This window comes from Myotis yumanensis, unplaced genomic scaffold, assembly GCF_028538775.1.
Source record: "Myotis yumanensis isolate MYYU_CA2020_CCGP unplaced genomic scaffold, mMyoYum1.0.hap1 SCAF_21, whole genome shotgun sequence".
Classification (NCBI taxonomy): domain Eukaryota; kingdom Metazoa; phylum Chordata; class Mammalia; order Chiroptera; family Vespertilionidae; genus Myotis; species Myotis yumanensis.
In genome coordinates this window covers 3,867,606-4,155,963 of record NW_027223772.1, presented here as the reverse complement: position 1 = coordinate 4,155,963, position 288,358 = coordinate 3,867,606, and the positions used below count along the sequence as shown (strand labels likewise).

Below are 288,358 nucleotides of genomic sequence, written 5' to 3'. Positions count from 1 at the left end.
CCCAAATAATATGCTATTAGAAAACAAACATCCTACATCAGCTTTCTTTTCATGAGAAAGTAGTATGCATCTAAAAATATTTCACCTCTGAGAGTTTCTGAAGAGCCCAGGTAAAGTGACATGTTGGTGTTTTAAAAGATGGAAAGGTCTTGATGGATGATGGTGAATTTGTTCTGTGCTCAGCATTTACCCTTAGGTGTTTATTCTACAGATTTAAGCTTCCTTCCTCTAAGTCCATCTTACTCCTTTTGCCTAACCCTGTCTTCCCACCCAATTCCTGTGCTGATGACTCTGACACTGAACTCTCCCTCTGTCTGCAGCTCTTATCTTTCTAAACTTTACCAGAGAGTATTTCCCTTATAAACTAAGACAAGTTTCCAAGTTTCCGGAAATATAGGCAACACTAAAAAAGAATTTGCAGTAGATCTGGACTACTGCCAGGGTCTAACAAGTTAAACATCAACTAAGATTTAAAAAAAAGAAAGTTAGACAATGGCTCCTTTCTACCAGAAACAATCGCTTTGATCAAATGACTATATTACAAATGAGGAAGTATGTATTTGAGGCTAAAATGGACCAAATGCAAAATAAAACAAAGAAATTTTAAAGAAAAACTTTTACCCAACAATTACACTTCCATGTATTTACTTTAAAAATTTTTTTAAATATGTCCATACAAAGATTTGTTGTACAAGAATGTTCATTGTACAAGAATGTTCATAGAACTGCCATTCCATGATCTTATATAGCACAAGGATTATTTTCTATATCTTATGAGAACATTATTTGTCATTGTCTAAATTGATCTGCGATGTAAATAAATTGCTTCAGGAACACAGCATAATTATTGAATTTGGGTGGCTGGTGAAAGAACTTCTGTGTGTCCCCTGCAGCCAGGACACTGGCTTCTGATCGGATGAATTCAGCTGTTGGGCAAAGGTTGAAATGTCAGTCACTGATGCAATAAAGGCTCTTGCTGTGGAATGATACTGCCCACGTTTTTCACCGTACCTGACAGTTTTTAATTGTCCTAAGCAAATGTGCAACTACATCCAAGTCAATGACCGATGCTCCACCAGTACAATAGCTGTCCCGAAATTAAATAAAAACACATGGCTGTGTGAATAAAACGTGAGGCTCAAATATATTCTACCTTAACAGACCTCGGTCCTATAACAAGAACGTGGCCTTTCCCTCAAGCTGTCCCGTTTTTATTTCTGAGACTCTCCAAAGAAGTCCTTCAAATGTACCCCAAATAAGAACAGTCCCCACACAGAGCCCAGATTCTTCTTTTCCTGACCTGTCCCATTGTCCACACAACTTCTCCAGCGTCTGCTAGGAAGGCCTCACTGCCCTCATCCATCAACCTGAGAAGAGCACTGTCCGCACAGAGGCCACTGTCTCTGGACACTCCCAGAGTTTCCAATCTTAGGCAGCCAGAATCAGGGGAGGAGGCTTGCTTCCTGTCTGGGCACACATATCACTGAGCTCTGTAGGCTGATTACACTGAGAATTTCATCAAGTAAGCTCCCGACATTACCTTCTCTTTCATGGTGTTTCAAAACCAGGTCAAGAAAGCTGGTCCTCGGAAACCAAGATGGCGGCATAGGTAAACACTAAAAAGTGCTGCCTCCTACAACTTCAAAAATACAACGAAAAGACAAAACGGACATCATCCAGAACTACAGGAAGGCTGGCTGAGTGGAAATTCTACAACTAGAAGGAAAGAGAAAAGCACACTGAGACTCAGAGGAGCTGCGGAAGTAAAGTGCAAACTTATGCAGGCTCGAGCGCACACGGAAAGGGGCTGGCATCTGAGGACTCGGCTGTCTTTCTGAATCGGGGGGGAGTCACAAGCTCCCAAATGCTCTGAACTCCAGTTCCAGGAAGTCTCTGGGGACCCAGGACTCATCCGGGGAGAAACTGGACTGTCTGGTAGCAGGCAGAACTCAGAACTTGAGGGCGGCTTTCCCTCAGAGGTGCTTGCAGAAATTACCGAAACACTGAGATGAGGGGCCCCTTAGGGCAGGGCTGAGGATCAGCCATAGCTGCTTGCTCCGCCCTGTTGATTCCCTGAGACCCCGCCCCACCCAGGCTGCGGCAGAAGCTTTTGCATATGAATGCCCTGGCCCTTTGCAATCTGAAAATTACCTAACAAATTACAGCTGGGCCAGACAGACCCAGAACTTCCAAGAGAAGGCCCAAGGCCCCACAGCAGCTTGCATTGCTTCACAGCTGGGCCTCATCTGGGCACCTCCAAACCCCCCAAAAAAGGAAGGGGAATCTGCACATCTCTTCATAGCTCCTGCTGGGTAGCCTCAGGCAGAGGCTAAATTAGCACCTCCTTAGATCCAAGAGCCAGTGTACCCAGTGGTCAGAGTGAGACCATCCAGATTACAACTCCTCAGATCCATAAGGGACACACTCAGGGAGCAGACTCAGTGAGCACCAAAGCCCCACTGAAGCAAGTCTTTTCCCATAAGGGTGTCTCTAGCACAGAAGTTCTCCCACTGCAGACACAGCTGATTTTCACAGCCAATTGGCCTGGAGGTCAATTCCTCCCAGTGATACCTACAACAATCAAGGCTTAACTACAAGAAGACTGTGCACAAAGCCCACAAAGGGGTGCACCAAGAGTGTCCACCTCAGGTAATTGGGGAGGCTGAGCCACTGGGCCCTATAGGACACTTAGTACACAAAGCCACTCTACCAACACAGGGAAGCATAAAAAATGCAGAGACAAAGAAACAGGTCACAAATGACAGAAATGGAGGAAAGCAAACTACTGGATATAGAGTTCCAAACCACACTTTTAAGGTTTTTCAAGAATTTTCTGGAAACCACCGATAAATTTAGTGAGACCCTGGAGGATATGAAAAAAGACCAACTAGAAATTAAGCATACACTGACTGAAATAAAGAATAATGTACAGGGATCCAATAGCATACAAGAGGATCTCATGAATCAAGTCAAATATTTGAAATACAAAGAAGAAAAAAACACCCAACTGGAAAAGCAAAAAGAAAAAAGAACCCAAAAATATGAAGATAGTGTAAGGAGCCTCTGGGACAACTTCAAGCATACCAACATCTGAATTATATGGGTGCCAGAAGAAGAGAGAGGGCAAGATATTGAAAACCTATTTGAAAAAATAATGACCGAAAACTTCCCCTACCTGGTGAAAGAAATAGACTTACAAGTCCAGGAAGCACAGAGAACCCCAAACAAAAGGAATCCAAAGAGGACCACACCAAGACACATCATAATTAAAATGCCAAGAGCAAAAGACAAAGAGAGAATCTTAAAAGCAGGAAGAGAAAAAAGTCAGTTACCTACAAGGGAGTACCCATACGACTGTCAGCTGATTTCTCAACAGAAACTATGCAGGCTAGAAGAGAGTGGCAAGAAATATTCAAAGTGATGAATAGCAAGAAGCTACAACCAAGATTACTTTATCCAGCAAAGCTATCATTCAGAAGTGAAGGTCAGATAAAGAGCTTCACAGATAAGAAAAAGCTAAAGGAGTTCATCACCACCAAACTAGCATTATATGAAATGCTGAAAGGTATTCTTTAAGAAGAGGAAGAAGAAAAAGATAAAGATAAAAATTATGAACAGCAAATACATATCTATCAATAAGTGAATCTAAAAATCAAGTGAATAAAAAATCTGATGAACAGAGTAAACTGGTGAATATAATAGAACCAGGGGCATAGAAAGGGAGTGGACTGACAATTCTTGGGGGGAAAGGGGTGTGGGGGGTGCAGGAAGAGACTGGACAAAAATCATACACCTATGGATGAGGACAGTGGGAGGGGTAAGGGCAGAGGGTGGGGTGGGAACTGGGTGGAGGAGAGCTATGGGGGAAAAAAAGAGGAACAACTGTAATAATCTGAACAATAAAGATTTAATTTAAAAAAAAAAAAGAAACCTGGTCCTCAAAAGGTGCCATTCACCACGTGACCCTCCTAAGCCCTCCACCCACGGCCACCTGGGGTGATGTCTGAATGGTGGCAGGGATGAGGGCAACTGCACTAGCAACTTAGAATTACCACATTTGATATCGTAAATTTGAGAGTATAGTATGTATTAAAAAATAAGTATCAGTTTGCTCACTAAATTTAGCTTTAGATTTAGCTTTAGAGATACCAGTATCTTATCTCCATCTCTCTTGGTTAATGAATAGCAGGCCAATATCTGAGGGACAAGAAAAGGGGAACAGTGTTTACGGAGCAGTTACTACACACCGTTGTCTTAAGCAGCATATAGGCTATGTCTGAGAAGAGAAGAAAGTGTGAAGGTATTTTTTTTAATGTAGTATACAAGAAAAAGTTACTTTTTCAGAACTTAGTAGCCCCCATGATATGATATGAAGAGCTATAGAAACCATTCATGTTCTGAAGAGCAAATTCGGGGGGCTCAAGTGGGGGGAGGAATACAATAGAGAATTCACTGAATCCAATATTTGCCAACAGTACCTTAATCTAACTCAATGGTTCTCAAACCTGATAAGACTTGACACATGATTACTAGCCCTGACCCCTGGGGTTCATGACTCTGGAGGCCTGAGGTGAGGCTAGAGAATTTGCATTTCTGAGTTCCTAAGTGATGCTGACACACACGCTGAGAACTGCTGGTCCAACTAGTTTCATTTCCTCAGCTGTGGCTGATCTTTCAATCTTGTCCTGATGTTGCAGGAGGTATAGCATGGGCATAGTACAGATGCATCCTGGAACTAATACCCAAGTGTCTTTCTGGTTTTGCAATTGCCTGTCTTTTTTCATATAAGAGGAGAGAAAAATTCTAATTTCAAAAGTATATTTTGTGAAAATTAATAATATTGAGGAAAAACAGAAAAGTGATCTTGCAACACCTGAAAATATCTTTCCAATACGAAGTTTTAATCCACCCGGCTTTGTAATCCAATCAAATGCAGAGCTTGCTCTACTTAAATTGCTGTCTTTGAAACTTGGCTACAAGATTAGCAGATTCATAAAATGGCTGATTAAAATTTGTCTTGTTTCTTAATGTTTTCTGAAAGGGCGAGGGCTAGGCCCTCCACCTTGCCCCAGGGTAAAGGCTACGCCCTCTATCTTGCCCCAGGGTAAGGGCTACATCCTCCATCTTACCTTGGCCACGTGCTTGGCAAGGAGCTTCTTCCCGGAAGTCTAAGACTCTGCTAGCCACACCCAGGAACAAGACATCGACTTGCGCCTGGCCAATCAGCAGAGCACAGTCCTTTCTCCTCCCCTTACTCCAATCTCCCCTTTAAAACCTGTCTCTAGGCAGGGTTCTCTCTCTCAGCCACTTGGCTTTCCGTTGTGTCGGTGAGTCTGGTGGACGGGGAGCTCAAGCTAGCTTGAAATACAGATTCTTATGCTTTTGCATCGAACTGGCTGGCTCCCTGATGTGGTTTCTTGGGGATCTTGAAATCTGGGCATAACATTTTCCACTTTCTTTTATACTTTTCAGCAAGGGATGCTCCTTGAATTTCACACATATTTCCCCCTGGGCTATCTGGTTAATAATTCTTATTCAGCTACAGTGTCTCTTGAAGAAATTGGCTTTGCCACCCACAGGGAGTTCTGCAGGATTCATCACCATGGAGTACCTCAGTTCTCACACTTCTGGGCACTTGAAGATCCCTAATTACTAATTTTTTTTAAAGACCTTCATTGTTTTCTAGTAAAAAGCACATCACCATTTCACAAACATACAATTTCAATCCAAACTCCATGTCAGTGCATTGTTTCTTGCATCATTCCTCTTGTCCTTTAGTTCTCTTCTCCAGGTGTTTTCAAGAGTGACTAGCCTGATATCAAAAAGCAAATCTGAGCAATGAAGTGAACAACTCATTAGAGTCATGGGACAGTTGTCTCTCATGATTTCTCCCATTGCATTTATTTTATTAGCACCATTAATCAATAAATATATCAGATCCTTAATATTCCAGGGATATCATATTAAAATTGGTGGCTGTTTTCACAAAGAAAAAAAAATCTGTCAGTTGTGAATGTTAGAGAATTGCAACAGTTAGTAGGAATAAAGGCTTGGTTACAAAACAGCTGATTTCAGGTGTCAGAGCCCAGGAAATGCGAGGAGGATTGGCTGAGTGGTGTGGCCTGAACTAGACTGTGAAGTACGTGGACATTGACAAGGGGTGCCCATGGCTGGGAGGAGGAGGGTGTGTCGAGGGGTAATGGCAGGTAGGGAATGTCAGAGCCTGTGTAGGGTGAGGAGGGTATCATGGGGACTGCAGCAGCAATGGGAGTTTGGTCACAGACAGGGCAATGGATCAAATAATATAGAAGGCTAATGGGAGCCAGGTTTCTCACTGCTGAGGAGGGAGTTACAATTATGCAGGGGTGGGGGAGAACTACAGTAAACTTTGTGGTACTGAATAAAAATTAGAGCGAGGTATATGTGTGACCTCATGATTTTTAATATAGATGGTTATGAAAATATAGATTTAAATATGAAGACAAATATTTCCTAGCTCTGTTCTCTGAGAGGACTTCAGAGCAGCAATACCCCATACCAGAGAGAACAACTAGTCTTCAGACCTTGACTTCCAAATACCTTGTTCCTCTGGTCCAGGGCTTCTTGAAGTAACAGGTGATGTCAGGAATGGGGCCAGGAAAGTACATGAGCTGGTTCTCAACCTTCCTAATGCCTCGACCCTTTAATACAGTTCCTAGTATTGTGGTGACCCCCAACCATAAAATTATTTTCGTTGCTACTTCATAATTGTAATTTTGCTACTGTTATGAATTGTAATGTAAATATCTGATATGCAGGATGTATTTTCATTGTTCGTGACCCACAGGTTGAGAACTGCTGGCTTAGAGGATCTTATTGCTCCAGAAAGTAAGGAAGTGCTCAAAGAATAATAGAGATATGTCAAGAGAACACAGAAGCCGTTTGGTTTGTTTTTTTTAAGGTATATATTTTTTATTTATTTCAGGGAGAGGAAGGGAGAGGGAGAGAGGGAGAGAGAGATAGAAACATCAATGATGAGAGATTGATTGGCTGCCTCCTGCACACCCCTCACTGGGGATGGAGCCTGCAACCCAGGCATGTGCCCTGACTGGAATCGAACCATGACCTCCTGGTTCATAGGTAGACGCTCAACCACTGAAACATGCCGGCCGGGCCAGAAGCTGTTTTGAAGGGATTTCCAATGGGCTAACCTAGGATAATTTGAGCACTGAAATAAATAATTGTAGCAATGGATTATAACCCATTGAATGAAATAGGAAACCATAAGTCCACACTGAATAAATATATAAATTGATTAAAAGTATGATGAGGAATGAGGTATTTGTATAGTTTTAAAGTACCTCTCCACAAAATGTCTCTTAATTACAAAAAGGGAAAAGAGTAACTTCTCACTGGAGAAGCCCTAACAGATATCACTTAATTCAAATAATCAAAGCAAACATAAATAATGGGCCAACCTGAAACAATGGTCCACCAGCCATGACGCAATGAAAACAATTCAATATCTATAATTTTCTGGAAAAAAAGACTTTAACTTTACTATAATCATCAGGAAACATCATACAAGCCCAAATTGACGAGGATTCTACAAAGTAATTTTCAAAAACATGAAGGTAATTGTAGCAGACAGACCCTGAGGTGGATAGTAATAATCCCCACCCCTGGTGTTTATACCTTTGTGTAATCCTACCCCTTGAGTTTAGGCAGAAACAAAAGGATAGAGCAAAGGTGATGGGATGTCCCTCCCATAAGTCCTTTATAATATGTCTATGATTCCATCTTAGCCTCACTGTCCTTGTAGAGGTAAGCTGCCATGAGTGAGAGGTCATGTTGGAGAAACCCACATGGCCAGGAACTGCAGGAACTGAATTCTGCCAACAACCTGGGGGAGCTAAGAAACAGATCTTTACCCGATGAAGCTTCTGAGGCCACAGCAGTGGCTGACATGGTGGTGGCAGCCTGGTGAGACCCTGAAGCAGAGAATCCAGCTAAACTATGTCGGACTCCTGACCTCCAGGAACTGTGATAATCACTGTGTGTTGTTTCAAGCTGCTAAAAGTGTGGTAATATTTTACGTACCATAGAAAAGAAATACTTTCATTAAAGTCAATGAAAGACCAGGAAACTCTTCCAGACTAAAGGGGACAAGAGAAATATGACAACCAAATGCAAAGCCTGATTCTGTACTATATCATTCTGGACATGGTTAAGACAATTGAAAAACTTGAACATAGTCTGAGAATTAAATGGTAGAAATATATCAATGTTATTTTTCCAATTTTGATGAATGTTTTAGAGCTATATAGGAGACTATTCTTGTTAGGAGGAAATACTAAATAAATAGTAAGTAAATAATTGAACATAAATACTTTGAATAGTAAATAAATATTTTGAATACTTGAATAGTAAATAAATAATTTGAATACAAAGTATTCAAAGTTGATCCGGCATCAGGTTGGCAACTTACAAATGATTTAGAAAAAAAAAAAGTTATTTGTTTTATAGTCACAGTTATTTTTTGTAAATTTGTAATTGTTAACAAAAACTATTTTTAAAAGAAACAAGAAAAGGAATTGCTACTTCGTCTTCTCCATCTCAACAAATGACATTTCTATTTCCCCATTTGCTCAGGTCAAAAACCTACACATCATCCTCACTCTCTCTATTTCCTGACATTATTCACACAATCAGCACATGCTAAGCATTGATCACCACATCCACTATTATCATCTCAGTTGAAGCCAACATTTCCTTTTCCTGCCCCATTCCCATAGCCACCTAATTGGTCTCCCTGTTCTCCTTGCTCAGCCACTTTCCCTCCAACCCATCCCCCAGTCAGTTCTGTACACAGAAGCCAGAGTAATTTTTTTTAATTCTAATTCACATCCTGTCATGCCCCTGCTCCAAACTTCCAGTAGCCGCCCTGGGCACTCCTTTCTGTGGCCCATAGCTCCTTCATGATCTGGCCCAGCTTACCATTCAGACTTGCCTCCTACCACTCTCATAATCACTCCCGTTCAGTCCTAGCCTTCTTGCTGCTTCCTGAGAGCAAGCTTTGGCATTTTCTGTTCCCTCTGTCTAGGATTCCCCCAGACAGCAACATGACTTACTCCTTCCCACCAATCTGAGTTTTACGCAATGCCACCTCCTCTTACCTGACCATTACACTAAACATGCATCCTCCTTCCCATCATAATGTGCACTCATCTCTCATCCCACTTTACTTTTCTTTATAGTACTCATCAATACCTGAGATTAAATGATGTACTTGCTTGATGACTTGTTTATTATCTATCTCCTCCATGAGGGCAAGGTCTGTTAATCTATGAATCTCTAGGACTAGAATGCTACCTGACAAATGAATAAACACAGCAATGTCATTATTCAGATGCCGAGCAGTTAGCCAGATTTATTCACTGTTCACATGCTTTAGTTCACAAGCTCACACTACTTATGGCTGAAATGTTATCTCAAAATAAATTACTACCTGTTCAGGAGCTCTAGGGTCACACAAAACTGGTAGAATCATAACCCTTAAATAACTTCACCCTTTCATCCTAGAGAATACCACCCCTTTGACATGGATGCATTTAGCAGCAGGTCTTTGTCTCCTGTTTTATGTATCCATCAACAATTACTGCTGAGCAGAAAGTCCTCAACAAGAAGAAAATCTATGGAACAGGGAGAGAAAAAAGTATCATTAATAAATTAAAAAGATACAGAACTTGAGGATGTGTCAAATATAATGGAAAGGAAAAAAAAATGAGAGAAAATAGGACTATAGAATTATTTGCATTCTTTTGACTGCCAGAGTAAGAGTAGCTGAAAACACATTAGGAATCTTAGTAAAGAGAGTTAAAAATCCTTCTCAAACAGAATGGTGGTTACCAGAGGGGAAGTGGGTGGGGAAGGATGAAGAGGGTAGAGGGGACCAACTATATACTGAGGAAAGGAGACGAGGCTTTGGGTGGTGAACACACAGAGCATATAGATGCCATTTTATAAAGTTGTATACCTGAAATTTACCTAGTGTTATTAACCAATGTTACCTCAAGAAATTTAATAAAAAATAAATAAATGGGAAAAAATCTCTGTCAAAACTCTACTGCACATATTCCATTCTGGTTCTTCTGGCAATGGTTCCCCACCTTATGGAAATGACTTAATGGAAAAAAATAATCATGCCAGTGAAGAAAATAGTAATTAGAGGAGGGGCATTCTCCGTCTGATTGTCTATGTGTATTCACAAGTGGGGGCTGTCTGGTTAGAAATTTGGAGAAGTTTGAGCTGTGAAGAATGGCGTCATCAAGAGAAAGGATATCAAGGTCATAAAAGTATTGTTTTGAGCACGAGCATTTGAGAGAGCCTATGGGTACCGCTCACCCATTGCTTCTTTCATCCACTTTAAGTCAGGCAGGTAATAAATCATGTAGTTGCAGTTCTATATTATCGGAGCTAGTCTACTCCTCATTGTCTCTGCTTAGAAAAAACTCCAGATTAGAGAGTTGCCATAGGATGCCCAGCCTGGCCAGAGTGGCTCAGGTGGTTGGAGCACTGTCCTGTGCACCAAAAGTTTGCCAGTTTGATACCCAGTCAGGGCAGGTATGGAGCCAATCTCTCTCTCTTTCTTTCTCTTTCTCTATCTCTCTCTCTCTTTCTCTTCGCCCCCCCCCCCCCCCCCCCCGCTTCCTTTCTCTAAGTATGTCCTTGGGTCAAGATTAAAAAAAAGAAAGATAGGATACTCAATTAAATTTGAATTTCATATAAACAACAAAATTTTGTTCAGTATAAGTATGTCCCATGCAATATTTGGGACACACACTAAAATATATTTGTCATTTATCTGAAATTCAAATCTAATCAGAGCCCTGAATTTATATTTGCTAAATCTGGCAATTCAACATCACATCAGGAACCCGGGACTGAGAAAGGGTGGACTGTGACTTTTCTTGTGCCCTGGGTAGGGGATCAGAGCAATGATAAGTCCCACTGCTTGGATGACTCTCCCTACAGTCTTCACCATGCCAGAGGGCTGGATCCTCTGAGGAAAAGGTAACCTAAAGTTTGTGTGTCTCTCTGTACTCATGCTTGCCCATCTATCTCTAAGCCTTCAAAAAGCTGCTATTCATTCATTCTTTCTCTTCACTGAATCTTCTCTTATTCTGATATATTCTGACTCTAAAAACTGTCTAATATTCAAAAAGGGTCTCCTGCAGCAGTGAGAGGCTGGTCTTACTCACTTGTAAATTTCCTACTAGCATGCATTTTCATTACTGACTATTGTATTGCAGAAGAATTTTTCTTCCAAATGCTGGCCAATTCTTTCCCAATTCCTAGGTAACGCCCTTATTTCTAAATAAAGAAAGTGAGGGGTGGGGCTTTTTTGCCATTAATTATTAGTACAACCACAAAAAGAAAACACTAGAGTTACAACTCCATTAGTAATTCTATATAATAAAGATGTAATATGCAAATGGTCATTACAACGTGAAGCCTAACGACCAACCACGTCATGACCAGATCAGCAGGAGGGTGGGGCAGCAAGCTATGAAGGGGGACAGGGCGGGTGGGGAGAAGAGCTACAGGATGGTAGGGCAGCGGGCTATTGGTGCACGGATTCATGTGCAGGGCTACTAGTAACTCTATAAAAAGTAACACAGCCATACAAAGTCTGAGAGATGGTCAACATTTGTGTCCCAACAGATAGGCAGAGCACAGTAAAGGGCCATTTTGAGCAACAATTCTTGAGCTGTCTAGGCAGTCAGCCTCTAGAGATCTTTCATTCTTCTAATAAACGTTAAGGTTTAGGGAGTTGTAGGAACTGAGGCTCCTGAAACAGGCTAGAATCCAGACATCACACCTAGAATGTGCTTCTAGAATTTCAATAGCATCAGCTCAAGAGTAACCTGACACACAGCCTTTGGGGTTAATCTAGATCAGAGTTTTTACTCCTTGGCATATTGGATTTGGGGCCGATAACTCCTTGTTGTGGAGGACTGTCCTGTTCATTAAGGATGTTTAACAGCTGTCCTGGCTTTTACTTACTACATACCAGTAGCACTCTCCCAGTTGTGACAACAAAATGTCTCCAGAAATTGCCAAATATTCCCTGGAGGGCAAAACTTCCCCACTGAGAGTCACTGGTCTGGAATATTAGAGGGATATTTAACCCTGGTGGAACATTGAAAGAACCTGGGGATCTTTTTAAAACATTGATCCCCTTGTCCCACCCCCTGAAAGGGTGAGGGCTAGGCCCTCCACCTTGCCCCAGGGTAAGGGCTAGGCCCTCCACCTTGCCCCAGGGTAAGGGCTACGCCCTCCATCTTGCCCCAGGGTAAGTGCTCCATCTTACCTTGGCCACGTGCTTGGCAAGGAGCTTCTTCCCGGAAGTCTAAGCCTCTGCTAGCCACACCCAGGAACAAGACACAGACTCTTGCCTGGCCAATCGGCAGAGCACAGTCCTTTCTCCTCCCCTTACTCCAACTCCCTCTATATAACCCGTCTCCACACAGAGTTATCTCTCTCTGCTTCCTGCTGCTGTGTCGGCAAGGTGGGGGAGCCGAGCTAGCTCGAATAAAGACTCTTATGCTTTTGCATCGGACATGGCTGGCTCCCTGATGTGGTTTCTTGGGGATCCTGAAATCTGGGCACAACACCCCAAAGCATCTGATTTAATTGGTCTGGAGTGAAACTCAGGCTCTGATTTTGTAAAAGCTCCTCATCTATATTTCACATGCAGGCAGGGCTAAGAACTATTTCTCTACAGAAGAAAGAAGAAGAAAAAAGAAGGAGAAGGTGGAGGAAGAGGAGGAGGAGGAAAAGGAGGAGGAGGAGGAGGAGGAAGAGGAGGAGGAGGAGGAAGAGGAGGAGGAGGAGGAGGAGGAGGAAGAGGAGGAGGAGGAAGAGGAGGAGGAGGAGGAGGAGGAAGAGGAGGAGGAGGAGAGAAAGAATCCTGTCTTCAAAAGGGTCACTACTCTTGGAAACTGGAAGCAGGGCCCAGGGCTGAGCCCACAGATATGGGTCAAATGGCCTCAGCCGTTGAAGAGCCAAAGAGACTAGGTGCGGCACACAGCATCCACTTACCCCAGCTTAACTGCATTTTTAAAAAACAATCTTAGAATTTTAGGCTATGGTTATATTAATAAGGTTGCAAGACAGGAAAAGAAACAGAGAACTCTGATTTTTTTTAACTTTTTTTTTTTTTAAAGAGGAAGTTTGCACCCACTGGTTCCTTTTTCCCTTTTTAGAATCCTATTATGCTGATCTCATGCGACTGCCAGTTATCGCTTGGGGTCATGCGTAGTTATTAGGAACACCCTGTGGTGCTCTTCAAGTGTTTGCAGGCAGTGCCAGGCCTGTCTTTCCTCATTTCCACAGAGAGTACGCCGTACAGAGTTAAAGGCCCTCCTGCTACCCCCGCTCTGGAGTCCTAGGGCCAGCGAGCCGTTGCTTTTGCAGTCCCTTCTGAGGAGTCGACTAGAGACAGTCCAGAGAACCGGTTTTCTTTGCTTACTGAGACTGATCTTCCTAGAAACATTCTTCAAGTTACAAAACATCCCTCTTACTATGCAAGGGGGATATGTGGCCAGAGTATGCAAATGTAGTGCAGACACAGGTGGCACCAGGAGGGCCTTTCAAATAAGTGCTACTACTTACTAATGGTTGAGCTGCAGCCACATGCTCTGATATTTGAACAATCTTCATATTTTATTTTTTAAATATATTTTATTGATTTTTTGCAGAGAGAAATGGAGAGGGATAGAGAGTTAGAAACATCGATGAGAGAAAAACATCGATCAGCTGCCTCCTGCACACCCCCCACTGTGGATGTGCCCGCAACCAAGGTACATGCCCTTGACCAGAATCGAACCTGGGACCCTTCAGTCCACAGGCCGACGCTCCACCCACTGAGCCAAACTGGCCAGGGCCTCATATTTTATTTTTATAATATCACCAAGTTTGGCTGAAATAAATGCTAGATAATAAAATATGACTTTATTATGAGTGATTGGTAATCTGCTCACTGGTCTTCAAGGAGCAGGGTTAGAGACTACACTTGCACCCTAGCCAGTTTGTCTCAATGGATAGAGCGTCAGTCTGCAGACCAAAGGGTCCCGGGTTCAATTCTGGTCAAGGGCTTATACAGGAAGCAACCAATCGATGTGTTTCTCTCACATCGATGTTTCTCTCTGTCTTTCCCTCTCTCTTCCACTCTCTCTAAAAATCAATGGAAAAAATATCCTCAGGTGAAGATTAAAAAAAGAGAGAGAGAGACTACACTTGCTTGATCATTTACACTAAAACTCTCAGGTGGAGTCTTATATATGGAGGGTACATTCTTTTCTCTTCTGCTATAGAAACCTCTAATCTCCACTTCCATCCCACCACTGTGAGAGAACGCTAGAATGAGAACTTAGATCTCAAAGATCTCCTTGGGCCTCCCTTGCTTCTCAACTCGATGAAAGTAAGTGCAACAGAAGAAGGAAGTAAACCAGTGGGTGTGGGGCAGTTGACAAGGGCTGAGGTGGCCGAGGGCACAGGGAGAAGTCTTGAGGGAACCAAGCAACAGAGATGCAGCAGAGCACTGTGAAAGCCCAGTGTGCAGCCGCAGGAGAGAGTGGGCAGGAGAAGGAATTGAAGGAAAAATGAGTGTACTATTAAAGTCTGGGGGAGAAGAAAATTCAATCTTAAGGATTTGGAGTCAACAGGGCAAAGTCCAAGTAATGCAATACTGGAGACTATTAATAAAGTGAGTCATACTCACTGATATGAGAAAATAGGTTTTCTTAAATGCTTCCTCTCACTCTTATTAAAGACTGGCACCTCTGGTACTAAGATAACCAAATGGGCACCCTGAAGAAAGCACTCTTTTAGCACAATAGCTGGATAGTACTCTTCATGCTCTGAAAGATCTGATGATGTGTTAGACATGTAGGCTGTGCCCTGAAGCCCAGGCAAGAGGGGCCACTCCTCTGTGCCCTGTTCCTTAGAGAGCCTGGCGTATCACAGACTTACACAAATACGCTTATCAAAGAACACACAGAGGCCTCTGTCACTTGGGATGCAATGCTCAGTATCAGCACAGCACACACAAATCCATAAATATCTGCCTTCACGACTCATAGCATTCAGGCCCCAAGAAGGGATTCTCTACAATTCTGGCTCCATGACTTCAAAACAAAAGGTACATGCACCTGAGCTCTGGGAAGTTTGTGGGCTGTACCACTGTTGAAATCAGAGACAAACACTGATTCAGGTGGGGAGTGTTTGAGTGGCAGAAGTGCGTAGGTAACAGAATAGACAAATTAACTTGTCTCAAATTAATTCCTCTCAGAGAATGTGAATGCAATAGATTCTTGCATAATGAAATACAGTTTCCCAGCCATCTACTTTCTTGCTTCTCTTCATGTTTTGAATCTCAGTTCCAGATGTACTTGTGAGTTAGATGAGTTTTTGAATATTAAACGTCATTTATAAGAACATTTTGCAGTATCGAATGTTTCATATTAGCCTTAAGTTTATGTTAATGTAGGTTTAGATATAATGTGATCAATGTTTTGGCAATTAAATGAAAGTTGATCATAGGAAGTGCAAAACCTTATCATGAAAATACTTAAGGTTTTATACATTTATAAAAAATAAGCTAAAATTATTCAAAAATTTAGATAATTAAACAAATATATATATTTATTATACCTTGTGTTTTCTTTTAATTATGTTGGATAAATTTGATATTAAACATTCAACAAATCTGTTAAAAGATCCTGAAAAATAATTTTATTTTAAAAATTTTACATTTCATTTAAAGTTTATATGAAAATGTCTAAATTTTATACAGTTTAAATGTAATTGTGTTTGTTGATCTTTTACTATTGCTTTTCTATTGCTACTGTAACAAATTACGACAGTTGAGTGGCTTAAAACAATAGAAATTCATGATCTTTTGAGGCCAGAAGTGCAGCCTGGCCACATTCAAGGACTGCGCTCCTTTCCGTAGGCTCTAGGGGAGAACCCACTCGGGCCTTTCCCAGCTTCTAGAGGCTGCTTCCATCCCTTGACTCATGGTGTCCTTCCCTCCATCCTCGAAGCCAGCGATACCAGGTTGATTTCTCACATCCCATCTCTGGCCCTTATTTCATGGCCTCGTTCTCTCTCTGACTATGGCTGAGAAAGGAACTCCACTTTGAAGAAGTCATATGATTAGACGACACCCAGCTGGATAATATGGGCTGCTCTCCTCATCTGAAGACCCTTAACCTCAATCATATATGTAAGTCCCTTTTGCCATGTAAAAGGGCCCAAGGTTTAGATGTAGAGATTTTTTGGGAGTAATTATTCTACCTTACAGTCATTGAGAATGATTATAAGTCAAGATTATAATAGCAATACAATATGTGAATGTGAACCTCAAAAAGAAAAAATGAAAGGTGGAGAGAAAAAATAAATAAACTGAAAATCTCTGAAGAAACAACAGCCTGATTAAAGGTTTAAAAACTGAAGACAGCCCTGACCGGTTTGGCTCAGAGGATAGAGTGTTGGCCTGCGGACTGAGGTGTCCCGGGTTCAATTCCAGTCAAGGGTATGTACCTTGGTTGCAGGCACATCCCCAGTGGGAGGTGTGCAGGAGGCAGCTGATCGATGTTTCTCTCTCATCGATGTTTCAAACTCTCTATTCCTCTCCCTTCCTCTCTGTAAAAAATCAATAAAATATATTTTTTTAAAAACTGAAGACAATGGGAGTGAACAGACATCTGTTGAGCATAAAACACTTAAAATCTGTGAACGGGGCATTACAAATTCTTTATACGATGGAGATTTAATTACTGATCAAAACAATAAAAATAAGCAAGAGAATTATTCTCATCAAACCCATAAAACATGGAAAATGTCAGACAAAATTCCAACAACTCACATTCTTAACTAAATGAAGACTAATTATCAATCCAAGCAATGAGGCTGCATGAGAGTCTCCATCTGCGCTCTTGCTGGAAATCTGAAAGAACAGGGGTAAGTCGGCCTCACCTTGAGGCTGACCTGTAGAGATAGCCCCTTCCCCTCCTCTCCTCCACCCACAGGTCCTGTGTCCCACCCTCTCCAGCATCAGAACTGGACTCAAATGAAAATACAATGTAGAGGAGAGAGCAAGTTGAAAAAGGAGATGGGATTGGGGGACGGGGGAGGTAAGAGAGAGGGTCTCAAGGATAACTATGCTCTTGGAAGGATAGCCACAGGTTATGTGAATCCCTAGAGTCAGGAGAAGCTAAGAGACCAGAGAAGCCACACCCAATGGATGCTACTCTGTGGATTCTGTGTTGGTTAAGAAATGGTTAACTCCCAGCCAGAAGTTCCCCTGCAAGGTTCCTTCATTCCATATAGGTGCTTGACCAGTGAATGGTAATGTCATTTTGTTTTAGCCTATGCTATCCCCTGTCTGAAAATGAAGGGAGAAATGATGGGTTTATACTGTTAATTTCCTACCTTATTAAAATGGGGAAGCAAAAAGTAAAGCACAATGAAGAACCCAGACTTTTACTTAATCATCCCTGTCCACAAAATGTTTGCTAATTCCTTGTCAGGCGGTGAATGACAAAGCTAGCTTACACTTGTGTAGGATATGTCTAAATATAAGTATTTATGAATTTGGTTATTTACTTATAGGGGAAAATGAGACATTCTCAAGCAAATCATTTTTTATTCCAAATGAAAATCATAAAAGGACACTTATTATAGCAATAATAACTATATCTGGATGGGGCTCTAATCACCAGCTATTGACACAATCAATGCCCAGAGAAAATAGTTCATCTTTTATTTAATTCATCATTAAAAGCAGCAGCTGGACTGCCTGTTCAAATCTCTCGGTCATTTTCTACGGGGTGGTTTTCCTTTTATTGAGTTGTAAAAGCTCTTTATATATTCTGGATAAAAAGCCTTTATCAAATATGCATTTTGCAAATATTTTCTGTCTGTGAGGTTTATTTTTTCATTTCCTTGATTAATAGTATCTTTCAAAGAGCAGTTTGTAATTCTATGAAATTCAATTTCTCAATTATTTTCTTTCATGGTTATGTGTGTGAGTGTGCATTTGTCCTAAGAAATCTTTGCTTAGCTCAAGTCTAATCAAACTAATTTCATAGATTAGTTCCTATACTTCCTTCTATAAATTTTATAGTTTTATGTTTTGACTTTAGGTCTCTGATCCATTTCAGATGCCAAATAAGCACATAAAAAGATGTTCACCATCATTAGTCATCAGGGAAATGCATATTAAAACCACAAGGAAATGCCACAGGCATATATTAGAAAGGCTAAAATTAAGAAGAAAAAAAGCCATCTGACCACACCACATGCTGATGAGGATGAATAGCGACTGGAATTCCCCTGCAGTTCTGGTGGAAATGCAAAATGGCACAACCAAATTGGAAAACACTTTGGAAGCAGCTGCACTGACATGGAAATTTTAGTTGGAAAAATCTTAGGGACAAAAAGTATTTCAGCCACTTCCCCATCTCTCCACCTAAGGAGCTTTCAGATGAGGAAAATATGGGTCAGGGAGGAACTGTCTGTATCCTCTTGCTATTATTATCTTGATGCTACCATGGCCATCACCCTTACTACTAGCTGTCTAGTGTGGGTATTTTTCTCTCTCTCTCTATTGCTTTTCTTATGGCACAATTATTATATGTGTACATTCTCACTGTAAAAACAATACAATAATAGAATAAATCATGAGAGTCCCCTCATCATCCCTACCCTAATTCCCTCTCCTCATGAGAATAATTCACTATTTTAGTTTAATAAATGTTCTTATAGCTCTTGTAGTTTTTAGCAATATGCATACATGTATGTATAGATAGGCAGATGTGTGATTTTTTAACATAAATGATACTGAACTATAGATTTTGTCTTATGACTTGCTTTTTCAACAAAATTACATGTCTTAGAGAAATATATATAGTGAAGTCTAGGGAAGAACTTGTTTATAACCTTGTACACTTCCTCTTTATATATACACTAGAGGCTCAGTGCACAAAAATTTGTGCACTCGGGGGGGTCCCTCAGCCCAGCCTGTGCCCTCTCTCGGTCTGGGACCCCTCGGGAGATGTCCACCTGCTGGCTTAGGCCCGCTCCCCAGGAGATCAGGCCTACACTGGAAGTCAGACATCCCTCTGGCAGCCCGGGAGCCCTTGGGGGATGTCCACTTGCCAGCAGGGAGCAGGCCTAAGCTGCAGTCGGACATCCTTAGTGCTGCTGAGGAGGTGGGAGAGGCTCCCACCACCACCGCTGTACTGGCAGCCGTCAGCCTGGCTTGTGGCTGAGCAGAGCTCCCCCTGTGGGAGCGCAGTGACCACCAGGGGGCAGCTCCTGCATTGAACGTCCGCCCCCTGGTGGTCAGTGTGTGTCATAGTGACCAGTCATTCCCAGTCGTTCTGCTGTTAGGATCAATTTGCATATTACTCTTTTATTATATAGGATAGAGACCTGGTGCATGGGTGGGGGCCAGCGGCTTGCCCTGAAGGGTGTCCCGGATCAGGGTGGGGGGTCCTGCTGGGGTGCCTGGCCATCCTGGCTGAGGGGCTGGTGGCTGTTTGCAGGATGGCCACAACCCCCAGCCACCCAAGCTCCCAGTGGAGGCTGGCTGGAAGCAGGTATGTGGGATTTATTTATCTTTTATAATTGTAACTTTGTTGCCTTGAGTGGAGGCCACAGCGGGCCAGGGCAGGTGGGAAGCTTGGCTTCCTCCATTGCCGGGGCAACCAAGCCTCCTGCTTGCTCCAGCTCTGTGGCTGCCGGCCGCCATCTTGGTTGGGTTAATTTGCATATAGTCTCTCTGATTGGCTGGTGGGCGTGGCTTGGGTATAGCAGTGGTGCGGTCAATTTGCATGTTTCTCTTTTATTAGATTAGACTAGAGGCCCGGTGCACAAAAATTTGTGCACTTGAGGGGGTGGGGAGGGGGGTCCCCCAGCCCAGCCTGTGCCCTCTCGCAGTCTGGGACCCCTCGGGAGATAACGACCTGCTGGCTTAGGCCTGCTTCCGGGTGGCAGAGGGCATGCCCAATCCCTAGGTGCAGCCCCTGGTGGGGCTCAGAGCAGGGCCGATTGGGGGGTTGGGGCACCACCCCCTGTCACAGAGCAGGGCCAATCAGGGGGTTGGGGCGCTGCCCCCTGTCACAGAGCAGGGCCAATCAGGGGGTTGGGGTGCCTTCCCCTGTCACGAACAGAGCAGGGCGGATAGGGAGGTTGTGGCCCCACCCCCTGTCACACATAGAGCAGCAGGGCGATCAGGGGGTTTGGGCGCTGCCCCCTGTCACGCTGATCCCGGTGCCGGGAGGCATATTACCCTTTTACTATATAGAATAGAGGCCTGGTGCATGGGTAGGGGCCGGCTGGTTTGCCCTGAAGGGTGTCCTGGATCAGGGTGGGTGTCCCAACTGGGGTGCCTGGACAGTCTGGGTGAGGGGCTGAGGGCTGTTTTCCGGCTGGCGAGTGACTGAAGCTCCCAACCGCTCCTTGTTTTCTTTTTTTTTAATTTTTTATTCTGGGCCAGCTTTAGCTCTGAGGCCTCGCTGCTGAAAACATGGATACAATGTTGCAGTCTGGCTGGCTTTCAGTCCCGCTGGTTTCTGGGGTTTTGTTTAGCTTCTTATTTGCAACATAGTACATAGTTGCTTAGAGTTGCAGCTGAGAGGCTGGCAAGTTAGGTGGGGAACGTTGGAGTCTGCAGTCACTGAAGCAAGCAAGCCTTCCGGCTCACTTCAGTGCATGGCTGCCGGCCGCCATCTGGGCTGACAGTTAATTTGCATAAGGATATGCTGATTAGCCAATGGGAAGGGTAGCGGTCATACACTAATTACCATGTTTCTCTTTTATTAGTGTAGATTATGTACATCTTAATCACACCTAAGTTACTTTAATATCCTTAAAGCCAAGTTCTATATACATATTCCTTATTTTTCCATGTATAGGACACCCCCCACTTTTCCAACCCAAAATTAATAAGTCAATATTTTAAACATAAAACAGAACACATTTTTATTTAGTAATTGCTGCAGGTAATGTTTACATCCAATGCTATGATATTATGTAGCATATCATTTTATTCAGCCTCTGTTGCATCACTGCTCTCTTCTTCATCATTATTAGTTCCAGACATATCAATTACTTCAACTTCTATTGTATCACTGCTGTCTTCTGAGTCACTGTCTATATATGTGAGATCATCCTCATAAACTGGTGGCATTTTCTGAGCTACTTTTGTGTTCTCATGGCCAACACTTCTCCCCTCATGAAATTGCACCACCGTTTTGCCTTTCCTGTAAAATCAACAATGTTCATTTTGCTTGCAAACATTCTTGCCTCACATTGAATAAGCTTGGTTGACACACATAAGCCACTCTGGTGCTGCTCCATTATCCAAGTCTTAAGCCTCTGTTCCAAGTTTGCCCATTTTGCTGGTTTTCCTCTTACAGCCTTCTTCTTTTTTGGCATCTTAAGGAGTTGTTCTTCCTGTTTTCTCCACTGTCTGATCATACACTCAATGGGAGGAGGTCCAAATTGTTTCTCTGCAGCTCTATTTCCTTGCTCTTTTGCATAGCTGATTACATTCAGTTTGAATTTTGCAGAGTAAGACAATCACTTACCGGTGTTTATTTATTTATTTTTTTGATATCTTTATGGGCTCAGAACGCTCTGGTCCCTGTTGCATCTGTGCACTCTCCACCTCCACCTCCAATTACATCAGCTGATGTCAGTAACAATAAGGCTCGTGATTGGAAGAAGCCTGTTTGACAAGGTATGGGCAGCTACAGAGCCGCACAGCACCCTCCTTGGCTGACTTCCGTGTATAAGACATCCCTTGATTTTCAGTCTAATGATTTTAGAAAAAATAGCATCTTATACATAGAAAATACAGTATATTTTATTTGCATTCCTAATAGGTTCCTGAGAAACACATTAAATAGGTCTCTGAGAAACACATTAAAAATACAAACAAAATATCACCTAAAAACTATCCTTTTTAGGTGATAATCAATCATTAAAGAATTCCACAAAATCATTTTAAAGAAATTCTTTGAGCTAATATCTAGTTAAAGATGTTTCTTAAGTCAGACCAGAGGTTGGTTAACATATTCAGGAGCAATGGACTGGGTGGATGCAGAACTACAGGCGTTGGAAGAGACTCCAATTAGAATCTATATAAATAGTTCCCGAAGATCATCAGTGCAGACATCTGAAAACAAGCCAGGGAAACACCAGCTTTGGGCCTCTCAGATGAGATGTCAAAGTATCAAAAGAGTTAAGCCCAAGATGGTGAGTGCTAATTAAGGAGCAGTCGATACTGACAAGACCAGACAAGCAGGTGGACTGGCAGCCACCATCAGAGAGGGTTGGGTTCAAGGCTACAGGTAGTCACGATGGAGGAAAGGGTACTCCACCAGTGTTCTAGAACTGTGTTCCATACCAGTGCATCCCAAACATTAATGTGCATGCAAATCACCTGGGAAATTTGTCAAAATGCAGATTCTACAGTGGGTCTGAGGTGGGGCTTAAGAGTCAACATTTCCCAACAAGATCCCAGATGATGGGGACAGTGCTGGTCCCTGACCCACACTTTGAGCAGCAGGGGTCACTAGGCACAGAGAAGCCCCACTTTTCAGAAGAGTGGCAAAATGGGATAAGAATTTGAAAAGTAATGTAATATAGATGTCAGAGTGTGAGACAACCACTGTCCTCCTGGGCAGTATTCCAGATGGCTCCTAAAATGAGGGTAGGGCCGATTTAGTGTACAGGGGTCCAGGAGGCTGAGACTATAAAAAAAGTAGGACTCCATAGACCAGGTGATAGGCAGGGACAGTGACATCTGCTGCTTTTGAATTTGTACATAAAGAGCAGTCCACTGCCACACAATAACTGTGTCCTCAGCATCTTGAAGTCTTTCCACAGATTGCTGCTTTCATTAATGGGGCCTTTGCTGCTATTTCTCCTTTTCCCTCCAGCTATCCACATTTTGGCTTTCCAAACCTCCATCAAAAGGTGGCCGAGGATATAAATTGTACTGGAATGCAAACATGCTCATTTGTCTACTTGTTGCCGAAAATGAACAAGGAAGAAATTGAATAGAACGATTTTCAAACTTTCTTCCTTACGACTCATTTAGATAAACTAATAGACCTAAGATCCACCTACAACGTGGGCTCCCAATTTTCAATATAGAAAAAATCCAGTGCTTTAATAACACAAATGGATCACGACTAAGTGCCTTTTAGTGACATTCAGGGAAGATCAAAATCTACAGAAATATACATTATTTTCTTATGAAAAATGCTCACTTCACAGCCCATCAAGAGGAAGCCCATGGCCCAGAGGAACCCATTGATCACATGCTCACTGGCATGAGGTAGAGGCTTCAGAACTTTGTTCTGAGAAGCCATGAGGCTCCCTGAAGGTTCCTCATGGCCTAGAGAAGTGTTCACCTGGCAACCCTTGTTTTAATCAAAGCAGCTCCATTTTCATCGGGCAAATGCACCACATTGGTCTTGAAGAATAGTCTCCAGGGCTAATGCAGAGTTTGAGAAATACTGAGTCAGAGTTAAATTTCTGTGTATTATCTTTGGACTTATTCACACTACACCACCACCACCCACAAATATAGATAATACAGAGTAAACTATTTAAGTTTACAGAGAAGATGTTCTCAAATTACTTTATGAGATAAACTTGTGCTGCAAATTACTTGGATCTAAAACTAATACATAAACGCCAAGAGCATGTAGTGGGGATACTATATACACACACTGAAGCATCTTGAAAGGGAAGAGCCTTGGGCATTCTGAGAGGTTAGGCATTCAAGTGTAACGCTCCTGCCTCTGATCGTTATTTTTAAATACAATTTCATTACAGTGCATCCATAAATCAGCATCCAGGACTATGAAGGGTTTCTAGTAAGAACGAGATGCTATAGATATGGGACTAAATGAGACACTGTAGGTCATGAAATGGACTTTCACATCTTATTGTCCATGGGAAGAGGTCAGTAACGCATGGCATAATATACTAGAGCCATAAGAATTACTGAATGCTTTCCAGGCTTACTTATAATCAGCCACAATGTCAAACAAAGGAAGATTCTAATAGCAAAATGATCAATGCACAGTAATTGCAAAAGTGAACTTGAAGGGTTTCCCTGCTTCCACTTCGTTCTGCAGTAGAACAGCCTGAGCAATAGCTTTTGGCAGAAGGCTAGTGCTTACGAGGTTTTCTTAAGGCATCATTTTCCAATTAAAATTTATTTCACAAAGACCTACATCCTTGCCACCCTTCAGAGAGAACAGATGGTTCAGCCCTTGATCTAATAGTAACCATAGTGAAATTCTCATTCTCAGAATCGGCTGAGCTTTCGTGAGATAATTTTATTTTGGCTTTACCTGGGGATTACTTGGATGAGACTGGATCAAATCTGCCTTCACCACTGTAAACTCATTACCAACACAATGCCTGGCACATGGTCCTTACATGAATATTCTCTCAAAAAAATGTTGAGAGAATGGATGTACTCATCAGGAGAGCATCTGACCTCCAAGGCCAAGTTCAAGGTCCTAGTAGCTTCAGCTGTAAGGGATCCTTCTCCTTTCAGTCCTCCATTATACATTTGCTTGGCCTGTGTTATGTGTGTATCCTCCTCACAGTCAAGGGTTTTTTGTTTGTTTGTTTTTATGACAGGATCCTTTTTTGTGTGCATGTATAAGCTTTAAAATGCCTAAATATAATAGAGCCTCAGTAAATATTAATAAACAAATGAATGAGATTACTAAGTTTTCTAAGATGTTACAGCTATTCTAAAAACATTTAACACATTATTTGATAATAAAACTCTAGTTAATTATGGAGTCCTGGATAGAAGTGGCTGTACATTTATTATTAATAACAAGCATATGTTTACCAGTGTGCACAACTTGTAGTATGAGTCTGTTTTGCTTCCCTGCACATAGACCACAAAAATCCTAAGAAACAAACTGCCACCCCAAAGCTACTGCATAACACAAGCATTTTTAATCCTTGAGGTTTTTCAATAGCTAAGCAATGTGTGTGTTTTTAATGCAGTAACACTGTGATGCAGACATATTTATTGTCCATTCACAAAGCCATTCCTCAATATGATTACAATATGCCTCCCTGGATGTCATTAAAAATGAGGGTCTTATTTTTCTAGGATGGGTTAGCTAACATTCTGCATGAAAGCAAGTAATAGAAAATATGATTTCTCAAGACGCCATTAGCCTTGTGATTCTGTACTACAACCTTACTAGTCCAAAGTCAACATATGCTTCCTCAAAATCTTTTCAGTAACTCATTTTGTCCTTTGTGAAACACATGTTCCCAGGAGCTTAATAAATATTATTTTTGCAACTTATTTAGTGACAAAATAATGAGTCCTTGGTATATTCTTACCCTCTGCTTTGCCATTAGAAAAGGTAGATTCAAACTATTTTAACCAGAACTCAATTCAAGGGCAAAAAGCAGTCCTAAAAAGTGTTAAAATTCAAATATGTGATAACTGCATGTACAGTATGTGCATTCTAGAAAGGGATTTTATTTTAAAAGATAAATTGCACCTTGTTGAGGAATTCCAATATCATCTGGATATATTAATAACTGAAATGCTCCTGATTTTACCAAGAGCTTCCAATGAAATCATGAGCTGCATAGACAAGCACCCTGGAGGAACAACTTTCAAACCATATATTTTTTTATTTCCTCCTGGGATCTACAACAATGCTAGAGCATTAAAGCTGGTGAATGGATCACACTATAACTTTTCCAGCCTCTACTGCCTTTCATGTGTCCATATATCAAGCTTCACAGAAATAACAGATTTTATTCTTTACCTCATTATCCTCTGATTACTTCTCTTGGTTCCTCCTTTGCCTTGTAAATCTTTATTTTATTGGTGGAAAAGGCCACATCTTTGCATCCTGGTATTTTAATTTCACATATGTCACAGACTTTATTTCAAGTGGCTATAAAGTCACCAATGAACATTTTTTTAATATATTTTATTGATTTTTTACAGAGAGGAAGGGAGAGAGATAGAGAGTTAGAAACATCGATGAGAGAGAAACATCGATCAGCTGCCTCCTGCACATCTCCCACTGGGGATGTGCCCGCAACCCAGGTACATGCCCTTGACCGGAATCGAACCTGGGACCTTTCAGTCCGCAGGCTGCGCTCTATCCACTGAGCCAAACCAGTTTTGGCCCAATGATCATATTTAACAATTACATTATTAACTATCATTTGGGTACTACATCAATTAACTAACCATTCATCTTATTGGACATTGGGTCATTTAAAAATTGTTGCTATTTTGAATAATGACTCAATGAAAGTTTTTGTACATATAACTTTTTTTTTTGTTGAGTTATTTCCTTGTGATACATCCCAGGAGTGCAATTACTTTAAAAGGGAAGTACTCAGGAGGGTAATAACTCAACACATAATCCCATTAAGAGGGAAAAATTTTTAAGTGGCTAATCTTTTTAACCCAATAAACAGTTTGTATTTACATTTGGATTTAGAGACCACTTGGTGGTTATAGCTTCACCTAACTTTTATAGATCCTACTAGTGGCCCATTGCACGAAGATTCGAGCAATAGGCCTTCCTTCCCCTGGCTGCCGGCACTGGTTTTCCTCTGGCACCCAGGACCCAGGCCTTTGGTCTGGCCGCAGCAGCGAGGCTTGGCTTCTTGACTCCAGCTGCTCCCAGCCCCTCCTTTTTTTTCCCAGCTCCTTGAGCGGAGCCCAGGGCGGGCTGGAAGCCTGGGTTTCCCCCGTTGACCCAGGCCCCCAGCCACTCCTTGAGTGGAGTCCAGGGCCGGTGGGAAGCTTGGCTTCCTCCGTTGTGGGGAGCAACCCAAGCCTCCTGCTTGCTCCAGCTCCATGGCCACTGCCATCTTCAGTCATCTTCAGTCTTCGCTCTGCACCTGTGTATGCAAATTAACCACCATCTTTGTTGGGTTATTTTGCATAGTCGCTCTGATTGGCTGGTGGGCATAGCGGAGTGACACCAATTTGCATGTTTCTCTTTTATTAGTGTAGATTGTTAACTATCTAAATGATTTAAATCTAATTTCACTGAGTTTTAAATTCCTTAATATTAGACAAGACTAGATTGTGTGTTTCAGACTTAGATACCAACCACCACACTAGAAAAGTGAATTCACATGAGACCTATTATTATTATGTCTGGAAGGTTAATCCTCCTTCAAGTGTCTTTACATCTACAGTGACCAGGGACCAACCTTGATTAATTAATTAACTGCTGGAAGTACCATTGAAATATTGGGATCATATGGCTCTGGATAGAGAATTAACAGGGAAGAAGTTCACTGACAAAGCATAGGAAATACCCAGTTACCTGGTGTCTGTTCACATAAGGAATCAGCAGTCAAGATTTGTAAAAGAGGTGACTGCCTTATGAGGGGTAACCTACTGGGCTTCTTAATGACTAGAAGCAAATGGGCTCAAGTAGGATGCAGAAAGAATTCAATTTTATTAGGATGCAGATAGAATTTGGATAACAACCCACTGGAATAATTAATAATAAAAATGAGGAAGTATTAGTGAAAATTAATATAAGTCTAAGAAAAATTAACATTAAAGAAGCCTTACAGAAAACTAATATTTATACCCAATTCAAAGACATCATACTAGAAGGCAAAATACTCCGGTCCTGGCTGTTCCTTCTTCCTATTTTTTTATTTTTGGGGCCCCAGGTTCAATGTTAATATTAAAATCTGAAGTACCTGGAAAACTAGAATAGTTGAAGACATTCAAGACCTAATAAAAATACCTGTAACTCTATATATCATGAAATATAACATAGAGACAAAGATCTAACCCTCCCCTAGCCAAACTTTCTTGAAGACCTTGTTATAGGAGATGGAAAGTAATGTTAATGAGAAAGGACATAACTTTAAAGACATGGGGGAAGATAATATGTGAAATCATCTGGAAACGGTCTGCAAAAATTACTTTGGTTCAAGTTTAAGTTAAAATCTAGTTTGCTCCTGCATTGTCACCAGGCATCATAAAGTCGATAAAGCCTTCAAAAAGTGTTCAAGCCAGCTAGACCTCTGTCTTCTTCTCCATGCTATCTTGGGATCCTAATCTCTTCCACCTTTCATACTAGCATTTCCTCAAACTATATAATAAAAGGCTAATATTCAAATTGTCCCCTCAGAAGTTCGACTAACCGGGAGTTTGACCACTCACTATGATGTGCGCTAACCACCAGGGGGCGGCACGGAATGAAGGAAGGCCCCGGCCAGCAGCCAGAAGGCCCCAATAGGCCCTGATTGCCAGCCAGACCTAGGGACCCTATCTGTGCACAAATTTTGTGCACCGGGCCTCTAGTATACAATAATACACTCTTAATATTTAGTGTGATGACTTATCTCTCAAAGATATTGCAAAATTAATGACTTCAGGTTTAAGGATTAATTTACATAGTTTAGTTAGATTTTAGAGAGTTAGATTCCCTGATTTCTTTAATAATACTGCCTGTCTTTTTTTATATATTAAAGAATCTTTCTCTATCAAAGACAATATGAGGTAGATCAGAAGAGAACTTGATTTCAAAATATCTGGACTGTCAAATGGCCACAGCAGCTTTTGGAGGTGGCCAAATATATACCTATTATTTGAGGTACTGATCATAAAATTCATAACACAAAATCAAATGGCCTCTACTCTTTGGAATGACAAATTAAGCGCAGAACACCTTTTATACATCTCTCACAGAAGCTACTGAAGTAAGCTTGTACTTGCTTAAGCTGTGTCTCTTCAGTGGTTTTATTTCCTACTACCTTGGAAAAAATAAAACTGCTTAAAAGATTAACAGAGACTACATTTTACAACCCTTTGGCAGAGACAGTACGATGTATTTACCAATCTTCCTGGAAAAAAGGTTTACTCAAATTGTTTTCAGCACCAAGGACAATGCCTTGAGCACAAAATACATTTTACATTCAATAAAAGCCTGTAGAATGATAAATTTGTTAATAGATGCTGGGGCTAGCCTCAGGCAAACTAATGTGGGGAGCCTTGTTTTTCATTGAAACAATTATTGCCTTGCTTTATTCCCTCTGGCATTCAGGGCTCTGTGTTCCCTTTTTCCCATCCCCTATGAAAATCTACTTTCAGAGGCGAGAAATATCTTCCCTACTCTATACATAAGGAATAAAATTAGTGTTTATCAAACTATCTATGACAAAGGACTCATTGAAGAACAGGACTTTTGCAAAATGCAATTAAAACAAGTTACTAGAAAATAAAATTTAAAAATCAAAGATATAAAAATACAAGTCCTAATGTTTTTATTATTGGCTTTAAAAGACTTAAAGTTCCATTTCAAGAAATAAAATAAAAACAAACATCATGTAGGAAAAAATAAGGATCACAGCCTGGCCCAATATGCTGACTACACTTCGCCAAACACTGGCATAAATTACTAAGGAGCAAAATCTTCCCCCTGTGGGCATTTCCATTTCCATTACACAAAATATGCAGGCTAAAAGAGAGATGCCCCTGTTTATACATATTTGAGAGACACAGAATGTGATCAACTAACTAGTGGCAACTGCAGGCTGAGGAGGGAGAGAGAGGGATTCCCAGGCCCCTCAGCCATCAGCATGCACAGGTCCAGGCCTGTGCTCAGGGCATGAGCAGCACTCATAGGTCCAGAGAAAAATGTCAGCAGCCAAAGTTTGACAACATTTTCATACTTCAGTCACAGGAAACTCCCAAGCCTCTCACCTGAAGCATGTGGATCCTGACTTACTCATTTGCTTTCATTGAACTGGCTGTGATATTAAGATCTGTTGTCTTGATTTGCATTCCAACCAGCAAAATAAGTCAGATTATGATTTATTCATATGTGGGATATAAAACAGAAAACAACAAACTAACAAACAAAACAAACAAACTCACAGACAGACAACAGAAGCTGGGTCACCAGAGAGGAAGGGGGTTTGGAGAAGGATGGAGAGGGTAGAGGGGTTAATTATATGGTGACAAAGGGAAACTAGACTTTGAGTGGTGAGCACATAGAGCAATATACTAGTATAGATGACATAGAATTGTACACTTGAAACTTACGTAATGTTATCAACCAATGTCATCCCAATAAACTTAATAAAAAAGACTCTGTTTTCAAGTTATTAACATGTGAAGGTACCAAAGGTTTAAAATGTAGACATTTTTAAATGTAAAATTAGCCCAAGTTAAGCAGCTCTGCTCAATAGCAGAAATATTTGCTATAATATGGGGAGAAAGAAAACTAAGATTAACATTACCAATCAGAAACAAAAACAAGACTTTGAAATGAAATAAATGCATCCATTTGGGGCCAATTGAGAGATTATTAATAAAGATTGTAAGATATGTTAAACATTAGACTGAATGAAGATAACGTTTGTAACTTTAATGTGACAATTTCATGTGATGAGAGACATCATGGACTTTGACTTATTGTTTATTGGCACAGTTCTAGAATTATAATTCTGACTTTGTCTTGAATTAAGTTGACGAGAGGGCTAGAAACAGTACATATCAGTACATCTTTCATAGAACTGTGGAATAGGTAAGGTTTGTATTCTCCTCCTGCTTCCCTCGTTTTAGCACCTCCGACAGACTTTGGAACTCTCCTCATATTGTCCTGTACTTCAGATCCTCCATCTGATCTTGGACTCTCAAGAGTTTCCATCCCTGACCCACAACCTTCCCTCCCTGCAACTTTACAAGCTAGTTCTAGCCCAGTGATTTGGTTTCGGCTTGTAAAACTTTGTCTTTGCCATTATGTAATCAAATTGGAGAGCCTCTACTTCGTGCCCGTGGCCGGGTCTTGCGGCCAGGAGACTGTGAGTCTTTGGCCAGTCTCTGGTAGGAAAGTAAAAAAGAGCAATGAAGACAATTATTCCATTGATTTCAGCTATAAATACCACTTTGCCTGAGTTGTCTGAATGATGAGTATTCTGTGCAGATGCTGCTCTCTAGTGCAATAGAACTGCAAATAATGCACATCTATTTCTTATAATCCCATTCAACATACCCCCAAAGGTTCAAATCTATCAAAACACACGTAATATGACAGTTGGTTCATAATGTAAGTATGGGGAAGAGGAGGGAAATTTCAAGCATGAGGATGCTATAGAGCAGCGGTTCTCAACCTGTGGGTCGTGACCCCTTTGAGGGTCGAATGACCCTTTCACAGGGGTTGCCTAAGACCATCGGAAAACACATATATAATTACATATTGTTTTTGTGATTAATCACTATGCTTTAATTATGTTCAATTTGTAACAATGAAAATACATCCTACATATCAGATATTTACATTATGATTCATAACAGTAACAAAATTACAGTTATGAAGTAGCAATGAAAATAATTTTATGGTTGGGGGTCACCACAACATGAGGAACTGTATTAAAGGGTCGCAGCATTAGGAAGGTTGAGAACCACTGTTATAGAGGAAGTAAATATGCTTAATTTAAATAACATCATGCTAACTTAAACAGGGGTCACCGATAAGGAAAGTATTACTAATCCATCAATAGGCAATTACTAACAGTTTACTCAGAAATAAAGTAGGAAGACAGAGGAAGAATAAAATGTGGTCCAGGTGAAAAGATATGAAATAAGAAAATACATATTTAAGAGATAGAGAATGTGATACAGACTCTTCACCCATATTGTTCAACACAGTATTCACGAGTCACATGCACAGTATTCACTAGCCACATACATAGTATTCACTAGCCACATGCACAGTATTCACTAGCCACATCAAGCACTTGAAATATGGTTAGCCCAAATTGGGACTGCTGCAAGCATAAAATGTAAACCAGGTTTCTAAGACTATTTTTAATCAAAATATTTCATTAATGATTTAAAATTGATCATATGTAGAAAGAAAAATATTTTGGCAATATTAGAATAAAATATATTAAAAGGTATTTTAACTGTGTTTAGAAAATGTAAAAATATGCACATGGTTTGCATTTTATTTCTATTAGATAACATGGCTTTAAAACTGTAGTTCAGAGGAATGGGAGCTAGGTAGAGAATGGAGTAATCTGGGTCCCATGGATGAAATAGATCTTGAATAGGTCTTACTGAACTTGGAGAGACAGAGAGAATAAAAGGAAAGTAAAATCTGGGAAATGTAGTGATGGAATGAAAGTGGAGAGAGAAGGTAAGAACGGGCACAGAGGGAGCGGGAGCTGCAGTTTGGGGGAGATTACAAAGAACAGCCTGACAGGGAGGAAGGCTGGGGGGCTGCAGAGAGATTGAGTCTTTGAAGCCAGGCAGAGGTTTGTGGGTTCCTTAGAAGTAAGGCAGCCCTTGAAAGGGTTTGAGTCAGGGCAATTACATATGAAAGCTGAAGTTTATGAAGAACATTTTAGTATTGAGGTACTTAAACCTCCCATCATATCAGAAAGTTCTTATATAATCACTAAATTCAGATTTGCAGATGACAATACCAAAGTGTACAGCTCAGCCACCCAATTCAGTAAGAAATAATGGCACATTCTCACAAATGCAATTAACCTTGGCCTTTAGTCGACGTTTTTTTTTTTCTTTTGTCGTTTTCAAATGCTACTGAATAGATGTGCTGTAATTTCTAATTGTGAGAAGAATAAGAGAATGGAAACTAAAGCACGCAAGAGGCTTGGAAAAGCTTTCAGATGATGCTATCTAGGCTAATAGTCCCCTTTCGTTGTCTTTGGGAAAGATGCCTTTTCTTCAAAGCCCTTTGAAATGATGAAGGGTGCATTGATAAACATCCATTCCTTCTAATTTGTAATGTCTGCCAGTTTGTCTTCCTCTTTTCCACCCTTTATGTTGGTCCAGAATGTGATTGTCACAATATCTGGGTGAGTAAGATTGTGAAATGCGGCCATAAAATAAGTGATTATTTCTAAACTCATCTTTGTCACATTGTAATGCTCCACAAAGCACCTTTCTCGGGGCTACGTTTCATTTTAACTGATCCCATCAGCACCATATCTATATCCTGAGTGACTTCACAATGCCCTCTCTTTCGATAGAAGCCAATCAGGTTATGGGTTTGTTAGTAATAAAAATAACCAAGGAGCAGTTTGCAGATGATAAGAGCAATGCAAATTCTAAAAGGAAGTAATAAGAGAAATAATGAGCTTCTTCATCACTTCTTGGAAGTGAGCAATTCCAAGCTCCCTGAAGCAACAATTAACCTATTGTATTCAACGATAATGGACAAATATTAGAAATGTTGATGTCAGCTTTCAAACTCTGTTGGCATCACACTGTCATTTAAAAGTTAAGTTCTCCCAAGTATTCTTTGTCAAGTTGCTTTCTACAGTACTCTTTCCCTGTCAGGACAGAGCCTTAAATAAGCAGAATAATTTTGTTCTTGTTTTAATGATTTGTTTACTGGTTCATTCCAGAGTGTGAGCTACAAAAGGGGGAAGTGTCATAAATAGACTTTTGTGTCCCATGATTTTCCACTATGTCACTATTGGTATCATTTCTCATTGCCAAAACTATTTGCAGAGCCTAGTAAATGAGCATTCAGCAAGCTGTATGGAGACTTCAGCACTAACTAAAGCACAGACCTCACACATTTTTCCTTCACCCCAGCCTCCTTGAGCGTGTATCTGCTAAACTTTTTATGACATATCACACAGCGAGGAAAGTTAGAGGCCAGCAGCCCTAATTACGCAGGCAGCTCTCCTCTCTCTATAACCAAGAAGAATTAGTTGGACTGGAAGGGGGGTCTTTGGGGGAGTTGCAAAGAAGAATGAGAAAGATGTGACAGAATCAGAAGAGACTGAGAGGGTTTCCTTTTAGGAGACTGTTTTTGGTTGGAAAATAGACTTAATGCATATGATTTACCTGAAGAGACTTTAAAGGGCTCTTTTGAAGAAGAAGTCCATGAGGAACTGGAGCTATCTTGCACGATGTAGATTCTGGCAAGCTCAGAGGGCTTGGTGAAGGAGAGGCAGGAGCTAGGTATTGTCAAATATGCAGTACCAGCCTTCTTCCCTCCACACTTGGGGCAGACAGACAGCTTACCCAACCACAGCATCGTTATTAAACAGATCCCAATAAAGCCTTCCCAATAAAGAGATACAGGCACCACAGCTGATAAATGGACATTTGCACTTGAGGTGAACTACATGTCACACTTGCTTGACTTTAGGCTTAAAAGTAAAAGACACCACCCATTTTCCTTTTCAGTTTGATTCATCTAATTCCACTTAGAGAAATAAAGACAAAGCTTCAAAGGAGAGGAAAATGAACAATAAGTTAATACACTTAGAACATGATTATAAAATAGTTATCAAATTCCTATACTTAAAATGTGCCAAGTATTATAAATGTCATTCCTTAGCCCCATAATAACCCTTTGTAGTGGGCATTATCATCATTTCTCTTTTTGTTGTTATTGTTCCTAAAACTGGGACTAAGAGAATTTATTTTCCCCAAATCACTGACAAAAGAAATTAAAGAAGATGCAAATATGTGGAAGCATATACCATGACAGAAACACCAATCAGAAAGGATATATGTGCCCCTATGTTCATAGCAGCATAATTTACAATAGCTAAGATTTGAAAACAGCTTAAGTCCCCATCAGCAGATGAGTGAATTAGAAAACTGTGGTACATCTACAGAATGGAATACTACACTGCCATAAAAAAGAAGGAATTCTTACCATTTGCAACAGCATGGATGGAACTGGAGAGCATAATGCTAAGCAAAATCAGCCAGTCAGAGAAAGATAAATATCACATGATCTCACTCATTTGTGGAATATAATGAACAACATAAACTGATGAACAAAAATAGAACCAGAGTCATAGAAGCATCAAACAGACTGTCCAACTTATGAGGGAAAGTGGGACGTGAGGGGGTAAGAGATCAACCAAAGAACTCGTATGTATGCATATGAGCATAACCAATGGACACAGACAGTAGGGGGTTGAAGGCATGTGCTGGGGGGTGGGAGCAGCCGGGGAGAGGTCAATGAGGGGAAAGGAGACTCATGTAATACTTTAAACAATAAATATTTTAAATTTTTAAGAAAGGAAGAATTAACATCATTAAAATGTCCACACTACCCAAAGCATTTTACAGATTCAATGCAATTCCCATCAAGATATCAGTGGCATATTGCACAGAACTAAAACAAATATTCCAAAAAGTTATAAAGAACCATAGCAGTCTTAGGAAAAAAGAACAAAGTTGGAGGAATCATGTTACCTGATATCAAACTGTACTACAAGGCCATAGTAATCAAAACAGCCTGGCACTGGCATAAAAACAGATACATAGATCAATGGAAAAGAATAGAGAGCCCAGAAATAAACCCACACCTTTACAGTCAATCAATATTTGACAAAGGAGGCAAAAATACACAATGGACTACAGATAGTCTAGTCAATAAATGGTGTTGGGGAAATTGGACAGATATGTGCAAAAAAATGAAACTAGGCCACCTTCTTACACCATACACAAGAATAAGCTCAACATGGATTAAAGACTTAAATGTTAGACTCGAAATCATAAAAATCCTAGAAGAAAACATAGGCAATAAAATCTCAGACATTTACCATAGTAATATTTTTTCTGATATCTCTTTGGGCAAGGGAAACAAAAGAGAAAATAAACAAATGGGACTACATCAAACTAAAAAGTTGTTGCACAGCAAAGGAAACATCAACAAAATGAAAAGACACCCCACAGAACGGGAGAACATATTCACCAACACATCTGATAAAGGCTTAATATCCAAAATTTATAAGGACCTTATAAAACTCAACAAAACAAAAAGTCCAACTTAAAAATGGGCAAAGGACTTAAATAGACACTTCCCCAAAGAAGACATACAGATGGCCAATAGACTTATGAAGAGATGCTCAATGTCACTAATTATCAAAGAAATGCAAATTAAAACCACAATGAGATATCACCTCATACCTGTCAGAATGTCTATCATCAATAAATCAACAAACAACAAGTGTTGGTGAAGATGTGGGGAAAAGGGAATCCTTGTGCACTGCTGGTGGGAATGCAGACTGGTGCAGCTACTGTGGGAAGCAGTATGGAGGTAACACAAAAAATTAAAAATGGAATTGTCTTATGATCCAGCGATTTCACTTCTGGGAATATATCAGAAGAAACCTGAAACATTAATTTGAAATAATACCTGCATCCCTATGTTCATTGCAGCATTATTTACAATAGCCAAGATCTGGAAACAGCCCAAGTGCCCATCAGTTGATGAGTGGATAAAATAGCTATGGTACATTTACACAATGGAATACTTCTCAGCCATAAAAAAAGGAAATTTTACCCTTGAAATAGCATGGATTTACCTTGAGAACATTATGTTAATGAAATAAGATAGTCAGAGAAAGATAAGTACCATATGATTTCACTCATATGTCAAATCTAATGAACAAACTAAATGAAAAAGAAAAATAGAAACAGACTCACAGAGAGTAGGCAAACAGCTCTTGGCAAGGGTCATGGAGGGATCGAGAAAAAAAAGAGAAAGAACTTATTAACATGGACAACATTGTGATGATTATGGGAGGGAGGTGGAAAAGGAAGCGGGGAAATGGGAGGTAAATGATGATGGAACAAATAAAATAGCCCTGGAGGAGGGTTGCAGGTTCAATCCCTGATCTGATCGGTGAGCTTAAGGGAGGCAACAGAATGATGTATCTCCTGTGGTCGATGTTCCTCTCCCTTTCTCTCTTTCTCCTTTCCTCTCTCTCTAAAAACTATTTAAAAATAAGTAAAAAATTTTAAAACAGAAAAGAAGTGCCCTGGCCAGTGTCTCTCAGTGGTTAGAGTGTTGGCTCATGCACTGAAGGGTCCTGGGTTCGATTCCTGGTCAAGGGGTCAAGGTCACGTATCTGGGTTGCAGATTCCATCACTGGACCTGGTTGGGACCCATGCAGGAGGCAACCAATCGATATGTCTCTCTCACATAAATGTTTCTCTCTCTCTCTCTCTCTCTCTCACACACACACACACACACATAAATGTTTCTCTCTCTCTCTCTCTCTCTCTCTCTCTCTCTCTCTCTCTCTGCCCCTCTCTTCCTCACTCCCTCCCTCTCTCCCTCACTCCCTTCCACTCTGTCTTAAAAAATCAATGGAGAAAATCTCCTTGGGTGAGGATTAACAAACAAACAAAAAAGAAGTATGCACTTATTTAATATATTTCCTTTATTTATGGAAAGTGATAGTGGTTTCATTTTTATAGAAGTGATATAAAATCTTCCTTTAAAATAAACTACATTTCAAAAACTAACATTGATTTTAAGAAAGTAATAGCTAGAAGAGATGGCAAATGAGTAAAATACATCCATTTATTAGTAAGTCACAGTGAAATAGCTTGAAATAAGTGATATCTTTCCTGGCCACTCCTTAAAGCTCACACAAAAGAGGTAGTGCTCAAACTCAGACATCCAAGGTGAAGAAATGGCTTCCTAAACCAGTCATGTGCTTCCTCTTCTAAGCTCTTGAGAAATTCCCTCTGTGTTAATCAAGACCTCACAGGCCACCGAGGGAGTTTTCTATGCTCTGTACACTGAGATTGCCGTTGGGGAATGAAGAAGAATCTGTCCTGCACTGTGTTCCCTCAAGGTCGGGACCTGTGCTTCTCACAGTGACAATTAGCTAACGTACACAATTAGACCACGCAAATGAGGTAGAGGAGAAACCCAGCATCCAGTGTCCTTCCTCACAGCCTGAGCAATGGTGGGGCTGTTAAGGTGGTAGGAAGGAAGGGGGTATAATGGGACAAATATTTGAGGGCAAGTGGAGTTTTGATTGAATTCCTGAAACCACGTGATGCACAAATGTCCCCATTACCACCAAAAGGGTAGCTTGCTCCTACCTCCAGTGACCGCTGATGAACAACAGCAGTGTACATTTCCAGAGTGACTTACTGATTTTTTTTTTTTTTTAGAGATCACGTTATCAACATCAAACTAGCTCTAGCCAATGTCATCTGCTGATATCATCCTCAATGGCACTAATATGATTCCTGAATTCTAACATACACATCCCCACACACACATTTTAATATTTCTGAAACTGGACTGTACTTTACACCTGAATGTACATGAAATGTGGTCTTTCTTTTTCCTTCTTCAATGCATCTCACACCTGATTTCCCCTTAGAATTGAGTAAATATAATGCTCACATGTGTTCATGAGAATTAGGGTCAATCATCATTTTAGAAGTATGTCACCAAATATAAGCTTCTCAACATATTATTGGCTTTGAACTCATTTCTTTTTTAACTATTAAGAAAAAAACCTAACACAGTTTGTTAGAAAAAAATGCATTTGAAGAAGAAACCAAGCTGGTAGAAAGAAACATAAAAATAATCAAAAGAATGCTACTATGTCCCAAAGGTTAGAGTCACCTTACTATCAAGAGAGAAAGACTAGATCAAGGAGAACCAGATAGTGTACAAATTGAATATTCCAGTGCTCATTTATCTTTATTTTTAATAATTCCATTTGTATGCATGTGTTAGATCACAAGGAAATGATGTTACTCTTCATGCTGACTTCTCATATAAATTACAAATAAGTTTTTATGATAATGATTTATGGGGTTAGCTATTTCTCTTTCTGACAGAGAGTTACCTACAAAGAAACAATTATTCTACTTCTGAGATGGGATGTCATGAAAGGGATGGTTTCCAGATGCTTTGATTAAAAAAAGATTACAGAATATATGCAACATAAAATTCCAAAGCAGGCAAAACTAATCCTGGTAGCAGTCAAGTTGGCTACTTCTGGTGAGAAGGGATGGGGGAGTGATAGAGAAGGGACTCTAAGGTCGCTCCTGGGGAGGGAAAGGCTGGCAGTGTTCTTTTCCTTGACCTGGATGGTGATCTCACAGGTGTATTTACTTTTGGTAATTCACTGAGCTGTATACCTATGAACCGTGCATTCTTCGGTATTTGTGCTATGTTCTTCAATAAAAAGAATTTTACAAAATAAATGAAACAGATATAGGACTTCTTATAAATTATTATTTGTTGACCAAAATGGGGTAATTTATTCTGCCTTCAGGTAAACTGTCCTACTGGCTTTAATATTACATTGACTAGGGGGTAATTAATCTTAATGTTCTCCCAAGCCATTATCTATTTTCCAGCATTATCAGAATAGAACATCTCTCTTTATAAATGATAATCTTTGGTCATTCTCAAAGAACAGCACGAAGCATGAAAATCAGAATCATTGATCTTGTGTTGTATAATGATGTTTCTATTGATGTGAAATACTGTAGTTTCTATAGAATTGTAGACTTTCTGTTCTAATACACATAACCAGTCCTGGAAGACACCCACAACTAGAAATGACTTCCTTCAGTAAGCAGGTTCCAACAGGATAGTTTAAAGGTAGGGATGCTGGATTCCACCGTCTCAGGTTACCCAGGTTACTGAGGTCCAGCAGAGGCTCAGTAAGTACCACTCTCTTTCTGCCCCCACACAAAACAGGGAAGATGCAGTGGATGGGGCTTTGAGCAGGGACAAAAGAAAGACAAGAAGCAGCAGAGGACTTACGTCTCTGGGAACCAGTCAAAATGGGAGACTAAAAACATTTGTTTGAGATTCTGGCACCCACTAACATGTGTGGGGACATACAATTGTCTCAGGTGCCAAATTTGCTTGCTTCACCACTGAAGTTGAGTGGTGTCTGTTAAAGATGGGAGCACAGACATGTAAGCCTCCATATCTCTTCCCACTCCCAGAGTAAGTAGATTCATGTCAGTGGATAAGTCCTGGTACTCCAAAAGAAGCTCTGTATGCCTGCTGAATAATGCTCACCCCCACTCCCCCACCCCAGATACATTCATGTCCAAATCTCTGGAAACTATGAACATTACTCTTTTGAGAAAGGGTCTTTGCAGATGTGATTAAGTTAAGGATCTTGATATGAGATTATTCTGGATTATGCAGGAGAGCCCTAAATTCAATGACAAATGTCCTTATCCTATATAATAAGACCCTAATATGCAAATCGACCAAATGGTGGAACAACTGGTCGCTATGACACACAATGACCACCAAGGGGCAGATGCTCAATGCAGGAGCTGCCCCTGGTGGTCAGTGCGCTCCCACAGGGGGCAGCTCAACCAGAAGCCGGGCTCATGGCTGGCGAGCGCAGCGGTGGTGGCAGGAGCCTCTCTGCTGCAAGCAGGTGGTAAGGAGCAAGGGGTCTCAGACTGTGAGAGCCCTGGATTGTGAGAGGGATGTCCAATTGGGCCTAAGCTGGCAGGCAGACATCCCTCAAGGGGTCCCAGACTGCGAGAGGGCACAGGCCAGGCTAAGGGACCCCCCCTCTCAATGCAGTATTTCAAACACTGGGCCTCTAGTAAGAGATAAAAGAGGAAAAGGCAATATGAGAGTTCGGTGGCAGCGGTTGGAGATATGTGGTCACAAGCTAAGGAAACCAAGAAATGCCTACAGCCACCAGAAGTTGGAAGAGGAAAGACAGGATTTCCCCCTTGAGCCTTGCAAGGATGTCAAATTCGCGGCCAGTTTGACATGCTTTAGGGACTGCAGGCCTGCTCACACCTTGCTTTGGGGCTTCTGGCCTCCAGAACTGTGAGAGAACTGATTTCTTTCATTTTCAGCCACCCAATTTGTGGTAATTTCTTACAGCAGCCCTTGAAAACTTATACAACTCCTTAGTACACTTGAAAGACACTGCTTGCTCATCAAGAAGCCCACAGTGCCCCCTGATTGAAATATACTCATCTTTGGGTAAATTCTAGGCATTTTATTTTGTCCCAGGGGGGCAAGTGGTAGTGTATCTCCCCTGAGGAACACAAGAAGGTGAGAGACTGTGCCAGGGACATGTAATTGTCCCAGCTTCTTTCTGCACACACCCCTCTGACAGAGAGGGTGAAGGCTCACTTGAACATTCTATTCTCTAAACTACTTCATTAAATCAATCATCACACAAATATGATGGTTCCAAACCCTCTAGATAGGTAACTGGTTTCTAACTTCTGAAAGGAGACAAATTGCTATCAAGACACGGTAACATTCAAAGTAATGTCTTTGAACTCAATTTCACTGAAAATGTAACTAATTACTAGGAATTATGGTGCCTTCTTTGCCTTTCCTGCATCTGCACCATTCTCTCTTATTTATCTCAGCTACACCACCAGTCTCTGCCCCCTTTCTTTGTTCACTCCGTTCCCTCTAGTCCTGATCACTCATAGAAACTTCTGCATCTGCTGGGTACGTGGCAGGGTTCAGCCTTTCTCTCTCCTTTTTACCTGCATGACTGGGCCCATGTCTCTTCCACCCCTTCTTCAACACTGTCTGAGTCTTGCTCACCTCCCTTACATTTTATTTTACTTTTTAGTTAGTCAGTGTGTGACTTGGGTCACCCACTCCTGGTGATGGAAAAATTATTTCACTTTTGTGAAATAAGTAGATTATATCTTCAATTTTAATGAAGGTAATAAATGAATTTTTGGAGGAAACTGTAATGCCCTCTGTATAAGGGCATGTTTTAGTTTTACAAGGTAACTACGAATGCAATAGCATTGGCAAGCAAAAGCGATTGTAGTTTTGCTTGTATCTAACATTTTTCTATCAGGCGTCCTTATTTCCCTTGCATGTATCTCAGAAAATGTAGCTCACTGTTTTCTGAAAACATAAAGACCTTTGACTTTGAATACCTGGATTCAAAATTCTGCTCCAACACTTTCTAATAATGAGTCCAAAGCAGCAAATCATTTCACTTCACTGAGGCTCGGCTTCTCATAGTTAAAATGAGGCTCATAAAACCTACCTGACTTATGGGGATGCTTTGAAAACTTCATTTTAAATGATCTTAAGCAAGAAACACAGGACTTTTTGAAACATCTGGAGAATGTGACTGTGTATGAGCGGGAAAGCCCCAGGTCAGCTATTGATTTGGGAGGTCCCAGGTGTATGTAACCCTGGTGATTCTGATACCTGGCATGTGTGAATCCGGTTGTATGTTAAATATACTCTTTCCCTAGTCACACTTTGGTAGCAGAGCCATTAAATGAGGAGAGAATTTATTACAAACTCAAAGCCTGTGATGTCTGTCCTCCCTTACCCACCTCAGCTCAAATAGCCTTTGGTACATAAATATCTAGATTAGCAAACAGGCTGCTGAGAGGTGAGCCAAGAAGTGGTCTCTGTTGGGTGTCCCATGCCCTCAGAACGGTGTTCCAGAAATTAGGTGGCGATGTTCAAGCACATGCTGATTTGTACACACTACACGTTTAGTGTACCTCAAAGCTCAGTCATTAAAATTAGCATGCTTTTTAGACATATATAAAAAGTAACCATGCACAGCTCTTTATCCCCCCCTGACTGCTGATGGTTTCTTAAAGAGAAAAATTAAATTTTTACATTTTACTGGTACTATCATTTTTTTCAGTCCTGAAGATGATTAACAGACATGTTTATCCTGAGAAGAAAAAGAAAGCCATTGCAACTAAAGAACCTATCTGCATGACCAAGTTTTAAAAGTAACGTGACAGCAACAAAAAATGATGGAGCCTTATAGTTACTTCTGAGTGTGCCCTGTCCACAGACACCACCCGCACCAGCGTTAACAATTGGTTCCTCTTGTTTTGGTTTGGTTTTCCCTGCCTTTTGTGTGCAAAAGAAGTGCTTGCAAAGTTCTGTGCTAAAAAATATCTTTAAAATAAAAATCGCTTCGCAGCAAGTTCTCACAAACTGGTGCTAGCTCAAGAAATCATTATCTAACTATCGGAAATCTTGATTAAAGGTGTTTCTTGGATTTTTAGGTGTTTCGTTTTTATTGTTGTTTGGTTTGTTTTTTGGGAGGGCCTCTTTCCCACACGTTGGCTTTCTGGGTACTGCTTTGCCTTCTCACTGAGATGACAGCAGTGTGCGTGAGAAGAGGTCATACCCTGCCCCCTCTTGGTCCTTCCACCAGCCTCTTTTGGATATAGTGTGTAGAGCAAGGGATTTTTTTCAAGTGTTAACACAAGGGAAGAAGTAGCAAAGCTTAATTGGTTTATACTTAGCAGCAGTAGCTGTGTGAGGACGGTGGATGATGAATAGTTAGTAACCTGATTTCACTGAGAGAAATCCAGCCAGACTTTGTGACAGTTAACCACCACCAACCAACCAAACAAACAAAAAAACCTACCTGACATGGAACTGGGTGGATTAGAAGTAACATATGTGAAGCACCTAGCACAGTGTCAGGCATATCATAATTATGATTGAGGTTTAACAGAGAAATCTTTTTAAAGCATTTCATTAAGATTAAATAGAGGTTAAGGATAAACCAAAAAAAAAAGTCTGTTGATTTAGTTTTTGTTGGCTTTGTGTTTGTTCGTTTGTTTCTCCTTTTGCCTATTTGATCAGTTGTTTCTCTGAATTAACCAAATCAATCTACTGGCTTGGAAATTAATATGGTCACAGCTATTCACAATCAATCCATATTTATGGATTTCTACTAGGTGAATTTCTGGGGGGAAAAAAGATGAAGTTGGATTCCTCACTTCACACTATACACCAGGATGAACTCCAAATGGATCAAAGATCCATCTGAATTACAAGAGAACTATAAAAGAAATATGGAAAACTTTTTACAACCTTGGAGTAGAAAAGACCTTTCCAACTATGACTCATAATTCAGATGTCAAGAAAAGATCAACCAATTCAACTAGATTTTAAAAAAGGGGGGGCAAAATCAAGAGACAAAATATTGGGAAATTATTCTATAAAGGGCTAATCCCCATAATATTAGTATGTTTCTGGAAATTGGAAAGAAAGAAAAAAGACCAACAATCCAACAGAAAAATGAGCAAAATATAAGAGTGGGGGGGAGGGGAAGAAAATGCAATTGATGCTTAAATATATGAAAAGATTTCAATTGTAGTCATGATAAAAGCAATGCAAAAAGAATACCAAACTAAGTTAGAATTTCTCGCCAATCAAATTTGCAAACATCCAAAAGTTTAATTAAACATTTGGTTGGCAAATTTGTGGGGAAATCTGGACTCTTCGTGTACTCCCAGGGGAGTGAAAGTGATATAACACCTATTGAGGAAATTTGGAAATATCTTTAAAAATTATAAATGCATTTATCCTGGCAATCCTACTTCTGGGGACTTATATTAAAGATATACCTGCACAGTTATAATATAATTAGAGGCCCAGTGCACGAATTCGTGTATGGGTGGGGTCCCTCAGCCTGGCGGGCAATTGAGGGGTGACCAGGGCAGGCCGAGGCGGGTAGGGACCGCGGGAGTTGGCTATGGGAGCGCACTGACCACCAGGGGGCAGCTCCTGCATTGAGCATCTGCCTCCTAATGGTCAGTGCACATCATAGCTATTGGCCAGTCATCTGGTCTTAACAGTCGCTTAAGCTTTTATATATGTAGATGAATGTGTCAGGCTCTTCATTACAGAATTGTTTGCAACAGCAACAACCTGGAAGCAACACACATGTCCATCTAAAGAGGTCTGGTTCTGTAACTATGGTTAACCACAGAATGGAATACTCTGCAGCCCCTTAAAAAGTTGAAGAAGCCCTTTTTGTATTGTCATAGAAGGAACACACAGATAGTTGAATAAAAAATATATAAAAATGGCTGCAGTGTATGAGACGTTTTATCTAAGACAGGAAGGTGATATAAGTACATATTTATATTTGTTAGCATTTCTATAAAGAGGTACTAGAAAAACACAAAAATTGAATAGAAGAAAGTGGTTTCCTGCAAGGGTAAGAGATATAGAGTGGATGAGGACTGGGGGAGCTAGACTTCCCAGTGTATTCATTTTAATATCATTTTGATTTTTTAACATGTGAATGTGTTACCTAGTCATAAAATTAAACTTAAGATGTATGTATTAATTACCTGCTATGTAGAAAGCCCTGTGTTCAGTACTATAGTACTAACACTTTTAAAGCAGCTACAATGAGTATTTTCAGCATCTATATGCTAGACATGGTATTCTGCATTGGCTGGTGGGGGTCGGGGAGGAAGGGAACTCATGGTTTACAAGTTGTATTAAAGTTTCCACCTTTGACTTGTACCTCCCTCCCTCAGGGCATAGCAGGTATATGATCTTAGGAAAGACAGAACACATGAATAAAAAGATAAATTTCAATAATGCAGAACAGTATTAAATAAGTACTGAAGAAAAAGTGCTCTAGCTCAGAAAAGGAAAAAGTTCCATTGAACTAATCCAGAAAAGCCTCAGAGGAAGTAAAATGTAAAATGGGTCTTAGGTATCATATAAATTTTTTCACAAAAGGTTCTTCTACAGAACTTTTTCTGTAGAAAAATATTGTTTTAGAACTGCTCTGATTTTATTGATTTTCTAGAGGGTTGAGGTGAAATGTAAGAAGGAAATGCCCCCATCATTTCTATATTATTTCTATTCAATTATCAAAAAGTGAATAACCTTGCAAAATTAGTTTTTCCTGGTCATCTTAGTACTTCATTAAAACAAAAATAGGCCGAAACCGGTTTGGCTCAGTGGATAGAGCGTCAGCCTGCGGACTCAAGGGTCCCAGGTTCGATTCCGGTCAAGGGCATGTACCTGGGTTGTGGGCACATCCCCAGTGGGAGATGTGCAGGAGGCAGCTGATCGATGTTTCTCTCCCATCGATGTTTCTAACTATCTATCTCTCTCCCTTCCTCTCTGTAAAAAATCAATAAAATATATTTAAAAAAAACAAAAAAACAAAACAAAAATAGTACATGGAAGTAACAGTTGGACTGAAACTCATAATTTTAAAAAGTCTCATTTCTTTATTTTATTCCTGTCTAATTTAAAATTATAATCATCTCAGGAATGTTTCTCTTTGACAGCTTTTGCAGACAACTTCTCTGCGTGGCTTGGCCAGAATTAGAATTGTAAGTTTCCATTCCTGTTCTACACTTACAAAGAGGTTTCATTTTGTAAATGCTCTTAAGGCCCAGTGACGAAGAGGGAGCACACCCCTGAAGGAATCCTTTGTCACACCTCTCGGGATTGGAGCCGCTCCTCTGATACCTGAATGGCCTCTTGCACAGCCAGCCCTTCCCTGACCCTTTACCCACAGAAACTATTGCCACTGTCATCTCGCAGCAGCTATACCTGCCAAGAAGTTCTTAATGCTGACCTGGAAAATCTCATATCTTCAACCCAGTGGTTCTGCTGCTCGCCTCAGAGCCCACCATAGTGGAGGTAGCCACTCCAGAAGAATCATTCTGCCTTACAGTAGCTTGGAGTTAGGATGTGGGGGTGGGGAGGTGAAGGGGAGCAAATAACGAGTTTTCTTCTTGTTGCTGTTAGTTTGGTTTTAAACACACCTTTATAACTTTTACATTTAAAATAGTTAGGTACCAATATTTAGATTAATTGCAAAATACGATATTACAACAAAGAGTAAATGTGCTATTTAATCAGCTAATTGACCAGATTTACATGAAAAATAACATTTTCATCAGCATCTTAAACATGTAAAATGATTAGCAGAATAACAATTGTCTGCTAAGGATGCACTAGAGAATTTCAATAGCCCCCTTTACTGTAGAACCAAGGTGTTCAAAGAAATAACATTTAGTGCTGTAATGATAAGAGACAAGCCAATTCTCTTCCACTAAAGTTATGGCTGCACAGAAATAAGGTGTTTGAACACTTTCCCTGGAGAAAAAGAAAACTGTTTTTGAATAAAGTGCTGCCACCTAAGTTGGTAATACCCCAAGCAAATTTGATGGCTATGTAAGGAAAGAATTAGCCTACTCATTTGGGAGTTTAGTGGTTTTTGGAACGCAGAAAGTGACAATGAGGTTGGGAATGGATTGGCTTTGGGGCTTGCTCTGCTTTATAAATAATAATGAGCCTTTTCCAACATGAAGTAATGTGAAATAAAAAAAAAAAATCTGTCCCTAGAGTATAAAATTACCTCTTAACCCAATTTGCATTTCTCCACTCTGAGCACATTTTCTGAGAGTTCTACTTAGAGAACGAAAGCTGCTGTATGATAATTAATTTCAACGAGCACTTGGCCGACTGAGCTGGACACTATACAAGCTGCCCTAGACAAGTGAGACTCTGAACTGCACTTTTTCCTTCACAGTGACATTACTTAGGCATTTAAAAGCACCCAAACTGCAACTTCACTTGTTCTTTTTATTCTTCATTTGGATTTTTTTTCTCTCTTATTTCTCCTTGAATACACAAGCAGTTTGTAACAACTGTTACGAAATGCGGGAGATAATTGGATCTTGGTGTACCAAAACTAGAAAGGTATTAGGTATTTGCTATTCATCAAAGGGACCAAATGTTTTCTTTTCTTTTTCCCCGGTGTTCAGAAAAGAAATGTGCACATCTTCCGACGTATAATGTGCAGTTCATTAGTGGAAAAGGGGCTGTAGAATTAGATCCTTATGTCATTTCCCATGCAGTATTCTCATTTTTTTCTCAAAGCACTATTTGGTAAAAGCAAGTGATAGTCTTGAGATGTGATCAGCAATGTTCGAGCACTATTTCTCTTTTATATCCCTGCACATGGAACATGGGCAAGCAAATAACAAGCCATTTCTGAGCAGAAAGATAAATTCTGAAAGAACTCATACTATGATTTTTATAGTAATAACTTACCTTTCATCTATGCACCCAGTTCAGTGATTTTCAACTGGTGAGCTACGAGAATTTTTAAAACATGCAATACCTGACTACTTAGTTAGGGGCACTGACCTCTTTTCCCTTACACTGTCAAATAAAAAAATGACAACAGCCAACACAACCAGCCATCTGGTATGAATGAACCAAAATTATGGTCAGATCGGCAAAAAATAAATTTTGTGTGTGCTGCAGAATGTTAGTAGTTAGTTTATGTGTGCCATGAGATGAAAACAGTTGAAAAATTGCTGATCTAGTTTATTGTTCTATGCTAAATTATTTATACATGTTTCTGTTTATAATTTGTATGAAAAATTATAAAATCTTAATTATGGCGTAAGACATTCTGTAATTTCCCAAGCAAGCTACTAAAAAGATGAATAGCTCTCTACGTATTTTAAGATGAAAAACAATGACATGACAATTCATTCCTTTTTACATTTCTGAAAACAGATTTACTGCCTGTGATTCAATTGCTTGCTCTCACAGAGTTCTAATTAACTTTTGAAAGGGCGAAGGCTACGCCCTCCACCTTCCCCCAGGGTAAGGGCTACGTCCTCCATCTTACCTTGGCCACGTGTTGGGCAAGGAGCTTCTTCACGGAAGTCTAAGACTCTGCTAGCCACACCCAGGAACGGGACATCGACTTGTGCCTGGCCAATCAAAGCACAGTCCTTTCTCCTCCCTTACTCCAACTCCCCCCTATATAACCGGTCTCTGGGAGGGGTTCGGTCTCTCTTGGCCACTTGGCTAGCCGATGTGTCGGTGGGTCTGGTGGATGGAGAGCTCAAGCTAGCTTGAATACAGATTCTTATGCTTTTACATCGAATTGGCTCCCTGATGTGGTTTCTTGGGAATCTTGTAATCTGGGCACAACAACTTTCATGATAAAAACTTGTCAAATTCCATTACTTCTATAAAGGCCATACTATCTTTCATAATCAAATTTTAAACCCATGATTAATGCCATGGGTACAACAACAGGTTAAAAATAACATGTCTGCATTTCTTATCCTTTTATCTTGGCAGTATATGAAATGCTTACTTTTATCTATCTAGAAATTTTGATGCTGAAGTGGCCTGTTGTTTGTGTCACCTAAAAATACAATGACATTCAAATTAAACTCTTCCTTATCATGTCACTTGAGATCATGTGCCACATTTGTAGCTTAGTAAAATTCTGTAGACAAATCTATGCCCTTATTAAAGAAATTTTGTTATTTTTGTTTCAGATGTGAACTTGGGTTAAATTGCCTTCAACATTTACTGAGATCTAACATAAGCAAGGCACTATGCTTAGAGGCAAGAGGCAGACAAGGGTGATTCAGACAAGGTCCTCATCCTCAGTAAGCAGTCTAGTGAGCAGATAAGACATACTAGCCTCATGCTGATAAAGCAGAAGGAGCTCTTACCTGTTCACTAGTGCAAAAAGGTATTGGTTACAGAGCTGGCCCAAACTAAAGGTGCCACCTGAGCAAGTCTCTTTGCCCTCTTAGCATCTTCATCTGTAAATGAGGAATAGACTTATTCAACAAACACAAATTGAGCATCTACCATCATAGTAGACAACCTTAATGAGCAATTACCATGTGGCAGTTATCAGGGTAAACATTTCACATTGATCATCTCCTTTAATCCTCAAAGCAACCACATTTTCAAGAGGAGAAAATTGAGGCTCAGAGATGTTAACTAATTTCCCCAAGATTACAAAGTGGTTGAGTGGGATTCAAGTCTAGGTTGTTTCAAGCCCAGAAGCTGATGCTTTTAACTCCTACAATGTGTTGCTGCAATCACCTCTAATAGCGTCTAACTCAATATTAAATGACCATTGTTTGCCCCCAAAATGTAAAATATACATACAAAGAGTTTGGTTTTTACATTAATAATGGAGATTAAGGGTACATAATAGAATAACACATTGCTTCCACCTAGGGAATTCTAGGAAGGCTTCCTGAATGAGGCAACACATAGCTGAAAATTACAAAGGAAGAGTAAGAGTATTCTAGGCTGAGAGAACTAGGTGAGTGGTTACAGAGCAGTAAACACTCATGGATCTGCAAGAAACCTGGGGAAAGGGCAGTAAGAATGAAGCCTTGAAAAATCAGCCACAATCAGATTGTGGGGAGCCTTTAGAGTCATGCTGAGGACCCTAGACACCACAGGAAATGGGAAGCTACTGAAAGTTGAAGAATATTAGAGTGAAATGATTAGGGTTTTTTGTTTGTTTGAGGATTATTTCTTTGTTTTGTTGGGTTTCTTATTGTTGTTGTTTTTAATTACTTACAAATAATAACAACAGTTCTCAAGGTTGCCAAGTACAAGATGAAACAACAAAACTAGTATGACTAAACTAGTGACAAATAATTTAAAATGTCATTTTTAGATGACCCAATTTTCAATAGCAACACAATTAAAATATAACTTGGGAAAAATATCACAAATGATGTGAACTATCTCTTCTGAGAAAATAAGCGAATTCGTTAGAAAGATAGACCATGTTCAAAAATGAAAAAACAATAAATTGATCTATAAATTCAATGAAACTCCAATGAAAATGTCACAAAGGTTATTTGTGGAATTTTACAGTCCAGGCAATACTTAGTGTTTACATGAAGGAGAACGGGCCAAGTTTGTCAAGATAATTTTGAAGAAGAAAAAGGACTGATATCAAAAACCTCCCCCAGATGTCAAAACATTTTAAAACTAAGTGACCTGAGAATGGCCCAGAGACATTACTGTGGTTTTATATTTCTTTGTTGAGTTAAAGAAATCATGTGGAGAAGGGAGATAGGAAAGATGACACTGATGACAAAGGAAGATGAGCTCCTCCACAGAGCCTCAGGCACTTTGAATAGGAGTGACCCTGATCCTTAAACAGAGGATCCAAACTCTTAAATAAAGACAAAAACTATTTTCAAAAGAAGCACTTGCATCACAGGAGCCTAGCGTAAGGATAATAATTCTTAGTAGCTGGGAGTAAATTTCAATCAGCCATCTGGAATTGCTAATCATTTGATGTGTGCTCATCACAAAGGAGTCAGAAGATGAAATTGTAAGTACACTGTTCTGGATCTCAAATAGCCTTTGACAAAGTTGAGAGGCAGAAGTCACACATGAAATAAGTAAAGAACTACCTACAAAGCAGCATACTAGTAAATAGAATAAAGAAAAAAAAAGTACTGAGAGTTGCAAGTGTAGCAGTATCAAACTATAGGCAGATGTGCTCAGGGAAATATTCTGAGGTGGGTCTGGGTAGTATATGGCTGCAGAGGGAGTCATCATCATTGAGACAACTGCCTGCATTTGTCCACCTGCTCACCTGCATATGTCCATCACGACTCAGGCACCAAAACCATCAATGTGCACTGCACCTACATTCCGTCAAATTATGACCAACTTGTCAAAATACAATTTCAAAATCTATCTTTCTCTATAAGAAATTAACTAATGACCCTAAGATTTAAGAAAATGATAGGCTTGTCTTCCTACTTCTTGTTCTCTTTTTTGTTGTCTTTAATAATGCTGCACAGAGGTAGAAATTTCTTCCCCCGGGGACTCTTTATTTTGGGCCTTATATCACTCACAAGTGTTGCTTTTGAGGTGCAGAGCACCAACATGGGCGGAATAAAGGTTTAATGCCTGGTGGGGGTGTAGATTCCTTTCTTTGAGACATTTATTGGCTTACTGTTTAGACAATCATGAGTTCCAGGAGGATCTGTAAAGAAAATATATTGTATCCTAATGATGTCCTCTTTCAGGGCTATTGCCTACCTTGTACATCTTTAGAAATACACACTGTTCGCTTTCTAAACCATTTATATCACACTAGCTCACAGAACCAACTTTTATATCCAGGAACCAAGATTTCAACTGGAAGAACCTTAGTTGGGTGCTGCTCGTCCATATTCCAAAAGGTAATGTACCATATTGCAGTCTGCAATGATTAAGGCAACCACATAACATCTCATTACTTAAAAGAAATTAAACTCACTGGTTTATACAGCAATAGTCCTCATTCATGTCCAACATCAGATCACTCACATGCCAGTGCAGTTGAATATAATGTGTCGTAATCTTGGTAAATGGAAGGTAATCAGCAAGTCCTCAGCTCCAGCTCTGAAGCAGCACATAATCATTTCTGAAATACATTAATAAAGAGAGATGGCTTCCCGACAATAACTGACACTTGTAGTAAGAAGGTTCCCTGAGTTCTGGTGTTATATTTATTGGAATTATAAGTAGGTACATAGTTTAGAAGGTTTATAAGTCATTATACTGCTTCTTATTCATGTGTAGTTACTAACGTTGATATTAGAGCTACCATTTCTCGAATGTGCTGTTGCAAAGTCGTAGCTTGCTTGATCTCAGATGAGCCCCACAGCAACCCTGTGAGAAATTACTCCGCTTGCATTTTGCAGCTGAGGAAACTGAGACACGGAGCAGTAATGCCCAAAGTCTCATAGAAGACAATGCTTACACCAGCTCGGATTCCAGAGCCCAAGCTCTTAACCGTCTGCTCCCCTAGTTGTAGAGCCTTTTTGTACGATTATTCACTAACTATATGTAGAAAGTTAGAGAGTCCCCAAATTTCTAAATAGGGCTTAGGGGTATCGTTCTGCTTGGAAATGGAGGACTAGGGCTCTTGCCTGAAGCTATATTTCAATAGGAAAACCTATTTTAACTTAGCTGGTACAGTTATTTGAGGTGGTTTATTTGGGCTGATTAACACTTTGGAGGGGAGAAGAGGTAAAGCCCTCTCAAGTCATCCTTTGGTACTGCCAGTATGGGTCATGTTACTACACACTTAATACCATTTTCTCTTTGGTTCCCTGGAGAAGGAATGTGTGCTAGGATTTATCCTCCTCTTACACATTTGAGCTTTACACGTACTATGGACAAACAATACTAAGTCATAATCACTTTTTCCCCTCATGATTTTTTTTTAAAAGATTATCTTTCATTTTCATGAAGAGTAGCTTTTTAAAAATATATATTTTATTGATTTTTTTACAGAGAGGAAGGGAGAGGGATAGAGAGTTAGAAACATCAATGAGAGAGAAACATCGATCAGCTGCCTCCTGCACACACCCCACTGGGGATGTGCCCGCAACCAAGGTACATGCCCTTGGCCGGAATCGAACCTGGGACCCTTGAGTCCGCAGGCTGACGCTCTATCCACTGAGCCAAACCGGTTAGGGCCCCTCATGATTTTTTTGATCCGGTCCATTGAAAGACATACAAGGTACTGCTATGCAAAACCTAAATAATTGTTCATTTAGATGTGGGGGGAAATATTCACATTCATTGGCTACAAAGCATTAGGCATACAAAGCCACTTTCTTTATATATTGTCGGGGTGTTTCTCAGCATCTAGAAGGGTTCAAGAATCTGGAGAAGGGCTGAGAGTAAATTAATAAAGAGACCAGACATGAAGTATAAATTTGGAAGGCATTTTGGGGAGCCAGAGGACACCTAGCTTCAGTAACCAAGTTCTCCGAATCTCTGGACCCCTAGTTTTTTATAACACAAATTGGCCTAAAGCAAAGCAGATATACATATCAAAGGTAAGGTTTAGTATACAGTAGGCACTGTCAAGTTGGGGGAACTGCCCTAGGCTGTCAGGCAGCAGGCAATAAAATATGCAAATCTTTAGGTTTGGGGAAATGCTTTCAGCTACTCCAGCAGGCAAAAATATGCTGAATATAGAAGCCCATCAACCTTTTGAAGACTTCTTGCATTTAATTATGCCCTGCTGGAATTAGCTTCCAGCATTATATCTTATTTCTCATGGTCATGCAGAAAACTTAGGCCATGTTGTTTGGTCATTTCTCTCTTAGGAAGCATAGTTGTTCTGGGTTGACAGTGCACAAAACCAGAAACCTGTGGAAGACGCAAGGAAATTGTTTTGCCTTTAGGCAAAACTGTGAAATAGAAAAAACCGGAGCCCCGACCTTATTCTGAAATGGGGGTGTCAGCAGAGCCCCCCCAGGTCCACCTGAGGAAGCCATCATCAACTCAGGTCCAGCAGGTGTGGGCAGGACTCCGTGGAATTGCACAAAACCGGCAAGAACCAGCCAGCTTGGTGACTTTGGGAAGTCATTTGATCTCTCTGAACCCCAGTTCTGCCCTCTGTAAGACAGGGATGACGCTCTATCCGAGATATGCCCGGAGGATTAGGCATAATTCTTCATGTGGACTGAGGAGCACAGCACCGAATACAGTGGGAACCAGGTAAGTGGCAGCTACTTGGCGTTATAAGCATCGGGCAGTGGGGAAGGCGTGTGTTTCTAGGTGTGAGGAGTCGTTTGTATTTTTATTCCTCAGTGAATGATCAGGATGTGCTGAATGATTTTTAAAGATGAAAACTGTGATGTGCCACTCCTCTGCGGAGAATAACCTGCAAACGCAGTTGCAGACCAAAGGCTGGTTTCACTCGAGGCTTAAAAAAATACTGCAACACATCAAACAGAATGAATGGTAAAGCGCACTTTCAAAGGTTTAAAAAGAATTCACTTTGTGCAACTAGCAACAATGACTTAAAGGTGTGAAAAGCACGCTTGAGAAAACGTTTACATGTAAAGCAGACAAGACTTTACATGTAAAGTGACTATGTCTTGTGGGAAAAGGAAATGACCTAAATCAGTGGTTCTCAACCTTCTGGCCCTTTAAATACAGTTCCTCATGTTGTGACCCAACCATAAAATTATTTTCGTTGCTACTTCATAACTGTAATGTTGCTACTGTTATGAATCGTCATGTAAATATCTGATATGCAGGACGGTCTTAGGTGACCCCTGTGAAAGGGTCCTTCGACCGCCAAAGGGGTCGGGACCCACAGGTTGAGAACCGCTGGAAGTGGACTCGGGGTGAAATTACAGTACTTATTGTGTCACAGGGTTAAAAATAAAGACATTCATTTATCAAATATCTGTTGAGCGCCCACCCGCCCAGCACACACACCAATTCACAGCACCAGCTCCGCCGGCTTCCCGGCTGACACCTGAGGTCCCATTTCTGCAGAGCTCGCCACCAGCTACAGAGCCGACCAAGTGCTCCGCCCCGTCCGCAGCCCTTGTTACCGCCCGTCACCGCCCGGGAAAGGGCCCCGAGGGAGCCTACGGTGTCCCACGAGGACAAGGAGGCGCTTCACTCGGAAACTTGTCCGCCCGCATTAAAGATGGCGCCTGGGGCGTCAGGTGTCCCTGCTGCGCGGCCCTCCCGTCGGGGGCGGGGCCTACAGAGAGCAGGTGTGAGTTTCAGAAGGGTGTGTTTTGCTTTTCCCGCCCTCTCCCTCCTCCCCTCGCTTTCCCAGCATTTGCTGAGGGTGAACGAGGAAAGATTCGATCAAATTTAACCAGAAGAACTCAAGGCGGGACGCAGCGCAGGGACTTCTGGGAGAGCCGCGCGCGCGGCTGGGCTCGAAGGGCGGGGCCAGGGGCGGAGCGAGGCCGGGCTCGGGGGCGTGTCCACGGCGGCGGGGCGTGTCCACGGCGGCGGGGCGGGGCTGCGGTTGCGGTCCCAGCGCCCGCCGCGGTGGCGGAGGCGCAGGCGTTGGCGAGTGGGTGAGTGAGAAGCCCGCGGAGCGCTGTCTGTCTGGGGTCGGGGGACGGGACCGCGCAGGGCGGAGGCGGGGGCTGTCCCGTGGGTTCGCCTTTCCTCTCTTTTCCCCTCTCTTCCGCGCCCTAACCCGGGCGTCGGGTTTCCCTGCCCGGAGACCAGTGGAGTTGTCTGCATCCGGGCCCCGGGCTTCCCGGCAGCGGCGGCGCCGAGAGCAGGGGATGGGGATCGAGCCTCCCCGCAGCTTTCCCTCCCGCGGCCCCCGAGCCGGCTCCTCCTCGGGACCCGGCGTCAGACCCGTGGGTCCGGCTGCCTCGCGGGCTCCACGGACCAAAGCCTGGGGCCCGGGAGGCCTGGCCGGGGGAAGGCCGAGGTCGGGCGGCGCGGCTGCTCCGGACCTGGTTGGGGGCAGCGAGGAGGCGACGCGGGTGGGAGGGCGGAGTGGACACACCGCGCGTCCACGGGCCCGAACACCTGGGCAGCAGCTCTAGGCTGCGTTTCGCTCCGTTCCGTGGGCCGTGACCCGCTTGCCTCACCGTCCGCGGTTGCGCCGATAAGGGAAGCATTGCGACGTGGGCATCACTTGATGATGGTATCAGTTTCAGAAAGAAGCGCACTGATTCCAGGTCTGAGGGCCCCGCGAGCCCTTCCGGGCGTCTGTGCTCGGAGGCACCGAGGGAGGCCAGGCTCTTGCCCAGGAGATTCAGAGCAGCCGTTGTCAGTCGATAGCAAAGGAACAGCCTGGTTGTGGCCCGTGGATAGATTCCAATTAAAAGTGTTACCATTCTTCACCTGTGATGCAAAGCAAGGGGACACACTGCTTCTGGCATTACTTTTAATTTGTGCAAAAGCTCTGGGACATACTGCTAGAGGGGATCCTTCTCAGACTTTGGAAAACTTAACATAATGGGAACATTACAGAAGCAAGTATATAGCATATGGGCGACTAACAATCTGGAGTCAGAATACTTGACCTATGATGATATGATGGTGTATGTGACGAAGGTACTGTCGCCAGCACCTCAGCCAAACCCTGCCATTCTTTCGGAAAGGACATGAGCTGGATTTGCCTTTTGATGATGAAAAATGAGAAGAACTATTGATCTCATTACAGACTGTGCCGTGTGCTAGCACTCACCTGCTCCAAGAAACAATTGCATAGGGGCTAAATTTTTTTTTTTCCCGTATAAAGTTGATTTTTAAAAAAACCCTCTTTATTGGCTCCCTTAGCAGTCTAAACTTTTCCTTTCAGAGAAAGAGGTAGGAAACCTATAAAAACTTGCCCGCCTTCCAAGCCTGCCCTTGGGCTCCATTTAAAAAGTCCAGCGGAGGGTAGGTTAGCCCATTAGCTGAGAAATGCGAAGCTGTGTGAGATGGCCTGATAGTGATATCTTGATCATCTCTGTGGGTCTTGCCTAATGAAAACTTAGAAAGGGTTGCGGTGTGTGGTGTTACAAGTAGTTCGCTGTCGGTAAAGTTCAAGTCCATCTGGCGGCTTCTGATTCCGAAGGCGGGCTGTGCTGACTTGGGACCCTGTTTCTCTCCGGCTGGGAGAAGAGAAGCGGAAAGCATGGCTGCACGCAGCGTGGGTCCGAATGATGGTTGAATTCGGATTGACAGCTGCGGGGGAGCACCCCCCTTTCTAAATACCAGTCAGGAAAGAGGTGACTGATACTGAGTTATGGTTTAGGGAAAAGCGAAGCTTCGGACCTACCCCTCTGCTAACAGTGTCAGCAAACAACAGTTCATATAATCTGCATGTGTTATTTTCAGAAAACTTGTGAGGCCCATCTCCTGAACCTGCTGTTTACGGGAGTGGCCAGCCACAGGACCGCCCATTTTGGATCCTGGCTTCCCTCAAAAGACTCTTTAAGCTAATAATGTTTGATAAGCCTCTGGGGAAGCCAACACTACGTGTAAATAGATACGTAGATTTTTTTTTTTTTTTTTTTTTTGTATAAAGAAAGACTACTGGTTTTGAACCGGTATTTTTTTCGGCCATGTTTGTATATATGGATTTTCCTCACCAAAATGATGACTTTAAGTGTTAGTAAAATCATTTTTACAGCTTTCAATTAGACTTCTCTGTGACATTTCATTTCTGAAGTTACTTCTTTTGGCAGGATTTAAAACTAAATATGATCCTTGTCCTTTATTTCCTTTCTAATGATACTAGCAGTGAGACTGAATGTAATTAGTGATCTATCATAGTTTAATTTTCACTGTCAGTTAAAAACTTTTGCCATAATCCAACCAGATTTTGCCTTAGGGCTCAATTCCATTTTAGGAAATGCTTTTATTTTCAAGGTAATGATGAAATGCTAGAGTTGCAATCTTGCCTTTATAATTATCCATCATTTTTATCCAGAAAAAAAAAAGAGTAAAAGAAAAATATATTACAATACTATTTAATGGCTGTGTGTTTACTTAATTCATTTCCTTGGCCTCCTGTTTGCTGTTGTTAATGATGCCAATAGCAACATTACAGTTTCAATTCAAATTACATTGCTGTATTCTGTCATTGTAAACTGAGTGCTTAAGTTGTGTCCAAAACAGTGACTATTTTAAACGTGCTATACAGCTTAGATCCACTTACATTGTGATATAACGCAATAAAAAGTAAGCATTCCATAAATGAATTTCTGAAGTGAAAGATGCACACATAAGAACTGTCTTCGTGTTAAACCATATCTGCACATACTTAATGTTTGCCAAGCTGTATGTACCTATTTTTGACATCATGATAAAAGTGTGCATTTAGTGCTCTAAAAATAGAAGTCACTGGTTTTCATGAGTTTTTGAACTCTCTTGACAAGATATAGATAAATCCTTTAACTAAAATGGTTTACTTTGACATGAATTTAGTTATAGATCGAATGTGTTCTCCCAAAGCAATCAAATAGGCAAAGATAGGGATATCACATTTCAGCTCACAACTGCTGTGCTTCACAATTTTGATGAGTGGAATCTACAATTTAGACTTGCTTAAATGAAATTGTAATTTTAAAGATATTCTGTCTTTGAATACAAATATCAAATTTTAATATTAAGCAAAACTAGAGGCCCAATGCATGAAATTTGTGCACGGGTAGGGTCCCTAGCGGCTGCCAGGTGCTGGCCGGGGCCTTCCATCGTTCTGCGCCGCCCAAGGTGGTCAGTGCACGTCATAGCAAGCGATCAAATTCCCGAGGGGATGCTTTGCATATTAGGCTTTTATATATATAGATAGATGATTCCTTTTACACTAACATGTAGAGTGTGCACCCTCAGAGTGATATATTTGAGTAGGTTGAGATAGACAGGAGACCTGGGTTCTAGCCTGGGACTCTGTGAACTTGTCACTTCATTCTTTCTCTCCGTGTCTTTTTTCTCAGTAGATTGAAAGGATTGAACAGGGCTCATCCAGTCATGTTGTTATCTATATATTGTAAATAACTGAAGCTTTTTAATTCAGCAATTTTCATAGAACTCTCTTTGTAGTGATAAAATGCTATACTGCTTTCTTGAATAGCATATTAAATGTTTTATCTTCATTTTAAAACCCGTAATGGGCTTTAGTACCCTGATACCCAAAGAGTTCATTGAGAATAACAGGACCCATTTGCTTACTTTCTGTTACCAGTCCACATTGCTGAGTTTTTGCAATTTTTTGGTCTTTTTCTTTTTTTCTTTTTTCTTTGCCCTTTTAGCAGCTTTTAAGGTATTTCTATTGTCAGGTGTTTTACTAGTTTTCTAAAATTGCCATAACAAAGTGCCACAAACTAGGTGATGTAAAACAAAAACAAAAAAATTATTCTCTCACAGTTCTGGAAACTAAAGTCCAAAATAAGGTGTCAGTGGGGACAAGGTCCTTGAAAGGCTTGAGGGCAGAATCCTTCCTTACCTGCTCTTAGCTTCTCTGGCTACCAGCAATTGCTGACATCCCTTGGCTTGTAGCTGCATCACTCTAATTTCTGCCTCCATCTTTACAAGGCCCTTTTCCCTCTATGTCTGTTTCTCCAAATCTTTCTCTCCTTTTAATGACCCCAGACACTGGATTAGGACTCTCCCTAATCTAGTATGACACCATTTTAACTTGATTACTTACATCTATTTCCAAATAAGGTGACATTTGCAGATACTGGGGGTTAGGACTTGAGCAGATTTTGGGGGAAGAGACAGTTCAGCCTACAATAAGTGTTAGTGCTTCTAACTGAACTCTCCCCTTTCTCATTTAGTCCTCTTTAGTTGATATGGTTTAGGAACCAAATACTCCATTATATTAGAACTAGAAGCCCAGTGCACAAGATTCGTGCACTTGGGGGGGGGGGGGTCCCTCAGCCCCGTGCCCTCTTGCAGTCCAGGAGCCCTCAGGGGATGTCCAACTGATGGCAGGGAGTGGGCCTAAGCAGGCAGTAGGACAGCCTTAGCACTGCTGCGGAGGCAGGAGAGGCTCACACCACCGCCGCTGCTCTTGCCAGCTGTGAGCTGAGCTTCTGGGCTTCTGGGCTTCTGGCTGAGCGGTGCTCCCCCTGTGGGAGCGCACGGACCACCAGGGGGCAGCTCCTGCATTGAGCATTTGCCCCCTGGTGGTCAATGTGCATCATAGCAACTGGTCATTCTGCCATTCGGTCGATTTGCATATTACCCTTGTATTATATAGGATTGCACATAGACTGGATATTTGGGAACAGGGAGGATCTATTCTGTGAGCTTTGGTTCATAATATTTCATCTGAATGTTCAGAGGTCATTTTTAGATCCTTGTCACTTTGGATTTCTAAGCATATTTCTGAATATAAGTGACAAGTTATTATGCATCATAAAATTACATCAGCAAACATTCACTGTGCACCTGCCATGCTAGTTGAATGCCTCTATCCTGGTTGGAGACATGCTTTGAAAACTTTTTTGACTGAAGGGGAGAAAACCGCCTATGCTGAAATTATTTGGGTTTTTGACGGATGACTTTAAAATTGCTGAACCTAATCGTTGCTTTGTGTGCCCTTGTTTAGATATCCTTGGAGCACTTGGATAATGTGACAGTTGGGATGTAGTGATGTCGACTCTCTGTCCTCCACCATCTCCAGCTGTTGCCAAGACAGAGATTGCTTTAAGTGGTGAATCACCTTTATTAGCTGCTACCTTTGCTTACTGGGACAATATTCTTGGTCCTAGAGTGAGACACATTTGGGCTCCAAAGACAGAACAGGTACTTCTCAGCGATGGAGAAATAACTTTTCTTGCCAACCACACCCTAAATGGAGAAATCCTTCGAAATGCAGAGAGTGGGGCTATAGATGTAAAGTTTTTTGTCTTGTCTGAAAAGGGAGTAATCATTGTTTCATTAATCTTCGATGGAAACTGGAATGGCGATAGGAGCACATACGGACTATCAATTATACTTCCACAGACAGAACTTAGCTTCTACCTCCCGCTTCACAGAGTGTGTGTCGATAGACTAACACACATTATCCGGAAAGGAAGGATATGGATGCATAAGGTGAGTGGTTCTGAGCTTATTATTCATGTTAACTTGACCATTGAAAGTTTATCTTCTGTGCTGAGCCAGCTCGGCAAGGGTTCAAAAGCCTGAGTGTGGGCGGCGCAAGGATGAAGAAATGACAGACAAAGAGAATAAGCTGGGTGTAGGACTAGGTGGATCTCCTGTGCCTGGCTGAGGCCACAGAGAGAGATCCAGAGGCAAGCTGAGCCTTTATTTTATAGCCAGAGGTAAACAAGGTAGTGGTCACCGAAGTTACGATGTTCTTGTGAGTTTCACTTGTTTTGGCAGCACTTGCTGCACCTCCCACAGCCCATTAGCTACCTAAGAAGGATCTAGGGAGCATCATAAGGTCAAGCCTAATTATGCTAAGAGGACTGTGCCCTCTAAGCTGGGACTTGTTTGTGGCTTTGCCAACAGATCAGTCCGAGGCTTAACCCTATAGCCGCGCCCTACAATCTTCTGACACATTTATATCTAATTTTTAGAAATTATATGCAGTTAACTTCAAACAGTAGCTATTATTCGCAGCTACCGTATTAGATACAGATCTAGTCTGATGTCTGTCCTACTCATAATGACCAGGGAAGGTAGGAGATGATAGCTCCATGTTACAAATAAAAAGCTAAAGCTTAGAGAAAATAGAGAACATAAGTTTCAGATCCATTGACCCTCAAAGCTATTTTTTTTTTTTTTTTTTTTTTTGGAATTACATGCCTGTGTGTTTTACTTACTACTTAGTGTGTAGGGGTGCAAGCATTTCAAAACAATTGTTTCATAAGCAGTTGGCCATGAAGCCTTTGGTCCCTTTAACTTCTTTGCCAAGTTTCTATATTTGTAAAATAGGAGGTTGGACAAAATGGTTTCTAGGAGATTCCTGTCATTTCATTTTCATAACATAAATGATAGTCCTATTCATTTCATTCCTCTTGCAGATTGGGCTAGAGGAAATTGTTGTTATTTCCTAAATCCTATAGTTTAATATACCGTATAGTGATACTTATATTTCCATGTACTTTTGGCAGATTTGAAGAACAAATTTATTTCTCCTTTCTACTTTGCAGTTTGATACTAACATGGAAATCCATTAAATAATTATTAATTTTATGAGGCTTTTACTAGATAGTAAGGAAAAATAGTATCTTTTAAAGAAATAGTTTCTTACCATGTTTGCAGGCTTGCCTCATTATTTTTAACATGTATATGGAAATCATTTAAATCAGGAAGCTCTATATTCTCCAGGTTCAACTTGATCTTAGTTCATTTGAAAGTGCAAATCATTATCTTTGTGAAACTATGCAGACTGTTTTCTGTTAAATTATCTGTTTTTAACAAAAAAAAAAAAAGGGTGGTTTTATGTTTGGTTAATTTACTCCCTCCCCTTTTTCTGTCCTAAAGTGAAAGTATTTTTCCCATGAACTAAATTACACAAGAACATGTCTGCTACTTAACTGTATTGTAAAAAATAAGCATCACATGTTTTTTTTTGTTTTTGTTTTTAATTATCTTAATGAATTTCCCCTTGCTCAGGAAAGGCAAGAGAATGTCCAGAAGATAGTGCTAGAAGGCACAGAGAGAATGGAAGATCAGGTAAGGTGGAGAGTGCACGCTGTCAAACACTGCCAGGCACACGGTGTGTCTGTAAGGCTGAAGGCTACTTGTGTTAAGGTCTTGAGGCCCTATTAGTTTGACAGAGTGAGCCCGAAAGTGAACAGACCCTTTATGGAGATGTGTGGAAGAAACCTGATAAAAACTTGCATACCTTAGACCTGAATAATTAAATGAAAGTCCAGTGTAGTCACATCTACAGAGTAATATTTTGTTACCTGTTTTCCGTATCCACAGAGTAAATTTTGAATAACTTGCTTATAGTCAAAATTAAAAATTATGTTTGAGATTTTCTTTAAAGTCATGTTTCTCAGACATTTCCGCAGAAGTAGTTGTAACAGGAGGACAGTGAGTTCTCCTATAACAGTGATGGCGAACCTATGACACGCGTGTCAAGGTGACACGCGAACTCATTTTTTTGGTTGATTTTTCTTTGTTAAATGGCATTTAAATATATAAAATAAATATCAAAAATATAAATCTTTGTTTTACTATGGTTGCAAATAACAAAAAATTTCTATATGTAACACGGCACCAGAGTTAATTTAGGGTTTTTCAAAAGGCTGACACGCTGAGCTCAAAAGGTTCGCCATCACTCTCCTATAAGGTATCTGTAGATGTAGGCATAGCTCTAAGCATAATATATCTTTGAAATGGTATCGTTAGAATTCATGCATTACATTTTATTCTATGAAATGTCTGTCTGTTTTAATGTTATAATTTGCCGGTGATATTCCTCACCTTTATACGACCAGGCTTCTTGTAATACCAAGTCTCCAGGAAAATGTAAATGTTTATCCCATGACTTTGAATTCCCTTAGGGAGCAGGCACCAGAGTTTGGAAAGCATGATTGCAAAGATAGGGCTCCCTGTGGAAATGAAGTACAAGTGATTTCAGCACTGGGCCGAGCAGTCCTTCTGAAGGGGACTCTCCAGTGGAGAAAGGGTTCTTTGCTTTTACTGTTGCCCCAACTACCCTCTTTGTTTCTTTGAAACTCCAGTACAAACATGGCTGATTTTCTTTTCTCTGGTTCTCTTCAGCATGCCCGAGATAGAATACTACTTTAAACAAAAATTTTCTTTTTAATATGTTTTTATTGACTTCAGAGAGGAAGGGGGAGGGAGGGAGAGAGAGAAACATCAATGATGAGAGAGGATCATTGATTGGCTGCCTCCTGCATGCCCCCTACTGGGGATCAAGCCCACATCTCAGGTATGTGCCCTGACAGGGAATCGAACAGTGACCTCCTGGTTCATAGGTCAATGCTCAACCATTGAGCCACACTGGCCAGGCTAAACAAAAACTTCTAAAAATTTGTGAAAATGCAGGGGCATTAAGTAAGGAAATACTTTTGTAAAAAAAACTTTCCATACCAGAATAACTATTCTGGGGAAAGGTTTGAGACGTACAAGAAATTGTTTCTCTTTGTCCAGAGAACCCCAGCCTATGCTTGCTGATCAATAAGCAGGGGTGACTTTTGCAAACTTCTAGTTATGGAGTATTTAGAATTACCTCAAGATAAGGAAATTTAGGATTCAGTAACATTCTGCTTTTACAGGAACTTTTTCAAACCAGAAGCCTGTACTTATAAAGTTACCACTGTTAATGAATGCTGTCTCGCTTTTAAGGGCTCTTAAAGACATAGTCCTACCCCTTCTGTTGTCATGAGGAAAGTATACTGGGACAAACAAGGTTCTTAGAGGGGGAAACATTATCTTGCTCAGAAGTCAGAGAAGTTGGAGGAGGAAAGGAAGCTGAGGGATTTTCTTTTAGAGCCTCTCTGTGTTCAGCCTAGTAAGATTTTTTTGTTAAGCTTCAATACAGATACGCATTTGCTTATGGTGATGAATGTCAGATACGGTGTATAAACTACTATATATGCCTAAACCTAAGGGAAGGTATTTTCCTCCAATTATCCTTTCTGAAAAGGAGTTGCCTGATAATTAAGGCTTTACAAATCTCACATAATGTGCCTTCAATGACTTTATTTTAAACAGTAAAGACTATTTGGGGATGACATGTAAGTGTGAAACAACTTCAGTCAGTGCGAGTTCTGGATGCTCAGAGTTGTCCTCTGATAAAATCACTGTACAAGCACGCAAAAGTAACAGCCTTCAGTCATTATTCTTGTTGATTTGTAGTGTTATTGGTTGTAATTGTAAACAAACATTTACAAATTACTTTAAAGAGCAGAGTGGTTATGTTGTAGAGGTTACTACAGCTTGAATTTTTTTTTTTTTTAATAATAAAACCTTCTATGATGCAAGGGAGCTTCTGGCGTAGGATAAAATTTCCAGAGACAGCATTACATTTACTTATATAATTGTTTTTGTGGCTTTTTAAATTTTTTAAAAGTTATTTAAAAAAACTTTTTTATTTTAAGTGTTGACATATGCCTTACTATGTGATCACCACACTAAGTCTAGCAACCATCACATTTAAATTCTCAAGCAACTTACATGATCATGGGGCTCTGAACACTGGGTTAGGTCACTCAAAAAATGAGTGTAGGTATGACAGAGGTTCTAATTTGAAGATGCATGTGAAGAATCTACGTCTCAAAGTTTATATATTGAGGATGGTCAGAAATTTTGGGAGAGTGGTAGTGATAGTGCATAAATGAGGGATCACTTGATTTTCAGAAGCTTTACATTTGTGGTTTTCTATATTTTCACTCTAGAGACTACAGATTTCAAAATTACATTTTTGACATATAAAAGAAGTAGAAGTATTATCTTGGAAAAAACTCTAAAGGAAACTTGTATTTTATTGATTATTAAAATATATATGTGATGTTTTTGATTTGCATTTAGGTAGATTAAAGCTTATTATGAACGTAGAGGTTCAGGCTTTACTACAAGTTCATTGCTGAGGATTCTAAAGTCTTATGCTTCGCTTTATTTATTTTAAAATATAAAACACTGATAACATTTAATTAACAAGATACATCTCACATTTCAAAAGGAGATCCTTTCTGAATTTGGAGTGATGATTTAATTATTGCATTTAACAGTAAATGATAAACCAAGGATTCTATTGTAAGAAAATTATTTCCGGTATAATGGAAATGAGTTTTAAATAGCATGTGAGTCCTTTAGAAATGTTTTGGAGTTGTAGACTTGTTTGGAGCTGTGTTTGAACAAGTTAGCAAGTATTTCTATCTTTGCTTTCAGTGTTTAATTTTTTATTGTCCAGCTTATCTTATATTGTGTGATTTTTCTTCACCTCATTTACTTTTTTGTGCAGGGTCAGAGTATTATTCCAATGCTTACTGGAGAAGTAATTCCTGTAATGGAACTGCTTTCATCTATGAAATCACACAGCGTTCCTGAAGAAATAGATGTAAGTTCTTATTTTATTAAATAGAAACAATCATATCTTTTATCCATTTTTTTTTCAGTTACATTACTGTTAAGTATATTAGTAGTATTCTCATTTTGTTATTATAATTATGATAACATTAAATTTATTTATTTGTCCTCTTGTGTATTTCCTAGAAGTGGGAGAATTTCAGACCTTATAGAAGCAATCAATATAATGCAGTACTTTTGGTAACACAACAGTGTGTAAATGGAAGTTTACCCATATTCACCAATGTAGTTTCCTTAATCATTTGTTGAGGACATTTAGAGTCACATACTGTGCAGCTATAGAGAATTTTTAGGAAACAATTTTTGTAGCTTTCTGAAATTTTTGTCATTAGGATTTGTCTCCTGATCCTGACAGCTCAGAAGAGGGGGTTGTTCTTGTAACAATTGTTGCTTAACCTGCCTGACCAGCCTTCACATTTGTTCTTATGAAAGTTTATGGTAGTGCACAGAGATTGTTTTATGGGGATTCTTGATGTTTAGAAATGAGGGCAATATGTTATATTGAACCTAGACTTCAGAAAACTTGTATATTAAAAGTGGTTTTCAACATTATTATACCAGATTTTTTGTGTGACTTTTAGATTGCTGAAACAGTTCTCAATGATGATGACATCGGTGATAGTTGTCATGAAGGCTTTCTTCTCAAGTAAGACTTTTGTTTATTTCCATAAAAGCTGGATGAAGCAGATACAGACCTTATGCTTGCCTATGACAGGATATTGAGGAAAGTAAACAACAGAATGACTACCCCATGTTATTCTAGGGACAACATTGCATATGTGAACTATTACTTAGCTTTGTGTTATCTTTTCATTTATTACATATCTGTGATATATTTGATGTTACTCTTTTTTTAATATCTAAAGAAGCTGAGTTTTGATAATGCCCAGACAAGAAATCTTAGTCCCTTCTTTGGTTCTGGTTTCTTGTTTTACTTCTCATTAAAGCTGAAACTAATAACTTTTTCAATATAAATTGCATTGTGCATGTACTTGAGTTATTTGGGCCTAGAAAAGAAAATTATTTATATTTGTATTCATCCTTTCCATCTTACAATGGATTTTAGTACTTAAAAGTGTGGGCTCTAAAATCAGATTTTCCAAGTTACTGCTGTATAACCCTGGGCAAGCTACCTGAACTCTGTGTGCCTCCATGCCCTCATCTGCAAAATGGGAATAATAATAATAATAATAATAATAATACTTCATGGAATTGTTCTAAGTGTTGAGTGAGATCAATTACATTAAGCATTTAAAATAGTGTGTGGCATGTAAAAATAGCTAATAGCTAATATTTGCTATTTATATTTCTTCTAAGGAAAATGATAATAATAATAGGCAGTATTTATTGAGTGCCTACATGTTATTCCCTAATCTAAGTGCTTTCTCTTCATGTATAGTCTCATCTTCTGCTTTAGTGTTTCTTTACAATTGCAGTTTATCATGAAGTTTTATTTATTTTTTTAAATATGTTTTTATTGATTTGAGACATAGAGAAAGGAAGGGAGAGGGAGAGAAACATCAATCGGCTGCCTCTTGCATGTCCCCCACCCAGGGATTGAGCCTGCAACCTGGGCATGTGTCCTGTCCAGGAATGGAACTGGTGACCTCATGGTGCACAGGACCACGCTCAACCACCTGGCCCACATTGGCCAGGGCATGAAATTTTATTTTGAAAAATGAGGAGTGCTTTTATGCCCAACAGTCTTTTCCTTTAGATTTATGATGGAATGGTAGAGGCAAGGGTGAGTCTAACCTAGAGGCCTTAAATGGCTTGAATCAGAAGCGCATTAGTCCTGATTCTGTTCAGTGTTAGCCATTCATAGCATTAATTTTAATCTCCTTTGACTTTAAGTAAGTCACTTAACCTCTCTCTGTACCTCAGTTCCTTCCACTATAAAATGGTAATATTTTACTAAATGGGTTGTTTTAAGGTTGAAATGAGAGAATCTCTGTGAAAGGCATGTAGAGATGAAGATGGCATTATATTTATAGCTTTGGTGCTTCGCATGGAAAGCTATTCGAAATGATTTGAATAGCTTTCCTTCTTTTCTTTTACTTTGTGGAATTGTTTTACAGCCAATTTTTTAAAATCTCTTTTCTTCAATTTACAGTGCCATTAGCTCACACCTGCAAACCTGTGGCTGTTCTGTTGTAGTAGGTAGCAGTGCAGAGAAAGTAAATAAGGTAATTTATTTTATAATCCAACAAATAATCTCACTTTTTAATACTGCTAACACATCATAGATTGTAATTTAAAGGTTAGGTTACAGACAAAATGATCTAATAGTATAAGGCAATAAAACCTGACCAAATAACTGTGACACCCTAAGCAAAAAGGAGGGTTCCATGGAGAAAGTCTGCGTATTATATCAGCCACCTGGAGAGTCACAATACGTATTCAAATGGTACAGGCTTTGAGGTATATTGAAAATTTACCAGCATTTCCCAAACTTATTTGACCACAGAATCCCTATTTTTAGCAATAATTGTTATCATCCATGGACTATTCTGTGTGTCTAAGGAATATTTATTTCTCAGGTTATATTTTATTGGCAAAAACAATTGAAATTTCAATTCTAATTTCTTTCATAAGCAAACCAATGCTGTTATTTTACATTATATTTTAATGCTAAATTCTTTTCTTTTACAGATAGTAAAAACATTATGCCTTTTTCTGACTCCAGCAGAGAGAAAATGTTCCAGATTATGTGAAGCAGAATCATCATTTAAATATGAGTCAGGACTCTTTGTCCAAGGCCTGCTAAAGGTAGAATCTACACTGGTCACAAGTGAAACCATTTTTTGAGACTCATCATAAGTGTCTTTTGAACATTAGTATTTAAGGTATCTCATGTTTTTCTGCCAAGGGGCTGACTTCCTTTACACAGACTGAGCATGGAATCTATGTCTTACTGATTTATGGTTCGTAGCAGTGAAACATCACAGAACATCTTTGTATTTCTCTCTGTTTTCCTGTAGCTGCCTGTTTGACTTTAAATTTTTTTTTAATATGTGCTTGAATCAGGTTATCTGAAATGGGACCATTTATTTATTTATTTTTTACTGAACAAATTTTAATTTTTGTGTTACCATTTTGTTTATGTACCATATTCATTTATTGAAAAAAAATTTAAAGCTGCCTTCAAACTTGAAAAAGTATATAAGGTTTTATCAATTCCTGTGTATGTATTAAACAATATTACTTTCATTTTTCTTTTGTTTAAATCTGCTTCTGAAGGGAAAAGACATAAATATTAATTAGCCATTATTTTGAGTAATTACAGGGAGGACAGTTATTCACTTTATCAAATCTATTGTTGATGTTTTTATCATAATCAAACACATGAAGATATAGATTCCTAAAGCTTATGTGATTCTCTCATAGTGGATGCTTTCTTGAAGGTGTAGATATAACAAAATGAACAAAAAATAGTAAAAAATTGTTACAAATAAAAATTATATTCAGCTTTTGCATTTTCAATAATGTGCATGCTATGAGCTCAAAATAATAGTACTTAAATACAGAAACTATTTAAGGGAAACATTTCTGATTTGAATTGCACAAATCTGAAAATTAGAACTTCTTCTCTATCAAAGACATAAGGTATTTAGTACTTTTTTTCCTCAGCAACCTCTCATGTAATTACATAATTTTATCCCTAAAAGGGTTTTATATTAGATCTGTATAGGAAAGCTTCAAACTATAACATAATGAAAACATATTTGTTAAGAATTTTACATGCAATTATAAATTGTGTAGTCTTTTAGAAAATAGTTCGACATTATATATCCAGAGCCTTACAAACGTTTAAAGACTTAACCTACTGTTTCTACCTCTGGAAATTCTTCCTAAAGAAACAATTATATGTGCAGAAGATTTACATATAAAGATGATTATCACAGCATGATAGGAGTAAAAAAAAAATGGAAACAGCCTTTATCTTCTGTTCTCTTCAAGTACATAGCACGGTGCCTTATACACAGTATGTCCTTATTCCATGGCAGCCCAACCAACTATACCTAGAAAGAAGTGCATTCTTTACTTATTATAAAAATATATTAGAAATTACAAGAGTATGTGAATAGTCAAGAAGAAGAAATGGTTACTTGTAATCTCACAATCCGGAAAATAACCATTGTTAAGATTTGACATGTATCTTGTGGTCTTGTTTTCTTCTGTATGTATTTTTTCACATCTCCCCTCACCCCCCAAAAAATTGGATTATACTTTGTATATTCTAATCTGTTTTGTTTTTTTCACAATATATTGTGAACATCTTTCAATATCAACACATAAATTTCTGCAGCTTAATTTAATCACTTCTCTTTTTGGATTCTTAGGTTGTTTCTATCACTAAAACTTTGTACACAATCATGAGTAATATATGAGTCTAAATTTCTAGAGATGGACTTGCTAAATCGAAACCAGGGTGTGTTTTTTTTATTTAAAAAAATAAATCTTATATATCATTTGGCAAATAAGACAGTGACTTTTCCTTTCATTGTGACAGGATTCCACTGGAAGCTTTGTGCTACCTTTCCGGCAAGTCATGTATGCTCCCTACCCCAGCACTCACATAGACGTGGATGTCAACACCGTCAAGCAGATGCCACCCTGTCACGAGCACATCTACAATCAGCGCAGGTACATGCGGTCAGAGCTGACGGCATTCTGGAGAGCCACTTCAGAGGAGGACATGGCTCAGGATACGGTCATCTACACCGACGAAAGCTTCACTCCCGATTTGTAAGTCATGCTGTCCTTTGATATTGTCGTTAAGCAATATTATGAAATTGTCTTTTGTGAGTAAGAGCAAAACAAATGAGTCTGTGTTTAAAAGGAAAGAAAGGTTACTATGAGTTATGCTTGAAGAAATATTTGGTTAATCAAGCATTTTTTCTTAAATGTCTATTTTTCTTACTATAATCGTGTTTCTCATAAGATAGATTAGTTTTTAAAAATAAATATTTAAATATTTAACAAATATCTATTGAGCCCTAGGCACAGTACTAGATCCTAAGGTTAATAGTGGCCAGACAGCCCCACTCTAACATTGCTTATAGTCTGATGTATAGGAGTCACTAAAAAGCTTATTAACTAAACCAAAGAAGTAATTCTAAGCCTTTTCTTTCTTGATATGTGAATATAAAATACAACAAAACTGTCAAAAATATTAATAGAGCATTCTTTTACTTTGAATTTTATATTGTGGTATTTGTTCCTTACCATAAAGTCTGATTAGTATTTTTAAAAGATAAAAAGTAATGATAATAAAATATTCATTGTTAACCCAATTAGGAAAAAATGGTGATGATAAATCTGAATTATAAAACCCTAAGAAAACACTGAAATTTTAGGTACTTTCCTATTTACTTCTGAAATCAGGAAAAGATTTGTAGCATACTGGGATACATTATGATTCTCTTTAATTAAAGTGCCTGGCACATAGAATGTGCTCAACAATTGTTGACTAGAATCATACAGGTTTGAGTATATAGGGGAGCAGTAAAATTGGAGTGATCAGCCTGTCCTGTTTTTCTAAGAAAAAATTTGAGCTGAGGCAATAGACATGTGCAGCACCAGTAGTCACACAGAATGTGCTGACCAAAAACAGAAAAGGAACACCATGTTCACTAGAAGAGGAACACCATGTCCACCAGAAGAGGAACACGGGATCTCAGCCTTGTGTATACCAGGTGCAGAGAGATGACTTCATTAGGACCCGTCTTTCCCAGCTCTCCAGTGTTCCTGTTGGTTCCTTAGAAAGCTTTAGGAAAATTGGTTAGAACATGAATTGTTCAAAATTGGAATTCCAGGCACTAAGCTTTCACATACACTATTGGTAATTTTGGTACTCATGTAAAGTTCTCAGAATTCATTTGTTCCTTCAAGCATTTTCCTCTTTCCTAAAGTATTTAGTATTTTTTTCTTTTTTTGCTTGGTTGCTTCATAGCTCTTTTGGGGAATTTGGGGAATTTTAGAATTGGTTTACAACCATCTAATATTTTTTTAGAGAGGATATGTGTATAATTTAACATTTCTTATTCATTTTAGTCAGTTATGCTTGCTTCACAAATTTGACAAACTATGATCAGCCAGCTATTGTTTTGCTGATACAACAAAATAATGTTATAAATTTAAAATTTTTTCCCAGTTCTATGTAAATTTTCTAAACATAAAACTGTCTAAATATATTTTCAGCGACTAGATTGTGAATTGTTAAATTTTCCATTAGACATATTTTACTTTTATTTAAAACAATATCACCAATTTTTAAGATATTTTTTAATTTTAATGTTTAGATATAATTTCAGTCACTGCCTCGAACCTACTGGGGATCGAGGCCACAATCTGCATGTGCCCTTGACTGGAATCGAACCCAGGACCTTTCAGTCCACGGGCTAACGCTCTATCCACTGAGCAAAACCAGCTAGGGATACTTTTTAACATTTTGCTTTATCTAATTCATTATGAACAAGATACTCATTCAGTGAAACAGGCATATTAAGAACAGCGGACTTTAAATAGCCTTATTCTCTCTCCAAAGCCAGAGAAGGAGTGCTGTCAAGGTCCACATTGGCCACTGATTGGATACCTTGTAATTATGCTGCTTCTCCCCCCTCCCCCTTTTGGGTTTTCTTCTGTTGTTTGGTATACTCTTCTCTTAAAACTAGGAAATTTTAGGTACTTTCCTATTTATTTCTGCACACTCACCTCTTTCCTGCCACTCCTCTCATTATATGATGATCATTACTATTTTCAGTTCAAATTGCTTACCTTATTAAATGTTACATTACCCTTTTGACTTGAGTATAACCTAACATCTCAGTAAACTCTCTCGGGAAGTAGAAGTCAAGGAGAGGGAAGGAAGAAGAGAAAAGATTGAAGGGGTTCAGACCTGGGAAGACAGCAGTCTTTTTTAAGCACCTGCTCTGTCCTGGGTGGTGTGTGAGATGCACACTCTCTCAGGTGGCGTTACATCTTAACTTCTTGTCTTATCATTGTTGACAAGGCAGATGATGCTTTCCTAGAACATTAGCTGGTTCATGTTACTTGCCAGATGATGGGCTCACGATGCAAACCCAGTGGTTGTGATGTTGCCGATAGTCATCTAGCTGTGTCTCTTAATCCCACTCCAGTGATTGTTAGCATCCATCCTTTTGCCTTTCTTCATCCTAAAATGTAAACTAGAAGCTATTAGTACATAACATTATCCTTCTATTTTGTTTTGGGTGTTGTTGGTAGTGTTGTGTGTCTACTTTTATTGCTGTTTTATTTTTGAGATGGCAAGAATTGGTAACTGTATTTACTAATTACCTAAGGCTCTCAACATTTTTTAAATGGTGAGTGTATTAAAATAGTTTGATAGATATTACATATCATTCTTGGGATTGCTTATCTTTAAAAGAAAAATAATTACATAGTGGCCTGACAAACTCCAGTAAGATACAAATGTCTCCTTGAGCTAAAATAAATACATAGTATATATTTTAAAATATATATGTCTAATTTTTATTTAAAAAATGTTTATATGTAATATCCCATTTCTAAGAATTTAATTTATTGGCTGGTGTAGAATTATGGAAAGTAGCATTGTGCAGGCATTTCAACATTTGGACTATTTTCTTCACAGGAATATTTTTCAAGATGTCCTACACAGAGACACGCTAGTAAAAGCCTTCCTGGATCAGGTAAATGTTAAACCTGAGGTCGTTGGAGTGAATGATATGACATGTTTTGGTTTTTTATTTCATGCATCCTACAATGCCTGTACTTTGTATGTAACATCTTAGAATTGAGTCATTATCTTTTTGTAGTGTCTCTGGTCTTTTTGAAAGTGTCTACATGATTTTTCTTTTGAGTTGTTAATGAGTAGTAGTCTGAATATTAACAATTAAAGATGCATCATCCCCCCATTCAAATAATAAATGTTTTCATTCTGAGCACTAACCTATAACTCAAAGTATTTTCTTTTGTTGGGGTGAAGGGAGAGGGTGCACAAATGTTTTTTATTTACCTTAATTGCGTCAAAAATGTCTTTAAACCCTGTACCTCTATTTCAATGATAGCATTTTTATTGTCTCCTTCTTTTGAAAAAAAAATCTGCTTAATTATACATTTGAAGAGAATTATAATTATATGGAACTTATTTCTTAATATACTAGAACTTTGTCATAGTATCATTCTGAGGATCAGGTCAGAAAACTTTGTCATAGATGCAGCTTTGAAATAATGAGGTCCTTAGGTTTAGTAGAAATTTTTGATCAGGTCTGTAGTCTGACATATTCCAGAGTTCAAAGATAATATGTAGTCATGTGATTCCATATTGCTCAAGCTGAAATGAGATCCTTCTACTGTTATAGCTGTACCCTCCCCATGTCCCTTCCCTCCCCCCAGCAAGAGTCCTAGGATATGAATATCTTAAAATCATAATTTAAGTGGGGCTCAACTTTTGGGAGCTACAACTTTATTTGAAGATGTGGGCAGAAAAAGTCAAGTAACATAATTGGAAGTAACTTATAAGTATGATTTTTTTATGATTTTAGAGAGAAAAGTGAGAGAGATAGAGAAATATCAGTGTGAGAGAGAAATATTGATTGGTTGCCTCTAGCATGCACCCTGACTGGGAATAAAACCTGCCACCTTTTGGTGCACAGGATGATGCTCCAACCAACTGACCCACAATGGCCAGGGCCAATTATTACTTTTAATAATAAAAATAAATATGAATGTACTCTGAGGTAGAATGAAAAATACTAACTCTTAAATATGAAACAGAACTGTCAGACTGCTTCCAGATTCAGTACTTCTGTCATACTCCTGCCTGATAGGAGACATCCATGGAAATGATTGCGGGAACTGCTCTAATGTACATTATCTGCCAGGCTCTGTTAACACCGTGATAGGAACATGTTGTGTAAGTAGAATGAGAGCAAAATATTTATTAAAGCATTCATTTTCCTGTAGGTCTTTCATTTGAAGCCTGGTTTATCTCTCAGGAGTACTTTCCTTGCACAGTTTCTGCTCGTCCTTCACAGAAAAGCTTTGACGCTAATAAAATATATAGAAGATGATACGTAAGTAAAACTATATGGAAGAAAAACCTTTGTGCATTTTTAAAATTTGTTCCTTTTTAACATTTTCTATATTACATGTATTTGTTTTTTATTATTTGTAGGCAGAAGGGGAAAAAGCCCTTTAAATCTCTTCGGAATCTGAAGATAGACCTTGATTTAACAGCAGAGGGCGATCTTAACATAATAATGGCTCTAGCTGAGAAAATTAAACCAGGCCTGCACTCCTTTATCTTTGGAAGATCTTTCTATACTAGTGTACAAGAACGAGACGTTCTAATGACTTTTTAAATGTGTAACTTACTAAATATGTTTCATCACAATCATAATTGCTGCTAAAGTAGCTCAGTTGGTACGGGACACATCAGTCCCTGGGGTCACACTTCAAAGTCCTACTTGGCAATGGCAGTCAAACTTAGTTACACTACAGTTGTCACAAGAAGTCTGCGAAGGGATGTCAGGTGCATCGTTAGCAGTGGATGGATCTTTTCTTAGTTGTGCTCTCTTGGGATACAGACTTATGTTTACAATTATAAATATTATTGCTATCTTTAAAAAAGATATAATAATAGAATATAAACTTGACCACAACTACTGTTTTTTGAAACTTAGGATTCATGGTTTACATGTATCAAAGTGAAATCTGAGTTAGCTTCCAAGAGAGAAAGTACTAGTTGACTTTGCACTTTTTGGTGTTTCTCGGTACATGGGATTACTAATACTGTTGCAGTCAGCTGAAAACTGGAGCTTCTGAATCATTTCAGTTCCATAGACAGGAAGTTAACTTGAAGCTAGGGTAAGCTTGAGAAAGAAAATATTGTTCAAGCAGATGTTTAACTAAAGTTAATTATTAGATCCTACTTTGTAGATGTAGTCATTCAGAGTCAGTGTGTGTAGAAATGAACACAATCAGGGTGGTTTTGTTTTGTTGCTAAGCTCTGTCAAAGAAAATATAGGAAATTGGATTTTATGTTTTAGTAGTCGTTGCCAACTTTTTAAATGAATGTTCATTATTTTTGAGCCAAGTGGAAATGTGTACTTCTGTGCCCTTTTTTTCCTCGGAGACTATAATTACTTGGAAGAAGTTTGGGTTTCACTGGTCAGTCGTTGTCATCTTGTTTTCTTCTCGTATAGTCTCACCCTGATGGCAATCATTGTAATTCCGAGACTATGAAATGCAATAGAGAATATACTAACAACTTTTTTCAGGAATAGAGGTTAGTACCTTGTCTTCTTATATTTCTGCACATATTTTTTAAGTTGTTGCCGTGTGTCTTTGCCCGCATCGTCTGAGGAGTAGCAGGAGACACTTCACTGACATGCTATTAACTAGGTGCTACTTTAGCAGAACTGAGTGGTCTATTTCTTTTGTTTTCTTAATGTGTTTGGACCATTTTGCTGGCTACAAAATAACTGATTAACGTAATTCTGTGCTAGGACAGTGTTGACATAGTAATAGAATATGCAAGCATAAAAAATTATTTAAAGCTGTGGAAGTAACACAAAAGGGAAAAATATTTATAAGAAAGGGATAAAAGTGATAGAGCCCCTCTGCCCTTGCCCAAATTTAACCAAAAGCATGTTCTGTTTTGAAAAGTCCTAATGGCCTTTCACATCACTCATAAGAAACATTTTATATACACAGAACTAGATGACTGATGCTATCATGAAAAAATGTACACATACCACCTTGTTGTACCCTGTACTCACTGTTTTTTACATGATAAATTATTGAAGTGCTGACTGGTTTTCTGTTTTTTTGCTGGTTTATTGTATTGTTATTTAGAATGCAAGTTGTACAGTGAAATAAGTTATTAAGGCATGTGTAAACATTGCTACATATATTTTCTCCTAGAAGGAGAATTTTGAATAAAATATCTTTGACATTTTGTCTCTTACAGTTATTTGTTTAGAAAAGCAATGCTGTGATACTGAAAGACTGCTTTCCTGTTCAGCTGACAGTCATATTGAATCTAAACTTCTTTCTTTTATTTTTATTTTGAAAGTTTTATTGATGCCGGTGAAGGGGAGCAGTGTTTGCCATCCTAAAATAGGCCTTTTGGGATATTGGTTATTTTAATCTGGTTATTTTTAAGAAATAAAGGACTCAAAAGAACCCTTGACTTTCTCCCAACTGCCTAAAAACATTTAGCTGGACGACCTGCACCAGGAAGGGAGACACCATCACAATTAATTGTAGTTTAATATGAACTAAGTCTGATAAGCCAGGACGAACCGAGCAAGGCCCTTTGGATTCAAGTCTGTGCCGCACAGTTAAAGATGGCCCAGCAAACAGTTATTTACCAAGCATTTGCTTTTCCCTATTTTGGTAAATTGCTTTCCTGCCCTCTGAAGTCCAAGCCACACCCCACCTCCTCTCTCCTTAGTTCAAGATGACTTGTAAGCCTTAACTGCCTGATAAGTCTTGGGATCTCATATTCTTATGGGATGCCCATATGTACATACATAATAAATTTGGTCACTTTCTCCTGTTAATCTGTCTCATGTTAATTTGGGTATTAGTCCAACGAGAAGAATTTAGAAGTTAGAAAAGTCTTCCTGCTTAACTACCAGGATTGCATTTTGATGTTTTAAATGTATACATTAATATTTCAAATGTAAGATAATTATTGGGTAAATACATTTTAAAATTCCTGTTATGATATTGATTTAACCGGTGTTACAGGATTATAATAATATTGATATAACAGGATTACAGGGTTATAGCAAATGATATACCAGTTGTCATATACAATAAGTATATAGTATAAGAACCTTATAATAGTATACTTACATTTCTTCCTCATCTGTGTGCTATTGTGACCTCACATTTGCCTTCTGCATTTATTATAAGCTCCACACTTTATTTTTATTTTTTGTGTAAGCAGTCAATTATCTTTTTAAAGGAATTTAAATATAAGTATCCTAAATATCCCAATGAAAAGGCAGAAATTGTCAGATTGGATAAAAAACAATATCCAACTATATGCTGTAAACAAGAAACTGATGAAGGACAAAGATTAAAAGTGATAGGATGGAAAAAGATATACCACACTAACACTAATCAAAAGAAAGCCAGAGTGACTATTATTAATATCAGGCAAAGTAGATTTCAGAACAAAGAATATTACCAGCAACAAAAGATGATTTTATAATGCCAAACATCTTGCTGACGTTCAGTAAGAGGCCATAACAGTCCTAAGTGCTTGTTTACCTAACTACTACTTCAAAAATGCATGAAGCAAAAACAAAACTGTAAGGAGAAACAGACACTCTACAATTAATATGTAGAGATTTGAATACCCCTCTGTCAATGTTTGATAGAACAAGAAAACACAAAATGGGGATATAGAAGACTTGAATAAGACTAAAAACCAACTTGATGTGACATTGTAGCACACACCAGTGCCTAACAGTAATAGATTACACATTTACATAATGAACATATTCGGAGCCATAAATCAAGTTTCAATAAACTTAAAAGGATTCAAGTTATACAAAGTGTAATCTCTGATCACATGGAATTAAAATAGAAATGAATAATAGATATCCAGGGAGACCTCAAATAGTTGGAAACCAGCACTTTTAAAAGATAAGATAATTTCTAAATTGTGTGTTGGGGGATAAGAGGAATGGATTGCAGATCACAAAGGAAAGAATCGGTATTGCGGGATGATTTTTATGAGGAGTGGAAGGAACTCATCCTGCCTTTGATGTCTGCCCCCGACAACCTATTATTCACATGGATTGGAACAGCATGATCCTTGTAAAATTAAATCTGGTGGTCGCTACTGTTTAATGGCTCTGTATCATTTATGAACATAAATCCGAAATCTTTGCAACAGTTTCTGGTCATCCCTGTGACCTCACTGTTTCACTCTCACTTCCTTGCACTTCCTCTTTTGTTGCGTCTGTTCCCTATGCCTGTGCTTGTCTGTCTCCACCACGAGGCTTGAGTACATCCACGTCCCTTTCACTTTTGTGTCTCTGCCTAGTGTGCCAGGCACAAGGCAAAAGTTGAATGAATATAATGAGTATGTTAAACATTATTTTCTCTGCCCTCTCCCAAAAGAGTCAGTTCCTGAAAATTAAGGAAATGGCTTAATCAGGAATTCCCCCTCTTAGAAAGTCCTTCATTAAAGTTGAGCCTTTGCACAATCTAGCTCTAAAATTTCAAAGACTTTAAGGCAGTGGTTTCCAGTCTTTTCTAAGTAGTAATACCCTATCATTTTCTGTTTCTGCATCTGTGCCTCGCTATCTCATCTCTTGCTAAAATATTCTTTTTAAACTAATAGCTTGATAAATTGCTAAGCAGGTTTCATCAGACCAATTCGGACAGTGGCAGGTATCCATCTGTGGAGTGTGGGCATTTAAGAAATGTGATCCCGTATTTAGAAAATCATTCCCCCAGCTCAGAGTTGGCTCAAACTGGCACCTTCTGGCATTTGCTTGTGGGTGGGGAATGTGGAATGCTTTGAAAGCTGAATGGATTTGTCAAGTTTCAAAATACCCTTATGGCTAAAGGAAAACAACATTCATTGTTTAACATCACCATTGTTTGTTTGTTCTGCTTTTCTGGTCTTTGGAGCCTGATTCTGCAAAAACATTCACACCCAGCATTTTGCTCCACATACCTCTCCTCATACATTTTCTGGAGACCTGGGAGGCATGGAAACCTTTTGGGGGGATTGTTCAGAATGTTCAGAACAAATTGAAAAAGTCCATTTTAATGCTTATGCTGAATTTTATGGAGAAGGAACATATTTCTATCCTTGAAGGCAGACGGTAGTGTTAACAGGAGTTTGGGTCCTGGAGTTAGACTTGCAAGGCTCAAAGCCCTGTTTTTCACTTCTCAGCTGTGACCTTGGACAAGATGTTCAGCCTCTCTGTGTTGCCTCAATATCCTCATCTATTAAATAGGAATAAGAATAGAACCTACATCATCGGGTTATGTGACTAGTAAGTGGGTTAACACATGCAGAATGCTTCAAGGGAACTGGCACAGAGTAAGTGAACAAGAAAATTCAGTTGTGGCTGTTACTCTGTCATTGCCATCATCATCGTTAAGCAACTGAATGTAGAGTTTCCAATATATAAATATTAAGCCACAACAATTCTACAGTCGAGATTCTAGGTGATGCCGTATCAGTAGCAGGATTATTTTATTAGCTTGAACCCACACTAAGTAGAGAGTGTTGCCTTAGGAGAAAGTTGTTCTGGGGCAAGAGAGAGGGTGCTAGTGAGGTACTACCCAGAGGCCTCAGCCTGTTTTTCAAACCTTCCACTCTCTCTCCACTGCCACTATTAGAGCCTCAGTGTTTCTCATCTGAATTAACTCAACAGCTTTCTTCTGGTCTCCATAGTTTCACCCACTAACCACCGTCCTTCTGCCCAATCCATTTCCTCCACAGAAGGCAGAGTGATCTTTCTAAAATAATATCCTCTTTAATGTCCTCACTCACTTGCTCTAAGGAACCTCACTGGCAACCTTTCACACAATATAAAGCCTGCAATCCATGGTGAAGCACAGGGCTAGGGATCTGACCCAGCAAACCTCTCCACCCTTTTCCTCACCATTCACACCATCATGGGAGCCCCGTGAACTACCTGCACTTCCCCAACTCACTGTGCTCCCGTCACCGGCTGATGTGCATGCTACTCTCACTGCCTGAAGTAGGCACTTCACCTGCATCAACTTGTCTGTCAGGATTCACCTCGGTTAATGTGTGTTTGTCCAGGCCCCTCCCTCAACTTCAGACTGAAGCATTCCAGACTTCAAGCTCCATAAGGAGAGGACCATGTCTGTGCACTAGCTTACACATAATTGCTTGGCATGCCATGTTTATTAAATACATGTTCAATTTATTGAGGGGTTCAATAGAGCCCCTCTATTCAGGGCTCTCGTAGGTTTCTGTGATCATAGTCCTAGCATACCACTTAACTCTATGCATCATCATTATGGGTTGCTTGTGTCTCATGGCACTCTGAGCTTCAAAAGGCTGGTTCTTGTGTTACAATCATTGTATCCCCAGCTCCCACCACAGTGCCTGCCATAAAACAGGAACTCAGGAAGTTCTGAAAGGATGGATAGTCTGGTTTAAAATTTCCCCAGATTCTGAAGCAAGGGGATTATGGACCCCTTTGAACAATACATGATGTTATCCCAATCATACCACTGACTTGCATACATATGTTTCTGGGTGGTGGGTCTATAGCCATGTTCAGGTTCTCAAAGGGGTTTCTGATTCTTCCAAAAGGTAAGAAACTATGTCCTAAAGAGTTTTTAAACAACAACAACCTGTGAGGTGAAGTGTTTATGATGTAGTTTGATGAATCAGCCCATTTGACCCAGATAAGGAAGTGTGTTTGTGTCTCCAGCCCGACCTCCGACCTCCAGCGTCTCCCTGCTGCTGGACTGGTCATTCCCCACTGGGCCACAGTGGGTGTTTGTCCTAGATGAATGTCCCTTTGTGTTGGCCCCGCCCACACACCTGTAGGAGGAGTTTGAGGCTCATTTGCCTGGCCTTCTGGGCTCTAGAAGCATTGAGGATTCCAGCCCTGGGACCAGCAGCACAGTGTTTTAACTAACCTAGGAGCAGAGGCTTTTCTGTCCAAATTGAAAACCTGTGGTCCAGTTTGGCTGGATATCCTCTGGCTTCCATCAACACACATGGCATTTTTTGCTGGCCTAGACCCACACGAACAAGAAGACGAGTGCTTCTCTAAGAAGCTAAAAAAAACCCACCCACATTTTTAAAATAACTTGAGCAAATTAATTCATTGTGGTGCAAGCAACCCAGCTACATAAAATAAACTTCTTCAGAGTTTCACAATAGCAGGTCCTGAACATGTAAACACCCCAAGGTCCACATGAGCCACTTGGCTGAACAGAAAGAGTCCCTGGCCCAAATTCTGCTGAAATGAAGAGCACCTTATAAAGCTAAGAGTCAATCAATGACTATCATGTGAGAACAAGATGGGGGGAGGGGCAGGACAACCCGACCCAAGGACAGTGAGATAGTCCCTTGACTAGATACTCAAAATCCTGGCTTTCCAGACCAAACTAGGATGATGAGGGACGGGAGACTACAGCTCATGCCTCAAGCCCGTGCTGAGACCCTACCAATCCCCTTCTTCCCTGGGGAAAGCCAGAGTCTACTCACTAAGCCAGAGGAAGCCCCTGCAGGTTCTTCCATGTGTTCTGTCGACAAGATAATGGTTTCATTGAAACCGTAATAACATTTTGGCCAAAGGAGCCCTATTATAGTAACTTTATAACTAGCCCTTGGTTTTTTTTTTTAAGCACAATAATATGTTCTGTCTTATGAGGCTCAGGATGTTCTAGTGAACTTATTCTGTGCTTATCTGTGTGCTAAAATAGTACTTGCTATAAATAGTAAACACAGTGATGATCATTTCATCTTTGTCTAGTTCCCCTTCAAAACAAAGTATGTTCTCTTTCCTTAGTAGGACTCAGGTCTTCTCTCTGTGGGGAGCACTGTGCTAGAATCCATAACTTAGAATGGACAGAACTTGGAGAAATTCAGAGAACGGGCACATAATACATTTTTAAAAACAAGAAAATAACAACTTATGGAAAAGCGTGAAAGAACTTGCTATTTATCTCAGAGACGTGGGAAATGTTGGGGTAAACTTCAATATTATGTTTCAGGTATACAAAGGACCGTGGTCAGATTAGCAGCATTTATGGAGCCATGGCTATGTGCCAGGTCCTTTACGAGCAAATTCTCATTTGACCCTCAGAACCAAGTTGTAAAGCAAATATCCCATGGTCCACGAAGAGGACACTGAGGCATACGTTCAATGACTGTCCAAATGGGATGAACAATTTTCACAACTATGCTGCTTTCTTTCTCTTTCTCTCTTTGCTCACCTGGAAGTTGGGTTGTACTTTCTCTTTCAGTGGAATTTAGGCATGACTCCATGACTCTCTTTAGCCAAAGACATTTGAGCAAGTGACATGTGTCGCTTTCAAAAGGAAGGTTAGAAGGGAACCCTCATTCACTGCTGGTGGGAATGTAGACTGGTACAGCCACTATGGAAAGCAGTGGGGCGATTCCTCAAAAAATTAAAAATAGAGCTGCCATACGACCCAACAATCCCACTCTTGGGTATATACCCAAAAAACTTGAAATCATTTATACACAAAGATATATGCACCCCTATGTTCATTGCAGCATTATTCACGGTGGCCAAGAGTCGGAAACAGCCAAAGTGCCTTGCGATAGAGGATGGATAAAGAAGATGTGGTACATATACACAATGGAGTACTATCCGGCCATAAGAAAGGATGAAATAGCATCATTTACAACAACATGGATGGACCTTGAGAACATTATGCAAAGTGAAATAAGCCAAACAGTAAAAGCTAAGACCTATATGATTTCACTCACATGTGGGATATAAAACTGAAACTTATGAACACAAACAGCAGTGTGGTGGTTGCCAGAGGGAGGGGGGTGGGGGAAGAAGGGGGTCCTAATGTGAGGTGACAGGAGAAGATTTGACTTTGGGTGGTGTGCACATGGTCCTATACACAGATTTTGTAAATTAGAAATCCACACATGAAACCTATATGTTCATGTTGAGTAACGTCACTCCAATAAAATTAAAAAAATAAAATGTTTATTAAAAAAAAGAATTCAACAAGATCAAAAGGAAGGTTAGAGAGCCAATGTGAGCTTTGTCTCTTTTTCACTCTGCCACCTTCGCAGTGCCCAGGAATGGCTGCTCCACAGCCTCCATCCTGCAGGGGGAGCTACAGGAGCAGAGCCCCTGCCCACCCCATCAACTTAAGATGAGACATTAATCTTTGTTTTAAGTTTTAAGCTTTGAGATTTGAAGTTTCAAGCTTTGAAGTTTGAAACCTCAGCTCTAACCAACTGAATTTGGGGGGTTGTTTCTGTAGCAAAACCTGACTGATAAACCAACTCGCCCAGCTGAACTTGACCTGCTCTGTTGCCCATGACTTACTCCCAACTAACATGATGTGCTGCCTTCCAGGCGCAGAATGGTGGCTACAGGTCTCCTGAGTTTAAGGAGCAGGAAAAATAGGTATTATCAGCAGCGATAGGAATGGCGATTCCCCAGGGGGCAGTCGAGACTGATGGATAGAAAAGTGAGGAAGATCAAGGGAACTTCCATTGAAGATTTACTCAGAAAAGAACAAAACAGTTAATGTTCTGATGCATTTCCTCCCAGGCATGTTTATTGAACACTTTGCATATATTTCCTCAAAGAGAGTTCTACTTAAGTGAAAATTCCTTAATAGAGTTTGTGGCTTGGAATTGTTTTCTCTGTTTCAAGGTCTCTCTCTGGTTTAGTCTGAGCATATTTGCTTACAGGCGTCACCACAATAACCTTCTTCCCTCCTAGTCAGCACACAAGATGTTCTTTATTTCCAGTCCACCAAGAACCCGATTATCTTGCTTTGGATTCCCCCCAAATCAGAGCCTGAGACAAGAATGTGAGTGCAGTTAGTTTATTTGGGAGGTGACTCTGGGAAGCAGGAGTCAGAGCAGGCCGACTGGAACAATAAGAAGGAAAAGCCAATAAGGATGAACTGACGACCGGCCACTTCAGGCGTGGGTCTGTAAGACACATCCGGAATCCTCCCATGACTGTCCACCTCAAGGACAAGAGGGTAGAGCATTTACTCATTGGCTGTCATTCCCATTGGTTATCCCTGGGGCCTTAGCCCTCCCTACGTACAGGCACTGCTGTCCCTGGGCTGAGCGGGCTCCTGCAGCTGTGGAAACAGCCTCGAGGGACACAGTGAGCTCACACCTGGTGGATGCTAGAGATCCGGGAAACCAGCCACTGTCGATGCAGTGGAACCAGAGATGTGACGAGGGACACCAAGGATGTCTACCAAACCCTATCCCTAAACTCTAACCTCAGTTCTTACAGGGCTGATGGATGCAAGGTGATACAACGTTGGGTCTAAGAGCGCCAAAGTAGGCCTGTGTGAGCCCCGGGCAAGTTTTGTAATCTGTGAGAATTGGATGAGCTGATAGCCAGCACAGCTCCTACCGCATAATAAGCGCTCAGTAAATGTGAGTTCCCAGCCCTCCTTCTCCTGTGAACATTCTTGAGCAGTGCTAGACGGAGGCAAATGGTCCCGAGGGACCTTCCAGCTCTCACCCCATGCGTTCCTTTTGGCCTCTGGTGCTGACTGTCCACTATTTAAGCAGCAACTTTAAATGAAAACCTGGCTTAGCATCTGCTGAGATAAACAGAAAACACAGGGAAGCAGAAAGACAAGGGAAGGGAATGAAAGTATAATTCAATTTTATTTTTTAAAAAAGGAGAATTGTTCTTTTGGGAGATTGGGCAGAAATCTTGATGAGTTGCCTGGCTGTCACCAATCCCCTTTGGGACAAAGTAACAAAGGAAGGGAGGAAAAGAAAGGAAGAAGGGATAGAAGGAGGGAGGGAGAGAGGAAGGAGAGAATAAATAGAAGGAAGGAAGGGAATTATCCATTCATCTCTGGAGACTCTGTTGAGCATTAAGCAATAAGACTTGGGGGGAAGTTTTAACAAACTTTTCTCAAAACCTTCAGGGAAATAATTTTTTTTTCCTCAGAAAAGCAGCGTCAGGGTTGCTCAATATCCTAGACAAGTCTCTTTCATTTTACTGGACATGAAACACCATCACATTTGAGACTGGCCAGAGGCCATTTAGAAACTCGATAGTTATTCCACCCCAGGGGCTTTCCAAACGGTGTAGTGGCCTCTTTGGAGGAAATTAATATTGAGCAGTGTATCACATCTCATTGGGATCTTGAGAAAGTAGGGTCCTGAGTAGGTAACGCAGCTGGAGGCTAAAGTAGGTCAGGATGGGGGATACCCTCACGTTTGTGCCTTGCCTTCATTGTGATGTGAAAAGAAAAGCCTTGTTCATTTTTATGCCAGGAAGGCAAGGGGTGGTTTGGAGAGGCTCCCCATTCATCAACAGCCCCCTCCAGCCTGACAGTAGGAAAACTGACTTCTCCATTTCTTTCCACAGACCCCCCAGGTTAGCTCAGGAGGCACCAAAGATGTTCCTTGTTTTGCCGTTCAGGGCCGCTGGGAGTTAACGACAGACTTCTTGGCTTTGGAGGGGGGCATGGATCACAAAGGTGGTCAGGCTGTGTGCTTCCCCCTTTAGGAGGAAGTCCGTTTGAGATCCTCATCATTTATTTTCCTGTTTGGAAGAGGAAGGGGACGGATCCAGCCGGGAGCACCCGTGACGCCCACTCTCTTACCTGTCCTCTGTGGTCTGGGTTTCCCATGTGAGAAAGGTGATGCAGGCTCCCTCTTGAACTGATTTGGGGATCTGGGCTGTGATGTCTCCAGATGAGACGACCTTTCACTGTCCTTCACCTGGCAAGCGACCCTCCTGGGTCATCCCCTCAGCTGAGCTGTTTTATGGTGAGACAATTCCTCTCCATCATTGAGAATACTGAGCCTGGCCACACGTGTGTCACACCTGGCTTGTGTCAGGCCTGAGCAAAAGCATCAGGCTCACCTCCTGCGAAGAGTGACTTATTAAAGAATCAAGCGATTAAAGAAAACAACCCACAACTGGGAGGGAGATCTGAAGGGCCCTTGGGTCCCCAGGAAAAATACAAATGGATCCTCGGAGCAGAAGGAAAGATCACAGTCTCATTTCAATAAAATTAATTAAAAAAAATAACCTGGGAAAGAAAGTTTCACTTTATTCTTACAGAATTGAAGCAGATTAGTGTCCATTAGGGTTCCAAGCAGCACTGGCTTGCTCAGCTGCACGGATACAACTTTGAAGAGTGTCGTGGGTTCTGCCCAGCCCGCAAACCCTGTCACCATGCTCAGTTCCTCCTCAAAATGGGACTGATGTAATGTGGGTTTCAGAGAAAATGCCTAGTGTCATAAATGTTAAGAATTATGCCTGGCCCTCGCTGGTTTGGCTCAGTGGATAGAGTGTTGGCCTGTGGACTGAAGGGTCCCAGGTTCAACTCCGGTCAAGAGCACATGCCTGGGTTGCAGGCTCGATCCCCAGTGGGGGGGGGGGGGGGGTGCAGGAGGCAGCCAATTGGTGATTCTCTCTCATCATTGATGTTTCTATCTCTCTCTCTCCCTCTCCCTTCCTCTCTGAAATCAATAAAAACATATTAAAAAAAAAGAATTATGCCTGCAGAAAACATGCTTTCATATAACATGGATTCTGTAATGGTTTGAAATGTCTTAAAAAGATATATATATATATATATATATATATATATATATATATATATATTATATTCACACACACACATATATATATGATACATATATATGTCTAAAGATACTTCTATACATGTTTTATATATACAGTATAGATATGTTTATTTATATATCTATACCTTTTGCTTGAATTGCCATTATTTCAGTTCCTAGGGGGAGCCATGCACATTCATTTCCAGAACCCAAAGATTTCCAACAAAGCATTGAGACAATCTCTGCAGCCTTCTGACTAGTCAGGGTTTTGAAAACAAAATTAAAGGAAGGAGAAAATGTGCCTTCCTTTAGAAAAGCTGTTAGGTAGACACTTAGGTTTGTGAACTCACTGGTTAAGGTGAAAGGAAGGGCCCTGCTGTCTGTAGTAAGCTGCACCTCACCAGTTCAGTTAGCACTCCATGACACTGGGCAATCAGCCGAGTCAGAATGAAGAGGAGTGTCCTCCCACCAGGTCCAATTTGAATAGCCCTTGAACTCTGAGCACTACTCCCCAGAAGCAAGCATGTCACACTCATGGCCCAGCCAATATAACGGCATGTAAGAAACGTTTTAATAAAAATTTCCTAACTTAATTTTTACAATATCCTGTTATATGTAATTATTAGTAACAAACTGCATATCAGTTCGCTAATGACTGATTACTATAATCGTGTTGTATTCATTTCCCTTACGTGCCTTACGCACAGGCACACCATTTCTCTCCACTAATACTAGCAGCGAATATTTTAGCAGCCAATGGCCATGTCATTAGTCTTGTACTGAGTTGTTTGGTGTGCGCAACAGGAAATATTTTGCTTTCAGAGAACAGGAAAAATAGGTTTATTTGCATTACACTTATTAATTTGTGCAGTATTCAGTGTCTGGTGAGTTAATGTTCAAGAAAAAATATTAATTTTTATTCAAATGTTCTATTAGTTTATGTTAATGATTACTCATGTATTTCAGCTCTTTGTATTCAGCATGTCTCTATTGCAATAAACCTGTGTTTCCATGAAAATTGAAGCTGTTGTGTTTTTTTGCAGCCCACCTAAACTTAAACCTTGTTTATTTGGCCCGTGTTAGCCTTTAAGTTTGACATGCTTGCTCCAGAGCATTATAACTATGGGTCTGCTTGTCAGTGACTGCAAACATGCCTTTCCACTTTTACTCCATTGCAATCTGTTATGATGTTGCCATGGTGACCCCCTTCTGATATCCCTTTGCTCTTTGGTAGCCTCTCAGAGGAAGCTGTAATGAGGCGGTTTGGCAACAGAATCTTTCTGGGGTTTTTCTTACACACCATTGAAGCCCAGCATGGCTTTTCTTACAGGAAATATATAAACCATTTGAAATTGATGAAAAGTAATTTGCACTGACTTGGGCAGAGATGGTGAATGTTATTCATTGTACATCAAACTACCCAGAAATATTCTCTTTTTGTTCCCAATTCCAGGAAATGATATCCTAAGGGACAGTGAGGCTTCTGAATTCAGTGTGGAATGTAAGATGTGCTGGGTTCTGGGTCTTTTGTGTTTTTTTTCTTTTTTTTCTTTTCTTTTTCTTTTTGCCTTCGTGAGGGTTGTGTGAGATGTGCTGCAATGAAAAAGACCTGGTGTTTCTTGAGCGTTTACCACGTGACAGACACGTGCTAAGCAGCTTACATGCATTCAGCTACCTATGTGACTATCCCCATTGCATAAGATGAGGTAGCTGAGACCTGGAGACGTTAGGCACTGCTGGCATGAGCCTTTCCGACCCTGAGGCCCTTTCTCTTAACCGCCATGCACCTTGTCTTTCTGCAATGCATCTTTCAGGTGCTGCTGGTTCTGCTATTTTCCCTGGAAGAGCTTGGAAAGGAGATTCATGAGTGTTCCCGTCCAAGGTCTTTGGATATATTGCATAGGAATCTGGAGAGGACCGTCTGAAATAGGCTAAAAGCTGACAACTTGGTGTTGGACACATGCACGGTTGTGTCTTTTCCACTTATATACCAGGATGCACAGAGCACTAATAGTCATGAGACTCCAAATCTATGTCCCAATCTACTGGTTGCATAATCTTGTGCAAGTCACTTAATCCTTCCTGCCTTACAAACTTCATCTCTGAAATGGAATGGTGGAAACCATTCCTGTCCAAAGGTCAGGGTAGCCCAGTTGTCTCAGTATCTATTTCTGATCTCTTTGAGAACATTTTGAGTCTAAGATACATGAGACTGTGCCCCGGACCCAGAATGATGGGTCCATGAATGCCCTTCTACAATGTGCAGTCAGAGTTAGCAGCCTCTGAAAACATTTTGCCCAGCAAGAAGTTCATGTTTCTCATTACTCGTTGCCTTTTGAGTTACAGCTTCAGACATTACTTTGACAGTTCCCTCAGGTAGTTTTTCTCCATTAACATCTGTTAACAAGAATTATTAACTTTTCTTTGGAATCCTAGCCCTTATCCTCTAACGGCAGTCCTGGTCCTCATATGAGGTAGACTAATCTTGATTTCCAGAACACATCTAGCATTTTTCTACCTTCCTGTGTCTTTACTCCAGTGGTTCTCTCTATCTGAAACAAACTTTCTGTCTAACTCCAATAATGTTCACCATCTTTAAGCTCAGATTCGACATTCTCCCTGAAACTCCCTACAATCAACTTAATCCAGAATTAACCTTTCCCTCTATGCTCCACAGAAATTTATCACCCCCAATGGTCTTCTTCATATTATTGCTATTTGTGTATCTCATCATTTTTATTGGATTGTAAGCATCTTGAGGGCAAGACCCAGGGCTGCCCATGGCCACATGATAGGGATAGGGGAGCATCAGGGTTACAGCCATGGGCTTAAGTCCCACTGCCAAGTCTAAAACCTGCTTACACAGCGTATTAGCTACATGACCTTGAGTTAGTTACTTCAACTTTTTATTCTATAATTTTTTCACCTGGATCTGCCACATAGGATAGTTAGAATGAAAGGAAGGGCTCTGCTGTTTGTTAGTAAGCTGCCTTGTGAGAATTCAATGAGATGTTTCATGTAAAGTGCTTAGCAAGTACCTGGCATACTGTAGGTGCATAATAGTTGATCACTATTTATAGTGCCTATGATAAGGTCTCCTCAATAATTATCTAATAAATGTTTATTGAGTGCTGTAGTAGTCTGCACAGGCTACCATAAAAAATATACTGTAGACTGGATGGCTTAAACAATAAACCTTTGCCTCTCACAGTGCTAGAGGCGGGGAAGGCTAAGATCATGCTGGCTGCCAATTTGGTTCCTAGTGAGGATTCTCTTCCTGGCTTGTAGATGGTCACCTTCTCGCCATGTCCTCACATGAAAAAGAGAAAGAGAGAGAGAGAGAGAGAGAGAGAGAGAAACCGATTTCCTTTTGTTTTCTTATAAGTCCAGTCCAGTCATCTCATTATGAGCCCCCCCACCCCCACCCCTCAGTTAATTTAACCCTAATTGCCTCCCAAAGGCCCCATCTCCAAATACCATCATATTGAGGAGTAGGGCTTCAACATACTAGTATGAATTTGGGTCAGTCCATAGCAAGTACCTACACATTTGTTGAGCTAGTCTAGGGATAGAGCAAGAAGCAAAACAGACAAAGATCCCTGTCTTGTGAAATTTATACTCTAATTGAAAGAGTAAGGCTGTGTGGCAAACAAAATCGTGGCCCTCAAAGATGTTCATATTCTTATCTCCATAGCCTGTGACTATGTTACATTATGTGGCAAAGGGGGATTAGGCTACAGGTGGAATTAAGGTTGCTAATCAGCTGGCCTCCACACAGGATGACAATCCTGGATTATTTGGAGACCTCACTGTAATCACAAGAGCCCTTATAAGGAGAAGAGGGAAACAGAAAGATCAGACTGATGTCACATGGAAAGGATTCCACCCGCTGTTGATAGTTTTGAAGATAGAGAAAGGGGACTGTGAGTCAAGGAATGCAGGAGGGCTCTACAAGCTGATAAAAACAAGGAAACTGATTCTCCCCTATAGACTTCAAAAGGAATGCAGCCCTGCCCGCACCTTGATGTTAGCCCTATGAGAACTGAAACTTTTAACCTTCTGAACTCTAAGATCATAAATTTCAACCGTTTTAAGCCACTAAGTTTGTTACAGCCGCTCTGGAAAGACAGGCAGTATATATATATCAGAAACCAGATGCAATAAATTATGTGCAGAAAATTGGAGTAGGGAATGCGGATGGCAAGTGTTAGAAGGGTGATTGTAATTTTAGACAGAGTTGAAAGGGGAGGCCCCTGGTGACTTTTGAACAAATAGCTGAAGGAGGTGAGCTTGTCAGTCACGAAGTATCTGAGGAAAGAGTGTTCCTGGCTGAAGGCACAGCAAGTATAAGGCCCTGCAGTGGGAGCCTACCTGGCATTTCGAGGAACCACAGAGGGCAGTGTGGACGTCCTGAAATTGTGACAAGGAAGGCGGTAGGCAACAAGGTCAGTGATAAAGGGATGCCCGTTTGTGTTGGTTTTACTCTGAGTAAGACAGGAAGCACCAAGAGGATTTTGAGTAGCAGAGTGACCTAATGTAGCATAGATTTTAATGGAATTACACTGGCTGTTGTACTGGGAATAGACCATATGGGAGAGGGGAGAAGTGGGGGGACTAGTTAGGAGGCTAATAGGTATCTGTGGCTTAGACCGGAGTGGCGGCACCTTTGAAGGTAAAACCAACAAGACTTGCTGACAGATGACAGATGGAATAGAAAGGGAGAAAAGTTATACATGATTCTGTAATTTGGGCCCTACGGGACTGGAAGGTGGAGTGGCCATTCACTGAGGGAAAAAGACAGCAGATGGAACTAGTTGGAGGTGGAGGATCAGTTCAGTTTGGGTGAACTTTGGTACCTGAACTCCCCTCCCCACCCCTTCCCTTCAGCTCGCTTTTCTACAGAAGCAAGGAGGCGTACACATGAGGATTAGCAGCCAGAAATAAGCAGTATCTTGTTCAGTTCATGATGGAGTCAAAGCAAGGTTCTGATAAGAGCTGGATTGGAGATTCAGATGTAGCCCAGGATGTGTAGATGGAATGTCTGTGTCCTCACAAAATTCATATGTTGAATCCTTACCCGAAGGTGGTCATATTTGGAGGTGGGACCTTTGGAAGGTCATAAGGACATCGCTCTTATACATGGGATTAGTGCCGGTATAAATGAGGCCTGGGAAAGCTTCCCGGCCCTCTTCTATGTGAGGATATAGCAACACAATGTATCTTCACCAAATCTGCTGTGCCTTGATCTTGGACTTCTCAGCCTCCAGAACAGTGAGAAATAAATTTCCCTTGTTTAAAAGTCACCCAGTCTAGGGTGTTTTGTTATAGCAGCCTGAACAGACTAAGACACAGGAAGACCAAGAAGGTCTTAGATTTTAAACGCTGGCCTATCCTCCTCCAGCCACCAGGTAACAGGCTGAGCAGCTGTACAGAGTGGCTGAGAGCCGGGGCACCATTCATCACACTGACCCCACTCCCTGGTGAAAATTCTCCAGGAAATACCGAAGTTCCTCCCCATCACAGCGTCACCATTCCTCCCCAGGGAAGGAATGAGGGTGTGGAAGTGGGATAAAGGTTTTCTTTGCCCTCTGAGCAAGGTGAAAGAGAGGCAGTTCCATTCGTGTTTGTGGTTAGACCCGGATGCCCTCTTCCCCCTGCGAGCCCTGCTCACCTGCTCACCTGCTCCCTGGAGGGTGAACCTCTCTCCAACGGTAGAAGTTGGATCTCAATGTTCTGCCTTAGGTTCTGAGGCAAGAAACTTTGTTTTTTCCTCTCTTCCGGACAGGACGGAAAAGATCACAACATGAGAATTCTTGGGCAAGCAACAGCCTCTTCCCAATCAGGGACTACTGAGTGACAGAGCAGGGCCGTTAAAGGTAACCTGCAATGATTAAGAGACACTGCTTCTAATTGTTCTGGATGATGAAGTTCACTGATTGCTGTGAGGCTAAAAGATGCAAAGGAGCTTTAAAAGCTGCGACTGGGACTTGAGGCAGTTTGGAAATGAGATGGCATTACTCGGTGATGAACAGAGACATTGCTTGGTGGCTGGATTTTTGTTTCTGTTTCGTCCCCCCCCACCCCCATGTTTGAGTTTTATACTCAGAATCTCCAATATCTTTCAATTGCCCAAATGACACAGAATTACATGGAATCATTTAATCCAGGGTTAATATCATGAAATGATGACTATATATTAAATATTTCTCGCAACACTAGAAAGAACTTGGTATTGCAAAACATGTGTGTGGTTTTAGAGGTTCTCATTCGTAGTAGCGGAAACCACTTTGGGGGCCGGGGGAGGGATGCTTTCTATACATAATCCTAATTTCTATTTAACATATTTTCATAACTCTTTAAATTGTGTAGCAAGAATTGTAAACTGTAATACTTAGTCATCTGGTCAACTGTAATACTTGAGTCATAATGCTCAATCGGCTTGCATTAAGATGCAAATGTATGGGGATAGAGAGATGGGGAAGATGAATTCTTTTCTTCAGGAAGCTTTCATTGAATGACTCCTACTATGAACGAGGAATACTTGTTATGTTTGGTTTACCCCGTACAAACACCCTGCAGGTAGACAGTGCTCTCCCCAATTTACAGAGCAGAATACTGATGAAGATCTCTCACATAGAAAGTGGCAGGTGGGGGGTGGGCCTTCGAAGTCCATGTTCAGTTCATTACTCCCAGCCTGTTCAAATAAATCCGGCACAATCTCAAAGTATTTCCCCGTGATGAATGCTCCCCTCTGTGAGGCCCTCAAGTCAGAAAATCTTGGAGAAGATAAAGGATTCCCCCTCTCCAGCTGCCCTGGTGCCTTGGATGTGGCCTTGGGGGCCCAGAACGCATCCTTTCTGGTCTGATATCTCCCTCGCCCTCCTGGCCAGAGGGTCAATGCCTTTCCTGAAAGCTGTGAGCTTCGGTAGACTGTCCACTCCCCACCTCTTTCCCTAGGGAAGATGACCCCAGGGCGACCTGACTCCTTTCCCCCACGGAGCTGCCATTCCGCGAGCGGCCGCCAGGGGGTCCCCGCTCGGCGCCCCCGCGCGCCAGCCGCGCGCCGCGAGCGTGTGGGGGCTACTTGGGCGCAGAGAGCCTGCAGCCGGAGCCCCGCGCTCGCTGCCCCGGAGACCGGCGTGGCTTCCCAGGAGTCGCCTCTCCTGCCCCGAGCTCGCCCTCTTCTCTCTGCCGCTGCAGCTCACCCGGCGCAGGAAGCCGACAGGCCCCGGGCCGAAGGTAAAACCCCGCGGTGAGTGAGCACACGCTCCCAGCGAGGGCGGAGGTGGCGCCGCCCGGCAGCTGCTCACGCCCGGTCGCGCCCAGGCGGGCAGAGGTGCTGGGCGCACCTGGGAGCGGGTGCGACGGGGAGCGGGGGGGTGTAGGGGGAGGGGGGAAGGGTCGGGAGGTGGCGGACCCCGCTTCCCCGCCTGCCCACGGCTTGGCTCCCGGCCGGCTCCTCGCGCGTCCTTCCTGGTCCCCACCCTGGGTCCGGGGCCTTGATTTTAAAAGATATATCAACATAACCCAGCTTCTTTCGGGGTACAAGTCTGTCCCCGAACCCGGCGCGAGTCGCAGACGACTGCAGGGTGCGTGCTGGGCTGTGGGTGGCGGGAAGACAAACTTTTACAAAAGTGCGCCGGGCAGGGGCGACGTTTGGGGCGCCGTTTGGGGCGCCTTGATTTAGCAGGAGGCTCGGCGTGGGGCTGCGGAGGGGAACGGCGTTGCGTCCGCCGGGTCGCCCCTGAACTGTGGATGCTTCTTGGGGTGGGGGGGGGGCAAGGGTGTGTAAAGGACCTACAAATCCCGCGGAACCCCAGGGCCGACAACTGTCAAACGTCTGCAATCCCGCCCCTCCCTTTCCCTCTATGAGGAAAAAGGTGAAAACCCTTTAACTTTCCTTGGATTGTTTCTCCCTGATTTGGGACCCCTCCCGGGAGGGTAAACGGCCCACCCCAGGCTCCTGCTAAGCAAGTACAGAGACCCCGAGCTCCTCAGGATGCCCTGGCACCCGCCTTCCTGACCCCCACTCTCCCCCTCCCCCCTACACACACAGCCCCCACACGTCCTTTCCTTGGGGACCACGCCACAGAGGCCATCGAGGTCCTGGCGAATGGCCTTTTGTTTCCCCGCGTCCCCCCTATTGTGTGCTTTCCAACATCTGGCGGGGCTGGGGCGACAAGGAAGCCCCTAGCGCCCTCCACTCCCGCCCCCACGCCAGCCGCCCGGCCCGCTCGCGCCCGGGATCCCGACCCCGGCGAGGCCGCCCCACCCCGGCCCTGCGGTTGGAAGGCGGAGGGAAAGTTGTTCCTTCCCCGCCCCCTCGGCCGCCTGTGGCCCAGGGCGCATTTCTCAGATCGGATCCCGCGCGCGCCGCAGAGGGCGCAGGTCCCACAGGGGGGGCCGCTTTCCAGAGTGCCAGCGAGGCCCCGCTCCAACCCGGGTGTCCTTTGGGGGGGGTTCCGGCGGGTTTCAGTCTCCGCAGCCGGCGGGGATCGGGGCACTCGGGCCGGCAGGGAGCCCCGGTTCTGAGATTTGGAGTTTCCCAGGGTTGGAGAGCTGGCGAGTAGCCTTAAAGAGGACGAGGAGGGAAAGAACCCAGGGCGCCTCAAGCCTTTGCCTGGCAGGAACGGGGAGGTGGCCCCCTACAGAGTGAACGTGGAATGCTGACTGCGCTCAGGGTCCCAAGTTTAAATCCCAGAGCCCTGGCCGCGTTTGGAACAGGAGGACGCTAAGGCCACAGCGCAGATGCCGCCCAGGCAACGTTTGCGTTTCCAAGCGCCAACCTCTGGGACTGGCCCGGAGCGGCCCTGCGGGTGGCGCCCGCTGGATGATGGGTGGCCCTCTAGTCCTGCGTTCCTCTCACAAGTTAGAGGCTCACACGCAGTGCTTGTTCTTAGTGAGTGTGGGCTATTTATGAAGGAACTAGGGCAAACGCAGAGTAGCCTCTTTGAGAAGGCAGGGTCCTCCTCGAGGGTGCTCAGGAAGGGGCTCTGTCTGTGAGGAGGCGGAGTCTGTGCACCTGTTGCTAAGATACTAAGAGCCATACCTATACCGGTGTTTCCTGTGAGATGGCCAATCAGCCCCTGATCTCCCACCTTTTAATCCCTACCCCAAGCCAGGGGAAGGGGGACGGTTCCATCTGAACGCTTGCCACCTGCCACCTCGGTACCCACTCGGGCATTTTAAGTGCCCTTGTCTCTGCAGTTCTAGAAGTTTCCCCGTTACCTGACGCAATAGGACTTTGGCGCTTACTCTTCTTTTTATTGTTTAAAGTATTACAAAGAGTATTACATATGTCTCCTTTCCCCCCCTTGGCATTCCCCCGGTCTCGTATGCCTGCATATAAGCATAACCAATGGACATAAGACACTGGGGGGTAGGGGAGGCGCTTACTCTTAATAAAGAACAAAGGAGCCTGCTAATCAGGAAGGTGGACACATAGAGCACTTTCTCCAGCCATTTCTGGGTTTTACCAGTGGGACCAACAAAAGAAAAAAGTCAAATCTTTGAAGCACCTGAGGCACTTTACAAACACTTCATGATGAAAATGGTCCCGGAGGAAGGTTTGAAATTTAGCAGCAGCAGCCACAGCAGCAGGAGAGAAGCGGCAATAAGAGCTGGGAGGCTCTTAAGTGCCCAAAGGCATCCTTAACAGTGTGGCCCGGCACTGCTGGTCCCAGCTGCCCCAGCAAGGAACGCAGGGTAATTGTAGTGGAAGATAAGCTTCTAGGTTTCTTTAATTTTAGAATGAGATCCCCTCAAAAATTACTGTAGAAAATAGAAACTACAGAGAGGTGACAATGAAAACAAAGGGAGGAGGAATATTATAAACAAGGCTCTGGGGAACAGTCTTCTCCAATTATTTCCTTGGAATAAGTTTCTGGAGGTAGGAGAGCTAGGTCAGAGGAGCTGCTGCCTTTTTAGGATATTTGATTGCCTTATTGTCCTGGAGGGACTTGTGCCAGCTGACCCTCCCCCAACAATAGACAGAGGATCTTTCCTATACCCTACACCCCTCTCACACTCTATAGCAGCGGTACTCAACCTGTGGGTCGTGACCCCTTTGGGGGTGGGACGACCCTTTCACAGGGGTCGCCTAAGACCATCGGAAAACACATATGTAATTACATATTGTTTTTGTGATTAATCACTATGCTTTAATTATGTTCCATTTGTAACAATGAAAATACATCCTGCATATCAGATATTTACATTACGATTCATAACAGTAGCAACATTACAGTTATGAAGTAGCAACGAAAATAATTTTATGGTTGGGGGTCACCACAACATGAGGAACTGTATTAAAGGGTCGTGGCATTAGGAAGGTTGAGAACCAGTGCTCTGTAGTATTTTTTTTTTTTTCATCTCTGCCAGACAGATGGGAAGGGAGTATCTTACTGTCGTCTCCTTTTGCATTTTTTAAGTCATTAAATGTGATGAAACACATTATCTGTTGGTGTTTCTTCCTTAGGGAAGATACTAGTTTGTGTCCTTACCTGTTTTTCAGTGGCCTTGGTTTTTTTTGTTTTTGTTTTTTCCATCTAGAGGTGCTCTTAGCAAAAGCATTCTGTTCTGACTTCTGCCCCTGCCTGTACGATCTCTTCCCTCTTGTACAGCAAACATTTGGCAAGACTACAAACATAAATTACTAAAGTAACTGACATAATCCCAGAAGAGTTATAAGGGAGGCCATGCAAAGGCATTGTTAGAGCAATTCACGGACAATCCAAGTGCGTACTTTCTGCCCAAGTAGTTTGCACACCCCAACTCCTTTACAGCTTGTAGTACTATTGTTTTTGTGTTGTTTTGTTTTTTTTGTAGAACAATTCTGTTGATAAGATGTTTTATTGAGTGGATGATACTAACTCATTTTATGGTCTGCTCCTTCCGCTGATAACCAGCATACCATGATGCACAACTTATTCTTTTAATTATTCTAACTTTTTGACTGAAGTTTGCCTCAGTTTTAGCATAAGACTTCCCGTGTGGCTGTACTGTTTGAGTCCTATACTTGGACGAATCTTGAATCTAAGCAATTTAGCAGCACACTGTTAACACAAATAGCAGGAGGTTTCTCCCAGGGGCTGAACCAGGTACATTTTACCCTCTTTTGTGAATTTGTGTAGCCGAAACCCCGATGCTAGAGTTCTTGCTTGAAGGTAGACAGGTGATTCTGAAATGGGTTGGAGGAGAAAGAGGAAGATAAAGTTCATTTCAGCTAGACAGTGGATTAATACAGATGAGGGACCACATAAGAAAATTTAAGTAAATAATCTAGGTAATTGCCAAAACCGGTTTGGCTCAGTGGATAGAGCGTCGGCCTGCGGACTGAAAGGTCCCGGGTTCGATTCCGGTCAAGGGCATGTACCTTGGTTGCGGGCACACCCCCAGTAGGAGATGTGCAGGAGGCAGCTGGTCGATGTTTCTCTCTCATCGATGTTTCTAACTCTCTATCCCTCTCTCTTCCTCTCTGTAAAAAATCAATAAAATATATTTAAAAAAAAAAAAAAAATAATCTAGGTAATCTGGGTACAAAATAACTTCTAAAGAGATAAAATATATTAAAGTGTCGTGTATTATTAGAATAATTTACTTAACATGGAGAAAGTGATCTTCTCATTGGGAAAATACAATATGAAATTCTACCATAGTATGACTGTGGGCCTTTCATTTCAGACACACAAAACAATGAAGTCAGATACTACACTTTTCTGTATCATTTTCCACCCCATTTACATGTAGAAGTCAAATAATATGCATTAGGAATGAACAGTGCTGTCTGTCTGCATTCGAATCATGGGCTCTCAAAGGTTAAACAGGATCTTAATGGTTTCTAATTCAACCATCCAAAACGAGAGAGTGGATCTTCACTCTCCTACAAACTTTGCATCATTTCAAATAAACCAAGCTGAGAAACAAATGGGCCAGAAATTTCAAGTTTTGTGTGTGTTTTTTTCTTTTTGAGAGCAGGGAGAGAAAAGGAGGGTTTTAATTATGAAAGTTTGTATAAGCTTTTTAAACAAGTTGAACTTCAGACTAAACAACCTGGGCAGCAAGAGGGCTCAGTCATTGATGTGTTCCATTTTCAAACATTCTCTGATCCATATTCTCTAGCCATTGGCTTGGTGAAGTTGAAAGGTGAAGTTCAAAGCACGTACAAAATAGAAAAAGGAAAGAGGAGAAGAGAGTAGAAGCAGGAAAGGGAATAGCATTCCTTTAAAACTTTGTAACAACCCTGACCGGTTTGGCTCAGTGGATAGAGCGTCGGCTTGCGGACTGAAGGGTCCCAGGTTTGATTCCGGTCAAGGGCATGTACCTCGGTTGCTGGCACATCCCTAGTAGGGGGTGTGCAGGGGCAGCTGATCGATGTTTCTCTCTCATCGATGTTTCTAACTCTCTATCCCCCTCCCTTCCTCTCTGTAAAAAATCAATAAAATATATTTAAACAAAAACAAAAAACTTTGTAACAAGACTCTTGGTCACCCCAGGACGGTGGCCTTACCTCTCTTAGGTTAATGTGGCTGATGTTGCAAGGCCAAACTTTAGAGACAGTAAACATTACATATGCTACCACCAATCCAGCAGAGAGCAGGCTTAAAGAATAGCCCAGCAGTTCTTAAAAGAAAATAAAGGAGGAGGAGATTTTGGAGAGAAATGAAATGTTAGTTTTTAAAAAATCTACCTTATTTCCTTCTGAGTAGTTCTATGAGTGTCTGAAAGTAGCAGAAACATCTTCTGATTTCCACTTGGACGATCTTCCAGGCACAGTGACTATACTGCTTGTCTTGCAGGAAACTGCTTATCCTGTGGAAATACCTCCTCAGTTCTAAGTTGCTGGGCTGGGGGGTCCTAGCTCCCGGGTGTCTCCTCTCATCCTCCTCCATCTCTTCCTTGTCTTCATTCCCCTTCTCTTCTTTCAAGCATTGTTCCAGGTACTGCAGTTGCTGATCAAGTCCGGTTTGGATTTGTCCCAGGTATTTCTCTTCCCCAGTGGACTGGAAGGTAGATTGAGTCAAGATGCTGAAGGCCAGCATGGACATTTCATAGAAGGTCCCCTTGATGTCTCTGTGCAAAAGAGGCTGGCTATCTGCTAGGACCTCTCGGGGCAACTCAAAAGCTTTGTTTTCTCGTAGGCACTCCAGAGGAAATGATTTGCTCATATTGGTCAGAAGCTTCACATTTTGCCAGGTGATTCTACGAAGATGAATATGTAGCAAGTCACAGCCCAGAGAGAGTGTGCCAGTGATGAACAGGCCCATGAGGCACACCGGCCACACACACTTTCGAATCATGTCAGGCTGGGCGTTCATTTTTCTCCTAAGCCAAAGGATTCACAATACTCCAGATTAACGACGCTGTGCTAGGTCTTACGTATGCCGTTGTGTGCCTTTTATACACCTGAATATCTTCAGTGGGGAGGAGTTTTCTCATTTGTCATTGTATGGTTCTCAGGGTTTCGGCCCCTTTCCTTTACCTCTGAGGCTTTTTTTTTTTTTTTCCACTTTGGGTGACTACATTGACTTTGGAAATTCCTAGAAGCCCGGATGACCCATCTCAGTAGTATAGATCATAGTAACAAGACTGGTGCAGAGTATTTGAGAAAGAACTGTAGGCTGTGTCTCTATACACTCACCCACCAGTATGACATAAGAAAAAGGGATCCTCCAAGAATTTAATCATAGACATTGACCAAGCCACTATGATTATTTGATTGTAAGGCTAATCTTGTTAAATTAAGCTTCTAGATTTGGATAATTTCTCTTTTTATTTGATTTTTCCAGGCCTCACAAAAGATAAAAACAAAACAAAACACAGTTGGTCAATTGATCGTAGCATTTATCAAATAAAGGACTAACCTGGCTGGGTTTTCTGTTGCCTTTAGAAAATGTTGATATTCTTTTGTTGTTGTTGTTAATCCTCACATGAGGATATTTTTTCCTCCCATTGATTTTTAGAGAGAGTGGAAAGGAGGTTGGAGAGATAGAGAGGAAGAGAGAAACATCAGTGTGAGAGAAACACATCGATTGTTTGCCAGTTGCCTCACGCATGTGCCCCGGCGCTCTAACCACTGAGCAACTGGCTGGGGTAGAAAATGTTGATATTCTCTGACTATTCTTTCCTTTACTTAAAACCGAGCCAGGGCTTCCATCTAATAAGACTCAGTTCCAATTCAGTTGAACATAGAATACATGGGAATTCAATGTACTATTCTTGAAACTTTTCATTAAAAAACCACATATGTTTATATAAATACACACGTATATTTGTAAGTACATGCACAGCCTCTATAAGGTGCAAAGCACATCTGAGGGCAACACCTTCTTGTATACCTCACGTAACAACTTCTAACTCATGGCTGTTGTTAACCATCTTTAAGTTCCCTGTATTTTCTTCCATGTACAGTGTTGTCATTTTATTTCCTTCACCCAAATTTTTCTGCCTTTATAGACATTCCACATCATATCCTCATTTATTGCAAACTGTAGTTTCAGCACCTAGCACATGCCGGTCACTGGGCAAGGTCCTGAAGAAGGAGGGGTAAGGTACAGTCCAGGACCTCCAGGGGCCTGTCTGTGATGGAGAAGCAGGCATGACTCCTTTCAGGGAGCAGGAGTCATTGATAGGCCCTCCCTGGAGCAAGGACCTCATTCCCCAAGTCCTATAACTATTCACTGATGCTGATGTTGACAATATGCATTGACAAAGAAGAAAAGATGGTTGACATGCATATCTTTCCCACCGTTAGTATTGCCTGATTTAGCAAATAAAAACACAGAACACCTGGGCAATATTTGGGATGTACCTATAAAATCATTCAATGTTTGTTCCAAATTGAAACTTGACTGGGTTTTCCCTATTTTACCTGGCAACCCTCTCCACCATGCAAGTTCCCACTGACCTCATAAAGCACAAGTCAGACATGAAGTTCTCTGCAGGAAGCTCGTCCCCTGCTAGCCATCACCTGGTGCACAGGTGCATTCAATTGTGTTTCTCTGCATTGGCTTTACTGTGTACATATCCCTAACCATGTGCACTCCAAAGGGGGAACTTGCCATGTTAACACAAAATAGTACACACACACACACACACACACACACACTCACACAGTGACTCTGATCAGAAGCACTATTGGATGATCAGTCTTTAGTCATACCTCTGTTCCATAAAAGCCATCCCCTCTGAATATATCTCAAAATATAATCATAAAATTGAAAAGAAACACAGTGTAAGGAAACATCCTTGCCGAAATGTGTCACAACTGCCCAGCCTGTCACTAGTGGGCTGTGTGTGGCCATGGCTACTGTTTCCCCGATCTCTGTTCTCATTTCTCTAGTGATGTCCTGAGATTATTTACATTGGTCAAGCTTTCCTCAGAGGGCAAGCTGGTTGGCAGGCTTGCCCTGTTGTTGATGGAACTGTGGGAAGTGCATGTGGATCACACGGTGAATAGTAATGGGCAGGACACAATTTGTTTGACAAAATATCAATGAGCCACTTCAGTCTAGACAAGATAACTGATTCAGCTCAGGGGCATTTGGCATCTGCGGGTAAGATTCATTGCTTTTCGTGGAAAGGCAAGTTTCAATCCAGCACTTGAGAGTAACGTGTTGGAGTAACATGTTGATCATCCATGTTACTCAGAACTGGAGCGTAAGTCATTTCATTTGGGGTCAGTAGGTGATTGGGCCCAGCAGAGAGCTCAGAGATGGGATGCCTGTGTCCGTGTCTGGCCGTGCTTCCCACAGGACGTGGGGACAACAGCCACCACAGAGTTGTGTGCAGCTCTGTTAGCGCCAGACCCACCCTGGAGACCCACCCTGGAGCTCCATCAACTAGGCTTTCTCTCATTCCTCCTGTTTCCTGCCTTGGGATTAGCCTCTCCTGTGGCCCCCTTGTCTCTTTCTCTCTCAGTGATGGACCGGATGTAGACATGTGTAATGACTGCACAAGTAACACCTGGATAGGTTCTTATTGTAAAAATTTAAGCATTTCAGATACATGAAAGCCAGGATTGTCAACTCAGCCTCCGCTCATGCCCTGTCCTCCCAGGCAGTAGCTACAGGTATCAGTTTAACTAGGTGTCCTTACTTGATATCTGTCTCCACACTAAACACTAAGCTTTGTGAGTGCAAGTGCAACAACTGGCTTGTTGGCTGCACCCTCTGAGTGCCCAGCAGACCCCTAGGAGATCAGGGGAGACCTGGGTCACTTTCATGGATGATGTGTGGCTTGGGAGTTGGGTGACTTGCATATATATTTAATTGCTAAAAAAGGATTATAAAAAGTGTAGTATGCATTGAGGTTTCATCCTGTAAGTGTATCCCTGTGACTGTCTATATGCTAAGAATATAAATAATCTACATTATAAACCCTTTGTGAATATGAGGCCCAGGATAAGTGGGTCACCAGACCAGGATCCTATCTTGGCACCCTGCACACAGTGGGTACTCAATAATTCTTTGTTGGATGACTAGCTCCTGGTGCTGGCTGACAGTCCTTGGTGTTCCTTGGCTTGTGGATGCTTCACTCCAAGGAAGTCATGTGTCAATAACAGGGAAGTTATTTTGGGGTTTAGTTGAGGTATAGGGGTCTGGGTAGGACAAAGTCAGGGGTTGAGGACAGTTGAGTCCACAGAATGGCAAATGGAAGCACCAGTGTCTGTTCAGTGTCCTCTCTTCCTCCCGTTGCTGTTCTCTGGGATTCCCTGGGGCTGGTTAGGTCGAGAACATTGTGTAGTTGACTCATGTATCTTTCCCTACAGGCAAGACTTGTGCCTTAATTTTGTTTTCATGGCATCCCTTCTGTAAGAGACTAACTGCTTGTTGAATAAAAGACTGCATGTGATTTCTTATGTTTTTCAAGTTTGGGTATTAACCTGTGAGGCTCACCTGCTGAGACGTGATCAGATCATCCCTCCCACTTCCACCCCCAATAGTGCCACTTCCTGTTTTAAATGCTCCGATGAGCTGTTACTGTATCATACCACTCAAAGAGGGACTCTTGGGGCAAACTTACTCTTGGTTCTGTCTTTAGCCCAGCTTCGGGTCATACCTATAGTAACTTCCCACACAGGAGTCTTTTGAGCTCTAAGAGAATGATCCCTGATAAAAGGGAATTTAACATGGTGGAGTAAGGATTCAAATATATGAGTACACACCATCAGTAAAACCTACCCTCAGTTTTGGGATTCCCAGAACAGCTTCCATCCATGTGTTTGTCACACTATGGTTTCTCTTGGTCCATCTGAACCCCAATGGGGATTTCATTTCTGACCGCATAATGTTTCGGACGTTGGCAATGAAAGATAACACCTTCGAGAATAATCCTCCACTTTACCCCGGAGTAGATGTGGGTTTCTTCCCAGACCACATCAGAGAGTGCCTGTAGTCTAGAAAGAAATGACAGGAGTGGAGTGGGTGATGGACAGGGATGTCCACTTGTCTAGGATAAATATTTTAAAAGGAGTTGCCTCTATTGCATAGATGAGGATAGTGTCTTCTTTTAATCACTATCATCTTGTATGTGGTCATAAGGTTTCTTGACATTCATAAAGAACAAAAAAGGCATTATTATGGAAAAATTTAAGTGAGCTTCTTTTAGACTGACAGAAGACTCACATGCTCCAAGTTTTAGGTTTTTGTTTTTTTCTAATGTTTGAGCAATGACTGAGTTTGGGATGGTGTCTAAGAAAAGGAGTTGCGGCGGGAGGTATTAATTTCCTAGAACTGCTGTGAAAGTTTCCACAAACTGGGTGGCTTAAAACAACAGAAATTTATTCTCTCAGAAGGCTGTAACCAGAGTCATTAGGAATATGTTTCCTCCAAACCTGCTAAGGAAGAACCTTTCCTCACCTCTTCTAGCCCCCGGTGATGGCTGGCAGTCCTTGGTGTTCGTTGGCTTGTGGATGCGTCACTCCAATCTCTGCCTCTATTGTCACGTGACCCTGTCTTCCACACATTGCCTTTAGGTATTCTTTGGCAACTATCTGCCCAGTCATTAATAAGAATAAAGGATACTTTTATTTAATAGTTACAAAGTACCAGGTCTTTATGTAAATTACCTGTAGTTCTCACAGCCACTATGTAATGTAAATGCCATTATCCTCAACTTAAAAGGAAGAAATAAAAGCTTAGAAATACTAAGCGACTTGCCCAAGGTCACATAACTGACAGGATCAGGATTCAAACCTAGGTCTGTCTGAGGCCACATTGTATTTTTACAGGATCTGGTGGTGCAAAATCCACTGTGTACAAAAGGACTTGAAGCAGCTTATAAAAGATACACAATAGTAGAGAATAAAAAGTAGTTAAATCAGAGTTGAGGGAAAGCAAGTGCAAGTAAACAAAGTGGAGTCAGGGGTAGAGCTAGGGCATGAGAATGCCTCATAATGGCCAGCGTCATCATTGCAGAGGGCTGCACATCTGTCTAGAAGCAAAGAGAAAATATAATCTGTTAAAGTCATCACAGTGTCCAAAAGACAGAACAAGCCAGTAACAAGGCTAAAACCCCAGTAGAAGCAGAGCTTTCCTTGGTACTGAGTCCTGGGAAGGATTTTCCTTTGGGCCTTCAAGAAGAGAGCACTGCCCAGCTGGTGTGGCTCAGTGGTTGAGCATCCACCTATGAACCAGGAGGTCACGGTTTGATTCCAGGTCAGGACACATGACCAGGTTGCTGCCCAATCCCCTGTAGGGGGCATAGAGGAGGCAGCTGATCAATGATTCTCTGTTATCATTGATGTTTCTATCTCTCCCTCTCCCCTCCTCTCTTAAATCAAAAATATATCTAAAAATAATAATAATAAGAGAGCACTATGGGACTTTTTGGGTAAAGATACCAGCCACTTCCTTATGAGGTAACATCACCACCACCACCACCACCACCACCACCACCACCACCTCTGCCATCACGTGGGGGACAGGACTGCACCTCATAACCTCCCTCCATGGAGGCCATGTCCTTGGCAGGCATTCCGTAGGGGCTTGTTGAGTTTTCTCATGTTGAGCTCCGGATTGGAGTTCAGAAGTTCAGCTGGACTGGGAGAGCGTTTCTTCTTCGTGGCTCAGAGTGGGGGAAAGCGTGGTCACACACGCTGGCATCCTCAGAGGCGCTGGCGGACAGCCTGTTTGGCATTCCCAGAGCCCCCGCCCAGACCCAGCCCTGCACTTCCTGTGATTCCTACAGAGGAGCTTCGGGGAAACTATCTGTAGGCACGACTCTCCTCCATTTAAAGTCAGAACAGGAAAAACGAGCTATCATGCTGTCATGTTGACCCAGTGCCACACACAACATGGCAACGTGCGCTGGGCTTGCACAGAGTTCTAGGGTTCATTTGCTGTCCCCTCTGAGAGCCACAGCCTTAGATGTGGAAACTCCAGGAGGTGGCCTGTGGTTCCATTCTACATTGAGATACACTGTTCCCCCCCGAAAGGGCTTTCATAAGTTGAATCATAAAATTCAAAGCCAGGATAGCCTGGTATACCCAAATGTTATAGGTGATGAAATATTAAGACACATCCTCTTGGGATTATCAATATTGAAAACCTGGATATTTAGAGGAAAACTGTGAAGGGCCACATGGATGGTCCCAGAGCAAAGACTTCTTTGTATTCCCAAGAGATATGAATTAAGAGAACCGAAATTCAGATGGCCCTCTTCTGGGAATGGTGTCTACTGACATTCATAATGGTCCAACATTTGACATGCCACCGACACTGTCCTAAATACAGCGCTGGCATAGCTAGGCATTCCTGAACCCCGGGGAATAGAACTGTTTACCTTCATACCGAGGAGGCTGGGAAAGCACCGGCATTTGCATGTGGCATGTGCCCAGGCTGACTTCGAGGAATTCACGCTGTGAGACCTAAAGTTCTACCGAGGTTGGCTAAAATGAAACAAACAAACAAGCACATGTCAGCAGGGCCTGGGGTGGGTCCGTGTGTGATAAATGTGTCTGTGACAGGATCGAGCGTGCTTTCCTTACTGAGGAGCAGGAAGTCATTGTGACTGTGTTGAAGGCACAGACACAGAGTCAGAAAGGTAAATTAAAAAAAAAAAAAAAGCTTCTTTGAGTAATGAAAACAACTAAAAGGAATTGGGATTGCCCTATATCTATCCCCACCAGGACAGGGGATAGAGCAGTAACACTTCTTGCCAAATGTGATAATACAGGTTTTATGGATGGTACATGGGACAAAGAATGCTAAAAGTATTGCCTATACCAGTGATGGCAAACCTTTTGAGCTCGGCGTATCAGCATTTTGAAAAACCCTAACTTAACTCTGGTGCCGTGTCACATATAGAAATTTTTTGATATTTGCAACCATAGTAAAACAGAAACTTATATCTTTGATATTTATTTTATACATTTAAATGCCATTTAACAAAGAAAAATCAACCAAAAAAATGAGTTCATGTGTCACCTCTAACACACGTGTCATAGGTTCACCATCACTGCCCTATACATTGCGTCCATCTATCATCCATCATCCATCCATCCATCCATCCATCCATGTATCCGTTAGTCTCTGAGGATATGATGCCTAAAACAAGGTATTAAAAAAGAAAAGGAAAAGTTTATGTGCCCATAGAGTGTCCAGATTTTCAGATAATACAGATGAAAAGTAATACAGGTGTTACAAGTGCTGTGAAAGACATCAACAGGGCAAGAGGGTAACTGGGGAAGGTGATGGCGTGAATTAAATGTGAAGGATGAAGAAACATCAACAATGTAAAGAACTGGAGGGTGGGCATTCAGACAGAGAGAACTAGAAGTCCCAAAGCCCTGATGGAAAAGAGCTTGGGATGCTCAAGGAATATAAAGGAGATTAGTTGGGTTGGAGGGAAGGGAGTGGGGAGGTTGGCACTAAGACAGGTTGGGATTGGGTAAGGGTGGCGCGCCAAGATGGAGTTCCAATTTTATTCTCATACCAATGAAGACACATGAGACAATTTTAAGCAGGAGAGTAATGTGAAATGGCATGTGCTTTAAGGAGGTCATTGTCGGGACACAATTTGGTCAAGAGCAGATACTTCAGTAGGTCAGGTGAGTGTGGTGACCTAGATAAAGGTAGCAGCAGTAGAGATGGAGAGAATAGACTGATTTGAAAGATATGTTTAGTAAGTTACTTAACACTCATCTGAGTCCCGATCACATCTTTGATGATCGAAGGTAGTTTTCCAGATGTGACATTGATAATCCACTGGATTATAAGGTCTGTACTGTATCGACATGATTGTTTTTTGATAACCAGTATGTAATTTCATTTGGCATTACATCTTTAACTGGATGGCCTTAAACTAGGCTAGGTCTCATACGCTGGACAGCAAAATAAATAATTTACTTAATTGGACTTAGGTTGGAGCTGAGGCTTAAATTTCCCAGGGTTAACCTGAGGATTAAATTCCTGAGACTGTCCCCCGATGTATTTCCTGTGGGTACACAGAACAAATGTATATCCCTGTACGTTTTGACATTTAAATAAAACAATGTATTTTATGATCAATCATGGATTACTATCTGTAGTTCTCTCATAATGGAATATAATCATACAATTCTGAAGTTAAGAAAGTGATGCCAATCTGTTATTTACTAAATATAGACAAGAGCTTATAGCTGACCACTCCAATCCTCTCAAATTGATTTTATTTAAAATCTTAGACGTGTCTAATTGTCAGAAATGTCCCTCTGTCCCAATGCTCTGACACAAACTATACTCCCATGATGCACTGCTGTTTAATAGGCTGAATCAAGATGTTCTTGTCTCTAATACTAGTCTCTTCTTGTGCCACAGAAAGATTAAATAAATGAAAAGAAGATTCTATATTTCAAAGTTTTCAACATTTTTCTTAAGCTTTTGACGTGTCTGATGGGTTACCTAGTGTAGAGGCTAGTCTTCTTAGTTTAAGATTATTTGTGTTTTTTTAATGAGCTCGTGTCTGATTTGGCACACAATGGTTAGATCCATAATTTTACAATAATCTAGCAGTACTCCATAATTTTGCAAATACCCCTGGACTTCCAGATGCTTCAGGCACCAGCTGCTGTAACAAACACATCCAAAAATGTGAAATGGCTCACGCATGATGGAAGCATGTAAAGTGTGGAACAGAGGTAACTTGAGCTGTAGTGGGCTTTTCTTCCAAGCAGTGACCAGGGTCACAGATGCCTTTGATCTTGTGGCTCTGCCATCTCCCATGTGGCTTCCAAGGTTTCAGGGTTTATCTTCAAAAAGCTGGGACAAAAGGGCAAGAGCTGGAGGTTGTCCAGAGGAGTGTTATCTGGGCTGGGCTTGGAGGGCCCACATCACTTCCAATTACATCCCATTGGTGGGAACTTAGTCGCATAGTCACAGCTCAGTACCAGGAATGCCAGGAAGTATGGTCCAGCCATGTGCCCAGGAAGAAGAGGGAACAGTTCGGTGAGCAGCTAGCCCATCTCTGCCCTGCCTCTGATCCATTTGGAAAAAGAGTCTAGCAATCAAAATGTGGTAGCACTGGTATGAGTTGGCTTGGGGCTTGGGTTGGCACGGAAATGACACAGTGCAGATACCCATTAGAGATTTTTAAAAATCCATTTGAAGAGAATTGGAGTTGTCAACCACAGGCAGCTTTCTAGTGGGGATCTTTTCTTTTTCTGAAGAGTAGAAGAAGTATTGTTGAAACAAAATAGCTTTAATTTCTTTTTCAAGGCTATACAAATAAGGGAAATGATTCATTTTGGTGTCTTTTTTTTTTTTTTTTAAAGCATGCTTTCCTTACAAGAAATCTATTTTGGTAGAAAGACACTGTCATTTGCTTTCTTTAAAAATCAGAATCTCTGAGACTTATTCCCCATGGGGACCAACATGCAGAAGGAGATCCTTCACTATCATCCAGTGTGAACTCTGCACTGGTCATTAGCCAGACCGCGAGCACAGCGTCACCAAGTGTGCATACACCATTTCACGTTGTCACCAGAAGAATCCTGCAAGGTCCCATTTTACAGTTTTGAGGGACCAAGGCTACAAAGGAGTTATATAACGTGGCAAAGGCCACCCCAAACTAAGGCCTGCCCGACTTTCTGTTCAACTGTATTGAAGGGAAAAATAAGTGTCTCATGTCAGATGTTGTTTTTTTTTAATAAAGAAGAAAATGTGTTTGTTACCTACTAACATCACAACAGTAACCTAAACAAAATAGGTTTCTTGGAAAAGATTTTAGCTTCTGACAAAATGAGTTAAACACACTTGGGTCCCTTTTTCGCCCGTGGAGCACGAGGTCATTTCCCTGTCTACGGAGTCAGTTTAGAGGCTGCACGCTGTTTGTAGGCTGGCGGGACATAGGAGACCAGGACAGTGGGATTATAGGGTGTGGCTGGAATTCACTTTAGGCTTCTGGGGCACAGGGAGGAGCCAATCAATGATTCTCTTGTATCATTGATGTTTCCATCTCTCCCTCTCCCGTCCTCTCTGAAATCAATAAAAATATATATTTAGAAAATCGCTGCTTTAGCTGAAAGGTATTTATTATGATACTAGAGGCCAGATGCACGAAATTCGTGCAAGAGTAGGCCTTCCTTCCCCCAGCTGCCGGCACCGGCTTCCCTCTGGCACCTGGGACCCGGGCTTCCCTCGCAACCCTGGCTTCATCCGGAAGGTCATCTGGAAGGACATCTGGTCTAATTAGCATATTACGCTTCTATTATTAGAGATGGGGGAAATAGTTCCTTCACAAATTGTTCCAGGATTCAAATCTGTCCTGAGTGCATATTTCAAAAAGTCATATTTCCCAAATGTATTCTTTTGTTTCCCCAAACAGATGTGGGGCTCTTGGTTAGCGCCAGTTCATAGTTCTCTAGTGGTGCTTTCTTCTTATCCTCCTACTAGGTAACTTTGAATTCCAGACAAAACAACAACTCGTCAGTTGCCAAATTCATCCCAAAAGAAAAATTAATTTGTTATTATTTATCATTATCAATATGACTACTTGGACAACCTAAAGCTCCTCCCAGATGAATTATTTCTAAGAGTTACTTTAGAGGTGAAGTAGGTTATAGTTTCTGAATGCTGAATCTGTAGGAAATGACTTTGTTGGTAATTGGTCATTATTTAAAAGACATTTGTTGAGACTTCGCTAGATGTTGGAGAGTCAGTCCTGACTCAGAGGTTCTTTCAACCCTGGGCTGGCCGGTAGATCTGAGGGCATTCAGTCACTCGCTCCCATGGAAGCTACTTAAAACCATCAAGGACAAACTCTTCAGCTTAATTGCCTGTACCAAATGCCATGTGTAGCTGCTTCCTGAAGCAACCAAGAAATCAACTGAGATCCGGAAACCCTTTTAGAAAAGCAGGTTTTCTTGCCGGTCCTGATGGCCATAAGATTTATTCTAAAACAGCTAGGATCACAGAGTGTGTGTTCTGAGTGGCACACTCAGGGCTGCAAAGTAGTGTAAGAGCTGCCCAGTGAGGAGGAATTAAGCACTGTGCAGAATATGCCGAGTAACAAGAGTGGGATAGTGAGTAAATGCTCTGTGAACTCAGCGACACACAGAGGTCGCCTCTGGCTGCAAAGACAACAGGAGAAGGAGAGTGTGAAGGGCGAGTAGAAGATACTCGTGGGTGTGGATCCCAGCCCGGTCTCTTACTAGCTATGAATATCTTAGTATGTGGAAGCCTCGGTTTCTTCATGTGCCAAAAGGAACCACAGCATCCACTCATAGACACGATGATAAAAATGTAGAGTGCCTAGATGAGCACTTTAGTGTCTGGAATGGGGAAAACTCTCAGTAAGTCCTATCAGCAAATACAGTAAAGCACTCCGTAAATAGTTTTGTGCGTTTTCTTGTCTATAAAGGAGCAATATTACATCATAGGGCAGTGGTCAAGATGAAATAAGGTGACAATTGAAAGGCCTGGCACAGTGTCTGCCATGTGGTAGGCGTGTGATAATATTTACTATTGTTCTCAGTGAAAAATGTGGCAGATGACACCTCAGACACAGGGAGGAGACACACAGCCTGGCCTGGCCGGGCTTGGCAGGTTGCCCAGGCCTCTTGGACACAGGAGTTGTTCAACTGAATAGTAATTGAGGGGTAGATGGTGGTTGTAAAATGTGCGAAACATACAGGAAGAACCTCTTCATTAGGGATATCGATGGAGAATTCCAGGATTTTGGAAGAAAATCAACTGAGCAATCTCTAAGTTTTTCTGATGCTGGGATTCTGTGGTTCCTGCAGAACTTTTAGTGATTCCTGGGAAAGAGGCCAGGGAATGAGACATCCCCACCGTGGAGCTGCTGGGCTCCGCCTGGAACACACTAACGGTAAGGCAATGTCTGCACTCTTGGGTTTTGACAATAGCAGCTCATGTGCTGAGGAGAGACAATGTTTTTTTTTTTTTTTTCATGTGGCAATACGCTCAAGTATTTGATTTGACAGGTAAGACACCATGAATGTATTTGGTGACTTGTCATTTCTCGTGCCTGTTTTTCCACCTTGAGTTTGAGATTCCGAGTCAGAGAGAGAACAGAGAAGAAAAACCCCAGGTCCCCAGGAAATGAGTCTTCAGGCAGAACTGAAACACGAATACTTTGTGTGTATGAGTCATCAGGCAGGGTCTGGGTTTGCCGCCGCGCACCTGCGGGCTGGGGCAGGAGAAGACCCTCCCCAGGCGGGAACACTGCACACCCTGGGCTCCCGGGAGGAGCCTGGGAGGTGTGTGGACTCCCCGCAGAGCAGGGCCATGGCACTGGCCAGAGTTCCCGGACAATGTAGTGCAGCCTTCCCCCAGAGTCCCATGAAATCTTATGTGGAAAATAAACTGCCAACAAGTTAAAGAGGTTTCTTACTGCCCGACTTGAGACCTCTGACAGGCAGTAAGAGCCGCGAGCATCCCAAGGAGGGAGACTGTGAATGGCACACTTCCCACACTTACTGGAAAGCGGTCCTTTTTGATGGAGAACGCATCTAGGGACCAGAGGCCTGAGCAGCCATTTGTGCAAAGCTGACTTGGGGCCAGGACCACCCGAGGAAATCATTTCTTTGTTCTCACCCTCTCCCAGGGGTCCAGATACAGACACAGGTTTTGGGGCATCTCTACCTTTCCAATGGCCAAATGGGGGCCACTGCCCCGGAGAGCACCGTCATTTGGGAAAACCTGATGGGACTTGGTAGGGAAGATAATGGGCCTCCAAAGATAAGCACGTTCTAATCCCAGAACCTGTGACTATTTCCCCGCCATGGCAACAGAGTTAGCACATGGGACTCAGTGAGAGAGCTTGAGGTGGGCAGCTATCCTGGATGATCATGGGTGCTTCTAAACAGGAGGCTGGCGGTGGGAGTCTGAGGAGATGCAGGGACAGAGCAGAGGTGAGGGTGAGGTGGGCCCGGAGGCAGGGAGTGTGCATGGCCTCTGGAAGCTGGAGAAGGCAAGGAAGTGGGTTTTCCCCGGAGCCTCTGGAAGGAACGCAGCCGGCCACCCATTTTAGATTTCTGACCTGCACTCTGTAAGGTAATACCTGTGGGTTGTTATACGCCACTATGTTTGTGGTGATTTGTTACAGTAGCCGTAGGGAACTCATACATGGGTCTGATATTGATCCCACCTTTCCTGTGCTGGAAGGTGGATGGATTAACATACCTGGGACCCTCCTAAGACCCCAAACTCCTCCCAGACACTGACTCTTGAGGGGACACCTGCTAGTAACCACCGTCTGGCCAAGTGGGTCCTGCTTTCTGGAAGTCCTTCCTCCTCCTCTCCACCTCTCAGGACCCAAACATCACTCAGCTCTTGCTGTGCTGCTCCCATGTGCAGTGACTGATCACCGACCGGCTTTGAAAGAAGCAGTGCGATTGGTCACGGTGATGCACACCTGCTATTTAATAGTGATTTGTGGACTGAAGAGCTACCAGCCGAGTTCATACTTCATGCAATTACTAGTGTACTGTGGTTACTGAGATCCCAGCTGTTGGGGGACCAGTGTTATTTAACTAAACCATGTTCGGTGAAATGCATGCGTATCAGAGCCGTGCAAAAGTGAGGGAGGACTGCATGTGTTAAAACTGCGGCACGAATCCTGCCGTCTCGTTGTTACCACTGGACTGGTGGGCAGCCCGGCCAGGTCTCCATGCAGCTGCCAAATACCAAAGTCCAAATGTGGCTGATGCAAGGGCCAGGCATGTTAGTGAACAAGGTATGAATTTAAAGTAGAGCAAATGATGGCAAAGGACTATTTGTACCTTGTTTCTGATGATAGAGGTCAGTTCTCCAGGAAACAGATTCTGAGGTGCTGAGATGTGCACGTAGGAGGTTTACTGGGGACCGCCGATGGCAACAATGTCTCACAGGGAGATGAGAGCCGCAGGATTGGGCAGAGGAAGGAGTTGACTATGATGCAGTGGGGGAGAGGGGAGGAGGGTCCTGGGACTAAGGCAAGGGGGCCAGGCCTTTCTGTATGTTCCTCCATCAGTCGGTCATTGGATTTGAGCTGTCCCAACCCCAGCAGATGCCGTCCTCCAGCCAGGTGCCTCTCTGGAACTAATTGTAAGCCCTGGAAAGGCTCTCACTCAGCGGAGGCTGGCAGCTTCCAACACTCCCAGCAAGGAGGGGCTCGGGTGGGGGATAAAGTCCTAAAGGGGCCTGGGCAGCACATTGCAGGGTCGACTACCTTAATAATTATAGGATGCTGCTACCACTGGACCACCGAGTTTTAGAGGGCGGTCACTATTTCAGCCAGTTCAGGTCAGAATCTGGGGCCCAGTCAACGGGAGGAAGAGACAGGTGTAGGAGAGCTGCCAGGCTGCTGAGCCCAGGCCAGGACTGCGGAGGGAGAAGGCAGCGCCCCCTCCAGGCCTACCCCCCTTTCAGAATAGAGAGCAGCAGCTTGCTGGGCCCGGCTGGCCTCCACTTTCATTTCACTTGGGATCGTCTGTTCATTGGAGAGGAGCTGACGGTCTTGTTATTTGGTCTTGTTTTGGCCTGGTAGGGCACTTGGGCTCTTAATTGGAATGGATAGAGAGAGTGACAAAAATGAAATAAAAAAGTTGCTAGGTTTGACATTTGTGGTTGATTTTTTTTCCTTGAGTAAAATACAAGCATCTTGTACAGAAAAGATTAACTTGTTTTTCACTGTCTTCTCTCCTTTTCCTGTTGGTTCTTAGACTCCACACATACACCTGATTCATGGCCCAATGTAGTCACCCCAAGCTCTTTATTAAATTCTGAGGAATTAGATGGCTGGAGTCCTGCTTCCACTTACTTCCCTTTGTTGGGAATCACTGGGGTCAGCACCTCTGATTCTCTGAAGTGACTGATCAGCTCACACTTATGGCTTTGAGAACCCCCCCAAACCACCAAAAAAGGGGGGTCAGCAGATCTCTCAGGGAAGTTGCCAAGAAATCAGCAGGGAGATGAACGAGATAATAGAGGACTTTGTCACAAATGGCTGACAGCATGTTTTAGAATTGCTGACCTCAAAGCTTAGCTTAAATACTAAATAAAAAAAGGATTTGTGCCTACTTTCTCTTTCAAAAGACGGAAGATGCCCCTGCCTGTAAGAATTTAGCTTTGGCATCCTGGTGGACTGAGGATTTGCAGGCCACCTGGCAAAGGCCTTGACTCACCTGGGGTGTCTGCCTGGAAAGGCTGAGTTCAGAGTCTGAAGGCAGAAAGAGCTTCTGATTGGCTGATGGCTGCCCTTGTGCACCTGGGAGAGCAGAACACCTGCTGTGTATTTGGTCTTTTCTGGACTAGAGTTTTCACCAACATTCCTCAGTTGGCTTATGGATGTTGTTTTTTAAATGATATCTAATGCTTACCTTGAATCCAGTGCAGTATATATGATAGTATTTGTGTGGCTTATAGGTAAAATACTGCATGTAGGATGATAGATAATTGTCTAGTCCCTAGATTTTAGAGGAAAGGTGAAGGGTAATTGACCATTTGAATGGGGAGGAGATAGTGGACTTAGAATGTACAAGTATTATTTGTGTTTTTTTTAAAAATATATTTTATTGATTTTTTACAGAGAGGAAGGGAGAGAGATAGAGAGCCAGAAACATTGATGAGAGAGAAACATCAATCAGCTGCCTCCTGCACACCTCCCACTGGGGATGTGCCTGCAACCAAGGTACATGCCCTTGACCGGAATCGAACCCAGGACCTTTCAGTCCGCAGGCCGACGCTCTATCCACTGAGCCAAACCGGTTTCGGCTTATTTGGTTTTTATATTGTGTAGGAGACAATGATTCGTGACTCCACCCAGATAGTTCTAGGTCAGTGATGGTGAATCCATGACACGCGTGTCAGAGGTGACACTCGAACTCATTTTTTCGGTTGATTTTTCTTTGTTAAATGGCATTTAAATATATAAAATAAATATCAAAAATATAAATCTTTGTTTTACTATGGTTGCAAATATCAAAAAAATTTCTATATGTGACATGGCACCAGAGTTCAGTTAGGGTTTTTCAAAATGCTGACACGCTGAGCTCAAAAGGTTCGCCATCACTGTTCTAGGTCCTGTGTGGCTCGACCTGCTTGTGTGGGGTTTGAAATGGAGAATTCTCTCACCCTCTCATTTGATCTGATAGCAGGCAGGGAAGAATGAGAGTGGAGCTTGAAGGACCATGCGTAGCAAATCATGGTGGGAAACTGGAGATCCACTCAATTGGGGGGAAGAGGGATGGGGTGTGTTTGGGAGAAATAAGGTAGCTAACTACCAGTAATGGCACAAGAGTGAAGGACCGACGGTTCGATTCCAGTGTTGATCTTTTTTGCTGAGTGTGCTGTCCCTGGAAGAGCAAGCCAGACTACAGGTAAAACCTGAACTGTGATTTTTCTACTTCCTTTTGCCCAGCAACTTCTCCTCCAGTCAAGCAAAACAGCAAAGGGCTGCCCATCAGTCCTCTGACACTTGCCTATGCTGGAAGCGCACTACTTTGCTCAAAACGTTTCTGCACGTTTTAAAAGGTCCTATTGCTGTAACTGGAGTTTTAAATGAGGATTTTCCCATCTGTTAAGTAAGGACAGCTATGCGTAATAAGGCAGTTTTGCAAAGGAACTTTGCATTCCTCACAAGATACCTTATAGGTAAGTCACAGTTTTGTTCCAAGTGAGGGAATTTGAGACATAGATAGGAAGAAACTAAAGAAGCTGAACCAGGCTCAAAGGAAATGTAGCTCCTCTGGTCTGGGTTTCTGGTTTCTGGTATGTTTACTTTAATGGTAATTTTTTAAACCATTATTTGGAAGTTCTCAGCAGTTCTCAAGTCTGGTCAGGTATGGCCCCAGCATTTAAGAAGATGCAGTTAAGTTAGATGTAAAAAAACAAATGTAACTCGCGATTGCCTTTGCATAAGACTAATTGAAAGGTTAATTTTAAATAAAATAATTAATAAACAAAGGTTGACTTTGAATAAAAAATTCATAAGCAATATGTACTATAAATCATTTCAACATAAAACTTAATGGCAAAATGATAATTCAATCCGATATAAGACAAACAACTTCTAGAAAAAATGATGCCCCAACACTAAGATTCTTTAATGTTAGAATATACTGTTTTCCTGTGTACACACACACACACACACACACACCATTCATTTCCTGCTTTAACTTGTCCCTCAGATGGTGCGATTTCCCTCACGAACCAGATATTGCCATGCTAACCAGAAATGGCATGTGTGGAAAGCAACTTAGTAAATATTAAAGTGTCTGCCCTCAGGAATGTGCGTTGGATTAGATATGATTAATATTCCAGTTATTGAAGACAGTGATGTCTACACCTGACACATTTCCTTTCTGTGTGTTCTAAAGGAGGACCTGAGTTCGTCTTGCTGGGACTATTAGCATAGTAACGTGTACATGATGACTTGCTTCATAAGCCTGGAGGGTGAGTAGGCTTGCATTCCTACTCATCCTTTAGAGAGGGTTCTTAATGGATTGTTGAATCATAAGGAGACAGGACTCTTGGCTTCCAGCCTCAGCTTCCGGCTTCTATGGGATTTTTCTTTGTTCATCAGTTTTTCACACATAAAAGAAATAAATTATTAGCAGTGACTGACGTATAAAACTAAGTTCATTTGCTCTTTTAAGTCCTCGGGTAAAATATATAAATGCTAAAACTCTACTATACAATTCCTATATTAATAAATGGAGGAAACCAGGCCCGAAATGAATTTAGGAACCTGGTTAGGGTACACTGGCCAGGCAGTTTAGAATTTAAACTCACGATTCTTTTCTAGTCCCTGTATCGGATGGTAATTTATGCAGATGCAGATAAATTTAGTAACATGCACTTTGTCAATTCCAGGTTAAGATCTTTTGAATCAGAGGTTACAAACTGGCATCCCATGGGCCTGCTTTGGCCCTCAGAAATGTTTCCTTTGCTCATAGAAAGCACTGGTTTTCCTTTTTAGCTGTCAACCTGTAAAAACAGTTTTACATAAAAATCTGGATAACTAGCTCCTCTGGGAAAGGAAAAGATCCAGCAATTCTTGGTCTTTGTTTCCACATGAGCACCTGCTGCTTGTGCTGAGTAGCTGCCCCCTTTAAATGGTGGGTGCCCCACCGCTGTTTGTCTTTATCTCCAGCTGGAAGCACATGAGAGCCTGGTACTACACATCGGGGTTTCCTCTGTGGGCCAGAGGAGAAAATCCTGGCACTGAGAATACATAATTTAAGCATGACTAATGGTATTTGTATTCAAAGGGATTAGGTACCTGAACAAAAACTGAGGGCCTGATTGCCTTGAACATTTTTAGTAAGAAGTGAGTTTCTCCCAACTTTCTTCTGTTTTCTCTTAAGTTTGTCCAAGGGGGCATTTGCAGATGGTTTTCCAAGACCATGGCAGAACCAGCCTCCCCCTCCCCAGCGTACGTCACATACTTAATTCCAACAAGTCCTCTAATTAATGGCCCAGCACAGCTCATAAGACTCCCAAAGCCAATTAAACAATGTCTACCCTTGTACCTCCCAGTAGATTGGGGAGTAACTCAGCAAAGGCAGTGATTGATATGAAAAGTAGCAACGTCTTCTTAAGCACTTGGAGTCCTGTGGTTATTCTATGAGGCACAAGCTTTCAACACAGCGGCCTTTTATCCTCTGAGCTTTGGGAGTGTGAGAACACCAGGGAGGCCACACGCACCACAGCGTTCATTCCTGTGGCCTGGGAATCCTGGCCCTGAGGGGGGCAGCAGCAGGGGAGTGGCAGTGGGAGCGGGAGCTGGCAGCTGTGGTTGGAATAGCATTTCCCTCTCCCATTATCCTGTTGTCCAGAAGCCCCAGTCATTCATACTCAGGGTTTCCACCTCTCTGTATACCGCCAAGGCCAGCTTCCTTTGCACCTTGTATTTCCTTGTCTTCTTTGGCTTTTCATTTTGGATTTACTAAGCATCACTGAACGGCTTCAGAAAAACTGGATATGCTAGTAGAAATTAGAGCTAGTTGGTAGAGAATTTACCCAGTGGAGGAATTTATTTACGTATAAGTAGTTAATGCCAAATCTATATAGTAAGTTAGCTTTATGTTCACTAATCTTTTTTATTTCCTACTAATCTAGTAATTAATTAGTTCTACATATATGAAGACTGTACTCATTCTAATAAGAGAAAAAATGAGGAAAACATTTTATATTATAATTACAAAAGTAGGATTTATTTAGTGTATAAAATATAAAACTACAAAAATGCAGGAAAGTACAAAAGAAGAAATTGAAAATCACTCTATCCTACCATCTAGAGATAATTATTGTTCACTTTAAGTTTACTTTTTTCAGTCAAATATTTTTTTTAAATTGCGATAATTCTAGACGTGCTATTTCATTATCTACTTATTTGTGTATTACTAAATCATAAACATTTTCATATCTTTAAGTTTTGTGTTAAAGCTTTTCAAAGATCTTATAGAATTACATTATATGGATACTCCATGATTAACCTATTTTTGGAAAGAAATCTTTCCAAATTTGAATGACAAACATTGTTGTAATACAGACATTCAGAAGCTTTCATTTCCAAGTTTTGCACACATCTATGATTTTTCATTTGGACAAATTCCCAGAAGTGACCTGTGAGTCAAAGGTTATAATTGGGCTTTTTTGTGACCTTCAGAAAGGCTGTAGAAATTGACCCTCGCAATGGTATTTTAGGAGAACCCTAAATAGAGAGCTTTTCTAAGAATGTCTTTCTGGGAAGCCACTCTGAATATTCTTCAACTGCTTTTATCTAAATACTTTTACCCCTGAGGAAGACTAACCATGTAAGTTTCTTGAGTTGTAGGAAGAGGAGAGTGGAGAGCTGCTAGCTATGAAAATATCTGGGAAAAGTCTGGGCCATCTTAACCATCATCCATTTGTTTTGTATCATGAATGGAAAACCAGCTCCTCTGTACGAAACATAAATGCCTGCTGGGGAACGTGTATTTTCTTTGAGACCCTCTGGGACAAAGAAAACAAAATGTGTAATGAGACCACAGGGACACCGAAAACATTAATTAAAGAACGATTTTCAAGTTCCCTGGCAGCGTAGGGACATTGTGTGCTCTCCCGAAGGATCCGGTCAGAAAAGGAGGATTCCTTTACTGACAAAGGTTCGCGTGCCTGGCTGCCTGGGGGGACTAGATTAAATCAGAGATGAATTTTAAAACAGGCCTAATTAAAGTTTGCTCTATTGTAAATTTAATGGACTGTTTATCGGAGTCCTATTTTTCTATTGAGAAGATGAACCACAGCTAACCACACTCATATTTTTGAGCATTTAGGCTGCAGAACTAACATGTTAAACATATCTGGAGGAGTTGAGAAATAGACACTGTACTGTCCATATGCACAGTGTCCCAGTTTGCAACAAAAGAACCACACAGAGACAGGCCCTGAACTGACCGGTTGAATTTGAACTTGAAGTCCTGATGAAAAGACGCATGTTATGTAAACAGATTAAATTTGAACAAGTGCTTTGGTATTAGCTAATAAAATCTAAATTTTTCAGTGATCCTCCTGAGTCTAATGAGGTTTCTAACTCCTAGCAGTAAAACCATATTTTCCATAATAGTTTACTTAGCAAGTATAATCTCCAGTTGTTCATGAAATAAAATGTACCATATAAATACTACATGGCTATGAAGCCCCGGTTGGAAAACTTGCTATATTTTGTCATAAAAGTAATGAATGGGTTTTTTTTTTTACTCTAATTACTTAGAAAACCTATAATCTGGAGTAGCATAGAGGGGTAAATCTGTTACATGCCTCAGAAGAGACTCTATGCTAAGTCTAGCAATGTGTTGCCAGCATGATTGTTTTGTAAGAGACAGTGTCTCTGAGGTATTGGGAACTATGGCTACTCCTCCTTAGGACAGGTGACTTCACCTGAGAGGAGAAGCAAGTTCCAGATCTTTCCTTTTTAATTTACCATAAAGGGAGCTCTTGAAACTCCCTTTGTATATCTAGAGTGAATGCCTGGGATTCATCTTTCCTGATGGTTCTTTTGCCTGAATATCAAGCTCAATGAAGAACTTAACCCCAACAACGCTAATATGTGACATTAGCCTAGTAATTAAAGAAATATATAAAATTCAAACCCATTAGGTTTTTAACATTAACCAACAGCGATTTCCCTAAATTTCACTCATTCACCACATTCGTGGATCCATTCCTTCACTGACTCGTAACAACTGGGTGCCAGCAAGGAGTGCAGCAACTCTAACGATGGGCTCCTGGGCCTGAGGGAGCTGGCAGCCCCGTGGAGTAGACAGGGGAAGACAGCCCTGTGAGAACTGTTCCGGGTGGAAGTGCAGGCACAGGCTGGGCGTAGCTAACCCTGCCTCCAGTCCAACACGTCTCCCTCAGCTTCATTCATTTTACTAGTATTTTCACTTATCACTGTTTTACCCTAGAGCTTTGCTACTCCAATGGAGGCACATGGGCCAGCAGCATCTGCATCCCTAGCAGTTTGTTAGGACTCTCCGGACCTGTTGAATCATAATTTGCATTTCAACAACATTCCCAGGATCCAAACTGTCACAGGATTAAAGCTCCTCCTATGTGGATGCGGGAGGGGCCCAAAGAGTGAGCAGAGAGCGCCCACTCTTGATCAATGGGTGCTGGGAGGATTTAGTAATAATAGCTCTGCTTCTTACTGGTTGCCAGTGTGGCTGCTAAGCGACTTAAATATATGTTCTTCCTCACATCTCTCTATAAGAAAGGAATGCCTGCCCCCGTTTTGCACATTAGAAATCGTCCAAGGCCATGCGGCAGTGCCAGCTGAGCCAGAAGGTGAAGGCAGGAGGCTGCCAGAGGCTTGCCGTGTTGCCTGCAGAACGCACAGGCTCCCAGGATTGGGACGCATCTCTGAATGCTTGCTTCATACTTAGTGCCCTGTATATGCCAGTCTCGTGATAGAAATTTAGCACACTAAACCAAAAAGTCCAAAACGAGTGGATTTTCTTCTCCAGATACAATGAATAATTGCCAGCATAATGCCTGGCGGCCGCCGGCTCCTAAAGCATTTTGTTCCTGGGTTGAATCCCACTTGCCTGCTCATTTACGGTGCTAGGTGTTATTAGATGAATACCTTTTCTGAAGATCTTCAGGGGTCTCCACCATGGGGATCACTTGGCTGGCACACTCCCTGTGAGATACGTGGGCCTTCGGGACTCTTTTGCTGCTATGGGCTGTAATTTACTCAGGCCTGCTTATTGAATCAATTCTTACAAGGTGTTTTTTTTTTTTTTTTAACTCATGGGGTCTATTTTCCTTGTCAAGTTTTTTTCTATTCAATTTCTTTTCAATTAGAGGAAAAGTGTGACATTTCATGATTGCTGTAACAAGTGTGAACATGATGAGAATATATGAAGAAAAAGCTAACAATGTCGTCCCTCACTTTCATTCCCACTTCCTTCCTCCACTTCCTCCAGACCAGCTTCTATTGTTCCACACCTTTCTCCTTCCTCATGCAAACATACACAAGTGATATGTGCATATGCAGAGTTTTCAGTTGAACAAAAAAATACTCTGCAATTGGCTTTTACTATGTCATGGACACACACATCGCTCCCGCCCCCCACCCCTCCTCTCAGATCTCATTTGCAAAATTCCTTTTTCTTCACTACAAGTGCTCTCCATTTGAGAAGGGAGAGATGAGAAGACTGCTTCCAATTTAGGCATCTCATAATAGAGTTTTGGGAGATATGCCTATAAAGGTGGTGGTGCCAAGTAAAAGCTGCTTATAAAATGTGCAAATGCCTATGTTGATCTCAAAGGAATTATCTTTCAAATCTAGAATATAGAAAAAGCATGGTGGATCCTGACATATGTCTTTACCCCCACTCTCCAAAACGAAGCAGCTTGATTGGCAATGACTATTTTTGGAATGAAAATAAGCCTTATTCTGGTAAAGTTATTGTGGGGCCTACAGTGTTGAAAAGCTCGGCTGCACTCATTTCTCTGCCCCTGTCGCTGTGCTCTTTCATCACTTCAAAGCCCCCCAGCATTTGAAAGTGAACGGGTTTCCTCCTTAATAAACAGCAAGAATACACTTTGTTTTCTCTTTCCTAACCTTCTGGTTTATGTGGAGTTGGCACCAAATCCCTCGGCATGAAGGCATCTGTTTTATGTTTTGAAACCAGTGATAGCCTTAAACAGTTGTAAGTAATATATTGTTCTTTTTAGTTACGGACTGCATACTAATTTTGTCCATACTATAGAATTCCCTTATTCTTGTGATGAAATAATATACATAAAAGAGGATTTTAAAAGTGTAAAGTACTAGGAACGTTTGTTGCAATTTTTATTATTATTATTACCATCTTCCTCCTGCCTGGTATATATTACTTTCTAAATTAAGAAAAATGACTACATGATGTGTTATTTGGGGCTTTGAGAAATAATCTTTTTGTTCAGGTTAGCATTTTTGTTATAATCGTTCACTTTTCCATGCTTTCATCTGGCATCTCCTTGAGCGTCCCATTGTGCCCACAGCACCTGCGGGCATTTCATTGGCAACGAAGGGACCAAGGTCCAGTGAAAAGAGCACTGAAGGAGAGTGAGAAAGCCTGGCCAGGGGGGCCTGGGCGCTATGTTACTTTGGAAGCTTAGGGCAAGTCAGGTAACCTCTGAAGACCTCCTCTCCCCTCCCCACCCCCAGCACAGGCTGAGCCACAGCAGCCCCTTCCCCAACAGGCCAAGTGCTCGCACCCTACTCTTTGCATGCACTCTTTCTTTTCCTGGATGCTCTTTCTTGTCTCCCACCAGACAAGCTCCTACTCATCTTTAAATGTCCAAGTTCAAATCTCATGTCCTGTGGGAAACTCATGTCTTGCGTCCCTCTCTTAAATACCATTACTTGCTTCTTCCTCTTTAAGCAAACTCATAATTCTGCAAACACTCAGGATAATATTTTTAATATGTCATTGTGTGTGTGTGCGCGCGCGTGTGTGTGTGCATGTGCGTGTGTGTGTGTGTGTGTGTCTAAACCTCCCTCATAAACCATGAGCACCTTTGGGGCAGGGACTGTCTCATTCCTCTTCGTCTCCCCGGGGCCTAGAGCTTCCTCCGATGCAGAGTAGGTCATCTACACATGTTTGTTCACTGAAAGTATGAACCTCAGTTTCCAAAAAGAAAATAGATTCTTTTTTCATCTGGTGTGACAGTTGCCTTCGTGGGGGCCTCTTCCCAGCCAAGGAAACCTATGCTTTTATTTGCAGATGTGCACCTTGGAAGCTGCCCTCCAACCCTTACCCTCCCCCCACCCACAGTTTATGTTCATCTCCCAGTTAGCAAAATCAATGCCCCATCACCTCCAATTTAAGCTGCACTCTATATCAGCAGCACAGCTGTTCTCTCTTCCTGTGTCGAGAGAAATGAGCGTAGTGCGTTTGGAAACTGCTTTCAAAAGTGAGAGCCCAGGATCAGCAGCTGCTGGGTGTAGGTCTAAGGTCCAACCGCAGCCTCTGCAGAGGCACCTGCTGCTTTCAGACCTGCTTGGGAGTGAGGGGGTCCCCACACACAACGCTTCTGTCTGCTTTCCATGCAGGGCTGTGAAGTGACAGGGAAGAAAACCACGAGAGAGAGAGAGAGAGAGAGATGGGCTGGGGGAAGTGAAAGGGGATACTATGGACAAAGGCTGTGCAAAGGGATACGTGTACGTATACCAGCAGAGAGAAGCTGAAAAACAACATCCAATTTTCCAAAATGAGGGTGGGAACCATATGTCTCTAAAATCCCACCCCGCATCGTCATTTGAAACATGAAGATTCACCTTTTCAGTCATGCAAGTTACCAGTCCTCCCATAATAAGTAGGAACAGTTCATCCCTGCCATGCCATGGTTATAACCCTGTACCAGTCCTTCTCCTCGCCCTGGCTGAAACTGCCCAGATATGTGGGCATAGGCAGCCTTGAAGTGTGCATTATGTAAGCAAGCCTCATCTCCTCCCTGGGCCATGGGATTCCACTGGGCATGCAGATGTGATGCCCATCTCGAATCTCTGTGTGAACATTTTGCAGTTCTCTGCGATACCTGCTGGGCTCGATGCTGAGCAGAGCTAGGTGGTTTGGTAAGAGTTCTCAGTCACCTCCTCTTGCTGCTGCTCCAGCAGCTGCTGCCCTGGAATTGATAAACGTAGGAAGACTGTGTTTATTCTTTCTGATGCTCTCCCTCTTCTACCCCCCACGTCTACAGCACAATAGGAAACCTGTAGGTAAGGGAGCTTGAGAAAATCCTTTGCAAACCGCCAGTCCCAGGGGCGATTCAGAGCAGCGTGTCAGAGGCAGGCGTGAGGCTGAGGGACAGCAGACACCTTGTGGAGAAGTATGGCTGCTGCTTAGGACCTGTGCACAGGATCTGCAAGAGCGAGGGTGATGGTGAAGGCAGGGCCTAGAGCAGTGATGGCGAACCTTTTGAGCTCGGCGTGCCAACATTTTGAAAAACCCTAACTTAACTCTGGTGCTGTGTCACATATAGAAATTTTTTGATATTTGCAATCATAGTAAAACAAAGACTTATATTTTTGATATTTATTTTATATATTTAAATGCCGTTTAACAAAGAAAAATCAACCAAAAAAATGAGTTCGCGTGTCACCTCTGACACGCGTGTCATAGGTTCGCCATCACTGGCCTAGACAGTGCGCACTTCTGCGGTGTTGTAAGGGCACCAGAGTGTGGTGGGCCCAGCTCAGTCCTCCCTTGCCAGTGCTCCTGCGTTGGGAGCTCTGCCCTCTCTGAGAAGTGGTCCTGGATCCCCGGGGCCTCTGTGCACAGGTATCTTCCTCAAAGGCATCCTTGGGCTACCATCTAAATGAGCCCTTGCCCCACTGTCCTCTTTTGTAGCACTGCCCTTCTCATTCTTAGCACACAGCACAGTTGGTTACTGTATTTCGTGTGCGTGTGTGCGTGTGTGTGTGTGTGTGTGTGTGTGTGTGTGTGTGTTTAACAGCTTCTCCCCCACCGGATTCTAAACTCCATTAAGATAAGAATCATGTCTGTTTTGTTCACCACATCAAACCCAGCCTGACCTGGCAGGTGCCCAATAAATATTGATTGGACAAGTTAAATGTAGGATTTAATCCTTTTATTATAAAGATGCTTGCATATCAACTCATTGAGTTGGTACTTATATAGCTAGCAATAGCTAATAGTGATGAGTAATATATAGAACTGTTTGCTATGATTCATTGTTATTAATATCTTATCAATCTGCGCACTGAATGCTAATGAAACATCCGCTAACACGGTCCAACTGGCAATGAAGAATGCTGGTCTAGAGCGTGGATGAGTGGTCTGTTTAAACAGGGGCAGGGCCAGTTGTCCAGGGTGGGTCAAGTGTCATCAGTTAAAGGCTATACTCAAGTTTCTATTAAGTGAGGTGTATTGGCCACTCACTGTGACTGTATGTCTCAGAGTCCCAGGCTAGCGCATCCAAGGTGGCACCTGGGTCTGGCTATGTGGAGATGGTTTAGTGGCTGGTACCCAAGGGATCCTGAGGCCGGGATATGAGTGCTTGCAGAAAAAGCCCAGGATGCATGGACACTGAAGGCGAGAGAGAGAGAACTGAGGGATTGATTCATGCATGTGCCGAGCCCACAGAGCAGGTGCCTGGCTGGGGAGGTGGGCAGACCTGAAAGGCAGCAGCAGAAATGAGGTCTGGGCCAAACAGCAGGGAATCATCCTGGGCCCGCTGCCCTAGGAGCCTAGATGGCGGCCCTTCAACGAGCATGGGGTAGGGTGACTCCGAAGTTGAGGCTGACAGCAGACATTTCCAAGTTCTTTGTGCTTTTTACTTAGAGTAGAAACAAGCCCCACATAATGGCCTCACTCTGCTCTGTGCTGACTGCCTGCCACCCATGCGCTTTGCTCGGGGAGAAATGTGCACTTCCTATGGTTTCCTATGGTCACTGGAAGTGCAGATCCCACCTTCTCAGCCCCACCAGGTGGGCCGCACGCTGACGTGACCGTCCGGGAGACCTGGTTGGATCTAGGTCTTCTGGCAGCACCGACTAGCCCTCCCCTTATCTCCTAAGGAATGAGTCTCTGAGGGGCAGCCCTGAGGAAGGGCCCCTGATCACCTCTCTTTTTAGCCCATCTTTAGTCCTGGGCAGTCTCGACAGGTTGTGTGTTTTCAGAGGAGCATACGTTATGAAACACAGGTAACATTGCTCACTTGGGGGCATCCTTACCCCTCAAAGACTTAGGTAGAACTTGGTCTGAACCGCAATTCCTGGTATGTGAGTTCAACATGGCCACTCACACCTTTTCTGACTCCCCTTTGTTCTCTGACCCCTCACCCCTGCTCTGGCCCTCATGTTGCTCTCTGTCCCCCTCACCCCTGCTCTGGCTCCCCTTTGCCCCGCCCCCCCCCCCCCCCCCCCCCCCACACACACACACATACCTTTTTGCTTTTCTGTTCCTTCTCCTGAATTGTGCACTCTCCTCACTTCCACTCAGAATATGATCTGGTCCCAAGCCTTATCCTTTTTCCATTTCTCTAAGAAATCCAGTGGAAATCAGCGTTTTCCTGGGTCAGTAGTTTTATTAATGATTTCATGAGACTTGGGAGCAGAGGAGGGACCACCTCAACCGTGACCAACCCTCGGCTTGTCCCCTGCATTGCTGGTTCCCGCTCTCCTTGGCCCTCTGGCTGCTCGGGGCCAGGTCTTTAGGACCTTCTGAGGCCTAGGACCCTCCCACACACATGCCGAACATGTCAGTGTGCACCCACGCCCTGCGTTAAATATAAGGTTTTGCTGCAAAAGATGACAAGCATTTCTATAATTTGGCTTTTGAAATTGATTTCACAATCCCTTAGTGAGTCAGGACATGCGATCGAAACAGTATTCTAGAATCCCCTATATCTAGTCCATTTAGTTCATCTGGAGCAGTCAGAAGTCACAGCTAGAGGGCCTTGATTTTCAAACTACAAAAGCTATCTGCCTTTAAAAACTCACATTGCTCCTTGCGTAAGTTTTGAAACTAGATGACCATTTAATTAAGAAATACATTTTCTTCCTGTTACACATATTATTTAATTCAATTTGTATAGCAACATTATGAGTTATTTAGAACAGAAATTTATCAATTCCTACATCTTTTAAAAATGAATTGGCCAAGCGGGTGTGGCTCAGTGGTTGAGCATCAACCCATGAACCAGGAGGTCACAGTTCCATTCCAGGTCAGGGCACATGCCCAGGTAGAGGACTCGATCCCCAGTAGGGGGCATGGAGGAAGCGAATCAATGATTCTCTCTCATTATTGATGTTTCTCTCTCTCTCTCTCCCCCTCCCTCCCTTTCTATTCCTTCCTGAAATCAATAAAAAATATATTTTTAAAATGAAGGAACTGAATCTTAGATAGCTTGAGTGATTTTCTAAGGTCCCACACATAGTGACTGGGTCTGCTTTAGAAGCCAGATGAATTTCTATCTCTTTCCTGATATACTACACAGCCACTGCTTCTTCAAAGGTGGCAGAGTATCACCTAAATCTGAGTTTTTTTCGATGACGAGTACTTTCTAAAGCAGGGGTGGGCAAACTTTTTGACTCGAGGGCCACAATGGGTTCTTAAACTGGACCGGAGGGCCGGAACAAAAGCATGGATGGAGTGTTTGTGTGAACTAATATAATTTCAAAGTAAACATCATTACATAAAAGGGTACGGTCTTTTTTTTTTTTTTTAGTTTTATTCATTTCAAACGGGCCGGATCCGGCCCGCGGGCCCTAGTTTGCCCACGGCTGGGTTAGACCGTAGGCACTGGAGCCATGCTCACGGGTGATGAGACCACTTTAATAGGAGGCCTGTCCACAGACAAGACCCTAGGAGGCTGGTCCCCACCATGGCTGCAGTCCTTGCCAGGAGCAGGCCCTGTCCGGCCAACCCACTTACCCCTCGTGCCTTCTGGAATTATGATAAACACAATTCTCTTGGTCTTATTATACATATTTTTTCAGAGCCCAACTAAGTTTAAAAATAGCATCTGGTGCATTCCTCATGCAGGGATTTCATCAGGAAACTGAAGCAGCCTTAGAGAATGCTCCCCTGGGGAGTGCCCTGTCTTGAAGTAGGGAGGAAGACAGGAAGGCGGCCAGCAGGGACACGAGCCTGAGCAAAGGTGTCCCCTGCATCCTGGCAGGGGCTGGGCTGGGTCTGGAAGACCCTGGGAACCACACTGAACCTGACCTGCTAGGCCCTGGGCAAGAACTGGCATCCCAGGACTGGCTCAGGTCACAGACAAGGAGGAACAGAAGGTGACTGTCATTGGTTCTTTTCCCACCTCTGCTTCCTCCTCTCTACCCTTTCAGGCATTTTTAACGCTACTATTTTTTATTTTTATATTTTATTGATTTCTTACAGAGAGGAAGGGAGAGGGATAGAGAGCTAGAAACATCGATGAGAGAAACATTGATCAGCTGCCTCCTGCACACCCCCCTACTGGGGATGTGCCCGCAACCCGGGTACATGCCATTGACCGGAACCGAACCTGGGACCCTTCAGTCTGCAGGCTGACACTCCATCCACTGAGCCAAACCGGTTAGGGCTTATCGCTACTATTTTTATTAACAGCTAGATAAATCTAGGTGACCAGTAAGCCCCAGAGGAGACCTGGCGTAAGCAGAACTGATGGAACAAACACCCAGACATTATTTGGAGTTTTGAGTGACCACTGGGGCTCCATATACTTTACGTCTGGATTATGCAGTGTTTTTCCCATCCGTTAATGTTAGGTCTCTTCAGCCAAATGATCAGGTTGAGCAGGGTGGAAATTACAGGGTGTGGGCCTCAGTGGTGTTTTAGTGTAAGCCATCACTTCCATTCATGCTGCTAGGCTTTGCAAGGGTTTTTCTTTGTCTTTTGCTTTCTGTTCTTGTTTTTGCATTTTATGTACCATGCTCTTAGTGCCATTTTATCTTTTTCCCTCCTACCTACTGGATTGATAGCATTTTCTTTCCCTTTTTTTCTTTTTCTTTTGGTGTTTCTTCTTTAAAAATTAGTAGCCTAGCCCTAGCCAGTTTGGCTCAGTGGATAGAGTGTCAACCTGCAGACTGAAGGGTCCCGGGTTCAATTTCAGTCAAGCACATGTAACTCAGAAGGTGAGTATCACAGGCTCAGTTGAAGGCTCAGTCCCCCACCCTAGTCTGGGCATGTGCGGGAGGCTGCCAATCAATGTGTCTCTCTCACATGGACGTTTCTCTCTCTCTTTCCCCCTCCCTTGCACTGACTCTAAAAATCAATGGAAAAATATCCATGGGTGAAAATTAAAAAAACAAAACAAAACAAAATAGTAGCCAATGTTTAAAATTCAAATTTCTCACAAAACACTGAACTTCCAGCCTTGTTGACCGACCTGACACTGGGTTTGTATTCCTACACAGTGGCAACAATCTGTGAGAGCTACCTCCTTCAGACACATAGACTCAGCAGTTTGCCCCAGGCCCCACTCTGCTCTATTGTCTCCCTGACCCTGAAGAATCATCAGTTACTATTTCATTGGAGCTGTTGCTCTACTAGACCTACTGTTGACTCATTTTTGTGACCTCGCTTGCCCAGGAGGCATCATTTAGCTGGAGCATTTGGTGAATCTACATGTTATCATTTCTGATACATTTTACTTCATGTCTACCATCGTGCTTTTCATTTGTTCCACAATTTCTATGCATCCTCTCTCCTTTCTTGTCTTCTTTTGGATTGATTGTGTTGTGTGTGTTTTTGTTTGTTTGTTTGTTTGCTTGTTGTGTCTCACTACACTTTTTCTTCTGTACCACTCCAAAACTTACAGTCTGTTTTTATTTTTTAGTGGTTAACCTAGTAGTTTCAGCATGTATGTGTAACTCACCCAATTCTAAAGCGGTCAGTGTCTTTATCTTCCTCTGAACAACACCCTTCCCACTCATGTCCCTTTAATTCCTGTGCTAGTCTTTCGGTGTATTTTAAAACTATGTATTTTTTCTTCTTAAACATCCCATGAGGCATTTTTGTTGTTGTTGTTCTTTTATATTAATTTACCTATATATTTACCACTGTCAGTCCTCTCAATTCTTTATTATATTTCAGAATCTTATGTCTTCTTATATCCTTGCGATTCCTTCTTATATCTCCTCTTATATGCCTTACATCTGTGATCAATTTTCTTTTGCTCAAACTACATTCTTTAGTATTTTCTTTAGTGAGGATCTGCTGGTGGCAAGTTCTTTCTGGGTTTATTTGTCTGTGCACGTCTCAAGCGAGTCTTCCTTTCCCCCCCTCCACCCCCTCCACTACTACTTTGAAAGCTATATATTCCATTTCTTTCTCATTTCCCCTAAAATTACTTAGCTTTGACTTTTATTTATTTATTTATCTTTATTGTTGAAAGTATTACAGATGTCACTTTTTCCCCTCCACTGACTCCCTCTATCCCCTCTCCCCCCGACCAGGCTTTCACTACACGATGGTCTGCGTCCATGGATTATGCATATAAGTTCTTTGGTTAATCTCTTCCTTCCCCCTTGCCCCCCCCCCCCCCCGCCCCAATCTGAGATTCCTCAGTCTGTTCCATGCTTCCATGTCTCTGGATCTATTTTGTTCATCAGTTTATTTTGTTCATTAGATTCCATAAATGAGTGAGATCATGTGATACTTGTCTTTCTCTGACTGGCTTATTTCACTTAGCATAATACTCTCCAGGCCCCTCCATGCTGCCTCATAGGGTAAGAGATTCTTCTTTTTTTTTTTTTACAGCTGCATAGTATTCCAAGCTGTAAATGTACCACAGCTTTTTTATCCATTATCTACTGATGAACACAGTATATTCTTCCACTAGTTTATATATTCCTCTATCTCTTTTTTCAATGTCCTGTAGTTTTCTGAGTACGGGTCCTTTACCTCCTTTGTTATGTTTATTCCAAAGTATCTTTTTTTTTTTTTTTTTTTTTTTTTTACAGTGTAAAATTTTTATATTTAGAATTAGGCAGCTGGACTCAGTTTAGATGATTCCAATTTTGTTGGCAACATCCAAAGCATCATAGTCAGGAGCCAGTCGAACATATGCCTTCTTCTCGCCATCAGGCCTGATCAGGGTGTTGACCTTGGCCACATCAATGTCATAGAGCTTTTTCACAGCCTGTTTGATCTGGTGCTTGTTGGCCTTGACAACCACAATGAACACTAGTGTATTATTGTCTTCTATCTTCTTCATGGCTGACTCGGTAGTCAGGGGGAATTTGATGATGGCATAGTGGTCAAGCTTGTTTCTCCTGGGTGCGCTCTTCCGAGGGTATTTAGGCTGCCTCCGGAGCCTTAGTGTCTTTGGCCGTCGGAAAGTGGGTGACGTGCGGATCTTCTTTTTTTTGTGGCTGTGGACGCCTTTCAACACTGCTTTCTTTGCCTTCAAAGCCTTTGCTTTGGCTTCGGCTTTGGGAGGGGCAGGGGCTTCCTTCTTAGCTTTCGGCGTCATCTTCGTAAAAACTGTTTATTCCAAAGTATCTTAATTTTTTTTTTATTGCAGTGACAAATGGGATTTTTTTTTTTTTTTTTAGTTTCTCTGTCTGAGAGTTTATTATTGGTGTATAAAAATGCCATGAATTTTGTATCTTGCTACATTGCCGAATTCATTTATTGAATCTAGTAGTTTTTTGGTGGAATCTTTAGGGTTTTCTTGTACAATATCATGTCATCTGCAAATAATGAGAGATTTACTAGTACTTCCTCCTTTCTAATTTTGATGCCTTTTATGTTTTATTCTTGTCTGATTGCTGTGGCTAGGACCTCCAATACTATGTTGAATAAGAGTGATAAAAGCGCACGTCCCTGTCTTGTTCCTGTTCTTAAGGGAAATGGTTTTAGTTTTTGCCCTTTGAGTATGATGTTGGCTGTAGGTTTGTCATATATGGCCTTTATCATGTTGAGATATGCTCCCTCTATTCCCACTTTGCTGAGAGTGTTTATAAAAAATGGATGCTGGATTTTGTCAAATGCTTTTTCTGCATCTATTGATATAATCATGTGATTTTTGTCTTTCAGTTTGTTTATGTGATTTATCACATTTATTGATTTGCGAATATTGTACCAGCCTTGCATCCCTGGAATAAATCCCACTTGGTCACAGTGTATGATCTTTTCAATATATTGCTGGATCCACTTTGCTAATATTTTGTTGAGGATTTCAGCATCTATGTTTATTATGGATGTTGGTCTGTAGTTATCTTTCTTTATAGTGTCTTTATCTGGTTTTGGTATTGGGATCATGCTGGCCTCCTAAAAAGAGCTTGGAAGTGTTCTTTACTCTTGGATGTTTTGGAATAGTTTGAGGAGTATAGGGGTTAGTTCTTTGAGTGTTTGGTAAAACTCCCCTGTGAAGCCATCTGGACCAGGGCTTTTTGTTTGCTGGGAGTTTTTTGATTACTGCTTCTACTTCATCAGTTGATATTGGCCTATTCAGGTTTTCTGATTCTTTCTGATTCAGTTTTGGTAGATTGTATTTTTCTAGGAATTTATCCATTTCATCCAGATTATCCAGCTTGTAGGCATATAGTTGTTCATAGTATTTTCTTACAATCCTTATTTCTGTGGTGTCAGTTTTTGTTTCTGATTTTATTTATTTGGGTCCTTTCTCTTTGTTTCTTGATGATTTGGCTAAAGGTCATTCAATCTTGTTTATTTTTTCAAAAAATCAGCTCGTGATTTCATTGCTCTTTTTTATTGTTTTTTTTCCAGTCTTTGTGTCATCTATTTCTGCTTTAATCTTTATTATTTTTATACTAACTTAATCCTTTTACTTACTCTGGGCTTTTCTTGTTCTCTTTCTAATTCTTTAAGTTGTACAGTTATAGAGTTTGTTAGGAATTTTTCTTGATTTTGAGGTAGGCCTATAATGCTATGAACTTCCCCCTCAGGACTGCTTTTGCTGTGTCCCATAGATTTTGGGTTGTTGTGTGTTCATTTTCATTTGTTTCCAGGACGTTTTTTATTTCTTCTTTGATCTCATTTGTAACTGATTCATTGTTTAATAACATGTTATTTAGCTTCCATGTGTTTCAATGCTTTTGAGTGTGTTTTTTACAATATATTTTTTATTGATTTCAGAAAGGAAGGGAAAAGGAGAGAGAGAGAGATAGAAACATCAATGATGAGAGAGAATTATTGATCAACTGCCTCCTGCACACCCACTACTGGGGATTGAGTCTGCAACACAGGCATGTGCCCTGACTGGGCATTGAACCATGACCTCCCGGTTCATAAGTCAACACTCAACCACTGAGCTATACCAGCTGGCCTTGAGTGTTTTTATTACAGTTGATTTCTAATTTCATGTGATTGTGATCTAAAAAGATGCTTTATATGATTTCAATCTTCTTGAACTGTTAGAGACTTGTTTTATGTCCTAACATGTGGTCCATCTTTGAGAATGTCCCATGTACACTTGAGAAGAATGTATGTTCTGCAACTTCAGGGTGAAATGTTCTGCAAATGTCAGTTAAATATATCTGATTGAGTTTGTCATTTAGAGTCACTGTTTCCTTGTTGATTTCTTTTTTGTCTGGAAGATCTATCCAGTAAAGTCAGTAAGGTGTAAAAGTCCCCTATTATCACTGTATTGCTGTTGCTTTCTCCCTTAAAGTCCTCCAGAAATTTTTTGTTTTGTTTTTTAAAAAAATATATCTAGATGTTCCCATATATGTTTACCAGGGTTATATCCTCTTGTTGTATCAATCCCTTTAGTATTAGGAAGTAACCTTTATTGTCTCTTGTGATGGCCTTCATTTTGAAGTCTATTTTGTCCAATGAGAGTATTGCTTTCCCAGCTTTTTTATTTGTTTCCATTTGCATGGAAAATATTCTCCCATCCCTTCATTCTCATCCTGTCTTTTGTTCTGAGGTGGATCTTTTGTAGACAGTATATATGTGGATCATGGTTTTTTATCCATTAAGCTACCCTATGTCTTTTGATTTGTTTGGAGCATTTAATACATTTACAGTTAAGGTTATTATTGATAGGTTCTTATTAATAGCCATTTTAATAATTCTTTATGCCTATATTTCTCTCTCTATTTATTTTTATTATCACTGCAGTCCTTTTAACATTTCTTGTAATTCTGGTTAGGTGGTGATAAACTGATTTAGTCTTTTTTTTTTCTGGGAAGCTCTTTATTTCTCCTTCTATTTTGAATGATATCCTTGGTTTCATTCAAAGTAGTCTTGGTTTTAGATCCTTGCTTTTCATTACCTTGAATATTTCATGCCATTCCATTCTGGCCTGTAGAGTTTTTGTTGAAGAATCAGGTTACATCCTTATGGAAGCTTCTTTGTAGGTAACAAATTGCTTTTCTCTTGCTGCCTTTAAGATTTTGTCTTTAACTTTTGGCATTTCAATTATGATGTGTCTGGGATGGGCCTGTTTGGATTCTTCTTGGTTGGGACTCTCTGTGCCTCCTAAACTTGTGTGACTTTTTCCTTCACCAGGTTAGGGAAATTTTCTGCCATTATTTCTTCAAACAGGTTCTTTATCCCTTGCTTACTCTCTTCTCCTTTTACTCTTATGATGCAGATATTGTTACATTTCATGTTGTCCCAAATCTCCCTTAAACTGTCCTCCTGTTGTTGTTTGTTTTTGTGTTATTTTTTTGTTAATCCTCACTCCAAGATATTTTTTTCCATTGGTTTTTAGAGAGAGTGGAATGGAGGGGGAGAGACAGAGAGAAAGCGAGAGAAACATCGATGTGAGAGACACATTGATTGGTTGCCTCCTGGATGTGTTCCAACCAGGGCCAGGGATCAAGCATGAAATCAAGGTACATTCCCTTGACAGGAATCAAACCCACAACCCTTCATTCTATAGGTCAACACTCTAACCACTGAGCCAGACCAGCTAGGGCTGTCCTCCTGTTTTTTAATTGTTTTTCTTTTTGGTTCTATAATTGAGTGGTTTTTTTTCTACCCTGTCTTCTAATTCACTGATCTGATCCTCTGCTTCCTCTGCTCTTTATTCCTTACAGTGTGTCCTTTATTTCAGTTATGTCATCCTTCATTTATTTCTGCCTGGTTATTTTTCATAGTTTCTATATCTTTTCTTATGATGTTGAGCATCCTTATAATCATTACTCTGAACTCTATATCTGATAAGTTGCTTACCTCCATTTCATTTAGCTCTTCTGGAGAATTCTCTTGTTCTTTCATTTGGGGCTTATTTCTTTGTCTCCCCATTTTGGATGCCTGCTTGGGTTTGTTTCTATGTATTAGGTAGATCTTGGTACGCTGGCTATATCAGTGATGGCAAACCTATGACACGCGTGTCAGGTGACACGCGAACTCATTTTTTTGGTTGATTTTTCTTTGTTAAATGGCATTTAAATATATAAATAAATATCAAAAATATAAATCTTTGTTTTACTATGGTTGCAAATATCAAAAAATTTCTATATGTGACATGGCACCAGAGTTAAGTTAGGGTTTTTCAAAATGCTGACATGTCGAACTCAAGAGGTTCGCCATCACTGGGCTATATGTAGTGGTTGACCTGTGGAATCCAGTGGTGCAGTCTCCCTGGTTGCCAGACCTGGGTGCTCTAATAATGCTCCTTGTGCATGTTGTGTTGGCCCTCCTGTTGTAATTGAGTCTTCATTGCTATTGGCTCATTCATGCATGAACTTGACCCTCAGGCTCTACCCCCAACATAGCGTGCAGTCTGCTGTGCAGTTGCTTATCCCAGGAAGGAGAATTCTCCTCTGCATGTCTTGGATATTTACCTGTGGATATACCACTTGTGGAGCTTATTGGATCCTGCTCTGTTGTCTGAAGCTTACCACTGAGCGTATGGGTTTGGGGCCTCTTCAGAGGGCTCTGGTACAGGCCAGTGTCAGATGCTGTTTGTATCTGAATACCCTATTTAGAGCAATCAGCAATCCAAAGCTTGTGGCTCTACCTGCTAGGCCTGGACACACGTGGGAAGGACTGAGCTGTGCACCAAGGTCTGCTTTTCCCAGGGCCCTGAGGCAGGTTAAGCAAAGACTCAAAGTATCCAGAAATCAGCTTCTGCCTGCAGGCAGATTGTTAGTCTCAGTCACTAAAGGAGCCTCAGGCTGTAGAGCTCAGAACTCCACAGGGTGGGGTAAGAGGGTTTCCAACAAGTGGGGCAATTTCTTCCCCCCAGGCAAAAGCTGCATGATGGGAAAGCTCTGCCTGAGAAAGATGGTTTCTGTCATGTGAGGGAATGACTCAGCACATGGATCCTGAAGGTTTTCCTCTCTGCTCTTACCCCAGGCTCTCATCCTGCAGCTCTAGTCCACTCTGCCTTCTTTCTGCCAGAGCCCAAGGTAAGTGGCTGCAAACGAAATTTAGTGCATCAGCGTTTTAAGGGGTGTCTGCGTAATCTAGCCATCTGTCCCTGCTGGACAGAACCCCAATGCTTCTCACAGCCAGATGTTATGTGGGCACCTTTCCCAGTTCTGGTGCTCTGGGCTGGGAAGACTGGTTCCGGGTTTAGACCCAAGACTTCTCAGGGGGAATGCCCCACAGCTGAGATATCCCTTCAGCTGCTGCCTGTGGGAGCCTGGCCAGCCCTCTTGTGGCTTCCCCCTCCCTACCAGTCTCGATGCGGTCTCCTCTTTACAACCTTGGTTGTAAGGCTTCTCTCCAGCTTGTCTTCTGTTGGTTATTCAGGATGATTTTTCTATATTTTAGTTGCAATTCCAGTTTGGTCTTGGGAGAATGTTAGTGTAGCTTCCACTTAATCTGCCCTTTAACTTTTTAAATAATCATTCAAATAATTTTTTTTTCTTTTATCAAACAACACAAGGGCCTTTGAATATTTTAAGTTAATTGTCCTTCCATATTATTACTAATATTTTAGCTCCAAGTTGTTTATGATTTTTCCCCATTAATTTTTAAAAATTTTTAAGCAGTAGGGTGATTATAAAGTGACTGTCATGTTTATCATCTCCTTTACTCATCATTGTTTATCTTTTTCTTAGTTTAATTTACTTTATATGAAACATTATTATTGTTTAATTTTTTAAGGAGTGTCTGTGAGTTAGATATTGTCTTCTTTTTTGTATGAATATGTCTTTATTTCACACTCATTTTGCGTGGTAATTTAGTTAGGTATCAAATAGTTTCACAGTTATTTTCTCTTCCCACTTTGAATATGTTATTCCATTTTCTTCTAGCCTCTATCATTGATGAAAAGTTTGCTGCTAATCTGATTGGCATTATTAGGTTGTTAAACTATATTTTTCTCTCTGGTTGCTTCCATAACTGTCTTTGGTTATAGTGTTCTTCAGTTTACCACAATGTGTCCAGGGGTATGCATGTGTGCATGTGTGTGTGCGTGTGTGTGTGTGTGTGTGTGTGTGTGTGTGTGTGTGGTTTTCTGTTTTTTTTGAATCCTGCTTGGGGCTTATGATGTTTCAAATGAAGAACATAAGTATTACTTTAATTCTGCTAAGTTCTTAGCTATTATAATTTCAATTTTGCCTCTTTCACAATTTTCTACTCCTGTGTCCTGGAACTTCTATAAAATATATACTTTATGTTTTCAATCTGTTCTCTGTCTTATATCCTCTAACACTTTCTATCTTTTTATTTTCTCTGTGCTACACTATGAGTAATTTCTTCAGTCTTTGTGATTGGCGCTGAGTATCTTATTAGAGCCATCAGCTATCCATAGCCTGTGGCTCTGTCTGCTAGGCCTGGATGCGTGTGGGAAGGACTGAGCTGTGCACCCAGGTCTGCTTTTCCCAGGGCCCTCAGGCAGGTTAGGCAAAGTATCTTTCTTAATACTAATTCTCTTTTCAGCTCTATCTAATATGCAACTTAACATTGTATTTTTAATTTTTAGTATTCTACTTCTTTTTTTCCAGTTCTGACCATTTTTTATATCAGTTGACTATTTCATTTTAAATATAATTTTAAACATTGTTAGAGTTTAGATTTATCAGATTATTCTATTACTACTAGTTCTTGGGATGCTAATTCTGCTTGTTGTGTATATTACTCCTGATTGGTTTGGTTCTTTGTCTGGTTTGTTCAACAGGAATTGTTTATTCTAAGGGAGTCTTTTGAGTCCTGAGTTATGAACATATTTTTACAAAACAATTTTGAGTTTGCTTCTATAGAGCTTACTGTGGTCCTAGGGACATTTTTATGGTGACTTATCAGTTCAGGATTCTTGCATAACCTAAATAATGTACATTTGGGCAACATGCTTGTGCATGTTTTGTGTTTTTCACTAGATGCATTTTTTTTTTTCACACTGAGATTGGGGCAGAATACAGACTTACTAGTAGTTGCCTCTTCCCTGAACTACTAGGAAGCAGTGGTCGTTTTTCTAGTCTCGTTTTTATGTAGAGGGAGGTTTTCAATAATTCTAACCGTGTGATGTTATCTCAGTTCCAGTCTCCTATCTGGCCTGTCTTAACCTGGTCATTAAAATCCCAGCTCTAGGCCCTGAAGCAGCTGTATCCAGATTCATCCCCCTCTGGTGATGCACATTTGCTCTCATGCCTACTGCTTCGGCTTCAGCTTTGGGTTCTCTACTCATTTCTGGCCTATATTTTTAAAAAGTTATATTTTAGGGGAAGGGTGCATATATGCATAACCCATGGACACAGACAATAGGGTGGTGATGGCCTGGGTCAGGGGGTGGGGTCAGGTTAGAAGAGGTCAGTGGGGGAAACAAGAGGGGACATATGTAATACTTTCAACAATAGAGATTTAAACAAAACAAAGTAAAAGTTTTAATTTATAGGTCTATGAAGTACATTCACCAGATGACCACACTGGATTATATTTTATATGTGTTTGGAAGTGAAGGAGGACCTGAGTGAACTTAGTATGACATTAAGAAGAGGCGAGGAAGGAAGGGTGAGTGGAAGCAGCCCAGAGTGCTGAGCTGAGGGAGTTTGATGAGGCTGAGGAGAGTCCTTAAGCCAAAGACAACCTGTCAGGTGAATTTTTATCTCCTAGGAACAGGCTTGCCTAGGTATCTCCAACATTCTCAGGCACTGAGTAGGACTAGGTCGTGGAAATCATGACTTTGGCATAAATGCAGAGACGGATTTCAGAGCACAGCAGCTATGACTCTTGGTCAATTATGGTCCCTGTCAGTAGGATGACTGCAAGGCGTATCCTGATGGCAACCACACTGGGTAAAGAGCTTTCCAGGAAGAGAGAACAGCGATTGCAAAGGCTCTTGCTATGGGTTAAAGTGTTTCCCCACATCCCCAGTTCATATAGAGAAGTTCTACGCTTCAGTTCCTCAGAATGTGACAGAATGTGGAAAAAGGATCATTGCAGTTATAATGAGTTAAGATGAGGTCATCCTGGAGTAGGGTGGGCCTCTAATCTGTGCAAACCAGTGTCCTCATAAAAAGGAGAAGTTTGGAGATAGACTGGCTCCTGGGAAGAGCACCATCATTGGGGTGATGAGTCTGTAAGCCCAGGGACACTGAAGATTACTAGCAAGCCACCAGAAGCAAAGAGAGAGGCATGGGACATATCTTTTTATAGAGCCTTCAAAAGAACCCAACTACCCTACCAATAACTTGATTTCAGACTTCTAACCTCCAAAACGCTGAGACAATACATTTCTGTTATTTAAGCCACACAGCTTGTGTTACCTTGTTATGGCAGCCCTAGCAAACTAGTAGACCCCTCAAATGATAGTGAACTTGGTGTGTTATGGAAACATCAAGGAGCCCAATGTGGGTAGATAAGTGACAGGGAGAACTGCAGAGGAAGAGGTATCCAGGGTCCAGATCATGGCTTTGTAAAAATAAAAATAAAAAACACAGTAAAACCAGATGGAGCTATGAAGAACTTTAAAGCAGGGTTATAGGGGGGAGAGAGACTGGGTTAGATGGGGTGTGCTTTATTTAGGAAGTGTTGTAGATCCTCAATGCACCTTTGCCAGGTTTTGTCCATGCAGATCCCTTTCCTTCCTGTCTTCCCTTTCCTTGCCCCTTCAAAACTTCCCAGAATGGGAAATAGCTGTGTGTCTCATAACAGAAATGATAGGAATTCTAACCAGCAGGCACATGCCATCCCTGTCATCACGGCAATTAGTTTAGGGCAGTGATGGCGAACCTATGACACGCGTGTCAGAGGTGACACGTGAACTCATTTTTTTGGCTGGTTTTTCTTTGTTAAATGGCATTTAAATATATAAAATAAATATCAAAAATATGTCTTTGTTTTACTATGGTTGCAAATATCAAAAAATTTCTCTATGTGACACGGCACCAGAGTTAAGTTAGGGTTTTTCAAAATGCTGACACGCCGAGCTCAAAAGGTTCGCCATCACTGGTTTAGGGTATGCTGACCTGAGCTGTGCCATTCAAAATGTCCTTGCCTCCACTTGTTTGCTGGCTGAGGTGAGGTTTATTCAGTCAGCCTTCATGAGAGGGATGGCAAGGTAACAGATGGGGAGAGGCAGGTTGGGCTGGGAAGGTTTGGGGGAATTCCACTTGATTCGCTTCCTCTAAGCCTCAGTCCTCAGGAGATATTGGCAGGCCGTGGACTGATGAGGTGTCATGTATTTCATCATTAGTCAGAAAGCACCTGTACTTAACAGGCCCCACTCTGTTTACATACGGTTGGGAGAAATGCAAGTTATTGTCAGGATGACTTTATCTCCTTCCCACACAATTTGAGGGAGCTCTATAAAATTAAATCCACCCCAAACCTAGGCCAGTGATGGCGAACCTGACACGCGTGTCAGAGGTGACACGCGAACTCATTTTTTTGGTTGATTTTTTCTTTGTTAAATGGCATTTAAATATATAAAATAAATATCAAAAATATAAGTCTTTGTTTTACTATGGTTGCAAATATCAAAAAATTTCTATATGTGACACGGCACCAGAGTTAAGTTAGGGTTTTTCAAAATGCTGACACGCCGAGCTCAAAAGGTTCGCCATCACTGACCTAGACTGTTATAAAAACGAAACAATCAGTGTTTCCAGTGTCTATGGCTCCTCTCAGGTGAGGTGCCCCAGGTGAAAGCTTAGACTGTCTGGGCAGCTTCCCAGATGAATGCCAAGGAGCTTACTCCTGTGAGCTGGGGAGGGTGCATGACCTCTGATGACCTTGAGGGAACATCTTCATGGGGTCCATTATCGACTTTCCCTGTTTGTGGCTAGGCCCCTGGGTGGAGAAAAGACTGGAATTCCCCTGCACTGTGTCCCACGGCCCATCTGCAGGTCCCTGTGTTGCCCCTAGAAGCTGTGAGGCCCTCCTTGCTTTGGATCAGTTTAGGGACCTAGCTCGCCAGGCAGGAGATTCTTTTTGGCTTGTGATGCCAAACTTCTCTTACTGGACATCTTGAAGGCCAAGGCCCTGCCTTCTTCCTGTCTGGGCCGTTCTGCGAGCTAGCCAAGCCTGATGCCACAGGCACAACAAGGAGTGACTCCATGTCCCAGCGCGACCCCTCTTTCCCCTCCCCTCTTCCCCAGGCACCTGGGCAGGTTGTGCTCACAGCTCACAAGATCTCTCTGCTAGATGAGAAAAACATGTATTTGATTCAGGACCTCGAGGCCAGGCGTATGGATTGCATTCTGGGCAGAAATGAAAATCCTGGTGCAGTGGACTTTCAAAGCTACAATAAATCAGGGCTCCTTGGCCGTCCTGCCGTGGTCTGTCAGGTTTTGTCTTTTTCTAGAAGCCACGCTGGGTTATGGCAAATTAGGGGAGATCAAATGAGCACCAGCTCATTGTGTAATCACTCTCAATTTCTACAGTTTGGGAGCAGCCATCTTATGATTTAAAATAGAAATATTTGCAAACGGTGTACCTTGATCCGTTATGTGGAGGTCTGCATTTGAGATGTGCTGAAGTGACTCAAAGGGTTTTTTTTCTTCTTTTTTTAGTATGGCTGTCTTACTTGTCTTTGTATTTATTTTGTATTTTTCCTTCTTCGACTATATTAAGCCTTTGACCTTTTTTTAATTAACTAAAGTTGATGGAAGCACTCATCCTGGGTCCAGGGCTGGGTCTTTAATACCAACTATCTCAATTCGGATTTTGTTATGTAACCACCATGTGTAGTTGTCAGTGTGTTTGTGGTTAAATGCTTATCAGTATTTTTATAGATTCCTACACCTCCTTCTTCTAAAAGGAATTTGAGTCATCTGGCACTTATATAAAACCAAAAACTATCTCATCCTGGGGAGCTGCTTGCTGTGTGTGTGTGGGGGGGCGGGGCGCGGGGGAGTAAAATGCAATTTAAAGAGAGAGTAGGAGATAGCACACACCTGTTTTGGTCTCTTGCTGGGCGGGTGCTGTTTTCCTAGGAATGGTGTCTGTGTTTCTGTTTTTCCTGTTCTTTCTTGGAACAAAGAGAGAAAATCTCTAATGGAGGCTTTCTCAACCAGGCTCATTGATGAATGTGTAATCTTAAATGAAAAAGAAGTCAGTAGATGTGGCTTCCTGGACTCTGTACTTGGACCAAAAATAAAGCAAGTCCTCACCGCAGGGGCTTGGCTCAGCCCAGGGCCCGGGGGCAGTTGTTTGCCACGCTGTGCTTGAGCGGCACACTTCTCTGGGCAAATCCCCAGGCCATTGGAGGCTGGCAAAGGCGGATTTGCCTCCCCTGTGGCTTTTATTGTTTTTAAGAAGAGTGGTGGCACCCTCACTTGTCATTAAAGAATAGTGTGGGGATAATAAATAAAACGGCCCGCAGAAAACAACAGGAAACACAGAAACCACTCCCCTAAGTGAATGAAAAAATTGACACCGTCATGCCTTTGTGGGGTCACTGTTTACATGCAAGTCAGTCTAGAAACTAGGAGAAGGTTTTTTCTTTGATTTTTTTTTTTATTGCCTTCTATTTTTAACATTTTTTGGCAAGTCTACACATGGTGGTTACATAACAAAATCTAAATTGAGATAGTTAGTATTAAAGACGCACCCCTGGCCCCAGGATGAGTTTTTCTGGCACTGCTGTGAGGAAGCTCGAATTCCCATCATAAAACAATAAGTATAAATGTCCAATCCACACAGGCTTTGTGGCCAGTGGCTCCATGTGGTTCTTTGAGGAAGCTTCTCAACCTGGCCCCTGGTTTTCTGAAGGGCTCCTCTGCCCAGTGGCTGGAGGGAGACCTGGGGAGGGAAGGCTCAGGGTGTGACCAAGGTGGGCCAGCCTCTTCGATAACCGCTGCTCTTACTGAGTGCCTATAGTGTGCCAGACCCCTGCTGACCTCTTTCCACCTGCCTTCTTTTTTAAAATTAATTAATTTATTCTACAATTACAGTTGACACACAATATTATATCAGTTTCAGGTGTATAACATGGTGACTAGATGTTTAATACCATATGACGTGATCATTCTGATACGTCTAGTACCATCTAACACCATATGCACTTATTACATTACTGACACTGTTCCCTATGCTGTACTTTACATCCCATGACTATTTTTGTACCTGTCATTTTGTACTTCCTTAATACCTTTCACCTTTCCCACCCATTCCCCAACCCTCCTTCCATCTGGCGGCCATCAGTTTGTTCCCTGTATCTATGAGTTTGTTTCTGGTTTGTTTGTTTGTTTGCCTACTGTCTTATTCTATCATCCCCATATCCTGTGAGGCAGAATTAATTAAGAGTATTTTTATAAGGGCGAGAAAGTAGAAAACCTATGGAGTCACCTGTCCAGAAAGGGATATCCTATATAATAAAAGCCTAATATGCTAAGTGCTCGGTCATCTGTTCAACCAATCAAAGTGTAATATGCTAATGAATGCTAAGGCCGCTCAACTGCTTGCTATGACATGAACTGACCACCAGGGGGCAGGCAGACCCTCCGACCTGTAGGTTAGCCTAGCCCCTCGCCCTGATCGTGCAGCGGTGGGGTCTCTCGGCCTGGCCTGCACCCTCTCACAATCCAGGACCTCTCAAGGGTGGATGTCAGAGAGCCGGTTTCAGCCCGATCCCACAGGCCAGGCCGAGGGACCCCACTGGTGCACAAATTCGTGCCTCTAGTACACATATAAAAGAAAGCATTATGTGAATGATAAGGATGAAAAGCTAGTACTTATGACACACTTACCTTGTACCTGGGGCTGTGTCCAATGGTTTATTTGGATATTGTCATTTAATTCTCACAACACTACAAGACAGGTCACTTTATTATCTCCGTTTTATAAAAGAGGAAACTACAGTTTCACGATGTTATACAATAGGCTCAAGAGACGGCAGCTCTGTAAGTGATAGACCTGGGAATCACACCCAGGCAGCCTGATCTCAGACCCACTCAGCCACCAGGCTGACAGCACGGCCCACAGGCACCGCAGGCAGCAGGTGGCAGGCGAGCCAGGCTCTCCATCGGTGGCGTGGCGGGCAGACCCATCAGGGGAGGGCCGTCTCCGATCTCCAGTGTGACTCAGGTTTGTCTCCTTTTCCCTGAGGACTTTCCTCTCATTCTTCCTGCTGGAAATTCAACTCTTCCGAGGACTGTGTTTCTATCTGCCCGTTCTCCGCAGGAACGACTGTTGGCCCACGCACCCCAGGATATGCCAGGCCTGGAGTACAAAACTCCCATTTCAGGGAGTCTTTAAAGGTTAGAGTGCAACTGAGTCACCCACCTACCTCTGAAGGCGAGGGTGGGACCCGAGGGGGCAACCTCGGTTTTCCCGTCATTGCTGAGGCAGGTGCAGGGCCGGCTTGAAGTCAGGCTGTAGACAGATGTTTCAGGGTGAGGAGGGGTCGTATTTCCTCTTCCGCATTCAGCCCCTTCTAGCAGAGATGCCAGAGCTCAAGAGGAGAAAAATGAAAGAGAAAGCGCTGGAAAATGAAAGAAAAATGAGAGGCAGTGCTCGGGAAAAGTGTGGAACTCAGGAGAGAAAGCCAAACCCCATCCATGGGCTTGGAAAGAGGCAAGGGCTCAGACTGAGCGGAAACCGAGCCAGAGGGGGAAGGGTCTGGAGAGAAGGCGAAGGGGCGGGCTGAGCCTTCACCAGGGGGGCAGTCAAGGTGTTTGAAGCTGCTTCCATGGATATGCGGGGGCTGCCAGTAGGGTGGGCCCTGGGCCCTCATTATAAATGGGCCCGCAGCGAGGGGGGGTGGGAGGGGATGAAGCATGAGAATAAGGCCTGATTCCGGCTGGCTGTTTGGAAGCAGAGGAAGGGCTACCCATTCAGAGCTTTGGAGCAAAGGTCAGGAGAGGCTGCTTGGAGGTGGTGGCCACTCTCCAGACCTTGAAGGCTGAAGGCTGGTGGCAGGTGGTGAGTGAGGAAGGGGCCAGTGCAGTGGGCGTTGGGAGTCCACGAGTTGTCTGATGGGTAGAGCCACGCCTGCCGGTCCTCAGAGGGGTCTCGGTAGCTGTTGGGAGTGGGTATAAGAGTGAGAGTCCTTCTGCCTGCTTCAACCACAGAAGAGAGAATTTTATCCATTTTTATAGAATTGAATCCTGCATAAGACTTCATTTGGGTGGAAAAGAAAAAGGTTATGTTGCTTTTATTTTTATTTTTAAAAAGGCTTAAAACCCACCCAGGGGATGGAAAAAAACTATATGTATATGGTTTGTGTTGAAAGTGATAGTTAAGTGGAGGGCAGGTAGGTGTCAATTTTGCGTAAGCATTTAAGACAGTGGTTCTCAACCTGTGGGTCGCCAACCTGTGGGTCGTGACCCTTTGGGGATCGAACGACCCTTTCACAGGGCTCGCCTAAGACCAATGGAAAACACATATATAATTACATATTGTTTTTGTGATTAATCACTATGCTTTAATGATGTTTAATTTGTAACAATGAAAATACATCCTGCATATCAGATATTTATATTACGATTCATAACAGTAGCAAAATTACAGTTATGAAGTAGCAACAAAAATAATTTTATGGTTGGGGGTCACCACAACATGAGGAACTGTATTAAAGGGTCGCGGCATTAGGAACCCTTAAAGAGTTCCACTGATTTAAGAGGTCCATGGAGGGAACACAGGCACCGAGGTTATCAGCTCCGGGTCTTCGCTGTAGGCTTCACCTCACTTTTCTGGGCTGCTTACATGTGGCTGCTTCTGTTTCTGTACAGTGAGAGGTTGAATTGAATTGAGTGCTTTTCCAGGGTTGTTCTTGCTGTAAAATGCTATCAGCTATGACCTCTCTCTAGGCCTCCCCACAGTCACAGGAGGGTGGGTGGCAGGGAGGTGGCTGGAGGAAAATGAATTTCATGGCATGGTATTGTGCAGGGTGACAGAGCACATGGGGATAGGGGCCAAGGAGGCCTGCTGACACCCGGTGTGAGGGCGTAAGGGGTCGAGGGTGGATGCAGCAGAGGCAAGAGCTTGGGGATGGACAACCAACTCACAGACACAGCATTTGCTGTGAAGGAGGTGATGTGATACATTTCTTCTCTTATTAGAGAGAAAAGGTTCCCCAAGCTGAATGACCTCCTTTCTAACCCATTATTTTTCCTTTGAGGCATATTTTTAAAGCACACACAGGGAGAGGTCTTTATAGCGCCATGCAAAGATGTTCCAAAGATCTATCACGAATTTTTAAACATTCTTTTAAAGCTGGGCCTGCTTCTAAAGGAGCTGCCTTTTCAGTGAATGCTGGAAAGCGAAAATGTGCGAGCTGCTTGGACTGGCCTGGGAAGCACGTGGCAGAGGCTGATGTTGCTCTTTGCGTGGTGTCTCTGTTTCCCGAGGTTTCTTGGTCGATTATGTCTCATCATGATTCCAGGAGCTGGGCCCTCTCAGCTGGAGAAAGAACTGTGTGTCTGTGCGGTATTTGATCAGAAATGACTTAGATACATAGCTCCCTCACAGAACATGAGCCGGGCCCTAGGTTAGGTGTTAGTGCTGCAGTGACGTCTAGGGTGCGATCCGGCCTCACAGGCTAACGGAGCATAGTGGGCAGGCCACCGTATGAGAGTGAGAGAGATGTGCACCTCACCAGCCAGGCGTGACCAGCCATCCCTTCCTTCTCCCCCCCACCCCCCCTTCTTTCTCCACCTCTCTCCCCTTGCTTGAGCAGAGAATTGAAGTTAAACCAGGGAGAAGTTTGAGACAGTGAGGCGGGGTGAGGGAAGGGCCTTTTCTGGGTGGAAGTGTTTAGATTCCCCACGGGAAGCACTGGCCCTGGACAGCAGCCACTGGCAGAGCGTGAGACTGTCAACCGAACACTCTGATAGCTGGGGAGTGTTTCTCAAGGCCTCACAGATGAGGGGTCCTCTGCCCTGCGCATCCTCTCTCTGTGCCTGTGTCTGGGCAGTAACTGGGCTTTCTCTCGTCTGAGAAAGCTCTGGAGAAGACTGAGTGCCTGGGAGGTAGACAGAACTTCTGCAGAGAAGTAGGCTATGCTTGAGCCAATGTCATAAGGAAGCTCTTCTAGAAAACGGCTAACTCTGATTCAGATTGGGGTCTCCGAGAGGAGACAAGACCACTCCCCTCTCCATTGCCTGGGAAGAAGCTGACTGAAGCAGCTGCAGAAACAGACCATCCTATAGGTCATTGTATAGAAGCCAGGCTGCAGGCCATAACCAAGTGTGTGTGCTAAATCTAAAGGCCAGGTTTACCCACCGTTTCCCATGTAGTGCTGGACAGAGCAGGCTTCCGCTCTTCAGAAAGTTGGGGAAGAGCGAATCGCACACTCCTGCGGGCAGGCACCTCCCAGGAGGTAAGGCTTGCAGCTGAGCATGCCCAGTTGGTTCTTCTCAAATTTACCAACGAAGTGAGTTTGTTCCTCCACTCGCCCCGAGGCAACCTTAGTAAAAGGACAGAGAAAGGCCAGTCGTGGACGTAGGGAAAATTCTTCCTCATAACAACCAGGAGTGAGGAAATGGGGTTGTCCTCTAAAAGTTCCCAAGCTTTTATACAGTTTGAGGGCCAGGTGTTCAGGTCTTGTGGGAAAGAAGTCAAAGACCAGACCAGGTCTGGTTGGGATCCCTATTGACCATGAAGCTAGTTAATAATCTGAGATATCCTGATACATGAGAAATCGGGGTTAATAAATACAGCACTGATATTTGCCCACCTTTACTTACGTCATCCCCTCATCCCCCAAACACTCTGTGATATTCACATTAGCGCCTTCATTTAACCAAAGAAGAATGTGAAACAAGAGATCGTGATTAGCCCAGAGTAACTAGTTAAGGGCAGAGTCTGGATTCAAAAGGCAGGGCTCTCTCCAGTTCTCCAGGCGGCCATATCGATTACAGTTACTTGCTTGATTCTATTTTATTTGAAACGTCTTTTGTAGTTGTTGTGGGTCTGTTCAGGAGTGTAGAGAGGATAGCATCATTAATTATTTGTCTCCGTGTTATCCTCTTTGTCCATCTGTTCTCACCTCAGCAGATTGAAAAGCTCCCAGGTAGATGGTTGTCTTTTCTCTCCTGAGAGTTTCTGGGGATGCAGCCTTCAGCCTCCAGCCAGATAACTAATCAGAAAGTTATTCCTGTTACGTGAACACAGAGATCCTTGCTGAGTCATAACCTGGGGTATTGTATTAAATGTAAAGCATTTAAAAGTTTAAAACAAGAACTTCTATACTTCATTCGAAAAAGTGTTTGCCCTGGTATACCAAAATTCATAAAATAATATTGCAGTGGGTTTTATTACTTGAAAAAATATTGGAATTCCCTCACAATGTTAAGCTAAGTGGGTTATAAATGTAGAGGACTATTGACTCACCACCAAATTACTTGGATTAATATTATTTCCTTTTGCATGAGAATGAGAAGTCCATCCAAATGAAGCAAGAGTGACGTGTTGATTTTACTCTTTTCTTCTATCCAGGGCTTCATTGTTAACCTTCCCCCAACCCCCTTCTCTATCTCTTGCTTATAAACACACATTTGCATTGAATTATTTTTCATTACTCGTATGATTTCTTGGTGTCATGTCAGAAGTTGTTGTTTCATTTGTTACTCATCCCCTGTTAATAGCTGCAGTGGTTTTCCACTTATGACATGCTTTCACAGGCAATGTCTCTTTAAATTTTCACAATAACCTTGAGAAATAAGTACTATCACCTTTAAAGAAGTTAAAACTGAGGTTCATAAAGGGTTCTTGTCCAAAGACATAGCCGGTTAGAGTGATTGCCAGGACCTGAATCCAGGTCATCCGACTAGATTACAAAGGTTCAAGAAACATGTGTCTTTGGGAGTGACATGTGACTGTGTGCTAGGGCTAGGGCTGTGCTTCTCCCAGCCCCATCGCCAGTCCCCTCAGATGTGCCCTAGAAGTTCCCCTGGTGTGTGTGTGTGTGTGTGTGTGTGTGTGTGAACTACCCAACAGTCTAAAGAGGCAGTCTTAATTGGGGTTAAGAGTTTTGGAGTCAGCTTGACTACTTATTGGTTCTATTACCTGAGACAACATTTTAGTCGTGCTGTATCTCAAGTTTCCCTAAAATGGGGAAAATAATAATGCCTACTCATTTGGTTGTTGTAAAAATTAAAATAAGTAGCAAAATAAATGTGAGTTATTGTCACTGTTATGGAATTAAGTTGAATAGAATTTTAAGATTCTAGGTGGCTGTTTGGTCTCTCAATAATCTGACTATTAAAATGTGCATCCTAATATGATTGTAATAATGATGAGGATGATGGCAACAACCACATTCCTCAGTGGCCACTGTGTTCCAGGCGTTTTGCAGATACCCTCCTGAATGTTCACAGCAACCCCGCCGATGCTGCGCTCTCAGCTGTGTGGCTATATTGCTTCCAAATCTTGCCTGCAGTTGGCGTCAATTTTACCCACCACTCCCAAGCTTAACACAGTACCCTTTTGAAAATTTAGAACTATGTTTTCTAATTTTCAGTCTTCTGGCCCATTTTGTACTCTCTTGCAGTGGTTCCAGATGTCATATATAAGTTGCCATAGTGCCAGGGGTAAAATTTTCCAGACCCCAAGACTCAAATTCACTTCGAGTGTCTAAGATGAAATACGTCTGTGGACAGTTACAGGAACGAACTTCCTTGAATTTGAGTATTTTTCCTTTAAAGCCAGACTTTTCCGAGAAAGAATTGGCATACCCTGTCTCAAAGAGAAAGAAGGGAATGGTAATTGACAGTGACCTTTCTCCCATGTATCAGACGGAGGTTCTGAGGGATAGTATATTAGCTAGTATATACCTGTGCTTGAAAAACTAAAAACATCTTTTTTCTCTGCCTTAATTTGTTTTAATTTAAGCTGTTACATTATCTTTATCTGTAGTACACTCTCCATTCTCCCACTTGCCTTAGGTATTGTGTTCTCAAATCATGTGTTGTTTTTTAAACACAAAAATATTTTCTAGCCAGTCCAAACATCTGGAAATAATAGGGTAAGTGATAACTAACCTGGAGTTTTCTATTCTTTGAAAAAATTATTAAAATAATTAGTATGTCTTTCATAAATTATAAGTGGGTCAACTGAGCACTTATAACAATTCTACCTTCACTATTTATTTTTAAAACTGTGGTAACAGTGGGTCCATCCTATCCACGTGTGGACCAAAGGTTTGCCATCTTCCTTATTATTGGGAATCCAAGCCAGTCACTTGGCCTCAGAAAGGCCTTTATTTAAGGGAATTTTATGTTCATTAATAAAACATTTTTTTTTAAATCTGTGTTTTCTTCAGCAGAAAATGAGTAGGTAGTGAATGAAACCACACCAAATAAATCACACCCTTTCTACCCTTCCACTTTTTGTCACCACAGTGTCTTCTTCTGAATGGCAGTGCTGAGTTTGTGAAAGGGAGAATCCCTGTGGGTCTCTGACGTAGACACCTGTGCACTGAGCACTCCCCCTGTTCTGCTGCTGCACTGTGCAAGGTTGCATGCCATGTTTTTATCTTTGGAATATTTACTCATATTTTTAATGCTAAAATGTCCTACAAAATAAATATGTAAATGAAACAGTGAGAATACAACTTGAATGGACATTGAAGAGCTAGAAGATGATGGGGGAGTGAAGGTCATGTGGCAGACTTCTTAGGATTCCACCTATTTGTTCTGATTTCATCTGTGTTAAGAAATAACATGGACTTTTTAAAGCTCTTCAATCATGTCTGTCTTTCAAGGTTAAAGTGAGGCCTTAGTATTTCTGCTAACTTGCCAGGGTTGTTCTCAGAATCTACAAGGGTTCAAGGAATCTGGAAAAGGGGCTGTGTGTAAATTAATAAAGAGACTAGAAATATAAATTTGGAATACATGGGGGAGCCAGGGAAAGCTTAGTTCTAATAACCAAGCTTTCTCTGAATCTCTGTCTCCAGGGCGTTTTAGTCACACATTTTGCCCTAAAGTAAAGCAGATATACATATCAAAGGTAAGGTTTGGTAAGCAGTAAAGTATTATGTTGGGGGAACTACCTACAGCTGTTCAGCAGCAGGTAATAACATGTAGATTTTCAGGTTTGGGAAATGCTTTCGGCCATTCAGCTGTTTGGCCAGCAGGCAATAATATGTATCTTCAGCCCTGCTGAAGCCTCAAGGTTCACCAACCTTTTGATGAACTTCTTGCATTTATGACCTGCTGGAATTAGCCTCCAGCATTAACTGATCTAGAGTATAACAATATGGCAGCTCAAAGTTGAGGATGTAGATTAGTTGGACACAAAAAAAAATTGCAAGGCTGTTTCTTAGGCAGGAATCTCCAATTTGGGGATTGCCTTGTGAGCAAAGATAGCGCCTAATAAGTAGGCCGGAGTAAAACGGTACATAAATGTTGATAGAATCACATTTTTAGGCACATCCTTTTTTAAAAAAATTCTTTATTGTTTAAAGTATTACATATAGTATTACATATGTCTCCTTTTCCCCCCATTGACCTCTCCCCAGCCACCTCCACCCCCCCAGCACATGCCCTCACTCCTCTAGTGTCTGTGTCCATTGGTTATGCTTATATGCATACATACAAGTCCTTTGGTTGATCTCTTACCTCCACCCCCACCCCCATCCCACCCCCACCTTCCCACTGAAGTTTGATGGTCTCTTCGATGCTTCTCTGGCTCTGGCTCTATTTTTGTTCATCAGTTTATGTTGTTCATTATATTCCACAAATTAGTGAAATCATGTGATATTTATTTTCTCTGACTGGCTTATTTCGCTTAGCATAATGCTCTCCAGGTCCATCCATGCTGTTGCGAATGGTAAGAGTTCTTTCTTTTTTATAGCAGCATTAGTATACCATTATAGGCAAATCCTTTATTGGATCCTGGGAAGGTCAGCTGATGTTCATTTTATTCACACACATACTTTAAAATATAAACCTATTTTTATTCAATATTTGGGGTATGAGAAGAAGGTTCCACAGACTGTTCCAGCCATAAAGAGAAAAATATAGTGAGAAGATGGGAAATCAGACTAGTCATTCTTCAATTTTGAAGAGATGGAAATTTTAGGTACCAGTGGAGAGGAATGGCCCATTTGAAAGAGATGTTGGACAGATGCCTAGATCTTTCAGGAAGGGACACTTCAGAGCAGCCCAGCAGCTGGGCTTACAGTTGAGATAGAGCCACCAAAGAACTAAAGACAGGAGGTCTAATTGCATTTCACTTTTGCGGTTTCACTTTTATACAAAGGGTTCTTCATTCACTATCATTCATTCATTCATTCATTCGGCAACCATTCGGTGAAGTTGGCTCTGTACCAGGCACCACCGTAGCCCCTGGAGCCCCAGCAATGACCATGACATGGTAGCTCCCTCATGTGGGGTACTTCTGGGGCATTTCTCTTATGGCCTTCCTGTAGGGAGTTGCCTTGCCAGGTGGCCCTGCTAGGAGGAATCCTTCATCCGACAGATGAGATATTCATCCTCTTTCTTCCCAGCTAATATTAGCGTTAGTCCCTTTCCTCTCTGTCCTGCCCACCCTTCTGTGCCACCAAGGTCTCTTTAGAGAAGATGGATCTCTCAGGACTGAATGGGAGATTTGTTTTATTTCTTCCTTATCCTTGGCAAGGACTCTCATTTTTTTAACAAATAAGGCAGGACACATCAATAGGAAAAGAAAAATAAGAGCTTTCCTTGCCAGTGTTGCTTAGTTACCTTGTCAACATTCCCTTAGAGCCCGGCTGAATTCTCCTGCATATTTTTATAGTGCACATCATGTTTTATTTCTATAATTGATCTATTAAGCAGGAAATATGGAGAACATATGGCGCTCCTGTCAATTTTATGCTGTTTATTTGGATTTCCATGTTTCTCTTTCCACAAGACCTCATTATCATCTTTTTTCATTCTAACCTGGGTAACAGTGGGCAGGAATCGCATCACTATTTATATCGGTGCTTTTAACTTTGTAGCTTAAAAAGCAAAACCCAATAGACTAACCTCAAAGCTAGACATCACATTGTGGATTTTTCAAAGGGAAGGGACCAAGTTTTTAGTTGCTCTGTATCCTTTCTGCCTTAGCCCCATGTCTGCCACATAAAAGGCCTTTAGTAAATGTTTATTGGTTAAAAGAACAATTGGTTTCACATATTTATTGAGAACTAGCATTGTAGTGGGTGCTATTCATAATATAGCATGTGCTTATAGTTTCTACCCAGGGAACAAAACTTATGACTTGTTCTTTTTTTCCTGGAGACAACAAGGACAGAGAATAATGACTGTTACTGCCAACACTACATTTTATTTAGTGCAAGAAGCTTTTCTGCATGAGGCTGTAGCAGCAGTATCAGCAGCCACGTTCTATCTGGTATTTATGAAAAGGTATTCACTGGTAATCTCCTAGCTTCAGGGTGCTGTGCTGTCCAAATCATTCAAGATCAAAATACCCGGTCATTGTCACCATCTGTCAAGACCATTGTATTCAAAACAGTGTGTCTCTGGGTTATTCTCTTTCTCACACACACATATGCAAACTCAACAAAAAACTATGTTTATGATGCCAACAAAACACCAAAAGAAAGTTTATTTAATCATTTCTTTCCCCAGCCAATCAGGCACCCCTTCAAACCAGTGTTCCTCAAAGCATATACTTCTTAGATTTTACTAATATGCAGACTTAGATCTACTAAGTCTGGGAGGAGGTCCAAGAGTCTGCATTTCTAATAAGATCTCTTAGATCAGGCCTTGATAGTTAAAGCATCATCCATAGACCAGTAGATTTGGCACCACCAGGGAGCTTGTTAGAAATGCAGATTCCGCCCTGGCTAGTGTTACTCAGTGGTTAGAGTGCCTGCCTGTGCACCAAAGGGTCTTGGGTTTGATTCTGGGTCAAGGGCATGGACATGGTTGCAGGTTTGATCCCTGGCCCTGGTTGAGGCACATGCCAGAGGCAACCAATTGATGTGTCTCTCTCACATCAATGTCTGTCTCTCTGTCTCTCTCTGTGTCTCTGTCTCTCTGTGTCTCTGTCTCTCTCTCTCCCCGCCCCCTTTCTCTCTTTCTCTCTCTCTTCTTCCCACTCTCTAAAATCAATGGGAAAATATCCTCAGGTGAAGGGGTGAGGATTAACAAAACAATAAAAAGAAAGAAGTGCAGATTCTTAGGTGCCATCTCAGACCTACTGGGTCAAAACCTGGGTTTTAACAAGATCCCACATTAACATTTGAGAAGCATTGTTCTAACCATTTAATATGCCTACAATATAAGGCAGGAGTCCTGATGGGGCTCTGGGTTGGAAAATAGACAGGTAGACTTCCTGTGCCCATTTCAAAACTCTTGTGTACCCCTCCCCCAATTTAGCACCTTGCACCAGATAAAGGCACAGACAGATGCCTCTTTGTTTAATCATTCATGGCATGATGGATTTGTTATCTATCTTGACTACCATGTTCATCCATAACACCTTGGAGAGGTCCATTGGGCCTATGATCACACAGGGAGGAGTAACCAGAGACTTGACCAAGATCACAAATACAGATTCCCAGGGGTTTGGCTTAACTTCCACATCCACATACCTGGATGGAGTGGGCACAGCTAAATGCAAAGTAGAAATCTGGTCTAAGCCTTTGTCATTTCTTAAATGGAACCTGGGCACTTATGAGACTCTTTTCTCCTTTAGGAAGAAACATGAGATTCCCCTGGAAATCGCCCGAGAGGAAGATGGAAGGGGCCATTTAAAAGAGATAGAAGCTGCAGGCCGCAAGACTGGGGCCAGAGGGCTGGCAGTGGAAAACTCTGTTGGGTTGTGATCTCTCACTGAGAAGTTCCAGGTGCTTTTTTGCTTCCTGCAAAACAAAGGAAGAAAAGGAGAAGACCATGTCCATAGCTCTGAAGCAAGTGTTCAACAAGGACAAGACCTTCCGGCCCAAGAGGAAATTTGAACCTGGCACACAGAGGTTTGAGCTCCACAAACGGGCTCAGGCATCCCTCAACTCAGGCGTGGACCTGAAGGCGGCGGTGCAGCTGCCCAGCGGGGAGGACCAGAATGACTGGGTGGCCGTGCACGTGGTGGACTTCTTCAATCGGATCAACCTCATCTACGGCACCATCTGCGAGTTCTGCACCGAGAGGACCTGCCCTGTGATGTCAGGGGGCCCCAAATATGAGTATCGGTGGCAGGATGACCTCAAGTACAAGAAGCCGACTGCACTGCCCGCTCCCCAGTACATGAACCTGCTTATGGATTGGATCGAGGTCCAGATCAACAACGAAGACATCTTTCCAACATGCGTGGGTAAGTCCATGGCCAGCTTCTTGGTTATTTTGTCACATCCCACCTGAGCTCAGAAGGTTTGTAGAGGCTCCTTCCAGGACTGCCTTTGAACACTGGATACCACACGTCATCAATCAATGTTTCCCCAAATTCCATCTCTCATGCACCTGCAGTTTCTTTTTCTATATCTAAGAACCTCATTGAGATTTTGAAAAATATCAGTTGTGGATACTTACAATAATTTCATGGACCTCAATCATGAAATCACACCTGTCACATACTGGGGAACATTGTCTTGGTGAAATGTTAGATTTGATCTTGCTGGCTTCCTTAGGACTAGACCTTAAACCCACCCAGTCATTCTGGTAAGGTTCTTATTATTTAACTAGTTAACTAGTTAAAGTTACATGATCTCTGGTGCAGTTATGGTATTTACCTCTCAGGTTAAGAAATCCTAATGGGAGAATCCATGGATTTGTTTGGGGACCAATCAAACAAGGGGTTAACATTCCGGGAAAATAAAGATCCTGCCATTCTGTTCTTCCCTCTCCTGATCACAGGTTATTTATCCCAGGTTATGCTGTCAACTCTAGAACCTTGTGTAGTTGCTCGACTCACCAGGATACTTGAAATGCAAATGATTTTGTTTCCCTTGTGCTCTGAGCCATAAAACTCTTCAAGGGGAAGAGCCAAACCTTTTCTACACCTTGTATTTCTTTCTTTATGCTGCTGATCATTAGTGTTTCCATGCACTGACAGACTGAATTTAAAATTCAGGGTTCTTAGGCCCTAGGACTCAGGGGTGGGCAAACTTTTTGACTCGAGGGCCACAATGGGTTCTTAAACTGGACCGGAGGGCCAGAACAAAAGCATGGATGGAGTGTTTGTGTGAACTAATATAAATTCAAAGTAAACATCATTACATAAAAGGGTACGGTCTTTTTTTTTTTTTAGTTTTATTCATTTCAAATGGGCCGGATCCGGCCTGCGGGCCGTAGTTTGCCCACGGCTACCCTAGGTTCAATGGGAAAGAGCAATCTCCTTACGTCCATTGTCATATCTCCAGTGTCTAGCTAGCATGGTGCCCGGAAACCCTTGTAGGCACTCAGGAAATATTTGTGGAATGACTGAAAAAATACTTGTGCTGTTAGAAAGTATTATTAAAAAGCTCTGAAATGGTTGGCGGATAAAAGAAGCATTTGAAATGCATTGCTGAAATCACTTCTAGTTGGGATGCGTGTGTCCCCATGTGGCATATGGAAACTTGAGGTGGGGCGTATGGAAGTAATTAAGTTAATACCAGAAGAAAGTGCATAAATTGATTAAGGCAGTGCGTACATCTTGAAATATTCAGCACACAAACCAATTTGCTCAGAATCATGGTGTTGCCTTGACTTGTCCAGTCCCCTCATGCTCTTTTTCTCTGCTGCCCCTTGTTAAGGAAGGAGGTTGGCAGGGGGGGAAGGGGGGGTTGCAAACCCTGACTTACCAGACTAGGAGGAAGAGGGCAGATTCCAACCCCTCTCGCCAGCCATCTGATAGGCACCTCCAGTGGGTGAGAATTTCTTAGGTTCATGCCTTTTTGCACTTTCTTAGACAGTCAGAGGCTTCTTTTGTTGCTGGGAAGAATTTTTCTTTTCCAAAAGCATCACCAGCCACTGCCAATGCTCTGTGCAGAGCACATGCTAGCAATAAAGATAAATAACTGTGGGCCAGGAGACCTCCTCTTTGTCCTTTCCCTTCTGTTCCTGCTCCCTGATGCTTTGAACTCTGGGCACTTCTGCTCTTGCTGGCAGCTGTGGCTACCACGTAGGGCCATGGTGTGTTACTTGAGGGTGAGGAAATTCCTGGAGGTGGTTTTAGACTTTGCTTGGAGGAAATCAGGGGGTGTCACCATGTCCCCTAGAGTAACTGACTTTGCTATCTTTTTCTAGACATTTTTTTAGTCATTCACTTGGTTTGGGGGGCATACTGTCCTCATCAGAATCCTTTTCAATTTATGCTCCATAGTCCACCAATGTTCTGGGAGATCTCAATAGATGCACCATGATTTTTTTTCCCCATGAAAAAATAAGTTCGGGACATGCTGAGTGAAATTGATTTCTTTATTGCAAGACTTTTAATATGCTAATATGCATTATAAATCTCCAAGAAAGGAATAATACTTCAGTATGTAGTTTTTCCTAATTTGAACCTGCTGGCTTTTTTTTTTTTTTTATGGAACATCATTATCATCTTTTGGGAAATGTTGATCTATATAAATTAGAGTTGTCAAACTTTTGTTTGTATCAGAATTACTTGGGGCTTCTGTTAAAAATATAAATTCCTTGGTCTCCCTCCCCCCCCCTTTAACAACTAAATTTGAATCTCTTAGGTAAGACCTAAGAATTTGCACTTTTAATAAGAACCCAGCATTCTATCCTCTGTTTATTGTTAACCACCCAGAATGCTTTTCATTCCCCAGAAACCGTGTGTTTCTTACCTCTCTGGTTTTATCCACACTGTTCTCTCCTCTGGATTCACCATCTTCTCTTGCATCCTTGATACACTGTCTTCTTCCATCAATTGAGTGTAAGCCCCTTACAGTTATGGAATATGTCATATTCATTTGACTGTCTCAGCACTAATCCAGTCTTTGTGCCTTATAAGTTGTTGAATGGGTGGGAGGATGGATGGGTGGATGGGTGGACGGATGGAAGGAAGGATGGAAAAATAATTTTTATAAAGTCCCAACAAGTCTATGTTGCTGATGATCAAAGTGAAGTTAAACAAATGTCTCTGGATCCTTTTAGTATCATCCTGGGCATTTTGTGTACCTTGCCTCCACAAAGCTTAATTTTCCCTGTTTTACTTTGCCAAGGTGAAATGTTAGGGCTCAGTAAAAACAACCACCATCCACCGTCACCCTGAAGGTCTTCATGAGCTTCCTGCTCACCTCTGTTATTTGCCCTCAGACCATATTTTTTGAAATAACTTATCTTCAGGAGCCACTTTCTTCGTTAGACTTCACTTCCTGCTCTTCTTCCTTCCCCCTATTCCAGCCTACTTTTCTTCTTTTTGATCTTTCTGCTGCTATGAGTCATTATTATCATGGAAATGATCAAGACACCTGTCAGGATAGAGTAAAAGAAGAATTCTCAGCAAACAGCAGACCCTGGGTGGATGAGAAACGGGGACTTCTGCTTAGCATTACAACTTTGAATCCCAGGCATACTTCTGGGGAGTGGAAGGGGCTCCAACTTCGCCTCCTCCCCACTGTGATCCAAGGAAATAGAACCGGAAAATACTGACAGATGTGAAGGCTTCGCCCTTCATTAGGTATTAAAGGATATAAACAGCTGTTGATCAGTACCATTGAAATATGGAGGAAAGAAAAGCTTTCATCTGCTCCTAGATCCCAGGGTAACCAGGAGACCGGGGCTGTGTCAGAAGTTGAGCTTTCTCAGTTGGGGAAATACCAAACAGATGTGGCTCCCTTGTGAACCATAGTCTCCTGCACTTTCCCTTGATCCTCTCCAGCTTCCTTTGTTAAAAAGCCAACAGATGTCCCCATTAACGCTCCTAAGGTAGCAGTAACTTCAGAAGCAAGGCCATCTCCTCTTCGATTGTATCTCTGTCCACTTTTAGAGGTAATGACAGAAAATAGGAAGCCTACGAAGCCACCTTTTCCCCCCTGTTATCTGTCTAATTACAATAATTTTTATGTCCTAGCCCTCAGCTTCCCATTTTTCTATTATGTAATAGGATTCACTGTCTTAGATCTGACACTCAGAAAAAAAATGAGTAGAAAACTTAGAGCTCCCCCAACTCATGTTTTAAAAAAGTCTTTGAACGTGGAGCAATAAAAACATTTTTAAAAATAATTACATGATCTCACCTACCTCTATGGTTTTAGGATAAATGGGTGTCAGGGAAGGAAAGATCCGGGAAAGGAAGGGAAGGAGCGAGGAAGGGAACTCATATTTATTGAGCCTGCTAAGTGCCAGGCACTATTAATCTTTCTTAATCCTTATAATAACTCAATGAATTAAATATCTCATTTTACCAATGAGCAAGGTGATATTTAAACAAGCTAAGGGGCTTTCCGGTTTTACAGCTAACAAGTCATTCACAGGTCAGCATTTTAGCTCAAGAGTGTCTGGCCAAAAATCTATGCCTTTGTCATCCACTACCATTCACAGTATGTATCATTATTTTGTAAATTTTCCTTCACATAACTAAAGACTTCAATGGTTTTAGGAGGTTGTCTAGGATGGAGAAAATGTCAGAAAACCCAGTTTTTGCTATAATTTTTTAAAGAAACGACTTGGTTTTGTTTTTACTTGGTTTTGGTTTTGTTCACTCCTGTTTAACTAATTACCTCCGGCATGCCTGAGGAGTTTACTGCCACTATAGCTGTTCCCACGTCGCATCCCACAATTGGACAGAGGATGACGTAGCCCAAGAAAGGCTTTGTGAGCTCATGACTATCCGTTACTGCCATTTGGCCATTCATTCATTCAGTAAATGTTTGTCGAGCACCTGCTTGGAAGCAGGTTCTATTTTAGGCACCAAGAGAGCAAAGCAGAAATCCTGTCCTTGAGCAGTCTCCCTAATGTCCAGAAGGCCTAGTTGCTCCAAATTGCTCTGTACGTTTGCTAACATGAGTAGTTTGTTCAGCGGCCAAGTGCATAGTGGAAAGAGTTGCATCCCTCTGGTAACCTTTCTCACGAGACTACAGCTGAGTTTCATCCTCTCTCAAAATATTGTGGCAGGAAACACGAGACTAGAAAACTGTCCATAGAGATGAGCTTTTCCGTCATGGGCTGTCGGAGAACTGAGTTTATAATGAGCCTTTAAATTGTAACTTTGCATTTTCTATTGCATGTTTCCCTCATGGTATTTTAATTTTGATAGAAATGTATATAATACTGGTAAGACAGAATGTACATCAACAGCATAGACTTCCAGTGTGGTAGACCCAACATCGGCTTGTGCACAGAGACTTGGAGGAGGTCAGCTAGCTCTACATTGCAGATGCTTGTGACACTGGTATGGCCTCAGAGCTAACATTTCTCTCTTAGTCAACTACAGATTATAATTCTGATCTCACAGGGCTGTTGTAAAGATTAAATGAGGCAGTGTGAGTAAAAACTCATGGCTCAGAGCCATCAGCACCCAGAAGAGGTGCTGAAAAACAAATGTGTTAGTCACCTCTCCGCATACATTTCTACATAGCTATTAACCAGAACTCACGTAGACTACTAAACAATTTCTGAACAACACCCCAGAAGAATAAAATGGGTTGTAAAAGACTCAACAAGATTTTTTTAAAAATTAGCCGTCTTCATTGCTGAATCATCATGATGAGGTTATAAATCAGGTTTTCGTCACTCAGAGAGTTGGGGAAATTTTAATGTTCCTTTAGGAGCTAGACCAACTCCTGGTTTCAGGGATGAGCGCCTCACTCTTAAAGGAGAAAGCCTGGATGAATCTTCTTGCTTGGTTTTCAGAAGACTGAGTATTAAATCTGCTCATGCCCAATGTCAAAGCAGCAGTTTAGCTGGAGAAATGGGGAGAGGGCCCACTAGTCACCTCTAGGGCAAGCCGCTCATTAAAATCAGTGTTGGGCAAGGTGACCTGGATTTGAGCTCTCAGGAGGATGGGAAACGCTGTCTCAGACAACTCCAGGCACTGAGTCCCCAAGGTAGCCCTGTGAACTGGCGAGTTTTTCCGAGGCTTTGCAAATGGGGTTTGCCTTTGGGATCTGATCAGCTGACTCCCTAAGAATTTACTAGTTGTGAGGGTATAATCATATAGCTGCCATTTTCTGAACATGCACTCCCTAAACGCTTTAGCTGCATTATGTCATTTAATCTGCAAAACAACACAGTTGAGGCAGGTAGTCTGATTTCCATTTCACAGATAAAAAAGAGTAAGTACCATGCCCAGGGTCATGCAGGCATGGCTAGGACTCAGACCCGAGGCCACCCAGCTTCGCAGCTCCTGCCCGCCCCTCCTCCAGCATCTTGTGTCTGTGATGTTCTTGCCCCAGAATCAACAATTCTTAATCCTGCCTGTTGCCTCCAATGTTAAGTCCTCTCTAAGCAATGTGGTCAGCCAAACCCATCAGGCACAGCAAGGGACGTGGAAAGGGACAGGCCCTTCACCCGAGGCAAATTGTACAGGGTCCTTACTGACAGCAATTCTGAGGTTCTGCTTTTTTACATCTTGCTGCTCTAGATTCTGATGCTATTCACATTTGTCCAGTTGTCTGTTCATAGAAAACATGCAGAGACAGCTGAATCCGCTCTTCCCCACCCCCACCAGCTGCTGGAGAATTGATGGTCTACTGTGATGACCACAATTCCCCGCCCCCACCTCGTTAACCCAATGCCTCAGTGATGTGGTGGCTGAGTTCATCAGAACAGTGTTAAATAACCACCCCCACTCACCAGATCCCAAGAGATACCTCTGAGAAATGGTGAGGGCGACCATGTGCTAAGAAGCAGAGAGGAAGGGAAGGGGAGACAGGGAGCCCTAGATGAGGCTGCCCTGCAAGTTAAGGCTGATGACCTGCTGTCCGGACCTGCACTGAGGTCTCCATTACCTGTGCAATGTAACTTTAATGGGCCACATCTCAGGTGACAGGTTGTTACATCTCAGCATCAGCTGGGCAGGGACGTGGGATATGTGATATCCCGTGGAAAGCAGAGATAAAAGCAAAGGCTGTGATGGGTGGGGGAAGGGCATCTGCTGCTCTCACTCAGTTGGTGGCTGTAGACATGGGGCCCATCCTCAGCCCAGGGAGGCTGCATTGTGGGCGTCAGTGCTGCGTGGAGAGGCATCGCCAAATGTGAGGGATGTGGAAATGTATCCAGAAGCCTGGAAGTGCAACGGGATGAAGAAAGAGAACTAAACCAGAACTCTTGCCCAGACCAGAATATGGAGTTGGACAGACCATTGTATAGGGTGTCCCAAAATTCACGCCAGATTTGAATTTTGCGTGAGCATTAACAACAACAATAACAAAAAATAAAAGCCTAATTTTACTTGGTTTATTGAATCAGATTCTAATATCTGTTGCCCTTTGATTTCAATCCCTTCAATTTGATAAGCATTACTAAGTACCAGTTGTGGCCCAGGAGCAGGGACAATGAAGACCAATGACGACCACGGCTTTGCGTATGTGCCAACAAAGCCGTGGAGGCCATTTACCCGATGTGCTATTCCATACATAACCCTATACTGTATACTTTATGAATCAATAAAAAATTTACAGTTTTCAATTATAAACCTGTGTTTTCTATCAAAATTACTTCTTGTGTGACTTTTGGGACACCCTATATAAGCCACTTCAAGTAGGGGTGATGTCCCCAAGAGCACACGGGAGTTGTCACCGATGTCCCAACTGAGTTCTAATGAGAGCACAGGTTTTTGTTTTCTGAGCAGAGTGTATCAGCAGGGCCCTGATACCATAGCCTTTTCACTCTGCTTCCCTGCTAGCTAGAGCGTCTAGATACTGAAATAACATCATTTTGAAAAGAGGCCGCATGATTCAGCTGCCCTAGACTTCCATATGTAGAAAGTGGTTCACAAGCTTTTCCTTTAAAACACCTGTAAGGCCTCTGAAGATGCTTTCCTGGTGCTTTATCTTGAAAATTCATGTTAAATTCATATTCTAAATGATAATTCTATCTATGTGTTATATCACATAATTATTCTTTCCCTTAAGTCTTTATCTAGTAAAGTGGGTGCTCTGGGAAGATAAGCCAGTTTGGGAAGGAGGGGTGGTAGCAAGAAACAGAAGTTTAGTCTAAGACCTGAGTTTGATTCCCAGTTACCAACTTCTACTAGCAAGTTTTCAGACTCTCTAACCTGGTTGCTTGTCTATAAAATGCACGTCAAAGTATTTATTTCACAGGATTGTCACTAATCCTACATAATAAAGAGCTAATATGCTAATTAAACCAAACAGCACAATGATTGTCTGGACGACGACCTTCTGGACGAAGCCGGGGCTACGAGGGCTGAGCCCCTTGCACAAATTTCGTGCACCGGGCCTCTAGTCTATAATAATAAAAGTGTAATATGCTAATTAGACAGGACGTCCTTCTGGACAACCTTCCAGATGAAGCTGGGGCTGCGAGGGAAGCCTGGGACCCGGGTGCCTGCTCGGGTGCCTGCTGGTGGCCAGAGGGAAGCCGGTGCCTGCAGCCGGGAGAAGGAAGGCCTACTCTTGCATGAATTTGTGCATTGGGCCTCTAGTATAAAATAACATGCTACATTTAAACACTTAGCACAAGTTGGGTATGCGTCCAATGTTAGCTCTCTCAATATCACACAGTACCATGAAGAAATAGACTGGTCAGAAGAGAAAGGAAAGAACCTGGGGTGAAAATCCATCATTACATGAAACATTTGGCTGTGGAGTTGATAATGCATATTCCTTCATCTTTGCTACATTTTATGGAAGCAGCAGAGGAAAAGGTAAACGTTCATGGGATGAGATTAACTGTGTGGCCTTGTCCGCCAGAACCAGGAACGGGCCCACAATAGACCTGCAGGTGTTTGTTTCACAGGCAAAGCCCAAGGCCTGCACATGGCCTGCACGAAGCCAGTTCCACCTTCTCGTTTCTGCCACGGGACGTAGCACCCAGCCTAACAGTGCACTGAGAGGACACGTGGCGAGGGAATCACCACTGTGCACGTGAATTGACCCACCGGTTCCATAGGTCATATGCAGAACAGGTGTGCTCCTGAAAATTGGAGGCCGTTCAATTTTTTGTCATTTGGCTACGATTTTCATTTCTCAGAGAGAGTTCAATAAAGAAAGATTGGCAAAGGATCCCTTCATATGTGAATACCTCTTTAATGAAATGATGTGGAGTACAAACTGAAGTTGTTAACTGTGGCTCAGGAAAAGGAAAAATCTTTCTTCAAAGGAAGCAATAGGTTTTCGGTGTTTCGGCATCATCCAGCCCAGGATCCCAGGGCTGGAGAGCAGGGATGATGCAGGGAGGAAACTCCAGCCGGTAGTCAGGTATTTATTTTGTTGCCCACCGCCGTGTCATACTCTTAGGAATCCGCCAGCAGGGACAGGCTCCTTGGCTTCCGGTGCGGCTGCAGTGAGGGAGCCTCCCCCGCCCCCCCCCCCGCCCCCCCCCTCGCCGCCTGTGGGCAGCACCGTGGAGCGTCAGCATCTGGGGACCACCAGCAATTATTTGTGGATGACTACCTTCAGCATCACCTGATTGCCTGACCCAGCCAGGGCCTCCTCCCATGACCAGCAGGGGCAGAGTGAAGAAAACTGTTGGAGATTGAGGACTTCCCTGCTATGGCCCTCAGCTAAATCGTTTCTATTTGGCCATCCCACATGGGAAAGAAGAAGCCTGCGGCTGAGAGTGTCTGTCTTTCTGTGCCATGGAAGAGGAATATGAGCAGGTATGTTAATTACGGGCACCAAGTCCCGTGGGAAACCATCTGTAGGCATTAACCGTTGGATGGCTTTATTTTTGTTTTCCAAAAATAGGTTACAGGTAAGGGCTCGTCTTCAGTGCAGGTTCAAAGCTGTTCCTCTCCTGCGGGCTGTGTGATCTCGACCACCCCGGAACCTCTCTGAGCCCGTCTCCTGCCCTGGAAAGTGGGGGTAATAATGATAATGTCCACTTTGAAAGGCTATGAGAATTAAGTGTCATGATGCATAGAAAGCTCTTAGCTAGTTCCCGGCAGCGGACTAAGTGCTGAATGTATTTGAGCTTTATTTCCTTTCCACAGCGATGAGGAAGGGAAGACCACTAATTTATTTCAGCTTGTAGTGCTCGATTACATAGAATTTCTCCTGCAGTATTCTCTGCACATTTTCTTCCCCAACTGAAGTAAAAATTGAGGAAAGCGACTGATCATGTTATAATTACAGTAGCTATCTTGGAAAAATAACTTCCATGTTCATTAGAATCTCAGCTAATCAAAACTTTATCATCAGCTGAAAGCAACAGGTTTACTTTTTCTGTAAGGAAGGCAGCAGTTGCAAAGTTTAAAATACATGAATAATAATGTTCACTACCGTGTTTTCCTATTCTGGGCTGAGCAGTGTGCCAGGTTCTTTATGTGTGTGTTTGCTAATCCTCACAGCAGCGCTGGTTGGCCATTCTTATTATCCCTGTTTTCACAGGAGGAAGCTGAGATACATTTCTCCCCCGCAAAGGGTGGGGAGAGCCGAAAGGGACCCTGGGATGGTGAAGCAATCCGGTGGAACCCAGAGCGCAAACCACTACACCCAGGACTAGACACACAAAGGAGGAGCGGGCTCCCTGAGCCTGGGAGCCAGGGCTGCTCAGCAACTGGGAGCACAGAGGAGAGGCTGAGTCTGAAGGAGAGAGAGGCAGAGAAACTGGGCTCTGCTCAGTTTAGAAAGGTGTTTTGTTTTTACCCCTTTTCCAAATGAGGAAACTGCACCTCAGAAAGGCATAGGTCACTCGGCTTCTGAAGGCCTAGCTCTTTCCAACATCCTTGTGTTTTTCACTATGCCGTAAACCCCTGTGACTCTAGGTGTGCATGCATACCTTCTCATAAACTCATAGACAAACAGGTTCAAAGACTGAGAGAGGCAAAATCAAAAGGATAATTTGAAGAAGCAGGAAGGCTGTCTGAGGCCTTTGCAGAAGAAATTCTGCCTGGATGAAATAAGATATTTCAAGTCATGCCGTGTTACTTTCTCATTGTGCCTTCAATACTGTGCATAGATTTTGACTCATGGTCTGTGGAAACTGGGAAGACTAGTACCAGTGGGACAAACCTCCCTTAATAAGATGGGACAGATGGCTCAATGGCATTTTCATGTGTGGTGAGGGCTGATGGTGTGTGTGTGTGTGTGTGTGTGTGTGTGTGTCTTTTAAAGATAAAAATCTCACTGGTGAGGAAGAAAAGGAGGGAAAAAATGAACAAAAGTGTATGAGAGGATGCCAACTAGCCTCGTCTAGCACCCTGTAGATTCGCATTGAACAGATGAGCAGACCCATGTTACTCAGCGCCTTCCCTGTAACCTTCAGACCCTGCGACCCTGTCGCCTTCCCTTCTCACTCTCTGGTCTCTTAACCCTTTTTCTCCTGGGGTTATTTTCTTCCCAGGAGACAAGGGTCAGAAGGTTGCTGTAAGCTCTTAATAAGATAATACAGTGAGCATGATATGTATAAAGTGATTGGTAAATATCAGCTACCATGATTACTAACAATACTGTGTTATTTCTGCAAAGTAGTTGCTATGTTTTCTCCCGTATGGGAAGCTGCACCAATAAGTTATTGGTAATAAACATACCAATAAGTTATTGAGGTCCCCAAACAAAGACCTTGGAGCCCCAAGCCCCTGGACAGACAGGGGCAGAGGCAGGTTTCTGGGCTTGAGCCGTGGTTTCTCAGTCACCCCTCAGAAAATTGACACTTTGGGGCCCATGAAATATTTTTAGTCTTAACCATGTTGACTCTTATAATAGCCATGAACCGTGGAGGCCCTTCTCAGTCTGTGGTGACTCACCAGGGGGCTGATTGGACTCTGTTGTTTCAGGTGCCACAGGTGTACATTTCACCGCCTGCAGCCCCTGTCCCCCGGCCAGGCTACCCAGCAGCTGCCCGTTGAGGGGGGTCCATGGGGCACTCCGTCAGCTCAGGAAAAAAACAAGCCAAAGTGGCGCTCAAGGTTTTCAAATAAAATAGTGGAGCCTTTTCCAAAACAATTTGAAAAGGGGATGTTATCAAAATGAACCTTTTATTTATTTTTTATGCATATATTTCAGAGAGGAAGGGAGAGAGATAAAGGTAGAAACATCAATGATGAGAGAGAATCATTGATTGGCTGCCTCCTACACACCCCTACTGAGGATTGAGCCTGCAACCCAGGTATGTGCCCTGACTGGGAATTGAACCATGACCTCCTGGTGATGCTCAACCACTGAGCCATGCTGGCTGAGCAAAGTGAACCTTTTAAATTACCCAATAAATAGATCCATAAGGACAGGTTTCTTTAAAAAGCTAGATTTCACCAATCCAGCAGTAGAAGTTCTGAAGCCAGACTCAACCTCAGGCGGGCGCAATGCTTTCAGCAGGGAGCAAGTGAGGCTCCTAGACTCGGGCAGGAATGGGCTCCAACTCAAGTTCTCTTCCAGCTGCTAGTGCCCTAATTTACTGCTCAGGTTTTTTTCTAAGGTTAATGCTTGGCTCCTTTGCCCAAGCTGAAGCGGTGGTGAAAGACTGAGTGACTGAGTGTGGTGCAGCCCCTTCCTTAAAATAATTTTTACCCTGGCCCATAGCTCAGTTGGTTAGAGTGTCATCCTAATACACCAAGGTTGGGGGTTTGATCCCTGGTCAGGATACATACAAGAATCGACCAATGAATGCATAGATGGGTAGAACAACAAACCAATGTTTTTCTCTCTCTCTCCCCCTCCCTCTCTTTCTCTAATATATGTACATAAGAATTCTCAGTGCTCTTGACTGTACAGTCACTGTTATTGTGTCTGTGAATGTAACTTCTAAAAGGTAAACAGTGACTGGCTTGCATCACAATGTCTTAATGCTATAGCAACTAAATAAGAAAAGAAAAAAAATGCACCTGGCATATTCTAGGAGGGCCGATGGAGAGGCCCCTGCTCATCTCACCCAGCAGGCCTTCACTTAAGAAATAGCAAAAAGAAAGAAAAGAAAGAGCAACCTAGCTTCTAGACGTCTTTTTGTTTTCAGTAGGATTTAGCGAAGTTGTTATCCCATGCTTTCAGAAGAAGGCTCCAGACTAAAAATACAGCAATACACTTTTTAAAATGACACAATAGAAAACGGAAAGTCTCCTTTTTTCTTTGGAGATAAGCAGTTTCAGATACAAGACAGGCAGCTGTGTCCATAAGGATGGCTCTCGCTTCTATAGCACAGCTCACTGCTCATAAATAATGCGTCTGACACGTGTAAGATGGATGCTTCAGTGAATCTCGAAAGCCAGAGCTCTACTGACAGTGTCATGCGGTTGCAGGAAGATGCTTATCAGAAATGACTGGGTGTTCTTTTTAATGCACAGCAAACGGATCATACTCATTGATGATCAGTAAATAAATAGATCTCATATGAGTAAACACATTTGCTAACAGAGCCATGGCCCCTTCACTGACTAATGTCCGGTAGGGTGGGGTCTGTGTCTCCCTGCTGTCAGTGAGGACCAGATTTCATCAAAAAGGACTAAAACCATCAAATACCTTTAAAATTATATAATAGCCCCAAATGAAGTCAGACTTTTGATCTCAAAACAATCTCATCTTTTCGTAGTGTAGTCTTTGATATTCTAAGAAGTTCTTCATCCCAGGAGGGGCACAAACCTTTCGCATTCTTCAACGAGCAGAGAGTCATTTCCTTAAAAAGTATAAATAAGATCTGTTCATTCTCTGCTTAAAAAACCCAAGATCTTCTCTCTACAGAAAAATGTCCTAAACTCTTCCCTTGGCCGGCTGCCTCCTTTGTGAGCAGGCCCCTGGCCACTTCTCTGACCTCTGAGGGCACCATTGCCCCTGGCCCTGGACTCCAGCCATCCTAAGCTTTCTTGATGCTTCTCAAACAACCCTCCCCACACACATCCCAGCTAGTCTTTCCTCTGCTTCCCACCTCTAGGCCTTTGCCCTGCTGTTCCTTATATTGGTAGCCCTCCCTCTGGATTTTTGCATATCTGGCTCCTTCTTGTTATCCAGGTCTCAGCTCACAGTTGCCCTCCTTGAAGAGGACTTTTCTATCCATTTGCTATCATGTGACTTAGATCCCTTTGGTTTATCTCAGGTCATCCTGTTCAATTTCCTTAATATTATCTCCATTCAGAAATTGTGGTCTTATTCCTTTATTCATTTATGTTAGTTAACAGGGTTTAAGAGAACTGGTAAATCCTAATAAAAATTTTTAAAACTGAAAATTATCATCATAAATCTGAAAGAATACCTTTTTCTATGGGCATGATTGCCTGAAAGAAGTTGCCTAATTCAATGCATATTTACTTACCATGTGCTCAGTATGTGAGGAACTTTGGGAGGTCAACCAGACAGTTGGCAAATATTTACTGAATGCTTCACGTGCCAGACAGTGTGCCAGCTTGCAGTGGGATACAGTGCTAAACAAAACAAGCATGACTTCTGCTCACAAACTTACAATCAAATACAAAGAATGGAAGCCCCCTGAGTGCAGGAACCACTCCAAATCTGTGCTGCAGCCCGTGCCTAGAGCAGTGCTGGCACAGTACCTGTGCGAGCTGGTGAGTGAACAAGTGGTATATATCATTACAGGTGTGAAATGTTTGGCAGAGGAAAATGCAGTGCACCAAATATACAAAATACAAGCAAACACACACACACACACAAATATTCCCAAACTCTCTCTCTCCCTCCCCCCCTCCCTCTATCTATCTATCTATCTATCTATCTATCTATCTATCTATCTAAGGGCGCTCAGAAGTGATCTTTCAGCTGAGACCAGAGTGTGAGTGAGATTCAGCAAGGAGGAAAGGGTAGGGTAGGGAGGCGGTCTGTGCAGAAGACAGAGCAACCTGTGCAAAGGCTCCGAGGTGAGAGAATTGGGCATGTCTGAAGGATTGAAGGCCAATGTGAGTGCTGCGCAGTGAGTGAGGCAGGAGGGACACAGAGGTTCGCAGGCCTGGGAGACCAGGCCATCTGTGCCCGTAGAAGAACTCTGGACCTTATTCTATGGTCATAAGGAGCCTCTGAAAGCAGCTGAGTGGCATGTCAAGACTTGCATGTGTAAAGGAGTCCTCTGGGGAGGGGCAAGGATGGATGCATGGAGACCAGCTGGGAGCCTGTTGCTGTGGCCCAGGGAAGAGGTGGGGAGAGCTTAAATCAAGTGTGGAGAGAATTAGGTGGATGAGAGAGGGAGAATCAGTGATGGGATATATGGGGGTAGAGCAGGGAACAGAGAATGTAAAGAATAACACCTTGGTTTCCAGTTGGAGCAACTGAGTTAGAGCCCTTTACCAAGGCTGGGGAAGTGGAAGTTTGCATGAACTGATTTTGAGGTGCCTCTGAACCTTCCCAGTAGGATTATGGGTCTGGCAAGTAGGTATACAGGTCTGGGACTCAGAAAATAGGTGGGTCACATGAAGGACACTGAAGCCATAGGTGTGGCTGAAATCACTGAAAGAGGGACTTTAAAGTATAAAGAGGAAGGCTAGGACAGAACCCTGAGGAACACCACATTTACCTGGTAGTAGACGGGCAGAGCAGGGGTCTGTTGGTGAAGGCGTTTGAGAAGTCAGTTTGGAGGAAATCCAGGTGTCCAGGAGCAGAGGGAAGAGAGTGCTACAGAGAGAAGGTGTTCAAAGGTTAAGTAAGATGAGCCCAGAAATGACAAGCACATCAGAGGTCAACCTACCGAGGGGCAGGGAGGAGTCCAGGAGAGGCAGAAACAGTTAACGGCAGCACGGTCCTCCCAGAGTTCCTATTCCGTCTACATCAGTGCCTATCAGCCCACCCAGCTCCCGGGTCCTCGTTCCAAAGCAGAGCGTGTCCGTCTGTGGCTGGAGGAGCAGCTGGAAGCTGCCCTGCATCTTCAGAGAGGGTGAGTGAGGGCTGCGGGCCTGGGCCTCTCAGCTCCATGTCCATCCCCTCGGGTTGCTGGGTCACGTTTCCTGCTCTTGTTTTCTTCCACCAAATTGCCCATGTTGGCTTACGCTCACTCAAGTAGTTCTCCCTTTGTTCAACCAAAAGGCCTTGGGTAAGCCAAGAGCTCTTTGACTGGCAGGTAAGAAGTTGCTTGACCTCTGCAGGCTCTGTTAGAGGTTGCCCTTGGCAGTGATTCAGCAGCTTAGCGGGTTTACTGCTATCGTCTGCAACTCCTAAACCATAAATTAAGAATCCCATGCGCCTTCCACAGGCACTGAAAGGCTTTCTCCCCTATAAATCATGGGGATTCTAAAGGCCCTGACAATGCACAGGGCACCCTCCCGCAGTTGTTCCGCTTCCAGGAATTCATTCAGGCTTGATGAACTGGAAGGGTGGAGATGGGCTCTGCAGGCTCATTTTTGGGGTCCTTGGCAAGAAGTGAGAGGCATACTTCTCTCTTTTTTAAAATTTGTTTTTGAAATACATTTTTATTGATTTCAGAGAGGAAGGGAGAGAGAGAGAGAAACATCAATGATGAGAATCATTGATGGGGATGCCTCCTGCAGGCCCCCCACTGGGGATCAAGCCCACAACTTATACCCTGACCAGGAATCGAACTCTGACCTCCTGGTTCATAGGTTGATACTCAACCACTGAGCCACTCCCAGCCTAGTGACATACTTCTTTTTTTAAGGCGGAAGTCATGAGGTTGGTTGATCTCAGAGACATTTTGCACCTCTGATTTTTGTGACAATAAATGAGGTTTGTACTCCCATTTTCACTGAACATCAGACACCGATTTCACCTCTGAGTGGCTTATGTCATGGCTGCCTCTCAGGTTAGAATCATCTTGCTGCCCCACGTGGGTGAAGGTGACAGCTATAGCAAGAGATGGACATGGTGGAGAATGTGTGTAGAGCCAGAAAAGAGGGCACATGGGGACTGGAGCAATTTCTGATTTAAAATGTGGGAAAAGCCTGGTTGAAAATCAGCAAGTCTGCTTTTGCAAACAATTTCCTGAAAGGGAAATGTGGATCTTTATTAAGCTCTGAGAGAGGAAAAAAGGGTGTTTCTGAATCCATTCCCTGGCGTCACTCTCCATCTTCCAGGTGAACTGCGAGTCCAGTGTCATTGGGAAATGTTCTGTGTTTTTAGCAAAGGTTGGGAACAGCTTTCTCTCTCCTCTTCCTACTTCCCCCGATCCGGATGCCTTCCTTTGACCTCCCTTTTCCGGCACTAGAGGGCATGGAATTGAGAGGGCAGAAGAAGATCTTTCAGGGACACTGGGTAATGCAGTTTGGAATCAAACCCCAACCTCATTTAAAAGTTGGAAACTTTGCCCTGATGGGAGTTGCTCAGTGGTTAGATCATTGGCCCATGCACCTAAGGGTCATGGGTTCAATTCCTGGTCAAGAGCACATACCTGGGTTGCAGGTTCGATCGCTGGCCCTGGTTGGGGCATGTTCCGGAGGCAACCAATCGATGTGTCTCTCTCTCATCGATGTCTCTCTCTCTCTGTCTTACCTCTCTTCCCCTCCCCCGTCCCTCCCTTCTACTTTCTCTTGAAAATCAATGGAAAATATACCCTCCAGTGAGTATTAACAAAACAAACAGGAAGCTTGGGAACTCTGCATTTCCAATACTGTTTTTGGGTAGGAGGAGATGAAATTGGAAGACTTCAGGGTCTTCTCGATTGCTAACACTTTATTAACGAAAGGATTGTCAATGGCACTACAGTTGGCCCTCTGTATCTGGGTTCCAATTCAACCAACCACAACTGGAAAATATTCAGGAAATTGTGTAGTTAGGCCTATGACGGTAGCGTCTGTACTGAACACACACACAAGCTTTTGTTCCTTGTCATTATTTTCTAAACAACACAGTACAACTACTTCCATAGCATTTACATTGTATTGGGTATTATAAGTAATCTGGAGATTATTTAAAGTTTACAGTGCGACGTGCATAGGTTGCATGCAGATACAGTGCCACTTTACATAAAGGATTCGAGCATCCTTATATTTTAGTATCCGCCTGGGGACCTGGAACCAATGCTCTGTGGATACTGAGGGACGACGGTGCCTGCTCTGAGGGTGTGCCAGGTCAGGGTCTGCGACCCTGGCTGGGGTTCAGTTCAGTTCAAACGAGACCTCCTGCTGACTGCCATGTGCTGGGCCTGGAGTAAGTCACTGCCGGGCACAGGAAGACCAGCCCACAGAGCTCCCTGTCCTTGGCTTACCATCTCACAGTGAAGATACAAGCTTTACCAAGATAACCAAAGTAAATGAGCTTTTTCAGTATACAGACTATTCTAATACAGTATGTCGGAGGGCAATAATTGTGTGATGGAGTTATTATGCAGGAGAGAAAATTTAGTTCGCAGAAAGAAATCTTACAGAATTGCAGGAGGAGGAGAGTCCTATCTGGCTGGGTGATCAAAATGAGCCTCATAGAAATGACTAGAAGCAAAACCTCAGATCCCCTGCTCTTTCCTGTGGCCACTGTAGTAACAGGCTGCCTCCCTCTAATTCCGCGGTCGCCAACCGGTGGCCCGGGGACCACTGGTGGTCCGTGAGGTCCGAAAGGTTGGCGACCGCTGCTTCTAACTCATTTCTCTCCCAGTTGTGCAAGGCGGTTCTTTTCCTGAAAGTGGCAGCTGACTGCCTGATGTGTTTTGCTCTTGTGCTGGATGCTGGACTGTTTCTAACGTTACCTTTTTTTTCCAGGCTGGTGCTCATTACTTCCAGCCCTGAAAGGTTTCTTTAGCTCAGCTCTAAGCTGCCTGGCGCTGAGATGCCCGAAAACTCAGCCCATCAATTCTGTGTGTGACACCTCAGCCCTGTACCCAAGGGAGTTTGGGGCAAGTTTGGGGGAATTTGGGCGTGTTTCAGGTCTCTTGGTGCACGGAGCTGTGTTGATCCCTCATGCTGCTCTGTTGTGTACAGTTTTAAATGGGAAAAGCATGGCTTTACTGACCTTTTCCGAACAAATAGTTTTATTTAAGGCTGCTTGGTGTCCTTTGGAAAAGAATGTTCTTTCTCTTCTTCCTCTGGGGCTGCCTCAAGAGTTTTCCATTTCAAAATCACACCTCCCCAGTCACGGGACTCCACCACTCAAAACACAGACGAGAAGGGGAGGAGGCAGCCGATGAGGGTGGGGAGGGGACACGCCGGAGTCCTGTGGCTGTCAGTTATCTGGGTTTCACTTGTTTTCGAGAAAGATTGACATCAGAAGTCCTCATACTCCCTCCAGGGCAGTCAGTGCCCGTGGCACCTGGAGGTCCAGCTCTCCTCCCCAAGGGAAGGCTTGTCTTTCCAGAAGTGCATGAGGCTCTCCTCTCTCTGGGGCTGGGCTCCCTCTGAATCTGTGACGATGGGGGAAGAAACAGCCAAGAAGATGAATCTGTCCCCGTCCCGTCTCCATTTCATCCTTGGATAGCCTCTCACATGTGGTTGTTAAATCACTTAAATCTCAGGGAGCGCAGGGGTTAGATTAACGACTGAAATAAAAACCCACACATCTCCAGTCATGTGAGGAAAATGATGTGGTTTGTTTAACTTCTGATTCTTTGGATGTGATTCATGGGATGTGTTTGTTTGTTTTTTAATCGTACGGCGGCCCCGCATCTCCTCCTTGGGGAACAGAGAGAATGTCCTTTCCATGGGGCAAAAAAATCATTTTGAAAAAATGAAACTTTTTCTCTTTAAAAAGAATGTTGAGTTTCCCACACATCACAGAAATCCGTTTTTCTAGCTATGAACAAAATCCCAGTCCTTCGTAAGTGGAGGAACCTGTTTAAGGAATGGCTAAATTAGCAGGGGCCAAATTCTTGGGGCTTACAAGTCTGAAATCTGATCCTGGACGGGGAAATGTTTTTCTGGTAAGCAGGATAGCAGCTTAGCAGACGGAGGGACACAATCCCCGTGGTTAATGTTCTGAAGGGGGGGTCAGAAGGTTAACGCTGTGGCAGGAGCCAGGAGCTATTGTGCCTGCTCTTACAGAAAATACTTCTAAAACGATACCACAGAAACCCTCGCTGCACAGGCACCATCATGGGCCCGATGAGCTTTTTTGTGTTGTGTGATGACCTCTTAGGAATTTTCCATCTCCTTTGAATTCCACCTGGACACACTCTGCTTTTTTCATCTTGGCTTCAGCACTTCAGTTGTTTCCACTACAAAATATCTGGTATGATGCTATTGACAGAGACACATCATTTGACTGGTCTTAAACCTGTGTGTACCTTTCAAGCAAAGACATGGAACCTCAAATAACATGAGGAACATTGCATCTGTGTTGCTGCTGTGGTGGACGAACAGCTCAAGTTCCACCCCCACTCGTAACGTGGAACCCTAAAGCTTCGAGGACCACAGTTTGCAAACCTTTGCTCCCTGAGCGTTTGTCACTTATAATTTCCCTTAGGAGCCTGCTTTCCTTCTTCTTCATCTTCTTTATTTCTATAGAATGTAATTTCTTCAATCTTTATTGTTGAAAGTATTACATATGTCCCCCTTTTCCCCCTCATTGACCTCCGTCCCCCACCTCCTCCCCAGGCCTTCACCACCTTATTGTCTGTGTCTATGGGTTATGCATATGAGTTCATTGGTTGCTTCCCCCAACCCCCCATCCCCCCACCCCCTTCCCTCTGAGGTTTGACAATCTGTTTGATGTTTCTATGTCTCTGGGTCTGTTTTCATTCATCACTTTATGTTGTTCATTATAATCCACATATGACTGAGATCATGTGATACTTATCTTTCTGACTGGCCACAGTTGTGGATGGTGAAAGTAACTGGTGAGGGAAAGAGAAGCAATGACTCCTTAAATCCGGAAGGTTCATCAGGCAGGTGGTTTAAAGAACCACACCGGGAATTTCCTGCAAGGCCATCAACACCCGCAGGCCCACCAGGCAGCTCTGAGCAGAGGGCTCCAGAGACCTGAGCTTCAAGCACTGATCTTGCTGCTCCAGACACAATCTTAGATCTAATCCTCAACATACCCCTCTCCTCACCGGTACCGGGTTTCACAGTAACTGTGAGAGATGCCCTTTGTCTTTTACCTGGCGATGGTGCTTATTCCTCAAATGGCAACCTGAAACTCATAATTATGACACTTCAGCCTCATGACCTTGAATGGTAACCTTGAAACTGGGAGCCCTCCTCCACTCGTGGGCTGACTCCAGCTTTCCATCCAGGCATCAGCCGCAGCCTCCATCTGCCTACTTCTCTTTCCAGGCCCCTGACTCCCAGTGCTCCGCCCAGCTTCCAGCTCCTGCCACCGCAAATCAGAAAACGAATCACGGTCTAGCTTCCAAGAGTATTTCCTCTGTTTATTTTAACGATTTTCAGATATATTTTTCTCTTAACTATTTCCGATCTTCTGAAAAATTGCTCTGAGTGGGATTAGAATGTTGTAGGAGCGCTTCCCCCCCTGATTCTCTTTTCCAATGACCTCAGCGATCAGGTTTTGGCTGGTGTGTCTACTGTGAGATACTATTGGTCATCCTGCACGTACCATCTCCTCCCATGAGGCCACTTCCAAACAACACACATCTCACTGTGGGGCTATGCAGTTCACTGGTGTGCTGGCTGCTGTAATTAACTGTGCTTTCCAAGAGGTTCATCTTACAACATTATTCTGGAGCCGAAAGCTAACTAAAAACGTATTAGCTGAAGTGAGTGTGACAGAGTGCTCCTAGGGCTGGTGAGAAACACTCGACGTGTTACTCTTGGCCTCTCCCTTGCGCCCTGGCATCCACAGCGCAGACCCAAGGCCAGAGTGTCCCCTTATGTCATCTGCAGACTAAACCATTTTGAATTCTTTAAGCTTCTGAAGTGTGTGTGGATCAAGAACACAAACATGAGTGTGAGCAGAATGTCATGTTTATTTTCCTTAATTTTTTAACTGATAATCTGAGTACAGTCCCCTTCCCACCAGGTGGTGGGAACGCCCCTCCGACACTGCTGGGGCTCTATGTCCTTCCTCGGAGTTTGACCGAGCTTCCAGGGCTTGGCTCAGTGCCAGCCAGTCCTTTATCTACACTGCTTACCACTGAGATGCCCATGGTCCCAGTCCACCCGGTCCTCTTGAGTGTGCTGCTTTTGTGCCAACCTTGGGGCATAGGAATCTTTGGCAGAGCTGGGAGCCCTGGCATCTGCCATTCAGCCATTTTAAATGCACCCTGAAGCCATCACCTTTGATGGGTTGCCATCTTCCCTGGCAATAAGTCATCAATCAATGAAGTACTTCCTTCTGTTCAGGCTTTCTGACTTCAGGGAATAGAAATTCAACATCTTTATTTTACCTTTTGCCTCTGCCACCCCTCATTTCCCCTTAAAGAACTACCTAGCTATTTCTGTCCAACTCTCATGTGGAGAGCGGCTACAGTATTTGGACAGGTTCAAGCCTTGGACTAATGAGAGGGCACAGTCCTCGCATGGCCACGTGCAAGTCCCAGCTTGGAGGGCAAAGCCCTTCCAGCACAATTATAGCCAAAGGCTATAGTTGCAAGCTTGAACCTATGGTCCAAACACGTGGCCCCATGTGCCTGAGTGATGTGGGCTTGATAGAGTTCAGGTGCATGTAATTGGGTAGGATTGAAACTCACGAGAATGTTGTAAACATCTTGACCATTCCCTTACTTTGCCTTGTGGAATCTGGCTATAAAACAGTGGTTCTCAACCTTGGCTGCACATTAGAATCACCTGGGAATCTTTTTAAAATCCTGATTTCTGGGCCTCATCCTCTGGAAATTCTGTTTCTTTGTTACTAATGTTGTGGCCCTACCCCATAACAAAGAAACAGAATTTCCGGAGGATGAGGCCCAGAAATCAGGATTTTAAAGATTCCCAGGTGATTCTAATGTGCAGCCAAGGTTGAGAACCACTGCTATAAGACAAAGACATGGTTTGTAGTCCGTGTCACTGTCACTAGCTCTCCATCAGAGAGGACAGCGTCCCACCCAGACCCAGCTTTCTTCTCTTGTTTGTCTTTTCTCAATTCTTTACCACCCCCCTCAGTGTCACCGAACCTGGCTGAGCTGGTGCGGCACATAAGGCGCCCTGGGGCTGAGTATGCCATGGCCGTGCTGGCTCGCCACACTCTCAGTCATCCTCTGGGTCTTATTTGTAGTATCACTGACCACGTAAGAGGTACCCACGTTGGCACCCTCTCTACCTGCTCCTCAACTTCCCCACTACCTTATACTCAAAGTATGATTTGCCCTGCGGTCACCTGGGAAATTGTTTAAATGCAGAATCTCAGGACCCAAACCGAGATTCTGGCTGGTGTCTGCTGTGAGATGCTATTGGTCATTCTGCATCTATCAGATTAATGGAACAAAATCTTTATTTCAGTAATTTTTGCTGGTGGCCCATATACATGTCAAAGTGTGGAAAGCACAGACCTAGCAGATCAGGAGCTCCTTTACCACAAGGACATTTTCCCTTTCCCAGTGCTTACTCCACAATAAATAAATAGCTACCAAATGCGTGGATAGCCTATAGTAATGATATAGACCAAACATTCAGTGTGCAGTGGCTGTTATTAGAGGAGAGATTATGCCTAACGTGTGACTTTGGAGCTCTTAAGCTAGACCAAGCTGGAGATGGAGGTGGGTTGAGACATCACTTGGTGGAGCCAGAATGGTGGACTAGGCTCAGGATAGGTAGCCAGGCCCACGGGTATAATAACCACTGCAACAGGCATGGTGGGGCCAGGCAGACTTGGTTGAAGAATCTACTGGAGAGCCTGACCCAGGAGGGAGGGGAGCAAAGGCTGAACCAAAGAAATGGAAGAATGGGTAAGGCAAACTCTGTAAGGGTTCCTGCGGGGCATGATGGGAAATAAGTTTGGACAGGTACACTGAAATCCCAATGGCATTCATTTCCCACCCACTATTTTTTAAAAAATATATTTTATTGATTTTTTACAGAGAAGAAGAGAGAGGGATAGAGAGTTAGAAACATCGATGAGAGAGATACATTGATCAGCTGCTTCCTGCACACCTCCTACTGGGGATGTGCCCGCAACCAAGGTACATGCCCTTGACCGGAATCGAATCTGGGACCTTTCAGTCCACAGGCTGATGCTCTATCCACTGAGCCAAACCGGTTAGGGCTCCCACCCACTATTGAAACACAGATTCCAACTAGATTAGAGACAAGAGCAAAGATATGAACAGAATCTTTATAGTTCTGTGCATTTTTTTTAATGCATTTGGACTTGGGGTAGAGAGAAAAGCCAAAAATTGAATGAAATCTCCTTTCAAGTTAGCTAGGAAATACAAGATTTTAGTCGTGGCTTTTACACATCTACTTCTCACACAGACATGAGCACCTGCACTGACATTAAGGCACCATTTGAGTAACTGGGCAGACGGGCAGCAGGCTATGAAAAGACGGTGCCTGTCTGTGCAGACAGTTCTCTCAGACTGCTCACTCTGCAGGAATGTTTGATGTCGGCCACGCGGGAATTGTCTGGCAGGTGAAGTGGTTTGCTCTTTCTGGCACTTCCTTTTCCCTAGGAGGTAACCAGATGCTCTGTTGGGATGCTTGCACATGGGTGCCACCTCAGTCATTGAAATTTCTCCTTTTGCAGAACATAAACTCTGTGGGTTGTACCAAGGAGGCTGAGCACTGGGTCCAGGCTGGGGAAATGGAAGCAGTGCTGTGTTAGGGCTGCATCAGGGTCCGGAGCCCCATGTCAGATGGGCGTGAAGTCAGGCCTTGGCAGCTTCCTGCACACCCTGCCCAGGAGTGCCAGGATCTGCTTTTAGGGGAGCAGGTAGCACCCACTCTGCCTTTGCTTGGGGCCAATTTGGATGCCCTCTGCTGAAGTTGGCACCTAGGATAATCCGTGCATGTTTGCAAATTCCATCTTGCCTACACAAGCATGGGGTTCTGCAAGAAAAATCAAGCGTCTTTGCCCATCCCATTCTCTGTGCTTCTAATGAACTCTGAGTTTTCTTCCAACGCATTCATGGGGAAGGGGAGTCAATTCTGCCTGAAGCCAGGCCTCCCTGTCCAGGCAAAGGAAGTAGAACAAGCCGGGAAGCTGAGTCCTGGGGAACCCCGGGCAGTTCATTTTCCCTGGGATGTCTGTGTTGGGAGGGGGACGTGGCATGTCTTATCTTGAGATCAGCATTCGGCTGAGCTGGGACTTCTTTTGAAGAAGCGGCAGCTGCTGCCTGGACATGAACTCGAGCTCCGTGACAGGCACGGCATCGACATTCCCAAGGCAGCTTCGCAAGTCCCCGCAGGAATGGAATTATGTGCCCAAATGAGAGATTCACTTCACAGCAGCCTGGTCACCTGCCTGGTGCACTGAGAAGGGCTTGAAAAACTGCATTTCTCCCCAAGACTCCTCCCACCTCTCAACACACACACCTTCCTGCCCTGTCCCTGACAAACAAAACGAAAATGACAACAACACAACATATGGCCCGTGTTTCCTCCCTGAAGATGCTTGTACCGGAGACTATTGGGTTTGAGTGCCACTCTATGTAGATGGCTTTACTGACATCAAGTCAACAGATGAAATGTGGGCTCAGGTATGAACCCAGTCTAGTTAGAATTCCAATCTTGCCAATTAGTGGCAAGTTACTTAATCATATTGAGTCTCAATGTCTTCAGATAAAATGGGGATAATAATAGCACCTACCCCCTCAAATTTACTGAGAAAGGGAAATAAGACCTTATATTTAAAGGCTTAACACACAGTCCTTTGAGATGCACTATTTTTTTTCTTTTCTTTTCAGAGAGGAGCAGACCCTCCTTCTGCTCAATGAATCAGCACAGTGGACAGGTCAGCTTGCAGTCAGTCTTCCTTACTTATTCTATGCCGTTTCTGGTCTACATTTCGAGCTCTCTGAGGTTTGATTGATGAGCAGATGGGAAAATGTATGCTTGAAATGCATTAAGTTTGAAAATACCTTGCGGACAGGGTTTCTAGGAAAAGAGAAATGAAGTGAGGAGAGGGCTGGTGAAACGGCTGCAGGCTTTCTGATGGACACACTGAATACTGTCTCCCACCCCACCCTGACCACGTCCAGGTTGGTAAAGCCCACTGTATTGGGCTTAGGGTTATAAATATGGGTCTCAATCTATCACCAGCCATTCTGGAGTCCAGGAATGGTCTGAAAACCATACGTGTTTTCTTCTGACATGATTTAACTTGGTATGGCCATTTTTATGTTTCGCTACAAAGATATTAATCTATTCAATTCCAAGATACTATCACTGGTGCTGCTGGGGGTATTATGTAATAGGCAGTATATGTTCCATATTACCATTCTAATTTCTAAAAAATCCCAGATTCTAGAACTAAATCTGCCCCCAATGACTTTAAATAGGATTTTTCTCTGACAAAACTAACTTGAAGTCATTTGAGCAAATCAACACTAAATTGGAGGTGGTAGACAAGACGTTTATTTCAAGGATTACAGGCATATCTCCCAGAGCTGAAATACAAGTGCCTTCAGAATGAGATGGACACAGGCCTGGGAGATGTAGCAAGGCCGATCTAGAGTTCTAGTGCTATGGGCAAAAGCATGATGGCTGCCATTGATGCATAGTTATAACCCTAGGGCCCTATCTATAGCAAGTGGGGGGAACCTAATTTGTGCATCAATAATGAGAGAGAATCATTGATCGGCTGCATCCTGCACACCCTCTATAGGGGATCGAGTCTACAACCTGGGCATGGCATGTGCCCTGACCAATAATTGAACCATGACCTTCTGGTTCATAGGTCAATGTTCAACCACTGAGCCACGCAAGCTAGATGATAATTTTTTAAAAGAGTTACTATCCTGCCTCATGTATGGGGACCAAAGATATCTACAGAACAGGTTAAATTATTGTATTTACTTGCAATAAAAATAACTGGAAGACTTGTAATGCCCTGTGGCATTGCTTAGTGGCTCATTTTTTTACCCTCGATTGTCCCAACTATGGTGTAAAGTCAGCAGGGCAGGATATATGCCCAATTTACAGACAAGGAAACTACAGCCCAAAGTAGTAAAATGAGTGACCCCAAGTCAAGGCAGGGTGAGTGCCTGACAGAATCAGCACCAGAAATGTTTATTGGAGAAAATGGCATCTGGCCATCCTGCGTTTCCATGGATTGGTCTTTTTGTTCTCTATGCAGAACATAGCCCAAACCTACACCCTGAAGTAGTTTTACAGTTCATGCCGATTTAATTTTTTTCATCATGTTTTCTTTTTCAATCACAGTTGAAATACAATGTTAGTTTCAGGCATATTAGTGATCATCCTGAAAACCTCATACCTATCTGACACCATACATAGTTATTAGGATATTATTGCCTATACTAGAGGCCTGGTGGCTGGACGGGCTGATCAGGGGACGCCCCCCTCATCGCCCCTCCATCACCACTGGTCACTGCTGCTGCCCCCCCCTCTCTGTCCCCTCCCTTTGCCCGCTGGCATGCACCTTGGCTGGCTTGGCACTGTCTGCTCACTGGCCCCGGCCCCCACTGGCCTGCCTTTTCACCTTTCGGTCAATTTGCATATTACGCTTTTATTATATAGGACTTGAGGCCTGGTGCATGAAACTTGTGCATGGGAGGGGAGTCCCCTCAGCCCAGCCTGCATCCTCTCCAATCCGGGACCCCTTGGATCAGGCCTAACCCAGCAGTCAGAGATCCCTCTCACAATCCTGGACTGCTGGCTCCTAATCACTCACCTGCCTGCCTGCCTGGTTGCCCCTAACTGCCATCCCCTGCCAGCCTGATCGCCCCTAACTGCCTCTGTGTGCCAACCTGATTGCCCATAACTGCCCCCCCTGCCAGCCTGGTCACCCCTAACTGCCCTCTGCTGCCGTCCAGGTCACCCCCAACTGCCCCTTCCCTGCTGGCCTGGTTGCTCCTAACTGCCCCCCCCCCCCCCACCGGCCTGGTCACCCCTTACCGCCCCTCCCCCTGGCCTGGTCGCCCTCAACTGCCCCCCACCAGCCTAGTCGCCCCTCACTGCCCCCTCTGCCAGCTTAATCGCCCCCAACTGCCCCCCTGCTGGCCTGGTCACCCCCAACTGCACCCCACCTGCTGGCCTGGTCACCCCTAAGTGCCACCATCCGCTGGCCTGGTTGCCTCTTACTGCCCCCCATGCCGGCCTGGTCACCCCCAACTGCCCCTCCTGCTGGCCTGGTTGCCCCCAACTGCACCCCCTCCTGGCCTGGTCGCCCCCAACTCCCCCCATCTGCCAGCCTGGTTGCCCCTCATGGCCCCCCTGCTGGCCTGGTCGCCCCACGCAGCCTGCTGTTCAGTTGTTTGGTCGTCCCTCACCAACCCCCCTGCCGGCCTGGTTGCCCCACACAGCCTGCTTGTTTAGTCGTTTGGTTGTTCCTCACTAACCACCCTGCCAGCCTGGTCATAGGCAGCCATCTTGTGAGGGTGTGAGGGTTAATTTGCATATTACCTCTTTATTATATAGGATTCCCTACGCTGTACTTTACACCTCCATAAATGCATGCTTATTTAATTTTATTAGGATGATGATGGATACTGCTTCTTTGAACAGCACTTTTTTCCTGACCTTATCAAGTCCCAAGAGTTATATACCCTTATCTTTTTCTATCTATAGATTCAAGACACAGAAAACTAATTTTCAAAACACATCTTTAAAATTTTTAAGTACATTTAATAACGTTTAGAAATCATAATATACTGTTTTCTGGTCTTTTTTTTTTTCTGTAACTGCAATTTAAGGCAAAGAACAATGAGTGATGTACATGCTTCAACCGGTGCTAGGATTATCTCTTCCAGATGCTATCTTTTCAAATCCATTAATATTCACCACAGGCTGATCTCACAAAGATTGTCATACAGAAAGCTTAGGAACTGCATCACTCCCTTGAATTGTTGGCAAGATATAAAACCACATATTGCAAAGGAGTGAAAACAGAAAGATAAAATCTGTCTGCAGCTGTCTTGATTAGAAATGATGGCTTGGTCACATTCCACCGGTATCTTTAACTTCCTCAGGATGTCCAAACTTAACCTAGGTCAGACTACATCAGCAGAATTAGAGAAATGACACCAAGATAGGTGTTCAGCATATTTCACCTTCACCAAACACCTCTGCTGTAAGTCTCTGAAAGTAAGTAATAAAGTTGGACTTTATGCATGAAATGGTGGCTACTTGGTTTATTCTAATGCAGAGAAAGTAAAGTGAATGAACTCAGGAAACACTGGGAAATGAAAGTTCAAGTGTAAATTGCTTAGCTAGCCATCTGTTTGGGAAGCAGGATGGGCGTAAGATTTGTAAACTGAATTGAGTATTCAGTCCTTAACCATTTTCCATTTATAATTTATGGACCCGAGGAGAGGTAGCATCCAATCACCTACTCCTGTATTTATTCATTCCCTCCATCAGCAATGTCCCAGGCACTATCTTAACTTCTCTGTCCCTCCCCTTCCCTCTCCCCCTCCCTCTCCCCCTCCCCCTCCCCCTCCCCCTCTCCCTCTCCCTCCCCTTCCCTCTCCCCCTCCCTCTCCCCCTCCCCCTCCCCCTCCCCCTCTCCCTCTCCCTCCCCCTCTCTCTCCCTCTCCCTCTTCCTCCCCCTCCCCCTCCCCCTCTCTCTCCCTCTCCCTCTCCCTCTCCCACCCCCTCACCCTCTCTCTCCCTCTCCCTCTTCCTTCTCCTCCCCTCTCTCTCCCTCTCCCTCTCCCTCTCCCTCTCCCTTTTCCTCTCTTTCTCTCTCTCCTTTTAGAGAGAGAAGTCACGGATGAGCCCTCTCCCTCCCCCTCTCCCTTTTCCTCTCCCTCTCTCCCTTTTCCTCTCCCTCTCCCTCTCCCTTTTCCTCTCCTTCTCCCTCTCCCTCTCTTTCCCTTTCTCATTCATTTCAGGATTTTGTGTTTCAAAAGCAGTACATCCTACTGCTGATAATTTAAGCAACACCAAAAGTCTCAAGTCTCAAAAAAATTGTTTCTTTTATCCCTCAACCCACCGCAGTTCAAAACTCCAGATGTAACTAAAGATAAAAACTTGGTGTGTATCTTTATTTTTCCTTTGCTTATTCTAACAGTCATAAACACATTTACAGATTTATGGTGGTGCTTGTCTTTTGTTTTTACTTTACAAAAATGGAGGAAAAAAAGACTCCATGGGTTCTGCACAACCCTTCAAATTATATCTAAAGTGTGTAAGAATACAGTTTATAGGTAGAGCATCTATAGCTTTACCAGATTGTCAGAAGTTACCCCACCACAACCCCAAATTAAGTAACAGCCATTTTAAACTTCTGAAAATCCCAAAACATGGGGATTAGGCCAGATGCTCTCTCAGGTCCCTCTACTAGTGCCATTTCACCAATTTTGCTCATATTCAAATCCAAGAAAAGCTTCTTTTCCCGAGATGCCACTTACTAGATTTCTCTTTTTAATTGATCTTTACGCACACCTATAATAAAGTTTTAGGTCCTTCAAGGTTATAAAGGAACTCTTAATGCTTGAATAGAAATACTTGATTTTTTTCATGAGTGTAGTTTATTAAATTATAATCATTCGTAATCCAATAATACTTGTACATTGAAAACTATTATGTACAGTAGTTTTACCAGTCAGAATAATGTGTTAACCCAAAATACATTTATTGTTACATAATAAGAGGATGAAAACATATTGCAAGAGTTGAGTAACTATGGATAACTCAAAGGTGACTACATATGAAATGCAAATCTAACCCTATGTCTGCATGAGTTAGCTAAATACGTGCAAAAATTCCCAAATTAAAACCTCTATGAGTAATGATGGAATCCACTCATCATGCATTGTAGAACCAAGCGTGATGAAACTGTGTTTTCCTCAGCAAGGCAGCCCTTCAGTGAAGCCGATGTCTGTCTGGTGTCCCCAGACGATGCAATGGTTTTCAGATCCAACGTCAGGCCATGTGAGTCAGCCAGGACTTTTCCCATCTGGAAGTGACAATGAGGATCTTTCTCCCTCTGCTAACTTGTAGGGTCAAGTACTGCAACATTTGGGCCGATATAAAATACAATGCCCACCTCATTTAATTTTTAGTGATCCCACCCTAAATGGATCCGAGACTTTTTTCGTCAGTGGGAAAGAGCACTTTTAGAGAGAGAAGTCACGGATGGGAAAACGTGGAGACGAGCGAACCAAGTGCTGATCTCTCAAATTCTATTTTATAATCTGACATAATCTTAGACTTACAGAAATAGTTACAGAAATAAGTTACAGAAATAGACGACAGAGTTTCCATATACCATTCAGCAGACCGCTCTGAATGTTAATATACTACAGAGCCCTAGAGCAACTTTCAAGCCCAGGAAATCGACACCGATTAAATCATAATTTTAAGTATTTTTTCTGAAAGAAAATAGTAAAATTTTACTTTTAGCGTATGTTTGAGAAAAAAAATTGGTATTTTGTCTTGACAGATTGTGTGCACACATAAAGCCATTTTGTAAAATTCCTTCATTCTAAAGGATTTTAAAAGCCATAGTTAGAGTACAGTTGCGCCCAGCTCTCCTGCAGAAGGTTTTCATTTTGGTTAAGAATTTTGAAGATCTGAGCAGCAAGTCCTACACACAGCTGCTTGGAAAGCCGACATGCATCTGACTTATTAGGGAGGAACAACCCTTGTGACCGAGCCATCTCATGTTGATGCTGCTGATGTAAGCCGTGAGGCAGCACTTTGAAAATTACACCATGTGTAACCGGTTCTTTACCACCAGATCCAGGGCCAGAGGGAGTATAACCCCAGTCGCAGGAGCCAAGAAAAACTGCCTTTCGTTCACAATTCTGACATTTTAAACCTAATCCCTGTATTCGCTCTGCTGAGGCAGGAGGCGGGTCTTGCCTCATGGGAGGAACCCTCGGGGTCACCCCCTGCCCAGCCCTCGTTGAAGGGAGGCCATGGGTCTCCGAATGGGTTCTCAGCGGCTGCAAACATCTGTAACAATCTGGCGTGGAGATGAATGAGCCCCCCGGGTTCGCGGCTGCCTGCATCCACCCAGGCCTGTGGCTTGGGACAGATGTTTGTGCTCTGCACAGTGGGAAGTGAATGTGCAGCTTCCCGGCCAGATGTCAGGGATGCTGGCTACTCACAGTATTGCTCCGAGGTCCTCTGAAGCTAGCGAGTGCTACCTGTACTGGTTGGTGTCTGTTGGCAAGAGGAAGCACACATTTCTCCATCAGAATCCACTCAGAGGTATAAGGCGTGGCCTGGTGGGGAGATGTCCCCGGGGACTTTGTTGCTCCCACCCTAACGGAAAGCTTGACTCCGGCCAACGCAAAAGTCAGTTTTTAAAATACATCTCAGAAGCCAGCACTTGCCTTCTGTTCACCTCAAAGATCCAGCGCTCTGTGGAAGGCTGTTTGAAAAGAGCCTCAGCAACTTGCTGAGCCTGGAATGTATTAGGGGTCCCCCTCTCCGCCCTGCACCAAACGTGCTTCTGCAAGATTCTCCAGCTCACAGTTCTGCCAAGACCTTCTGCCAGGGGCTCAGGCCAGAAACCTGGAAAAGTCCTTGGTTCCTTCCTCTCCCTCGCCCCACCCTCAGTCTACCCTCAATCTCTCCTATTGCTTGTACCTTCTAACGCACGTCTCTCCGTTGCCATTTCTGTGATTATCTCCCAAGTGCACTGCTGCAGCCCCTCCGATTTTGTATGCCAACCTCACTTGTGACCCCTCTCCAATCCATTCTCTTCAAAATAGCCAAGCGTAAGCTTCTAGATTAGAACAAACCTCGGCACGTATGTAACGAGTCCACTAGTGGATACACGTAGTGTTGCAGCCAAAGTATAGCTTTGTTCTTTGTCTCCTACTGTTTCTTTAAAAAATGTCCTCAGGATGGTGGTCTCCCCAGTTGTTCTCAGACAAAATTCTTACAGGCGGTGGCTTTTCGCATTCACTCTCAGCTAATAGCAATCGTACATCAAAGTCACAAGAAAGTCAGAATTCAGCAGTGAGAATGAATCCAATCCAAGATAACAATAACATTTCAAAGTTAAGACTCGCCCTCCTATGTCTGCCCCCACCCCCTGCTGTGCTGAGATGCACAGCTGGGCTGTGGGCCGCAGGGGCGGGAGCAGTGGACAGGCGGCAGGAGCCCATTCCTGTCCCTCGGCCCCTCCTCCCACTGTGGACCGCTGCTTGGGACGCTACCGAATTGGGTGGTTTTTTTTGTTTGTTTGTTTGTTTGTTTTTGTTTGTTTGTTTTTAAAAATTGTTTCTTTGTTTTTTGTTAATCCTCACCCGAGGACATTTTTTTTTAATTTTACTGTTTTTTTCCGGAGAGGAAGGGAGAGAGGCAGAGAGTTAGAAACATCGATGAGAGAGAAACAACTATCAGCTGCCTCCTGCACAGCCCCCACTGGGGATGTGCCCGCAACCAAGGTACATGCCCTTGACCGGAATCAAACCTGGGACCTCTCAGTTTGCAGGCCGACGCTCTATCCACTGAGCCAAACTAGTCAGGGCCCAGTTGGGTGTTTTGTACTCTGGCGTGGTCAGGTGGCCTTGTGCTTTCTGGCCCAACACCTGGCAAAGACTAACTCTGTAAAGGGAACCTGTCAGATCAGAATCCATCTGAATGGACAGTCCAGCTTGCTCCACTCATGGTCCAGTCTGCTGTGGCCGCGGACGATGGGTGATGTCTCCATAGGTAGGGCTGCTGTGGGTGCATACATCACGGGTCTGTGTGCGGGTCATCGGAATTTAACTGAGAAATAGGCCGCTGCAATCCAGTGACTTTGGGATGAGTTATAATAAGCTGAGCTAACCGGTCAGTCGCCATTTCTGCGTAAAGCAGGATGGACGCTGCCCTTGCCTTCATCCTAAGAGGATGCTGCAGGACCCTCAGCCCTGAGCCTCGTCATTCTCTCCCAGCACAGAAATGAAAGTTCTCCTTGCACTTACGGCTGTAAATCCAGAAGACCTGCTCTGAAGAAAGTGGAACTTAGTATTTAACCAGGAAGAAAGGAAGGAAAGGGAAGGGGGGAAAAGAAAAAAAACCTAAAAACTACAGAAACAAAAGGAATTGATTCGCGGTGCTGAATGTGTCCTCATGGCCTGAAGTAAGTGTCAGGAATGGCTTGTTGGGTGACAGGGAAGCGTTTGAATCTAGAAAGATGGGGGCTCTGTGGTGGAGCCCACTCCCTCCCCTGGTAGATACGGCCAGGAGGTTTTAAGGTATTTCTCTGAAAAGAACCTCCAGTGAGGAAGCGAACATGGCCAGCCATGTCTTCGTCCCCAGAACCTGAGTCCCCCTGTGACCACTGCACTGGACGGGGGAGGTACGCTGCTCCTTCTTGTGTTCATTTTATTTTATTTTTTTAACGTAAGGGCAGATTTCAAGACCAAGTATTTGTTATGTCCTTTGCCCCACGTTATCCTGGCACACACGACCTGAATTGTTTCACTTCACTTTGTCTGACTACATAAAACACACCAATAATAAATGGTTTGGGGCTAACAAGCACCCTCTATTTTTCTTAAATAAAAGACTTTCTTTAGAGCGGTTTTAGGTTTACAGAAAATTAAGCAGATAGTACACAGATCCATTATGCCTCTTGCCCCTCACAGTTTCTTCTATTGTTTACATCTTCCGTCAGTGGGTACATTTGTTGCAATGGAAGAACCAGTGGATTCATTATTGTTAACTGAAGCCCACAGTTTACAGTAGGCTTCACTCTGTGTTGCGCCATCTATGCATTTTGACAAGGGTATAATGTCATGTATCTACCGTTACAGCATCGGGCAGAACAGTTTCCCTGCCCTGAACTCCCCTGGACTCTGCCTTTGCATCCCCCTCTGACTTACTTGTGTGTTTGTATGTGTCATGCCTCAAGCGGGAATCAGGCCCTTCCTGTTGGTTCACTTAGGACAGCTGGCACTGCCTCAGATTTTCAAAAGACTCTGCCAAATCCTGAGGGAGATCAACAACAATTTTAGGCAGTCATTAGAAATCATGTTTTCAAAGAATATTTATGCAGTATAATGTTAAAGAGAAATGGGATACAAGCTTATATATAGTACATGATTCATGTATCATAGTATTATTCATGCATGCATAGTATAATTTATATGTATCTAGTACAATTCATATATATATATATATATATATATATATATATATATACGCACACACATATATATATATACTCCAGGCCCAGTGCATGAAAATTCATCCACTGGAGGGGGTCCCTCGGTCTGGCCTGCCCCCTCTCACAGTCCAGGAGCCCTCAGGGGTGGGAGGCAACCCAGCGGTCAGGGGAAGGCGATGCCCCCATCACACCTCTGCTGCTGCCACTGCCAGTAGCACAAGCCTCAGCTGGCGGTGGTTACCTGAGCCTCGGGCAGCTCTGGGCAGCTGGTCAGCCACCATTTGAGACTTGCCTACTCCTTGGGCTGGCCCTGGGTGGCTGGGGGGCTGAGGGGACTGGGGGACTCCGGAGGCAGGCGTGTGGCAAGGCGGGGCTGAGGCACTGGGCACCACCATCTTGTGGCTGTGGGCGTCACCATCTTTGAGGGCATGGCAGACAATTAGCATATTCCCTCCTTATTGGCTGTGGATGCCACCATCTTTGAGGGTGTTACAGTCAGTTAGCATATTCCCTCCTTATTGGCTGTGAGCACTGCAATCTGTGATGGCATGAGGGTCAATTAGCATATTCCCTCTTTATTAGATAGGATATATATATATATATATATATATATATATATATATACTAGAGGCCTGGTGCATGAAATTCATACACTTAAGGGGGAGTCCCTCAACTCGGCCTGTGCCCTCTTTCAGTCCGGGAGCCCTCGGGGGATGTCTAATTGACAGCTTAGGCCCAGGCCTAAGCTAGCAGTTGGGCCTAAGCTGGCAGTTGGACATCCTTAGTACTGCTGTGGAGGCAGGAGAGGCTCCTGCCACTGCCGCTGTGCTCGCCAGCTATGAGCCCAGCTTCTGGCTGAGCAGCGCTCCCCCTGTGGGAGCACACTGACCACCAGGGGGCAGATCCTGCATTGAGCATCTGCCCCCTGGTGGTCAGTGTGCATCATAGCGACCAATCATTTCCTATTTGGTCAATTTGCATATTAACCTTTTATTATATAGGATGAGAGAAAGAGAAAATTAGGTCACCAAGTTGACTGAGCAGTGCTCATTTCTTGCTGACGTGATTATGAGTAATAGTCATTCTTTTTATGTTTCTGTATCTTCCAAATTGTCTACAGTGATCATCATTAATTTACAAACAGGAAAAAAGCACAATAACTTTGAAGATAGCGACACTGGTGTGTGTGCCTGAAGACCAGCCAGGCAGCCTTCTTTTCATCGGCAAGGCTCACTGGGAGTAATGGGGGTGCAGAGCCCTGGTCAGAACATTCTGTGCTTAACTCCACAAAGATGTGAACTATGCATTCATCACAAGAGCATCACAAGAGCAATTGTACTCTCAAACAGAGAGAATTTCCAGAAACTCAAGGCAAAAATCCTCTTTTCTAAAAATTTCCTAGCCAGGTGCATCTAAAAACTCTTGAACTGGGTCACTGAAATATCCCCTTCCCACCCTTGTCATCACACTGTATGCATTTCAGTTGCACTGTGCTGCCTGTACATTTAGGGATACCTGGCCCCACTGAGGAAGGATGAGCTGAGTGAGGCCTGTGGAGAGCTGGCATCTTTTCCTCCCTCAGTGCCTTGGGCAGAAATGCTTGCTCACTCTGAAATCAAATGACAGAATAAACAGGCACTTGCTCCCATCCCAAGGGTTCTCAGTGATTGGCTGCTGAGTTCTAGCTCTGGGGCTGATTTCCTTTATGATCAAACTTTAAAAAAATCTATTTATTTTATTGTGGCAATATATATATATATATATATATATATATATATACACACACACATACATACACATACATACACACACACACATATATATACACACATACACATATATATCATAAAACTCACCATTTTTCCTATTTAAGTGTATAATTTAGTGCAGTCACCATGTTGTACATTCACAATATTGTTCAACCATCACCACTGTCCATTTCCAGAATTTTTCATCACCCCAAACATAGACTCTGCACCCATTAAACCCTAACTCTCCAGCCCCCTCTTTCTCCCTGTCCCTAATAGCTTCTATTTTACTTTGTCTCTTTAAAGGTGCCTATTCTAGGTACCTCATATACGTGGAATCATATGACATTTGTTCCTTTGCGCCTAGCTTATTTCACTGAGCAAAAATGTTTTCAAGGTTTGTCCATGTTGGACCTTGTATCAGAATCCCATTCTTTTTTTTTTAGGCTGAATAATGTTCTACTGTGTGTATGTACTACATTTTGTGTATGCATTCACCCATGGATGGGCAAGTGGGTTATTTTCACCTTTCGGCTACTGAACACAATGCTACTCTGAACATTTGTGTACAAGTATGTGTTCAAGTCCCTGCATTCAATTCTTTTGAGTATATGCCTAGAAGTAGAATTACTGGATCATATGAGAATTCTATGTTTAACTCTTTGAGGAACTGCCAAACTGTTTTCCACAGCGACTGTACCATTGTACGTGTCCACCAGCAATGCACAAGGGTTCCAATTTCCCACATCCTCACCAACACTTGTTATTTTACATTTTTAAAAATAATAGCCATCCAATAGGTGTGGAGTGCTACCTCCTCGTGGTTGCGATCAAACATTAAAGCACGTCTTTCTCTGTGGCTGTGGCCACCTCTGAACTGTACAGGGACAGTAATTTACTCATCATTTGACTCCAGCTCTGGGGTCAAACAGCTTTGAGTTTAAACCCCAGAAGGAAATCAGCCCCATGAGGGAAGGAATTTTAGGCTGTCTCACTTTCTAATGTATCCCCAGTCCCTAGAAGAGAGGCTGGCATATAGTAAGAGCTTAATAATACCTGTCAAATGGATGAATTCCAGCCCCATCACTTACTGGCAATGTGACCTGACCTGTTAATAACCTAAGTCTCTGTTTCCTTGACCAGAATGTAGGAAGACAGATAGTACCCTCTGCCAGGGCTGCGTGAGGCTTACCTGCCACAGTGCCCACAGAGTGCGTGCACGCCTCCTGACACACAGCGAGCACTCTGTAAATGGTAGCTGGGATGCTTGTTATGACTAAGGAGGGGTCTTCTTACACAGGCCAGTGCTAAGCCCGGTCTGCAGCACCGCGATGAGTTTCCAGAGGCAGGCAGCGTGCCATGGGTTCAGGGATCTGGGCCGCTTTCATGCTAAGCCAGAGCTTTATAGCAGGAAGGAAGGGGAAGTGCTGCAAAATCCATTAAGCCCAGAGCTCCCCAGAGCAGTCACACTCCCCAGCAATGATGCTGGGGGGCCGGAGGCAGAGGGAGGAGAACCAGAGACTTGCTCCCACTGGGCCCGGCCAGCAGGACCTTAAGCCAGAACTGCGAGGTTGCAATGGGAGGAACACTCAATGGGGATTAGTGACCAGTGATTGATAGGGGGTCTTGCAGGGACAGTGACCATGTTTTTTCAAGATGCAGCATAATGCACTGGGGAAATGTAGCTTCTTGTAACCAAATGTTATGGAATGCTGTGTCCAGGAGGAAGTAGACTAAAGGAGGGGAAAGCTGGGATTTACCCCTTTCCTCAAGTGTTGATAGAAAAATGCATTTCCCATCTGGGTGCAGAAGTGTGGATTCTTGGGAATGCAGCAGGCTGAAGACGGAGCCCCACCTTGGTCCATTACAGGTCCAGTGAACAGATGCTGGAGGGTGTCAAGTGGATTTCTCTTAGGAGGAGGGTACTGTCTACTTCCAGCCCCAGTGTGGTTTGTCAGTCTTACCAATTCTACGGAGCCTGCCGGTATATTTCAGAAGTGGTACATGCATTATTCCAGCAGCTAAGTCACCTATATATTAATCTATACGGTTTTCATGACGTAGAAGGTCAACAGATCCTACTCTGTGCTTACCACAATCTCTCAGATGTACAGGGATGTACCCCCTCAAGCACTGCTGAGCTGCTGGTGGTCTGGGCACCAGACTGAGTGCCCAGAAATGGCCTCTAGTGATGAAATGGCCTGTGAGGATTCAGGGAGGGTAGCAATGAGGACAGTCAGGACCAGGGCTGGGGTCCCTGGAGCTACTGGTGTGATGGATAGTCAAAGATTATGGAGCCCAAGTTTCAGGATTAGGGCCAAAAATGGGAGAAAAGCCAATGAAAGAAGTTAAAAGGAAGCAATCTTGGGAGCAAATGGCTATTGCGGGGATCCCTGTCTTGCCAGAAACACCCCTGAGGCCTTAGAGTGGCCAGTTTCCCTGGAGCAGGAGGAAGTCCCGTAGGTGGGAGAGCTGGCTGGGGGCAGCACAGGACTCCCTGGCCTCCTCCACCTCCAGCGTTTCTCTAAGAAGAGGGAGAGGCAGGGAGAACCCTGGGCCCTGCTGCCCACTGTGAGCTTGGAGCTCTCCAGGCCGCCAGGCCCAGGCGCTGGCCTGAACCCAAGCAGCCCACTGGAGTCCCAGCGAGCTGCGAGTGTGAGAGATTCACTCCACACCTCTGAGTGAGTTGTTTCCTCCTCCTTTGATGGAGGATTCAGCCTCTCTTTATGACGAAACAAAGCCCATAATTATAATCCTGTGGCAACGCTTCTGTAAACAGTAGCTTGAGTTGAAAAGACCAGCTCCGAATCCGTGAGAAATGGAGGCCGTCATCAGCCTCCTCTGGGGATGGTTCCCTGACTTCTGCTCTGAGCTTGTTTTCTAAACTCAGATGGTGACCTGCAGGCCACTTCAGCCTCTCCCAGACCTGCCAGATAACACAAGGAGGGGGCGTGAGCAGTGGTGGGGATTCTCAGAGATAACGTGGTGTGTTGGTCTTTGGGGACCTCAGTCATTTTTTTCCTTTTTCCCTTCTCCCCATGCATATTTGTGGTTTGCTGCAGGTTAAATAATTGAAAGTCACTGTTTTTCTTCTAAATGTTTTACCTTTTATACTTTGTTCCTTCTTTATTTGTTGTCAAAACCAGAAAGAATATTCACTTTTAAGTGAGTTCATACTAAAATCTAGAGACATAATCTGGCCGTTACTTGAAAATTTAAAGACATATGTATGGCTGGGTGAAGTCTTCCTTTTTCACTGTAGCTGCCCCCACTCCACCCCCCTCCCATCCCCGGTCTTTTTGATCAATCCAGACCCTGTCCTGGTTGTCTCTAGGGCCAGATACCAGATTCCTGCCCTGCACCCCCTACCCTTCTTTTTCTCCAGGACTCTTTTCCCTGCTAATCTATTTTCCCTAGGGGAGATTGAATGCTTGATGAGAGATGCAGGGAATCAATTAAGTAGGCTCTTTGGACAAAAAGTACAGTAAGTAGCATGAGCCACACACAGTGCCTTGGAACAGTTTTCCTCTATCCAAAGGCTTATCGCAGGATTGCATGCTGTTGGTTGTCTCTGGGCCCCTGAAGCCAGCAGGCTTCTGGGAGCTGCACAGAACAGTCCTAACCTTTCCTGTTGTCAGGCTGGAGTTCAGCGCTTTGCCTCTCTCATCTGCCCAGGGGGCCCACAGGGCCAAGTGAATGCTGATAGTGTCCACACAGCACCGAAGAGCCAGCTGGAAATGGGACAATGAAGGCACCATGCAGTGCTCTGTGATGACAATGACCAACACCCGGCTTCAGAGCAGTTTTCATTGACTTGAGAGTCTCCTTGGACTTTTGTTTGTTTGTTTATTTTCTAACTTCCTGTCTTACCACTTTTTTTTTAAATTTAAAATTTTTTCAATTACAGTTCACATTTAATATTGAGGTAGTTTCAGGTGTACAGCCTGGTAGTTAGACATTTATATAACTTATGAATTGATCTTCTCAAAAAGTCTAGTACCCACCTGACACCATACATAGCTGTTACAATATTATTGACTAGCCCTGGTCAGTGATCTCAGTGGTTAGAGCATCAGCTCTCATATGGAAGGGTCACGGATTTGATTCCCAGTCAAGGGCAGGTGGTACCTGGGTTGTAGTTTCAATCCCAGCCCCGATTGGTGCATATATGGGAGGCAACCAATCTATCTGTCTCTCTCACATCGATGGTTCTCTCACCCTCCTCTCTATTCCCCCTCTTCACCTCCTTTCCACTCTCAATGGGAAAAATATCCTGGGGTGAAGATTAATATATATATTTGACTATATTCCATATGCTGTACTTTACACCCTCATGACTATTTTGTAACTGCCAATTTGTACTTCTTAATCCTCTTACCTTTTTGCTTTTTTTAAAAAAAATATTTTTATTGATTTCATAGAGGAAGGGAGAGGGAGAAAGATAGAAACATCAATGCTGGGAGAGAATTATTGATTGGCTGCCTCCTGCAGGCCCCACACTGGGGATCAAGCCCACAACCTAGGCATGTGCCCTGACCGGGAATTGAACCGTGACCTCCTGGTCCATAGGTTGACACTCAACCACTGAGCCACACCGGCCAGGCCTCCTTAACTTTTTTATCCAGCCCCCAACCCTTTCCCATCTGGCAATCATCAGTTTGTTCTCTGTATCTATGAGTTTGTTTCTGTTTGGTTTGTTCATTTATTTTTAGATTCCTCATATAAGTGAAAACATCTGACTTATTTTACTTAGCACAATGCCTTCTAGTCTAGGCCCATTCATGTTGTTGCAAATGGTAAGTTTCATTCTTTTTTATGGTCAAGTAATATTCCGTTGTATATATGCACCACTTTTTTATTCAATTATCTGTCAGTGGACACTTAGGTTGCTTCCATATCTTGGCTATTAGAAATAATGCTGCAGTGAACATAGGGGTGCATATATTTTTCAAATTAGTGTTTTGGATGACTTCTGCTAAACACCAGAAGTGACTGCACCAATCTGCATTCCTACCAACAGTGCATGAGGGTTCCCTTTTCTCCACATCCTCACCAACACTAGCTGTTTATTGATTACTGATGATAGCCATTCTGACAGGAATGAGGTGGTATCTCATTCTGGGTTTAATTTGTATTTCTCTGATGTTTAGTCATGTTGAGCATTTTCTCATATGTCTGTTGCCTATCTGTATGTCCCCTCTAGAGACAGGTAGCTATACTACCTGGGAGCCTTCTCAGATTAGCCATCCTTGCTGATAGCCCCACAGGAGATCCCATGTGATCCCACTCCTCTTTGACACAGGTGACTGGACCAGGGTGGACACCTGACCTGAGCCAGGCCCACCAATAGGTGGGCCTATGCTATGTAGTTTGTGTGCCAGCCACAGGGAAAGCTGTGCCAACCAGAGCACCTCCCTCATGGCCTTGTACTGTTAAAGATAAACTGAGGTCTAGAAGAGTTTATTTGAGCAAATATTATTCCAACCTGGCAGCGCCAAACTGGAAGTGGTTAGAAGCACTGCACCGCAGGAGCCAGGGGAAAGGCCTTTATAGAGAAGAGGCAGAAGCAAAGACAGGAAGTGACTAGGTTGACTGTAGCTTGAGCGGGCACCTTCTCTGGGAAAGCCCAGTTGGCTGTTTGTGATTGGTTGTCCTTGGGTTCTGAGTTCCTAAGCTGGAGGCATTTCAGGCTCACGTTTTGGCTTGTTTACATAGGGAACTAAGGCATAAAGCCACCTCACTCTAATGGCCTCCTGTTTAAATTAATTTAAAAGTGCTGAGGCCCTGAGGGAAGTTGTTAGAGCCCTTGAGCTGAAAAGTCAGGGGAGCCAAGTTGAGGGTGCCATTGGGGGCTCCTGTGCCTGTCACATGAAGAATGAGCAAAGTCTCACAGGAGGCTGGAGAGAAAGCCCAATAGAGTGAGGCAGGGAAGTGAAGCCACGTGGCTCCTGAGAGAAAGGAGCACCCAGGCCCGCCCCTCCGTTCCCCGCCACAGTCCATCTCTGTGCCTCGTTGTGTACTCTCGGGTGCTATGTTATAACACAGTCCATCCCTCACTTTTTCAAGTAGCTTGAACAGGTTTCTTTCCCTTGGAATGGAGAGATTAAAACACAGTTCTCAAAGCAGGTAAAGTAATTTGTACCATAACATGGAGGAACTGCGGAACCCCAGGAGGTCCTCTTTCTTGGTCTCGATGCTTCTGCCCTCTTCACAGAAGGCTAAGCTAATTTTTCATGTTATTCTCTCCTTAGGGTAACACTAAAAGAGGAAATAGAAAGCGTCTAAGGAAAACTGTCTCCCTTAAGTAATTACCTTTATACATTTAATGTAACACTGGAAGAACCATCATGCACTCGGGCCACTGGCCAATCCTTTCACCACCAATACACAGACCTTGTCTAACTTGGCCTCCATGCTAGATACGGGGAAGATGGGAATGAGCACCTGTTCTTGGGGTGTTCGCAGGGTGACATGGAGAGGACTGCAGATGGCTAAGTCACCATAAAACGTGGGGACTCCTGTAGCAGGGGGATAAAAATACTCCTCGGAGAAGAGAAATGACTCATTTCACCTGAGGAGTTTGGAGGTTTCACCACCTACGAGAGGATTTTGAACTGAGCCTTCAAAGGTGAGTAACCGCCTGGCAGTTCGGAAAGGAAGGAAGGAGGCAGGCACTCCAGGCAAAGGGAACAGAATGTGCAAAGGCAGGAAGTTGAGCTATGGAACCAGGAGGAAGTCAGTGTGGTTGGAAAAGTAGCTGTTTCGGGTGAGTGTCAGGAATATGGTTAGGTTGCGGCCAGATTTTGAAGAGCTGTATCTACAATTAACAATGCAATTAATAATTGTAAGTATTACTTATTATTCTCTACCAGAGACCAAGTAAGTAACTTATATGTATTATTCTCATTCAGTTAAATGCCACGGGAACGTGTTGTGGACAATGTCCACCAATGTCAAGGTTTTAAAGCTACATTTTGGGTATGAGGACCCTGGGAGCGATTCTGAGGAGAGACTGGTGTGAGGGAAGCTGAGTAGGCAGCTGTAATTATCTGGGTGAGGAGCAAGCTCCTGATCGGAGGTGGTGGCGGCAGAATCAAGAGGAACAGCCGGGCCTGAGACACTCTTGAGGCAGAATTACTGAAATGTGTGGGAAACAGAAAAGAGACTCTCAAGCCAGCGTTGACTGATACCTTTGTTAGAGATGGAGTCCACAGGGATAGCACTAACTGAGACAGATGCCAGGAACGGGAGTGGGCAGGGGGACAGGACTGCACGTAGGGACATTTTAATAAATGTCCTGATAAGAGAGTAAGGGGGAGATCTATTGGCTGTCGGGTAAGGGAGTCTGAGGCTTGGGAAAGGAGTTAGGGTTGAATATACAGATTTGGGAGTTCTTATCTCTCTGTCCTGACGAGTGGAAGGATTCACAGAGGTGTAAAGACAGTTTTTATAATTTAAGAGCCTATTAGCAGTTTAAGATGAGTTATCCCTCCTCCCTGGGATTGACTGAGAGCCCTGCTGGGATTCGGGTCAAGCATCTGCCTCTTTTGCAGGAGGATCCTTTGGGAGTTCTGAGATGAGCACCCTGGACTTCTGAAAGAAAGACGGGGGAGAATAGACTTTTCACCCATCATAGTAGTACATCTCGGGTGGGCTTGGCTCCCTCAGAATTTTTCACACGTAGCTAGGAATTATTTCTTTGACCTCCACTTGAGAACCTCACATTTTAGATATTTGAAAGAGGCTGTTTTCCCTCAAAAACGTAGATCAGCCCCTGAGAAGGTGCCATTTTGCAGATAAAAGAAAGTGGTTGAAAGTCAGCAATTTCATGCAGTTCAGCCTACTAGCAGCAAAAGATGGGGATGGTGGGGTTAAAGTAAGAGATGTTGTATGCACCTCTGAGTAATTTGTCACAACAGGTGTAGATGTCTCTTTGTTCATTCAGATCATACATGACTTTAAAAAGGCACTTCTTTTTATGTAATTATTTATTTGAAAAAAAAAAAGGCATGGCAGTATTACACAGAGAAAAGGCGTGGCAGTATTACACAGAGATGCTTCCAAAATGTTCTCTGCCCCTCTGACATGTTGAGCTTCCCCGTCCACCCCAGTCCATGGGTGCACAGGCTGCCTGCTCTTCCACACAGCTCTGCGGTCTCCATCGTAACCTCGCCAGACCCTGCGGCGGCCCGTTAGGTGCCCTGTGAAGAGGAGTGACAGGCCTAACACTGTGACACACAGCTACTATATGCTCAGCTCTGTGCTAGTGCTTTATAGATGCTGTTTTCTACCTTTCTCTTACGGTAGGAATTATGTTGGTTTTTATGACTTGGAAAACTGAGGCTCTAAGAGACTAGATAACTTGTCCAAAATTACCTAGGAGATGGTTGCTGTTGACTAGTTCTTGCTCTGAGCTCTGAAAGCCCCCAGTGCACTTTATCTCCCCAAGGGAAGAAGGCAATAAGTGAGGTGATGATTTATCCACCCTGACTGGGAGTGGGGTGGGGCGGGTTGAAGAGGGGATACATTTCAGGACACACATCCTATGCTGGTCTCACTGTCTGACATTGGATTCTATTGCTCGACAATGAATTGATGGTAACACATGAGCTCTTCCAAGGGATGCTGTGATTAAAGGTAGAATCACTTTAGTTTTTACTCGGATATCCCAGAAGGGTGATCTTTTGAAAAGGGAGGAGGTATGGCATAAGATTTGTCTTGGGCCCTAGCCAGTTTGGCTCAGTGGATAGAGTGTCGGCCTGCGGACTCAAGGGTCCTGGGTTCGATTCCAGCCAAGGGCACATGCCTGGGTTGCGGGCTCGATCCCCAGTAGGGGGCATGCAGGAGGCAGCTGATCAATGATTCTCTCTCTCCAATGAGTGCAAGTGATCAATATTTCTATCTCTCCCTCTTCCTTCCTCTCTGAAATCAATGAAGATATATATATATATATATATATATATATATATATATATATATATTTCTTTAAAAAAGAAGATTTGTCTTGGATCAGCTATCAGAAAAAGAGAGAGGTTAGTGTGGAATAGATGAATGTCCTAAACAGGGGTTCTCAACTGGGAATGATTCTGTACCCCAGGAGACTTTTGGCAATGTCTAGAGATATTTCTGGTTGTCACACCTGGGAGGGTACGCCTGGCATCTAGTAGGCACATACTACTACCCCCCCTGCCCCCCCACCCCCCCGCACAGCACAGCCTCTTACTATAATTATGTAGCCCCAAAGGTGATGGTGAGGAGGCTGAGAGCCTCTGGTCCCAGGTGCGCCTGCTGGGAGTACAGTTCAGCTGCTCTAGAACAGCAAGTGAATTACATGAACTATCAAGTATTTTGTAAGCACCTATTTGCACATAAAAAATTACTGAAATTAGAAATTATAAAATATCTAATCCTAAAAACAATTCTCAGGAGGGAGCTTCTATTATTATCATTACTACTATTACTATTAATATTAGATTCTTCAGAGGGTTCTATGAACTTCTTAAAAAGTATTTTTTAATAGGAGAGAGATGTAGTCAAATTTCAGAGACCTCACTCATCGGAGCAAGGAGAGGAGCTAATCACTGAGAATTAGTGAAAACTTCAAAATATTGAGGCACTATTGGTTTATTCCTTTGTAATGCATGGCTCTGCATAATAATCCATGGAGACCCTATTGATTTGCATTTATTTGGCTATTGCTTTCTAATGTATGTGATAATCCTAAATATGCTGTGATTCAGTGGAAGAAAAGCCTTGAATTAAATGAGAATCTAATATAAAACCCTAATATGCAATTAGACCAAATGGCAGAACAACCGAATAACCAGTCACTATGACGTCTGCTGACCACCAGGAGGCGTGCGCGGAATATGGCAGGCGTCAGCAGCAGGCGACAGAGCACGAGACATGGCAGGCATTAGCCATGGCACCAGACCAAGGTGGGGCACCGGTCGCTGTCATCGGAGTGAGCCTCTGGTGGTTACTGGAAATTCTTTGCTCCCGCGCTCCATGGTCCCGCCCAGTGCTCGCACTCACTGCCGGTGCCCAGCACCAGCCCCGATTGCTCAGTGCTGTCAGTGGGTGCAAGTGGCAGCTGCCGGCCCAATCACCCTTGAGGGCTTCTCCACCTCCCTCCGCTCCTGAGGGGTGATTTGGGGCCAGCAGCCACTTCTCGCACCCCTGCTGGCAATGGCTCAGCTCTCACCCGCTGATGGTGCTGGCCTCAGTTGCGCCACATCATCAGTGGGTGTGAACGGGGCCTGTGCCATCAGTCCGTGGGAGCGGTGGCGGCAGGAGCAGGGCTGCTGGCAGACATGGGGCCAGCAGTGGGAGGGGTCGGGTGGGGGGCGCGGAGGATGGGCCGAGACCCGCCCCTGTGCCCACCACAGCCTCGCGGCCCACAGTTCCTTTCAAGGTGCACGAATTCATGCACTGGGTCCCTAGTGTTTATATATCAATCTTGACCCTTTTCAGGGGGCACTTCTGTAAGACTCAGAGTCACAGTGTCTGATGCTAGGCCTGTCATATGGGTTTATTTCTACTTTGACTTTGAGGAGGATATAAAATTGAAGAGATCAGGGCCTATGTCTTGAACTGAGGGGAAAAAATCCAATTTGGAGCTGGATTTATGAAAAAATACTCCTACCTCCAACCCCCAACTTGATGATATTTTTACTTCAATTATAGAGGTGTAGAGTGAAATGTTATGGAAAGTGCCGAGGTAGATTATTGAAGTGCATGGGGATCCGTAGGGCCCAGCTATACATTCTTGAGAACCAGGGGAAACTAATAGCCCAGGCATTGTGTACATTTTTAGAACCATTTGTAACTGATACATGTGGTTCTTCATTATCGGTTCATAATTAATGCACTTACTAAATAACAGAACTAGGGAAACCCTAGCAATTGAATAAGCAGGCATGAGTACCAGGGTAGTTTAATAGAGAAATGGTAAGTGGGTTTTGTGTGTGTGTGGTGTGTGTGTGTACCTGTAGGTTATGGCTGTTTGTTGCACTGTGTTGAGAAGGTTCTGAGACCATTTGGTGGAAAAGAGTGCTGTAGTCAGCTGGTGACATCTGCTTTGGAAATGTGGTGGGGAGCCTGGTGACATGTAAGCCATATATTTGACAATATAGTGACAATATGGTTGACTACTGCTTATGTGTTTAACAGTTAAGTACTATTCAAAGCCCTAAGTTTAAAAGGTGAGTTAGATCCTGTAAAAAGCAAGCAAACAAACAAACAAACAAAAAACTCAGAAAGCTGCCTCTGCTCTGCAATAAAGCAGATTTTAGATCAGAGGAATTTGAAGATGCGTGTCATTGCCATGTGCCTTTGGTGCTCCTCCTTGGGGAGCACAATGTCGCAATAGTGTATCTAACGAAAATGTGGGGAACCATACATGTATTATACAGTGCATTTCTAAATATCTCCCTTCCATTTCCTTCACTCAACCACTCAAGGAGTTTTGAAAGATTATGACTTTTTGTTCCTTGGGGATAAAAGAAAACTAAATATTTTTATATATGAATTTAAAATAAGGAACTCTTTTACTGGTTCATTGCTTTGGGTCAGTTGCCCAATGCTCTTTTGGGAGAGGGAGACCCTCAAATTTAAACCAGCTCACTGCACCTAAGAGCTCATTATGTGTTGGCTGGCAAATGACTTGGGATGATTTTGTTGTGGAGGATTCCTGCACCTTCCTGGAGAAAAAATAACATCAGGCATTTTCCCTTACCACCTATCTCCCTTCTTCTTTGATTCCTTTTCTAACTTCTTTTTCTTTAAATATATTTTTATTGATTTCAGGAAGGAAGAGGGAGTTTTTTTTTCTATTATACAAGTAAGCATACTTTAAAAAAAATACATTTTTATTGAGTTCAGAGAGAGGAAGGAAGAGAGATAGAAACATCAATGATGAAAGAGAATCATCGATGGGCTGCCTCCTGCACGCCCCCTACTGGGGATCGAGCCCGCAATCCGGGCATGTGCCCTTGACCTGAATAGAACCGGGGACCCTTCAGTCCACAGGCCAATGCTCTATCCTCTGAGCCAAACCTGCGAGGGCTCTAACTTCTTTTTGTTTTGAACAAATCTTAGATGTCTTTATTATTAGTCTGTCTTGTAGATGTTACTGTCCTATGACAAAGGCTTTTTTTTCCGACCTCACAAAGAAAATGTGCTTGGATTTGGTCCGAAATAGCATTTCCTCATAAGTTGCTCGATAAGATGATGAGAGCATTTCACCAGGTATCAGGAGACTGCATTCTAACCTGCCCTCTATCTGGTAGTTTGGCCTTGTGCAAGTCATTAAAAGTCTCTCCTCCTTTCTCCACACTGTAAAATAAATAGAGTTAAAGCAGATGGTAGCTATTTTTCTTCATAAAGACAATTTTAAATTGTGATAGCTAAGTCTTAGGGCACTTAGGATGCTAACATTAACATTTTACTCAGCAAAAAAATCAGGTTGTGTTTAAAGGTAACTGAATTTCATGGAGCCACTGTGCTAGTTAAGAGAACTGAACTTATTAGAAAAGAGGTGATGTCATCCTTAATCACAGAATGGAATAAATTCTGTCATGTTCAGTGAAGAAGGAGATAACATTTGGTGGTAGATGGCCTAGGGTACAGATGGAAGACCATCCATGAAGTTGAAAAGAAACATGACTAGAGAGGAAGAAAATAAACAAGACAGGGATCAATTAGGGCCCTGTGGTTGCAAGCAACAGAAACTGGGGGAGGGATAGCATATTGGCAAACTCACCAGATCCTCAATAACTGAGAGAAAAGTTGTTTTCCCAGGGCAGAAAGCTATGAAAAGAGGAAGTGGGAAAGGAATGCTCAATATCAAAAATAATACAGGAAAGATAAATATATCTAGAACAAGTAAAAAAAATAGGAAGAGAATTGGACAGAGTCAACCAGCTGTTGATGATACATCTGAAAGCAAGAGAAAACATGGTTTACTATTTTAGAGAAGGAAAAAATTGGGAGGTGGCGGGGGCGGGGGAAGGGGGAGAGGGGTAACCAGGAAAGGAAAGTTAAATAAATCAAACCAAATTACCTTGTTCTCGAGCATATTTAAAGCTGCCCTTCTCCCTTGTGTGCCCGGGCACCTTGTGCTGGGGGATCTGAAAGAGGAGAGACATGACCCCTGCCCTCAGAGAGCTGCCAGGCCAGGAACACAGTGTAGTGAATTCCTTCATTTATTGAGTGCCCACTAGGGCCAAGCTTCTTGCTGAGAGCTTTAAAAGCATATGCAGCTGCCCTAGCTGGTTTGGTTCAGTGGACAGAGTGTTGGCCTGCGGGCTGAAGGGTCCCGGGTTCAATTCCAGTCAGGGGCACATGCCCGGGTTGTGGGCTCAATTCCCAGTGGGGGGCCTGCAGAAGGCAGCTAATCAATGTTTCTCTCTCATCGATGTTTCTGACTCTATATCCCTCTTCCGTCCTCTCTGTGAAAATCAATAAAATATATATATTTTTAAAAAACATGCAGCTGTAAAAAAGAGGGATCTCTTACCCTTTGGGATAGTATGGATGGACCTGAAAAATATTATGCTAAGTGAAATAAGCCAATCTGAGAAAGACAAATATTACATGATCTTACTTATATGTGGAATCTAATAAACAAAATGAATTTACCAACAAAATAACACCCAAAGCATGGAGACATGGAACAGACTGACATATCTCGATAAACCAAAGAACATATATGCTTCCTAGAGACCCAATGCATGAAATTTGTGCAAGAGTAGGCTTTCGCAGCCTCGACCCTCACAGCCCCAGCTTCGTCCGGAAGGTCGTCTGGAAGGTCGTTCCACTGTTCAGCCTTTTAGTCAATTTTCATATTACACTTTTATTATTATAGACCAGAGGCCTGGTGCATGAATTCGTGCATGGTTGGGGTTCCTTGGCCTGGCTGGTGATCGGGGCGGATCGGGGCCATCTTGCCAAGTCCTGATCAGGGTCGATCAGGGCCAGCCGGCTGTGGGGAGGGACCATGGAAGGTTGGGCAGCTATGGGAGGTTGGCCGCCCATGGGAGGTTGGCTGTGGGAGTGCATTGACCACCAGGGGGCAGCTCCTGAATTGAGCATGTGCCCCCTGGTGGTCAGTGCGCATCATAGCGACTGGCTGACCAGTCGTAATGGTCACTTAGGCTTTTATATATATAGATGGGCATAGCCCATGGGCACGGGCAATAGGGTAGTGAAGAAATGGGGGGAGGGTAACGGCTGGAAGGATGGGGGTAAAGGAGGAGAAAAAGGGAGATATCTGTAATACTATCAACAGTAAAAAGTTGTTGATAACAATAAAAAGTTTTTTTAAAAAGCATATCTCATTTAATCCCCCACCTGTACTTTGAGGCTAGTCCTGTTATTATCTCTATCATGTAGATGCTACAGAGAGGAGTGGAGAAGTAGCCTGTAGTTAGGAGGCAGGCAAGGCACAGCAGGGGCTCCGCCCCCAGGAGCTTCTAGGTCTAGGCCCTTTTGGCTGCTGTGTTGTCTGTCTTAGGAAATAGAAGAGGAGAAATAAAACAGAGTAAGGAAAAGGGAAGGAGCAGCTCAGCCCTGTGGTATCTCTGGTTATTGCAGTTCCCTGAGCATCGTAATGTTTAGGGAACTGATTCACGTTTGCTCCCTATTGGAAGCTGCAGTAAATTATTCAGGACAGCCCCGTACAAGCTGTGCACCCGAGCAGCCCGCAGCTGCTGCAAAGCAGGACAGAACTTGCCGCTCTCCATCTGGGGCAGACCAACTTGTCACGCTGAGCTTCTACAAGATGACATTCTGACTGGCTGACTCTGCAGATGACCCTGCACACCCCCACCCCAAAGTTCAGCTTTCATGTCTAAAATTTTTATCCGACACCAGGATAAAAATGTGTTGTCTCTTCTGGGCCTGGGCCTATCTATCAACTGTGAATGGAAATCTCAATGGTTATTATTTCCAGTCTAGCAGAATCACTGGCTCTCAGACACTTGTACTGAAACATCCCAAATGTCAACGCATGGCTCTTGAAACATGAAACTGCGTTCCCAGCTTTTAAGGTGATGTAATCATTCCTCCCCCTTTTGAAATATATTTGATTACTATTATTATAAAGTATGCTTGCCGGGCCGGGGTGGCTCAGTTGGTTGAGCATTATTCCATGCACCAAGAGGTCCATCAGTTCCATTCCCAGGCAGGGCACATGCCTGGCTTGTTGGCTCGATCCCCAGTCTGGGGTGTGCAGGAGGCAGTTGATTGATGATTCTCTCTCATCATTGATGTTTCTATCTCTCTCTCCCTTTCTCTCTCTGAACTCAATAAAAACATATTTTTTAAAAGTATGCTTACTTGTATAATAGAAAAAAAAAACTCATGTATTAAGAGGAATGCCCGTTGTGCTGTGGTTAATCTGAAATGGATCACTTCCCTGCTACCGGTGCCATTGTGTATAAGGAGTCTATTGCAGGTGTGACTGGATGCCCCCACACCAAATCTCAAACCTAAATAGCCAAGGGAGAGAGTACCGCCTGTGAGCTCAGGCCTGGCCTCCTGCTTTCCTTCCTTGCCACCTTCCCCACTGCCCTTTCGTGGCCGTTGGGCCTTTCCTTCACCCTCGGGGCAGAAGTTATCTCGTGGCTGGTGCAGTGTGGGGCGTCAGCCTTTCCCGCCCATCTGGGGCCACCGCTTTGGGAACGCTGGGCCTCTGCCCCTGTTTTCTTTTCCTTTAAAAAGTCATTGAAGTCCGGAGTGTCAGCAGTGACCTTTGGAAATGTTATTACAGCTTACAGAGACTTCCTGACATGTTTTATTAGCTCTTGGTGCTAGCTAATAAAGTGAGTCTTAGCAAAGCTCCTAACGTGACAGATTTAGAGCTGTTTCCAAAGGAACATTCCCCGCGTTGCCTGGGAGGAGGCTGGGTGACAGACCCTTGGCCACCACTTGCTGTGCAGTCTGTGGGGCCTGAGTGAGTACTTCTGGGAGACAAGGGGCCATCCCTTTAGGAGATACAATGACCATCTCGTGCTGAGAGACATGGGGTTTCTGGATGAGTTATTCCAAAAGCTCTTTTTCTTTCTACCTTCAGGAAGGTAAACATAAGCCAAAGTGGCCAACTGCCTTCTAAGAAGAATAAAAGAAGAGAAAACAGCTTTTCTTTCCAGTTTATAAACATTAAACACAATCTCTGTTCTCTCTATTTTTTTCTGACTTAGAGAGGAGGGTTAGGTCTGGGGTTAGGTTCTGCATTCCCAGACCTAGACTCACATTCTGCCTCTGCCATTCGCCAGCCGGTGACGCTGGGCAGGTGTCCACTTAAGCCTTGGTCTCCTCATATGAAAGTGGGGATGACAACCGTAGGTGATTGCGAGTGCTAAAATGTGACGATGCATGTAGCGTGCTTAGCGGAATGCTGACACATAAGCAAGCACTCCAAAAAGTGTTAGCTCTGAAGTTATTTTATTAAAATCTTTGTACAAAAAATTTGTTTGCGGCACAATATTTATCTGTGAGCCTCTCTCTATCATTTTACACAACTCCTTCCCCTCTCTCTCCACACATACTCACTTCTGCACCATTTACAAATAATCACCTGGACTATTCTTATTTTGGGGAAATAATTTGCTCATAAATAGGTGTAATAGAAAAAGCAAAAAGGTATTTTAAACACATGTGGCAGGCGTTTACTTGTACCCCCAGCATTTTGTGACAAACAAGGCAGAGAACACAGTTCAGAGAGTTGGTAACAGTCAGGTACCAAAGGTTCCTAATGTGAAACTCCGTCAGAACCCAAAGCAAAAGAAGCTTTATAAAACCGTCTGGGAACAGTTGGTTAACCAGCCCTTTCTTCCTCCTCTTCATCTCTAGTCTTTATCTCACATCCAACAAGAGTCTTAGTAGATGGCACAGCCATTGAGAAGAGGACACCAGGGCAGGAGGACGTCTGTAAGCCCCTCCTGTGACAGCTGATCAACTCATGTTAGATCATTGATGGCCGAAATGACAATTATCCTTACTTTATCGATAAGCAAACTGGGGTGAATCCGTCATGTTAGTGATGTCCAAATCACACAGCTCACAGGGGCGGAGCTTAGAATTGGCTTTTGTCTTCATGAAACCCTGGTCTCTCTACTGCAGCGGTTCTCAACCTGTGGGTTTCGACCCCTTTGGGGGTCGTGCGGCCCTTTCACAGGGGTCGCCTAAGACCATCGGAAAACACATATGTAATTACATATTGTTTTTGTGATTAATCACTATGCTTTAATTATGTTCAATCTGTAACAATGAAAATACATCCTGCATATCAGATATTTACATTACGATTCATAACAGTAGCAAAATTACAGTTATGAAGTAGCAACGAAAATAATTTTATGGTTGGGAGTCACCACAACATGAGGAACTGTATTAAAGGGTCGCGGCATTAGGAAGGTTGAGAAACACTGCTCTACTGCCTGAGGGCTCCCAGATGTCAGTGCGGGAGTCAGTGCTGCCTGGGACAGAATGAGGGAAATGAGGACATGGCGACACATGCCTCATACTTACCCTTCCGTTCGTTCCATGTGAAGGGCTGTCCTTTATTCTGAGGTTAATTTTTTCCTTCTCAATTTCTTTTTTTGGTGTTTTAAATGCCCTTTCTTTTATGAAATGATAGTGAGAGTTGATGAGGCATTTTTAATTGTCTTTATTGGCAAAATAAAGGAGACAACTTATGGTCATCTGCCCAATTCTTAAAATATTGCTGGATTTTGAAATCCAGAAGTCCGGTCCTACTATGTGGCACTGTTTTGCTTCCCTCAAAACACACATGCATGTCTTACGTGCCCCTGTTTGCTCTCTGTGATACTCCTCAGAGTGGAGGGGCCGAGCATGTGATTGCGGCTGGTATTTCTCATGGAGATGTAATGACGTTCAAGACTTACCTGCTCCCAGGTATGATGAAGGAGTGTTTCCTAGGTTGTTCACATTCTACCAAAAATGGTTCTAGTTAAGAATTCTCTGGGAAACATTAAAATTTCAATTCTAGAGTTCTGCCTTCAGAGATCGACTCAGTAGTTCTGGGTGGTACCCAAATTTGAGTTTCTTAGGACCTCTTTGAGAGGATACTGATGCTGCTCATCTGGAAATCCTCACTCAAAGGTGGTGGACCTCATATGAATGGTCTCTTCCCCGCATCAAGATTCTTTTATCTTTGAGTCATGGCAAAGTGTCAAGGTCAATTTGTGAATTATATGGGATTTCTGCATCCATTTCTGGTTAGGATATTGGAAAGAATCGCCTGATTTGCTTTAATCACTTCCTTACAAAATCAATTTAAGTAAAATTAATCTTGAAAATATTGCCTCCATTTGAAATCACTTTTGCTTCACTAAACGTATCATATCTCCAAGCTGAATCTTGGGCCCACCGGGAAGGTCTTCGTCCTGTGCGTGGCATCAGCCAGTTGCCTTGGAAGCGAAGGCTCTGCTATTAATTCCACCTCCATGCAGACTTCCCTCTGGTGCAAATCAACTGAGAATTCTCTCTTGGATCCTACTCAGGATATTTAGTGTAAACACTGACTTTTATTAAAATACTTTAATGATTTATGGTTTCCAAACATTTTCTGCCATCACATTTTTCACATGAACAGCATTCTTCCAACAACAACAGAACTCATGGCATGGAAGGATTATTGGCTCAGGAGAGATGGGTCCGCTTAGCCGGGACACACAGGCGGCTTGAAAAGCTGTCTCCTTCCCAGCTGTCTCCTTTACAGCACTGCCCACACCCCAGTATTCACTGATACAGGTGACCTTTGCAGAGGTCAGATATGCTGCCCATATTCAAAAAGAAGACTTTCCTTGGGTGCAAGGCTAGGCAGCAGCACCTCTGAATAGAATATGCTCAGCCAAACAGCCCAGGAATGAGCATGTTTTACCAAAGTTCTCCTCTTCTTCCCCCACTATGACCTCTTTTAATAAAGGAGTCGGTGTGGGTAAAGGGTTCACATGTTTGCTTCCGACCTTTTGTTTCCCTCGCCTTTGACTCGCTCCTGCCTCAGAACTCCGTTGGGATTCCCTGACACCTTCGCCTGGGTGAGGCACTCCACTGTCCGCCTCGCGGATGGCCTGTATGGCGTGTTATTCTGACCACAGTGAAAGGTTCAGCAGTGAGTTCAGGCGCTGCTGTCAGACCATCCTGACTTTAGATCCCCTCTTTGCCATTTCCTGTGGGAACCTGGGCAGGTGACATTATCTTACAGTTCCGTTTTTAATCTGTAAGTGGGAACAATTAATTATATCTTCCATATAGGGATCATAGGACTGTGAAACAGGATAATGCTTATGAAATGTTAGCATATTTCTGGCACACAAATGATATTATCAATTAAATTATTCTTAAATATTATTTAGAAAACTGATGTGCTTGTCTCACTTCCATTGCAAGTAACAATTGTGTGTGTGTGTGTGTGTGTGTGTGTGTGAGAGAGAGAGAGAGAATGCTTGGAGTGAATGATCATGACTTATTCAGAGGGCATATCTAGGCATTAGGGGAAACACTGGTGATCAACTAGTTATGTCTGCCTCATTCAAATGTTGAAGTGGGGAGCAGTATCCCACATATTTTCTCTTCCTGTACTCTACCTGAAGGACCTCAAGGGTGTTAATGCCTTCATGTGCTTAATGGATTGATCATCTATGTGCCATACACTGTCATAGCCATTGTATACACATTAACAAGCAAAGCAGACATGGCCCTGGCCTTGTGGAGGTGACAGACTAATAGAGGAGCCCGATAATAGCAAGTAATCGAGAAAATAGAGAGAGAAAGCAACTAGTGGTGGGGAGTGCTATGAATCAACAGATTGTAGCCACAGAGAATTAAAGACAGAGGCCAAAGCCTACATTGGAAAGAGTGGTCAGAGGCCAAGACCTGAGTATGAGGACAGAGACAGGAACCATGTCCCGGCAGCGGGGGCAGCCGGTGTAAGACCTGAGTGGAAAAGACCTTGGCAGTTCAAGGAAGTGGAAGGAAGCCCCACTGGCTGGAGTGTAATCGGAAAGGAGGAGAGGAGAGCAGAGCAATAGGAGGGAGAGGTAGGCAGGAGCCAGCTCACTAAAGCAGTGGTTCCCAAGCCCCAGCACGTGTCACAACGGAGAGCTCGTGAAAACCCAGAGCACTGGGCCCACTCCTGAGTTTCTGACCCGGTAGGTCTGGGGTGGGGTGGGGCCTGGGAACTTGCATTTCTACACAAGTTCCAGCTGATGCCGATTGTGCTGGTCTGGGGACCACGCTTGGAGAACCCCTACTCTAAGGCTATGTCAGGCCATGGTGAGTGGGTTAAATTTTATGTGAAGCATTAGTGGGAAGCCATCAAAGGATGTCAAGACTCATAGCCTTTAATTACTCTTTTTGAAAGAATGACTCAGAGCATTGTGTCGATAATTAATTAGAAATTGTCAAGACGGAAAAGTCCATTACAGAAGCTATCCACGTGGTCAGGCAAGGCTGGTGGCAGTAGAGAGAAGCATTCAGGGCGTATTAAGGAAGTGGGAGCGACGGGATCTGCCTGGGAAAAGGAGAAGTGTAGGATGCTGCCTGGGCTTCTGACTTGAGGAACAGAGAATATGGACAAGGCATTCACTGAGAGGGGGGAGATTGGGGCAGGAACATGTTTTGGAAGGAAAGGAAAATAATTCATTGAGCATGTTTTATACATTATGTTAAATTAAAAAAAAATCTCAGAGGCCTTAGAACAGCGGCTCTCAACCTGTAGGTCAAAACCCCTTTGGGGGTCTAGGGACCCTTTCACAGGAGTCGCCTAAGACCATCGGAAAACACATATATAATTACATATTGTTTTTGTGATTAATCACTATGCTTTAATTATGTTCAATTTGTAACAATGAAAATACATCCTGCATATCAGATATTTACATTATGATTCATAACAGCAGCAACATTACAGTTATGAAGTAGCAACGAAAATAATTTTATGGTTGGGGGTCACCACAACATGAGGAACTATATTAAAGGGTCATGGCATTAGGAAGGTTGAGAACCACTGCCTTAGAACCTTGCAAGTAAATGCTTCAATACATGAAACTAAACATATTTAAAGCGATAGCCTCCTAGGCACTGCTGAAAGGGAAACTACCAGGGTGCTTGGGGATGAGGCCAGCATCTCCTCTCTGAGAACCAGGAATCTCGGTAACAAATCTCCCCTGCCCTGCAGGAGTGGCATCTGCTGTCAATCATTTTAAGTAGGTCGGGCTCCTTTGGGAACTAGCCTTGCTCCTGGGTGGCTGGAGGTTAACACCGGATGCAATCTCAGTGGATGCTCCTGTGGGGCCAGGGTGCTTTCTGCCCAAGGTCCACCCTAACAAGGGTTTCTAAACCTGGACACTATTGACAGATGCATTGCTAGGGGGAGGCGGAGAAGGGGCCTGTCCTCAGCATCTCTGGCCTCTACCTACCAGATGCCAGCGGCACCTGCTCCTCATTCATGGCAACCAAACGGGTCTGCGGGCATTGCCAGATGTCTCCCAGGGAGCAAAGTCACCTCCAGCTGAGAAGCACTGCCCTACATGCCAATACCCTTGTCGTCCCCCTTGCCATAGACAAACTGCATTTCCCATTGAATAGACCTGTGTTTCATCCCAGACTCTCAGAACTTCCTGTCTTTCAAGGTGACTTTCAAGCAGCCTGAAATGTTAATACAGGCCCATGGAGATGCCCTTAAAATGCTCCTGTTGTGACCAGACCAGAGGGCTGAGTTTGCCTGCACACATCAAAGCCCAGAAAGACACGACCAGGAGCTTGCCAGCAAAGAAAGTTTATGTGTAGGAAGTGACTCCCACCCCCCGCCGGCTGGAGTCATGGGTGAGCTAATACTCAAGACCTGGCTCCCCGACGGTTTCTAGGAGATGGGTTGTATAGGGGACTGAGTTAGGGTCATGGGCAGGGTCGTGGTCTCTACTGATGGGGGGGCACTAGGAAAGGGAGGGGGTTGAGCAGTGAGTGCATCGGGTCCTGGCGTCAGCTAGGATGTCACTTTGTCTGGTTTCACCACTTTTCTGGGCCTGGAGGTAAAACAGAACTGAGGCCTAGGTGTTATCTTTTGTTTGATTGAAACTCTGTCTCTGTGGTCCACAGGCCTAAGGCTTGGTTTCTAAGGTTGTTTAATGCTGACCAGGGCCTCATTGTCCTGAGGGCTTATGGATTAGGGGAGCGGACATGCCAGGGAGAAGGAGGCAGGTGGGTCAGGGGCTGGATGAGAAAAGAAAATTAGTTCCTGTGAGGTTACACTGTTGGTTTTGACGCAGGGAACTTTGGGGCACTTCCCCCTGTAGGAGGAACAACGGGAGAATCTGATGACAATCAGGATTAATAATATTAATAATAATAATTAATAATAAAATGTCAACTGCTAGCATTTATATAGAAACGTGCCCTATACACATCTAAGTATTTCAAAAATATTACAGCCACACTATGATGTTGGTAGTATTATGATCAGCCCCATTTTACAGACGAGGAAACTGAGCTGTAGAGATTTACCCAAGCTCACACAGATAGTTAAATAACAGCTGGGTTCAGACCCAGGCAGTCTGCTCCCCCCACCGCCCCAGTCCATCCTCATAGCTTTACTATTTCCAAAGGGCATCTGATGGGAGAATGGGGCAGGTGCATATAAAATGGTCTGCCTGCTCAGATACATCACCTTCAATCCTTAATCATGCTTATAAATTTACAAAATCTCTACAGTAGAAAATCCCCATACGCATAAGTCTTTTAGAAATTGTGATTCCCACTGATGAGAAATATTTTATGCAATCGTTCATTCATCCACTCCTCCCCTTTCCTTCTGTTTAAAGGAGGCATCTAACTTACTTTTTTTTTTTTTTTTTTTTTTTTTTAGCTATGACACACTTAGGTCACAGATTTTAAGTCTCAGGGATGCACTTTTACAGGCTTGTAACTTTATTTTTGGTGCCCAGAGCAACGCTGCCACATTAGCTGCCACTTCCAGATGGCACGGAGAAGCCAACACAAACATGTACATGGCTGTGCAGCTGCAGGCAGCCATGAAGTTACAGGTGTGCGGAGTTCACGGGGTTTAGTGGCTGAACACTCACACTCTTCCCCGAACCCCCTGCCGCAAGCAGACTGCAGAGGGAAATGTGCTGGGATGAGGGATGTAACACGAGTCCTGAGCTGATTCTCGGATTGCTGCCTGGGCCCCCAGAAAGATAAGCTCATGACATTTTTCTTCAGAACCTGTTTTTGAGATGCAATTCCTGTAGCTAATAAAGTATGAGTGAAACTCAGTCTGGCTGAGCCTTAAGGGCCATCAAGAATGTGATGACAGCGGGGAGAGGGCTACACCTGACCCCGTTTTTACATTTATAGATTTTGAAATTTCTTTTAAAAGAGCTTCTATCCAGGGGATTTCTCTAAGGAGAGGCGTTTCTTGCATTTATGCATTCTAACTTCTGAAAAAAAAAAATGTTTTCATGATATTCTTGAGAAGATAGGAAATTGCCATCAACACAGCAGTTCCTTCAATCTGCTTTCGATTTTTGTTTTGATGAGCCTCACTCCCAGCTCCAAACCATCCGATGGGTTATTGCTGTGATGGGACATGGCTAAGATATATCAGGTACTTATCTAATGTGCTTATCACCTTACATTCACAATGTAACCCCTTCACTGCCCTCTGATGTATAGATGAGAAAATACAGGCTGTAAGAGAGGCGTCGACTACCCAGGCCACCAGTGTGGCAGCAGTGGGGCCAGGACTTAAACTTCCCACTCGTTCTCGGGCACCCGGTGTCTCCTATGGGCTGCTCCACCTGTGAGCACCACACACAAAAGCAAAGGCAGCGGCAGGCGGGGCTGACCGTGGTTCTTGCACATGTGTGTACTGCGTTCCAGGTGGCCAGAGCTTGCGAGGTTAGAGTCACCCTAGACATGTCTGTGGGGAAAATGAGAACCTCCTTCATTCCCGTGCCCGGAGGCACCCGTCTCCATAATGGTTGGCACCAGAAGCATCCCAAGCTCGAAGCGCTCCGGGGCTTGTCCCAGCAGCTGCCATACAGACTGTCAAAGGGAGCACGTGATGCCTGGGGCTGTGCCAGGCCGGGCCAGTGCTCTGCTCTGTGCTCAGAAGCTGTCAGCAAACAATTAAGTGTAAGTGTGTGTCCTCTGCCGGAACCATTAGGGCAATCAATAGTGGCATCTGCTTCGCATGCTTAGTAACAGCCGTGCTCCTGCACCAGTCCTGCAGAAAGCACCCTCCAACATTCCCCCGGGATTTATAAACATCAAGAAACTAAGCCTCCCAGCAGCTCCCACCGCCAGGAAACAGAACAGATCACAGTAGACCTGCTTGAGGGGGCGGGGAGAGAGTAAGGAGAGAGGGCAGGAGAGCATCCCTGGCCCTCAGCCTCTCACACCCCAGCCCATCAGGGCCCCTCAAGCACCTCTGTAACCGGCAGAAGCAGTTTTCAAACCTCTGCTCAGTCCTGCCCGCCACCTTCTTCATCACCTTGGCGCGGTCTCACTGCCCAGCAGGGCCTGACACTGAAGGGCTGAGGGCTCTTTCAACTGAGGGACATGAATTGGCAAAATATCATCTGTTCCTGAAACATGATGGTTTATGAATTCAGGTGAATATGCAAATGCCATGGAGGAAACTCGGCTAGAAAACACTTCAGGAAAGCCTTCTCCCGACTCTCCTTTTCTCCAGCTCCCTCTTGCCGTCCCGCTTCCTGCCCTGCGGCAGGACTAGGCAGCAGTAAACGGTTTGGGTTTGACGCTCATTTCTAGACAAGATGCCTGCCTCTACGCCTGAGTGGTGCCCAGATGCTCATCCCGCTTCCCCTGACATGATCTGGGTTCCTGGCGGGGGAACTGGAGGCTGGGCGCTGCTGGCCCAGGACCAGGCTCACATTCTCTCCCTCACCCAAGCTCCCCTCCCCAGGCACAGGCTGGCACCCTGTGGCCAGGAAGACAGATCGGCAGGTGGCGTGGGGTTGAGCACTTGGCAGGCCTCAGGGAAACGCTGGAGGGAGGTGTTGATGGAGGGAGCGTTGCTGCGGGTGTGTCCAACCCTGATGCACGTCCGCCTCCACTATTGTTTCCTCGGGAAGAGTAAGTGTTACTGCCGAATGAGGGTGTTAATGAGAATGAGTTTATTTGCCAAATGACCAGATTTGTTTTCATGGGTCCAATGAGGTGTGTGCCGGCCAGTTGGCAAGATGAGTGGAACCAACCCTAATGCCCTCGGAGGTCAGCGCTGTTCCTTTCTCGGATCAGGCGGGTGCGCGCTCACACCGTTCATGATAGGGGATCCCAGCTTGTTACAGACTTTAAAGTTAGTAACCTTAGGCCCAGTTCCTGTTCCTCTTCTAAGCAGCTCTGTGATTTGGGCCAAGTCACTTAATTCTACTAATACTTAGTTTTGCCTGCAAGTTTTAAAAATGAAAAGCAAAAGGCAGTCCTGGTGGCTGTTACAGTGCAGGGTTTGGGGAATGGAGAGTCTTAGTATTTTGGAGGCAGAACTGGGCATCTCGAGGTGGCTTCTCCACCTTCTGTTTTCTCACCTGCAGAGTGGCAATAGTCATCCCTCACTTGCAGGGAAGTCAAATTTAATCGGGGAACTTCAACATCCCCCCCAAGTTTCTATTTATATAGGAAAGGCTCTGTGACCAAGGAGGTTTAGAAAACATTGCATTAAACGTAAACTGCTTTCTTTATGGTAGAATTCCTTGCCGCCTGTTTTATTATTCTTAGACACACTTGGAAAGGGCTGGAATAAACAGTATTTTACTTAACTCTGATGCCCTTAACATTTTTTTAAGTAACATCTAGCCACACCAGAGACAACTCTGGGACATGTTAGACAACACCTCACACCGGCACAGAGAGAGTAGTGAGTGAGGGGGATCGCAGCGTGTGTGAGAGGCCCCATGTGCTGGGTGGAATACAGGACAAATAACGAGAAGAAAGCAGCCGCCTCGCACTGAGCAGGGCTGCATACCTGGTAGATGCACATGTCTCCCGGGCCTTCTTTACAGGCACCGGCTCAGAGTTTTAGAGAGTTGCTCTGTCCTAATGTGAAAGAAAATACTCTGCTCCCACACTCACATCCACATTAAACAACCTGCTCGCCCTTCTAGACTCAAGTCAGGAACCTCCCACAGCCCCTCTGCCAGTCCCTTTGACAGGTGCCTGGGCCTCTCTCCTTAACCTTCGCGGGTCCCTGCCGTCTTGGAATCATTTGAGCCTGAGGTTGAACTCTCAAACCTCCACTTACTGCCCTTTGACCTGGTTTCTCCAACTAGAAAGCTTGGATCCTACCCACTTCATAAAGATAAAAGTGAGACAGAGAGGTTAAACGAGAACCCCATGAATAGTGGCATGTTCCTCTGGCCCAGTGGTAGGCAAACCGCGGCTCACAAGCCACATGCAGCTCTTTGGCCCCTTGAGTGTGGCTCTTCCACAAAATACCACGTGCGGGCGCGCACGTAAAGTGTGATTGAAACTTCGTGGTCCATGCGCAGAAGTCGGTTTTCGGAACAAGTATACAAGATGAGTGTGGATGGGAGAGTTGGAAGGGGTCGACCTCAGTGAACATACCTCAATCAGATTGAGGGCGTTTTTAGCAAAGGCCAGCTTAGGAGTACCCTAATTAAGTTAATAACAATGTACCTACCTATATAGTTTAAGTTTAAAAAATTTGGCTCTCAAAAGAAATTTCAATCGTTGTACTGTTGATATTTGGCTCTGTTGACTAATGAGTTTGCCGACCACTGCTCTGGCCACTTCCTGTGTACCGGGCTCTGCTGTGAGAGCCAACGCATAGAAAATTATTTTATACTCCTGAGGTCCTGTGGGTGAGGTTCTGTTACGAGCTCAGAGGGTGGCACAGAGCGGTCACATAACTCGTCCAAGTGACGGTGTACCAGGATGTAAGCTCGGCAGGCTGGTCCCAGATCCACCCCTTCTCCTCACCTTCCCGCCTTTCCGGGAGGTTCCTGAATAGTGCCTGGAACGCAGTCGGTGTATCCCGATGACATTTTCTTCTCTCTCACATCTGTTCCTTCTGTTCATCTGTTATCACTTAATATCTTATTCACTGTACTCTTCCCTCCCCCTGTACCTTCTTGCTTAGTAAGTTTTTGTTTATTTGTTTGTATGTTTAACATATAAAGACCACAGAGCACCAAGTCCTGCAAGTCCGTGATGTTGCTGTAGAGCAGTGATGGCGAACCTTTTGAGCTCAGCATGTCAGCATTTTGAAAAACCCTAACTTAACTCTGGTGCCGTGTCACATATAGAAATTTTTTGATATTTATTTTATATATTTAAATGCCATTTAATAAAGGAAAATCAACCAAAAAAAGGAGTTTGCGTGTCATCTCTGACACTCGTGTCATAGGTTCGCCATCACTGCTATAGAGTTTTGAATAGGGTTGTGGGCTGCTGGTGATTTCAGCCCCCGGAACTGCAGGAAGCAGTGCCTGCCAGTTCCGTTTTGGGCGAATAGCACTGGGACTGGCCCCTGAGCATCCTCTGTCCTGGCACCTGGACAACAGCTACCTCTACAAATTCACACTTACCACGTTGTTATTGTTCTGGGAGGGCACGGTCCAGGGAATTCTTGGTCTGATAGTTTCTCAGCCCAGGTAGGAGCCACGGAGCCATTTGTATGAGTCAGCATGAAGGCACTCACAATGTGCTTGACTTAATAGGTGGTTTTCTCTGCCCCAAGGCATGAGCATGGGGAGGGTGGGACTTGGTAGGCCTTGATCTTCTAAACAATGTACATACTTTCCAGCTTCTGGGTGCGAAGAGGGAGTCAGGGCATGGGAATAACTGGTGAGAGGTCATGAGGTCATGAACTGGCATCCTCAGGTGATTTCGGAGTCTACAAGGAGATGCTGGCTCTGCTTCTTCCCGCTCCCAGGTTAAACTGATCTCGGTAGGCAGCACGAAAACCCAGCCATCTCTGACTGGTGGATCCCATTCAGGCTGTTCCAGCTCTCTCTGTTTTAACCGGTTCCACAAGGGGCTAGCAAACTTGAGAGAGAGAGGACCACTAAATAGCAAGAACAGCTTAAAAGCCCTGGCTTGGAAGCAAGAACAAGGGTGATTGGCAGTGCTGGAGGGGCGGGACTTCCTCTGCCTCTCCACCACTTTGCCCCCCAACTTTAATGAGAAGTTAGCTCAGCACGGAAAGTGCCCAGGGATTTCAGCACTCAGTACAGAGATCCCATCTCTTTTTCTGTACTTGGTCCTCCTAAGACTTTGAGAGCTGCTCAGTAAGAACGTATTTGGTTGAGAAAGGCTCGGTGCTAAATTTGCACTCCTGGTGGTGGCCTCCAGGCCACCTGATGGGTGAAGGTTTGGACACACCTTACAAGGTACAGGGATGACCTAGCTTTTCCCAGAAAGGCAGGGGTGGTTCTGTTGAATTAGCAGATCAGGAGTTTCACTGGGGTTAATGTTTTAACCATTGTGTCAATATAGTCAATGCCATTGTGTTTGAACATTCCATTTTTAAGGAGCAAGTTTTGTTTTGTTTTTAAATGAGGAAATGGCAGGAGGAATTCCCTGGGTGCACTTCATGCCATTCTGAAAAGTTTGCATTTTAAAAACCCCAAATATTTTATGTGGACCAAAGAGATGGCTTGACTTTTAGCTGAGAGCTCTACAACTTCTCAGCTCTTATCGTCACTTCACGGTCTGTTTCTCTCTCTTGGTGCTCCCCAAGCTGTGAGTTTTTGTTATTTGGGGGAGTAACTGCTGGTGGGTTTTAGTCAGAACCTGCCTTGGGTCGGCTCTCATCTGGTGCCTTCACCCGCCACGTGGCTGGGAGTGAGGACCCACAGACAGCGGCTTGGGCTCACAGCCTGGCTCCTGGAAGTCCTCGTGGCGTGCCCCGGGGCAGGGAATAATCTTCCTGTGGCTCATCCCTCACCTGTGAAATGGGAATGACAGTGGCACCTGCCTCTCGAGGTCTTTGTGAGGATTAGGGAGGTCAAGTGCTGGTCCTGGCCCAGAGTAAAACCTCAACAGTTAGCTGGTACTGTTGTCACTGCCAACACCAGCAGTGACACCCCACTGTTGGCCCTGTCTCACACCAGAGTCCCTATAGCAGCGGTTCTCAACTTGTGGGTCTCGACCCCTTTGGCAGTCGAACGACCCTTTCACAGGGGTCGCCTAAGACCATCCTGCATATCAGATATTTACATTAGGATTCATAACAGTAGCAACATTACAGTTATGAAGTAGCAACGAAAATAATTTTATGGTTGGGTCACAACATGAGGAACTGTATTTAAAGGGCCAGAAGGTTGAGAACCACTGCCCTATAGTCATAGAGCCTCGGACTTAAAGGAGACCCCAGGGATTCCCAAAGGCTGCATTAGAATCCTGGAAGTTGCTTTTATGCAAATATGCATAACCCCGTGTGGTGAAGGCCTGATTGGGGTGGGGGAGGGCGGTGGGAACCGGGTGGGGGAGTGGGGGGTGTCAATGGGGAAACAGGGACATCTGTAAAACTCTCAACAATAAAGATATTATTATTTTTTTTAATTGGCTGTTCCCAAGCTGTACCGTGACCCCAGGGAATTAGAAGCAAGGCCTGGGAATCTGTCCTGTTAACAAACAACGCAGGTGATTGTAATGTCAGCCAGGGGTGGAACCACCTCCCTTGCTTGGGTGCCCTCCCTAACAACACTAGCCAGCGGCCTCTGCCTGGACGCCTCCTTGGGGGAGGAGCTCACGATACCTGGGGCAGTGCACCCCACTTTGCACACTCTGGCAACATGAACCTGGGCCTGAGAAGGCAGGGGCTGCCTCTGGCTACAAGGAGGCGGAACAGAGAGAGGAAAGGACAAGCTCAAGTCAGAGAGAAACGGGCTTGGATTCCATGGCAGTGCTTGTGAGCTTTGGGCCCTGGGCAGAGGCTTGCTATTTTCATCCTCCAAATGACAGCCTTTCAGAATTTGAACCCTATCTTCCCAGGCCTCCCCTGGCCTCCCTCCATGATAAGACCTCCTTTATCCCTGGTCACTGGAGTCACACACCCAGGCTCCACCCCTGCTCAGTCATATAATACAAAGATGCATATGGTCCCCAGGTGGGGTTCTGGGTCAGGGAATGCACCGGGCTGCAAGGGCTGGGAGAGTGGACCAGAAAGCCAAAGCGTGAGCCAGCAGGCGAGAGGGGAACAGACCCTCGCACACCTATCCCCTCATCATTCAGCTAAGCTGGCCTGGTTCTGATGCTTGGGGACCAGTCCCTGGCTGTGTCCCTTTGGACCTGGGACTAGGGGTAGATGTCAGCGTCCTGGCCACATCCTTGAGGGTGGTGAGCAAAGAACTGGATGGAGTCAGGGCCACCTGCCCCTCCTACTCAGTCTGTCCAGGTGCTAAGACCAGAGCTCGCTGGAAGGCAGGCTATGGAGGATTATGGGCTGTGGTCCTGTCACCCCTGCCCAGATGCTGAGTCCATGCCATTACCGCAGCCTACCCGGCTCAGGCTCAGGCGCAGTCAGACCCCGATACCAGCAGTGCCTATTCGTACCCAACCACGAACATGGTACTTTAAGTCTTGAACTAAGGACTCTCCTCCCACTGTACGGGTCAGACAGGGAAGTGCAGAGGTTTCAAGATCTGATTTCTGAAGGTGCTTATTACCATGTGTCTCCAGAAAATGTCCCTTCTCTGAGTTTCAGTTCCTTCATCTGTAACACCCAGACACAAGCACATAAGTCCTCACCCAGTGCTGTTTATGGGTTCTTAGAAACCGTAACTCCTACCAGGTTCACCATAGACATGGATATAAAGGAGAGTTCAGTTCTCATAGCGTATTTCTGTATATCAGTTATCCTATGGTAAGCCAGGATATCCTATGGTTTCCTTATATGTCGTTTCGTTTAAAGTTGCAGATTCCAAGAACCCATCCTCAACGTTAAGTGAGGACTTTACTGTAATAACTACCTCCTAGGATTGCAGGAAGGATTCGATGACACTGTATACAGTGTACACTAAGGGACTGATAGGTATCCGCTTCTTGGAAGTGTTGTAGGCGGAGGTTACGCACCAGGTGTTAGACCCCTGGGGTCCTACTGGACCTGGGTTCAGCAACCTCGGGACTTGGGTTCTGGCTAGGAAAGAATTCAGAGGCGAGACCCAAACTGTCAGGGAACATTTACTGGGTAAATCACAGAGGTAGAAAAAGTAATTCCTAGGAGAAATGGGCTTAGGAAACAAGTTATAGAGGCAAAGGAAGGGCACTTGGGGCTTGGGAGTGAGGAAGGTAAGGGGAACTTGCCTGCAGGGGGAGAAGGAGGTGGGGAGGAAAGGGGAAAGGTGTGGGCGTGCTCCCGGGAAGGAGAGATTGCCGGATCCTCCATCCTAAGGGTTTTAAGGGTGAAGACTTTAGGGGTCCCAGGGGAAGATTTAATAGACTATTCAGCAGCTTTCCAGGTGGGCCCTTTCAGGGTCTAGGTCTTCAGGGATTGATTGGTCAGCGCCAGGCCAGGGGGTCATTATCCCATGCAGCTGGTCCTCAGGGCAGCCCTGGGGTCGCTGATCTGGTTTTGTTGATTTGCTGGGGTTGGAGCTGAAATACAACCAACTGAGGCCTAGATGTTATCTCCAGGAGGAAAGGGAAAGGGGTCCAAACTTCATGACCAGTGATGTGCTAGAGGAGGAAAGTTCACCCTGGGGGCCAGGACCCACCCTGCAATCGTCCTTTGCTAGGCACCTGGCTTGCCACCTGGTGACCTTCGGTACCTGGCCCCCGGTCCTGGCTCTGCTCATGTCTAACTGCCTGCCTCAGAAGAAAGCGGTGCAACTGGGAATGATTTTTCACCCGCCACCGCCACCTCAGAGAGCAGACGGAGGGCCGTAGCCCCCCTCCCCTGACCCTCGCCCCCTCACACACACACCTCTCCTATCCCCTGCACAGGCCATGGGGTTCAAATGAAAAGGTGGCCATCAGCACATCTGTGAAGCTGGCCAGTCCTGTTCTAGGGCAAATGTGGAATTTAAATTTTACAGAGGAAATGTGTGCATCTGGGAGAACATTGCTTCCTTTCTTGAACTTTTATAGGTCACAGTTCAGTGTTTCACGAAGTTTCAATTTAGCGTAGAAAGCGTGGTTGGGCCAGCTGCGCCAGCATCACCTGGGAGCTTATTAGAAGTGCAAACCTTGGACCCCTCACCCCCAAACATGCAGCCAAGCAATCCACGTTTCAACAAGCATCCGCTGCTTCTGTGGCTCCTGTTTGAAGTCTCAGGGTCAGCAGGGTCCCCCTCCCTGCTCCCCCTCCACCCACCCCTGGCAGTTTTCAGATCCAGATGACCAAGCCCCTGTCTCTAGTCTTATTTACAGCCCTTCTGAAACTGAACAACCAATGGGTCCAGGCTGCCTGTTACTACTTGAGCCAATTAAGCAGAGACAGGGTTGAATCTTATATGAGTGTTTATCGCAATCATGCTGGCAGACTGGGAGAGCCACAGGGTGAGACTGGACCTGGGTTCAGCAACCGCGGTACTTGGGTTCTGGCTAGCAGGTCATCCATGAAAACCTGCTCTGCAATCCCCCATAAACCAGCTGTTTATATGGGGTAGAAGGACAGCAATTCCATGGGGAAGTAGGCAAGAGGGCTAAGGATGGGTATAGTGGTTACAGATTGCAGGCAATGCCAGCTGCGGGGTTGCAAAGGGTTTGCAAAGGGCAGCAACGAGGTTGTTAATCTTTCCATGATAACAGGTGCTTCTTGGATAAGGAGGATGGGCCTCATTTCCAGGTTAACTCCCAGGCACAGCTCCCAGCCAGGTGAGAATGTGCCTTCTTTAATCAGAACAAAACAACCGCGGTTAACAGAGCACAACTAATATTTCTTATAACTATAGCTAGTCTCCGCTATTCTGCTTCTGCCCCTAACACTTCCACAGTTTGAAGACAGCTCCTGAGAGAATGATTTATTTTCCCATCCTGAGAGGCGCGTCTGTTCATGCCAACAGCAGGTGGAATCTACACCCCAGCCTGTAGGAGGGAAGAGGCAGGGAGCAAACATCTGTTCTGGATGTTCAAGCCCCCAGTTCAGCTGGCTTTTTCCTCTTGTCCTGCCTTCCTGCCTGATCTGACCAATAATAATGGTACCTCTGTTAGGTAATGATAACAGCAAATATTTATCAAGCTCTGCCTACGTCGGTAAACACGTTTTGTTATTTTTCCCATTTAATCCTCATAACAACCCAATGAGGTTAGGTCCTATTCATGTCACCCCCACGTTCTGCTGGTGAAACTGCGCCTCGGAGAGGCTAATTCAGTGGCAGGCAAGAGTCTTAAACTTGAATCTGTCTGATGCCAGATTCTGTGAATCTTCAACCAGCCTCCCTGCTTGGTTAAGCAGGCTAATCCTTGAGCCAGGATTATGCACAAAGGAGTTTTCTAGGCCAGTGCTCTTTACGTTTGCACAGACCAGGATTCTCGGGAGGGTGGGTGAAACACAGGCTGCTGGGCCCGAGTCCCAGAGTCCACTGCTCTGAGGGTCAGTGCCTCTCGGCTGGGGGTTGGGGATTTGCTTTTCTATCAAGTTCCCAACAGGCAGGCACTGCTGGTCTGGGGACCACACTTTAGAGTCACTGCTGTAGACCACTGCCCCCACCCAAGGCCGCACATTAGAATCATCTGGAGAATTTCAGATTCAGTTGCTCTAGCGTGGGACATTGCCAGCTTTTGTTTTTATGCTCCCCAGATAATTCTAATGTGCGGCCAGGGTTGAGAACTTCTCCTAAATGCAAAGGAAGACTCCTAATTGCTGTTTACAGCTTTAGTTTAAGTCCAATGTCTGCCTCCCCAGCTGAGGCATTCCCACTGCAGAGCCGCCGGGGTGGGCCAGGGAGTACCAACTGCAGGGTAAGTAGGGCCACTCGTTCTATTTCAAGATTAAGGGAAATGTTAATATTCTCTGTAAAAACAAAACAAACCTACTGTGAAGTAAAGTGCAATATGTGCACAACTGTTTATATTAGCCATGGGATTCAACACACTCCTAAGAATCTAACCAAGGAAAATTGTCAGAGGCTAACTTAACTGCCCAAGATATACTAGCTCAAGGAGACTCATCCAGTCGTTACTTCGTCTTGGTACTTTTTAAACCTGTGTAATGGGTATATGACTATTGTTCAAAGAATATTTAATATTCATGATATTGTGTTAGGTGCAAAGAGGAGGACACAAACTGAATGTATAATGTGATTCTAATCTGACTTTTGAAAGACTGTATACAACATATATGTGCAAAGTAAAAAGACTGCACGCCAAAATATTGTCAGTGGTTATTTCCTGGTGAGATTGCAAGTGATGGTGGTATTTATAATTAACAGCATTTTCTAATTTTTAAAATATTTGTCTTATTATTAGACCAAAAGAATTTAGGCAGTCACCTACTTTTATAATATATGTTCCCAAAGACCCGTCTGAAATACAAACCATAGGTTTATAGGTTGGAAGCTTTTTCTGAGAGCTAGAAAGCATTTAAAAATTGCTTATTACCATCCCAAAGTGTGTTCATGCCTCTGGGCCCAGGAAATGTGAGGACTTTAGTAGGAATCTGGGAGAGGTGGTGCTGGCAGGCACATGTGCTCTGCAAGTGGGCCTGGAGCTCCTGGGCCTCGGGATGAATGCAGTGGGTGGGTGGGCCTTCTTTCTCTGCTCCAGGGAGTACGGCTGGCCCACAGGCTTCCATGGGACATCACCAAGGCACCATGCTGTGAGTGCATGTAGAATAGACTACATGTGCCGCACTAACGGGGATATAGCAGTGCCCATGGATACTGCACATATGCAGGTGCTAAGAAAGTCATGCCGGTGTAGCTTGAAGACCGCCTTTGCATGTTAACAAAGAAAGGACAGGGAGAAAGCTGCTGTGCTGCAAAACTGAGCCCATTTGCCTCGCCACCCCTCAAGTTCCCTGTCACTGCTCCCCCTGGGGTTGCCTTCTGAAAACTAGCAGGTGCTGCCTTCTGTACATTTTGCCAAATGCAGCAGTAGAAAGAGGGCTGTCCCTCTGCAATGCTCACAGGGGCTTGGACGGAAGCAGGAATCTGAAAGTGTTGCATACTCAGGGGGAGCGCCACTAGCGTAATGGTTTTCCAACAGGGATTTTCCATGCAACCAAACCTCACCTCATAGAACAAAACCACCAGCTTCCACCGCAGCGGGGACTGATGGCTAACCTAGGGGAGCAGAGGCAGGGCCGTGGGCACCATTCTGGGGTGGCATCTTCTCCTTGACGGGCACCTAGCAGGAAGTGCCTATCATTTACTGCAATCAAATTTACTAGTATAGCCCTGGTTTGGCTCAGTGGATAGAGCGTCGGCCTACGGACTGAAAGGTCCCAGGTTCGATTCAGGTCAAGGGCATGTACCTTGGTTGCGGGCACATCCCCAGTGGGGGGTGTGCAGGAGGCAGCTGATCAATGTTTCTCTCTCATTGATGTTTCTAACTCTCTAGCCCTCTCTCTTCCTCTCTGTAAAAAATCAATAAAATATATTTTTAAAAAATTTCCTGTATAATCACCCCCGCAACATTTTCTTTAAAGGGTCCAGGCTGGCAAAACAAATGAATGAAATGATTGGGCTGCCCAGGTGAGTGTAGCACCTCCCAGTTACAGGGAGCCGGCATCTCTTAGCTGTTGCCATGAGGGAATTTTGGTCCAGTTGTGCCAGGTCTTCCGAGTTTTTCCAAGGGAAGTCAGAATTCTTGACCTTTGAATTATAGCTCCCAATGTCTAAATGTTGGAAGCATTTCAGAAATACATGCAGTCCGAGGAAACCATGCCTGCTGGCAGGTGCCCGCCTGCAGCCCTCACCCCTGCTTGAGAATCTGAGTCCCTGAGAGGCAATTGCTTTAGCCACCTGTGTCTTCTCACTCCTCTTCCTCCCCCCACCCACCTCCACCAAATTCCCAAAGAAAATGCTTTAAACTCTCAGACTCTTCTCCTCGGAAGTCATGTTTCATTGAAAATCTTAAAGTCAGCTAATGGTCTCAGTAATTTATTTTAGTTGAGGATTTTTAAAAGTAGCTACAGGAACACCTCTTTATATTGCATTTGACTTTATTGCACTTTACAGGTGTCAGATATATACATATACATATACATATATTGATTTCAGAGAGGAAGGGAGAGGGAGAGAGATAGAAACATCAATGATGAGAGAGAATCATTGGTCGACTGCTCCCTGCACATCCCACACGGGTGATCAAGCCTGCTACCCGGTCATGTGCCCTGACTGGGAATTGAACCATGACTTCTTGGTTCATAGGTTAACCACTGAGCCATGCCAGCTGGGCCAGGTGTTGGTTTTTTTATAAACTGAAGGCAAGACCCTTCACCAGCAAAAAAAATTATGACTCACTGTATCACTATATCCACTTTATTAGGGTGGTCTGGAACTGAATCTGCAACATCTCTGAGCTATGCCTGTGTTAAGAGCCACTTTCTTGAAAATAAGGTTAATTTAAAAAATAATTTTAAAGGAACTGTCTTGATGTTTGATGGGTAGAGGGTAGAGAAAGGTTTGCCTTGGAGGAGGATGGATCTGGGTTGAAATTTCAGCTCACCATCTATCACTGTATCACTTGGGCAGGCAACTCAGCCTCAGTTTGCTTCCCATTTCTCATCTGCAAAATGGGAGGGGTTGTGGGTGTAATGAGATCTCAGTAACGCACACACACTCACACAGACACACACAAGACAACTCCTGGGTTTGCTGGTTTAGGATAATGAAGGATATTTTATATCTGGTGCCCTTCGATGCTCAGGAAACATTAAGTTCCCTTAGGAGCCAATGTAACTGAAACTTACTTGCAAATACTATAAAATGAGCCTCATAAAGCTTTTACACATTTGATATTAGAATTTTAAAAATCTGCTGTCTTCAGAAGTCCCATTGTAGTAAGTAGTGTTACAGTTGAGATGGGAGGAAAGGAGAAAGTAGAGAGAGTGAGGGGATGAACCTTAGGATGTCTGTGCCTGGGGAAGGTCCTAGGGTCAACTTTCAGTGCCCACGTTCACTTCAATATAAGGTGACCTTACGATCTAACAGGCCAGTTTAACTCCTTTGCTTATGGCTAAATCTCTCGTGTGTAGCACATTCCAAAATAAATATGTTTGCTAGCTATTTAAATTGGTGAATGAACAAGTAAACAACATGGTGGGAGTTTTATCTAGGGAGGGTACTCTATGCTGGACAACTCTGACCAGACTGTGCCGCCTATCAGAGAATGCGGCTCCCCAGGTGTGGAGCCGTCAGGGTCTTAGGGACCTGCCCTCAGAAGGGCCCTGTGCCTGGTTAGTACTCTGCCGTCACCGTCGTGAGATTCTTAATAATTTTTGAACAAGGGGCTCTGCAAACGATATAGCCAGTCCTGATCAGAGCGTTTCATCAGCAAACACAGAAATGTCAGTGCAGAAGCCAAAGGGCACAAACCATGGCCTCTGGACCCGATCAAATAGTTTTGGCCAGAGAGTGGTTATTTTTAATATAAATAAACTTTTTATTTAGAATAGTTTTAGATGTACCCAAAAGCTGAAAAGATCATACAGAGAGTTCCTGTACCCAGTTCCCAACATCTTCTATTACATTCATATTTACATTTATAATACATTCCTCATAACTAAGTAACTAACCTCAATACATTACTATTAACTAAACTCCACACTGTGTTCAGATTTCACCACATTACCCCAGTGCTCTTTTTCTATTCCCGAATTCCATCCGGATGCCACATTACGTTTAGTCATCACATCTCCGTAGGCTTCTCTGAGCAATGAATGACATCTTCTCAAACTTCCCTTGTTTCTGATGACTTTGACAATTTTGGGATGTGCTTGTCAGATATTTTGTAAACTGTCCCTCAATTTGGGTTTGTTTCATGTTTTTCTCATGGTTTCTGGGAAGATGGCCACGTGTCCATCACGTGATATCAAATGTATGCCAAGGCCGTGAACATGACTGGTCACTGATGTCGTTGACCCCGATCACCTGGTCAGCGTAGTGGTCACCAGGCTTCTCCACTCTCTTCTCCCTGCCTCCCTTTCCATGCTGTGCTCTTCAGAAGCAAGATCCCCAGTGAACCTCACAGCCAAGGACAGGCGGGGAGCCTCGCTCCCTCTCTTCCCCCACTGCAGGGTGTCCCAGGCCATCCCATGCACATCCTGCCCCAGCCCTCGCACCCGCGGCTTCTCCCAGGAGCCGTGACTCCCTTGGTTGAAGAATGTGCTAGAAACTAAGATCTGGGTGCTGCCTGTGCTCATGGCTACCTGGGTGTCTTTTTTATTTTATTTTATTTGCATTGACATTTTTAAAAATTAAGTAGTTATCATATGGAGCATCAAATTTTCTAGGCTGAACTGGGCATGAAAATAAATAATGTTAATAAATAGAATGTTTTAAAATGTTTGCTTAATGGTTTTGAAATACCAGCATTTTAACGAGGACGAGATTTCACATTAGAATCTAGACTTCCGGACTCTCTTGAGAGACCAGAAGGTCCAGCAATGCTGAGCCCATATCCCTGCTGAGAGCCACCGACAAAGGCCGAGCGGCTCTTCTCCTTTCCTGCACTGAGCACTCTCCAGGCCGCCACAGGCCGCACCACTCCCTGTTGTTCACACCACTCACTGGTCTCATGTTCCTTTGTGACCCTCCAAGGCATTTGAATATGTGAGTCCATTCAAGTAGGTAACTTACAGATACAGTAGTCCCCCTGTTGGCAGTTTCCCTTCCCACCTTCCCAGTTACCTGTGGTCAGTGAGGTAGGAAAATATTAAATGGAAAACCCCCTAATTCATAAGTTTTACTTTGTGTGTCATTTGAGTAGAATGATGGAATCCCATGTTGTCCACTCCGTCCCGCTCTGATTCACCCAGAAAATCCACACTGTGTGTGCTCCTCGCCTGGTAGTCACTTAGTAGGCGTCTCAGTTATCAGACCAGTTGTCAGAGAGAGAGAGGGGTTACATTTACAGAACTCGTATTGCAGTAGATTGTTCTATTCTTTACTTTATTAGTGGCTATTTTTGTTCATCTCTTCCTATGCCTTATAAATTAAACTTTGTTATAGGTTTGTATGAATAGAGAAAAACATAGGATATAGAGGGTTTGGTACCATCCGAGGTTTTACGCATCCCCTGGGTGTCTTGGAATGTATCCCGTGGATAAGCAGCGGCTACTGCACACAGCGTAGTCTGTGAATTTAGCTCTACTATTACTTTGACCCAGAAGTGAGCCAGCAAGAGGAGCTTAGCTCTAGGAGGGCTGGAGTATTATATGTAAGTTGGGAGGATCCAGAGGTGATGATAGAGAGACACACATGTATGAAACCAGAGGGGATCGTGCCTGCCCGGTTAAATAGCTCTGATTTCCCCTTGAAGCAGTAGGAAGCTGCTTTCGAATTTTATGCAGAAAAACAAATGTCCTGGTTAGATGCCCTGCCAGGTGGAGATGGGAGAGATCCGGGAATAGAGGAAGGGAACTCAGTTAAGGGGAACTGCAGCCAACCAGGCAGGAGGTGATGGTAGCTGAGCTGGGGAAGTGGCAGTGGGTTAGAGGGAAGTTCATAGATCAGAAACTATTCAGACAAAACTCGGTGTTAATTTCCCTTCAGATAATGGAAAGAATATTTTGCTGGTGAATAAAGAAAAGTTTTGTCTGTTAAGATACTCACTATTTATCATCCACGACTAAGAGGCTGAGTCATTTTCAAATTCTGACTGGGCCATCGCTGGTTTGGCTCAGTATAGAGCATTGGCCTGCAGACTGAAGGGTCCCGGGTTCGATTCCAATCAAGGGCACATGCCCGGGTTGCAGGCTCAATCCCCAGTGGGGGGCGTGCAGAAGGCAGGAGATCATTGATTCTCTCTCATCTTTGATGTTTCTATCTCTCTTCCTCTCCCTTCCTCTCTGAAATCAATATATATATATATATATATATATATATATATTTTTTTTTTTTTTTTTAAATTCTGACTGGGGCTCATGATCCCAGTACCGGTCCTGCTGCTTACCTTTCCAGCACCAGTGAAGCCCATTAACGTCATGTTCTCAGCTCCCTCCGTCTCATTTGCCCATTTGATCTTCAGCAAACTCGGCAGGACTGAAGTGGCTAGCGTTTGTTTTTATGGCTTCTGTTGCCCATCCATAGTGAATGAACACCTTCCTCAGGTCTTCTTGGGTCTTTCTTGATTTACAGCACCTTCATGCGATGACAGGAGAGGGTGGAGGCAGCCGTCCTGGAGATGGGGATGCAGAAGGGAACAGCCTGGTGGCAGGGAAGTGGCACTGGGGAAGACGAGGGACGTGCGACAACAGGCACACTGTGTTGACAGTCGCTCCTTTGGGTGGCTGACACAGCACCCCGCCTGCCCGGCCAATCGCATGTCGGAAGCAATTAACAATCTGTTGAGAACCTATCCTCACATGCTAGTCTATTTTTCTTTCTTTTGGTCCAAACTCTGATAACAGGTCGGAGGGTAACCCAGGGGGCGCAGGGGCAGGGCGGAGGGAGTCGGAGAATAAAGAAGTAGCCACTTTATTTCTAACCGTTCGCAGCTGTCCGCTTGTTTGGGGACCTCTTCTAGGCAGAGGAACAAAGTCTTGCTCCCCGGGGTTGTTTTCCTTGGCGCGGGGAACAGACACTTTCTTGAGGAGCGCACGGAGATAACACAAAACATCTGCTTGCAGGAACCAGCAAGAGCAGGCGGCTCCTTTAGATAAACATACGCTTCACAGGCGGCAGGAGGATGTGTGGAGGGGCCGGACGGTAAACTAAGAGGAGGAGGAGGTGTGTTTTTAAGACACAGGTCTGTGTTATTAGCTGGTGTGTGTGTGTGTGTGTGTGTGTGTGTGTGTGTGTGTGTGTGTTTAGCGTGTGACCCAACGGCATTTTGTTTTGTGAGCACTTTGGAAATGGTCTGTTCTCAGCCATGCTACCGGAGGAGGTCTGTTTTCTTTTCCCACGTGGGCGGGCTGTTGCTTTTATTCATGAGCTCTTCAGAATGAGTGATGCTGATGCCTTGGGGAGGGGTTTTCACACGTGTTGGACTCCAAAGACACAACCGCTCTCCGACATGAGTAACAGCTTTAAGGTTGTTGTAAACTGCCAAGCCATCAGGGGTCCCCAAAGGATTGAGCAGGGCCTGAGGGTTCATCTCATGTCATGTGGAAACTGCTGCACAGCTCACAGCAGGTTCCCGTTGATCACACTGGCCCCAAATCCACTCTCCGGGAGGCGTGGGCCCGTGGGGAAAGACAGCTCCACCTGCCCGTTCACCGGCCCGCCCCCACCCTGGGCTCCATGAGGAAGAGCCATGGTGAGAGCAGTGGGAACACCTGCCTGGCACTGGGGCCTCGAGCGCCTGCAGGCGCTGTGCTTCCTGCGTGAGCCTCACAGTCTCCCCAGAACTGGGTGGTGCTGTCCCCATTCCTCAGATAAGGAAACAGAGCCTTTTATTTTATTTTATTTTTATTTATTTAATTTTTTATATATAGAGAGAGAAACTGACATACCACCAGGGGTCCCCAAACCGATTTGTTGTTCCCCTTGTTCATGCATTCATTGGGTGACTCTTGCACGTGCCCTGACTTGGATGGAACCCACCACACTGTCATAGCAGGACAATGCTCTAACCCGCTGAGCTCCCGCCAGGGCAGCGGAGCCTGAGAAGTGAGCAAACTCCCTCCCGGCAAGCGGGGAAGCTCCACAGCTGCAAGGAGAGCCCAGCACCTTGGCCCCAAAGCCAGACGCTTAGCCACTGCCCTCACCAGGGACACAGGTTTGGGGAAGTCACCAAGCCTCCCGTTTCCACCTTCGTCTTTAACAAGTTCTGCTTCCCCAGCTCTGCCAGCTGGACTGGGTGACAGGAACGGAGCTGTGAGCGCTGTGCCAGGGCTCCTGCCCAGTGGGAGCTACGGGGCCTCTGGAATCAGACAGATGGGAATTCAGATCCCTTTGCACCGCAAACTGGCTCTGTAAGTCCAAGCCCCCCATCTGTTGGGCTTTGATTTCAGGGTAAGCAAAGGGCACACGAACTCAACTCAGAACTCAGCGGTGCACGTATTCGTCACACAGCCCCTCACTGCAGGCCCCACCTAGGCACTGAGGAGCCACCCGAGGAGCCTGCCACCTCCTGCCCTCCTGCGGCCCGTGCAGCGCCCAGGGAGGCAGACCTGCGTCCCGCAGATCACTGTGGCGTTACCGTCTGCGTCTGTTGCTCAGGAAGTTTCTGAGCAGATAGCAGACACAGGGAACCTGAGTCCAGGAATGAGGGGAGCCTTGAGCTGAGCTCTTAAGGAAAAGGAGGCATGAACTAGGTATATGACGAGGCGGAGTGCCTGCCCGCTGTTGCGGACCTGGGCTGTCTGGGGACAGGACTCCCCCCAGACCACCTCTGAGCCCTTGCACTGCCCCCTCCACAGCCCAGGTTCCGCCCAGCACCATCACAGACCAGTCTCATCCCCAAGCCTCGGGCTTCTCTTCAGAAGAAAAGAGGGAAAACGAGGAAACAGAAGGAGCTGCAACCAGCCAGCCACTGCTGGGGCCTTGCCTGACTGTGGGACCCGTGTCCCAGGCGGTGGCCCCGTGTCCAGAGCATTTCTACTGTATTCTCCGAGGGGAGTCTCCCCCTGCGGCCTCCCTGCCAGGACAGCAGGAGCACACAAGCCTATAGACAGCCTCCTCTCTCTCGGGGGTGCCCAGACGGCTCTGGGGAAGGAGGGGAGAGAAAGAGAAAGAAAGATAGTGGGCTGAAGCTCAGACCTTACTGGAATTTTTATTAAATTTTGTTTGGGAGAAAGGCGATTTACTGAGTCAGAGATGAAAGGCAAATCGGCACGGGTTCCCAGAAAGAGGATTCTGTCCCACGCTTGATTTAGCTCCCACACAGCCTGTGGCCGGGAGATCAGAAAGCTGTGGTTAGACACATTCACAAACTCTGTCGCTCTCTCAGATGCTGGTTCCCGGCAGAGCACCAGAGGGAGAGCCGTGGGGCTGCCTGTCAGGCCTTTGAGAGAGACTCCAGGCCCTGCAGGCTCACCTTCTTGGCTGGCTTCACCCCAGCTCTCTGGTTGGCCTCCCCCTGGGCTCGATCACCCGCAAACAGCAGTCCTGCTTGGAGTCGCATTGCTGAGCACACTCCTGCTGAAACCGCATATGAGCGATCGGTTTAGGATTCTGACCTCTGCCCAGGCCTCTTGCTCGGCTCACTCGAACCTGAGCTCAGCCTGGCCCTGGGTTCACTAACTCCATTTCAGTGACCTGAGTGCAAAGACCAAGCCCCTCCCATGACCCAAGCCATCCAGGACAAGGCCATCTTTGATGCCTGTCACCTCTTTGTGCACATTCATTCTGAACGCATTTTCTCACTTTGAGCCCACTTCTTGGAGTCTGACGTTGCCCTGCTGGGTCCTGAGAGTCATAGAATGTGGCTGAGGGTGGGATAGAGAAAGGGATGCTGGGAGATCAGTTCATGCTTGCCAACCGCCTCGAACCATCAAAGGTTGTGTTCCGTGGCATCAGTAGATATCTGCCTGGGATTGTGTCGGATGGCTTGTCTGGGTTATTACAAGACTAGTCAAAGTTTAACAGCAAATTCTTCCGACATGCAATCGATTAAGACTGCTGGTTAATATCGTCTGGCATTAACTTTCTAATTGGGTACAATGACTGAAAATTAACTATCACCGTTTGAAAAAAAAGGCAAAGAAGGGAGGCTTTCCTGATAAAGAAGAGAGTTTCAGATTCTTTCTCCCACACCCTGCCCTGGATCACAGCGTTCTTATCACAGAGCTCTCCTCCCTTCCCACCAAAAGCCGAGAGCAGCCTCCGTGCCAGGACCCTGGCAGCGAGCTATCATCTCCCCTGTCGTCTTTCTTCCGCCCCCAAATAGGAGATGATGGATTCACATCTTGACTAAAGAAGATCACTGCTCTTTTATGATGCAATTTTGATTGATGAGTACTCCCTACCTAGCCCTGTGCCAGGTGCTTTTAAAGGTAGAAAAGAAGTAGAAACAGTTCCTTTGTTCAGGGAACTTAAAATAATACAAGACATAAGTACAAGAAACCTGTAGAAACTAATCCAAGGCCGACTCTAACCCTGTGCTTAACTGAGTACCTGCCACTCAAAGTTCTTTGCAAGTTCAGGATCGATGTATTGATACCAAGACTGCCATCCTGGAAATAAATACGCAGGAGGAATCTAATGGCAACGTCTGTTACGGAGAACATTCGGTCTCCGTGGGAGGCTAAAACTAACAGTTCACAAAAGAGTGCCTACTGTCTGCAAGGCATCAGTGAAGCCTTTGATAGGTGCGTGTAATCTTCACAACCACCTCCTGAGCTACAGATAACACTGACACCCGGTTTCTTCCGAGATGGGGAAACTGAGGCTCAGAGACACGAAGCCATTAGCCTATGGCTATGCTATTAATAGAAAGCAGAGCCAGAAAGGAGACCTGAGAAGGCTGATTACAGATGCTGTGTTTGAAATGAACAGATATTATGGGGAAAGGAGGTTCCGGAGTTAAATAGGACTTTTTGCTGCAGGAATTCTCAGACCCTTTCCTGTGTTTAGGATACTGCAAACTTCTGTGAAAGCAGCATTTTTGCAAATGAATATGACCTCAGGATCCTATTGTTTTAGCCAAGGATCTCCCAGGATTAGTGATTTTTAAAATATACGTAGAGTGTAGTGTCCACAGAATCTGTGAACTTGGCAGTGGGAGGGGTGGACTGTGGTCCTGAGCTAGGTCAGGGATGCCCTGTGGACCCCATAGACTGCCCTTGGCCCAGACCCAGACATTGCACAGCCCCTCAGGTTCAGGCTGCCATTTGTAACCTGCCCAGTGTCCACTTGAAATGATTCTCTAGCCTTTTATTCTTTCTCCTGCAAACCAGCGGTCGCCAACCGATGGTTAGTGGACCACTGGTGCTCCGTGAGGTCCGAAAGGTTGGCAACCACTGTGCTAGACTATTTTCATTTAAAGCAAACAAACAGCCCAGCCGGCATGGCTCAGTGGTTGAGTGTCGACTTATGAACCAGGAGGTCACAGTTTGATTCCAGGTCAGAGCACATGCCTGGGTTGCAGGCTCGCTCCCCAGTGTAGAGCATGCAGAAGGCAGCCGATCAGTGATTCCCTCTCATCACTGATGTTTCTCTCTCTCTCTCCTTCTCCCCTCCTCTCTGAAATCAATAGAATAAGTTTAAAAAAGCAAACAAACGGACATTATTTGAGCTTCTATAAGGCAGGAACCGAACAAAGTGCAGGTCGAAAAGCAGCCATCTCAGCAGTGGGGGTCCCTGCCACCATGGAGCCTGCAGGAACAGACGTGGAAGGAAGAACCCGAGTTTTAGGGCCAAATGCCTGCCTTAGCTCCTTTCAGCTGTGGGGCCAGGGCCAACACTTTAACTGAGCTAAGACTTCGTTACATGAAAAAACAATAATAACAATAATGCCCTTGCTCAGGTGTCACTGGGACTAGACAATATCCTACCTGCACATCTCAGGGCTCACTCAGGGTTCGCCTGTCTGTGGCTATGGAGATGGGAGACTTCTAGTGGCACCATAAAAACAAAACCTCTCATGTCAATCAATTTTTTGTGATCTGGCCCTTCTGGAGCTGTTGGGGAAGGGAGTGGATCAGCAGGGCTGAGCCCTTCCCTGTCTTGCTACCATGAGGCCAGTGACAGAGGGTCCACCAAAGGGGTGGCCACCCAGTTCTCTACATCCAGAGGCACAATCTCTTCCACTCCCCACCTTTTGAGGAAGGTTTATTGAAAAGCACACACACACATACAAAGATGCACATACATGCATATCTGAACACCTGCAAGGCAGAGGAGAAAGGGAGGAAAGGCTTAGGATGGTATACAAACTACATAATTGTTTCCTGAACCCTCAATAATATTGAATGAATTTCCCAAATGCCCCGTAACTTTCTTGTACTCAACCCATGCTCTGCAAGCTGGGATTTTGTCTCTGGCTCACAGTGAAACCTAGTGCCCCTGAGACTCCCAGCCGGGGCTTCTCAGCTTCCAGAGCTGGCCCGGGATGACTATGGCACACACTGAGTGTGTCCTGACGAGCCATTTGCAACGTTCACTTTTGAAGAGTTAATGACATGTAAGGGAGACCATGGTGAAAGAGTCAGGCCCAACTTAGCAGCCCGAGCAGAGGTTCGGAGCCTGATGGCCTACCTACCTGAGGTCAGGTGGGAAATAACAGAACTAGGACGTAGTCCCAAAGTTCCCCCTTAAGTGCCAGGCATCCTACACATCCTATTATAAGAACACTGAAGAGTAAATGTTTTTCTCCATGATGAAGGAGAGTGATGGAGTAATTTGCCTAGACCAGTGGTTGGCAAACTGCGGCCCCTTGAGTGTGGCTCTTCCACAAAATACTACGTGCGGGCGCACACATACAGTGCGATTGAAACTTCATGGCCACACTCAAGGGGCCAAAGAGCCGCATGTGGCTCATAAGCTGCAGTTTGCCGACCACTGGCCTAGACAACTAGTAAGTTGTAGAACTAGGATTTTAAGCTAAAGTCTTCAAACTTCAAAACCAACTCCTCTCAACTACTTTAAGATAATTCCCAGCCCAGCTGGTGTGGCTCAGTGGTTGAGCGTCGACCCATGAACCAAGAGGTCACCAGTTTGATTCTTCATCAGGGCACATACCCTGGTTACAGGCTTGATCCCCAGTGGGGGACATGCAGGTGGCAGCTGATCGATGATGTTTCTCTTTCATCAATGTTTCTATCTATCCCTCTCCCTCCCTCTATCTCTAAAAATTCAACAAAAACGTTTTTAAAAAACATATTAAAAAAAAACAACAAAGGAAATTCCCTGCCATAGCCTAAAGGGGAGAGGCCAGAGCAAACCAATGTCAAGGCCAAAGGAAAGACCAGAGACCAGGTGTGGAGTGGAGGGCAGAGCCAAGAGCTCAGAGCTTGTCAGAGGAATGGATGCTAGTCTGTTTCCTCATCTGTGAGATGGAAACAGTAATCCTTTGAGGGTTGTTCAAGGATTCAGTCAGGTAATCCAGGTAAAGCCCTTGGTACAGTCCCTAGAGCATAGTAAGTGCTCAGTAAATGTTGGCTTTTACTCTTCGTCTCAGATCTTAAGGCAGGGGCGAGAGAACACATTTCTCTTGGGGACTGCGGATTGTGTTAGCTGACCTTTATCACTCGGGTCTGTGGCTCCTAGGAGTGGACATTTTTCACCCTCTCTCCCTTTTCTTTTTTTAAATTTTTTTTTTTTTTTGTGCCGCCAAGAGTAACCTTCAGATGCCTCATTGTGCTTAGCAATGGGCTGTGCCTCTATCCTTGGCGGAGAGAGAGAGTCACACTCCAAACACAACCAGATCTTTTGGATTTTAGAGGCAAGCTGACTGGGTCCAAATCCCCACCCTGCCACCAGCTAAGCTGCTGGAATGAGTGCATCGGCGCACCGGAGCCTCAGTGCCCTTCTTCTGTGACACAGGAGTAAAGCCCATTTCACGGGCGGGCTGTGCAGGTCACATATGCCAACCCCTGGCACTGGCACTGTGTGGCTACCAGACGCCTCTTCTGACGGAAACACACTTGTTTTCGAGGGGATCTATCCCCTTTGGGACTCGAGCATCTTAGAAGGCTCCAGACCCCCTTGCAGCCTGCAGCAGGGGTTCTCCTGCCTCCCCACCCCCACCCCACAGCAGAGGAAACAGCCCATGAACTCTTTGAGGGGCTGCCCTCCACCTCCTCCCCAGCTTTACCTCCCACTCCCCCCCAAATCCCAGCATCTGTTGCCCAAACAGTCAGCTGCCAAGCTGTGCCCAAGTCTCTCCCAGGTTCACTTGATATGTTGCCACTTTGTTTTGGAAGAAAAGCCGCTATCAGTGCTGGGCCCCGGGGAGGCAGGTCCTGCCTCTGCCAACTGCCAGCCGTGTGCCGTCTCTCTCGTCTTGCCCTGGGAGTGCCAGGTGATCCCGTTACACTTACAGAGTGTCCCTTACCAGGCAGCTGCCACGGGGACCCTGTGGAGGCACAGACAGCAAACCCCAGGCTCTGGGGGGCCAGGGGCCGCCCTGAGCTCAGCTCTGCAATTCTGTGGACAGGCCGGCCGTCATGTCTACCTATTGAGGTAACTATTTCCCTCATAACAACAGCTACGTGCTGCAGGCCTTGCCTTGCACAGAGAAGGGTCTTTCCCACTTAGTGAGCCCTCCCTCTGTTCTAGGCACTTGGGAGGGTTTTTCTTGGGTTAACACCCTCCTAGCCATGCAAGGAAAGCCTCATCACGACCCCCTTGTCATAGGCGGGAAACCAAAGTTGCACAGGTACTGCTTCTAATACAATCATCGGAATATTTATCTGCATTCTACATATAGAAACACTGAAGGTCAGAGAGGTCAAGCAGCTGGGAAAGGAGCAGAGTGGGAATTCACAGTCTGTTTCACTCAGCAATCCCTAACATGTCATCACTTAGGACAGTGTAACTCACAGGCACTTAGGCATTGTGTGAGAGGGAGAGAGGAATAGGCTTGCGGGTCTGCTGTTTGCTGCCTGACCACCTGGGAGTAGCTGTCGTCAGAAGGGGATTGTGGGTGCCTCATCTGACCACGCACCCTGTCTGTGTTATGAAAAACATAGCCCTCCTCTCTCACCCTCCTCAAGGCGATGATGTGGCAATGAATGTAATGCGAGGTATTCCTGAAGTTTGCTGCCTTTGCCCACCTTAGAAACAGTGTGTCTCAGGAAAAGTTCCCATCGGAATTGGTGCGCTGGTAACCTGCAGGCGCATCTATCTTAGAAAAATGTCTTGTTTTGAGCTGTGATATTCTTTAAACTTTTAGATTAATTGCTAATGTGTTTGTTGGTTGGGTTTTTTTTTTTTTTTTAATGCAGCAAATCACATAGAGCTCCATATTATTGAATTATCTGGAAAAATCCCAAGCTGGCCACCACTGGCTAGAGTTGTGTTTGCCACAGTCTCCACCACTCCCTAGTACCCAGTGACAGGGAGTGCCAGTCTCCCTGCAGGGTCACCCTCCTCCTACCAGTTTTCTTATATTAGAGCAGGGAAATGAACTTTCTTGTGCTCTATAAAATGGGAAAAAAATAAAAGGTGATATGGAAGAGTGCACATTTCTATGTAAAAATAAGTATTTCTGCCCACTTATTTGCACCAAAATAAGATAGATCCAAAGAAACAAACCAGGCCCTTTCCCTCTTGCTGGGGAGTCTCTTCCTGGTTGTTGTTGGTGTTTGACTTTAACACTTGTCTTAGGCCAGTGGTCGTCAAACTTATTAGTCAGCAGAGCCAAATATCAACAGTACAACGATTGAAATTTCTTTTGAGAGCCAAATTTTTTCAACTTAAACTATATAGGTAGGTACATTGTTATTAACTTAATTAGGGTACTCCTAAGGCTTAGGAAAAGCCACACTCAAGGGGCCAAAGAGCCGCATGTGGCTCGAGAGCCGCAGTTTGCCGACCACGGTCTTAGGCGGTGTTGAACCAGCGGCACCTCTGCAGGCGGCCTGGCGGCCCATGCCCAGGATGCTCTCAGCCTCCGCCTGGTGCCGGGGCTGCCGGAGCTTTTCCATCATGGTTTTGTTCTCTCTTTGTTGCCTTCTCCAGGTGTCCCCTTCCCAAAGAACTTCCTCCAGATCTGCAAGAAGATCCTGTGTCGCCTCTTCCGGGTCTTCGTGCACGTCTACATCCACCACTTCGACCGGGTCATCGTGATGGGCGCAGAGGCCCACGTCAACACCTGCTACAAGCACTTCTATTACTTCGTCACGGAGATGAACCTCATCGACCGCAAGGAGCTGGAGCCCTTGGTGAGTGTCACCCTGCAGTGACCAAGTCACGCCCCAGAGCTCAGCCGTTGGTCACGGTGCACTTCCGGACCCAGGCAAATTGCTCACTAATGGGTCCTTGTTAGCAGAAGCATTACAGAATGAGATAGACTTTAAAGGGCAGTGGAAGGTCAGAAGATGCCAAATGTCCATGACCACCAAATAAGGGTCTTAAATTCCTCTCGGAGAGGTGGCAGGATGAAATGGGATTGTAATGGCTGGGCCAAAGGGAGTAGCTTTAATTCTCAGCTCCAACACCAGTCACCTAATGACTTAATCCCTTAAATGGACACCTTTGCTCTCTCGTGTCATCTCTTAACTGTTATCAAAAGATGATCAGAAGCATCTCTTCAGGGGGTAAATACATACTGAGCACCTTCTGTGTGGCAGCTGTGAAAGTGCCTTGAGTAGCCTTTACTCTGGGATAGAAACAAGCCAGACGAGAGTACAGCATCACAGGACCCTTGCTTTTCATACAGATCCGCTGGGACACAACTTTTTGTGTGTTTTTTAAATTGATTTCAGAGAGGAAGGGCGTGGGAGAGAGAGATAGAAACATCAATGATGAGAAAGAATCACTGATTGGCTGCCTCCTGCATGCCCCCTACTGGGGATTGAGCCCACAACCCAGGCATGTGCCCTTGACCGAAATCAAACCCAGAATCCTTCAGTCCGCAGGCCAACGCTCTATCCACTGAGCCAAACCAGCTAGGGCTGGGACACAGTTTTAATAGAACATATTAGAACCCAGAACATTTGATACAAAACTTTGTTGTTATCATTTAGGGGCCAGCATTCATTTTCTTCACAAGTTATTATTTTTTTAAATTTTTTTCTTTATTGATGAAGGTATTACATATCTGTCTTTATCCCCCCATTGCCCTCCCCCGCCACTCATACCCTCACCCCCCTGGTGTCTATGTCCATTGGTTAGGCTTATATGCATGCATTCAAGTCCTTTGGCTGATTTCTCCCTTAACCCCACCCTCCCCCACCTTCCCTCTGAGGTTTGATGGTCTGATCGATGCTTCTATGACTCTGGCTCTATTTTTGTTCATTAGTTTGTGTTGTTCATTATATTCCACAAATGAGTGAGAACATGTGATATTTATCTTTCTCTGACTGGCTTATTTCACTTAGCATAATGCTCTCCAGGTCCATCTATGCTGTTGCAAATGGTAAGAATCCCCAAGTTATTGTTACAATTAGTCCCAGTCTGCACTCTAGAAGCCAAGGGCCTTGGGAAACCCACCATCTTTCATGACATGTGGTATCTTAACGTGATGCCCATCATGGATATTTCTAGTCAGCTCTACAAAGGGCTTTTTTAGCCAGAATAACACACTGCTTTATAGTAAAATCCTGCTTTCTTCCTGAAACATTAAAGGGCAGTTTTGTGAAATGTAACTGAGAGAGCATCTGTGTTTCATCCATGTGCATCTGAATAATGGCCAGAATGCAGAGCAGGCTGTCATCTTGTGCTACCCTATCTTCCTTTCTCTTTATGTAAATGTTTCTAAAATAAAGGTTTCATTACTATTTATGTATGGTGAGGCCAACAGATCAAACTCTCAAAAGATAGTTTGTTATGCTCACAGATCGCAAGAGAAGGGGCACATTGTGTCATGGGGGCCATATAGGGAAGCAACCGGATTGGTTGAGACAGAGGGAGCAGGGAGAATGTGGGCAAGAGCCTGTATTATGGTTTCCCTGGGAAGGAATGGGCAAGGCAGGTAAGCAAGTTTAAGATGAACCCGTTTGAATCATTTCATAGGGCTCTGGGCCTAGGGGCTACCTGGTTGTCTGGTAGCTGGCCTTGGAGTGATAAGGGCACGGGAGTAGGAACCTAAGTGTGAGAGGAGAGAGAGGAGGTGGTTGGGGTGTGGGTTCTGTTGGTAGGGATTGATGAGTGAGTAAATAGCTTGAGGCTGAATTATTTACTATCCCTAGGATTGGCTAGCCCTGGGACCTTCATGGTCTGTAAGACTCTAGATGTTAAAGAATCCAAGTACAAAAAATAAAACACATGTTTAATACAGTACCTGTATCTGGCAAAGAAGGTGTTAGTGAATGTCATGTATGACCTTTAGAGTTTCTGAACTTGAAATCTGTTATATTTCATTTTATTTATTACTAGAGGCCTGTTGCATGAAGATTCACGCAATAGGCCTTCCTTCCCCTGGCTGCCGGCACTGGTTTTCCTCTGGCACCCGGGACCCAGGTATTTGGTCTAGCCGCAGCGGAGAAGCCAAACCTCTTCAGTCTTCAATTGTCTTCAGTCTTCAGTCTTCGCTCCACACCTGCTTATGCAAATCAACCACCATCTTTGTTGGGTTAATTTGCATACTCATCCTGATTGGCTTGTGGGTGTAGTGGAGTGACACCAATTTGCATGTTTCTTTTTTATTAGTGTAGATATTTATTATTTTTTTTTTTGCATCACTCAGGAATTCTGGAAGAGGGCAAGACTTTCTGGGTATAATTAAGGCATATCATTGGCTAAAGAAGTGCTAATTTTCTTCATATTTATTACAACAGCTTTCTAGAAAGCTCTTGGGGACAGGAAGTACGTTGTCCTGAATTTGGTTGGACAGCTAGTGTGGGAAGAAGCTGAAGTGCCTCTTGAGTGAGTTGGCTAGTCTGGCCTGTGTAAAGGCTGCTGTGAGTAAACAGCCACTTCAAGAAGAAAAGGCTATGCTAACAGCTCAAGGGGGTTACTGATAAAATGCTGGGAAGAAGGATAAAGCTAATTTTAGAAAATGTCAAGGGCAAAGGAAAGAGTGGGCGGGGCCGTGAAAGGAAAAGAGCAGAGAAACCACTCTGACCTCACAGAGAAGAGAACGCGCTTCTGCTACCCGTGAGCGTAGAACTGACAGGCTCAGGTGGAGGGAATACCTTCATCTGACCCGCAGGTCCCCCAAGAAGAAGAGCGCCCCTAAGCACACACAGTGTTGGCTCCACTGAGCTAAAGGAGCTGGAGCATCGGATGGACAGATCTGAACATCAGTTTCTACTTCTACAGAAACATAAAGGCCATTGTGGGACGCAGCTGAGTGGAAGTCAGAAAGTACAGAAAGCCCTTTTCTTTGCCATCAGACAACTTTGTTATTTTCTGAAGAAGAGGCCACTGGGGTTCTAAAACCTGGCCGTGCCAGGAGCTGACTGAAGTCTCAGAGCCACAGAAAGGCCCCCTAAAACCCTGTATTCTAGATAAGAGCCTCTTTGGGGGGAAAACTACCACTGGATTAACCAGGAATTATTAACAGTGGAGGGGAGGGTATCAGAAACTTATATTTCTTTAAATCTTGCTTCAATTAGTATCCTTCCTACCTTTATGCTTTGTTAATTATGATTACAGGGAGACTAATTTTAATGCTTTTACAAATTAACAGCAAGTGTTTTTAATGCTTAATTATCTGAAATTATATTTATTTTACACAAACCAGAACCTATAAAAGAAAAGAAAAAGATATTGAGGATGTTTCACGAACAATAACTATGCAATGTCAAACTCTGGATACTTAGCATAGCCCAGTGTCTACTAGGAATACTGTACTTGTCGATTGTTATTACTGAAATGAGTGCTTTCAATAGCTGACGGTGCTAGAATTCCTAACTTCTAAATCCACTGTTGCAAATGCACGTATTAAAGTCGTCACAGCATATCAAATCAACACATTTTTATTTTTATTTAATTTGCATATATCAAGCGCCCAATACATGCAAAGTAAGTTGCTCAGATGTTCTAAGTACATAAGAAAGATATACTTTTGAAGATTTACAGATGCACTCTTAAAAAATGTAAAATAATGACTGCCACTCATCTTTGGCCCTTGAAGGATGACCAAGAAGTCAGGCATTTGGCTTCACATTCTAGTCATACATTCTTTAGACTCGAATGCAGCCAGGGGCCAGAGGACACCATTTGTCCTGCCGGTGTCCCTTAGAGCATCAGCATTCCTAGGGCCCCCACTGTCATGCCCTGGGATCCTACAGTTTAGATTCAGAGACCCCACCTCCTGTTTTCCTCCGCCATGCTTCCACCGGGTGCACCCACACTCCTCTGCTCCCAGACTCGCCCGGTTGCATGTCCAACACACTGGTTGTGTTGAGGGTCCAGCCTCCCACAAGGGCAGAGATTCAGTCTCATACAGTGCCGGGGACAAAGCCTAACTCTCTGGATTCAGACCCTAGAGACTTCCTTTACTAACTTGCAATCTTGAGCAAGATAGTTGACTTTTCAAAGCCTCATTTTCCTCATTCATAGAATGAGTATAGTAATAGAATTGTTATAAAAGTTACATGGGTTAATCTCATGGTAGGTGCTCAAGAAGTGTTAGCTGTGAATCGAGATCATGAATGTAAGGTAGCTGGCATGTAATAAGCAGAGGTACCCTAATGCTCTCTTCTCCAGATCCCTTGGCCTTTGCCATCTTAGTGATCTGCCTGGTAGCCTGGTAGTAGAAATAGTTCATTGTATCAGTGTCCCCCTCTTGGAGGGATGGCAGTGTATGTGACATAGCTTGCATTGCCTGTGTCGCCTGGTACATAATAAATCCTAACTGTATTTTTGAATTGAAAAGAGTACTTTGTGAGTGACCCACCTCCATAAAGAAGGATTATACACGAGGTGTTTATTCTCTGGTGCCTTCCTCATCTCAGAACCTGTCTACAGACCTTCACTAGCCCACTGTTGGAAGTAATGCTTCATCCTATCAGATTAGCAAGAGATTTAAGGCAAAATAAAGTGCAGAGCAGTGAAGAGATGCATCCTCAGTCTTAGGCCTGACAGAGAAAAACGGGACTGAAACTCTAGCCAGTTCTCCGTTCCAGACTCCAGCTAGCTCACTCAGGGGATGTTGAATGTTCACACGCTGCGTGTGCCGTGATGTGCCGGGCATACAGGGACCGAACCTCCAAAGAGTTAGCACTAAAGACCCCATGTCCTGGGAAAACTCCTTCCCTGGCAAACAGGGCCAATTGGTCACTCCATCAGGCCTCTGAGTGGGAATACAGTTTGGAATTCAGAAGCTGGAAAGAGGTCACCCTGGCCAGGCACTGAGGACGGCCAGGGCAGCCACCCGCCCACAGGGCTTGCCTCCTGGCTCCCGTGGGGACCTGTGCCGGTCAGCAACAGCCTGGGAACCCAGGGAATCACAGGCCACGTCACTTGGTCTCCAACAGGGAGGGGAGGCTGGAGGACTGACAGAGACACAGATGTGACAAAGAACCCATTTCTCATGTAAATGCAAGTTGAACTCAAGCAAGTTCACAGTTGGAGGCAAGGAGTCCAAATGCTGCTGGTAATTAGAAAGCGGGCCAGACCCTGATTGACTAAGCAGGCTGCTGGGGCCTTGGCAGTCTAGGAGTCAGCTGACAGGATCAAGCTCATCAGAATCATTGTTAGCAAGCACACACGGCTAGCAGTATTTTGTTGGCCTTTCACTAAAAACAAAAGTGGACTCAGAGCGGGCTGTTAGCAATGCAGAAGCTGCTGAATACAGAGCTGATTAGGAAGGAGGAGAGAAGTTGTTCGCCCTAATGCACCTGCTGACCTCTGGGTGACCTTGGTCTAGGGCAGAGATGGTGAACCTATGACACGCGTGTCAAAGGTGACACACGAACTCATTTTTTTGGTTGATTTTTCTTTGTTAAATGGCATCTAAATATATAAAATAAAAATCAAAAATATAAATCTTTGTTTTACTATGGTTGCAAATATCAAAAAATTTCTATATGTGACATGGCACCAGAGTTAAGTTAGGGTTTTTCAAAATGCTGACATGCCGAGCTCAAAAGGTTCGCCATCACTGGTCTAGGGCCTTCACCTTGTCTTTCCAGGGCTCCATTTCCTTATTTCTACAGGAAAGGAGACTATACCACTTCCTACCTTGTAGCAGTGCTGCTATGAAACGAGATGTCACCGCAGGCTGTTACCTTATAGTCAGTGCTTCTCCATAGGGGTCTGCACACCAGCAACATCAGAATCCCCTAGAGGTTATTTTTAAAATGTGCACACCTGGGCCTCACCACAGGCACACAGCAGTCAGAATTATTGAGGCCCGTGCCTAGAACCAAGCACCTCAGTCTGCCTCTCAAACTTGAATGTGCCACCTGGGCCTCTTACCAAAACGCAGGCTTTGTGTCAGTGCACCTGGGCCTGGGGTGGGACTTGAGAGTGTACCTTCGCTCCCAGGTGATGTTGATGCTGCCGGTTCCCAGACCACATCCTGAGAGGCAAGACTGTCGGCGACCAAGGTGCTCACATTTGAGAACTGATATTTTTAGCGCACACACCATCTCTTCCCCTTTTCTAGGGCTGGAGGTTGTTAAGTCGGTGAGATGGGGAAGTAAAGCAAAGAACACAAAATCTAAGGATCAGTGTTGCTAAGAGTAGTCCTCAAAATGCCGGTCCTGAGTCATGCTCAGTGAAACAGCTTCTTTTCCTTGATCAGATGAGTTTGCGAAAGACGACACCATCTCCACCCTCAAAAACTCGCAAGGTACAGTCGCAGATTAAAGGCCCAAAGAAGCCATCCAGTGAAGAAACTGGTCCTATTCTCTGCAGGCCAACCAGTTTAACAGCTATTTCTGTTGCTGTTGCTCATGAGCATCTTATAGAGATCACGGCCCGTGGACATGATCCACAGGTTAGGCAACACTGTTTATCTTTGTGGCGATGTGTGTCTCGAGTCGGAGCTTTGCCTCGCTGCCTCTGCCCTGGCCCCAACCGCACACCCTCCACAGCTGCCTGGGGTGAGGACCAGAGAAGCCTGAGAGGGAGGTGGGAGGGAAGTGAAACTCATTTGGGAGGGCTTCCCAGGGAAAAGAAAACCAGCGCTGTTCATTCTCACTCCTCCCACATCATCGCCTGACGCCCCGTCGCTGAGTTCTGTTCCTACCATGTGCACGGCACACAGGCCTTTCAAGAAATAAACACTGGCTTCATTTCTTGAGTTCCAGATGTCCTAGTGTGCTCTTTACATGCCTTATTTCATCTTTTTCTCGCCTTTGATACCTTTACTTCCAACAGATGTTACTTCTCAACATCCAAACCACGTTCCCCTCCATCCCTCCAGACTCTCCTCACTGCCATTTGTCACACAAAGCTCCCCTCCGCCCCTGTTTGTAGTCAGATTGAGGTCCATGCCCCAAACGATTGTCAGCTTTAGCACCAAAAGCACAGCTATAAAAATGGTGGACCAGATGGAAGAAAGTTTGAATAGCAAAGATTTGGAAAGCCTTGTCTCATAAAGGCCCAGCACAGCCCATCGAGGTCCAAGCATATGCTCACCCCGTGTTCCCCTTCGAGGTGGCCCAGCAGACGCTGGGGTGAGTGCAGTAGCCAAGGTTGGCCTGTCATGGCAAGATCGGGTCAGGACTGTGAAAAGAAGCAGAGCTTCTCATATGAGCCAGAGCTGCTCCCCAAAATAGCCGGCCATGGAGAGCCATTGTGGGGCTTTTGAAAGGGCCTTTTCTTTTGAAACATCATCTGTGCAAAGGCCTCTGGGCTGCGTCTTGTCAGGCGGGTTCCTTGACTTCCAGCCAAATGGCTTGGACGGGGACTCGGGTGTTGAAAAGAAAGAGCTTTGACTTTTCCACTATTTTGTTACCACATGAGTTGTCTGACCCTGAGCAAGGCATGTAAAGTCCTGCTGCCTCAGTTTCCCCATCTATGAGAGAGTATATCTAGAGCCTCCCCCGAGCTTGTCTCACTGAGATTATGATCTTTGACAGGGTGTTTCACCAGCCTTGTCCTCTTTCATTCAAGGTGGCCATCTCTTTGCTTAGAGAGGCCTTCATGAATTAAAGCTCACTATGCCAGCAGGAGGTGCGCCTGGCACAGAGTAACTGGAGATTGCATTCAAGGGACTTTGTCCATTTAGATGGGGTGTGTGTGTGTGTGTGTGTGTGTGTCCAGCGTGGCGTCTGCTGGTGGTAGTTGTTCAGGGCAACCCAGATGCCCAGAGATGGGTGGGTGGGAAAGCCTGCCAGAAACCGTTTTAGGAGCCTTGGCAGACATACTGTGAAGCGTCAATTTGAAAAATAGCAAAGAAATGTGGGGTTGCTTTCAATGAACTGCATTGTGCTGGGTTATTGGGAATGTGGCAACATCAGCCGCATGCCTTTGTCAGTCTTGTTTATTCAACCTTTGCTGATGTCCAGACATTTATTGCTTCTGGTTTGTAGAATGGTAGGTGCTTGGTTGTTTGGGTTTTGTTTTTATTTTGGTTTTGTTTTTTTTATTGGGTCAGAGTGGGATGTGGTCTCTGGCTTATCTCAGGGCCAAAAGTATGATTAATCAGAGTTGAAGACAATAATGGGGATATTGTCAGCACATAATATTAAGTAATAAACACAGAATTCAAAACTGTATTGGAAAATCACTCTACTCATATCTATTTATTAGTATTGTCTGTGAGCATCACCATAGATGAGAAAGGAAATATGGCAAAAAGTGTCAGAAGTGGTTTTCTTTTGGTGGAATGATGGGCACGCTTGTTTTTTACATAGACCTATTTGGGCTTTTCAAGTTTTCTATTGCAAACATGCCCACTTCTGTAATCAGCAGAAAAATCAAACTGTGTGCTTTCAAAGGCCTTAACAACAAAGACCGAATATGTGCAAGCCGAGCGACCTGTGTGCCCAGGACCTGGGGTCTGAGTGCTCTCCCCGTCTCTGGCCTGCCCCCTGCTCCCTCACAGAGCCACGGTGACAGAGATGCTCAGAGGAGCAGCCAGGGTCTCACAGACCCCTCTGTGACTGCGGGAGGTGGGCCTGCGTGGTCACCTCGGACTAAAAGATTCCCTGGATCTGGGGTGCTCCCTCTTACAGAGTGGAGTTTGGGGGCCCCTATTTTAAGCAGGCAGATCTTCATGATTCTAAAGCCTATGATGGAGCCTTCAGATCACCTGCACATGACGTGTCCAGCCCTGTGGGGACCAGCCTTGCTCAGGCCCCTCACTGCCAAAGTACAGTGATCTTGACCGAGGGTTTTGGTTGGCGTTTTTCCCATCCAGATTTCTCTACTTCACTGGATCTGAAGAGATTTTTGTTTTTTTCTAACTTCAAGTTTTAAAAGAGAACAAAAGGGATTTGTTGAAAAGAAATTAATTCATACCATGGAATAGTCTGTATACAGTTTATTACACTTAAGTGTAAGGTGTGTGTGCAATAACTACAAATAAGTTTTAGCTGAAACTATAGTGTAGGGTGTACAGTTTATTCCAACCCCTTATTACTAAGGTATTAGCAAAACGAGGACCAGAAGTGACTCAGGAATATGTCTCTGCCCTGGCCTCAATCATATTCCTGTTTTATTAGCGAGAAGAGAGGGAGAGAGAGAGAGAGAGAGAGAGAGAGATTGGTTGCTTCCCAGAGCTGGGGATTGAGCCTGCAACTGAGGTATGTGCCCTGGGCCTGAATCAAACCTGGGACCCTTCACTTTACAGGCCAATGCTCTATCCACTGAGCCAAACCAGCTAGGGTGAATTTTCAGTGTTTAACTGCTTACATTTTAAAATACAGAGCCTTATAAAACGATTAATATGTTTTCATGACTCTTACTATTTCTGTTCCAATTTGCTATTGCATACCTCCATCTAATTCTTACGTGTCAGATTATGTCCTGGTTCTGCAGGAATGCCCACTAAGAACGGCAGGCTTACCAATCGCACACTGCTCTCTCTTTACCTTTGCTGAGTGGGGGTGGTTTACAGACTGCCTCCAGTTTTGACTGGCAGTCATTTCTAAATCATTCAGTAACATATGTTACACGCTGGCCACGTGCTGAAAATCAGGTCCCTACTTTCAAGGAATCCATTGTAAGTTTCCGCCGTCTCCGTCTTTACTGCAGCATCTTCCAAAGTATTTTCCCCAGAATCTACTAGTTCTAAGGGATGTCAAAAGGATAACATGAAAAAGAGTTTCCATGGCAAATAACTATGGGAAATAGTTAATAAAGGTATTCCAGTTTCTTTAGTGCCCTGGTGGGCACCCTAACCCTCCAAGCAAGGCTGGAACTTGTCGCTGTGTTTGCTCAGGGAATCCTTTCTCTCCAGAGCATTGTGTGGGTGGAAGGTTTGAAATACACTTTGGGAAATATGAACTACACAGCCTTCACAATCTACCTTCTGGGTTATAAGTCAGTCTTCTTTCTGGCTGCTGAAGGTCTGTTAAGCATTTATTGAAAACCCACTGTATGTCAGCTGTTGTGCTGAGTGCCAGAATGATGGTCAAATAAGTTACATCTCCATTCTGTAAGAAGCTCAGTTAAAGAATCATATCCTCTGACCCATTACCTAGAGCTGTACTGTCCAGTACAGGAGCCACTAGCCCGTCGAGACTACTTAAATTTAAATTAAGTAGAATTAAATAAAAATTAGTTTCATAATCTCACTAGCCACACTTAAAGTATCCAAAAGCCACCCCCTGTGTCTAGTGGCTATTGTATGGGGTAGACAGTGGACATGAGACCATCTCTCAGACACCACTGAATTAGAGGCTCTGTCTGCCAGAGTTATCGCCTAAATGCACTGTTAGCACCTTCTCCCACCATGCCTGCCTGCCAGATGTGTTCAAAGTTGTCCCCGTGATGTCTCAATGAAGCATTGCTGTGTAGTTCTTTAAGCTCCTGGGACGATCAACTTCTCTTTGCTAGGCCACTTCTCTCCCAGCTTACAGACGAAGAACAGACTCAAAGCCACATGTTCAGTGTCCCTCCCTTGGTCCCATGTCAGAATGCCCGCTGCAGGGGGGAGCTCAGTACCTCAGGCTGGCTGCCGGTCTCTGGGGCTCCGGATCGTAGCCACACTTCACTGTGCCTGCAGTGTTGGAATTGCTGCAGAATGTCGATCACAGCAGGAATGAATTCATCTTCACAAGCATTTACATGAAAATATGAATAGTCAGGATGGCTTGATGCCCATCTACACTAATAAAAGAGAAACATGGTAATTAGCGTACGACCGCTACCCTTCCCATTGGCTAATCAACATATCCTTATGCAAATTAACTGTCAGCCAAGATGGCGGCCGGCAGCCATGCACTGAAGCGAGCAGGGAGGCTTGCTTGCTCCAGTGACTGCAGACTCCAATGTTCCCCGCCTAACTTGCCGGCCTCTCAGCTGCAACTCTAAGCAACTATGTACTATGTTGCAAATAAGAAGCTAAACAAAACCGCAGAAACCAGCCGGACTGAAATCCAGCCGGACCGCAACATTGTATCGATGTTTTCAGCAGCGAGGCCTCAGAGCTAAAGCTGGCCAAGAATAAAAAAAAAAAAAAAGAAAAGAAAACAAGGAGCGGTTGGAAGCTTCAGTCACTCACCAGCCGGAAAATAGCCCTCAGCCCCTCGCCCAAACTGGCCAGGCACCCCAGTGAGGACCCCCACCCTGATCCAGGATACCCTTCAGGGCAAACCAGCCAGCCCCTACCCATGCACCAGGCCTCTATCCTATATAGTAAAAGGGTAATATGCCTCCTGGCACCGGGATCAGCGGAGCAGCAAGGCTCCGGGCACCGGGATCAGCGTGACAGGGGCAGCGCCCAAACCCCCTGATCGCCCTACAGCTCTGTGTGTGACAGGGGGCGGGGCCACAACCTCCCTATCCGCTCTGCTCTGTTCGTGACAGGGGAAGGCGCCCCAATCTCTTGATCAGCCCTGCTCTGTGCCTGATAGGGGGGAGCTCCCCAATTCCCTGATTGCCCTGCGGCTCTGTGTTTGACAGGGTGCAGTGCACCATCCCCCTGATTGGCCCTGCTCTGTGTGTGACAGGGTGCAGCGCCCCAACCCCCTTCTCCCCACGGGCCCTGCTCTGTGTGTGACAGGGTAGAGCCATAACCTCCCCATTGGCCCTGCCCTGAGTGTGACAGGGTGCAGCGCCCCAACCCCCTGATCCACCCTGCTCTGTGTGTGACAGGGGGCGGTGCCCCAACTCCCCTATCGGCCCTACTCTGTGCATGACAGGGGGGAGCTCCCCAACCCCCTGATCAACCCTGCTCTGTGTGTGACAGGGTACGGAGCCCCAACTCCCCTGATGGGCCCTGCTCTGTGTGTGACAGGGGGTGGCGCCTCAACCTCCGCATCAACCCTGCCTTGAGTGTGACAGGGGGCGGTGCCCCAACCCCCCAATCGGCCCTACCCTGAGCGTGACTGAGGGTGGCATTGCAACCTCCTGATCCGCCCTGCTCTGTGCATGATGGGGCGGTGCCCCAACTCCCCAATCGGCCCTGCTCTGAGCCTGACCAGGGGCTGCACTTAGGGATTGGGCCTGCCCTCTGCCACCTGGGAGCAGGCCTAAGCCAGCAGGTCGTTATCTCCCGAGGGGTCCCAGACTGCGAGAGGGCACAGGCCCGGCTGGGGGACCCCCTCCCCGCCGAGTGCACAGATTTTTGTGCACCGGGCTTCTAGTATATAAATAAGCCTGCCAGATCTTGGCTGCCACGTGTGGTCTTGATTAGATCAAATTTCCTGGCCAGATAAGAGTAGATTCTTTGGCTCCAAAAGAAGTCAAATGAGTATTAACTTGGGGACTGGGAAAAGTGAAAAGGTTTTCCTTATTAAAATACAGCAGTATATCTTCTCCCACCACCCACCTGTCCCACCACAATCAAAGCATGAGGATGAGGTTAGAGCAGTGATGGCGAACCTATGACACGCGTGTCAGAGGTGAGACGCCAACTCATTTTTTTGGTTGATATTTCTTTGTTAAATGGCATTTAAATATATAAAATAAATATTAAAAATATAAATCTTTGTTTTACTATGGTTGCAAATATCAAAAAATTTCTATATGTGACACGACACCAGAGTTAAGTTAGGGTTTTTCAAAATGCTGACATGCCTAGCTCAAAAGGTTCACCATCACTGGGTTAGAGGCAGTCCCTAACCTAGGAACTTGTGTGGTCACCTAAGAACATGCCTTCCCATGGAATAATTTCATACATAAAGATCAGATATACAAAGCCAGTTCAGCCAGACTTTGTACTAGAACTTTGTATTAATCAATATTAGTTCCAGGAGATTAGTGCTCACAGATTCCTATTCCATTGTGAATCTGAGTGCAGCTGCACCACTAAATAAAAAAGAAATACATACAGGTCGGTCTGGGTGAAGAAAGTGAAATGTAGGTTACTTTAAAGGGACTTCATGGCGTTCTTTAATGGGCCATGTCCTCTCACCTCCAGGCCATAGTACGTGCCAGTCCCTCCACCTCCACATCCTCCTAAGTCTTGAAAATCTCAGCTTAATCACCCCCTCTCCAGAGAGGACCTCATTCTGCACCGTGTTAGGTCTCCTGTATTTCTATAGTATATTATTTAGAACAGAGGTTTATGGTAGAAATATATGTCTTATTAAAGTATGTCAGCACAGAAGAACTTTACATGGTCTGTAATAACAATGTACTTTTTAAATTTCACATGTCCAGCTTCTGAGGACATAATAGGGACAATTTTTGAGTAAAGCTGTGGACTGTCTCTGGACCGTGGACTGTAGATGCTGTAGGACATTTGTTTAAGTATTACCTCATTTAATGCGCACACAGTTCTATGAGGTGAATGCTTTAGCGAGGAGGGGCTTCGGGCAGGAGGACTTGTGCAGTGTCACTCCACTGGCTCTGAGGAGGCAGGAGGCAGCACATGCAGTCTGACTCCCAAGCCCCGTCTGACTGGCCTCTGCCCGGGAAGTCCATTTGAGGTGGATCAGTCACATGGGTCCTGATGGTCTCCAGCAGCCAGATGATCCCCCAGGTCCCACCCCTCCCTCCACAGCATCTGGGTGTGAGGCCGTGCCAAGTCCATCTGCTGTCTGAGCCCATGCATGTGCATTGCTGAGGAACTCAAATGAGTTGGCAGCGAGTAGGAGCTCATGCTAAGTGCTGGGCAACTGAAAGGATGACCTTGCCTTGGAAAGTTGAATATCTGGAGATCAGAAGACCCAAATCCAAAGCCTACGAGGCCGGCAGTCTAGCAGGTACGAGTTAGCAAGGAGGTGGTGGGAAAGAGGAAGCTGGGGGCAGCCACCATTGCAACCCCAGCTCATGGCTTCCCTGGGGGAGTAGAGACCCGGGTTTCCAAAGCATAGGAAACTGGAGGTCTAACATTCTAGATGAACTCCCCAGAATTATAAGTGATGGCAACTGATGAGAGCCGATGATTTTTGTTTTATTTTAATTTTTATTTATTTTTATTTATTTTAGAGAGAGAGGAAGGGAGAGAGAAAGAGATCTGTTGCCTCTCCTATGTGCCCCAACTGGGGATCAAACCTGAAACCTAGGTATGTGCCCTGACCAGGTATCAAACCTGCCGCCTTTTGGTGTACAGGACGATGCTCCAACTGAGCCACCCGGCCAGGGCTATTTTATTTTATTTTTAAATCAATGGCTTAACAAACTCTTTCTAGGTTTGCACTTTGCCTCAGGGCCATCGCTTTGCACTCCTGCCTTACATGGAGCCTGAGGGGGGCAGCAGACGGTCTGGCCCGTTACAACCTGGCAGCACATCCACAGTGTCTGAGCTTCAAGTGTTATTTGTAGAGTTTTTCCTCCTCTTGAAAGCCCAGAACATCCGTGAAGCATGTGTGTGTGCTGGGGGGTGTACAGGGTTTATACGAAGCAGACAAGACAGGGCCATGTGATGGAGTCGAGGTGGGCCCCACACCATGCTGCCCTGTGCCCCTCACCGTTGCTGGTCCGCAGTGGCGGGGCTGCTGCAGGCACCAGGAGACACAGAGCACGTCTGTCCCTTTGTCACTGCTTTCACGTGACACGGCCAGTGTCATCGCCAGTTGGCATTGAGATTGCTGACCCTGTCGCTGCCCGGCCTGGACCGTAAGCAGCTGTTGTTATTGTATTGCTCACCCCAAACAGTGGAGCCTTCAGAAACCCCGCCACACCCCACCCCTGCTCTGGGGCCCTGGCACATGGTGCCGGCGTTCTCCCAGCCTCCACTCGCGGGACTGCATCTTCTTCACCTTCGAAAAACATTGGCAAAGCGGACAGGAGTCAAATAAGATGTTTGCCCACATCCAGCACATGCTGGTTTCAGTTTTACGAGCTAATGATTGAAGAGGAAGGGTTTTCATTAAGACTGGCAGGCCCTCTCATCTCTACATTCCATTTATAATATAAGGTTTCTATTGTGGTTTCCTCTTTTTTCAGAGCTTTCTCTTACCCTGGTGTTGACAACAGCCTTTGAACGTTGAGGAAACTTCATAGGCGCTCACTGGATGTGGGCTCTGTCTTTGCTGTCTCGGGTGTAAGATGTTAGTTACAAGAGGTTCTCAGACATAGTCACTTTTTATTTTGGTTTCTGTTGCCGGTGCAAGGGTGCTTGATATTTTGCATGAAAAGAGATTATTCTAAATGGAGGAATTCATGTAAGCATTTTATTTCCAATATTGATAGTGTTAACAGAGGGAAGTAATTAAGTGGACATGAATATCTTCTGGAAAACACATGCATAAGCACACGCACACACATGTGTACAAGCACACACATCGATGCTCATTTATTCCTGATAAAGCTTCAAATCTCTCAGAATCCGTTCTCTGAGAGTTTCGGTTTTTTATTTTGTTAATGGAATTATATGTAATAATCTTCTCCCTTGAAGCTTTTGAAATTGTTTTTTCCAAAATGGGTATTTATGGGGCCTTTATTGTTGTCTTTTTCTTAAATTTTACTTTAAATTGTGGCAAAACACATGTAACATAAAATTTACCATCCTGTCTGTCAGTGTACAGTGCAGTGGCATTAAGCAAACTCACATGGTTGTGCAACTATTACCACCATCCATCTCCAGAACTCTTCATCACTAAGCATGATTGCTATTTTTAATTTTTGTTTTCATATTCGAGTCAAGTCTTTAGGATGTGCAGTTGGAAATGGGCAACAAAAAGTACATAAACGAAAAGCAAACCTGCTCTTATTCCTCTTCGACTGAAGCAGGGCTGCTACCCACTGTCAATACGCTGGACAAATTCCCTCTACTGTTGAGAGCAAAACACATGGTTGCAACACAGCACATAACGACCTCTATCTCTATCGCTAAAAAGTCCAAAATTGCAGCTTCAAAACAAAATATCAGTAAAGAGTGAGGAAGGAGCCATAGCAGGTAAACATTGCTTTAGTAGTCCTATGAAACATCCCCTTTATGTAAAACTCATATTGTCTTTGTGGCTCTTTAATTGGGACTCTGAGTTGCCGGGAGCCGGTCCATCCTTGCTGTTCAAGGGACCTGGCGTATATGGCATACTGTTCTTAATATGTTTGCTCCCCTTCTTGGCGCTATGTGTTTTAACCAAAGTCACCTCTCCGAGAAAGGTTGTTTCCCCAGGTAGGAATTTTTCCCTGAGGTTAGGGAGGGGATACAACCCCTTAATTAAGTGCCAGGCGGGTAGTTAAGCTACATAATCTTTACTCCCTGGAATGGAGATAAGAAACGCCCTAACCTTTGTAATAGAAATTGACAGGATTAAAATCGGCTGGTATAAATACGGATGTAACAAGACAATAAACGTCAGATCCTAACCAGAACCTAGCCAGAGAACATGGCAAAAGATCCTGGACAGAACCTGGCTACAGAACTTGGCTGGAGAACCTAGACAGAACATGGCAAGAGAACCTGACTAGAACCTGGTGACTGAACCTGGCTGGAGAACCTGGACAGAACCTGGCTGGAGAACCTAGCAAGAGAACATGGACACAGCACCTGGCTGGAGATCCTGACCAGAACTTGGCTAGAGATCCTGGCTAGGCTGCTGATCAACTGAACGCTGTCTCCATGTCATTCCTTCTTCGCCGACTCCGTCCTCACCTTTGGGGACCCCTGGACCTGCTGGGGTTGGACCCCAGCAATTGGCGCCCAACTTTTGTAATAGAAATTGACAGGATTAAAATCGGCTGGTATAAATACGGATGTAACAAGACAATAAACATCAGATACTCATCAGTTCCTAACCAGAACTCCTGACCAGAACTCGGCTGGAGTTCCTGGCTTGAGATCCTGGAGGGAGAACCTCGCTATGCTGATCAACTGAACGCTGACCCCGTGCCATTCCTTCTTCGCCGACTCCGTCCACACCTTTGGGGACCCCTGGACCTGCTGGGGTTGGACCCCAGCACTGAGTATAAGAAAGAAGGGCTTGCCTCTTCTGCATTCTGAAAGCCCCCAAACTGTAGTTTGAAGGGACGCAGGCAGAGTTTCCTCCGTTCTTGTTTTACACGTGTTTTCTTCCTGGTGCAGCATCACTGCTGTCCAAAGATAGGAGAAATGTTGGCTTGTTCATGGTCAGGGCGATTTTGGAAAGGCAGCATGGGGACCCGTTTATAACCACGGGGCTCTAAGCCTTCAGAATCACACCCCTCATGGTGTCTGCAGGCTGCAGAGCGGGCTTAACACACTTTTTCTGTAAAGATTCAGATGCTAAATGCTTTGGCTTGTGGGCCATTCATGGTCTCAGTCAACTGCTCAATTCCGCCATTGAACTGGGGAAGCAGCCGTACACAAGACCAACAAATGGGTGTGTCTGTGATAGGACTTTATTTAAATGAACTTGAAATTTGAATGTCATCTAGCATTCATGTGTAATAATATATGACTCTTCCTTTGATTTTTTTTCAACAATTTACAAATGTAAAGATCATTCGTAACTTATGAGCCATACGGAACATGTGTGGACTGAACATGAGTCCGTGGGCTGCAATTTTGAGGTCCCTGACACAGAAGGAAATACAGATTCCAAGGCCCGTTGACAAGATCTGAATGACAGATCTTGGTTCATATTCTCTCTCTGCCAAGTAGTAAGCTTGGGTAAGTCACTCACCTCTGCACATTCCAGTTTCGCCATCGGAGAAGGAGAAGGACCACCCGGGAGGTGACGTCAGTGACAGACTGGGACACAAAATGGTCATCACCCCTACAGCTCTGGGGAGGCTCACTTTCTCTCCAGGGAAGCCTGGGAACAGGTTTCAATTGGTGGCAGTCAAACTCCTAGCAGTAGAACTTATTTTACTAAAATGCAAGTTCAGTTTGCTTCATGTCTGCATACACCATCAACACAATCCTTTGTTCCCATCAAAGGCATGAGACTGCTAAGAAACTACAAACTTCCTAAATTACAGGCTCGCCGAGGAAGAAAAATCTCCGTGTATTTTCGTCAGATACACAATAGAGGTCTTAATGAGCGATGGCCAGCTCTGTGCTGCGGTGAGTTCAGCCAGGCTGACCGGTTTCTATGGAATTCTTTGTCTTCCCGAGGGAGGCAAATTCTTCCTCCAGAGCCCCGTGCCCTGAAAGTTCATGGCTTACCCAAATAACGAATCAGGCTTCTTCAGGATTTCTTGAATGCCATTAAGAGTTGGACCCATTAAGCTTCTTTCAGAATAAATAAAAGTGTGTGCCTGCAGCCTAACCTAGAGTGAAACTCCGCTTCACCGGCCAGGTGACCAGGGCAAACGGCAGAATTCCATACCCTGTCCTCCCACATCTAGTCTTCCAAGAGCTGGGCAACTCGACGGGGGGCCCCGGCCATGTTCAAATCGGTTACATCTTGCTAAGGGACTGGGTGCATTCAGTCACCCACGCTCACCCCTGAACAAGGGCATGAGGAGCATCTGCCAGAAACCAATCCAGCTGTGCTGACAAGTGTGGGCTGTGGGAAGGAGGGAGGCAGGGGAGATGGGCCGGCAGAGCGAGGAAGGAGGAGGGAGGAGCAGCTGCCACCCTAGGGCTGGGTCTGCGCCCGCTGTGATACAGGCACATCCCTTTCAGCAGAAGTCAGGTGGACTCCCGCACTGCCATGGGCAGGAGCTAACAGAGCCCCAGTGAGAAGGCTGGCATTGGGGAGGACACACAGATAGGTCTGCAGCGTAAGTCGGGATGTTACAAAGCACGGACGGGGGACTGTGGGGCTTCGGGAAGGAGACCTTGAGAAATGCAGTGACGGTGAAACGCTCTGATTCAGGCTCTGGCTTTCATGGTGCGTGGCGAGGTTAGATGAGAGAGCTTCAAAAATGTGCAAATCTGCCTTTACAGGAACCAATGTAAATCAAGAAACTGAGTATGTTTACACAGAGCGGCTTATTTTTAATGCTTGCAGGATCTGGGGAAAGAAGAGCAGCGTGACTCGTGTATCGCCTGAGTAAATATTCTCCGTGGGTGGCAGGTCTGTGTGTTTATCCATCCCTACAGACGTGTGCATGTACTCGGGGCGTGCAAGTATGTGCACAGGTTCACACACCCCGTCGGGGCGCGCCCTCCGGGTCAGCAGTGTGGGCTGCTGTTTAGGAACAGAATTAATCAAATAAATACTGGTTTTTCCCGAAGAGGAAGGGCCAGCCTGCCAGGCTTCTATTTTTATTCCTTTTGGCTCGTTTGCCACCCACGTCCCTGACAGAAAGCAGAAAGGACGTTTTTAATTCCTGTGTGCTGGTTGGCTCCCACACGTCCTGTAAGTTGGGAGGAATTTTTAAAAAAATGTTTGTAGTTTGGCTGCCCTGCCTGCCTCATAGGAATTCAGACTGTGGGATGCTGGCAAGGAAAGACAGCGGCCCCAGCTGTGGCCGCCCACGAGTGGTTCCCCAGCCAGTCCCTGCTCCCCTGGCCAGCGCCAGCTTCGTGCGGCCGCTGACTCAGAGGCTGAGCCGAAAGCACCTGCGGGTATGAATGAAGATCCCGTGGGCACGATGCCAGGGCACTCGTTAGGAAGACGGGGCGTCACGTTCCAACCTTGACTACCCTAACCTTTGACCAGGGTGCTTAACCTCAGGTGTTTCATCTGTAAAATGAGGACTACGCCCCTCAGGACATAGGCAGCTGGGAGGACTGGATGAGATCATGGATGTACAGCGGTGAGCACAGTGCCTGGCACATGGGGAAAGTGCAAGAGTGGTGGGCGGGAGCACAGCACACTATTGTCGATTACTTAAGGCTTTACGCCACTGCCCCGTCTTCCTTATTCCGTTTGTGTGACCTGACACTCATTCATTCATTCATTCATTCACCAAGTTATTTATATGTCTAAAGCCTTGCTCCAAAATTCATTCAAAGTGGCTGGTGTCAGTCTCCTACCAGAGTTCGTTCTCCCAACTCCCATTGAGCAGATGCAACTACATTAAGAAAAATAGTTCTAAAAACCATGTGTAGGCCCTGCCCGTGACCCCTGCTCTGGGCACCTGCCCTGGGCTGGAGCTGCATCCTCCTTGCTTCAAAGGCTCTGAGGACAGGAACAAAGTGCTCTGAGCCCTGGGGGCAAGCAGGACTCAATCTCCGAGGCGGACTCAGGGACCTGTGACCTTCCGCAGGGCCAGGAACCACTTGGAAAGGTGAGGTCCAGCGGAGGAGGGGAGGTAGGCTCGCGCCCCTGGAGAAGGCACTGAGTGGCCCTGCTACAGGCCAAGGCAGAGCCGTCCTTCTCTCTGGGCCTTCACTGTGGGTGGAGTGAGAGCTCCCAAGACAGTCATGCCCCAGTGCCCAGCCCCTGCAACTACTTGCCTAACCAGGGGAGCGGTGGGGTGGGGGCCCTTTCCCGGGGAATTGTCAAGGCATTTGGGAAGGACCAATGTTACCTTCTCTGACACATGCAGCTGTTTGGATTCTAGGAAGCGAGAGGAGAAACGACGCGTGGAGGGAGCTCTGACCGCAGGTGGACAGCTGTGGTCCCGACACCCAGGCCCCCTGTGCCCAAGGGCAGGTGGGATGTTTAGTATTTGCTTGTTTTTCTTTCAATTGTTCGCTCTTCTTCCAGGGATTTCCCTGCAGCAAGCAGCCTGCTGTTTTTCCGGGGCTGCCTCTTAAAGGGGGACCCTGCCCCTCAGAGCAGAACTGCCCCCCTGTCTGAGGGACAGCTAGCTGTCTGACAGGCCCTGGGGCTGAGACTTTTCCTTTCTCTGAATCACTGTCTCGCTCTCTGCAGCGTGTAACCTCAGAGATGCGTCAGCAGGGCAGGGATGGATGGACAGGCGTGTTCCGGGCCGGGGAAGGGAATGGGACTCTCCCTGCGGAACAAACAGCACAGATATAGACGCAAACAAGCAAGGCGTGTGCGAGGCTGGAGGGAGGGAGGCGGTCCTGAGATGCTTGCAGCCCCTGGAACTTGCTGGGACTTTATCTGCTGGGAGGTGGAGATGAGCAGGAACAAGTTTTATGCCTCTGGCTTTCAGCAGCTCCTTCCCAGCTGCTGGGTTGATACCAGCAGGGATTAGAGGGTAGACCTTTCACTTGGAGTCAGTAGGCAGCCTGGTGTCCCAGGACATGCTGAGTCCTTCAGATGAAGGATTTGGAGACAACAGCTGATTTTGATTCTTATCAAATACCTTAAGACAATGTCACCTCCGCTTCCACATCTATAGCTCCTAAAACCACACCTGCCCATTCCTGGAATTCTTTTTTTTTTTTCTTGACAATAGTTTTTTTAATCTGACAGCAAAAGCAAAATAAACAAGTAGGACTACATCAAACTAAGAAGTTTCTGCACAGCAAAGAAAACCATCGACAACATGAAAGGCAACCTCCTGAATGGGGAAAACATCTGCAAAGCATATATCTGATAAGAGGCTAATATCCAAAATATATAGAGAATTCATATAACTCCATTGCAAAAGTAAACAACTGATTTTAAAATGGGTAGAGCATCTGAATAGACATTCTCCCAAAGAAGACATACAGATGGCCAACAGGTACATGAGAAGATCCTCAACGTCTCCAACCATCAGAGAAATTCAAATCAAAATCTCCATAAGCCCTAACTGGCCTGGCTCGGTGGATAGAGCATTGGCCTACGGACTGAAGGGTCCCACCCGGTCAAGGGCATATGCCCGAGTTGCGGGTTTGATCTATTCCTGGAATTCTTGACACCAGGATGGTCATGCTGCTCATAGTGTCCTGATGCTCGAAGAAACCTCACTGAACCTTGCCCGTGTCTACACTCAGGAATTACCACGTGGTTTAACTACTGCGTCATCCCTTGCTGATGTCAACTTGCATTTTTTTCTGCTTCTCGTTGTGGGGGAGGAAGAAACTCAAGGTTCTTTTGGCTGGTCTAATGATCAAATAGTCATGAGACAGATTAGCAAGAGGAAAAGGCCAAATTTAATTACATATATGTGTTTGGGAACCCCCCCACACATGAATTAGAGACCCCACATGCATGAGAGGCTCAAAAACAGAAAGGGAACATGGGTGCATAAGAAATCCTGAGCGAGGGATGAGGTACGGTGCCTGGAGGGCTTCAGAAGGTCATTGCAGGATGCTAAGAAGAGAGCTGTTTAGTAATTAGAAGTGTGTTCTGCCATATAGATAGATAGGTCAGAAGAGGTTATTGCTGATAATCTCTTCATATTGGACAAGGCCCCTAATTCAAGTTCTTCTAGGAAGCTAAGGGAGGGGCAGAAGGTCCTCGTGAGCCTGAAGCTAAAGAGGCCTTTAGCTCACAACAAGCCACATACCACTGAGGCATATCTTGGAGTGATTCGTACTGACCTGACAATTTCAAAGGGACTTGCTTTTGCTACCAGTGAGTTAGATCTCGGTAAGGAAATAGCCCAATACCTGCTTGACTCCCACTGTGGAATATGGCCTCAGGGAGATGGGTGTGGGCAGGGGCTGAGGACCCTGGAGGAGCGAGGGGATTGGCTGGTTCTGATGAAATCTTGGCAATGACGTCACCAACACAGTTGTTTGGATGGAGGAGGGAAGGGGGGAAGACTCCTGAGAGAAATGGAATTTCTCATGTCAACATGTTTGATCCACACAATGTTAGGGAAGGGAAAATGTAGCCAATAACAAAAGAAACAAATGGAGAATGCAGATACAAATTGGTGGTTTTAAAGCCTGTTAAGAAATGGAATTTATAGGATGGAAGGTACACAGGAACCATCTTTCTGACCTGGGTATCTCCCCCCTTCTGCCACCCCCCCCCCCCCCCCCCCCCCCGCCACACACACACGGGGGGCCTAACTTTACTGTCAGGAGTGAAAGTCTTCCCCATAATACGGCTTTGGTGTTACCCACATCCCCAACCCAGCCCCAGCCGAAATGTCCCAGTGGTTCTTGCAGCATTTAAAAGGGACCTTCCCAAGTCTCTATCAGGGCGGAGACTGGTGGCTGATTCCTGGCTAGACATGGCCACGCTCCAGCTGTGGCGGGGGGCTGAGACTGAGCAGGTGGGCAAGGAAGCACTTTGTAGAAAGAGCACCAGCCTGACTGCCTTTTCTGGTGACTCACCGTTTCTCTGTCTTTTCAGCAGCAGTTACCTTAACATATTACCTTTAAAATGTGTTGAGAAAGAGCCCTTAGTGGGGGAAGTGTGTGTATGTGTGTGTGCTCATAGCTGAGAGGCAATTCACTTCCCTCTTAGGGCCAAACCTACCATTAGGTTGAGTGCTTCAAACTGCCCAGTTTTAAGCCATTGGTTTTCTCCTGGTGGCTGATGGGAGAGGGCCTCATTTACATAAAAGTCTTTTTCACAGAAGTTCAGCAGGGCTCTCCTTCTCCTGAACTGCTAGTCCTAATATGGGTTAAAGCACTAGAAAAACAAAGGCCTCCCTTACTCTTTTCCTTTTATTCCAGCCCCCCGCAGAGTAATGGAAACAGTATGTTTTTTGTTTATTTTTGTTCTCTGGTCAACCAAATACGGGTGCTAATCCTTATTCTTTCACTTGCTAGCTGTGTGAAGTTGGGCAAGTTCCTTCCATTCTCTGAGCCTCCGTGTCCTCCTCTGCAAATTAGAAAAAGCAAACTGTAGTTCGTAGCGTCCTGAGAAAGAAATACACAAAATAAATGCAAGTGCCTCAGAGTAGGTGCCTGCCTCATGAGGACAGAGTAGGTCCTCAGTGCAGATTTCCCTCCACCTCTCATCTCACTGGGTCTATAGACCTAATAATTTTGTTCTCCGTTGGATTTAGTTTCATTAACAAATGTTTTTAAGTCCCTGAATGTGTCAGAGCTTTTGCACCCGAATCCAAATAGAAACAAGATGTGGTTCATCTCCCCCAGAGCAATCGCGTGCTGGAACCAGTAAGTGATCAAGGATCACAGGGAAACCGGAAGAGGAAGGCCTGCCACTTCATGGGGATGCGGCGGGGAGGTGGGGAGGTAAGAGTGTTGTCCAGGAAGCAGCACTGAGCAAGAGCCTTGAAGGATATAGAGTTGGGAGAGAGGGGTTGTGGGAAGCCAGGAGCAAACGCAAGCATATATACAGGGATTGCTGACAGCGGTTCTCAACCTGTGGGTCACGAGCACCGGAAAACACATATAGCATATCAGATATTTACATGACAATTCGTAACAGTAGCGACATTACAGTTGTGAAGTAGCAACGAAAATAATTTTATGGTTGGGGGTCACCACAACATGAGGAACTGTATTAAAGGGTCGCGGCATTAGGAAGGTTGAGAACCACTGGAGCAGGAGAGGAGAGTTGGGGAGAGTTGGGATCTGAGGCTGGGTAGCTGAGAAGAGGCCAGATCAAGAAGAGCATTGTATGCGAAGGGTGGGACTCGGTTTGAAGACTGTGGACAGCCACTGAAGGAGTGTAGGTTGAGGAGAGCCTGGCGGGAGAAAGATTTTACCTGGCGCTCCCTGAGCCAGCTCTAAAAAAGACTTGTTCACACTCTTGCTTTTCTCAAATCAGCCTGAAGGGCAGAGTGTTTCTGCCATTATGTAGTTGTGCCACCTCAGGCAGGTCACGGGCTCTCTTGGTCTGGGTTTTCACGCCTCTGAAATGAATCAGTTGGACTAGACAATATCTGTGTTCTCCCAGCTTTAGCAGAGTCTATGATTCCGTACTTTTGTCATTGTTTTTGGAGTTTATTTTATAATTCCTAATGTTAACTTGCTAAAATTGCTTGCTAGCACAATAACAGACACCCAGTAGATATCAATTATTTGTCTCTGTTTCATGTAAAAACTAGGTTACTGAAACGTGTGATGTAGTGCAGCAATTTTCAACCCGTGTGCCGCAAGAACTTCCTAAACACGCAATCCCCGACTCCTCAGTCAGGGCACTGGCCTCTGCTCCCTTAGACGGTCAAATAAAAAAATGACAACAGGCAGCCCAGCAGTAGCCGTCCTGTGGGAATGAATCAAAATTATACTAATTACAGTACCTATGGTTTGATCCAGTTATGTTGCGCTCATATTTTGTTTGTACTTTTCCCCAAAATAATTGGATCAAACCGTATATACTGTTATGTGAGGACCAACGTATCCCACATCATACTCTCACGTACAACAAGGTTTTAAAGGTCTTCTCAGTTTCGGGGGAAAATGGATGCTGAAGCCCACTGCTGGTGGAGAGGGGTGTGACGGGAGCGTGCAAGCAGTGATGGGGCGCCCAGGAAGGGGGCCGGGAACCCTCCTGGGAGCTGACAGTTGAATCTTGAAGGGTGTCAAGTTTGCCAGGTTGGGAGAGCAGAAAGCTTCTCCCAGAACAAACAGCCTATGAGAAACTACTGAAAACCTTGATAGGCCATGGCCTGTTGGAGACCAGGGAGGACTCCAGGGGGAGTAGGAGTGGGTGGGGGTCCACTCAATAGGAGGTGAAGGGCGGGGAGGTCCCTGTTATAAACTGCGTTGCTTGCCAGGGGGTGGAGTAGGAAATTGCTCCTGTTGATAGTGGAGAACCAGGGACTTGGTGGAATCAATGCTCCCTTACATGGAAGCAAGTGTTACTGAATGAGGAGAACCCAAACCCAGCTTTCCTCTTTCCTTAAGGATAGATTTTTTTTTAATCTAGTGCGTCAGCCCTAGCTGGTTTGTCTTCATGGACAGAGCACTGGCCCTTGGACTGAAGGGTCCCGGGTTCGATTCCAGTCAAGAGCACATAACTGGGTTGCAGGCTTGATCCCTGGCCCTAATTGGGGCGCGTGTGGGAGGCAACCAATAGATGTATATCTAACAGATGTTTCTCTCTGTCTCTCCCGCTCCCTTCCACTCTCTCTAAAAATTAATGGGAAAATATCCTTGGGTGAGGATTAACAAAATAAATAAATTTATTTTTAAAAACCTAGTGCTTTAAAAAATCTTCAAATACAGGCCAAATACAGTCCTTATGAACATTTCTCTGAAAATTCTCATAACTGCGGCAGAAGCCTTGTCAGCACCCTGTGGAGTTCTTCAGCGGCATGCCTCCACACTCCCCGAATGCCCCAGCTCCTGCACTGGCAAAGGCGTCCGCAGAGAGCACCCGGGAGTGGTTTAGGCCTCTCTCCTCAGGAGAAAGGAGTACGCTGGTCCTGCCAGGGCCTGCGGGAGGGCGTTGATGAGGAGGAAAACTATGGAACCCTATCCTCGCCAGTTTGGGGTGTGGGGTTTCCCCCACGGAATCCATTGTTTCTTAACCAGCTCCTTGTGCGCCACCCCGTGGGGAAGTGCTAGAATACAGCTTTGAAGGCTTTTGAAGGGTGCATCCAACTGAGCCTGCCTTCCTGGAGTTTCTGATAAGCTGTTGCAAGCGCCCTGTCTCTCTGAGGATGTCAGGGGACATTCCAGGGGGCAGCTTCTCTCCTGCATTTGGGGCTGCAGGGTGTGTAAGGAGGCACCGGTCCTGGCTTTTCACAGACTAGCTCAAGGGCTTCGGATAAGCCCTCTGTGCGCTCTCAGACAGTTCCCTCTTCTGCTTTGTTGTTGTTGTTTGTTTCCCTACTTCTAGTGCCTGCAGTCTTTAGTGGCATAAGTGTTTGAGTATTTATGGCACCTGTAATTCAAAGAGGCATGAGTCTGGGTGATGAAAATACATCTCTGGCATTTTGAAAATTCAGGAATGACTGCGACCATCTGTGATTACTATATATATAAGTCAGTATTGAATCAACATCATCTGAATGCATATTCACAGGAACGTCTGGCCTTTGCACGCAGCCCTGAGTTCGAATCCCACCCCTGCCACTTCCTGTGTGGCTTTGTTAAATTGTCCTCAGTCTCTGAGCCTGTTTGCGCCTCAGTCCAATGGGGTGGCAGTCTCACTTCACAGGGTTAGGGGAATGGTTACATGATGGAATATGGGCACCGCAGGGTAGAGGTGGGGCTGTCTCGGAGGTTATAGAAGGCACCCTAAAAAGGGGCATTTCAGCCAAGACCCAAAGGCACAGAGAGGTCACACAAGGGTAGTGAGTGCAGAAGTGGGATCTAAATGTGGGTGAAAGAGGTGGCCAGTTCAATTCCTGGTCAGGGCACATGCCTGGGTTGTGGGCTCAATCCCCAGTGTGGGCGTGCAGGAGGCAGCCAATCGATGTTTCTCATTGATGTTTCTATCTCACCCTCTCCCTCTCTCTCTCTAAAAACCAATAAGAACATATTTTTAAAAATTGTAAATGTGGGTGAATTCAGTTCTACCATACCTCACGGCCTCCCTTCCTCTAAATGTTTGCATGTATGTCATTGAATTTTTTTTATTGTTTAAGTCCTCACCCGAGGATATGTCCCATTGATTTTGGCAAGAAAAGAAGAGAAAGGGAGAGGAAGAGGGAGAAACATCAATTGGTTGCCTCCTGCACACACCCCAACCCAGGGATCAAACCTGAAATCTGAGTATGCACTCTGACCTGGAATTAAACCCACAACCTTTCAGTGTACGGGACAATGCTCCAACCAACTGAGCCACACTGGCCAGGGAATCTATACTAATAAAAGGGTAATATGCTAATTAGACTGGGAGACCTTCTGGGGTGATCAGGCTGGCAGGCGAGGGCAGTTGGGAGTGAACAGGCCAGCGGCGGGGGGTGGGGGCAGTTGAGGGCGAGCAGGCCAGCAGGGGAGTCAGTTGCGGGGGAGCAGGCTGGCAGGAGGGGCAGTTGGGGGCAATCAGGCCAGCGGGAAGGGGGGCAGTTGGAAGCAATCAGTCCAGCATGGGCGGGCAGTTAGGGGTGATCAGGCTGGAAGGGGGGGCAGTTGGGGTTGATCAGGCTGGCAGGCAGAGTGGTTAGGGGCAATCAGGCAGGCAGGCAGGTAAGCAGTTAGGAGCCAGCGGTCCTGGATTGCGAGAGGGATGTCCGACTGCCCCACAGGGATTGGGCCTAAACCGGCAGTCAGACATCCCCTGAGGGGTCCCATATTGGAGAGGGTGCAGGCGAGGACACCCCCCCCCCCCCACACACACACACCCATGCATGAATTTTGTGCACCGGGCCACTAGTGTTATTATATTTTAGCTTGTGATTTATAGCTCTTTCTCCCAGATAGACTATAGCTCCTTGCAAACAGCAACCTCATCTCCCAGGCACCTGCTACATAGTACAAGTAATAGGCCTAAATAGGTGCTCATTTAATTTTTCAGTTTATGTATCTGTACGTACTTGCATGCATTTAATAATCTTCTAGGGGTGCTAAATTCTTCTATGTACTAGTATGTTCTGTTATTTCCTTAACCAACACATTGTTATGTTTTCCAAGAGTCTCTGAGCACCTGGACACACCCATTATCAAGCTCCTTTTACTCCTATTTTCTAGGCTGGGGTGATCCAGAGCCAGTGTGCAAGGGGTGCAGCATCTGGCATCAGTTCTGCAGCAGGTGGGACTTGGACGCAGCTCATTCATCTACTAGATGAACGTGTCCTGCCAAATGCTGCACAGGGCAGGGCTCATTGTAGCCTGCCTTCCAGGCCCTGGATGAGGAAAGAGGAGCCGCTGCCCTGTGCCAGGCACTGTGCAAAGTGAGGGATACATGGTAGAAGCACATGTGTGATCAAATGAGAGTTTCTTTTTCCTGACACTTAGTCACTCACAGTAGTGAAGGCCCATAGTCCGTGCCCACACACAGAGTGTGGACCAGCTCGTTGCATGCAGGACTCCATCCAGGTGGGCACAAGCGGAGGGAGTGGCTAGCTTCACAGTGGGGTGGGAGGGAGTGTAGGAAGGTGTGCCAGGCAGTGAATTTCTCTTGCTGTTTGGGAAAAATTATGGCGAGTAGCCAAGGAAAGAGGGCAGGATGTGGTAGGAGCAGGCACAGACGAGAGGCTCAGCCTGTGCAGAGGCCCAGAGAATGAGAACAGGTGGCACCTTTAGCCCCTGAACATGCCCATGAGAGCCACTCAGGTGGTAGGGGGGTAAGAGGCAAGGTGGTTGGTTGCATGTCAGACCCATTAGTATAGTCTGCCTTTCCAGTAAGAAATGTCTTGCCTCCTGCTTTTCTTGACTTATACCCACTTAGACTGTGCTTCATCTTTTCAATCTTTGATGGAAACTTAGGTAAAGAGATATTATTCTCCAAGAAACACAGCAGCATAAATCCAGCGATCCTATCCATCTGTACATGGTACTTGGTTCCTGATGGCGAGACCAGTGGGAGTGGGGGGCCTGGAAAGCATGTCCTGCCTCTGAAGGGGCAGCTCGTGCCAAGCCAGCTCATCTAGGTTCGGTGAGCCTGAGAGGGGGCGGGGAAGGATGGAGAAAAGACAGACAAGAGAATGAAAGCTGGGTCAGGGTGGGACGCTGTCCTCTCCGATGGAGAGCTAGCGACAGTGCCACGGACTACAAGCTGTGTCTTTATTTTATAGCCAGATTTCACGAGGCAAAGTAAGGGTGTGGTTACAACGTTCTCGTGGGTTTCGAATCTACTCAATTACATGCACCAGAACTCTATCAAGCCCACATCACTCAGGCACGTGGGGCCACGTGTGCGGACCCTAGGTTCAAGCTTGCAGCTATAACTGTTGGCTATAATTGTGCTGGGAGGGCTTTGCCCTCCAGGCTGGGACTTGCACGTGGCAATGAGAGGACTGTGCCCTCTCATTAGTCCGAGGCTTGACCCTGTCCAAACACTGTAGCTGCTCTCCACAGCGCCTGGAGTTAAAGGGTCTTGCAATATTTCAGAAAAAGCAAGCAACCTGGATTTTCAGCCAGTTAGCTGTGTTTTTAAAGATGCTTTGATTAAAACAAAAAAAAAACAAACAAAAACGAAACAGAAGCCATCTGCAAGCCAAGCCTTATTCATGGCCATGCTTGCAGCATCCTGCTCAAAGGCTCCAGAGCTCACAGGGGTATGTCAGACCCTTCCACAAGCCACCGCAATGCTGTCAGTTCCCTAACCGCCCTTCTCCCTGCTTTCCAGAAGGAGATGACCAGCCGGATGTGTCACTAGCGACCCACCCTACCCTGCGGAAGAGAGGACAGCTGCTCGCTCCTGGAGGCCCAGGTGGGTGGGAGGAGACCTGGCTGAGATGGCGCTCGGACTTCCAGGAGCCGGCGAGGGGGACACCTGGGTGACTCCTGAGAGACACGCCCCTCACTTTTGCGTCTTAACCCTGAGTGCTGCTAGCCTCGCCCTGTGGAGTGGCCGCCCCCCACCCCCGTCCGCAGGAAGCCTCCGAGTCCCCGCAGCCCTGCCTGGGCCCGCGCTGGGCCGGATTCGGGTTGTGAGACTGAGACACTGTGTGTGCTTTCCCTCCTCTGTCTTGTCCACCGGCCGACTTTTCCGTCCATGTGTTCTAAGTCCCGAGTGCATTTGGATCTCTGGATGCCCTGCGAGTCTGTCTAAACAAGCCTTCCTCCCATTCGGGTCCGTGCAAACTCCCGCCCTGCTCGTGTAGCCTGACTGTGCGCAGGGCTGTGGAGCTGGAGACTCGAGGCCCTGGCAGCATCCACACCGTTTCCCTAACAGGCATCCTATCAGGGACACTCTGCGGGGGGCCGTCTCTGCCCCCGGCGGGGTCTGCACACTTACCTACAGGGAAGAGCCTGGTTTCTAGTCACCAGTTCACCCTGAACCGAATGTGTTTTTATAACCACACCATTCTTTCCACTTAAGATGTTTGGTCCTGTTTCCCAGAAGAGAGGAATGGGAGGGAGTTATAAATGACCAGGGATGGTCAGCAGAAGCCCTGAGCCAGATTAGTGCCGTGTTTGTTCTTCACTGGGGAGGGGGGGTGTGTGGGGGGGTCGTGGCTGTCGCTGCGTAATACCAAATTTCAGCGAAAAAAACTGGTGCATGGAGCTCAGACTCCCGGGCACGGCCTTAACTTTCCCAGCTGGACCTCTGAGCTTCTGAACCCAGCCAATGGCCGCTTCCTCTTCCTCCACCCTCTCCTCGCCTCTGCTGTATTACATGATGGCCTGAAATTAATTTCTGCCCCAATGATTGTGCCACAGTTGCCAAGGTAACCGTGGAGCTGCAGCGCATTTCCTTCTTCCATCCTCCCCAAGTTTTTCATTCCAGTAGACAGGATGCCCACTCTGGGCTACTTCCTGCCTGTTGAAACCCAGGTGAGTGTCACCTCTCTGATTCATTCACCATGCGGTGGAGGCCCCGGAAGCCTGTGACTAGGTGGTAACTATACTTCCAGTGAGCATTTGAATATGGCAAAATAGCCGTTGGTGGAGGGAAGTAGAAACGAATGTATTAGTGCATTGTAATGTAGTACCGATTAAAGAATAACTAAGCAACTCTGATTTCTGTTTCATTATACATAACATATTAAAGCCATTTGTGGCGGCCACAAGAGCCTAAGAGCATGAACTCCTTCTTCGTCCAGACTAAGAAAGGGCTGACTGTCTGGGCTCGGTGGCATTCTGCATTGACCCAACCCAACCCTTACTTTGCTTCTCGTTAAAGTTGTCTCATGGAATCCAAATGCTGCTACCTCTCTCCGTGTGGTTGTGCTCTGGCCAGCAAAACTCACTGCCCTTTTATGTTTGAGAGGACCAGAGAAACAGGAACAAGAGCCCCTGCAGGACCACACACAGCAAGTGCCGTGGGGTGCGCGTTGGGACCGAGAAGGACCTGGAGGAGCTCGGAAGCCTGGAACTGGGACAACCACGGGGCTTTGCATTGAAAATGGACTGCGTTCCTGCATCTCCGTCACATAGGATGCTGGACTCTGAAGACATTTGTTATTAATTCTTTTTAAGGTTATTTCTAGTCACTGTTGGTGCATCTGAAATTTCCATTCAATTTAAAAATCCAAATATTTTTTTCAACTCCTTGGAACAGATTCCTCCTGGTTATATCGCTCATTGCACTAATCAACTCCTCTAGGACAAGCACTGGCACACGGCTCTTATTTTTTAATTACAGAGCATTTTTATTCCCGCAGAACCTTGTTTGGCAAATTCTAAAGAAAATCATTACAGGAGGGCTTTTGGTTTTTTTATCTTTTTGGCTCGACCACATCACAAGTACATCCCATTGTACATGGAGGACCTGAGCTCAGGCAGCCGCACAGGCACCCCTGGCTCTGAGTCCGACACTGACACCTGACTTCTTCCTCCGAACCTGCTGGCTCTCCATCTCCCACTACGTTTTAGTTGAATTATACATGTAGCCACTCTTCTTTCTTTCTGCGAAGTTTCAAAAAGGGAAGATTATAATGAACATCCATAGACCCTTCCTCACAGGCATCAATTGTTAACATTTTTTCAGCTGTTAACATTTCCATATTTTCTTTCTCTCTCTGTAAATATTCATTCTTATTGATGAACCATGTCAAAATACAATGCAGACCTCATAAAAGTTTAAAATACTTTGTCAATTGTCCCTACATTAAGGAAGATCCAAAGACTACATAGAATAAGTAAAAACATAATAAATGAGAGCTTTGTCTGCATACCCATGACATATTTGAAGAGCATTACCAATGGCCCTCAGCCTTTTTTCCCTTAGCCGTCTCTCATTGGCAGAATTCTCTCGGAAGTCTGTTGCTCCGCTAAGAGTTCTGTAGTCCAACGTGAAACCTTCCCAAAGCTCTCCATGTCACTGTGCGTTAGGATGGAACCAAGAGTGAACATGTAAAAAATTATTGCATGTTTTCTACAAACTATATTGTGCCTTTGTTCAGTCCGAACTTGATTTTTATACATTGATAAATTTTCTGTTCCGTTTGCCCACACTAAATTATCATCTATATTATATTCAACCATTTTGATGTATCTCCTTGAGTTTTGTTTGTTTTAAACACCTCTTTAACTGGCAGAGTACTAAGGGACTTGGATAGAGTTCTCACCGTTTTGTGGTGATTTACGCCAATCCATCAATCTGGTCACCAGTGGAAGCACAGCACTTCCTGTGGCCCCTCGCCTTCCATCACACCCACACCCCGTGAGCATCACACTGTGAGAAAAACACTGTAGGAAAGGCATGGCCATGTCTCAGAGGAGTGTGTACAAAGGGGTCAGATGTGTCCCTTGGGTAATCCTGTTGTCATTTGTTCTTGGATCATTTTGGTCCTTGATGACATAGATGATTCTCTCTCAGAATTATCCAAACAAAGCGTGTTTTGGAAAGAATTGATTTTTCCCTGCTTTAAAAAATATATCAACAGCCCTAACCGGTTTGGCTCAGTGGATAGAGCGTCAGCCTGGAGACTGAAGGGTCCCAGGTTCGATTCCAGTCAAGGGCATGTACCTTGGTTGTGGGCACATCCCCAGTTGGGGGTGTGCAGGAGGCAACTGATGGATGTTTCTAACTCTCTATCCCTCTTCCTTCCTCTCTGTAAAAAATCAATAAAATATATTGTAAAAAATAAAAAATATATCAACAATAAAACAAAACAAACAAAAAAGCTCACCTCTTTACAACAGGCTATTTCTTTCTGGCCAGTTATTAATTCTGGGTAAGTTTTCAAGGAGTAAATAAGAATTTTTGTAACTTTTAGAGGGAAGAGTCCAGTTCTAGCCTGACAATTAAGCTGTTTTGCTAGCTCTTAGTGTTCTCATTTCAAAGTTTCCAGTATCTTTTCTAATTGCATCAGAAAAATGATTATTTTTAGTTCCATTTGTGATTAAATTAAGGGTTTGACAATAAAAGCCTACACAAATCAACTAGAAAAGCAAGATAAAGTGAAAGAACTTTTATGAAATCAATTCTGTGTGAGCTTGGGAATCCAAATGTCAACAATAAAGGACACGTAACCATCGTCTGTTCTGTCTTTTTCTCTGTGTGTGCTCAATTATTTCTTCATCTTGCAGTGGGCCTGCAACAGCAAAAATTGAGAAACTTACTTTCCATAGAAATTAATCATTCAATCTATCTAACCTTTCAATTATCCTGAATTCTCAGCTCTGTGTCCAAGCAAAGTTCATTGCCACACTGACTAAAATGATAAATGTCACTGAAAAGCCAATGGTAACATCACACTCTATAGCAATAATACATTTTATCTGACTTATCTCCTTCACGTGAAGTAGATTTTATCAGAATACCTTACTTTAACTGAAACTTCTCATTATTTTAATGCAGCGTTCATCATCTGAGTTTTTGTAATAATAAAAAGAAGCAAAAAATCCCAGTACAATAAATTAATACTAAATGAGGAAATTCAATTCAATCTAGCTAAACTTTGATTGATTTTCTAACTGTATTACTGCCCATCCAATTACGCTGAACATCTGCTCCAGAGGAAATCGTATCATACGACTGAGACATGACCTCACATATTATCAAATCAGCAAAGGATAAGAGTCTAAGCATCTTCAAGAAATGCACAGAACATAGCCGGAAAAGGTAGCAACAGAATCCTCTGTTATTAACTCAGGAACAATATTCCGGATACCCGTTCTCCATGATTTTGCATATTATGTATCTACAATGATGTGTTTGTACAAACTTCATGCTGACTGACTCCCACAAGAGGCAGCAGCATTTGGAAAATTCCTAAATTGTGACTTGTTTGTTTGTCTAAAGGCTAATGACTTCACTTGGGCTTGTCTCAGTCAGAAGTATAATCCCACGGAGGTACAACAGGGGCATTTGGCCCCCAGGAGCCTGTGGTTAAGGGGAAGCTGCTGAGGCTTTTTAACATTGGCTGGAAGTGAGGAACCGGCTGCCCACCCCTGCCCTATCTGTGGATGAGAACATAGCCCCTTCTCTGCTCAAAACCCTGCAATGCTACTTTCTATGCTCAGATTAAAAGCCTCAGCTCCCCCTTGATCCCTCCATCCCAGGCCTCCCTCTCCCAGCCTCCTTGCTGGCCTCACACACACTAGGCACAATCATCTTTATGGCCTTGCATTGGCTGTTCCCCTGACTGGATGCTCTTCCCCCAGATGGCCTTAAGGTAACTCCTTTTCTTTGAAGTTTTTGCTTAAATGTTACCTCAGTAAAGTCCCTGATTATTGCATCTGCCCAAAAGGACATACAAGCCCCCTTTCTGTGCTCAAATTTACATTTCCCCTAGCATTAATATTATACCAGAGGCCCGACGCATGAATTTGTGCACCATGGGGTCTCTTGGCCTGGCCTGCAGGATTGGGCCAAAACTGGCTCTCTGACATCCCCTGAGGGGCCCTGGATTGCAAGAGGGTGCAGGACAGGCTGAGGGACCCCACTGGTGCACAATTGGGGCCAGGGAGGGACACAGGAGGTTGGCCAGACAGGGAGGGATCGTGGGAGGGCTTCAGAGTGTGTCTGACCCATCTCATTCAGTCCCGATCGGCCAGACCCCAGCAGCAAGCTAACCCACTGGTTGGAGCATCTACCCCCTGGTGGTCAGTGCACATCATAGCGAGCAGTTGAGCGGCCTTAGCATATCATTAGCATATTATGCTTTGGTTGAAAGGATGACTGGGCAACTGGATACTTAGCATATTAGGCTTTTATTATATAGGATAATTTATTTGCTAGGCTTTTGTTTATTGTCTCTTTCCATTAAAAATATTAACTCCATGACACTGGGGATCTCTGTCTATTTGTTTGTTGATGTATCCCAAGCATCTAGAAGAGAGTGTCTGGCACACAGTAGATGCTCAGTGAACCCTTGATGAATGAATGAATAAATAGCAAATAGGTATCTAATTAAGGTCTGCTATCAGAGAGATTAATTAAAAGCAATACATAATAATGATAATATACATTTTATGATGCACCCAAAGCATACATTTATTGAGTGCATACTACACATTAAATATACTCTAAACAATTTACATGGATAATCTCATCAAATGTTCATGACAACCCCACAAAACTGGTTGTCTATGTTTATTCCTATTTCATGGCCATTGTTACAAAGTGATGGAGCTGGATTTAACCCCACACGTGTGGGCTCAGGACCCCACACTCTTTACTGCTGGAATCACCTTCACCCACCAGGCACTGGGCTTTCCCACCATTCCCCTTCTTGTGGACACAGGCTCCAGGTAGTGTAGCAATCAGCTTCCCATTTATTTTCTAGATATTTGTCAAAGTGCTTGCATTGGTGCTTCTATGATCTGCACATCTGAGATCATAAAGTTATTTCTATTCGAAAGATGTGCACTCACAGTTACAAAGTGGACCCAAAGATTAGGGGGGGGACAGCAGATCTAACAGCGGACACCAAGCTCAGCATGACTAGTGTTGAGTGCTGCTGAGTGATGTGAGGGTAATTCCAGAGATGAAGGTGGGGTTCCTGAGTGGGAAGGAACCAGGGAGACAATCGGAAAGTCCTGGAGGATTCACCAGCGAGCAATTACACTGCTGTGAAAAAGAAGGAATTCTTACCATTTGCAACAGCACGGATGGAACTAGGGAGCATTATGCTAAGTGAAATAAGCCAGTCAGAGAAAGATAAATATCACATGTTCTCACTCATTTGTGGACTATAATGAACAACATAAACTGATGAACAAAAATAGAACCAGAGACATAGAAGCATCGAACAGTCTGTACAACCTAAGAGGGAAGGTGGGGGGTTAGGGGGTAAGAGCTCAACCAAAGGACTTGTATGCATGCAAGCATAACCAATGGACACAGACAGTGGGGGGGGGGGGGGTCAGGGCTTGTGCTTGGCGGAGGGTTTGGTGGGGGAAAGATCAATGGGGGGGAGGAAGGAGAGTCATGTAATACTTTAAACAATAAAGAATTTTTTAAAAAAGAGTACACAAGGAATTTTTAGGTCTTGTTCTTTGCTGCAAAGTGAGGAAAAAAGCATGCATTGTATTCATCCTTATAGGAAGACAAGCAGACTAGTAAGCATTAATAAACAGAAATACCCAAAGCAGAACATCTTAGCTTTGACAATAAGAGGTTTGCAGAACTATCACAGTTAATTTTTGCTAATTTTCTTTCTCTGCTCAAGAAATTAACTGGCATTAATTCTTAAACCATAATATAAAATACATGCTGGTACATGAACAATTAGAAATATGCAGCTGAGAGGTCGGGGCCATGTGCAGCTGTGAAGTTTATTTCTTTTAATATATTTTTATTGATTTCAGAGAGGAAGAGAGAGATGGGAACATCAATGATGAGAGAATCATTGATTGGCTGCCTCCTGCACGTCCCACACTGGGGATGGAGCCTACAACCCAGGCACATACCCCAACCGGGAATTGAACCATGACCTCCTGGTTCATAGGTTGACGCTCAGTCACTGTGCCACTGGCCCAGCTGTGAAATTTATTAATGCAGCTATTCCCTAAACTAAGTTTAGAAATGAGCAGGAATCACATTTCTTTTTAAAAGCAGCACCTGCTCCACCCGCTGGCTTGTGCAGCCTCCTCTCAGGGCACCAGGAGTCATGCAGAGGGTAAATGCTCTTCCGTCCCTGGTTCCATCAGGAGACCTTGAATACGTCAGGATGTAAGGCCGGTCTATGATTTAAGGTGGATGAAGCACTAGTAAATATGCCGTGATGAAGTGAATGACTTTTACCTTCCTGTTCCTAGGGCCCCATCGATATTGTCCATGAAACAACTGAACTACCGATCATAGAAGGAGGCGGCATTTGTTAGAAGGGGAGTAGGTAGGAGTGTTGTTGGGTTTTGTCTTAATAGTAAACAATTAGATGCAGCAAATACTGACCCATGGGAGTTAAAGAAAATTCATTCAAAACGGAAGCCCCATTTCACACTCCCAGGAACAATTTTTAGCCCATTTCCGCCCTAGTATGAGCTTCCTGCGGTTGTGCAGATACCATGAGGCATAGCTCTGATACTAAGCACTGGCAGGGCATTATCTGGACACTGAATTCAGCAAAACTCTGTGAGCTTGTGGGTTTGAAGTAAAAGAAATAAAAAACTGCAAGTCCAGAAAGTTCCTAAGAGCCGTAAACTGATTATTGCCATGTTGACAGTTTTCCTTCAGAAGAAAGCTTGTGCTGCCCTGAGGCTCACGCTATTTCCTTGGAATTTGCATTCTCTCTCCTAAGTGACTGGGAAAAGTTCTGCATGACTTGGACAGAGAAATGGGGAAGAAGGGTCCCCCGACTCTCACCGATGCCTAGAGGAAGGGAAGATGGGAGAGGCGAGTGTTGAATGACCGCCCCCTTCAGCTCCAGATTCCCGAGTGGCTGTCCTGGGAAGGAGGTGCCAGGCGCTGCGGGGACATTAGGATGGCACCAGGGGGAAGAATTGCTGGGAACTTGTTTACTGAGAATTTGCTTTATGCCAAGCACCGTGCTTGCTTGGTACCTGAGGTAGATTCTCCCATCCCTTCTCACGGCTGTTCCTGGAGGTAAGCATGGTGACCGCAACCGTCCTGCAATCCGCTGCACATGTGGAGGCTGAGGGCGTGGCAAGCGGGCGACAGTGTGAGCTCAGCGGGTGAGTCCCTGCTCTGGCTTCGTGCTGGGCCTCCTGCCAGGCGTTTTCCTCGGGTGATCGGATGAATCTTCACCACAATCTTCTGAAGTCAATAGCATTGTCATTCTTTCCATCTCACAGGTGAGGACACTGAGGTTCAGGCACAAGAATCTGATTCAAGGCCATGCAGCTGGCTGGCGGTGGGGCTGGGATTTGAACCCACAACTCTGTCTCCAGAGCCCCTGCTCCTAATTACTATGTCATGTCCCCTTCCACACACAGACTTTATTTACTGAGAAATGATCCCTCCTGCACCTGCTACCCTGTTCACCTGCTACCCTGGTAACAAAGCTTTCACCAGGAGGATCACACAATTAGTTTCCCCTGAAAAGCCCAAAGGAACCTTGGGAAGCAAGGATGAGGAAGTCTCAGGAGATGGAATGAACGCGCCCTTCGCGGGAGAGAGGGTGAGGCTGATGAATGCTGAAAGCTAAGATGGTCAAAGTGACGGGGAGGAAACGTGTGGGCTCACTGCCCCCGGGTAGATGTTGTCGCCAGGCCACCGCCGGGGGGGAAGACAGACTGAGCGGCAGCCGGGGGAAGACAGACTGAGCGGCAGCCGGCTCGCCAGCCTGGGAGCGCAGCCACAGGGACGGGAGAGCCCATGCACCTTTGATTCGGAGGGATTCGCACCTTGCAGTTGCCCAATAGAACAGTGGCGTTCCCAACCAGACTTAGTCTTCCAGGCAGGACTAGTGCAGTGACCCCCGGTCCCCATCCATGGGCTATATGTTCCAAGACCCCCAGTGGATGCTTGAACCAAAGAGAGTATAAAGTAAACTATGATTTTCCTATACATAATACCTATAACAAAGTTTAATTTATAAGTTGGCCACAATAAGAGATGAATAATAACTAATAATAAAATAGAACAATGATAATATACTGCAATATAAAGTATGTGGATGGCTTTGGAGCCATTACTAAGTAAAATAAATTACTTCAATAGGAGCACCACAATATGGTGGCAGTCAGTCTGATGACTGAGGTGGCTCCTAAGTGACTAACGGGCAGGTAGTGTATGCAGCATGGATATGCTGGACAAAGGGACAATTTCTGTCCCACGCAGACGGTGCGAGATTTCATCACGCTGCTCAGAATGGAGTGCAATTTAAAACATATGAATTGTTTATTCTGGAATTCTCCATTTAATATTTTTGGAGCACACAGTTGACCATGGGTAATTGAAACTGTAGAAAGCAAAACCGTGGACAAGGGAAACTACTCCACCTCCTGGTATTGACCCTTTCATACCAGTGAGGGGATATAGCAGCTTACAAGTAGCCAGATGCCCATTCTGAGCTGCCGGAATGAAACCAGCATAAGGAAAGGCTTAGCTAGGCCTTCCTGGGTGTAGCTGGCACACCTATTTAGAGGCCTCTAAGTTTCATTAAAAGACTGGTGTCCTTGGCTTTTCAGAAGATGCGAACATGATCATCACTCCAAGTTGAATGAGAAGATATAAGGTAGGGGAGAAAGGAACTAGAACAAGATTTGCAGCAGGGTGATCACTGAGAAGAAAGGAAGAGAAAATCATGTTCAGAAGTTCTGAATGTTTCTGGGTCCACTAAATCTCAAAGTAAGTACATTGTTACTTCCCCCTCATCTTCTTGATAATCCCCATCCCAAAGCCTTTGGTGGGGTCCAACCCAGGAGGCATATGTGTGAGGGTAGGGTACAGGGAGCCACGGTGGCCCAGAGTGGGGTGAGAAGGACATCTGAGTGGGAGAAGAGATGCTTGCAGAATATTGAAACCAAATCAATATTTGGAAGATAGGAATATAAGGTCAGGAAGAAATATATGTCAAAACCCGTGGGTTCCAATGGTTACTTTTAATTTCAGGATCTGGGAGTTTAACATTTCACAGCTGGAACAGAGACGTGTGGTACTGAGGCCCAAGAGAATGGGTTTAGATTGCTAAGTTATATTAGAAGAGAAGAGTGTTGGCAGTGGGATGTCAAACTGAGAGACCAAGCAGTTGGATGCGTTGTCTGTGTGGCCGGTAAGTTCTCAGGAGGTGTTCTTGGAAATGGAGATCGGTATAAGAGTCTTCAATGAATTGGGACAGGTTTAGAGAAGGACAAAAGATGATAGTGGTGGGTGGGTGATGGAGAATGGGATGGCTAAGGGGCATAAATCTTGAAGGACAGATAGTATTTGAGATCAAGAAAGTCAAAACCCTGAAGCAGCAAGAATGCCAACCCCACCTCAACGCACCAATACACACTGGGGTATGTGGGATGTGGGAGAATCTAGAGGCTGCAGTGAACGGCCAGATCTCAGCCCAAACCTGTACACACACTGGATCTAGATGCTGCATTTATACTTTAACATTATAATATAAGCATTCTCATAAATTTAATCTTAATATCTGTTTAACATTCAATTTAGTGAACATTCATGACATTTTTGGTCAATTACCCTTATCATTTGTATTGGGTTGTTTCAAATTTTTCTCATTATAAACAATGAAGTAATGAGCATAGTTTTGACTAATTGTTTTTCTTTTAGCAATCATGATTATTTCATTTAGATAGTTTCCCAGAAGTGGAATTTCTACCTTAAAGTCTGGGAACAATTTTTAGGCTCTTGGTAATTATTTTTCTAAACTCATCTGCCCCAGCCCTGGAACCAGCCATTTCTCCAAGAATTCCTGGTTCCTTTAGTGGAGAATAATATTCACACGCCAAGACCTGGGAACTAGATGTGTTCATGGAATTGGAATAGCACTGTCGTCATATTCTCCATTGGACAGAGATAGGGAATTATTGTATGCATGAGTGTATATGTGTATGTAATATATGCATTCATATGCATACACATTTACATCTATATTTATTTCTATATCTACCTATATATGTCAGAAATCATGGGTTCACATAGTTACCTTTCATTTCAGGCCAACACTTGTTTACATATTTAGAACTCCCTCCTTTGGCAGCGAGAAATCAGGCTGCCATTATACTAAGAGTTTAAGTCCTCTCCGCTTCCCCTCATCTTCTTCTGCAATTAGACTCCCTTCAAGTTGATTCTCTAATTCATCAGGTATGTAGAAACCACGGGTTGGACTTAATTTGTAAGCCTTTATTGCACCGAAGAAAACTGTTAAGTCTTTTTAAATTTATGTGTTTTTTTTTTTACTGATGCTTGTGTCGTTTTAACTATAAATGTTATCTAATGCTGAGAGGCTATTCAGCACCAATAAATAAAATTGAGAGAAAGTGAGTTGATCCTTTAATGTCATGCAGAATATTGGTGATAGTGTCCATTTAATTTCTTGCTTTATTGCTGATTATGAGTTATATATGAGAAATATGTGGATAATATCAGCTATATGAAAGTCCTCTTTTGACTAACTAAATATTATATAATTTTATCAATGTATGTGAGGCAAAAAATGGATTTCATTGTTTAAAAAATGTAAGTAAAACAAATATTTTATATTTTATAAAGAAAAACCTGAAAAAAATGAGTTTCAAAAATTTTTTCCTAAAGAACTCTAGTTAAGATAGCCCATGAACCAGAAGGTGCTGGGCATTTGGATTGAATGTTGGTGTCTCCGATTAGCTTTTAACAAACATTTTCACTTCAGTTATCCAAAAGAACAGATGTTGTTGTAATGCTTTGAAAACCCAAAAGGTGTGTTCTCATTTTATTAGCAACAACATTAATGCTTCTTTAAAATCCTGGGGACCTTCGCGGAGTCACTTCGTAAGTTCTATAAATGTGTAACCACTATGCTGGAGCCCTGAAACTATTTGTACTATTGACAACTATAATTGAAAAATAATGTTTTAAATGAAATAAAATCCAGGGGCCAATAATTCCCATTATTTCTTGAATACATATTTCTTAATTTTCAAAGAAAATCTCATAATGTTTTCTTTTTTAAAACTAAAGACCATTAGAATTCAAGGATAAAACAGACAGCAGGCTGAGTCACAAAGCGTTTGGAAATCCCTCCCCAGCATTCTGACCTTTTGTCGGTGACGTCATAATGTCCCAGCTAGTTACAGGACCTGCCGGCAACTGGAAGGAAACTCCGAGAGACACAGGACATTGGTGATCAATCACATCGTCCCAATGAATTTCATATTGTTTATTTTTTTATCTGGGGTTCATTCCTCAGAGATTAGTGATGTGACTTCCAATAATGAAGGTGGGTAAGCATGGGAAGCTTTCACAGACATAATAGATAAGGAAGATGACCCCATTATCCTAGAAAATTGACGTGTAGCAATTTTATTGTTGGAAATATGGTACAATTTAGAAGTTAAGTCTCTGCCTCCAATCCTTTGTGGAAAAAATGAAAGTCCTTCAAAGAAATTAACATATGTCTGATGTACGGTGTGTCATACTTTTTTTCAGAGGTTTATGTGGAACCTCTAGTTGATGAAGAACATAAAGAAGAAATTAAGCATAACATCCCTTATAATGATAAAAATGACCATCATTTTAAAGAGGAAAAAAATTGTAAGTATTTAAAGTTAATAGTAATACATCTACGAGAACTGATTATATTGGTTTGATTTAACTTTTTTAAAAACTATAATCACATTATTTTCTACTTCTTAAATTAACCTTATAGACATTTCAGTGTGTAAAATGAAATTTTTAATTTCTGCAACTTTTTCCTGAGATGTTACGAAGTTTAACAAGGTTATCTTGGTAATTGTCTATAATTAATATGGGCTCCATTGTAGCATTATGGTTACTTATTCATATGAGTAACAACTGACTTAATTCTATGGTGAGGTAACCAGAATTTATTTGGAGTTGTGTATGAAATTCCTAGGGCTGCTAAAACAAAGTCACACAAACTGTGTATTCTCTCACAATTCCAGAGGCCAGAAATGGAAAATCAAAGTTTTGACTCTACCGTGCTCTCCCCAAAGTCTTTAGGGGAGGGTCCCTCCTGGCCTCTTCCAGCTTCTGGTAGCTCCAGGCATTCCTTGGCTCCTATAGTAGCAGAACTCCAATCTCTGACTCGTTTTCACGTGGCATTCTTCCTCTATCACTGTGTCCAAATTTCCCTCTTCTCATAAGGATACCATTTATATTGGATTAAGAGCTCACCTTATTCCAGTGTGACTTCATCTTAACTAAATCTCCAATGACCCTGTTTCCAAACTGCGTCATATTTGAGGTTCTGGGGGTTAGGACTTCAACCCTTTTTTTTTTTTCCGGGGTAGGGGGAGTGACAAAATTCAACCCATAGAAGAAGACTTTAAGGTGTGTGGGGGGCCCAATTAATTTTATTCACCATTCTTCATGTGGGCTTTCTCTCCATGTCTTTATAACGGCCACCATTCTAAAAAGTGAAAAGTTCCTAAGAAACTTTTTAAAAATTCTTTTAAATTAAGATTAAATCTAGTTACTCTGGGTTCTTTATTAGTATTAATCAAAGAAAAATAGAAATACATATACAATGAAGTACTTTGAAAACTACAATCCATAAATTGTACTTCTTTCTTTGATGAATTATTATCCCTCTTTTAAACGTAAAAAACAAAACAAAACAAAAAAACACAACAAAACAAAAACACCCCGATGCTCAGAGAGGTGGTTCATAGCTACCACAGAGCGAGTCAGGAGTGATGTCATGTCTTCCACCACCAGCTGCCTCTGCTGTGCCCTACAGGATGCAGTCATTCCTTTTCAGGATGTACCTCCATTTGAATTAACCGGAAGACAGATAACTCAAGAGCTTGATGATTACTTTGTGTAAAGGAAAAAGTCTGTCTTACACACACACACACATTTATCTAAAATATAAACGGAATTGTGGTGAAGAATGGTCTTATGACTGACTTTTCTCCTTTAATAGCTTTGGAACTCTTTATCCACTATCTTACAAAGAATTAAATGATGGGCAGTTTCTCCCATGTATGTTCTTCTCAGACACTCTTGGGTGTATCTCTCTTTGGATAGATACCAAGTACTGGAATTGCTGAATAAATGATAAACCCTTTAAAATATTGGTAGATACCACCAAATTGCCCTCAAAAGGTACCTACCAAATTGTATCTCCCAAGAGTGCTCCCTAATCTCACTTACAATAATAGTGTTAATCATATTTTGTGAATAAGTGAGAAACTTTATTAGTGTTTTTAATTTGCATCTTGATTACTTGTGAAGTTGAGTATTTTTCTCTGTATTTATTGGGCATTTCAACTTCTGTGATTTGTCTGTTTTTATCTTTGGCTCATTTTTCTATTAGATTATATTTTCACTTATTTGTAAGAGATATTTTTATATTTAGTATATTAACTTTTTCTCTAAAGTAAAAGTAACAAGTATTTTCTTCCAGGCTGTGGTTTATCTTTAAACCTATTTAGGTATATATATATTTTTAATATATTTTATTAATTTTTTACAGAGAAGAAGGGAGAGAAATAGAGAGCTAGAAACATCGATGAGAGAGAAACATCGATCAGCTGCCTCCTGCACGCCCCCCAGTGGGGATGTGCCTGCAACCAAGGTACACGCCCTTG

General features: G+C 44.1%; 3 protein-coding genes and 1 pseudogene across 6 annotated transcripts; 2 read left to right on the top strand and 2 right to left on the bottom strand.

The window, feature by feature from the left end:
• Positions 1-55,229: 55,229 nt before the first annotated feature.
• On the top strand, positions 55,230-76,727 carry C9orf72 (C9orf72-SMCR8 complex subunit). Its single transcript, XM_070400817.1, has 11 exons — positions 55,230-55,294; positions 60,283-60,770; positions 62,301-62,360; positions 65,626-65,721; positions 66,332-66,396; positions 67,864-67,936; positions 68,403-68,519; positions 70,264-70,499; positions 73,387-73,444; positions 74,721-74,830; positions 74,932-76,727. The coding sequence occupies exons 2-11, from the start codon at positions 60,327-60,329 to the stop codon at positions 75,116-75,118; spliced, it is 1,446 nt and encodes a 481-aa protein (XP_070256918.1). The 5' UTR covers positions 55,230-55,294; positions 60,283-60,326; the 3' UTR covers positions 75,119-76,727.
• A 17,425-nt stretch (positions 76,728-94,152) lies between these two features.
• MOB3B (MOB kinase activator 3B) lies at positions 94,153-277,224 on the top strand. 4 transcript variants are annotated; one of them, XM_070400798.1, is made up of 5 exons: positions 94,153-94,302; positions 137,765-137,817; positions 156,428-157,042; positions 243,157-243,359; positions 273,423-277,224. In XM_070400798.1, exons 3-5 carry the CDS (start codon positions 156,625-156,627, stop codon positions 273,450-273,452), a joined length of 651 nt encoding a protein of 216 aa, XP_070256899.1. In that variant the 5' UTR covers positions 94,153-94,302; positions 137,765-137,817; positions 156,428-156,624; the 3' UTR covers positions 273,453-277,224. The 4 variants fall into 4 exon arrangements, with proteins under 4 accessions (XP_070256899.1, XP_070256897.1, XP_070256898.1 ...); XM_070400796.1 differs by having other exon boundaries at positions 94,153-94,315; XM_070400797.1 differs by lacking the exon at positions 137,765-137,817.
• On the bottom strand, positions 99,753-100,379 carry IFNK (interferon kappa). The gene has a single exon (XM_070400893.1). It carries the CDS (start codon positions 100,377-100,379, stop codon positions 99,753-99,755), a length of 627 nt encoding a protein of 208 aa, XP_070256994.1.
• LOC138998772 (large ribosomal subunit protein uL23 pseudogene) lies at positions 132,458-132,962 on the bottom strand (annotated as a pseudogene).
• Positions 277,225-288,358: the final 11,134 nt, after the last annotated feature.

Coding starts and splice junctions, on each gene's coding strand:
- C9orf72 (XM_070400817.1), top strand. CDS start 60,327: ATGTCGACTCTCTGTCCTCCACCATCTCCAGCTGTTGCCAAGACAGAG. Junction 67,937..68,402: donor GTGCAGAGAAAGTAAATAAG/GTAATTTATTTT, acceptor TTTCTTTTACAG/ATAGTAAAAACATTATGCCT. Junction 68,520..70,263: donor TTGTCCAAGGCCTGCTAAAG/GTAGAATCTACA, acceptor TCATTGTGACAG/GATTCCACTGGAAGCTTTGT.
- IFNK (XM_070400893.1), bottom strand. CDS start 100,379: ATGAACGCCCAGCCTGACATGATTCGAAAGTGTGTGTGGCCGGTGTGC.
- MOB3B (XM_070400797.1), top strand. CDS start 156,625: ATGTCCATAGCTCTGAAGCAAGTGTTCAACAAGGACAAGACCTTCCGG. Junction 157,043..243,156: donor CATCTTTCCAACATGCGTGG/GTAAGTCCATGG, acceptor TGCCTTCTCCAG/GTGTCCCCTTCCCAAAGAAC. Junction 243,360..273,422: donor GCAAGGAGCTGGAGCCCTTG/GTGAGTGTCACC, acceptor CCTGCTTTCCAG/AAGGAGATGACCAGCCGGAT.